General features: G+C 34.5%; 16 protein-coding genes, 2 long non-coding RNA genes and 1 pseudogene across 27 annotated transcripts; 11 read left to right on the top strand and 8 right to left on the bottom strand.

Annotated features, from left to right (window-relative positions):
* Positions 1–4,245: 4,245 nt before the first annotated feature.
* On the bottom strand, positions 4,246–7,204 carry LOC7479046 (uncharacterized). The gene is made up of 2 exons (XM_002305531.4): positions 5,705–7,204; positions 4,246–4,920 (listed from the first exon to the last, which is right to left on the bottom strand). The coding sequence occupies exons 1-2, from the start codon at positions 7,103–7,105 to the stop codon at positions 4,528–4,530; spliced, it is 1,794 nt and encodes a 597-aa protein (XP_002305567.2). The 5' UTR covers positions 7,106–7,204; the 3' UTR covers positions 4,246–4,527.
* Positions 7,205–14,731: 7,527 nt separating this feature from the next.
* On the top strand, positions 14,732–15,903 carry LOC18097392 (uncharacterized). Its single transcript, XR_002981282.2, has 2 exons — positions 14,732–15,084; positions 15,445–15,903. It is a non-coding gene; the product is annotated as an uncharacterized LOC18097392 (long non-coding RNA).
* Positions 15,904–16,434: 531 nt separating this feature from the next.
* Positions 16,435–18,697, bottom strand: LOC7463622 (autophagy-related protein 8B). The gene is made up of 6 exons (XM_002305532.4): positions 18,505–18,697; positions 18,268–18,339; positions 17,374–17,429; positions 17,223–17,275; positions 16,783–16,901; positions 16,435–16,699 (listed from the first exon to the last, which is right to left on the bottom strand). The coding sequence occupies exons 2-6, from the start codon at positions 18,302–18,304 to the stop codon at positions 16,605–16,607; spliced, it is 360 nt and encodes a 119-aa protein (XP_002305568.2). The 5' UTR covers positions 18,305–18,339; positions 18,505–18,697; the 3' UTR covers positions 16,435–16,604.
* A 9,685-nt stretch (positions 18,698–28,382) lies between these two features.
* On the top strand, positions 28,383–30,106 carry LOC112327366 (uncharacterized). Its single transcript, XR_002981586.2, has 2 exons — positions 28,383–29,152; positions 29,453–30,106. It is a non-coding gene; the product is annotated as an uncharacterized LOC112327366 (long non-coding RNA).
* A 1,127-nt stretch (positions 30,107–31,233) lies between these two features.
* On the bottom strand, positions 31,234–36,233 carry LOC7479048 (probable beta-1,3-galactosyltransferase 3). 2 transcript variants are annotated; one of them, XM_024600233.2, is made up of 12 exons: positions 36,054–36,233; positions 35,784–35,930; positions 34,995–35,052; positions 34,384–34,448; positions 34,092–34,282; positions 33,908–33,971; positions 33,232–33,304; positions 32,993–33,113; positions 32,672–32,759; positions 32,470–32,595; positions 32,133–32,242; positions 31,234–31,744 (listed from the first exon to the last, which is right to left on the bottom strand). In XM_024600233.2, coding segments are annotated over exons 1-12 (1,194 nt in total). In that variant the 5' UTR covers positions 36,056–36,233; the 3' UTR covers positions 31,234–31,595. The 2 variants fall into 2 exon arrangements, with proteins under 2 accessions (XP_024456001.1, XP_024456002.1); XM_024600234.2 differs by having other exon boundaries at positions 35,784–36,233.
* Positions 36,234–39,107: 2,874 nt separating this feature from the next.
* On the bottom strand, positions 39,108–40,349 carry LOC7479049 (uncharacterized). Its single transcript, XM_002305534.4, has one exon. The coding sequence runs from the start codon at positions 40,179–40,181 to the stop codon at positions 39,600–39,602; it is 582 nt and encodes a 193-aa protein (XP_002305570.1). The 5' UTR covers positions 40,182–40,349; the 3' UTR covers positions 39,108–39,599.
* A 10,704-nt stretch (positions 40,350–51,053) lies between these two features.
* On the bottom strand, positions 51,054–61,090 carry LOC7479050 (starch synthase 3, chloroplastic/amyloplastic). The gene is made up of 16 exons (XM_024599637.2): positions 60,656–61,090; positions 60,150–60,213; positions 58,684–60,009; positions 58,079–58,293; positions 57,403–57,673; positions 56,788–56,963; positions 55,844–55,951; positions 55,281–55,390; positions 55,052–55,157; positions 54,484–54,654; positions 54,221–54,349; positions 53,613–53,795; positions 52,763–52,894; positions 52,556–52,667; positions 51,955–52,078; positions 51,054–51,462 (listed from the first exon to the last, which is right to left on the bottom strand). Exons 1-16 carry the CDS (start codon positions 60,788–60,790, stop codon positions 51,333–51,335), a joined length of 3,492 nt encoding a protein of 1,163 aa, XP_024455405.2. The 5' UTR covers positions 60,791–61,090; the 3' UTR covers positions 51,054–51,332.
* Positions 61,091–65,862: 4,772 nt separating this feature from the next.
* On the top strand, positions 65,863–161,501 carry LOC112325758 (PR5-like receptor kinase). 3 transcript variants are annotated; one of them, XM_024599145.2, is made up of 4 exons: positions 65,863–66,021; positions 66,153–66,782; positions 67,033–67,504; positions 160,568–161,501. In XM_024599145.2, exons 1-4 carry the CDS (start codon positions 65,958–65,960, stop codon positions 161,322–161,324), a joined length of 1,923 nt encoding a protein of 640 aa, XP_024454913.2. In that variant the 5' UTR covers positions 65,863–65,957; the 3' UTR covers positions 161,325–161,501. The 3 variants fall into 3 exon arrangements, with proteins under 3 accessions (XP_024454913.2, XP_052308339.1, XP_024454212.2); XM_052452379.1 differs by lacking the exons at positions 65,863–66,021; positions 66,153–66,782; positions 67,033–67,504 and adding exons at positions 78,147–78,327; positions 78,421–79,110; positions 143,651–144,248; XM_024598444.2 differs by lacking the exons at positions 65,863–66,021; positions 66,153–66,782; positions 67,033–67,504 and adding exons at positions 158,819–158,955; positions 159,048–159,707 and having other exon boundaries at positions 160,105–161,501.
* LOC18103607 (thaumatin-like protein 1) lies at positions 136,452–143,145 on the top strand. The gene is made up of 3 exons (XM_052452385.1): positions 136,452–136,631; positions 136,725–137,749; positions 143,038–143,145. The coding sequence occupies exons 1-2, from the start codon at positions 136,568–136,570 to the stop codon at positions 137,348–137,350; spliced, it is 690 nt and encodes a 229-aa protein (XP_052308345.1). The 5' UTR covers positions 136,452–136,567; the 3' UTR covers positions 137,351–137,749; positions 143,038–143,145.
* On the top strand, positions 151,761–153,074 carry LOC18097394 (G-type lectin S-receptor-like serine/threonine-protein kinase SD2-5). Its single transcript, XM_006383867.3, has one exon. It carries the CDS (start codon positions 151,855–151,857, stop codon positions 152,974–152,976), a length of 1,122 nt encoding a protein of 373 aa, XP_006383929.2. The 5' UTR covers positions 151,761–151,854; the 3' UTR covers positions 152,977–153,074.
* On the top strand, positions 158,832–191,331 carry LOC18103610 (PR5-like receptor kinase). Of its 4 annotated transcripts, XM_052452382.1 has the most exons (4): positions 158,832–158,955; positions 164,065–164,156; positions 188,878–189,537; positions 189,935–191,331. In XM_052452382.1, exons 2-4 carry the CDS (start codon positions 164,141–164,143, stop codon positions 191,152–191,154), a joined length of 1,896 nt encoding a protein of 631 aa, XP_052308342.1. In that variant the 5' UTR covers positions 158,832–158,955; positions 164,065–164,140; the 3' UTR covers positions 191,155–191,331. The 4 variants fall into 4 exon arrangements, with proteins under 4 accessions (XP_052308342.1, XP_052308340.1, XP_052308343.1 ...); XM_052452380.1 differs by lacking the exons at positions 158,832–158,955; positions 164,065–164,156 and adding an exon at positions 163,793–164,064; XM_052452383.1 differs by lacking the exon at positions 158,832–158,955 and having other exon boundaries at positions 164,022–164,156.
* On the top strand, positions 166,175–167,732 carry LOC112325757 (G-type lectin S-receptor-like serine/threonine-protein kinase SD2-5). Its single transcript, XM_052452384.1, has one exon. It carries the CDS (start codon positions 166,414–166,416, stop codon positions 167,401–167,403), a length of 990 nt encoding a protein of 329 aa, XP_052308344.1. The 5' UTR covers positions 166,175–166,413; the 3' UTR covers positions 167,404–167,732.
* Positions 181,626–182,841, top strand: LOC18103609 (G-type lectin S-receptor-like serine/threonine-protein kinase SD2-5). The gene has a single exon (XM_006376543.3). It carries the CDS (start codon positions 181,653–181,655, stop codon positions 182,772–182,774), a length of 1,122 nt encoding a protein of 373 aa, XP_006376605.2. The 5' UTR covers positions 181,626–181,652; the 3' UTR covers positions 182,775–182,841.
* Positions 191,332–192,446: 1,115 nt separating the features above from the next.
* On the bottom strand, positions 192,447–194,168 carry LOC112325759 (ATP synthase gamma chain, chloroplastic). The gene has a single exon (XM_024592769.2). The coding sequence runs from the start codon at positions 193,946–193,948 to the stop codon at positions 192,821–192,823; it is 1,128 nt and encodes a 375-aa protein (XP_024448537.1). The 5' UTR covers positions 193,949–194,168; the 3' UTR covers positions 192,447–192,820.
* A 10,097-nt stretch (positions 194,169–204,265) lies between these two features.
* Positions 204,266–211,598, bottom strand: LOC18097395 (uncharacterized; annotated as a pseudogene).
* Positions 211,599–213,442: 1,844 nt separating this feature from the next.
* LOC7479054 (MYB-like transcription factor ETC1) lies at positions 213,443–214,400 on the top strand. Its single transcript, XM_024599447.2, has 3 exons — positions 213,443–213,646; positions 213,742–213,832; positions 213,930–214,400. Exons 1-3 carry the CDS (start codon positions 213,598–213,600, stop codon positions 214,021–214,023), a joined length of 234 nt encoding a protein of 77 aa, XP_024455215.1. The 5' UTR covers positions 213,443–213,597; the 3' UTR covers positions 214,024–214,400.
* Positions 214,401–217,082: 2,682 nt separating this feature from the next.
* On the top strand, positions 217,083–223,433 carry LOC7458525 (tRNA wybutosine-synthesizing protein 2/3/4). The gene is made up of 9 exons (XM_002304872.4): positions 217,083–218,170; positions 218,535–218,946; positions 219,227–220,360; positions 220,520–220,649; positions 221,299–221,534; positions 221,847–221,982; positions 222,397–222,473; positions 222,717–222,823; positions 222,950–223,433. Exons 1-9 carry the CDS (start codon positions 217,405–217,407, stop codon positions 223,048–223,050), a joined length of 3,099 nt encoding a protein of 1,032 aa, XP_002304908.4. The 5' UTR covers positions 217,083–217,404; the 3' UTR covers positions 223,051–223,433.
* A 5,450-nt stretch (positions 223,434–228,883) lies between these two features.
* Positions 228,884–230,963, top strand: LOC7458526 (peroxidase 42). Its single transcript, XM_002304873.4, has 4 exons — positions 228,884–229,321; positions 229,403–229,591; positions 229,934–230,099; positions 230,212–230,963. Exons 1-4 carry the CDS (start codon positions 229,091–229,093, stop codon positions 230,619–230,621), a joined length of 996 nt encoding a protein of 331 aa, XP_002304909.1. The 5' UTR covers positions 228,884–229,090; the 3' UTR covers positions 230,622–230,963.
* Positions 230,964–232,124: 1,161 nt separating this feature from the next.
* Positions 232,125–236,149, bottom strand: LOC7458527 (uncharacterized). Of its 4 annotated transcripts, none has more exons than XM_024599476.2 (7): positions 235,452–236,149; positions 234,186–235,049; positions 233,759–233,949; positions 233,455–233,661; positions 233,237–233,254; positions 233,048–233,105; positions 232,125–232,958 (listed from the first exon to the last, which is right to left on the bottom strand). In XM_024599476.2, the coding sequence occupies exons 1-7, from the start codon at positions 235,671–235,673 to the stop codon at positions 232,368–232,370; spliced, it is 2,151 nt and encodes a 716-aa protein (XP_024455244.2). In that variant the 5' UTR covers positions 235,674–236,149; the 3' UTR covers positions 232,125–232,367. The 4 variants fall into 4 exon arrangements, with proteins under 4 accessions (XP_024455244.2, XP_024455243.2, XP_024455246.2 ...); XM_024599475.2 differs by having other exon boundaries at positions 233,045–233,105; XM_024599478.2 differs by lacking the exon at positions 233,237–233,254.
* Between the last annotated feature and the right edge of the window lie 4,876 nt (positions 236,150–241,025).

Consider the following 241,025-nt stretch of genomic DNA (forward strand, 5'->3'; position numbering starts at 1 on the left):
GCTATGAACCGACCCTTAATATTGTGTGAGCTTGTGAAGGCCAAAAGTCCCACGCAACTACAGAAATTGTGTGCTGTTTACAAGAGTTACCATGTTTTGGCAAAAAATTACAGGAAAAGAATTCACTTTTTCTTCGAGAAGTGTATTTTCTTTAGTTTGACTTTATGAATACAAGAGTGGTAGTTCTATATCATAACATCTCGATCTCTAATAAAAGACTAAAGAGAGAATTGTGAAGATTTAATTAAGAAGGAAAACATAATAAATTCACCAATAAAATTGAATTGTATAAAATTAACTTGTATGTATAAACTATAAGTATCTTGTTTATCTACGGAGTTTGTTGCGTTTGAAGTTAAAAAACAATTTTTTTTTTTAATTTAAAATATAGTTTTGCTCACGTAAACAAATAGATCCTAAGTCAATTACTATGTGTCAAGAGATTTTAGTCAAACCCTAAAATTACAAATAAGAAACATGAAATTTCCTACTAAAAGTATTACATAACAGCTTAAATTCAACAGATAAGTACATGTTAAATGAATATTGGTTTTATATATGTGCCCTAGCTAGCTAGAATGCACCTGAGCATAAGTGAGGAAAATCTGCTTAGATAAGGGAATTGGAGGACCTTTTTTAGTCTTGCTCTTCTCCATGGACTTGTACTCTTTGTTCAATCTGCTTTCTGCACTTCCTTCTCCTTCAAATGCAATCCTGCTAGAATCCGAGAAGCAACTAAAGAAACCAGATAACAAAGCCATTGATAAGTTGCTAGATATCAAGCTCTCAAACTTTGTATAGATTGAATTCATATATATATATATATATATATATAGCAATTCTTCATTTATATACATGCTAGAATTCTTCGCGTCCCCATTTATGTGGCAGTTGCTAGATATTTATTGAAGAGAAGGCATTAGACAAAATTGTTATTAAACTTGGCTTGAGCATGCAGTTAAACTTAAGATCTGGGCTTGGTTTGTGTTAAAAAACTATGTGACAATTAACTCAGTTAAATCTAGTCAAAACCTAGTTTTACTTTTCAAAAATAAAAACAAAACTCTTAAAACAACGTTATTTTGTATCGATCCAAGTTAATTAGTCTAATTTATGACCCAGTTTTTAAATTGAATCATGAATCAAGACCGGTTTTATCAGTAACTATTTCCTTGAATTTCATGTGTTAAATTACATGATGGGGTTAAAAGGTGACAAGGAAAGAAGCATTTAATATTTGGCAGTGTATTGCCCTAGCTATGGTCCATTCGAGTGTGGTCGAAATTTCATTTTCACATAATTTCCATGAGGATCAAGATACTCTGCATGAAAAATAGACAATATTAACTCATTGTGTCAAGAATTTCGTTTCCATGGTTTTGGATTGATCTCTACAAGGGCCAGAAATTCTTGTTGTCTTTGTGCTCATAACAAGGCCCATTTCTTATGTTGAATGTTGGGACTCCAAATATATTTTTGGACCTAAAAAAACGCCCGTAGGCTCTAAAAAATAATTAATTGGCCTAATCTGAGGCCTTGAGAAAACATATAAAATTTTCTCAACATAAAAAAATAATTCTTTATATAGAAAATATGTAAAAATCCAACCAAATTGAACCTCAAAGATAATAAATTTGTGAGTGTTATTTTTTCAATAAATATTTCTCGAGGATTTTGGTTTCATTTAGTTTTTTTTTTTTTTTCTTAAACTGTCCCTCCCTCCAATCAAGTTTTGAATTCTCAAATCACCAAAACGAACGACCTGGATTTTCAAGCCTTGTAAATTAAGAAAAAAAATAAAAGACACCTTCTAATTATTTCTTGTAAATCAATGCTATCTGAATCCATACATGTCTTGTAAGATTTTCTAACACTCTGTGATCTATAAAATGGCAAGTGGTCTTATCATTCTAGCTAGGTAATAAATTGAATTCATAATGTTCTTATCATTTTCTAATTTGTTAGTGTTTGTTTTTGTGGTCAAATTATATTTTTATTTTTTTTTGTTTTTAAATTATTTTAATATGCTAATATTAAAAATAAATTTTAAAAAATAAAAAAAATATTATTTTAATATACTTTTAAATAAAAAAACACTTTAAAAAACAATAAATATCATATTATTAAAAAACATGCTTAGTTATTATCATAGTGTCATCACGTACACACAATAGTATTTTGAGCGTGTTTGAAAGTGTGATTGTGATTGTTTTTTAAAGTATTTTTCACTAAAAAATGTATTAAAATGATGATTTTTTATTTTTTAAAAATTATATTTTTAAAATCACTGCATCAAAATAATTTAAAAACACAAAAAAAATATTAATTTGAAGTAAAAAAATAAAAAAAATTAAATTTTTTTAAAAATATTTTTAAAACGTTAAAATAAATATACCTTATCACTATGAAAGATACTTATCCCTAATCAATTTCGGAAGCAATTGGAGGTAAAGGACTAGACCAAATTGCCCTTCTCCCTATGCAACTTGTGGAGTCATGTAGCTATGTAAAGAAATTCTTCATCTTCTCCTTCTTCGTACATTTGTAGTCCTATACACTTCATCTTCCATACTCTTATACATTTCTCTCTTAATTACTAACTTAATTATAGGAAGGTCCCTACCTGCCCAGAAAAAATTGTTTTGACAAATATTCTGCAAAGAATTGATTTATAATATCTCATGGACATATGTATCCAAGTGGACTTTGCGAGCGGCGCCCAGGCCCCTTCCTGCCCTGAGGCAGCTCCCCCTGCAGAGACCTGGCCGAAGCGAGGCACCCACTCAGCTATTTTGTTTGTGGCTTGCAGGGACATTGAGGCTCTCTAAATTGGCAATTTTTTTTTTTTTATTCACATGAGGTGTCTGGGTTAATTTATATATATCTCGACTAATTTTTATGGGTTTTAATATTAATAACAAGGTAAGACTCTAGTGGCTATCAATATTAGCAACCACGCTGCTTGAATACGAGACAACCTGCAATTTTGTATAATATATGTGTTGGTTCTGATGCCTGAAGGGAGGGAATACACAACGTTAATCGACTCAAATCTCATCATCATTGCAGGCCATATCACCTAGAAACTCAGGACAAAATAGTTAAGAGCTGTGTGTGTGTGTGTGTGTGTGTGTGTGTGTGTGTGGCATGTAAGGAAGTGAAATCCGTCATGATTTGGTTTAGGTTGATTCAGACATGTTTCACTCTTGTTGATTGCTTATTGTCAGCACAAAGGAAATGCTTAGAGACTGCTCTTTTTTCACTTAACCCCATCAGTCATTATAGAATTGCGTAATCCAGATTTAATTAAGATCTTCTTAACAGTCCACTGTTTTAAGCTTTAGTTTAATAAGAAATTTGTGCAGTTACTGTCCTAATCTGAAGATTAGTCAACTTGATTAGTACCCAGGCCACCATCCACAGAATGACACCTCAGCGTCCATTCTCTTTTTGCTGCCATTGTCTACAGAATTCAACCACATTGCCTTGGTAACATGTTCTTGCTCAATAAAGTTTGGACAAGGTAGAGACAACATCAACATAATTTTCAAATCCTGCTCCAGTCTCTTTTTCCCTTCATTATAACCTCAGTTACTTGTGAGCAAAAGCTTAAGCAAAATCATTATGTTCTATACTGATTAAAGCAATAAGCTTGCTTTCTTCAAATCAAAACAAATTAATGTTGCATTCATACTGCATTATTATCATATACATAAACAGTTTTACAAGACAAGATTCGAGGGTTAATCTAGCTCAAGACTTGAGTTGTAGATATACTAGTTAACTTGGATCAATATATTTTTTTTCTTTAAAAAAACCATTAATCGGACCGACCTGAACCCTAAATCTCGATAAATCCATCCTACCAGGGCCCTCTTATAGCTGTGCTTATAAACATGGGATTGTCTTTGCATTTGTACCACATTAATTTACTAGAAAATCAATGAAGAGTTTCTCTAATAATTAATGGTCAGCTCCTGTCATTTATGAACAAGCTCAACATGCCCCATTATTTTTCTTGAGAAGAAAGGATTAAGGAGCAATTGCTTTCACATTTACTGCTATCAATGATTGTGATGATTACTAATAATGGAAGAATGTATGTTCCTCTCATTTCCAGTCTTCATCAAGGAATTTCCAGCTCCCAAGTGGATGTCAAGGATCTGGCTTCCCAATGAGCAAAACCAGACGCAATAAAAAAAATTCAAAGCCAACCAGAGTCTTCTCCACCTTAGCTCAAGAACATAAAAGAACGAGAAAGCAGTTGAGGAAATTGATGGTGAAACCAGCATGATCTAATTCACTAAATGAAGCAATGAAATCAAAGAAAAATCTAGGGATTAGTTTACCTTCTAATCACTGTGTTGTCAGACCTATCATCGACCACACACATCAAGGGCTCAATATGATTCCATTTATATTTGCAAGCTCAAATTACATGAATGCAGTTAATTAATCATCACCAACCATCTCCTTTCTTCTCTTTGCCCTAAATGAATTTTCCTCATTGTGTCTTTTGCTCACTCATTACTTGGATTTCCTGACAGATTTGGATTTCTTCATTTTGCTAGACTTGTCATCAACACTTGTCCATGTATATCCACTTGGTATAGCAAAAGGGTCAGCTTGCTGCTGCTGCCGCCCTACTGAAGAACTATGTCGGTGGTGCTGCTTGCTTGCAGACTGGCTGCTGTTTCGCCGCAACCATGAGGTCGACGAAGACGATGATGAAGGTGTTAATGATGAATAATGTGTGTCTGATTTTTTATCATCATCTGATATTCCTGCTCTACTTCCTACAAGACCACCGAAATGTCTTGGACTTGAAAGTGGAGTGTAGAATTGTTCAGTTGGTGGTAACTCGACAAATTTAGTGAATGTTATCACCACCCTCACTGTCGGGACCACCGGGATCGCCACCTGCATCCACCAAAACACACCACCACCACCGCTACCGTTAACAAATTTATTTACCAGATCAAATCAATAAAAACAAACTCATTGATTGCACCCCATCATGCATGTGAAAAGTGAAATCACTCAGCCCTTCCCTCAAGCACAAGATCTTGCCACTTTAGCATCTGATCAATCCCAGATGACGTGGCAGAATCGGGGCGATACTATTGTTTTCTAGTCAAGAAAAGAAATTGACAAGCATGGGACCCATAGGGCTTAAGCTCCATTCCCTGCTTACAAGAAAAGGAAAACCTCGGATCTTTAGGGTCCCACCCACCATCACCGTCGATCAAATAAAAAAAACCAATCACAGCATCCCACGTCACATCACCGACCGCTAAAAAGCCCCAACCCCACCACACATTCCTCACCAAAGTTCTCTCCTCTGCTACTAATCACAGACAAGAGAGACTCCTTTTATTTTCCTCAGCTTACGCCAAGAGCACAATGGGCCCCGCAGAATTCCTAAACCCCGGGGTCCCACATATCCCCATACTTATAGATTAAACGACAACTAAGTCATATCCAAAACAATCAAAACGACAACGGCACCAAAATTTATTTATTAGAGACACTTAATTACCAAAGCAATCCTTTTCCAAGTTCATTAAAGGTCAAAAGCAAAAATAAAAAAGGCCCCACAAAACCACTTGAAACGACAGAATTCAATAGTCAAACAAAACTTGAAACGACACCCAAAACACTAATCCCAAAATCTGCAATTGACTAATTAATGTAATTAATTTACCTTAACCGGAAAAGTTCCCGCCGGGAATTTAGTGGTGAGCAATTCACGCATTCTCCTCACAGCTTTGACTTTATTCGCTAAAATATCAAGTAACGGCAATAGCTCCTCAATCTTTAGCGGAAATTGTTCCGTTAACCAAACTGACGGCTTCAAACTCCTCACATACTCTTTCTCCTTCACTTTTTCGGGCACCGCCACCACCCTCCTCCTCTCCGCCACCGTAGACGACGGATAAATATCCACACTTTTCCTCCCTACACTCACAAACTCCCTCTCCTCCCTCACAAAACTGCTATGCCTCCTTTTACTCTCATTTCCGTTATTAAATTCAAAATTAAGAAAGCTAGGATTTTCGGCCACTAAAAAGCCGTCACCATCTTCGTCGAGCTCTAACGGCAAAACTTGCTCGCTTCCTGCGACGTCGTTTTCGCTTACTTTACGAGATCGAAAGCTGAAAACGACGTTGTTTAATTCGTAAACTTTAGCTTTCCATTCGCCAACAGATTCTGTTTTCTCTTGTCGTCGCCAATTCGTTCGGCTTATTAATTCGGCTTTAGTGACATCCATCCCGGGACGGTATACGCTCGTTTGGGAGCAGAATCCGGCGATATCAGACTCGCTCATAGGAGATCCCGCGGATTCGAATGCATCAAAGATTTTACGTTCATCGTGGTTGAGAACTAAGAGAGAACCAGGAGGAATGGAGTGAGTTTGTTCACCGTCGCCGAGGAAGAGGAAGCTTTGATCGGCGCGCTGGATTTTCAAGCCGTCGAAGCCGGCCAAGGTAGTATCGGCTCGGAGATTAGCGTCACGTTTCCAGATCTTGTACGTGTCCGATGGAGCGAGTTTGTTTACAAAAGGAATGACTGAGCTTTCAAAGTGGAAAGAAATTTCCATGTAGAAGTCGCGCATGCGGCGAAGGACGGCAGTGAGACGAGGCAAGCGGCGTCGCCACTTGGACCAGGCGGAGCGGTGGTGGAGACGAAGAAGAATGAGAGCGATTTCCGAGTACCGGCGACATAATGCCTCCTGGAGGGGGTTCCAGCCAGCGGAGTTCTGTAACGACACGTCAGCTCCAGCAGCTGCAAGGGCTTTGGCGGCGAAGAGGTCGTTTAAGCGGACAGCAAGGTGGAGAGGCGTTTCACGGTAAGGGACATCACGGCGGTCGACGAGAGAGGATATTTTGTCGACAAGTTGTTCTTGACTCAGCGAGTCAGACTCCGTGTGGATTTTGGTGGGATCGGTGAGTCTGGGGAGAGTGGAGAGGAGGCGTGTGAGGGTTGTGTGGTCCCCCAGCACGACGGCGTAGTGGACTGGACTGTGAGCGTAGGATTCTGGTTTTATTGAAGGAGACGGTGTTGTTGATGCTGAAGACGACGACGTTGAGGTGGATTTGGACATTGCTTAGCTTAGTTTAGTTTTGGTCTCGTCCGAGAGAGAGAAAAATGAAGAGAGTAGGAGAGGGGACAGGAAATGATTTTGAAGAGGGATGGAAGGAGACAGTTATGCTTGTTTTGTGTCTTATTTCTTACTGTTGAAAGAATGTTATGGGCTTACGGGGCAGAGAAAAGGAAAGGGTATAATTGTCTTTTAAACAATTAAGAGAAAAATATTTATCACAAATAATCAATTTTATGAATATAAAAATCAAATGCAAATTAATTTCAAGAATGTATATTAAGATATTATTTTAAATCATAGTCACCAGAAATTAGATACATTTTAAATATTATTTATAATTATTAAATATTTAAAAGATATTAATATTAAGATAAAAAATATTAAATCTAATTTGTTTTAATGATTAATTTAATAAGTTATCAATTTAGAATTTATTTCAGGTCAAGTTAAAATTTGACATAACCACGTTGACTTGTCTTATTAATTTTAGATGTAATTAAAATTTAATTTAATTTTTTTTAAAATATATTATTTTAATATTATTTTAATTTTAAAAAAAATGATTTTCTTTTAATAACTTTGGGTGAGATTATGATATTCACAAAATATACATCTACGATCAAAATTGCATGATATAAATAGATATTTATTTGGATATTTAATATGAATGATTTAATTTAAAAAAAATATTATTCGATAATAAAAAGAAAAAAATTGTATAATGGAGATTAAATTTTATTAAATTGTATAAAAGGATATTAATATTAAGATCAAAAATATTAAATCTAGTTTGTTTTTCTTTTTATTATCAAATAATAATAACTTTCTTTTAATAACTTTGGGGTGAGATTATGATATTCACAAAATATACATCTATGATCAAGATTGCATGATATAAATAGATATTTATATATGATTTAATGTATTTTTTTTTCCTTCCCGATGATCTTATATAACAAATATAGGTGATCTGATGATGGCTTGGGATTGGATAGAATTGTCTTTTAGGATGTTTTTTTTTTTTTCTAATGTTTTGTGGGAGACTGTGTAAAAGAGAGGAGGGGAGATAGAGAGATACACGCAATCTTGTCTTGGCTCGACTTTTCTTGATTCTCTCTTGCTTGGCAGGAGACAGAGAGAGCAGCAGCAGGAACCCGTGGATGTTTTCTTTACTTGTCAGTGATCCTATCGACTCTCTTTTGCCTTTGGTTTTTCATGTCTTTTTCTTTCTTTTTTTTCAAGTGTGGGGTGATGATTTTTGACCCAATGATTGAGCATGGTTGTCAGGATTTGTTGAGAAAAAAAATTAAGAAGATAGATTATTGGATTAATTTATTAAATAATTCTTTTTTATTTTTAGATTTCTTTTGGTGTTGTTGCAACGGGTTTGGATGAGTTAATTAAATTTTATTAGATCCATATATTGTCTGAGTTAATTAAAAACTTAACCTAAAGAATTCATGATTTAATGGTAAAAGATGTTTTGATTTTTGATTTTTTTACTTTTACCATTAAATCATGAATTCTGTACATGAAATTGTTTTTAAGGAAAAATGGAACTGTCTGGTTAACAAAAAAAAAAAAAGGGGGCTTTATGTGGCCAAGTTTTGAGTACTAAATCATGAATTGGGACAAGGCAGTATAATTTACTAACACAAAATTATTGCAGCATTCTAGACATTTAAAATTGCGAAAATTCCAATCCATAATTTTTTTAAAAAAATTATATTAAATATAACTAACACTATTGTTTCATTTGAACTGTACATATTAATAGATTCTATTAACATATGTAGATCAAGAACAATGTAAATATGGTACATATCTAACTCTTTATATTTCATAAAAAGAAAGAAAGATGAGTTTAACGGCATGATTCAATCAAAATTTAGATTAATTTGTAATCTAATTAATTCAATTAATTAATTTTTTTTAAAAAAATATTTATTCAAGCTAATCTATCAATTCTTGACTTGAGTCTTATACCAAGTTAATCCAAAACCGAATTTAATAATTATGAATAACATAATTATATTTCATAAAAAAAATAAAAAAAGAGTTAAACTTGGACCATCCAATCAAAATTTAGGTTAATTCGTAATCCAATTAATTTAATTAATTGATTTTTTAAAAGAAATATTTACTCAAGCTAATCATTCTTGACTTGAGTCCTATACCAAGTTATTCCTAAATTGAATTTAATAATTATAAATAACATGATTGTATTTCATAAAAAAATAAAAAAGAAGTTGAACTTGCATGATACAATTAAAATTTAGGTTAACTCATGATCCAATTAATTCAATTGATTGATTTTTTAAAAGAAAAATTTACTCAAGATAATCTATTGATTCTTAACTTGAGTCCTATATCAAGTTATCCCTAAATAAAATTTAATAGTTTTGAATAACATGATTATATTTAATAAAAAAATAAAAAAAGAGTTGAACCATCATATGATCCAATCAAAATTTAGATTAATTTGTCATCCAATTAATTCAATTAATTGATATTTTAAAAGAAATATTTACTCAAGTTAATCTACAATTCTTGACTCGAGTCCTATACCAAGTTATTTCTAAATTGAATTTAATAATTATAAATAACATCATTCATCAACTTTATTTTTGAATAAATAGATGGATATGTATTGAGTTCATTTAGAATTTTATCAAAATTTTATTTTTATATTCAATATTTATTAATATTATTTACTTGAGAAAGTATTTCGTTCAATATATGATAGGTTGTAAAATCACACACAAAACTTTTAGTATCTACACAACTAACAGTAGCAGTGCTAATAAACAATAATGAGATGGGTAGCCTGGTACGTGAATGATGGGCAAGACAACAGTAAGAAGACAATTAAGGGCAGCAAAGAGAGAAGGGACGAGGAGGTGTCACTTTGTAAGTGGGCATCTGGTACTTAATCAAATTGACTAATCTTGATTTAATGACTGTAATTGGACAATCTGTGTGTTAAACTAAAGCTAAAACTAGTGCTGGTCTTCGATTATGCTGGTCTGAAATGATTAGTAGGGTTAAGTGAAAAAAGAACAGTCTCAAAGCATTCCTTTGTCGTGACCATAAGCAACAAACGACAGTGAAACCTGTCTGCATTAACCTAGACCAAATCCTAACGTATTTCACTCCCTTTCATGCCATACAATGCAAAGGAAACCAGAGCCAGCTACAGGCCATTTTCGGCTCAAGTTTCTTATTTCTTTTTGGGCCCTTCATGTTCCTTTCTTCGTACAATACGGTTGATTAGTTTGGGATTCCATTTTGCCGTCATATCTTCATGGCTTGCAATTTGCTTTGACCTAATTCTCCTAATAATGCCACCCCATTCCTCTTATAGTTTTGGCAGAATGGCCCACGATATCACATAGCTGGCAAATAATGTTGGACTAATTACCAGACCTCCCTTTATTACCATGGCGGCTAGGATTTGAGCGTGGATTTACAGAATAACCTGTGTTGGGGTGGCGGTACTGAGGATATGATTTGGAGGGAACATTGCGGGGCGCAGAATTGAACTGGAAGCCTCAATGCGTTTCAAGTAGCTTTCATGGCCAACCAGCATGTCATGTAGTTCTTCAAACGTAGGATTGTGGGCATCGCTGATGACGGACAAACAGTGGTGCTGTCAAGGACATCAATTGAGCACGACGCGAGGGAAAGTTGGAGGGTGCCAGTTCCAGGGGAACCTGAGAACCGGCAAGGTGAGTGTCGATGCTGCCTATGAGTTCAAAATTGTTGACAACTACAGACTCAGGTGTTGTGGCCATGAGAATAAAAAAGAAAAAAGACTTCGTTAGAGGATTTGAATTTCTCTGATACCATACAGAAGATTTCTCCGGGATGTTTTTTTGATAAGTAGATGTTCTATTTATAAGGACTGGACAAGATGTTGTTGATACAAATTCAAATACAAGAGAACTATATGCTCTGATAACTTAACAAGAAGATCCTAGCATAGGAAATTTACAGCATATATAAGATAAATCTAATGGTTACAACCTTTTGATTTCCTTCATGTATCATACCCAAATTGACTATTATTATTATTTTTTTCTTTACTTTAAATTAATATATTTTTGGTGTTTTCATATTATTTTGATGTGCTGATATCAAAAATAATTTTTTTTAAATAAAAAATATTATTTTAATACATTCCTGAGTGAAAAGTTTTTGAAAAGTAATCGCTACCACACTTTCAAATACCCTTTAAATAATATATAATATAAAATATTACCATAATAATCTAATTAATATTATATGTCTTAAATATATTGTTTTAAATTATGGATTATCATAAATTTTCAATTCAATATATAGTTATGTAAAATTATTCACAATAGACTTAAAAAAAGTTTAATTTATCTCGAATGAAGAGATAAAACAATCTTTTAAGAGTGAAGAAATGCACCATCAATCATAGCTTATATATATATATATATATATATATATATATATATATATATATATATATATATATATATTCTCCAACTTAATTTTAAAATTCAGGACACTAAAAGAAAAAAAAATAGGACAGTACCATAGCTAATTAGTCGAGCCATTATCATAAACCTAAACAATACAAACTGACCATATTATTAATATTATTATTGATAGTTTCAATATGAAAGAGTTATTTAAAGCTTCAACAACAACAAAAAAAAACAGCCAAGAGGAAAATTCAAAGCATTTAAAGAGAAATAAAAGGATTGTTCATATGTAGAGTATGTGAAGAAGAGCTCCATTATTGTTCGTCGTGAATTTGTTCCACAAGATCATAAACTTTTTCTCTGATTCAAATAAGTTCTTGAAAGCTAAGCTCCTCGACATGATCCTCTCGATCACAAGTCCTTGCTCTTGTTATCTTTTATCTTAGCCTTTAGCCTTTAGCCTCTGTCGGACTTCTTTAGTTTTTCATTTACACATCTCAAGTCATCTTATTTAGTATTTACTACACCTACTCCAATAATATTTTACTGTTTATTTTTATAACCCGCAAATAAGATTTTAGGTTATTTTATAATACAAATTAAGAAACATATCAGCATAATAAATATATTTTTTAGCATAATAATTTTTTTAATTGAAAATAAAAATAATATGTTTACACTTAATAAAATAAATTAAAAAAATTATAAATAATAATTAAATATTAACACAAGAAGCTAATATTTCTAGAGAAAAAAAACAGATATATATATGCAAATATTTTATTTATATTATCTTTTTTATTTTATTTTAAGGATTAATTATGGTTATCAATAACAAACACATATAATAAGAATACAGCTTATTCATATAAAATATAACAGGAAAGAATTTAAAGATAAATTACAATAATATGCTTGAAGTATTATAAGATTTTTAAAAATATTAACTAAATTAAAAAAAAAAACGTAATGAAATGTAAAAAATAAAAGGCAGGGCCCGCGCGACATGTTTATTGTTTTTTCAGCCCAGTCTGACATTAAATTAAAAGTTAAGCTCGTTTTTTTTTTTTTTTTGTCAAAAAGATCGTTAATGTGTTCATATTATATTTTAAATTTGGACTTGTTAATGCGCGTCTCGTGATGGCGCCATGAGAGATAACATGGTGGAGACTCCAGAGATTCTTCATTTCACAAGGTGTCGAAACTATAAAAAGGGTTGGATGGTAATTAAAAATGATAACGACAGGCTTCATCAGGGCTTTGATAACTAAATCTGAATTAATTGGGTTAACCCTTCAAACCAGGTTAACTCGTTAAACCTGAGATTCGCGTCATGAAAGTTTGATAACTAAATAGAAAAAAAAATTGACGGGTTAACCCGTCAAGCCCGGGATACATGTCATGAAAGTCTGATAATTAAATAGAAAGAAATTTAACATTAAAAAACTAAACTAAACAAAAAAAATTAATTGAAATGAAAAAAAACAAAAAACAAATTCCGGGTTAACTCGTCAAACTTTAAAAAAAGCAAAGAAAAATTCCAGTATAACTCGTCAAATCAGGTTAACCCGTCAAACCCGGGATCCGTGTCATGAAAGTCTGATAACTAAAAAAAATAACATTACCAAACTAAACTAAACGAAAAAGATTCATTAAAAGAAAAAAACACAAAGAAAAAAGCAAAAAAAAAAACCCATAATGGCATAAAAAGCAAAAAATAATAATAAAACAGAAAAAAAAAATTAAAAAAAAAGCTTAGCGTTTCACTGCGAACTGCATAGTGAAACACTGAACAATTTTAGTATATGTTATTAATTAAAAAGAAAAAAAATCGGGTTAACTCGTCAAACCAGGTTAACCAGTCAAACCCGGAATCCGTGTTATGAAATCTGATAACTAAATAAAAAAATAACTTTAATAAACTAAATTAAACAAAAAAATTCATTAAAAGAAAAATACACAAAGAAAAAAGCAAAAAAAAAAAACGCATAAAGACATAGAAAAAAAAAATAGAAAAAACAGAAAAAAAAAAGAAGACTGCTCAGCGTTTCACTGTGGACTTGCAAAAAAAAAATTAAAAACAAAAAAAACAGCTTAGCGTTTCACTGTGAACTGCACAGTGAAACACTGAACAGTTTTAGTATATGTTATTAATTAAAAAGAAAAAAAAATTTGGGTTAACTCATCAAACCAGGTTAACCCGTCGAACCCGGGATCCGTGTTATGAAAATTTGATAACTAAATAAAAAAATTAACATTAATAAACTAAATTAAACAAAAAAATTCATTAAAAGAAAAATACACAAAGAAAAAATCAAAAAAAAAAAAACGCATAAAGACATAGAAAAAAATAAAAACACAAAAAAAAAATAAAAACAGAAAAAAATGGAAAAAAAATAAAAAATGAAAAAAAATGAAAAAAGAAAGAAAGAAGAAGACTGCTCAGCGTTTCACTGTAGACTTGCACAGTGAAACACTAAGTAATGAAAGTTTGATAACTAAATAGAAAAAAAAATTAACAATAAAAAAAAATTCATTAAAAAAATAAAGAAAAAAAACAACTTAAAAAAACAAAGCAAAAGGCAAAAAAAGAAAAAAAAAAAAAATTGTTTTAAAAAACAAAGCAAAAGACGGAAAAAAAAAGACAGCTCAGCGTTTCACTATGAACTGCACTCGAAAAAATAATTAATTAAAAAGAAAATCAGAAAAAAAATCCGGGTTAACCCGTTAAACCCAGAACCTGTGTTATGAAAGTTTGATAACTAAATAGAAAAAAAATTTAACATTAACAAAAAAAAATAAACAAAAAATATTCATTAAAAAAAACAAAGAAAAAAACAGCTTAAAAAAAGAAAAAAAAGCTAAAAAAAAAAAGCAAAAAAGCAAAAAAAAAAAAGAAAACCAGAAAAAAAAATCCGGGTTAATCTGTCAAACCCGGAACCCATTTTAGAAAGTTTGATAACTAAATAGAAAAAAATTTAACATTAACAAAAAAGAATTAAACAAAAAAATATTTATTAAAAAAAACAACTTAAAAAAAAGCAAAAAAATTCAGCTTAAAAAAAAAAAAATTCTCAGCATTTTACTGTGGACTGCACTGTGCAGTCCACAGTAAAAATCTGATTCCTTTTAACTATTGTTATAATTATAATAATGTGTGGATGTAGGAATGTGTGTATAATTGTTTGGAAGTACCTCCCCCAGGTAGAACCCAATATCCAGCCAGGACATATAATACATGATAAACACAACTACGTCAGATTAAAATTTTCTAAGGGAACATGACCAGAAAGAGTTGAGGTTAGTTGGATGCCAAATTTAGTTTTCTTCGTAACAAGGAAAGAAGAAACAAGTGAGTTGGAAAGTCTTTTTTAAGCATAGAATGGAGCTAAAGACAGCCTATCAACAAGTGGCTTCTTTTCCTTTTCATTAGTTCAAAGGTGCTTGAGCCCTTGATCATTTCCCATCAAGTCTCCCTTCAAGTTTCTCAATCTAAGCCAAGGCTGATCACCACAGCTCCACGAGGTAAATCTTGTCTCTTTCCCTTTCACCCACCAAAATAAATATGATATCTTGATCTTCTCTTTGATTGTGTTCTTATCAATGTTTAATATGTTTATGATTTGGATCTGTTTCTATTTTGACATGCAAAACTCTTGTAAAATAACAAAAATCTCAGGTCTCTTCATGCATTTGAATATGATCTCTAGTTTTTAATAAAGAATGGCTTGTCTTCTGTATGATTTTCTTGAAATGCTTGCAAACGTGATCACAAAATGTAAATCTCTTGATGCTTGCTTCTCATAGGTATGTGGGTTAAATTGGATCTGTACTTTTCTTGTGAGGTATGCAATATAGGTTATTAAACTTTGGCTTTGTTGTTAGATTCTTGGCTTTATTGAAGGAAAACAAGAAACAATGGCAAGTGAGGCTCCCAGCTGGGCAGATCAATGGGGTACAGGAGGCATTGGTTCCATGGAAGAAGACAATTACACGACCAAGCAAGATACCAGCAACGAGAAGAAGTCAGATGGCAAAGGGGGATTAAACAAAGCCAAAGCAGCTGCTATGTCTGGGGCTCAAAAGCTCAAGAGTGGAGCATCCAGTAGCTTCAAATGGGTCAAAAGTAAATGCCAGAAAAAATAATCTCCAAAATGATTTATATGAAAACAAACTGGCCTCGTGTTATTATAGCAACAACAGATGATTTCTGGCAGATTATGTTATGGGCTGCTATTAATGCTCCCTTTGTCTTCCCTCTTTTTTGTTGCATGTTTATTTGTCTAGGAATTTGTTTGAATGCTAGTTGGCTCACAAAATAAACAGATCTTCACCCAAAGAAAAGACAGTTTCCACCATGGCAGCATCCAATTGCATGGTTGTAGGTTTTGCAGTTTACCTTTTTCTTAACCAAGGTTTCAAAGAAATTTTTGGTATAATCCATACAAAATTGTGATGTATATTGATCAACCAAAACACTTTCAAATATACGATTAGGATAAAACGCAAGCCTCACCACACTGCACCAAAAAACAAATTGAACACACCAACAATTATTTTTGTAAAGTTAGCGGTAACAGCTAGGAAATGCAGGCTGCGAGATGCCCTTCACTACAGAAGGCCAATTGAACAACTCATTCTGGTTGAGATGAGCATGCAACTTCTGAACATTCCAGCATTAAAGGGTAGAGACCGGCTTAATAACAAAACTAAGAAAGAAACAAGTCAAAAGAAACCTTCCAAGGATTTCTTTTCATTGCTTTTGGTCATTTATGATTTGTTCACACTTGTTATTGCTTCAAGGAGAATCAAGAGAACAAGTTTCACTTTGAATCTTTGCACCCCAAACAAAGACTAAACAATCTTGAACAAAGATAGCTGCAATGATGTCATGTTATCCATTCAATTCCATGCATAAATAACTTACATAATCCACTCAATGGTATAATCAAAACTAAAGGGAATAGATAAAAAAGTCAGAGCTTATGCTGAATGCTAAGAATATACTTCTTCCAGGATTCATTTATACAGATTGATGACATAATCTAGTGCAATCCAAAGGTATTCTCCCCACTGTATGTCATGTAAAGAAAACCATCTTCATCCTTGTTTTCCTCATAGATTGCAGACATCAATGAAGCTGGAAAAAAAAGACGAAGAAAATCACCAACATAACTCATAGAACATTGACTTGCAACTCGAAAATTACAGAGCACTACTCACCGGTAGAAGGCAGAGTGTTTTTTACAAAGACAAATATAGCCTTCTCAGGACCGAGCTTGATCCTTTTCCGGACAACATAAACAAACTGACCCACAGTCAAATCAGCTGGCACGAGATATCTGAATTTACAACAACAGAATGACAATTAGAACAAAAGGAGTATGGAATAAAAATTGAAATCCCCTTTCTGGTGTACAGAATTTGAGTCAGCAGTGCGTGATAATGCTGCTAAATATTAGATTTGTTAACTGGATACGTGCATAGAAGTTTCAAAAAGTCATAATAGAAACAAAATGTTCTTGCTAAGAAAAAAAGAAATTAATCAGAGTTGTCTAAAAAGATTATAGTAATTAACTATTATCTAACTGGAGCTCCTTCAAATAAGATGAGCTCGTCATGCAACTTAAAACAGGAGAGAATATGAAAAAAATGGAACTAACTTCTTCTTATCAATGTCAGGGATATCACTCCTTTCAGCCCTTTCCACAATCACCTGCACAGTGCACCACATGGCACATGCCGGTTAGAAGGAAATGTATTTTCAGAATGACTAGAATATATAGAATCTAGATTGCCAGCTGATGTTCTTACAGGTACTCTATCAGGATATTTCTCTCTGATGCGAGAAGCTTCTGCTTGCCTCCTCTCTGAAATAAGATCAAATTTTAGATAGAAGGGAGACAAATTTATATAAGATCAACACGCTGACTTCGTTTTCGAAGTAAATGATTAAGATGAAATAGCACACCATAACCAAATTAAAGAACTACAACATCAATAGAGACCATTTGAACCTCATATTTAATTTGGATTTACAAAAAAGAACTTTCTATAAAATGTTCAGGAATCAAAAAGGAAAAAAAAAAGTAATATTCATTTGTTTCCTAAAGAAATGCAACAAATTAAGTCCAATCAAAGTCACCACATTCAAATCTGACCCTAAAGTTCATTCCTTTCATGTCATCAAAGAAAATAATAGATGAAACAATAGATGAAATTCATGGGAAGTCCCAAGTCTCAACTACACCAAACAATGAAATTTGCCAGATGGCCTGATCACGCTAGTCCATGGCAAACTCTTGAGTCTCGTACCAAAAATAAAAATACATCTAATCTCTGCATATCAAATTGTATTTAAGCCCAAGATTTCAAGAAATAATTATATTCTCCTTTACATATCAAACTAAAATCACACCAAGGCCAGAATATCATTCAAAAAGTAAACCTCTCTTATCTTCATATATCAAACTAAATAGCTAGCTAAGAAGAAAGTACAGTATGATCAAGCCCCCCTCACAAAAAGAAAAAAAAATCATCAAAACAGTAAGTTCAAGCTTTTTTCTTTTCAAATGCAATAACTCAAATCAAAGGCTACATGATTTTCCACAACTCCTCGAATACTCCAATAAACACGAGATTGTGACTCGGAAAACAAAAGCATGGGTCTTAACAATTCAATCAAAATAGAAACAAAACAAAACTAACCCAAAGTATGATCAAGCTTGAATGAACTTCTATCCATGGTGGTGGTATCAAGATTGGAACTTTTATAATCCACTGCAAATTTCAAACACCAAAACATCATTCAAACCTTCTCTTTCACTAAGACCCCACAAAAAAGGATTCAAACTTTTTATCAAACACATTAAACCAACTGCATAAAGTTTCAGTCTTTTTATCAAAAATAATGAACCCAGATAAAGTTTAAACTTTACAACATACCTAACAAGAAATAACAAAGATAAATTGAAGGTGACTTGGGTTTCAATCGATTGATCGATCGAAGTGAAGGTAAAGAAAAATGGGAGGGCGAGGTAGAGGGAGAGGCAACTTGTCAGGGTTTTAATTTGATGCCAACAAGAAACCTATTGCTTTTGTACCAGGAGTGTCTTAGGTGATTGAATTGGATCACAAACAGTACTTAGGTTGCCTACTTGTCAAGAAAGAAATCTGGTTTGAGTCAGCAATTTTGATAGCGCATGCTGGCTGGGCTTGAGTTAGCAAACTAGGCATGCGTGATGCATTTAGGGTCCAAGAGAATTCTATTGATTAAGTTAACTAGGCTTCTCTCCATAATCAAAGTATATACCCTTTAATTTGATGATTATATTGAACTTAAATTTAATGAAAGCATGGAAAAGGGTAGTTTTCATGAATTAGTTGATGAGGGTATCAATGATATACATTAAGTTCTAAGATTTAGGTTTAGAATCTATTTATTTTTTGGTTTCAAAAGTATTTTTGAAAAAATTTAAATTTTTATTTTATTTTTTTCTTTGTTTCAAATTATTATTTTTGTGTTTTTGATCGTTTTAATATGTTGATATTAAAAATAAATTAAAAATAATAATTTTGATATATTTCTAAGCGAAAAATACTTTAAAATATAACAATTACTACAAATACCGAACAACATTTTAATATAAAAAAATCCTGGCATGATGGTATTTTTAATACTCATTAATTCTTTTTTTTTAAGTGTTTAATGTTATAACTTCATCATGTGAATAGCAACGAAAAGAGAATTATATATTACTGCTTATCTTAGTAGAATTATAAATGCCCTGTTTATTTTATAGAAAGTTTTTTTTTTTAAATCACTTTCTAAATTTTTTTGTTTTTATTTATCATTAAAAAAATTGATCAATGAAAAACACTTTCTGGTCAAAGAAAAATTTGGCTTGGTTTTTAGAAAAGTGTTTTTCTTTTATTTTAGGAGGAAAACACTTTCTAGAAGTTGTAAAAAAATCAGAAATATCTTGTTATTTGTTGATTATATTAAGTTTGGTCCTCAATATTTTTATTTATATTTTTTAATCTTTTTTTTTAATTTCATCTATTAGAATTTGATTTAATTTGATTTTTATAAAAACTTTGGTCCTCATTCTTTTTATTATTATTTACTTTTTTCTTATCATTTTCTTAATTGAAAATTTTAAACTATTTTATTTGATCCATATTCTTTTGATTGCTATTTATATTTATTTGAAACAATTTATGAAATTGTAATTTTTTTTAATTTTATCATATTTTAATTTTTTTATCTGTTAAATTTGGTCTTTATTATTTTAATTGTTATTTATTTTATTTGAAATAATTTATAAAATTATATATTTTTTAATTTCATCCTACAACTTTTTTATATGTAAGATTTAGTCTTTATTATTTTAATAAACTTGAAAAGAAAACATTGATAAGTTATTTTCCAGCTCATTTTCCATGACTTAATCAAACACTAGAAAGTTTTTTCTAAGTTGTTTTTCATGACAGTACCAAACATCAGAAAATAATTTACTTTTCAAGAATTCACTTTCCATAAAAATTACTTTTCAAAATGAAACTACCTTCCAACAAAAAATAGGAGTCAAAACTTGTCTAGGTTTAAGGTCCAGGTCATGGGTTAAGCAGTTCAGTTCTAAATAGTGTTGTTTTGAAGTTTTTTTTTAATTAAAACGATGTTATTTAAAGATTTTTTTTTAAATTAAACCGGGTATCATATAAGTTTTAATTGGATCAACTCCCAACTTGCTTCAATATAAAATTTGACTTTCATTTTGATGAAGTTTTGAGTTGAGGTTGCCCATCGAATAACAATACAAGTTTTGAGTATCGAGTGAGTTAATTTTTTACTTTTAAAGCAAGAAGGAGATCGTAGAATTCACATTCAAATCTTTTCCTTGGTAAAAGGTTTAATTTGATTAAGTTTTGGAGCTAGTATATAAGAAAATTTATTAAAATTCTTTGAATGCATCAAATTAACATAGGATTGCTTCTTAAAATTATCTAGAGACAGAACTTAGTATTGATTGATAAATAATCCGACCTTATGATACTCTTTATCGAGAAAAAAAAAAAAAGGTTTAACGTCTTGGTTTGTTGTGAAGTTGATTAGGCTAAAAAAACTAACATGATAACAAGTAAAATGGATTCCCAAAGAAATGCGTACAGTATAAATTCTCTTAACTCTAAGCCAAGAAAATAATTGTGTTTGGTCACAAATTCATACTTCTATGGAATCCCACTCCTATTCAAGCACAGTTTTGGGTTAAGCAGCACACATCTGGGCTGCTCAAGATGGTGTCTGTATGTACAACTGGGCAACAAAATGCATATCAAGCCCAATAAATCACATTAAATTTCACTGCTACAAAGAATTTGGAGTTTTATAGGAATAGGAATAGGAATTTACATACATGATCTCAACCTGTCCATTGCTATCCTTCTAACATTAAATGTTGAACAGTATACAAACAAAAACTTTGCCTAGCTTAGTCCACTTCAACAGCAAATATAGAGAAATGAAATGAAACCATATATCCAAAATTTCATCTCAGCATATAAAATTAGTGTTCTAACGTTCCAAGGCGTTGGCGTACGTCTCCTACATCTGTTCTTCTCTCTTCATAAAGTCTCCAATTGAGTCTTGTTTTGGGGACACACCAGACACCAAGAAGAGCTGTGGATGTGGTCCATCGAGGTAACACCAATAAAGAGCATCTCCTAACCACTCGAACCCTGCATAAATCTCTCCCTCTCGCTCTCTCTCTTCTTTATTAGAGTTTCTCTATGTGGTTCCTTAATTGTGGTCACAATAAGTTGGAATATGGATCGGTGTTATTCTCCATAATCATCGTCATCAACACAAGGAGGGCACGGTAGTGGAGAGGTACCATGATCAGACTCCTAATTCAAGCTTGAGGGAAAGATGGCTGCTTAGGGCCAGAGAACAAAGGTGCAGGCTCTACATCATGAGAAGGTGCATCATTATGTTACTATGCTGGCAGAAATACGACAAGTGTTAATACTAATAAGAACACTCAGCTTATCACATACTTGATATGCCAGTGGCCTTGTACTCCTTGTCTATTGATTGCATCAACTACTTTAGGGCTACAAAACCATATGAAGGTTGAAGAAACATCAAAGAAAATCTTCCAGGGAAATCAACCATTTCTAGAAATGAATTATGGGGTTAATTTGCCCATTATATTCTCTTCTGTATGCTAGATTAAGGCTCTTAAATATGAATATGATCGTGATTTTTGGGTGGAAATTAATGATCATGGTATGTGTGTCCATGTATAGTAAGGTTTTGTGCACCAAGATGGAGACATCAAAGAAGATCTTCCAGGGAAATCAACCATTTCTAGAAATGAATTATGGGGTTAATTTGCCCATTATATTCTCTTCTGTATGCTAGATTAAGGCTCTTAATTATGAATATGATCGTGATTTTTGGGTGGAAATTAATGATCATGGTATGTGTGTACATGTATGGTAAGGTTTTGTGCACCAAGATGGAGACGGGATATGTTGCAGGGTTTTTTCACGTGAAAACATTGATTAAAGTGGGGCTTCGTTTTCTATTTTATATTTTTTACGGTGAAGGAAAGCTAGGAAAAGACAGCCAATTAATTCACTTGGAGGGAAGGACAGAAGATCTCTGGGGTATAGAGTATAGACACAGGCCGATTTTTGGTAGGGTTTGAACTTTGAAAGACAAGGGTTTGGTTTGGAATCTGGATTATTGGCTATGCACTTTCAACCTTTCCATGTAATCCCACCAAGTTAATTGAAACCCTATTTTTGCTTGGGTTTAACTGAATTTTATTGTTTCATATGTTCATATATTGGGAAATAAGGTAAGGTTTAGTAAAATAGAACAGGTCATGAACATATAATTTTTTCAAAACTATCATTGTTGCAATTCAAACAATGATATTATTTTGAATCTTGAAAGGATATTATTTTGAATTGAAATAAAGTAACTTATCTAGCATGTTGCAATTCAAACCTGGAGATGAGCCATATGACAGATCAACTTTAATAACTTTGACTAGAGTAGCACGTAAATAGTTGGAATTTAGAAGTTAACAGGAGCTTCAAAAGAAAGAATTTGAACTCTTGAACTTTTTAGCAAATCCAAGAAGTTCACCATTAGTAAACCAGAGGGTAGATTGGTTTTAAGCATCCAAAATTATTACTAGTTTAATAATCATAAAAGGCCATTGCTACTAGTAGATCCCAGAATATAATTATAGCTTAGCCAACACAACATGGTCGAGATTTTGTGCCTAGTGCATGAATGTATCTGTCCAAATTCGCATCGTGGAAATAAGACGATAGATTCTCACTTTCGTGCTTCTTCTTCTTCTCCATTTCATTAATTAATCAACAAGAACTCCACCATAACAAAGTGGGACACGTCAAGATTCAAAAGCAGCTTGTTGAGGCATGCCCATATATATCTTGTCATGAGAGCTAGCGCCCTTCTGTTTCAAATCTTCTTAGAATCATTGAAATCAAAATTATCTGTGTAGGGAGATCAAATACAGATGCTCTTTTCTTATTTCAAATATCACGGCTAACTATGGTCTTGCCTCAGTACTGTTAATTTGTTTCATACTGGCACTGTCCCTCTAGGGACTGCCTTAAATGTTAGGGGAACATGCTCCAAACATTCAAATCCTTGTAGAACATGGGTTCTGACAGTAGCAAGATGTGAATTTAATGCATATCTAACGTTATGGGGATGCTGACTGGCGAGGTCTTCTCTAGGCGACCCCATGCTGGAAAGATTTTCAGGTTCATATGATTCCATCTTGTTTGGTCCATGCCCACTTGTAATTCCTCTTTATTTTATATCCAATCCAACAAATTATTCCACCATTACATGTTTGATTAATTGTATCTGTGCCCATGCTGTCATTAATTTGAGTCTTAATTTACGGAGAGATTATATATATATATATATATATATATATATATATATATATATATATAAATTGCTTGATATCATATCATAAAAAGAATTTGATCTTACCTTAGCTAAAAATTATATATGTGCTGTCACTGACCAATATACATCAAGCTTTGGTGTGCCATCAATTTAGGGCCCATATTGTTCTTATACCTTAGTATTTAGTGTTCAAGAAATGGAGCTCAAATCTAGGGGATGTGGAATATGGATCCAATTAATTAATATATGATTCCTTGTGTTAAGAAACTTAAACAAGTAAATCCCTTGTCACTGTCAATATCGAACATTTGTCCCACTCGAAATAGTGGCTTCTCAGAGGAGACAATCTTTTATAATGTCACATCCTTCCCTTTCCTCGCCAACACCACCTTATTTAGGTTGTGTTTTGTTGGCGGTTGAATCTTTTTTTTTTTTTTTTATGATTTTAATTTTTTTAATTTTAATTTTTGAATTATTTTAATGTATTGATGTTAAAAATTATTTTAAAAAAATAAAAAAATATATTATTTTAATATATTTTTAAATAAAAAAAACTTAAAAAAACAACTATTATTCATTTCCAAACATCCTGTTATTACCAAAGAACACTTAAAAAAATACAATAGACATATGATATTAATTTCCACGTAACCAACCAAACTCTTGCTAATAGTTTTAAGGAGCAAGGAGATCTGTATATGCGAGTATTCCGATCTTACATCCTCATTCCTCATCATCAAACCAATATCTCATACATAAGATCAATCAAGTTCATCTTTACTCCTCACAATCTACGAGGGTGGATCAATGGTTGAGAAATGACATCAGAACTTGTAAAATTATTGTTCTGATGTCAAAACATACAAAAAGAAGAAAAAAAATGATTATACACCTATATAGAGTTTTATTAACTCTTAACGAGATTTTATATAAAAGTCATACAGAACTTGAGATCTGCACAGCAGGTCTCGAGTTCGAGTCAGGACGTGCATTTCTTGTAAGAGCCTGAGACAGTCGGGGTTTTACTTACTCACCTGAGTTCACAAAGTGCGCTTTCTGGAGGGTGAGGTTTCCTCAAATAAAAAAATAAAAAAAAAACTTTATATATAGACAGTAGGAGTGCGAAGACATGTTTTTTTATTTTTTTTATTTTAAAAGGATAAAAGTTCTTTATAAAATTATTCCAAAAACATATTTATTTTATATTTATACCATATATCTCAATCAAACTAAATTTATATTATATTTGTGTATATTTTTTTAATCTTGAAACATTAACCAAACACAAATTTTAGGCGTGGGGTCTAAGTTGAGTAGTTGAATTTACTCCTCATAAATGCCCAAGGTTCTCTCCGGAGTCCGGAGCATGACCTTAAAGTCTACTATAATTAAGGATGAGTGTGATGGCAGCAGCTGCACAGCCAGGGCTCACCTTTTTCCCAATTAGCTAGCTAGCTGGCTAGCCCAGGTGCTTGAATTTGTAGCCTGTGAAAGGTTGTATTGTCCTCATAGATGGTCTTTAATGACCTGTGCAATAAAACTAAGACAGAATTTTGTTCCTCAGAAGGTCTAATTAAAATTGTACCTTGCTGGTACATTCTAACCCCCTTTAATGTATGATCGTGTAATTACAAAAATTAATTGAAAATTTAACATAAACCCTTTATTATTATTTTTTTAATATGTTTTTTTTTTCTAAACAAAAATTTTTTATATTTTTTTAATGAATTATTAACTATTTTCAAAGTACATTATATAAATATTAGAAGAATATCTTTTAATATATATAACCTATGTTCGCAAGAAAAAAAAATATTTTTTCAACATAGAATTTGAAATTCTTTAGTATATATATTCTATGTTCATAACAAAAAAAAAATTTATGTTTTTTTAATATGGAATAAAAAATCTTTTTTGTTTAATTAATTCAACTTAAAAGAATAACATAATATCTTTTCAATGTGGGATAAAAAAACATTTTGAAATAATCTTTTAAACTTTATTATTTACAACACGTATAATTTATATTCATATGGATTGTTTCTTAATTTTTTCATATAAAATATTAAAATTTTAAATATTTTTTAAAAATTTTCCAAGTTAATCCGTGTAACCTGAAACCTGGCTTCTTAGCCGGGTCTAAATCTAAAAAAAAAAAATTCTTGACTTGTATCACGCAACAATATCACCAAGTTATTAATTTTTTTCATTCCATCATTTATATAGGGGTGTTTAAGTGTATAATAAAAATTATTTTTTAAAGTGTTTTTTATTCGAAAATGTATTAAAATAATATTTTTTATTTTTAAAAAATTATTTTTGATATCAATACACTAAAATAGTTTGAAAAAATCTGAAAAATATTAATTTAAAATAAAAAAAATAATGTTTTTTAAATATATTTTTAAAACACAAAAATAAACTTAAGTAATAGATCCGGAGATATATATATATATAGGTCGTTCGGTAACGAGGTTACGTCTGTGTTTTAAACAAAACATAGATGCAGCCCGTTTAGTAAAGGAAAAAAACAGTTTACTGTTCATGGGTCCCACAGTCTTTTTGCGTTCGAAACGCTGGAGAAAGAAAAGCAGCAAAATGCTGCTTCCTGCGCACTGTTCATGCTAATTAATTAGCATGAACAGTGTAGCCAGCTCCACTGTTCTGGTCGGACCGGTTCCGGTTTAAAGCTCAAAATGCATTGAACCAGGTCCGACCAAGTAAAATAAAAAATAAAAATTATTTTTTATTTTTTAATTGTGTTTTATTCAAAAAAACTAGTGTTTAACATTATTCAATGACACTATATAAATTAGACAGAGATCGTTTGATGACGTAGCATTTGCAGAATTTGATTGCAATCCCAACTTTGTTCCTGATTATATTTTACCTGATGTTGTTGCGCGCTTAATTCACTCAACTGTTCACGTGAACAGAGTTTTTTTTTCTTCAAAAAACCAATGCAGTTAATTGATTTCACTTACACTGTTCACGTGAACGTGAACAATAATTTTTTTTAAAAAAAATTAGTTTAAGGTGAATTAAATTTACTCGTACTGTAATCTCAATTTTATTCATGATAATATTTTATCTAATTTTATTGCACGCTCAAAAAATCATGAAAACTATAGTTATTGTCGGATGAATTTTGTATGTAATGGAATTGTAGATAGTTTAATGGAACAATAAAAAAAAATTATATAAAGTATGATTTATTTCATGATGTAATAGCAATAGTTAAATCTACAATATTTAAATTAAAAACCATAAATATTAATATATATTTTTTAAAATTATTTTATAACCTCAATTTTAAAAGCATTTTTAACCAAACACATTAAACTATTTTTTGTTCAACCTCAATTTCAATTACAGTTTTAACCAAACATATATTTTTTCAAACCAACTTCAACTAAAAGTACTTTTTATAAAATAATTTTTTTCAAACCACAACCACAATAGCTACCGCAATACCAAACACACGTAGTAACAGAGGATACGGTCTCCAAATAGTGGCATATGCAAAGACTTTGCTAGCTAATTGTATTAATGGTTCATGCTTCCTTCACATGCCTCCTGAGGGGACACAATTAATTCATCATATTCCTTACCTTTTCAATTTGGACAAAAAAACACTAACATAAATGGAGATCCCCTTGTGTTCCTGAAAACATGAAAAAAATCATATTTGTAAAATCTTATCTATTGATTTCAAATCAATAGTTAGATTTTATTTCAAGTTTGAATAACCACTGTTTATGTATGAAATTTGAATTCAAAAATGTGTATTTTACATATGATCCATCATGTATTTTTAAAGAACATAAAAGGATTCAAATCCCAAAAAAATGAGCTCAATGACTTACACTAATCAACATTAAACCAAATACTTACACGGTTGCTTATTATCTCATGTTATAAGGTAGTGTTTTAGTTACTATTTTATAATAAAAAAATAAAAATAAAGAAGATAAAAAAAAATATAATTATGTTTAGTTATCATTACTTGACTCGGAACTTACTCTAAGTTAACTCCCTAACTTTATCCTAAATTGATTATCGAGTTAGATTTTAAAATTATTATAACAATCAATTTAATTTTTATATTAACTTAGGTAAATCCAGGTTAATCCTCTTGGACCATGACCCAGGCATTACCCTATAATTGTGTTTTAAAACTATGATAATAATTATTTTTATTTTTACTTGTCTTAGTTGAATAATTTTGAAATTGAGAATGTTTTACGATGATATTTTAGGAATAAAATATAAAAAATAATGCTTCTAGAAACATGTTCTCTTTGTACCTCATATTTTAAAAATACAAAAATTTATTCTAAAAATATTCAAGAGAAAAATTTATTTTTATATCTATATCTTTTCAACAAAATACATTCCTATTTCAGAATAATAACCGTACCTAAAAATTAAAAACAATATAAATAAGAATATATATCCCTTTTTATCTCTCCAACCAATTCAAATACGTTTATCTCTTTTATTGTCATAGGAGATATATATATATATATATATATATATATATATATATATATATATATATATATATATTGGTAGTTCATGCTTCCCTCGTATGCCTTCTGGGGCCACAATTAATTCGTCTATATTGTTCAATGGAGACACAAACATGCAAGCCATATGAAGAAATCATCAAACTTCATTATTATTTTGCCCGCAGAATCCAGGCATTTATGCACCCGTTACTTTCCTTCAAAAACAAGTTTTCCATGTTTTCAGTATTTTCAAACCAACTTGGCCACCTATTTGTCAAGTAAAACATCAACTAGCTAGACTACACCTAAGTCATAACCTGGAAAATTCAACCAACCAAGATTACCTTTGCTTTGCTTTTTCAAATTCAAAATAATGACTGGTGGCACCATGCCAATGCCAACATGCCCTCTCCTCCAAGCTCTCTTTTTTAAGTCATAAATACAAATTGAAAGCTCAAGGGACCTCAGTGTGCTTTTTGCATTGTTTCTTTAAGCTTTAAATTTAATATTCACCTTCCCTTTTGTTGTTGGGTTGGTAGGGAATTAATTGCTGACTTATTCTAGCCTATACATCCCTCCTTTCATCCCTTCCTCTCCTCTCCTCTCCTCACAGACAGAGACATACACATTAAGTAATGGATTACAGTCTCGCAGTCATAGCTAGAACATTGCTCCACCTTGCAGAAAACAAATCTCATTTGCTTTCCCTCCATTGCTTTCTTTCCCTCCATCGATCCTTTGACTCTTCTATGTCTCTGTGCGGTAAGTTTATTTACTCGAAAGCTTCCTTAAAGCCCTTAATTCTGTTGACATTCACTCGAAACCATCTCTTTATTCCTTGATACTTGAATATCATGTTTCTTGGAGCTATTTAGGGTTTCATGCTGCATGTGCTTGTGTTTGTTACTTTATAAACTAAATTTCATTTATATGTACGTATACGTTGTTATTCGTATGTTTCTTCAGAGAAAACGGGATATTGGTACGGTTCAATCAGAAAGTAATGCTCCCAAAAGTATAGAGTACTATTGTTTGATTGAGCCGTGCCAATATCACGTACACTCATCTTCCTCTCGAGGAACGAGCTCTTCCAAATATCGAGCTCATACATATTTGGAAGGTATGATTCCTAATCCTGATCTCTTCTTCAAGTTATTTCCTTCTCGATCTCCAATACATTTCTTGTGCCAAAAACAGGTCTTGTGCGACTCAAGGCACAAATCAATATTTCTTTATGTATTAGTAATCAAGACATTTCCTTTATCATTTTATCTTAAGAATTGTTGTTTCTTTGTTTCTGTAACAAATTAAGAAGATATTGAACCTAGATCTCTTAAAGGAATGAATTATAAGTTAATTATCATTACTGTTTTTTCTTACATCTTACTAATTATGCTATTGGAACCATGTTTCCATGCAGAAATTAAACGAATCCAGCAACCCGTACGTTATTGCAAACTTGATGGGAAAAACACTGTACAAATTTCCTTACAAATCTTGTTGGATTTCTTTTTTCTCTTTGATTACCAATATACTTCTGTGGCTTTAAAGAAGTAATGATCATGGAACAACCAACTGATCTAACTAAAGTAACTTGCTTAGGTAGTAGGCAAGAACTATTCATAGTTGTCTCGAAAAGTAATTCCACTTTTTTGACAAAGTGGGTATTAGTAGGTGACAAAGATTCAATCTCCTTAACTGTTCTCTTCTCATTATTTTAAAGCTCCAGGCATCACGACTTTCCAAATGTGTGAGACACTTTGGTGCCAGAAATTGAGGAATTATATTGTTTTTTTTTTTATTATCTTTTCAATTCCATTGTAAACCCATCTAAATCCTTCAAGTTTATTTTGTAAGAGTATTGTAATTGAAATTTTGCCTCGTAGAGTACAATTTTTGTGGCAAAGATTTCTACCTTCGAATTATCTAAATGAAGCATCACTTGTAAACCATAAATTGCTTAGTGTATTCGGTCATCTACTTATCCAATTGAAATGTATATGTAACGTTTCCCCTTTTTGTTTTTTCAAAAAGGGAAAAAATGGATAAAATCTTTAATATATGGAAGTTTGGATCAAGCACTATTCCTCCCAAAATATCTGCCCTCGGGGTGTGTTCATGAAGACTATTAACTTCTTGATGGTTTGCATTATATAGGGTTTTAGATGTCCCACCTGACTTAAGGATTAACTCGAAAAAAGATTTGAGTTATTAGGTTATTGGATGAACTCGGGAGTTGCTATTTCAATTATTTTTATTAAAAATCATTTTTTTCTTTAATGTTGATTCAGTGATTCACATGTTGATCCAGTTGTTAGAATCAATTCTAAAACTTATTTGAAAAAAATCTAAATCATTAAATGATTGGGTTAGCCCATAAGTGATCAATTATTTTTATTAAAGTATTGTTTCATTCTTTATAAATAAAAATTTCTTGTTTTTAATCTCACCAAGTTAACTATATCACCAATATTTTATCTGATTTATCTAGAAATTTAATCCCGGTCATGTTTTAAGTCTCAAATTTCTTGGATGGGTAAGGTTTAACAACAACGGGTATAACGCATTCCAATTGAGTGGACAACATGAACCCTTGAACGTTACTCGGAATAATTTCTTCTGAGACTTGGCATTATGGCTCATTCAATGCAGGCCTTATTTGATTTGACGCTTCTACTCCCTAGTTTCTCATTGTCGACGATGGGGTTAATGTCCTTGGAGTTTTACATTCATTTTCCTGAGTCAATATGATCCATCAGATTTTTCATCACTTTCTCTTTCACTGTCTTCTTTAAATTTGAGGTCATTGACCCTTCATTGTCACGGACAACTGAGATTCTTAGCGTAGGTCAAAAGGGAGATGGAAATAATGCAAAGGGAAGACAATGGGGGCATCCATCTGTTATTATAGGTCATTGTGGGGTAGCGATGGAATTTGCTTTCTCCATCCTGGTGTTGTTAGGTTATCCAACAGACAAGGGTCATCCAACAGACAAGGGTTGCTGACTTGCTGCTGTAGATGCCTAATGGTTTCAAAGCTGGATCTCATCATTCCACCTGGAAGCTATCTTGTTGTCATTGCAAGAGGCCAGCTGCACTGTAAAGATATTATGATCTCTCTCAGATCCTTTATGTTCTACAGAATGGAGCTTAAGCATGAAATGAAAAGAAGCATTAAAAAGTGAAAAACCATTAGCAATCTGAAGGAAAAACTCGACAAGGATTTTTTACTCTGTTGTATATTGTATTGATCCATAAAGCAAAAGCTGTCCATCATAAAGATTATTCTAACTTATTGTTTGCTATTAGCAGTCATGGCAGAGAACCAATTAAACAGTCCTCCAACCATTCAAAGAATGAAAGTTAGCTTGTTACAGCCTCTCCTTTTACTGTCTTACCACCATCTAGGGCTGGCCTCCTATGGACAAGGGCCCTTGAAGCAGCAAGGATCTCTATTCTCTTTGACTGTAACTCTATAATTTCTATTAGTATATTACACACAGCTCTACAACCTACTTCCCCAAGTTGCCCTTTCTGAGTTTGGAGGGATGGTATCTGATCTCTCAGAAGCTTGCATGCTCTAGAGCATTTACATCTTCACCACATGTCCTGTGAACTTCCACCATTCTCTCAACGGACCTGCAAATCCCGCTACATTTCCAATCAAATGAAGCAGCACAGACACTGCCAAGCTGAGCCTTCCACTCACAATCTGCAGTAACGAATCACATCATCATCTCTGTAAGGAGTATTTATATTTATGCTATATTCTCACTCTTTAAATTAATCAATATATGCAGTTCGGTAAAAGGATGAATGGAAGCTTGTAAGAATTCTGAATATGTCTGTTTATAATTACTAGAGCTTACAGATAGCAAGAAAAACCTTTAAAATTAACACTATAATAAGTTCAAAGAAGCAAATTGTCAATTTGGATCTGCCGAGTTTTACAGAATGAGCATCTGTCCTCAGAGGTAGGGAAATTTTACAGGTATTCAGGTGTTGCTTTCTTCTTTTTGCGTACCGACCAGAATAGATTTCCCATGTGAAAACTAAATGAATAGTATATAAACATGTACCGCTAGCAGTGTCAAATTTACCTGGTGGAGTACCACAACAGATTCTCTTATCGTCAACGTGCTCCACATCTAAACCGATAAACCAAGATCCCAGAGAAACATCTTCATTGACATATTTATGCAATATGTGCCTGAAGATAAGATTAAAAGAAAATTGAAGTGCATATTTAGCAAAACAAGTTCACAATCTGTAATGCTTGGGAATCAAATACATGAAGCCAGAATTAGAACCCCCTTTTCCAGATTCTTGGCAGCAAACTGGATTAGCAATCAATTTCAGCTCATCCAATCATTGCTCATAAGAGACTTTAAGTTTTTCTGTAAGCCAAATAACTTGTATGACTGGAGGGAGACTTACTGGTTTTCAGATATATAGGTAGCCAAATCCTTTGATATAGCATAAAGTTGTCCAGTAGCATGTCGGAAATACCTGTTTCCAGCTTCTCCGAATTTCCAATACTCTGGTTCGTAATATTTCACTCCCCTGTTTCATGGATATGTAAGAAACCATACCTAGCCAATGTTGAGCTAATTCAAACAGCTCAGACCATTAAGCATACCTTTTAGAAAGTACAGGACCAGACTTCATACAACCGACATAAACCCGACGTTTCTTTCGGTGTCCAGCTAAGATTGTGCCCAATGTTGCTATATTAATTTCACAGCAAATGACCTCAATGAGATGGGAGAAACAAGATAAACATGTACTTGGAAAATTCACAGGCACTCATCTCTAAAAACGCACGTCATTTTTTCCAATTCTACATATTTGTGTGTGCCCGCAAGTGTGTGTGTGTGTGTGAGAGAGAGAGAGAGAGAAGGCATATTGCATACAAGATCTACAAATTAAACATGCAAGAAAGGATCAAAATTCTTTTTACCTAAATTCACATGAACATCATCGTCAACTTTGATATAAAAGTCCGCATCCCACAAAGCAACAGCGGTACTAAAGTAAGTCTTTGTCTTGGCTGATAGTTCCAGGTAGCCCTCAACATGTTCCTGTTTAGACATTATGAAAAATAAGAAGCATATACCTATTAGACATTTCATTAGACCCACTTTCAACCTTCTGGAGTGCAAAAGATGAATGTAACGGCAAAGTAATGAATAAAATCACCAGTCTCAAAAAATCTCCATGCACCATTTCCTCTGCTTCAATAGCTTTGTCAAGAATGCCACCAGCAGTTGAACTGTGGAAAATGCCATTTAATGAAAATTTCCTCTTTAAATTCATACTCCACAACTATATAGTGTACCGACATCTAGCATGAACAGTGAACATAGCAATCAAGGAGGTATACAAGTCCATGTCCATCCTTTCTTCCTCGGTTTAGTACCACTTGTCCATCGTTTCTATCTCGGTTTATTTCACAGAGCACTTGATTCTATTCCTATCTTCCACATGACATTGCGACTGTTTTATCTACGAGCTTTTCATATCTCTCTAGATTTCTTGCTTTTAAAAAAAAGTCCTGCTTTCATTATTCTCTCAGTTTTGAAATCTTTTCACAATGATTCTATACCTATCTTCCACATGACATTGCATTGTTTTATCTACAAGTTTTTCTTATCTCTCTAGATTTCTTGCTTTTAAAACAAAGTCCTGCTTTCATTATTGCATCAGTTTTGAAATCTTTTCACAATGATATAATCAAATTTGTACAACCTTTCAGTGCTAGAGCCACAAATTTTACATACAGTCCAGTAGAAGAAAGATGGCAAGTGCTACACATTTTAAGAAAATCAAGCACGCCGCAAACAACACTAGCTACAAGATAGGAATAAAATCTCACCTGTGACCTATAACAAAGCGTATGACTATACCCTTCTCCTTCTCCAATTTCTTTCTTGCCTCACCTATTTAAGGATTCAAAACATGAACTCGTTAGTCATTCTCTAACTGCAAACTGGCAACTGGAGTAGCATATAACTTTAAAAAGAACAAGTCAAAAACAAATTTGGTCCCGGCCAATTCACCTTGTGGCATCCAAGTTGTACGAACAGAATCCCTCCGTTTCCGACTGCTAAAAGCTGTATTGATTCCAATTACCATAAAGTATTTTCTTTTCAAGTTTCCTGATGCAATATCGCCTCTTAACAAAGATTGCTGCTCTGCCTTAGCAGCTGCTAGTTTCATCTCTATATTTGAAATTTTACTATCTAGGGCACTGCATTCAGAATAATACAGCAACAGGATTTGCATTTAGGTCAATGAAAGGGTAACACCATCGTATCTGTGAAACTCAACATAATGTACAGCAGAGCTTACCTGATATCATACTGAGTATTTGAAATTTGCCCTAGACTGTTAATGGATGTATGATTTTCAACCTTCTGATAGTGGCAAAAGATTGAAGCAAATACTATAACTAGAAAGTCAATTGCGATAGCATAATTGAAAAGCACAGCTGAAATCTGATCATATGAAAGCCAACAATGCAGAACAAATGACTTAAAGAAACAAGTACATTGCAAATTCTAACCTTTCCTTGACAAATATGACAATTGTATAAAAGAAAGTCCATGGACAGCGACACTAACATTCAGCAATAAATTCTTCCATCCGGTTTGCATTTATAAATCACAAGTTATATATATTTGAAGAAAACTGCTTTTAAGATACGATAATCCATAGCTAAATTAAACAATAAAAAATTCTTATTCCCATAAATTATCGACCAACCAATGAAATGTCATAACTGATGTGTCAGAGAATTTTTGGCATTGCAGTGAAGGGTGTTTTTCAATTTAAAATACATTAAAATAATACTTGACCACCAACTAGCCATACTTCATTCTGAATTACCTCAATGCCACATAGCGCAACACAACATTAAGCTTGTCCATATGTTTTTAAATAAAAGCCTGATATGCACTTACAAGCTTCTGATTACAATTCTCGGATTCTAAATTTGTTCTTTCGGGCTCTGTCCAAATCCTGGTGCAAGATTTCTTGATTAATATTTATGACAAAGCATATCACCTTGACTTGTAAATTAAAGTAGCCCAAATCCATTGACAAAAAACAATGATAACTTCAAATGACTGCCAAAATTTATCAAACGAAGCTTGCTAGCAATTGGCACCAAAACTTGTGCAATATAGAATTATAAAAAAAATGTGGCCCAAAACAGCATAGAATAACACTCTGCAATTTAATCCAGCCCTACAAGTTGTAGGCTGCAACATCAGACACAAGTTTAAGCGAAGGAAATAAAAAAGAAACGACAGCACACGTTTACAGCTTCTGTTTCCAAGGTTAATATAGTGTCGGTGGAGACATATTTGCCAAAAGAAAACAAAAAATTCAAAAAAAAAAAAGATCAACATGGCAGTCATTTGATTCCACAATATCCAAAAATCAAGAACAGAATAGTAAGCACAACACAATTTTTTCCTAAAACATTCAAGTTCTTCTTGTCTTACGACATTTAGCTTCAAGAATCAATGGCAACACTTCAAATTAAAAGTCCAAGAAATCAGTCAAAGAGGCTTACTTCAACAGCACACACCAATCCAAATGACCCTTTTCAATATCACTATCATAAATCACATATTTCTCAAAATTAATTGATACCCAGTAGAGTAAAAATGCATCCTACAATCAAAGCAACCTCCAAAGCCTACAACTTTGAAGAAAGCAATAGGAACGCATTAATCAAAACTTGCCTGTTAGTGAATAATATCCCAGCAGAGAAGCTGCCAAAACAAAGCAAAAGAGCCAGATTCCTTGACACCACTGCATTCCTTGAACCCATCTCTCCTCCTCCAACTCCTACTCTACCCTTCACTGACATTTTTGTTTTACTATTTAACCTACACTCAACAACAAAAAAACAAAAAGATTCAAACTTTATCAAAAGTATAATTCTAAAAACAATTTAGACACAACCCAGAATCTGTTTTGGTTTAAAAAAACAAATGAAAGTGGTGTTATACATGTGTTTATGTTTATGCAATGACACAGTCTACACACTTCTCTCCCTCCACAGAAGGGAACAGAGACAGAGAGGGAGAGAGGTGCTCAGTGAAAAGTCCCGGTTACCAACTACCACTCTTATTAATATATATAGTCTCAAAAATTACTTAACCGTTCTCTTTACAGTATGTTTCTGTTTGTCACCATTAATGTACTTTTGATGTTATATGTTTCAAGACTACAATTAAAATGTTGTCTTTTACTTTTTGGAACAACAATATTAATGTTTCTAGTCTACACTAATAACAGTAACAGTTTCACTTTCATAGGATTAGTGCTTTCTTTCTCAATCAATTCATAGGGTTAGTGCTTAGAGCTTTGATGCTAGTTCTTGGTCTTGACAGTTTAAGGTTCATTTAAGCGAACCCAGATAGATTTGAAAGATATCAAATTGGAATGGTAATTTTCACTTTATCTAAATCTGAGTATATAATTTTTTTTTCATTTAAGTATATTAATTTTTTTAAAAAAACTTTCAATTAAGCATTTGTGTACATCTTTTGTTAATCAATTACTAAATAAAAATTACAATACCGGTATACCAAATTTTAGTTTTTTTCAATCAAGTACATGGGGTTTAATTTGTTTTTTTGGTGCACTGATTTTGGTACTTCTTAAAAAATCAACAATTTTTTTTATTTTTCAATCACATAATATCTATAATAAATATTTTAATGGTTATTTATAATTTATCTATTTATTTTAATTAATCTTTAAATAATTTATAGGCTTGATGTAGAATATAGATAGCTTGCTATTAACTTATTATTATTTTTTTAAAAGGATTTATTTTAATTTAAAACCTTTTCATTTATTAAATATAATATTATGTTGAGCAGTACTCCTACTACAAAAGAAAAAAAACAAATTAGAAATTAAAATTTGATGGAAGTAATTGATTGACACAATCAATAAAAAAAAACGGTGTATTAAAATAAAAAGATTAAAGTTCATGAACTCAATTGAGAAAAGTTAGAAAGTTAGTATACTTCTAGTGTAATTATCCCAATTTGCAAATAGAGAATTATGTTTTAATCTCTATAATTTAAGAAATGTTCGATTTCAGTCCTTCAAGGTTATAATTTATCAATATTAATCTTATAGTTTTCAAATTCTCTAATGTATATATATTTTTTATATTCTCAAAACATCTTAAAGATTTCTTGGTGTTAACCCCCAATTTGAACATAGAAGATCGAGGAAATGAACAAACTTCTTTAACCATTATCCCATAAAAGTTGAAAGCGAACCCATATTTTGTAGATATTTAGAGTTTTTAAAACCTCTCTGAAACTATATGCGTGGCTAACATAAAAAAATTGATCTTACATGGGTTGAAGTGAAATGTATTAAATATATGGGGACTGCTTTTTTGAAATATAAAAAAGAAGAGAAGCACTAAACCTTCTATAATCTAGGCCGTCTATTATTTGCGTGAAACAAAAGTAAAATAAAGTCAACAAGCTTATAATTATATATATAAAAAAAGTCAACAAACACATTAATAACATAACCCAAAAAAAAAGGGTTGATCCGAGTATAGAAGATTAAAATTAAATTTGAAAAAAAATTCTAATATCGCTGGCTTGGTTCTGGAAACAAATTGGGCTTATTGCAAATATTTTGGCAAAATTGGTTGTGGGCTACACCTCTTCTCATCTCTAGAGCATTAAAAAAGCTACAAATTTTGCCTTTTGTTTTGTTTTGTTTTTTTTTTTTCATAGCAGTTGAACTAGAAGTAACACAGACGACACAAGCATGACAAATGATGTAACATGGGCTGTTTTTGTCTCCAATAGTTCATGTTTTAGCTGTAACAAGAAACACATATCATGGCTTTAACAATAACTTTATTAATTTTCCGGTTTAATAAGAATGATATTCTTGAATTAACTTGCATGCTAATTTAGACTAATTCCCTCTATTCGAACGATCTTAGATTTACAATTTCTTTTACATCGTTCGAATATCTTTTAATAGAATAAATCTTCTTGATCGTAATGTTCTCAGTATACGAATTTAAGAAATCAAAGAAGAGAGGAGAATTTTAATGGTGAATGAAGTAATACAAGCACAAACTAGCACCTTCCACCCTTTAACAAAGCATCAATGGAAAGATAAAATCACGGGGCAACAAGTTAGGATTTTGTACTTTTGTGCAACAGAATATCCATTCGAACAAAGGTTTAAGTTTAGTGTTTTTTTTATGCTAGCGTATAGGTGTTACACCTTTAGTTTGCCAATGTGTAAAGAAGATAGCAATATCATAAAAGGGAAACGATATTGGAGATGGAACTTATGATCACGAAGCAATATTGAGACAAGAGTTGGAGGGTGAATTAATCAACACTCAAGAACCACTTGTATTATTTATAATCAGGAACACTTTTGTGTGGATTCAAGGCAATGGCAGAAAGTTTTTTTTTTTGAAGTGGTCCTTGAAAGTATTGGAGGGTGCTCAGCATGTGATCAATGGTAGAGGTGGTAAGTGAAGGGAATGGAGAATTTTGCGAAGAAAATAATCGATATTCCTGTCGGAAAAAGGGGTTAAAGGCTTCTGTATTCTGGTGGAGATGTGGGGATCTATGAATTGTAAATGTCATTGACATCTTGTTCCAGATTCTGATACCATTAATGTTAGCATGCAAGAATACGATTATTTTCTTGAACTTTATGCTGGTGGCCCCTTGATCCGATTGGAATGGATTTTAGAAATACTTGACAGTGAAGTTACACGATGAAAAGGCAATCCCTTTTCTATCTTGAACTCTTTTCGATCATAGAAATGATCAAGACGTTTGGGAAAGGGGCGCGGGGGCAACCGCAGCTGCGCCCTCGTTTCGGCTGCACATTCCCAAACGGAGTCTCATAGAATGCTAAAAGATTTTATCAACCAATACACAGGAGAAAAGATAGTTCACGCACTTGCACTTGCATGCAGGCCTCATCTGTCCAGCTAACAGCACAAACCAATATATAAATCTTCTTGTAAGTAAATGACCAAATCAAAGTCATAAAGGAAACAAGAGCAAGATTTTAAGTAATAAGAGAAGGCATGAAACAGGTGTAAAGCATTAGCAGCCAAAAGCAAAGAGGTAAGAAGATTAAACTAATCCTCTTTCAAATCTCACTGCATTACTCGAAACACAAAATTCTACCAAGTTACCAGGCAAAATCTTAGAGGCTGCCAAAGGTTTTTTTTTTTTTTACTTTTCAATTTTCCTCTCTTCCTAGAGACCACACAACAAAAAGGGCAGCTCTGACTTCTACTTTCTACTCCCTCCCTGGTACATAACATACACCATATTGGATTTGATAGTTAATATAAGCAGCAGCTAAAGAAAGAGTACTTCATGGGATCATGGGACCCTATTTTACAAGATGACAAAAATTGATGATGATGATGATGATGATTTGATGGTGGTGATGAACTAGATTATTATGATGATTAGAGGGAGGAGACGACAGTAAACTTGGTTTTGAAGAGTGGTTTTAAGAACACTTTTTTACTCTAGAAAACCAGTTTTTGTCAAAATAGCATTTCTTACTTTACTAAGATCTCTCCCTTTGAGTGTCCTTCCAATCCCTTCACACACAGAGAACGAAGAGATTTGACTCCTTGCAAGCTTCCTAGCTAACCACTCGTGTGGAGGCACTATGCCATCATCACCATCTTCATCACAATCATCAACATCATCATTGACATGATCATCTCCATCACCATAAGCAATACCATTATGGTCATCAACCCATGAAGCCATAATATCCCTTGAATCTTTCCCATAAATTTTTGACCAATCAGGGATGTTCACAGGAGCTGATGACTGCTGTTGAGCTGCTTTGCCTCCATGGTTTGTAGCTGTTGTCTTTGTTGCTGGGATCATTCTTGGAGCCGTACTAGGTAGATGCCATGCAGAAGAAAAGGAAGGACCTGAAGAAGGGTACTTGGAGTTAGAACTTGAATCTCCCATCTCCTTCACGACTGACCAAACATCTTCTTCTTCAAAATCTTCATCTCTCATTGATCTCCTTCCATAGCCACCAACAGTAATACTTCCCTTACCCAAGACACCACACCAATCTGCCATAACTACTAAAAACGACAAGAAATGGAATCAAAGTCAGTATTTTAGAAATCAAAACAGACGAGGAAGAGAGGTCTTGAGCAAAAATAAAAAGGAGGGCTTCTTCACTCAATATAAATAAATGAGGTAAAGAGAGGATTCTTTTTCTTTGTTTTTTTGGGATTTAACTATTAGTTAGTGCTGTCTTCTGTTTGGTTTTGATATTAATAAATTTATGTGTTTGATAGCGTACCCGATGCGGGTATTTTTAATATTTTTAATTGAAAATTTATTAAAATATTTTTTTTATTTTTAATATTAGTATATTAAAATTATAAAATATAAACATTTCCAATAAGATATTTTTCTTGAATAAAAAATTATTTTTTAAATTTATCTTATCAATTGCGTGATCATAATAGAAGAAAAAGAAGTTTTGACAAATTTATTCACTCTATTCGACTTTAATGATGAATCGAAAAATAAATTTTTATTTGTTTTTTTTTTTAAAAAAAAAGAGAACAAATCTTTTTATCGAATGATAAGAAAAAAAAAAGGATTTGGGTTTCATGTGGGAATGATTTTGGAAGATCTAAAACGGTAACAACACTATGAATTGATCCAGAACCTAATTTACATCTAATTCAAATTCAATATAGGATCGAATTATTTTTCTTTTAAACTTAAAATAAATATTAATAGAATTTTTTTTTTTGCAATATCATTAAATTTAATTAAGCAGTTTGATCTTGAAACCTGTTAACTCGGCTCTTTGCCGAGCTTGAGTTTTGAATTAAACCTCGTGAAAGTTGATCCCAAGTGAATTATTTAATTTAATGTATCTAAAAATAACTTGAACAACCAATAAAAACATCACATAGCTTTTAAAAAAACTTTAAGACAATGTTTTTTTTATATTAAGACGATGCTACATTGGATCGATCTTGGTCACTATGCGACCTGAATTATGAATTTTAATGGGTTTAATAACTTTGTTGTTTTTATAAATTATTTTTGTTTAATTTTATGATAACATTAGATGTTTTCAAAATCAAGTATCAACTCTAAAAAAATATATTTATTTGCAATCGTGATAATCCTATAGAAAATAAAAAAATAAACCATGAATTTTATTTCTCAACCAATCTGATATTGAATAAGAGTGAAATTAAAAAAGTAATTAGAAAAATTAAAGGATCAGAAACTAAAAAAAACAAATCAGGTATGATGGGTAAACTCACTAAACCCGTGAAATGGATAATCTAGTCAACTTGTCAAACCTACAAATCAAGTAATGGACTTTATTGGGATTAATAACTTATTTTGTTCTAAACTATTGCTTTTTTAACTATATGATAACAAAAATACATGATCACAAAATCAAGCGTTAAACCAATATTGGGATTTTTTTTAAGATTATGATAACCTCATAGAAAGCAAAACGAAACAAATTATGAAACTAAATTCTCAATTAGTTCAATATTAAATGATGAAATTGAAAAAAAAATGAATTTATTAAAAAAAGTTAAATTCATCATACCTGTTAACAGATCCATAGACTTTCTTAAATTTAATAACATGTTTTTTTTCAAAACTATTTTTTTAATTATATAATAAAAAAAATAGACAACAACATAATCGAGTTCAATTAAAAAAAATACCCTGCTAAACTCGCAAATTGAGATAACCAGGGTTTTTCATCAAACTCGCAAATCGGTCATTGACTCCACAAAACTTATTAACCTAATTTTTTAAAAAAATAATTTTTTATTTAACTAAATTTTTTTAAAAATAGATCATATTGCGATACTAAAATATCTCTATGATATTAGCTTGATGCTGAGATTTTTTTATATTAAAATAATCATATAAAAAATAAATTAAAATAAATTATCAATTCTAAATCTTCATAAACATATCATATAAGAACTTAACAAAAATCAATAATTAAAGAAAAAAAAGCCAAAAAAAAAACCAACATATAGATAACTATCGTAATTCATGGGTGTGAGGAAATAGTATTTTCCTATCATTTTAGCTTTATTTATAATTTATAATATAAAAATGTATTGAATCAATTTTAATTTTTTTAAATGAACAAATCAAGTGAAAAATGATTTAAAAAACAGGATCAAATAACTCACCAAAAGAGAAAACAAAAGAGGGCCCTTTGTGTAGGGAAGCAGAGAGAGAGAGAGTTGTGCAGGAGAATCTCTACCTTAGCTTTGTTTCAAGACCCTCCAAAAGAAGCAAAGATGTTTTGAAAAGATAATCTAAAGACAGACGGGGGTGACGCATAGAACTCAACTAGGACAAAAGAAGAGAACCTTTGGAAAGACCTCTCCTTTATTCTGTGGCTAAAATAGAATAGATCCAGAGAAGGTCACAGGCACTCCAGTGACATCAGACCTGTACAGCAAAGGCAAGGGAAACGACAGCAAGCAGTAGGATTTTCATATGTTTTGTCTACATACATACATTAACCCAGAAATCAGCAAAAGAAAACAAACAATCTTGAAAGAACACATATAAAAATAGTGATGGGTTTTGATTAGATTCTTAAAGTTAGTTGCCACCAAATAATACTCTCTTTTGTAACCTCATGGAAATGGCGCACTCTACAGGTGCTAGAAATCCAAACGCCCACAGAAACTAGTAGCAGCAGCCAGTACTGGAAGGTTGGCTTTGATTGTTGTAAGAGCAAAACCAATAGAACAAAAGTCTTTATCGTATCATAACTTACCACCCATGGAGGAGAGTGGTCCGCTCCTCAGTATCAAGCAGTAGTACTCACATATACAGAGAGAGAGAGAGATGTGTGTGTGTGTTTCGTGAGGGTACAGAACCTGGCTTGAAAGGAATTAGATTGAAAGAGACTTGACAGCAAAAGTGAGGAAAAAATCAGACTATGAGATAAGGACATAACTGTTTTTCGTCTGTCTTGTACACATATTAACTGTTAAGTTTTGTTTTTTTCAAAAAAAAAAAAAATAGAAGTTAAAAGAATTGGCAAATAATATCATTGTAAAAAGTATATATATTTTATCAACCTTTTCTTTTGAATATATTATATAAGTCAATATATGTTATTTTTGAAAAAATATTATATTTTTGAACCGTGATATTTGAGAAATATTACGGTTTATTATTTCAACATTAAAAATATGTTATTTTGCCAAAATATTTTGCCTGTATTGTTAATTCACCATTCATTTTTATTTTATATCCTAATTACCCAATTTGCCCCTGTTAATATGATTTAGAGATTGCGTTTTGACTGTAGCTGTAATGTAGATTTTTTAAAAACATTTAAAAGTTTTTGGTGAAAAGAATTTATTAAAAAACAAAAATATTATATTAAAAAAAGCTTGAAAATTGAACTTTGGGGTTTTCATCGGATTCGTTAAACCTGTCATGATCTGGACACGTTGATCTAAGAAATTTACTATTACAAGCTTAATCAAGGTGTTAAACCAGAAAAGTCGATGGTGTAGTTGGATTTAAATACCAATAAAAGCGAAGTGTTGCGTTTTGTATAGAATGATCAGATACATGCACGAAACACCAAGCATTTCAATAAACAAATTTACTAGTGTCATCTCCTTTGTTGTAAGCAAAGAAAAGGCTGGATTCTGATTGGGAACGATGGCGAAAGTTGATTGGATAGACCAATTGACACAGATTTCAGTAAAACCTTATCCTCTCTAATTACTCAATGGCAATACAACTCACACCGCAATCTCACGACGCAGTTTCTCTCGCAGCTCAGGGTGCAGTGGTAGCTAACTAGTGTGAGAAAGTGTGAAGCAGCAGCCAGCAAACTTTTCAAGGTGGATTCTGATTGGGAACGATGGAGAAAGTTGATTGGATAGACCAATTGTCACAGATTTCAGTAAAACCTTATCCTCTCTAATTACTCAATGACAATACAACTCACAATGCAATCTCACGACGCAGTTTCTCTCGCAGCTCAGGGTGCGGTGGTAGCTAACTAGTGTGAGAAGAAATTGCGTTTTTCTTTGCGGTGTGGTTTGAAAATGTTTGAGCATGTTCTCGGTATTGTAATGTAGGGTTTTTTTAAAAGTATTTTTTTAAAAAAATATATTAAAATAATTTTTTTTAATTTTATTTTATTTTTAACATCATCATATTAAAAACTATTAAAAAAACTTCAAAAATTTGGAGAGTTAATTTTTTGTTTTCAGAGAGTTAAACTGGTCGAGAATAAAAAATTCCTTGAAGGAAAAATGATTTTTTGTATTGGTCCTTATAGTAGCCTGTAAAACCAAGTTTTAATAAGATAATACAAGTTAAAGGACAACGTTATATGTTTTCAAACATAAGAGACTAAAGCTTATGATTATGTTCATAATTCAGTGACTAAATGATAATTTACTTACTCTAGTTTTTGAATAAATTGGGAAATTAACATACAAAATAAATAAAAATGGTAAATTAACATAGTAGCAAAAGGTTTTAGTGAAATAGTACATTTATGAATGTTGCGGTTGTGAATTGGGACATTTAATTAAATATCGTGTTTTTGAATGACATCAATTAAATTCATGATTAATTGGTCGATCTGTTCATAATGTTCAGATAAACTGGTCAACTGACTCAAAAGAAAAATCACAAAATTGTTAAAATTAAGATCTCGGAGCGAGATTTTTAAAATCTAAAGATTTAATGGTTAGAGGAGCGACTCCATCATTCTATCCAGTTGGATCAAAAGTCATGATCCTTTTGAGCTATCATTCTGCTCTAACATGACTAGACTTCCTTTTAGATCTAGATTTGTCTCACTGGTCAATAAATGTTTCTGCTAGGCTATCCATAATGATAATTTACTTTAGTTTTTGGATAAATTAGGTAATTAACGTACAAAATAAAAACAAAATAGTGAATTAACATAGTAGCATAAAGTTTTGGTCGAATAACACACCTTTGAATATTATGGTTGTGAATTGAGATATTTGATTAAATATCACATTTCTAAACAACATAATTAAATTTAAGACTAATCAATCGATCAATTTATAATATTCAGTTAAATTGGTCGACCAACTCAAAAGAAAAATCATAAAACTGTCAAAATCAAGGTCTCAAAGTGAGATTTTTAAAATCTAAAGATTTGACGATTAGAGCAGCGATTCCATCATTTTGGTTTGATTAAAAGTCATGGTCCTTTTGAGCCATCATTCTGGTCTAGTGCGACCAGATTTCTTTTTGGACGTAGACTTATCTCAATGATCCATAAATACTTTTGCTAGATCATCCACATAATCTATATGTGGCAAATTTTTATCTAATTGTGATAGATCCACACCTAACTGCTCAGAAACACTTGTTATTATAAGCTCGACTATATTATTGACACTGGAAAATAGATGACAACTACTGTGTGATTAATAATTATTTAAGATTTTAGTTTGAGTTTATTTTTTATTCTATAAGTTGAATATATGTATTGACTTATAAAATATATTAAAAGATTAATAAACTGAATCAACCAATTGACTTTTAAATTAAAAGATTAACTAAATTATCACATTTAAAAAACATGATATATTAAACATAAAAATTATATTTTTTCTCTAAAGTTATTTAAACGTGATATATTTAAACATTGCTATTTTATTTTAAAACGTGATAACATAAAATTGTATCTTTTCTCTAAAGTTATTATGTACAAACTTTTAATTTAATATTCTATTTTTTAAAAAGAAAAAAACAAATCCCTAGGTTTTTATGTTTTGGGTTTGCTAGGGCACTCATGGGTTAGGCCAGGGCCAGGGAGGTAGGTAAAGTGAGTGTCTTCTCAGCTCAAATCAGAATGAGTCGGTTGGATTGTGACCTTAGAGATACGTGTCGGTCAACGCTTTTCTTTGGTTTCATTGCAAGGTTGTGAATTCCAGCTGGAAAATTTTACTTCCCATAAAGTTACCTGTTTTAAGTCCACATTTTACCGTTAGATGTTAGATTTGGCTGGACATGGGATTTCACTAAAAAAAACCCTTGATACTTAGCTACGATATTCAATAATTTTTAATTGTTTAATTAATTTGATATTTAAATTTGATAATCAACACCAGATTTTTTAAATAATAAAATGATATTATTTTAATAAAAATAATTGATTTAATCTAATGATTTAAATTTGTTTGGATTAGTCTTTAATCCAAATAACATATCTATGATTTTACCTATTTTTTAAATATATTTGACTATGATTGCAAATGGTTAAAAGTACTCAAATTTTAGAGCATATTTGTTAATGTAGCCAATCACGTTGTCATCTCTTCATATATATATATATATATATATATATATATATATATAAAATTGTTGAGATAATTATATAAAGTCTAAAATCTATCTTTATGTTAAGAATTGTTTTTTTTTTTAAATAATGTTTTAGCTATATTAATTTATTTTTTTTAACGATAAGAGTATCTTCACCTGTCTTTTTCTTAGTTCAAGATTTAGTTTCTAACAACATAATTAATCAGGTTTAAGATAAAATCATAAATTTTTAATCATATATTCACAAAAAAATACCTTTTTTCATAATTTCTTATCGAAAATAAACCCAAAATGATAATGTAAATAACAAACAAACCCGTAAAGGATATAATTAAAAATTATCAAGCTAAAAAAGATTAAATAATACATAGTAGCATTATAAAATTTACCCTATGAAACATGGAGAATTACAAGATTAAATTAATAGTTTATATTATCATTAAATGAAACATTGCTATGGAGTAATTAACTTCATTCCTAATAATATAGAGCCTAAATTTAAGTTTTAGCTGCTATTAATCGATCATTAAGCAATAAGAGATCATCCCACTAATTCTGTGTAGTGATTGCATTATACACATATTAGAGCATTAATTAAATCTAGAGCAATCCATATCTCCATCATGAACAGTGCATTATCCTGTTCTATTTACATTTTCAAGATGATCTAGACGTTTCATGTTACAAGAAGATTGTAGCCTTAACCTATGATAATAGCGAGTGAGTTGCCAAGGTTTTTTTTTTTTTTTTTTTTAAATAAAGAGCTTATAAGGTTGAAGTTCAACCCTACTTTATAATTTAGGTGGAATTAAATTTGAAAATCACACATGTATGGCTCGATCCTTAATTAACTTGGATTTTGAAAAAAGAATAATCCGATTTGATGAAGTTGAACTAGTTAAAAACTCAATTTATTATTATTTTTTAAATAGTTACACCTCCTTAATGTTTAAATGTTTAAAGTAACATAGAAAATTTCCTATTTGAATAAAGAACATTAATGCATGATGTAAGTCAAACATTAAAAATGATAACATCCTGGAATATATTTGATAATATCAATTGTTGTTTTGATCTGAGAATCATTTATACTATTTATCACTTAAGCCAAATTGGATTTCTCATCATTTCTGCAAGAACAGAAAAAAACCAGTTATTTTTTAATATAAAAATAAAATATTCATTGCATTGAATTGAATTAAAATCGAGGAATTCTTCTATATTTAAATCAAGAATCAATTAAAGTACAAAATAATAAAGAATAAAACAGGTTAATATGTTAATATAAAAATTTCTTAAGACATACAATGAAAATTAAACTAAGAACTAAAATATAAGAATCCATATCTTAACACTATTAACAAAATATACATGGTGCGAGAAAAACAATATATCATTAGACATTTATTATTATGAATTGTAATAGTGAACTGATAATTTTGTCATTCATCAAATCAGTCTAGAAAATTAAAATCAGGGGTAAAATAGACTTCTCTATGTAATTCATTTATCATTTTCGTTTTCAATGGAGGGTAAAAAGCGAGAACACTTTTTTTAGAACAATGAAATACATTCATTGCATTTAAAAGCAAAAATTAGATAATTGGTTGCTAAGGTTTTTTTTTAGGTTTCAATTTTTTTTGCACAATTAAATTACTATCTTACCCTTGAAATAAAAAAATAATTAGGCTTTCTTGGGGTCATTTTCAGATTTTCATGTTGGTTTTTATGTTATAAGCAGATTAGTAGATAAGTAAATTAATATTTTGCATTAATTAAAAATTATTAAATTTTAAAATCTATCAGACACATGTCAGTCACGCGAAAGCACATGGAATGGTTCCGTCATGCTTCGATGGTGCATGTAGTGTCATACGGTGATGAAAAATTATATTTCGCCGTGCCTTCATTCTTTTGATTTGTTATTTTTGCCCTTGACCTTTTTGTAATTTTTTGTTTTATTTTTCAATTTCATTATTCAATTTAAATTTTTTATTTTTTCAAATTTGATCCTGGTATTTTTTTTCATTTTCCTCTTATCTCTTTTATATACTTTCAATTGTATTCAATTCCATCCTTTAATTAAAATATTCAGTTTGTTATTTTTTTTTTAAAAAAATATTAGTTCTTATTTTTTTTGGGTGTTTTCTTCTTTTAGTTCTTTTGTAAAATTGATTTTTATTTTCAATTTATCCCTTCAATCCAAGATTATCCACTCTCTCATTTGTTTTTTTTCAAAGTTGATCCTCATTTTTTTAATTACTATTTTTATTGTGATTGAATTTGTTTTAAATTTCATCCTCATTCTTTTAAGGTTTGGGATTCACGGTTTTTTCAATTTTGATGCTTCCAATCAAATGGTCCAGGTCGCGAGTTTTATGAGCAAACATGAGTTCCCATCTTTTTATTATGGACTTATTTTCTTTTTCAATTTCATTACTCGACGTTGATGTTTTTATATATAAAAAAATAGGCTTCATGATTTTCTTTGTTTACCTTTTTATAGGGTTATCTCGATCTTATAATATAGCCTATAAATTTTGCAGGTTAACCTAGGTAGGACCCCCCAACCTTTTTTTCTTCCTTTTAGTTACTTTTTTTCTTTGGGATCCTTTTGAGTTATTGATTTTTTTTAATTTCATCATTAAATATTTAATTAGTTGAGAATTGACATTTGTTGTTTTTTCATATTTGGTGATTCCAATCAAAGCTCGGGGCAAAGGTTTTATAATCTAACAAGGGGTGACATAAATATTTTTTTGGACTTATTTTTTTTCCATCTCATAATTCAAATTTTTTTAAAAAATTAGGTTTTATGATTTTTTTAATTTTTTTTTGCAGGTTATAACATGACCTAGAGCTTTGATGAGTTGACTCGAGCAGACTTAGATCTTTTTTTAGCTTATAACTGCAATTGTTTTTTAAAACCTTTTGCATGGTAGATTTTGTTTTTCAATTTCATTCTTCAACATTTGGTTTGTTGAGGATTGAGCTTTAATTTTTTTTTAAAATTTATTGCTTTTAATCAAATGACTCGGGTCATGAGTTTAATGGTATAACACGGGTTAACATGTTTTTTTTTATCATTTAACATTATTTTTTTATATAAAAAAAACACTCCTACGTCTGCTTTACATTGTTTTTTTCTCTCTTTTTTCTGGCCCTCGAAGGAGCACAATTCACCTAGCTAATTCGATAAATAATCGAACAACCGCAATTATTATTATTTTGTTTTTATTTTTAATGAAGAATTTATAGTCAAGTAGAATTTACAAGTGCTTAGCACTTTAATCTTAGTACCCGTTTGGTAACGTGGCCAACCACACGATTGGCGGCACTACCAAAACCAAATAATAGACTTTTTTTTAATAACCAATCACGGCATAACACGCTTCACTAACTGGGATTATGAGTTGAATACATAGTTGTGTGGGATCCAAGTAAAAGCACACAAAGCACACAAATCAACTTATCAAGAGCTCATGAATCATTATACAAAAGAATCCATTTCCTACCATCCAAAAAGGATCTAATAGTAAAGTCTTGATGATAAGAGAAGCGAACCACACCTCAACACCCTTTTCTGCTTTTTACATGGGATTGTTCGTGTGGTGCTTTTGAGATCTAGTGGTCATAAATTTGAGAGGGTTGACCAACCCTAGGGTTTAAGATACATTTTGCTCTTTCTTTGTACATTTTCCACTACCATTCAATCCTCATGTAGTTGTTATGCTTTAGTTATTATTATGATTCAAACCTCATGGGTTTTTTTTTTTAAAGTCAAAACAATATAGTATTTGTTTTTTTAAAAAAGTTAAACTGTTTTTGACGGTTCATAGATCAACCATGTTTTTTTCATGTAAACTTCGAGTTTTCATAGTTTATTTTGAACTAGTTTTTAGATCAACATATCATAACTAAATTAATATGTTAGACTAAGTTTTATAATTCTAAAGTTAATATTATTTTAAAATAATTATATTATTTTGTTGTGTTAATATTAAAAATAAAATTTAAAAAAATATTATTTTAATATATATTTTAAAAATAATGGTTACCATAGTCTTAAACCCCTGCACCTCAAGGTCCACATAAAAGTCATTAAGCAATCATCCCCACCGGTCTGTGGTCTCTTCCATGCCAAGCCAGAGATGAAGCAACTTATGTGGCTAATATGGCAAACTCGGTGGCTCGTTGATATGGAAACTTGTACTTGCTAACTGGGGCCCTTCTTGAGAGGGTATGTACGAAGTTACAGTCAATTCCCTCAAGTTGTCAACGGTGACATTCAATCTCCACAGTTTGTAATCAAAAGTGGCAGCCTAAACGCAGTGAAGACATGAACTTTCCTGGAAAAAATGTTGAGCTGGTGCTTTTCATGTGAAGGAGATGTAATCATATGACTTGTATGATGTGTTAATTGTCTTGTAATTAAATGCAGAAACAAAGGCATCTCAAGTCAGGAACTCGAACCCAAGTGACAACAGAAGGGTTAGGGTTTGTTAACGACAGACCTCCACTATCCCTCTCGTGCAAGCCACAACCAAGATGCATGCTGAATTTTGGAAAAAATAAACCTCTAGGATTAGCCCCTTTTGGAGATGCTAATGAATATTGATTGATAATATAAGCGATCAAAGGTACATAAAGGTGTAGCCTATAGTTTTGTGCTACACAAAAATGGACGATCCATTTCGAGCTCCAACACTGAATACTGATATGACCTAGCATATTATTTGGAGTGGGCAACCTATGTGCAAGAAATTACCCTGTGGAATGATAAAAAAATCAGAGGTGTGCCACTAAACATGTACAAACTATGGTACCGGATTGAGTTGCATATTGCTCTCTTGGCCTACTGATTTCTTGTTTTCACTTGCGTGCTGAATGGTAAAGCTCCAAGTAATCGAGAGCAGGCTTATTCCAAGACCAGTCTTGCTCCATCACCTTTTTACACATCGAGTTAAACCAATCCCGACCGTCGTACCAGGCAGAGATTGCCCTGAAATATTCATTGGAAAATAAATATTACCGAACAAAATATATTCAAAAGGCAAGCTTGCATATGCAAGCGATAACAGGCAAGAGGGATCAGTGTCATCTTAACATTTTACAGCATCCCCATCAAAACTTTAATTGTTTCTTCTTCACATGTTCAAGAATGAAGATAAAGTTCTAGTACAAAAATAAGATGGCAAAAGAAGTTTTCCGTGATGAGGAAAAAGAACCAAAAGAATTGCCAATTGGCTTGCTTATGTACTCCAGGCACTACACGTCAGTAGCATATGTTAAATGGTATGGCATCTTCACATTAAGATTATATCAGGGCAGACACTGGGAACGATAGTTTACCGTGTGTTCAAGTTTGTGGGTGTTAAATTGCACCGATGATATCCTCATATTCAAGATTTTCCAAAGGGGAAACATCGGAGACATAACTTGTGTGCGTGTGTTTAAACATGCAGTTCACTAAAGAAGATAAACATCCACTCACCTATTTAGAGCATAATCAACACCAGCAGGGTCAGCTCCATCAAAGTTAAATCCATTTGGTTCAAGACCTTGTGCTTTGGCTCTTTCTTTGTCATGGTCAACATCAAACACAGTGTCGAAAAGCCCTAAAGAAGAAATAGCATGAAAATGGACTACTTAGCATACTATAATTGCTGGTACTAGCTTGAGAAGTGCACTAGAGAACTTGTAAACAGTAATCTTGTCAAGAAGCACCACAGAGTCGCAAGGCATTTGACTACGAAAGTAGAAATTAATTTCAAGTCTACCACATGCCAAAAAAGCACAGTATGAAGTATCCAAGAGCTAGTAACACTTCCTCTACCCAAACCCCTCATCCTCGTTACTAGTGATAATAATATAAAGCACCATCAGAGTTTTTCTCTCTTTTTTGTAGGTGCAATGACAACCTGGTGGTCAACATACACACCTCAAAAGTGGGTCTAGAACAAGTTTAAAAAGGAAATTCTTCTTATATTTAAAGAATAATTCATTGGAGTTCATTTTTCTTCTTTTTTTGAAAAAAAAAAAAACTAGAATAAGTTGAGAAATTTTGTCAACGTAAAAGAAAGATAGGTACTCACCTCCAGTTTTTCGAACAACAGCTATTGAACCATATCTCATAGCAGTAAGCTGGGTCAGTCCACAAGGCTCAAAAATAGATGGGACTAGAATGAAATCAGCACCCGCATATATCTACCAAACAAAAAAGAAGATTTTCCTGGTCAGTTGCAAAAGGAAGAGGTAAGTTCATTGAAATAAAAATTGAATGTGAAGTTCCAGGAGAATACCAAGTGCGAAAGAGGCTCATCATAAGTCAAACAAAGGCGAGCACGGTCATGGTGACTAGAATGCAAGTGGTTGGCCAAATTCACAAAATCATTCTGGACACGGGGATCTGGAGCTGAACCAAGCAGTACAACCTATACACAAATTTCATTTCACAGAAATGGTAAGATGTTATTATGCTTCAACATATGCATTGTTCAAACCTGCAGATGACTTAAGACCTACTAATGGACTTCCATAATTCTTATGTTGGCATTCAGATCATAACTGTGATGATATTATTGCTGAATCACAATAACAGAAACACAAGGAAAGATAGAAGACAGGATAAGTTGGGGGTGGGTAGGTGGCGATGCATCAGCCAGATTACACAGCAGTCAGGATGCTTCAGGCTACTCCCAATGCTGCTCTGTGCTGGAAGGAAACCTAGATGGATTACAGTACTTGTAACTTTTTTTTCTTTAAATAAGTGATGGGTCAAGTGTTGAGATCATGTCCAACATTAAAGGAGTCTACACTGCCAAACAAGAAATTGGCCACATTCTCAACTGTTAGCAATCCAATAACTAAGCAATACTCTGCAAAGGAATGGTTCCCATTTAAAGCGAAAAAGTGGCATGCATTTAATGGTTTTTCACTATGCAATTCTGTGCCACTATTCAAGAGACATGTTATTGTCTTGGTGTATCTAAATCAGTCAACAGAACCAAAACATTTACTGCTAGCATTGCACTTTAATGATTGGGAAATAGCTGGCAGAGATAGATATTGTTGAAAAGCAGTCCTATGGGCTGATAAATAATCCACAATAAGAAGAGAACTTGAGAAACAGGAAATCGGATAGAAAAGAACCTGCCCACCGCGCTCTAAGGTGCGCCAAATTGCATGCTTGATGAGATGGATTCCCTTTTGATGTGTCAAGCGAGTAATTATTCCTACCAGAGGAAGATCAGCCTTTTTCAAACCAAGCCTTTGTTGCAAAGCCTCCTTGGCAGTTCTTTTTCCTTCAACAACATTCTCGGAAGTATAAGGTACCTGGAATAATAGATATTAGCCACAATTGCATGGCGGAAGAAATCTGAATCTCCAAAGAAGATTACAATTAAAGACAAAAAAGTGCTCCGTTCTAATAAACCATCTTAAACCTTGAAAAGTAATCAAAAAAGGTACGCATAGAGTTTCCATCAAAATGACAACCCTCAATGTTTGCATATGCATTAAAGACAAATAATGGCACTTGCATTTCAGAATGGATTCCAATTGCAATCTTCAACCACGCATGGCCATGCATTCACAGGGCCAATCTTTCATTTCACTTCTAATGCATAGATGAATGTATCCAATTAGTAGGTTGCAAATTCATGGAAGATGGAGCATACTAGGAAGCGTTTAGAACTTATGGACTTCATTTCAAGAACCATCAGTCAAAAAAATTCAAAATGATATGGTAACCCACTTACAGGAATGTATGTATCATTATAAGGGTCCCATATATCAGGGTCAATTCCATTTAGGATGCCATGGAACTTGTGGAGATGAGAAGCAATTAAAGGATTTCCTGAAATCTCCCTTGAATATGTGGGAGATACCTGCAAAAACAACAACAACAAAAAAAAAATATTCTCAGGTGCCGCCACAGAAATCATAAAAGTGTGAAAATATTATTAAAAAAAAGTTGATTGAAAAACTAGAAAATGCAAAAGAAAGAACAACAATTACTTACAGTTGTAGCCTTGTCAGAATATGCCATAGCTTTCCCAATGTTGTTTGCCCCAAATTCAAGATTATGAATGGTGAAGACTACCCGGGATTTACTAAGACCATAATGCATATAATGGTCCTTAAACAACCATGCAACTGGAGCACTAGACCAATCATGGCAATGGATAATATCCTGGAAGTGTAAAGCACTGATTAACACGTCTTAGGAAGAAAAGAAATAGATTCAATGAGCATATTCAGAAGGACGGGGCTGGTTGATTTGGTCAGATAGATATCACAGATTAACAATCATTGTCGCAACCAGTTGCCCAACCAGCAGCAAAAGCTGGTTTTGAAAGTTGGTCATGGAGAATAACTTCCTGAAATCCATTCTTCTACACATAATTAATTGTATTTTTCCTATCACAATGTTTATATATGGGCTTTATTAGGGTGTAGTCAATGAATGACATCATAACTTCATTATGTATTAAGTAAAATTTACCACCCATGCAAAAGAGATATTCTAAGAACCAGTAACCATTTTAACAAAATAACTGCTTGATGCTGAATCAAATCATTTAACTTACAGGATGAAATCCACTTTGTTGTAAAAATTCAAGGGCTGCATGGCAAAAGAAACCAAATCTCTCCCCATCATTCTTGCAGCCATATACGCAACCTGCCCAAAACATTCTGCAAGAAAATAATGCATCAGGAGACCTTATCAGGCATTTTGTTATATGAAGTGATAATTATGGTGGAACAATATGTACAAGCAGGCAACACTTTGAGGGTACTGTAGAGCACAAAAGTTACCCATTTTGAGGCTCCAAGAAATAGACAGAAAGGCCTTCCACCTTCCCAAACCATACTTTTATTTCAGTCCCACCCCAGGAATAGCTTCTCTGGTAGTGCAAATCTTTCACCTGTTTCAGAGAGCACGTTTAAAGATTTAATGGAAGCAGTGCTTCATGTTTTACAGAAAAACAAGATGCAAAACCTACTATTTAGTTTGATAGTGTCATTTTAATTCTTACAGGACAAATCACTTTTCTTATTGAAAGACACATGATCTTGTAATAGTAGTGCATGCTTTATAAGTGCCAATTCATTATTGCTATAATTATTATTTTATTTGGAAGAGTTTTTTTTTTTTTTTTTTTGGGGGGGGGGGGGGGGGGCGTACCCTACCCTTGCTAGTGAACTGCAACATTCTGATACTTAAATCATCCAAACATAATATGAAGGACTAATACTTCAACAATCTCTATTAATGGACCCTCCAACAGAGAGGTGTAAGACCAAGTGTGGGACATAAAAATACACTAAAGGATGAATAACACAAAATCTTCAATTTGTGGAAGCTGCAATGAGCTTACATGGCTAATCTTCATACAGTCATACTTTGGAAGAATGATGTCCACACTGTGGTTTAAATCTTGAACTGCACGGGAGAGACTAGTCACAACATCACCAAGCCCACCAACCTGCAAGAGATTTATCACAGAATAGTTGTACAAGTATACAAAAAATAAAATAAAATAAAGAATAAGAAGTACGTTATTTTGTTATTTTAAGACAAGTTGCTTAATGGTGTACTTTAGCCAACGGAATGCAAATGAGGGTTAATTCACTAAGCACATAACTTGTTGTGAGAAGTTATGCTCGGAAACAAGACTCCGTCCCCTATTCTACTAGTAGAAAAATGTTGCTCATGACTCAAAGTTTGCCTTTCATATGAAGTCATAACCCAATTTTTATGGCTTGTGTGTGTGTGTGTCTATAAGCTATGCTACACATTAATCTGCTTCTGGTATTTGGAGGCTCTTTTCCTACCTTACATGTTAGCACCTTAACACGTTTCTTTCAATTATTTGGGCTTTTGATGAGTGAGGTGTCAAGAAAATTGAAAGGTTTAGTAGCCTATAACTCACCGTGTCTTAATGATACAGAATAGATACCAATGTGGTTAAAAGGCTCGAGTCCAAACACTTTGGATTCAGTCTAGAAAATTAATATCACTATTTGCTCCTGATTGTTTTAAAAAGACCTTATATTCAATGAAAGAAAAAGAGAGAACAAGTCAGGAGTAGATGTAATTGAGACAAAACAGAGAAATCAAGAAAGCCGTGAAGGATGTTAGGTTAAGGTGGAAAAGGAGATGTTAGAAGTGAAATGGATAGTTCACACCTTATACGTAATGGCTAATATACTTAAAAAACAATGAATTTATTTCTTTGACAATAATGTAACTTTCAAACCCCGTAGCACCAAGAAAGTTTAGCACCAAGACAGTATCATACACGTTATACATTAAAATTACCTTCGCGATTGGGGCCATTTCAACAGCAATATGCACAATGTGCATCGGTGGTTCTTTTGCAATTCCTCCAGACACTGGTATGTGATAATCCATGCCTTCTCTATTGTCAAAAATTCCACCATCTTCCTTCTCAGAGAATACAAAATCCATCATGTAGGCATCCAATGGAACCTTGACTGCAAAAAACACACAAAATGAAACCTTTTTTCCTGAAAAAACCCAGTCTCTTAGTAAGTGTGCTATCTGTACTGACATGATATGCCATCATCCTTTACACATTTAAACTTGCGTATAGATGATTAACTTGCCTACTTAAGGGATAATGAGCTAAAATGCATGCTGGAAAGAAATTCCTTGGCATCAGATATGAATGAAATTGAACCCAATGAAAGTCATCTGTGAGCTGTATGACACTGCTTACAATGTCCATGACAAGAAAAACCCAGAGTGAGGCGACAACAGCAAAGATGATACAAACACCAAAATATGAATGCTACAATCACACATAAACTGAAGATAAGCCACCATATTAAATGGAAGGAAATTGCTAAATAAATAAATAATTCTTATCACACATAAAAGAACAAAGAATGAAAGCTGGAACTAAAAGCTTACCAGTGGCTTTGACGTGAGAGCCATTATCTGCAGGCAACATTTTCTGAGGTGGCAATGGACCCTTACGGTGGGTCCAACGGTTGAATGAACCTCTGAACCAAACTTCAGGTTTACCATTCAGAATGGTGTTAGCAGGATTATAGAAAACTGTCACGGTGCTTCCAGCCTGAACATCAAGAGGCTCAGTATAAACTATATGCTTTTGTGACAGCAGAAACCTTTTCAAAGTTTGTTCCTTTGTTTCAGCTTTAATACGTGCTGTTTTCTCAGCCTGAGACAAGAGAAAGCATAGAGGCAGCGGGACTTAGTAAACTTGAAATTCAGAAAGTTACAATATGACAAGATTTCATAAAATTTAACAAAAAATAAGTCCAAAGAAGGATGCAGAACAGACAACCTCTTTTAACTGTTAAAGAATTCCACTAATGGCACTTGTTAACAAGATAACATACACTCAGAGTGACCAGCAGCAGAAAGTTAAGTGGCTGTTCTACGTGTTCAGTATGGGAGCCAAGGTTACTAGCAGACCACAAAACATGTGGTAGAAATTTCAGCCATGTTTATGTTGTGCGTGATTCAAAGATAACCAATCATGCTTTTATAAGTGCCAGAGCACAAAATCTTGATCCTCCTATTCTAATTCTAGTACTTCGAATGTAGCATCATGTTAACTGACCTTGGCACGTATAGCGTCCTCTCTTAACCTCCTCTTTTCCTGTAGTTTCCTATATATTTGGTGTTCTTCCTCAACCCAATACAATTCTTCAGGAATACCATTTGGGACAATAGCATGGAAATCTTGGCGATGATTGTTATCATACACAGTGGCATTCTGAGGTGGACCATCAGCAAAGACCCAATCCAGGACAAAGGCTCGATCAGGTACAACAACTGCAAAAGACATTGTTGAACAAAAAATTCCTATGATACAGCAAGGATAAACCAACAAAACAGAATCATGCAGGGCAAGGTTGACACAGACATAGCATCATTCTTGTGCCAGTTTTAAAAAGGTGCATCCAGGCCCACCAAAAGAGATGAAGAGAAGAATCATGCAGTAATAATTCATAAAAGAAGAATATCAGGGACCTTTTCTATTAATTAAAAATAAATAACATTGCCAATTTCTTCTTTCTTCCAATTTCCCTAAAATGTACCACGCCAGATTGAAATTTCATGATAATCAAAAACAAATTGTTCGTGTGACTATAAGGCTCAATAGACAATGTAAAAAGAAAAAAAGCACCATTACTAGATTAAAGAAGATATATTCAAGCATACCATTAGCATACCACCAATCGCCATCCTTTTTGTCAGAGCTGACAAGTCTCTCAACAATGGACAATCCATCCTTCCAATTATTATGCCCCCCATGAACCCAAAGGTCATTAGCATGGGCTAGAGGACCTGAGCTTTTGTTATAATATAACTTGATCGTGTCCTCACCTTTGAACTCACTAGGTTCTACGTGGCAAACATTATTGAAGGACCTTGCAGCCTTTTTCATCAGTTCTTGCAATGTTCTTCTCCTTTTTTCAATTTCTGCCCTTGCCTGTGCTCTATCAGCTTCACTTGCAGCCTTCTCTGCTTCTCTTCGCCTCTGCTCTTCTGCTAATCTTTCCTTCACAGCTTGCTCCTTTGCAAGTTTCTCCAGTTCCCGACGTTTTTCCTCAAGCAAGAAATCATCAAATGCAAATGCATCCATTCCACCTTCAACAAGAATGTAGAAATCCTTCCTGTCATTATTGTCATAGACATCTTGCCCATTGAAGAACACAAAGTCCATCTTATATGCTTCTTTTGGAACATGAACCTGGCAAGACCACCAATCCCCATTGAGATGGGTCTTGCTCAACCTAAAGGTAAAAGATTTCCATCTCCAGTCATTGAATGCTCCCATAATCAAAATATCTGGTTCGTCACTCAAGGTTGATAGACTTCTATTAAGGAACACTTCTATGTCTTCATCGGGTTTCACCATCTGCGGATAGACAAACAATTTGTTACCCTTAGAGAAGTTTTCCTCAACAAGCCTCTCAATTTCTTGCTTACGCAATTTTTCTTCAGCAAGCCTATCAGTTTCTTCTTTACGCAATTTTTCTTCCATTTCCAACTTCAATTTTATTTGTAGAGAATCATCTTCAGTCTTTCTCGCATCAATTGAAATGCTCTTCTCTTTCACAATACCATCATTCTTCAAGTCATCATTTTGGCTTCCCTCTAAAGCAATTTTATCCTCTGACAGGGTCACATCCTTACCAACTCTACTGATACTTCCATTTTTGACCACTTGATTACCATTAGCAACAGCCACCTTTTTACTCATCAAAGATACTTCCTCTCCTATCTTTTCTTCGTCGACTTTTTTCTCCCCAGAATGTTCAATTGCCAGTTCTTCATCCTCCTCAACCTGTGTTTCTAGTGTTTGCTTGTTGGCCTCTGCAATCTCACTAGATTTTGGTGTAACTGAACCCTCTTTCTCTCCATTGTTTTCTAAATCTCTCTTCTGGGTGCTTGTTCCAACAGGTGTTTTCGGCGTGAATCCCTTCGGAGAAGAGCCTCTAGGCCTAGCATTTGACATTTTTCTCTGTCTCCTCTTAGAAAAATCTGCATATAAATGCAGTTCAAATTCTAAACTATATTCAAATTCATCAATAAGCATTTTAAACCAAAATCCAAATATTATATCATATCTCCTTTTTCCTATAAAATCCAAAGAAAAACAAAAGAGCAAAACTTGAACAAACCAGCAGTTGCAGCTATTCGAAATGAAACTCCACTTGCTGGAAACTCCTTCCTCCATGAATTAAGCTAAAACCAAACACAACAAAGTAAAAAACTCAGTATCCAGTAGACTCATACAATACAGTTTACTCGCTTTCATCTGCTTAGAATGAATTAATTCTCAATCACAGATTAAAAATTATAATCACAGTCACCACAATGAACAAAAAAGCCAATGGAATCCCAATAATTAACAAAAACATTACAATCAGCAGCACAAAAACAAAAACATAATCATAATCACACTAACAAACCAATCAAAATCCCAAAAAGCAAAAACCTTTAAAAAACCAACAGCAACCAACATTGAACAGAAACATCCAGGTAAAACCAGAACAAAAAAATATTCCATTCTTCATCCCAGAACCAACAAAACCAATAACAATTCCATCAAAACAAACACATAACACATTAAAAAACAGGAACTAAATGAGCCGATGAATCATTTTAGAGTAAGAAAGACACTTACACTTGAAAGTTGTCCACTTCTAACATGAGGGAAAGACCCAACAAGAAAAGGTTTAATCTTTAAACCATTTCTTTCACTAAAAACACCCCTTCCACTACAACTCAATGGACTTTGTACTAGCAAAGCCACTTCCATGGCTTTCTATTTTCAGAAACAAAACAGAAAGTTTTTGTGCGAGCAAAACCCACTTCAAACTTTAAATCTTTCACTCCAAAACTGAACTTATTGTTGCTAATCCATTGATCAAGACTCGATCTTTTATATTCTTCCAATAAAATTATGCATGTTCTTAGCACTGTTTAATTTCTTTCTTAAAAAAAAACATACTCTCTGATAAACAGTACTTCAAAAGTCATAGAATCTCGGCCATAAGTGTCAAAATTGTTGCTCTCTGTTTTGCAAAAATAGTGATCTAAAATGGGGGTTGTTTTTGAACCGTTGATTGATGGGAAAAATTGTGTCAATGATTTTATAATGGTGGAGATGGATTTGATGAGAGGATTTATTGTGGGGTTGTATGTGGTGAAGTGGAGCCAGAGACAATTTAAAACTTTTGGGGGATTTTCTTTTGAAAGGGTTATGCTTTTGAGAGGCAGTTAGTGTATGATAGGCTTAGATGGCTCCAGGATCGGAATAAGAATTGACCCATCAAATGGAGACATGCCATGTCAGCAAATCCTCTGTGGCTTGTAGTGTTTGGAATTTTGTTAATATAAATGATATTTCTTTTTTTATTTTTTATATTAATATATTAAAAATATCTAAAATTATATATAATAAATTAATTTGAAGTAAAAAGATAAATTAAAAAAATCTTAAAAGTATTTTTTAAATGCAAAAACAAATATATTCTTACCAAACTCTAATTTTATCAATAAAAAGTGTTTACTATGTCTCAGAAAAATATATCAATTTTATTGTTGATTGTTCAAAACTCAATGAATTCTTTTTAGAGATTGTTTGATATATCATTTTCACTTTTTATTTTAAAAATTAAAATTTTCATGTTTTTGTTTTTAAAAAACTCATTAGATGTTGTCAATTTCTTTTGTAACTAAAAAATGTAGTTTTCAAAAACTATGATAATTGTAGTTAATTATTTTTTTATAAAAAAATCAGGTTTTAGATTTTTATTTTTAAAAACTTGAAAACTGACATAGAAAATAAAAACAACAATTAATAGTAAAGTAATCGGTTGTAATTAGAGTAATTAATTCCAGCCTAACTCATGACTTGATTTAATATTTAGTCAAAAGCTAGTGTTAGAAGTTGGATAGATTAACTCGGATAATAAATATAAAACAAAGTTGTTTAAGATTTAGAAAAATAAAAAGAGTTAACATAACATAAATTCATTTTTTAATAAAATCAAAATAGATTTTTGATTAAGTTACAAATTGACTCGTTAGATTACCTAGATTATACTAGGATTAAATATTACCTAATTTTATTTAAAATCTAGTCTAAAAACTAGAATTTGAACTAGTAAATTATTAGGTTGAATGTTGGGTTGTGTGAGATTTAATAACACAAGTTTAGTGTTGAAAACCAGTAAATAGTTGAAATAAAAAAGCAATTTAAAGTAGAGGATAAGAAAAAAAAAACATTTAAATATTGGGTAGATAGTCTTTGGAATGGGCCTACAAGCACTATCGTTTTCATATTATTGCAAGACAAAAGAGAAACATGAAAGGACAGGTCCAGAGTATAAAGCTTACATGAAATCTCTGTAAGAGGTTTAACCAAGAAATATTCTGACATTTGTTTTTTTAAAAAAACCTTTAAATAATTTAATTGTTGCTTTGAAATGAAGTTGATTTAATTACTATAATAATAATAATCTCATGAGGACTATTCATTCACAAGAAAAGAATATCGATTAATTTAAATGAACAGAGGTACACAAGAACGTGCTAAATAAATCATAATAATCAATCTAGGCTTGTAAAGGGATTAAAGAATAAAATCCTCATTGTATTTATAACCTTAATAAACTTTAGGTTAGGGTTCTTAGTACGTACAGGACTAAACAAAATAAAAGGAAATATTCCAATCTAAGAAGGAAATATCAAATATGGTCGTGGTTATCACTTTCCATAGAATTTCTCGATGGGAGGGCAAGGACTTGTGTCAGAGAAATAAGATCTCTGATTTTGATGAAATCTTGCCGGGGGAAATCAGGTGGCTGAGTAATGGCTGAACAGGTGTTGGTTTCCTCTGGGTTTTTTTTTTTTGGCAGGGGCGGTGGGAATTGCTAGAATAGGATTTAGTACGAATTATTTGTTAAATTATTTTTTATTTAAAAATATATTAAAATAATATATATATTTTTATTTTTTTAAAATTATTTTTGATATCAGCACATTAAAATAATTTGAAAAATAAAAAAATTATTAATTTAAAATAAAAAATAATAAAAAATTTAATTTTTTTTAAATATTTTTAAAACATAAAAATAAACAAATTTTAAAAGACATGTGTGATTTATGTCCATGACCTAAAATACCAATCCATCCCTTATTTCTTGTTTGAATTCCAACACCTCTTCTAGTTTCCTCATAGATCCTATTTTTACACGAGAAGGGAGTATAATTCAAGTTAATGAAATGTTTTTAAACATGATTATAAAATTTTGTTGGTCAACTTGACAATTTGCTAATCTAAAATATAGTCATGATTAGATTTTATTTTGAACTGATTCTTTTTTTAATAAAAAGGAAGGATATTTTTGTTTTTTTAAAAAATCTAAAATAATATTATTTTTATTTTTCTAAAAATATCCGTAAAATTATATTATTTTAGCTTTTTAAAAATTTATAATTTGAGTTGACCATTAACCTATGGAAAAACTTGCTCAATTTAAAAAACAAGTTTTAGATTGAGAAAACTCTCAATTTAAGTTTTATAACTATAAGTTTTAGGAATGTAATTCATTAATTAAGATTTCATATATGTAATTTAAAAGCTTTGGATTAGAATCGTTTGAAAGATGGAAAGAAATTCTGAGACGAAGAGCACTCCTTTTACCATGCAACTCAAAATCTATCAAGTTTTTTTTTATTTATTGAAAAAAGGGAAATTATTAAAATATGAATTAAGAGTGGCGATGGGGATCGGTGGGGGCATTTACATGACTGATTGGTGGAAGACGTGTTCAAGGCTGATTTATGAGTCAAGAAATTCCTGCAAATGCCAAAAGTTTCGCAAATGATTAAGGGTGAGAGATTGGCATGGACTCCAGAAATTAAGATAAGCTAGAATTTGGTAAATATCTTTGATGCATAGTTCTACTTCCCAGCCACCTCAATAGCTGCAAAGTCAGTTTTTGGGTTCTTTTGAATAAAAAAAAACCCAATTTTTTAAAAATTTTCCTCCTGAAAGTATATACATAAAAATTCATAATATATATCTATTTCTAATCCCAAAACATGAATCAAAGAACCTTCTCAAGTTTTGATTTACATTTAAAAAAAGAGATTAAAGTTTCAAATCATCTTTATAAAACTAAACTCTTCACTCTTTAAAGGCAGTGGCGGAGGGAGGGGGGCTGGGGCCCTGCAAGAAAATGCTCCTCCCTTGTAAATATTTATAATTTTAATAAAAATAACTGAATTTTTTTCTTTGCCCCCTCTAATTTATAATTTGCCCCCCTAACTATTTTTTCTTGCTCCGCCCCTGTTCAAAGGAGCCTATTGACATTAATATTAATCCTTTTTATGGTTAGAATGTTGCCTATCAATTCTTTTCTTTCATTTTGTTTAGTTGATGTTCTTTCGACTCTAACTACATAGTTATAATCCCGAGACAATAAAGACAAAAACAATAAAGATAAAAATATATTTGATAGAGAAGATAGAGACAGAGATGTAAAAATAAAACTATTATCAAGATAGTTTTGGAATGGATTTCTGCACTTTCAAAACAAGAGGTACAAAGAAGATATGTTTTCAATTTTTCATAGACAATATTTGTTATTATTTTATTCCTAAAATATCTTTATAAAAAAATTTTAATTCCAAAATCATCAAACTAAAACATGTAATAATAAAAATGATTATTATTATAGTTTTAAAACTCAACTTGGAATCGATCCATGATAAGGTATAAGTCATGGTTCAAGTTGACCCGAGTCAATATAATAATAAAAGTTGTAGACTTGAATCAGGTTCAAACCGAGAGAAAGCTCGGATCATGGGTCGGGTTAACCATTGACTTAAGTCAATTTAAGGATAAAAGTTGTTATTATCATAGTTTTAAAACTTAATTCAAGGGTCGATATGGGGCAAGGTTTGAATCACAGATTGAGAGAGTTAACGCAAAAATAAAAGTGTTTATTATCATAGTTTTAAAACCCAACTTGAGGGTCAACTTTGGGCAAAACCTAAGTCACGAGTTAGGAGAGTCAACTCGGGTTAATTTGGGTCAATGTAAGGATAAAAATATTTATTTTATAGTTTTAAAACTTGACTCAGTAGTTGACCTGGGCAAGACCCGTGTCACGGGTTATGAGGGTTAACCAGGGTGAATTTAAGTTAACGCATGGATAAAAGTGATTATTATTATAGTTTTAAAACCCGGTTTAAGAGTCAAATTAAGGCAATGTCTAGGTCATGTGTCATGGCCTGAATCACGGGTCGAGAAGGCCAATATGAGTTGAACCGAGTTAACATAAAAATAAAAATGGTTATTATCATAATTATAAAACTCGATATGAGGGTCGACTCAGGGTAAGACCTAGGTCATCGGTCAGGAGGGTCGAATAGGGTTGTAGTGAGTCAACATATAAGTAAAGTAATTATTATTATAGTTTAAAGCTCGAGTTAGGAGTTGAGTCACGAGTCAGGAAAATCAACTTGGGTTGCCTTATTTTTTATCTCGGACAATTAATTTCCAAACGGTATCTTAGGAATAGAAACATGACAAAAATAAGCTTACAATCAAAATATAAAATTAAAAAAACTGCAGGGAACAAATAAAATAGTGGGCTATAAATTTATTTTTTTTATCATAAATATAATACAACATATTTCTTTTTCTTAGAGTTAATAAATTAATTCCGAGTATCCAGTAAAAAATGTGGGGTCTCTTTTGCCTTATTTTCAAGAAAGTGGTTGGATGACTTTGGAAGAACTTTCAACACAAACTTTTCTATGCACAATGTCAAGTCCCCTACGCGTAATAGACATATCCTGTTCTTCATGGAACCTTCAAGTAAAGCTTAGCCCAATGAAAAAAGAAAGAAAAAGAAACCCTGTTAATTGGAATCCAAAATTTTTATTTTTCTTATACTAATTCTGCTTCAATGTCACTACTGAAGTTGCTTATGCATTTATCTCCTTTCTTGGTTGCTCATTTATTCGTATCAGGTATGGTACAGCAATCTATCACAATTTTTCTGTTCCTATCTCTAATTCTTGAACACAATTAATTAAGCTGTTATCTTATGTTTCAACAACTTTAACAATATTAAACAATTGTGACTACATTATATGGCCAGGAATAAACTCAACATATGATCCAAGACCTCTCTTTTATGTCGCCCCAACGATCCCAACTGGTTTTTCCCTTGGAGAGAATGCCGGGAAGGAAATAACAACCTCGGATGATTGGGCTGGTCGTTTATGGGGTCGCACAAATTGCACTGAAGATGATACAGGAAGATTCTCCTGCATCACAGGCGACTGCGGCTCTGGCAAAATAGAATGTTCAACAGTACCAGCTGGCTCGAGTCCTGTGACGATGGCAGAGTTCAAGATTAACAAAGATGGACGATATTTTTTTAATGTTAGTCTTCTTGATGGCTACAACCTGCCTTTGCTTGTTCTGCCTTCTAATAAGAGCTGCAAAAAAGCAGGATGTGGGGTGGATTTGAACGGCGTTTGTCCTTCAGAACTTACGGTTAGTAGTTCTGATGGGAAGATTGCGGGATGCCGCAGTGCGTGTGAGGCCTTCGGTTCACAGCAATATTGTTGTACTGGTGAATATGGAACACCTTCGACTTGCAAGCCTACTTCTTATTCTCAGAATTTTAAGAAAAAGTGTCCAAACACTTACACCTATCCTCTTGACGATGAGACTGGTACCTTCAGTTGTGCATCATCCGATTACCAAATTGTCTTCTGTGCAGGTAAATTTACCATTTTTCAATCTTGTAGTTTTTTGAGTTTGATATTTTTTTTTTAATTATTTTAACATTTAGGAGTGGTGTAATTTGTTTGATGAGAAGTTAATTAAGAAAGCCTGCACAAATAGAAGTTGGTTTACCACAAAGCCACATTCTATATATATTGTACTACACGTTGAAAGAAATTTTAGCTTACACAATTCATCCACAATTCATACATCTGTTCTTTGACATGCTTACATGTCCATCACAGGAAACACAACTGTATATTCAAGCCCTGCCGAACCGCCGCCATCACCACCCCCACAAGTTAAAAAACCACCAAGGCCATCTCCAGAAATAAGGCCTAAGACTCCAAGAAGTTTGGTACCAATTATAGCAGGAGTTATAGGTAGTGTTCTTCTTATCATTTCTTTTGTAGTGATTTTTATTTTGAGGGCAAGATGGCGTGGGCAGTCTGAACAAGATCAGCAGGATGTGGAAGATCATCATATAAAGCATGTTCCAGGAATGCCTGTCAGGTTCTCATACCAAGAACTGTACGTTGCAACTGATAATTTCAACGAGAGACTTGGAAGAGGAGGCTTCGGGTCTGTATTCAAAGGAAAATTGGGAGATGGAACACAAATTGCTGTGAAGAGGTTGGAGAAACGAGGCCAAGGAATGAGTGCTTTTTTAGCAGAAGCCGAGGCAATTGGAAGTCTGCACCATTTTAACTTGGTGAGGTTGATTGGATTTTGCGCAGAGAAATCCTCTAGGCTTTTGGTTTTTGAGTATTTGAGCAATGGATCGTTGGATAATTGGATTTTTATGAATGTACAAAGATCTTTCCTTGATTGGCAGACCAGGAAGAAGATTATACTCGACATAGCAAAAGGCCTGGCTTATCTTCATGAAGACTGTCGACATACCATAATACATCTTGATGTAAAACCACAGAACATTCTTTTGGATTCAAGTTTCCACGCCAAAATCGCTGATTTTGGGTTATCCAAGCTAATCAATAGAGATATGAGCCAGGTTCAAATCTCAATGAGAGGAACACCGGGATATCTTGCTCCAGAATGGCGTCAACCATTAGGTCATATTACGGTAAAAGTTGACATATATAGCTTCGGAATTGTCCTCCTTGAAATAGTTTGTGCACGCAGAAATGCAGACCAATCACAACCAGAATCTGCCTTTCATTTGCTTACAATGTTGCAGAAGAAAGGTGATCAAGATAGAGTAATAGACATTGTGGAAAATTTGGATGAATACACGCGGAGTGATAGAGAGGAAATAACGAGGATGATAAAGGTTGCTGCTTGGTGTTTGCAAGATGACCCAGAAAGAAGACCTCTCATGTCAACAGTTTTAAAAGTGCTGGAAGGTGTTATGGAGGTAGATTCAAACATCAATTATCGTTTTTCGCATGCAATGATATCTTCTCCAGCTGGTAACAAACATATTTCTTCAGCACCTCCTCCAGCTTCTGTTCTTTCCAATCCTAGATGATGTAGTTGTAAAACTCTCTCTTCTGGCAGAAATAAAATCTATCATGCTTCTTATCACTTCTGCTACTTTTCCATGCTATCCTAAGCTAACCACAGCTTTTTTAGCACTTGTCTAGCAAGGTATTGACATGTCTCAAGTAGTTTGCCGGTGTACTGGAGTATAGTCTTCAGAATTTTCAACGTTTGATTATTCAAAGTCGTTGGTTCTTGACCAGGCACTATGAGAGTTTTTCAGACGTCTGTGGATGCAATGTATCCTGTAGAAAATCTGAGATGGGTTTCACCTGCCTATCATTTTTTAGGAAAAAAAAATGGGCTTTTTTTTAAGACCGAACTCTATATAGAATTGAGTTTATAGAATTTTCTAACCAAATTTGAATGTAATTAAAAAATCAGATAGAAAGTTATGAATTTTTCTTTCAGGCTATTTATTTGGCGTGAAACATGTCTTTCATTGGGCTTAACTCCATCCCACTTCTACTAGAATTCTTGCATGATTCAATTATTAATAACTAAATGTTCAGAACTATCTCAGACTTGCCTACAACAAATCTCCATCATTAACACCACAATCTCTCTCTGAAATGATTTTGTTAATCTTTAATGCAGAATTTTTTAGTTTTCATGATTTTTCTACTGAGATTGAAAAATTCAAGGTTTCTGTGTACTGTAATACTGGTCTTTTTTAGCACAAAAAATTAAGCTATGCATAGTTGCGTATTCCCCCTCTCATTTTTTAACACAAAAAATGAAAAGAAACTTTTGGTTAAAACTTATAGTCCTAATGAATTAATATATCTTTAATATGGTTGTTTAAAAGCTTAAAGTATATTTGGAACTATGATTGCTATTGTTTTTCAAAATACTTTTTACTTGAAAAAGTATCAAAATAATATTTTTTTATTTTTAAAAAATTATTTTTGACATCAGCGCATCAAAATGATTGGAAAACACAAAAAAATATTAATTTGAAGCAAAGAAAAAATAAAATAAATTTAATTTTTTTCAAAAACGCTTCTAAAACGCAAAAAACAAATACCCGAGGGGGGCTAAAGACAAAATAATAACCTAACGTATCTAGACTTGGTAGGATGCCAATCCCAGATGACAATCTTAAGACAGGATAATAACCTAACATATGTAGACTTGGTAGGATGTCAATCCTAGATGACAATGACATGGGTTTGACTTATTTTTAAACCTAATATTTTTTGGTTCAGTTATGCACTGAGCCCAAGTACACGTGAGCCTGATGAGGTACTATACCAAACCTCCTTGAGTTCAATTATGTGCTGAGCTCAAATAATTGTGGTCCTGACAAGATGTCAGATCCAATATCCTTAAGTTCAACTATGTATTAAGCTCAAGTAAATGTAGGTTTGACCAAATGCTAAATCCAACATTCTTGGGTTCAGTTACCACTAAGTCCAAATGTGTGTGAGTTTGACAAGGTGTCAAGTTCAAACATTCTTGAGTTTAGCTACGCGCTGAACCCAGGTACATGTAAGTCAGGCATGATGCCAGACCCAACTGCCTTGGGCCGAATTATTTGTTGAGCCCAAATGTATTTGAGTCTTACAACATGTCAAACCCAACTACCTTGGGTTCAGCTACGCGCTGAGTCTAAGTGCATATGAGTCTGACAAAGTGTTAGACCCATCACCCTTGAATTTGGAATGATTCCAAACCCAATACATATTGAGTTGATAATCTTTTTAGGCTCCATTTTGGGTCACATGGATTTATTTGTTGATTCTTATGTCTTTTAATATAAAATATTAAAAGTCAAGAATGATCATCTCTCTATATCTCTAGGTGCATAAAAGTCTCCACAGGACCTACCATATTTTCATCAACATTAATTTTGTGTAAGGGATATTTATCATTAATTAATGTTGTGTAAGAGACATCTATTTCTCATTAATAATATAAGGAAAAAAATAATATTTCAACCCCTCTATTCAAGCAACATGACAAAGTTCAGAGGCTATATATATATACCTTCTGAACTACTCAGGTAAAGGATTCACATCTTTTCTATTTTTTGTTCATACTCTTATTTTACAGAGCATTTATCATACATAACTAAGAACAAATACTATTATTCTTAAGAATGTAAAATTCATCCTCTTATTTATTGTAATCCTTTATTAAAAGTTACTTATTTTATAATTGGAAGATTCCTAAATCCCACTTCTTGAATTCCAGAAAAGGAAATATTAACATGAATGTTCGATTACTTTTTATTTAAACATTAAAAAAAAACTTTATTCCTAAGCATATTTAATTTTAAAATATTATTGACATGTTTCCAAGAAAGTGTCGAATACCCGTCACAAACTATGAAAATTTCAATCCTTTTCCATGTTAAAAAAAGGTTTTTTTTTTGTTTTTTTTCATGATTAGGGGGTGTGTTTGAGAGTGTAGTAGTGGTTGCTTTTCTTCACTCGAAAATGCATTAAAATAATATTTTTTTATTTAAAAAAATTATTTTTGACATAAATACATCAAAATGATCTAAAAACATCAAAAAATAATTAATTTGAAGCAAAGAAAAAAATAATTTTTTTAAAAAAATATTTTTAAAATAAAAAAATAAACAGGATTTTAAGCTTTTTAAAACATTATAATTCAAAACGTTGAAAATATCGTTCGTTACTTGTTAAATGCAGAGTTAGTCCTCTCCCTGGTTCCTCAATTACCTTTCTTCTTGCACTAATTTATTCTTCTCTCGAAGAGGAAAACGGAAGGATATATAAATTAAGTAATGCACAAACACATGCACTCATGTAAAAATTAACTAAAAAAGGCTGGTATATATATAGACTATAGGACTAGAAAATTAGGAGGCAACTATCTCCTTGTTCAAAATATTTGAATTTAATGCTGTTATGTTTTTTAAACTATTTTTCATTTTTAAAAATTTTAAATTAATATTTTTTATATGCTTTTAATATACTAATACAAATTTATTTTTAATATATTTTTAAATTAAAAACTCTTTTATAAAAGCAAAATACATCTTATTACCAAATACACTCAGACACTATAGATGACAACTTAAGTATTACATCTGCATTTGTTATACCATTCTAAATTTTATCTCGATAGAATTACACAGAGGAGGTCTCTTGAGTTGCAAGTGGGTGCTGCCTTGACTATAAGGTCTTCTCAACAGGTCCTGCGAGTGTGTACCTTGCCAGGAGTATAGAAAAATAAAAAATAAAAATGTGGAAGTCAAGTCAATTACTTTCGGTTGATATCGCAAATCATGGGCCAAAACCATCCCAGCATGATAGCAAACACTATATAGTCATTTATTTTAATTAAAGTAGATTAACGTGTTGAAATGACACTTTTTTTTTAAAACTCAACTTTACTAGACAAATGAACCCTTGATAGTTGAATATAGTGATTTGTTGATTCAGCTCCCGGTATAAACTGAATTTCAAATTAAACTATCTCATACTTAGCTTATGTGTCCTAGTCAATCTAATCAAAATTCAATTTAATTTTTTTTTAAATGATATCATTCTAACTTAAAAAAATAATTCTCGAAACAACAATGATTGAATTGAAACAGTTTAACCTAAATTAACTTATCCAACTTTGAACTTAAATCTTAAAATGAGTTGTATATCAGTTCATGAGTTTAGTCGAATTTAATATCTTAGTTTGTTGACGATTTGCTTGGTATGGGCAATTTTGGAACTATCTTAATTTTCAATTTATTTTCTATGTCATGATTTATTTGAGTCTCCATGTTATCCATGCCTTGCATTTTAGATGTTATTAAGTGAAATCCGCACATTTATTTGCTTGTTACAGTTTTGTCCTTAAACTTGTTTAAATTCTTTTTATTAACATCATTTTTTCTTTTATTTGGTGTGAGTTTACCGTTCATGAAGGTGTAGAATGGCACTGGGTACTTAAAAAAAATATTTGGATTTTTTTTATAACCCGGGGTGTCCGGGTCAGCTTACGCGCACCACGACTAATCCTCGGACCCACTGAATACTCTGCAAGCCCAGCAGACTGGTAAGGCACCACGGGGGTGACAGACGTGCACACTGAGACTTGAACCCAGGATGCAGAGGCAAGGAAACCCTACCAAGACCGCTGGGTCATAAGCCTCGGTGCAAATATTTGGATGTTTTGCCCACCCTAGAGGTGACTTGTTTGGGTACTTTAATTGTAATAAGTAGAAGTTTAGGGTGTGTTTTTGGTGCTTTGATAATCTTAGAGATTATCTTATATTTTTTATATAAAGCCTATCATGTGCAGGTTGGACCAAGCATAAAAAGGACCATTTTGCTATTTCTTAAGTTTATTTGATATTTGTGTTTGGGAGATTCAGGACTCAAATCTCATTTTATCTTATAGTTTCATGTTTTATGTCACTTGTTTGAAATAGAAACGGCTAAAGCCCTAAGAAGCACTTTTCCCTCCATTTATTAAGCTCAAGGCCCATTTGCATTTTTGATGGCCCAAGGTACAATGGGATTTTTTTAACACATTAGTTATACAATTGAACTATTAACATGGTTCTTTGAACACGAAGTAGTATATAACAAAATTATTGAATTAGAATAAACCTAATAGCTTTGACATTTAATAGCCAACAAAGCATTGAAGAATTCTTCCGATAATAGTAACGTGGTATTGAATTTAGTTAATAACATTGGAAGCATGTTTTTTTTTTCTTCATAACATTGGAAGGAGTTAATTAGAAGATGAAATATATAGAATTCCTCCTTTGCACTACCAAAAATAAATGAGTATCTTGCTGAATCGGAATTTGCTATTTAGCACTTTATAAACCTTTGTTTTTATATTTTTAAAGCGATTTTAAATAAAATTATTTTTTTTACTTTAATTTTTTTATTTTTAGATTATTTTGATATGCTAATGTTAAAATTAAATTTTAAAAATAAAAAAAATATTTTAATATATTTTTAAACAGAAAATATTTATTATAATAATAAACATGTTCTAGTTGCGTTTAATGTAAATCCTGTAGCGTATCCATTTCAACAAGCCACATGTGAAGAGCTTTTTGATAATGTATAAGTAAGGTTCAAGTGCTAGCATCAAGATTTTCTGATAGCAATAACAGAAACATCCTGTTTGTTTTCTTTCTGTTCCTACAGCAAAGTAAACATATTCAATGGTTATTTGTGCACACACAATCCGACAACCAAGCAACCTCAGTTTTTTTTTTTTTTTTATTGATTGGCAGACACGAAAGAAGATTATACTTGACATTGCAAAAGGGCTTGCTTATCTGCATGAAGAATGTTGATAGACCATAATTCATTTCGATATAAAGCCACAGAACATTCTGTTGGGTCCAAATTTCAATGCCAAAATCTCTGATTTTGGGTTATCTAAGGTCATCGATGACGGAACGGGACAAGTACAAGTTTCAATGAGAGGAACCCCTGGATATATTGCTCCAGAATTTGTGTAAGCTACCACCAGGACGTATAACGGAAAAAATTGACATATACTGCTTTGGAATTGTTCTCCTGGAAATAGTTTGTGCACGAAAAAACGTAGATCACTCGCTGCAAGAATCTGACTTCCATTTAGTTAGAATGCTGCAGAATAAAGCTGAAGAAGATAGACTAATAGACATTGTGGAAAATGTAGATGAATGCATGCAGAGTGATAAGGAGGAAATGCTTAGAATGATAAAGATTGGTGCTTGGTGGTTGCAGGATGACCCAGAAAGAAGGCCTCTCATGTCAACGATTGTGAAGATATTGGATGGTGTAATGGAGGTAGATACAAACATGGTGTATGAGTTTTCACATTCACTAATAGCTTCTCCCATTGCTAATCACCACATTTCTTCGGCAAAGCTGCCAGCATCTGTTCTTTCTAACCCCAGATAATGGCATTGTAAATCTCTTTTTGGTCTTAAAGAAAATTCATCAAGCTTGTTTCATAATCTGTACTACTTGTCCATTATAAAATTCATCTTAATTGAGCTAAGAAAACTATTATTTTAGTGTTATTAACTTTTTTCTAGTAAACTTAATTAAGACATTCAAAATGATGTTTGGTAATGGAGAGAAAAAGATTAATAAAAAGAATAAGAGTAAAAGTTTCTTTCCGATTTTATTTAGGTTGAAGTAGCTTTTTTCTTGTCCTATTTTTCAACCTATTTATTTTTAAGACATTAGAAAATAAAAACTTTCATGGATAATTATTGAAATTCTTTTAAAATATTTAAATGGTAATATATTAGATGATATATATATTTTTTTAATATTGAAAAGGTTACGTATTGAATCGACCCGGGTTAACAATGATTAACCTATGAAATTTATAATTTGGGATGTGAGATCGTGATAAAATTATGAAATTTATATCTAAAAAATAAAAAAATAAATTATAATAAAATAAATATTAAAAGCTGAAAGTGAAAAAAATTAAAAAAAAACCAGTAAATTATTAGGTTGAATGCTGGGTTGGGTGAGATTTAATAACACAAGTTTTAGTGTTGAGTAAATAGGTGAAATAAAAAAGCAAAACATAAAGTAGAGGTTAAAAAAATAAATTAAATATTGGGTAGATAGTCTTTGGAATGGGCCTACAAGAATTATCGTTTTCATATTATTGCAAGACAAAAGAGAAACATGAATGGACAGGTTCCAGAGTATAAAGCTTACATGAAATCTCTGTAAGAGGTTTAACCAAGAAATATTCTGACATTTTTTTAAAAAAAAAACCTTTAAATAATTTAATTGTTGCTTTGAAATGAAGTTGATTTAATTACTATAATAATAATAATCTCATGAGGACTATTCATTCACAAGAAAAGAATATCGATTAATTTAAATGAACAGAGGTACACAAGAACGTGCTAAATAAATCATAATAATCAATCTAGGCTTGTAAAGGGATTAAAGAATAAAATCCTCATTGTATTTATTAACTTAATAAACTTTAGGTTAGGGTTCTTAGTACGTACAGGACTAAACAAAATAAAAGGAAATATTCCAATCTAAGAAGGAAATATGGTCGTGGTTATCACTTTCCATAGAATTTCTCGATGGGAGGGCAAGGACTTGTGTCAGAGAAATGAGATCTCTGATTTTGATGAAATCTTGCCGGGGGAATTCAGGTGGCTGAGTAATGGCTGTACAGGTGTTGGTTTTGTCTCTGTTTTTTTTTGTGTGGTAGGAATCGTTTGAAAGATGGAAAGAAATTCTGAGACGAAGAGCACTGCTTTTAATTACCATGCAACTCAAAATCTATCAAGTTTTTTTTTTGTTTTTTCTATTGAAAAAAGGTAAATTATTAAAATATGAATTAAGAGTGGCGATGGGGATCGGTGGGGGCATTTACATGACTGATTGGTGGAAGACGTGTTCAAGGCTGATTTATGAGTCAAGAAATTCCTGCAAATGCCAAAAGTTTCGCAAATGATTAAGGGCGAGAGATTGGCATGGACTCCAGAAATTAAGATAAGCTAGAATTTGGTAAATATCTTTGATGCATAGCTCTACTTCCCAGCCACCTCAATAGCTGCAAAGTCAGTTTTTGGGTTCTTTTGAATAAAAAAACTCAATTTTTTAAAATTGTTTTCTCCTGAAAATATATGCATAAAAATTCATAATATATATCTATTTCTAATCCCAAAACATGAATCAAAGAACCTTCTCAAGTTTTGATTTACATTTAAAAAAGAGAGATGAAAGTTTCAAATCATCTTTATGAAACTCCACTCTTCACTCTTCAAAGGAGCCTATTGACATTAATATTAATCCTTTTTATAGTTAGAACGTTGCCTATCAATTCTTTTCTTTCATTTTTTTTAGTTGATGTTCTTTCACTTCTAATTACATACTTATAATCCCGAGACAATAAAAACAAAAACAATAAAGATAAAAATATATTTGATAGAGAAGATAGAAACAGAGATGTAAAAATAAAACTATTATCAAGATAATTTTGGAGTGGATTTCTGGATTTTCGAAACAAGAGGTACAAAGAAAATATGTTTTTAATTTTTCATAGACAATATTTGTTATTTTTTTATTCCTAAAATATCTTTATAAAAAATTTTAATTCCAAAATCATCAAACTAAAACATGTAATAATAAAAATGATTATTATTATAGTTTTAAAATTCAACTTGGGATCGATCCATGACAAGGTATAGGTCATGGTTCAAGTTGACCCGAGTCAATATAATAATAAAAGTTGTAGACTTGAATCAGGTTCAAATCGAGAGAAAGCTCGGATCATGGGTCGGGTTGACCATTGACTTAAGTCAATTTAAGGATAAAAGTTGTTATTATCATAGTTTTAAAACTTAATTCAAGGGTCGATCTGGGGCAAGGTTTGAATCACAGGTTGAGAGAGTTAACGCAAAAATAAAAGTATTTATTATCATAGTTTTAAAACCCAACTCGAGGGTTAACTTTGGGCAAAACCTGAGTCACGAGTTAAGAGAGTCAACTCGGGTTAATTTGGGTCAATGTAAGGATAAAAATATTTATTTTATAGTTTTAAAACTTGACTCAGTGGTTGACCTGGGCAAGACCCGTGTCACGGGTTATGAGGGTTAACCAGGGTGAATTTAAGTTAACGCATGGATAAAAGTGATTATTATTATAGTTTTAAAACCCGACTTAAGAGTCAAATTAAAGCAATGTCTAGGTCATGTGTCATGGCCTAAATCACGGGTTGAGAAGGCCAACATGAGTTGAACCAAGTCAACATAAAAATAAAAATGGTTATTATCATAATTATAAAACTCGATATGAGGGTCGACTTAGGGTAAGACCTAGGTCATCAGTCAGGAGGGTCGAATAGGGTTGTCCTGAGTCAACATATAGATAAAGTAATTATTATTATAGTTTAAAGCTCGAGTTAGGAGTTCAGTCACGAGTTAGGAAAATCAACTTGGGTTGGCCTATTTTTTTAAAAAAAATCAAAACAATCTTGTTTTGACTATTTTTTTTTAATAAAAAGTCAACTGGTTTTTTACCAAGTCGAGTCGGGTCAATCATTTTTCTATTTTTTTTTAAACTCGGATTAGTTTAGACTCTAAGTTAGCCAGGTTCCACGCACATCACCAGGCCAATCCAGGTTTAATAACTATGATTATAATAATATTATTAATTTTAGCACACAATATAAACTAACATAAAAAATAATATTTAATTATTTTTTAAAATATGTAAGTTTGGTAAATATCTTTGATGCATAGTTCTACTTCCCAGCCTCCTCAATAGCTGCAAAGTCAGTTTTTGGATTCTTTTGAATAAAAAAACCCAATTTTTTAAATCGTTTTCTCCTGAAAATATATATATATAATCTCAAAACACAAACAAATTATATTAAAAAAAAAAAATCGAATCAAAGAACCTTGTCAAGTTTTGATTTATATTTTTTTAAAAAAATAAAAATTTCAAATCATCTTCATGAAACTCCACTGTTCAAAGTAGCCTCTTGATACTAATATTAATCCTGTTCATGGCTAAAATGTTGTCAACCAATCCTTTTCTATTATTATTTTTTTATGGCTTTCTCTTGCCTCTAACTACATGGTTGTAATCCCAATATACTAAAGACAAAGACAATAAAAATAAAAATATATTTATTATCAAGATAATTTTAAAGGTAAAAAAATTATATTTTTATGGACAATATTTATTATTTTTTATTTCTAAAATATCCTTTAAAAAAATTCTTAATTTCAAAATTATTTTCATTATTTCAGGGTAACCAGTTAAAAATGTGGGGTCTCTTTAGCCTTATTTTCAAAAAGTAGTTGGATGACTTTGGAAGAACTTTCAACGCAAACTTTTCTACTCACAAATCACAAAGTCAGTCCCCTACGCGTAATAGACATATCCTGTTCTTCATGGAACCTTCAAGTAAAGCTTAGCCCAAAGAAAAAAAGAAAGAAAAAGAAACCCTGTTAATTGGAATCCAAACTTTTTATTGTTCTTAAACTAATTCTGCTTCAATGTCACTACTGAAGTTGCTTATGCATTTATCTCCTTTCTTGGTTGCTCATTTATTCGTATCAGGTATGGTACAGAAATCTATCACAATTTTTCTGTTCCCATCTCTAATTCTTGAACACAATTAATTAAGCTGTTATCTTATGTTATTGCTCGCAGGTGTTGTTTCAGCAACTTTAAGAATATTAAACAATTGTGACTACACTATATGGCCAGTAATAATAAACTCAACATATGATCCAAGACCTCTCTTCTATGTCACCTCAACGATCCCAACTGGTTTTTCCCTTGGACAGAATGACTGGAAGGACATAACAACCTCGGATGATTGGGCTGGTCGTTTATGGGGTCGCACACATTGCACTGAAGATGATACAGGAAGATTCTCCTGCATCACAGGCGACTGCGGCTCTGGCAAAATAGAATGTGCAACAGTACCAGCTGGCTCGAGTCCTGCGACAATGGCAGAGTTCAAGATTAACAAAGATGGACGATATTTTTTTAATGTTAGTCTTCTTGATGGCTACAACCTGCCTTTGCTTGTTCTGCCTTCTAATAAGAACTGCAAAAATGCAGGATGTGTGGTGGATTTGAACGGCGTTTGTCCTTCAGAACTTACGGTTAATAGTTCCGATGGGAAGATTGCGGGGTGCCGCAGCGCGTGTGAGGCCTTTGGTTCACAGCAATATTGTTGTCCTGGTGTATATGAAACAACTTCGACTTGCAAGCCTACTTCATATTCTCAGAATTTTAAGAAGAAGTGTCCAAGCACTTACACCTATCCTCTTGACGATGAGACTGGTACCTTCAGTTGTGCATCATCCGATTACCAAATTGTCTTCTGTGCAGGTAAATTTACCATTTTTTAATCTTGTAATTTTTGAGTTTGATATTTTGTTTTTAATCATTTTAACATTTAGGAGTGGTGTAATTTGTTTGATGAGAAGTTAAGAAAGCCTGCACAAATAGAAGTTAGTTTACCACAAAGACTCAGTCTATATTGTACTACACGTTGAAAGAAATTATGGCTTACACAATTCATCCACAATTCATACATCTGTTCTTTGACATGCTTACATGTCCATCACAGGAAACACAACTGTATATTCAGGCCCTGCCGAACCGCCGCCATCACCAACTGTGATAATAGCACCAAGCCTTTCCCCGCAAGTTAAAAAACCACCAAGCCCTTCCCCACAAGGGATAACGCCACCAAGCCCTTCCCCAAAAGAGATAACGCCACCAAGCCCTTCGCCACAAGACATACCACCAAGTTTTGTACCATTTATAGCAGGAGTTCTTCTTATCGTTTCTTTTGTAGTGATTTTTATTTTGAAGGCAAGATGGCATGGGAAGTCTGAACAAGATCAGCAGGATGTGGAAGATCATCATATAAAGCATGTTCCAGGAATGCCTGTCAGGTTCTCATACCAAGAACTCTACGTTGCAACTGATAGTTTCAACGAGAGACTTGGAAGAGGAGGCTTCGGGTCTGTATTCAAAGGAAAATTGGGAGACGGAACACAAATTGCTGTGAAGAGGTTGGAGAAACGAGGCCAAGGAATGAGTGCTTTTTTAGCAGAAGCCGAGGCAATTGGAAGTCTGCACCATTTTAACTTGGTGAGGTTGATTGGATTTTGCGCAGAGAAATCCTCTAGGCTTTTGGTTTTTGAGTATTTGAGCAATGGATCGTTGGATAATTGGATTTTTATGAATGTACAAGGATCTTTCCTTGATTGGCAGACCAGGAAGAAGATTATAGTCGACATAGCAAAAGGCCTGGCTTATCTTCATGAAGACTGTCGACATACCATAATACATCTTGATGTAAAACCACAGAACATTCTTTTGGATTCAAGTTTCCAAGCCAAAATCGCTGATTTTGGGTTATCCAAGCTGATCAATAGAGATATGAGCCAGGTTCAAATATCAATGAGAGGAACACCGGGATATCTTGCTCCAGAATGGCGTCAACCATTAGGTCGTATTACGGTAAAAGTTGACATATATAGCTTCGGAATTGTCCTCCTTGAAATAGTTTGTGCACGCAGAAATGCAGACCAATCACAACCAGAATCTGCCTTTCATTTGCTTACACTGTTGCAGAAGAAAGGTGGTCAAGATAGAGTAATAGACATTGTGGAAAATTTGGATGAATACACGCGGAGTGATAGAGAGGAAATAACGAGGATGATAAAGGTTGCTGCTTGGTGTTTGCAAGATGACCCAGAAAGAAGACCTCTCATGTCAACAGTTTTAAAAGTGTTGGAAGGTGTCATGGAGGTAGATTCAAAGATCAATTATCGGTTTTCGCATGCAATGATATCTTCTCCAGCTGGTAACAACCATATTTCTTCAGCACCTCCTCCAGCATCTGTTCTTTCCAATCCTAGATGATGTAGTTGTAAAACTCCCTCTTATGGCAGAAATAAAATCTATCATGCTTCTTGTCGCTTCTGCAACTTTTCCATCATGCTATCCTAAGCTAACCACAGCTTTTTTAGCACTTGTCTAGCAAGGTACTGACATGTCTCAAGTAGTTTGCCGGTGTACTGGAGTATAGTCTTCAGAATTTTCAACATTTGATTATTCAAAGTCGTTGGCTCTTGACTAGGCACTATATATGAGAGTTTTTCAGTTGTGTGTGGATGGAATGCATACTGTAGAAAATTTGAGATGGGTTTCACCTGCCTATCATTTTTTGGAAAAAAAAAGGGGCCTTTGTTTTTTTTAAGCGAATCTTTTTTAGAATTGAGTTTATAGGATCTCCTATACAAATTTGAATGTAATTAAAGAATTATGATTTTTTTTAAAACTCTATTCACTTCTATTAGAATTTTTACATAATTTAATTATGATATATCTACATATCAGTTTTCACACGATTTAATTCGAGTTAGGTAAAAATTCAGGTGGACAAGTTTCAAGATTAATCTATTTAATTGAATTTAATAATATTATCAAAAATAATCTTTATACTTTTAATATTTTTTTAAATTAAAAAAAATAATCTAACCCGTAACAAATGCATGCAACTAGTGATTTCTATTCGAGATCTTCCCAGCTTTATTAACTTAGTGATGAGTTGGTGAGAAAGCATCTCTAATGAATCTCATAAAGTTAACTGATACTATTTTCCAGTAAATAAATTGTGCAATAATATCATGCAAGATTAACACCTATCATTAGTGAAATGGCCAATTTATGTTTCACTCATTTGTCAATCATAAGGATTAAAAATTACATTAATCTTGCCACTTCACTCTAACAACATAGGAACTTTTTTTTTATAATCAACCCGGATTCTTGTCTAAGTACTCAAATTAAAAGTAATATTTTTTTTTAACTCTCAGACTTGCCTACAACAAATTTCCATCATTAACACCACAATCTCTCTAAAATGTTTTTGTCAATGTTTAATGCAGAATTTTTTAGTTTTCATGGTTTTTCTACCGTGATTGAAAAATTCAAGGTTTATATGTACTGTAATACTAGTCTTTTTTAGCACAAGAATTTAAGCTATGCATAGTTGCTTATTCCCCCTCTCATTTACTTAGCACAAAACATGAAAAGAAAGTTTTGGTTAAAACTTATAGCCCGTAATGAATTAATATATATTTGATATGTTTGTTTGAAAGCTCATGATTAAGATTAAAAGGGTAAATACAGAATAATAACTCAATGTATTTAGACTTGATACAATGCCAACTCCAGATGACAATGACATGGGTCTGAATTACTTTTAGATCTAACATTCTTAGGTTCAGCTACATGCTGAATCCAAGTACACGTGGTTCTGACAAGATACTAAACCAAACCTTCTTGAGTTCAACGATGCGCTGAGCCTAAGTACATGTAGGTCAAGCAAGACACTAGACTCAATTGTCTTGGGTTCAACTATGTGTTGAGCTCAAATGTATGTGGGTCTCGCAAGATGTCAGACTCAACTATTTTGGATTCAGCTACGCGCCGAGTCCAAGTGCATATGAGTCTAGTAAGGTGTCAGACCTATCACCTTTGCGTCTGGAATCATTCCAAACCCAATACATATTGACTTGATAATCTTTTTAGGCTCCATGTTGAGTCACATGGATTTATTTTTTTTATTCTTATATCTTTTAGTATAAAATATTAAAGGTCAAGAATGATCATTTCCTTATACCTAGGTGCATAAAAGTCTCCATATGACCTACCATATTTCCATCAATATTAATTTTGTGCAAGGGATATCTATCATTTATTAATGTTGTGTAAGAGATATCTACCCATCATTAATGATATAAGAAAAAAAAATAACACTCCAACCTCTCTATTCAAGCAACATGACAAAGTTCAGAGGCTATATATACCATCTGAACTACTCAGGTAAAAGATTCACACTTTTCCTATTCCATGTTCATACTCTTATTTGACAACACATTTATCATACATAACTAAGAACAAATACTATTGTTCTTAAGAATTTAAAGTTCATCCTCTCATTTATTATAATCCGGTATTAAAAGTCACTTATTTTATCATTAGAGGATCCCTAAATTCCATAAAAAAAAATTGTTTTGTAGGTGCTAAATCTTTTATCACCAATCATCAATTCTTGAGATCTCAAGAAGAAAACATTAACATGAATGTTCGATCACTCTTTATTTAAACACTAAAAAATTCATCATTCCTAAGCATATTGGATTTTAAAATATTACCAACATGTTTCCAAAAAAGTGTTGAATACCTGTCACAAACTAGGAAAATTTCAGTCCTTTTCCACTTCAAAAATGTTTCTTTTGGTTGTTTTCATGTTTAAGGAGTGTTTGAGAGTATTGTAGCGATTGTTTTTCAAATTGCTTTTCGCTTGGAAATGCATAAAAATAATATTTTTTTTTTATTTTTAAAAAATTATTTCTCATATCAGCACAAAAAAAAAAAATGAAGTAAAGAGAAAAATAATTTTTTTTTATTTTTTTTCAAAAGTGTTTTTAACACTAAAAAATAAACGGGATTTTAAGCTTTTTTAAACATTATGCTTCAAAACGTTGAAAATATCATACGTTACTTGTTAAATGCAGAGTCAGTCCTCTCCCAGGTTCCACAATTACCTTTCTTCTTGCACTTTATTCTTTTCTCGAAGTGGAAAACGAAAGGATATATAAATTAAGTAATGCACAAACACGCTCATGTAAAAATTAACTAAAAAAGGCTGGTATATAGACTATAGGACTAGAAAATTAGGAGGCAACTATCTCCTTCTTCAGTATATTTGGATTCATGTCATAAATGATGGTTCAATCTCTTTTTAAAACTATTTTTCTTTTGGAGAAATATTGTATTAATATTTTTTATATGATTTTGAATAATTTAAATATACCAATATTTTTTTTAAAAAAATTTATTTTTAATTTAATAACTCTTTCACAAAAACAAAATACAACACGATAGACGGTAACTCTAAGTATTGCATCTGCATTCGTTATACTATTCTAAATTTGTCTCGATAAAATTACACAGAGGAGGTCTCTTGAGTTACAAGTGGGTGCTGCCTTGATTATAAAAGGTCTTCTCAACAGGTCCCGCGAGTTTGTACCTTGCCAGGAGTAGACAAAAATAGAAAATGAAAACCTGGAAGTCAAGTCAATTACTTTCGGTTGATATAGCAAATTAGGGGCCAGCCAGAACCATCCCAGCATGATAACAAACACTATATAGTCAATTTATTCTAATTAAAGTAGACTGCCGTATTGAAATGACACTCTTTTTTTTTTAAAAAAAAAAACTCCACTTCAGCAATGTATTTTTGCTTCTGTCTGTCTTAAATTATGGGTTTTAATGAGAAAGAAATATTGAACTCTATACCATGTTGGTCTAGCATCGACCTGTCATTTAGCTGGTTTGTTTACAATGTCTTTCATGCTCGTTTAGCTTGCTTGGTTGTTATGTGTTTGCTTGGATTTTTGAAAGCTGGTTTAATTTGCTATCATTTGGATGCATGATTTTTTCTAATAGTTTTGGTTTTGGTTTGGTTTGGGATATTTCATGGCAATTGCCTGCTGCATATTGATTCTGAGCTGGATTTGTTGATTTCGTCAATTTTTCTGCTGTTCTTGGATTTTTTCCATGTTCATGAAAGGACCACAATGCATGCATGGATTGTGCTTCAATTAATCCTGTAGTTTCTGTCCCTATTCCTCCCCTGTTTTGATCAATTGGGCTATCAAACCCGAAAAAAACATAAAAAACATCATGATCAGCTCCTGCACCACACTGATTAGCCATATTGTGATAGAAGTTTGACGAGAGGAAGGCAAAGAGAATACTCAGTGTCATGCAACTGCTCTTAAAGGAAAAGGAAAAGTAATTGTCCTACGTTGCTCTCATACTATAAGTGGTGGAAAAATTAAAGGATAGTGATTGGCTAGGCATAACTTCAAGCTTAACTTGTTGGACTGGCATGGATGGAACTCTTTGAAAATGATTTTTATATTAATTCTTTCTCACAAGATCACCATTTTTATATTAAACCAATGCCTCAAAAACTTTATATCGATGAAGTATTAGAAAGATAATGAAATACAGGCAACAAAAAAAAGGCATGTCATGATCATCCATTTTCAAGGACAAAAGGTTGTGCTCTAGAGGCTGCACGTAAAACCACATATGCCAAATAAATACATGTTTATAATTTAAATATTACTTTGTCCCTATAAAATTAATGTAACCCATCATTATGTAAAAAAACACCAACTCTATACTAAAATTGGTTGTGGTTTTAGTGTTTTTTTTTTATTGGTGGTCACTCGGTATTTGCAAAACAAATTTAGATTTTGAGTCCATGTTTTTTATAATCGGCAAGGGTTGTCATGTGGGATTGCTATTTTTCATTTCAGTAACTACAATTCCCCTCATTGTTTTTATTTGTCTCTGCAGTTTTGTTTGGTTTTTTTTTTTTTTTTTTGCTTTGCCTGTCATCTTATCTGTGTCTTGGAATGGGTTCTGTGTTTTTTTTTTTTTAGGTTATTAGGAAAAAAATGACAAATTAGATATGAAGTAGTTAGATTCGGTTGTCTTTGCAATAAAGCAGAGTTTATGATGCGTTCTATGTTTTTGCAGGGTCAACACAAGTGGTCTTTGCAATTTTGCGTTTCCCTTGGCTTTTGGTCCATTTATACACGTTGTTGCATGTTTGAGAACCTCTGTTTTGTATATCTGGAATGATTCACAAATATATATTTTAATTTTTTGCATTGCTTAAGGTTCCATTTTTGGAAGGTCATCATGGCCATTGTTATTCCTTTTACGCATGCCTCAATTCAGGTTATTTTATGCTTCCATTTTTGTGTTGTTTTTTTTGTGTAATTTTAACCCTCGTGATGTTTTCATGTATAGTGCTTTCAGTCTTATAAACGAAGTCATGGTTTAAAAAGTTAATAGAAATTGACTTTTTTATCTTATTTTTTTTAGAATCATATTATTTATGTATTTATTTTCTATGTATTTATCCTTTTCTCATTTAATTTTTACTTTGTTAACAAATAAGATTGTTGAGATGTTTTGAAAATATTGTAGAGATATATTTCTATAATATTGACAAGTGTTTATTTTTTGTATTGAATCGTTGTTTTTTTCGACTTTATTTGTTGTCGATATCTGATTTTTTAATGATATTATTAAATTAACAGAGTTTATTAAATTCATTCAAGTCAATTACCTAAATATTATCTTTTTAAAAAAATATTTATATTGTTTGATATTTTTTATGTGGAAAAAAATTTAAATTGGTTAGCAGCGCAGTGCGGGCTACCTAACTAATTGAAGTTTATATTACGTTGGTATCGTGTTAGTATACCTGACTTGACTAGATAAATGAAGGTCAACATGGATCAATATGTTGACCCAGCACCTCCTCCAGCATCTGTTATTTCCAATCCTAGATGATGTACTTTTCCATGCTATCCTAAGCTAAGCACAGCTTTTTTAGCACTTGTCTAGCAAGGTATTGACAAGTCTCAAGTCGTTTGCCGGTGTACTGGAGTATAGTCTTCAGAATTTTCAACGTTTGATTATTCAAAGTCGTTGGCTCTTGACTAGGCATCATGAGAGTTTTTCAGATGTGTGTGGATGGAATGTATCCTGTAGAAAATCTGAGATGGGTTTCACCTGCCTATCATTTTTTAGGAAAAAAATGGGCTTTTTTTTTAGACCGAACTCTACATAGAATTGAGTTTATAGAATTTTCTTACTAAATTTGAATGTAATTAAAAAATCAGATACAAAGTTATGAATTTTTCTTTTAGGCTATTTATTTGGCGTGAAACATGTCTTTCATTGGGCTTAGCTCCATCCCACTTCTACTAGAATTCTTGCATGATTCAATTATTACAGATCTATAACTCAATATTCAGAATTATCTCAGACTTGCCTACAACAAATCTCCATCATTAACACCACAATCTCTCTCTGAAATGATTTTGTTAATCTTTAATGCAGAATTTTTTAGTTTTCATGATTTTTCTACCGAGATTGAAAAATTCAAGGTTTCTGTGTACTGTAATAGTTATGCATAGTTACTTATTCCTCCTCTAATTTTTTAACACAAAAAATGAAAAGAAACTTTTGGTTAAAACTTATAGTCTGTAACGAATTAATATATCTTTGATATGGTTGTTTTAAAGCTTATAATTAAGAGGGTTAAAGTCAAGATAATAACCTAATGTATCTAGACTTGGCAGGATGCTAATCCCAAATGACAATGACATGTGTCTGACTTACTTTTAAACCCAATATTTTTAAGTTCAGCTATGCACCGAGCCCAAGTACACGTGAGCCTAACGATGTACTATACTGAACCTCCTTGAGTTCAACTATGTGCTGAGCTCAAATACACGTGGTTCTGGCAAGATACCATATCCAATATCCTTGAGTTCAGCTATGTATTAAGCTCAAGTATATGTAGGTCTGACCAAATACTAAATCCAACATTATTGGGTTCAGCTGTGTGCTAAGCTCAAAGTCATATGAGTTTGATAATGTGTTAAACCCAAACATCCTTGGGTTCAGCTAGGCACTGACCCTAGGCATATGGGTCCGACAATGTGACAGACCCAAACATCCTTGGGTTTAGCTACTACTAAGTTCAAATGTGTGAGTTTAACAAGGTGTCAAGCTCAAACATTCTTCAGTTCAGCTACGAGCTGAATCCAAGTCTACATGAATCTAGCAAGGTGTCATATCCAACTATCTTGGGTTTAGCTATGCGGTGAACTCAAATACATGTAGGTCAGGCATGACGCCAGACCCAACTGTCTTGGGCTGAATTATGTGTTGAGCCCAAATGTACATGGGTCTCACAAGATGTCAGACCCAACTACCTTAGGTTCAGCTACGCGCTGAGCCTAAGTGCATATGAGTCTGAAAAGGTGCTAGACCCATCAGCCTTGGGTTTGGAATCATTTCAAACTCAATACATATTGAGTTGATAATCTTTTTAGACTCCATGTTGGGTCGCATGGATTTATTTGTTGATTCTCATGTCTTTTAATATAAAATATTAAAAGTCAAGAATGATTATCTTCCTACATCTCTAGGTACATAAAAATCTCCATAGGGCCTACTATCTTTCCATCAACATTAATTTATTGTAAGGAATATCTATCATTAATTAATGTTATGTACGAGATATTTATTCCTCATTAATGATATAAGAAAAAAATAATGCTCCAACCCCTCTATTCAAGCAACATAACAAAGTTCAGAGGCTATATATTCCATCTGAACTACTCAGGTAAATAATTCACACCTTTTCTATTCTATGTTCATACTCTTATTTTACAGAGCATTTATCATACATAACTAAAATCATCCTCTTATTTATTGTAATCTCTTATTAAAAGTCACTTATTTTATCATTGGAGGATCCCTAAATTCCATAAAAAAAATTGTTTTGTAGGTGCTGAATCTTTTATCACCAATCATTAACTTCTTGAATTCCGAAGAAGGAAACATTAACATGAATGTTCGATCACTTTTTATCTAAACACTTAAAAAATCCTCATTCCTAAGCATATTAGATTTTAAAATATTATCGACATGTTTCCAAGAAAGTGTCGAATACCCGTCACAAACTATGAAAATTTCATTCCTTAATTTTCCATGTTAAAAAAGGTTCTTTTTTGGTTTTTTTTTTTCATGTTTAGGGGGTGTTTGAGAGTGTGGTGGCAGTTGCTTTTCAAAGTACTTTTCGCTTGAAAATATATTAAAATAATATATTTTTTTATTTAAAAAAATTATTTTTGATATCAGTACATCAAAATAAATTAAAAACACAAAAAAAAATTAATTTAAATCAAAGAAAAAAAATTTTCAAAAAAAAATTCAAAATGTTTTTTAAAATACAAAAATAAACGGGATTTTAAGCTTTTTAAAACATTATAATTCAAAACGTTGAAAATATCATACGTTACTTGTTAAATGCAGAGTCAGTCCTCTCCCAGGTTCCACAATTACCTTTCTTCTTGCACTTTATTCTTTTCTCGAAGTGGAAAACGAAAGGATATATAAATTAAGTAATGCACAAACACGCTCATGTAAAAATTAACTAAAAAAGGCTGGTATATAGACTATAGGACTAGAAAATTAGGAGGCAACTATCTCCTTCTTCAGTATATTTGGATTCATGTCATAAATGATGGTTCAATCTCTTTTTAAAACTATTTTTCTTTTGGAGAAATATTGTATTAATATTTTTTATATGATTTTGAATAATTTAAATATACCAATATTTTTTTTAAAAAAATTTATTTTTAATTTAATAACTCTTTCACAAAAACAAAATACAACACGATAGACGGTAACTCTAAGTATTACATCTGCATTCGTTATACTATTCTAAATTTGTCTCGATAAAATTACACAGAGGAGGTCTCTTGAGTTACAAGTGGGTGCTGCCTTGATTATAAAAGGTCTTCTCAACAGGTCCCGCGAGTTTGTACCTTGCCAGGAGTAGACAAAAATAGAAAATGAAAACCTGGAAGTCAAGTCAATTACTTTCGGTTGATATAGCAAATTAGGGGCCAGCCAGAACCATCCCAGCATGATAACAAACACTATATAGTCAATTTATTCTAATTAAAGTAGACTGCCGTATTGAAATGACACTCTTTTTTTTTAAAAAAAAAAACTCCACTTCAGCAATGTATTTTTGCTTCTGTCTGTCTTAAATTATGGGTTTTAATGAGAAAGAAATATTGAACTCTATACCATGTTGGTCTAGCATCGACCTGTCATTTAGCTGGTTTGTTTACAATGTCTTTCATGCTCGTTTAGCTTGCTTGGTTGTTATGTGTTTGCTTGGATTTTTGAAAGCTGGTTTAATTTGCTATCATTTGGATGCATGATTTTTTCTAATAGTTTTGGTTTTGGTTTGGTTTGGGATATTTAATGGCAATTGCCTGCTGCATATTGATTCTGAGCTGGATTTGTTGATTTCGTCAATTTTTCTGCTGTTCTTGGATTTTTTCCATGTTCATGAAAGGACCACAATGCATGCATGGATTGTGCTTCAATTAATCCTGTAGTTTCTGTCCCTATTCCTCCCCTGTTTTGATCAATTGGGCTATCAAACCCGAAAAAAACATAAAAAACATCATGATCAGCTCCTGCACCACACTGATTAGCCATATTGTGATAGAAGTTTGACGAGAGGAAGGCAAAGAGAATACTCAGTGTCATGCAACTGCTCTTAAAGGAAAAGGAAAAGTAATTGTCCTACGTTGCTCTCATACTATAAGTGGTGGAAAAATTAAAGGATAGTGATTGGCTAGGCATAACTTCAAGCTTAACTTGTTGGACTGGCATGGATGGAACTCTTTGAAAATGATTTTTATATTAATTCTTTCTCACAAGATCACCATTTTTATATTAAACCAATGCCTCAAAAACTTTATATCGATGAAGTATTAGAAAGATAATGAAATACAGGCAACAAAAAAAAGGCATGTCATGATCATCCATTTTCAAGGACAAAAGGTTGTGCTCTAGAGGCTGCACGTAAAACCACATATGCCAAATAAATACATGTTTATAATTTAAATATTACTTTGTCCCTATAAAATTAATGTAACCCATCATTATGTAAAAAAACACCAACTCTATACTAAAATTGGTTGTGGTTTTAGTGTTTTTTTTTATTGGTGGTCACTCGGTATTTGCAAAACAAATTTAGATTTTGAGTCCATGTTTTTTATAATCGGCAAGGGTTGTCATGTGGGATTGCTATTTTTCATTTCAGTAACTACAATTCCCCTCATTGTTTTTATTTGTCTCTGCAGTTTTGTTTGGTTTTTTTTTTTTTTTTGCTTTGCCTGTCATCTTATCTGTGTCTTGGAATGGGTTCTGTGTTTTTTTTTTTTTAGGTTATTAGGAAAAAAATGACAAATTAGATATGAAGTAGTTAGATTCGGTTGTCTTTGCAATAAAGCAGAGTTTATGATGCGTTCTATGTTTTTGCAGGGTCAACACAAGTGGTCTTTGCAATTTTGCGTTTCCCTTGGCTTTTGGTCCATTTATACACGTTGTTGCATGTTTGAGAACCTCTGTTTTGTATATCTGGAATGATTCACAAATATATATTTTAATTTTTTGCATTGCTTAAGGTTCCATTTTTGGAAGGTCATCATGGCCATTGTTATTCCTTTTACGCATGCCTCAATTCAGGTTATTTTATGCTTCCATTTTTGTGTTGTTTTTTTTGTGTAATTTTAACCCTCGTGATGTTTTCATGTATAGTGCTTTCAGTCTTATAAACGAAGTCATGGTTTAAAAAGTTAATAGAAATTGACTTTTTTATCTTATTTTTTTTAGAATCATATTATTTATGTATTTATTTTCTATGTATTTATCCTTTTCTCATTTAATTTTTACTTTGTTAACAAATAAGATTGTTGAGATGTTTTGAAAATATTGTAGAGATATATTTCTATAATATTGACAAGTGTTTATTTTTTGTATTGAATCGTTGTTTTTTTCGACTTTATTTGTTGTCGATATCTGATTTTTTAATGATATTATTAAATTAACAGAGTTTATTAAATTCATTCAAGTCAATTACCTAAATATTATCTTTTTAAAAAAATATTTATATTGTTTGATATTTTTTATGTGGAAAAAAATTTAAATTGGTTAGCAGCGCAGTGCGGGCTACCTAACTAATTGAAGTTTATATTACGTTGGTATCGTGTTAGTATACCTGACTTGACTAGATAAATGAAGGTCAACATGGATCAATATGTTGACCCAGCACCTCCTCCAGCATCTGTTATTTCCAATCCTAGATGATGTACTTTTCCATGCTATCCTAAGCTAAGCACAGCTTTTTTAGCACTTGTCTAGCAAGGTATTGACAAGTCTCAAGTCGTTTGCCGGTGTACTGGAGTATAGTCTTCAGAATTTTCAACGTTTGATTATTCAAAGTCGTTGGCTCTTGACTAGGCATCATGAGAGTTTTTCAGATGTGTGTGGATGGAATGTATCCTGTAGAAAATCTGAGATGGGTTTCACCTGCCTATCATTTTTTAGGAAAAAAATGGGCTTTTTTTTTAGACCGAACTCTACATAGAATTGAGTTTATAGAATTTTCTTACTAAATTTGAATGTAATTAAAAAATCAGATACAAAGTTATGAATTTTTCTTTTAGGCTATTTATTTGGCGTGAAACATGTCTTTCATTGGGCTTAGCTCCATCCCACTTCTACTAGAATTCTTGCATGATTCAATTATTACAGATCTATAACTCAATATTCAGAATTATCTCAGACTTGCCTACAACAAATCTCCATCATTAACACCACAATCTCTCTCTGAAATGATTTTGTTAATCTTTAATGCAGAATTTTTTAGTTTTCATGATTTTTCTACCGAGATTGAAAAATTCAAGGTTTCTGTGTACTGTAATAGTTATGCATAGTTACTTATTCCTCCTCTAATTTTTTAACACAAAAAATGAAAAGAAACTTTTGGTTAAAACTTATAGTCTGTAACGAATTAATATATCTTTGATATGGTTGTTTTAAAGCTTATAATTAAGAGGGTTAAAGTCAAGATAATAACCTAATGTATCTAGACTTGGCAGGATGCTAATCCCAAATGACAATGACATGTGTCTGACTTACTTTTAAACCCAATATTTTTAAGTTCAGCTATGCACCGAGCCCAAGTACACGTGAGCCTAACGATGTACTATACTGAACCTCCTTGAGTTCAACTATGTGCTGAGCTCAAATACACGTGGTTCTGGCAAGATACCATATCCAATATCCTTGAGTTCAGCTATGTATTAAGCTCAAGTATATGTAGGTCTGACCAAATACTAAATCCAACATTATTGGGTTCAGCTGTGTGCTAAGCTCAAAGTCATATGAGTTTGATAATGTGTTAAACCCAAACATCCTTGGGTTCAGCTAGGCACTGACCCTAGGCATATGGGTCCGACAATGTGACAGACCCAAACATCCTTGGGTTTAGCTACTACTAAGTTCAAATGTGTGAGTTTAACAAGGTGTCAAGCTCAAACATTCTTCAGTTCAGCTACGAGCTGAATCCAAGTCTACATGAATCTAGCAAGGTGTCATATCCAACTATCTTGGGTTTAGCTATGCGGTGAACTCAAATATATGTAGGTCAGGCATGACACCAGACCCAACTGTCTTGGGCTGAATTATGTGTTGAGCCCAAATGTACATGGGTCTCACAAGATGTCAGACCCAACTACCTTAGGTTCAGCTACGCGCTGAGCCTAAGTGCATATGAGTCTGAAAAGGTGCTAGACCCATCAGCCTTGGGTTTGGAATCATTTCAAACTCAATACATATTGAGTTGATAATCTTTTTAGACTCCATGTTGGGTCGCATGGATTTATTTGTTGATTCTCATGTCTTTTAATATAAAATATTAAAAGTCAAGAATGATTATCTTCCTACATCTCTAGGTACATAAAAATCTCCATAGGGCCTACTATCTTTCCATCAACATTAATTTATTGTAAGGAATATCTATCATTAATTAATGTTATGTACGAGATATTTATTCCTCATTAATGATATAAAAAAAAAATAATGCTCCAATCCCTCTATTCAAGCAACATAACAAAGTTCAGAGGCTATATATTCCATCTGAACTACTCAGGTAAATAATTCACACCTTTTCTATTCTATGTTCATACTCTTATTTTACAGAGCATTTATCATACATAACTAAAATCCCTCTATTCAAGCAACATAACAAAGTACTTTTCGCTTGAAAATATATTAAAATAATATATTTTTTTATTTAAAAAAATTATTTTTGATATCAGTACATCAAAATAAATTAAAAACACAAAAAAAAATTAATTTAAATCAAAGAAAAAAAATTTTCAAAAAAAAATTAATTTAAATCAAAGAAAAAAAATTTTCAAAAAAAAATTCAAAATGTTTTTTAAAATACAAAAATAAACGGGATTTTAAGCTTTTTAAAACATTATAATTCAAAACGTTGAAAATATCATACGTTACTTGTTAAATGCAGAGTCAGTCCTCTCCCAGGTTCCACAATTACCTTTCTTCTTGCACTTTATTCTTTTCTCGAAGTGGAAAACGAAAGGATATATAAATTAAGTAATGCACAAACACACTCATGTAAAAATTAACTAAAAAAGGCTGGTATATAGACTATAGGACTAGAAAATTAAGAGGCAACTATCTCCTTCTTCAATATATTTGGATTCATGTCATATATATTTTTTTTTATATATAGTTCAATCTACTTTGAAAAAATATTATATTAATATTTTTTATATGATTTTGAATAATTTTAATATACCAATATTTATTTATTTATTTAAATATAGTTTTAATTTAATAACTCTTTTACAAAAACAAAAGACAACACTATAGATGGTAACTCTAAGTATTACATCTGCATTCGTTATACTATTCTAAATTTGTCTCGTTAGAATTACACAAAGGAGGTCTCTTGAGTTACAAATGGGTTCTGCCTTGATTATAAAACGTCTTCTCAACAGGTCTGCGAGTTTGTACCTTGCCAGGAGTACAGAAAAATAAAAGATGAAAATGTGGAAGTTATGGGCCAAAACCATACCAGCATGATAACAAACACTATATATTTTTTTAAAAATGTCAATTTATTAAACCATACCAGTATGAAAATGTCAATTTATTTTTATTAAAGTAGACTGCCGAGTTGAAATGACACTTTTTATATATAAAAAAAAAACTCCACTTCAGCAATGTATTTTTGCTTATGTTTGTCTTAAATTATGGGTTTTAATGAGAAAGAAATATTTAACTCTATGTCATGTTGGTATAGTATTATTAAACCCAACTTGACTATACCTCGATATAGTTTGATAGGTCAATCTAGTAACTCGTTGACCCAGCTCGTGGTCCAAGTTGGATTTGAAATTAAACTATGTGAGACTTAATTTGATTTGTGTTAGCTAACCGAAATCAAAACCCGGTTTGAGTTTCTAATTTTTTTTTTCAAAATAATGTTATTTTAACTTAAAAAAAATATCTTGAAACGAAAATGATTGGGTTGGCCAAGTTCAACCTAAGTTAATTCATCTAACTTGTAATCCAAGTCTTAGATTGAGTTATAAACCAGGTCATGAGCTGAGTCTGAGTTTAATATTTTTGTATCGGTATATTATGAATGTTTGTTGACGGCTTGCTAGGTATGGGCAATATTGAGACTATCTTAGTTTTCAATTTAGTTTCTGTCATGATTTATTTAAGTCTCAATATTATTCATGCCTTGCATTTTCTTTGTTATTAAGTGAAATCTGTATATTTGCTTGCTTGTTGCAGACCTGTCCTTAAACTTGTTTAAATTCTTTTTATTAACATCATTTTTTCTTTCAATTTAGTGTGAGTTTACCATTCATAGAGGTAGAGAATGACACTGGGTACCTTTTTTTTTCAAAAAAAATATTTGGATGCTTTGCCCACCATAGAGGTGGCTTGTTAATTTGGATTTAATTGTAATAAGTAGAAGTTTATTTGAAAACCATTATTTGTCTAAGTCACTAGTAAAGCACACTTAGGGGCAATGACCAGTACAGGGGGCAACATTGTATTTAAGAAAAATCTATCTCTTCTAGAAAAAGAGATGAACATTTCTTACAACAACACAAGAGGGCATTTTGGTTTGATCCTTTCAGCAAGTGACACCAAATGTTTCTAGTAGTGAGACGAAGAGTAATGAATGATCCTCTCAAATTATTTGACGAGTCAGAAAATCTTTAGCAAACAAGTGGGTCATGATGGGCATCGCAAAGGCTGAGTTGTGTAAACAAATCTAGAAATAGATTTACATGGGCCAATTCTAGTGGGCTAGAAGCCAAGCGACAAGAAGGACCCAAATCAGAGGTAGCAAGTCCTCATCAATCAATCAACAAGAAGACTAAGAAGAAATGAAGGCCTATATTTCAAATCAGGTAAAGATGCATTCATATCATCTAAACTTTGAGATATTGGACAATGAGTTTTGCAAATTTCATAAGAGAAAATTCTGGCGGAAGTGGAAGGCCAACCTGAAATGGCGAAAAATTGAAATTGCTTGTGAAAATTTTTCATTTTTGATAATTTTTCAACCTAGGCAGGCCGCCTGTGAGAATTAGGCCAGTTGAAAAATCTCTGTGTTTTTCCACCTTTTTTTATTGCGCCTTCGAGCTTTCGATCATCATTTTTAGGGCGCCTTCGGGCCCTCACCTCTTTTGAACGCGCTTTTGAGCCCTCGCTTCCTGTCGAGAGCGCCTTTAAGCCCTCGTTTCCCTTCGAGCGCGCCTTTGAGCCCTCGCATTTTCTCAAGCATGCTTGTGAGCCCTCGCTTCCTTTCGAGCATGCCTTCGAGCCCTTGACCATCCTTTTGAGTGCGCCTTTGAGCCCTCATTTTCATTTCTCTTTTTACTTGGTTAGGTCACCCATCACAATGAGACCCTTTCTTTTTACTTGGATAGGTCACCCATTACAATGGGACCCTTTTCTTCGTATTTTTTTAAAAAAACAATTTCCTCGTTTTATTCTTTATCGGGCAGGTCGCCTGGAACAATTAGGCCACTCGCGAAACCCTTTTCGCGTTTTACTCTTCCTATCGGGCAGGTCGCCTAGAACAATTAGGCCACTCGCGAAACCCTTTTCGTGTTTTAGTCTTCATCAGGCAGGTCGCCTGGAACAATTAGGCCACTCGCGAAACCCTTTTCGCGTTTTACTCTCCCTAACGGGAAGGTCGCCTGGAACAATTAGGCCACTCGCAAAACCCTTTTCGCGTTTTATTCTTCATCGGGCAGGTCGTCTGGAACAATTAGGGCACTCACGAAACCCTTTTCGCGTTTTACTCTTCCTATCGGGCAGGTCGTCTGGAACAATTAGACCACTCGCGAAACCCTTTTCGCGTTTTACTCTTCCTATCGGGCAGGTCGCCTGGAACAATTAGGCCACTAGTGAAACCCTTTTCGCGTTTTATTCTTCATCGGGCAGGTCGCCTGGAACAATTAGACCACTCGCGAAACCCTTTTCGCGTTTTATTCTTCCTATCGGGCAGGTTGCCTGGAACAATTAGACTACTCGCGAAACCCTTTTCGCGTTTTATTCTTCATCGGGCAGGTCGCCTGGAACAATTAGACCACTCGCGAAACCCTTTTCGCGTTTTATTCTTCCTATCAGGCAGGTCGCCTAGATAATTAGACCACTCGTGAAATTCTTCACGTTCTTTTATCCTCGGGCGGGTTTGCCCAAAACAATTTGATCCATAAAAAAAAACACAAAAACAAAAACAAAAACAAAAAAACAAAACAAAAGTGGATCATCTTTCAAATGACTTGTTTCTTGATTTCTACATCTCTCTATAAAGATCGTGTGTCAATCTACTGTTTTCAAAGTTTTCAAGACTTAAAAAAAAAAAGAAGCAAAGGTTCTTTCTGTATCTACTTTTCTTTATAAATTAACTACACAAAGCTAAAAGAAAATGAAATTTTCCAATATCTTTGCATAGTAAATATTATAAAGAAGGGGCAACTGTCATAACCCAATTTTTGAATATTTTATTTTATTACTATTATTTTATTTTTTTGAAAAATGATAATAAAAAAAATAAAAAATGATGATGAAAAAAAAATAAAAAATGAAGAATGAATTAAAATTTGGGTTAAGGGCAACATGATTGGAAGTTTTGAGGTTTAATTAAACTTTGAAAATAATCTAATTAATCCAATCAAGGGTTTAGTTGGTGAATTGATAAGTTTTGAGACTTAATTGAGCTTGGAATTAATTTAATTAATTCAATCAAGGTTTTTATGGGAGAATTGATAAGTTTTAGACTTAATTGGACTTTGGATTTAATTAAATTAATGAAATCAGGGATTTAATTGAAAAAATAGCAAAGTTTGGGGTTAATTGGGGGCACGATTGCATCAGATTAAAGTCTAAGGACTAACTTGTAAAAGGTGCCGAAATGCAGAGCCAATTACAGTTTAAACCAGGGGCTTAATTACGAGACTTTTGAAACTGCAGGGATTAAAATGTAAAATGGCCACTATCTCCAAACGACGTCGTTTTGAAAGGGACGTTGTTCATCTTCTTCTTCTTTAAGCCAGTGACCGTTTTCTGCAATAAAAGCTGGGAAACGTTGCGGAAGTAATCGCCGTCCGTTGGTTTCAGTTATAGGCGCCTTAATGGTTGTCGACCCTCAGCATGCCACCCGTTACCGACCCGCCGGACCCTATATAAACAAATGAGCACCGAAAAAAGGGAGGTTGGTTAGAGAAAGAGAGGAAACAAACCCGAAACAAGACATATACAAATAAACCAGAGAGACTCCTAAGTTTTTTTGGTTAAGCCCCGGACCAGAAGTGAACCTTTCCCTCACCAATACCGGCCTAAAACAACGAAAACTGAAACTGACCGAGAGAGAGTAGAGAGACTTTGAAAAACAGAGCACGGGGGGATTTCTTTTCAGACGAGGATAGAATAAACAAGAAGGCAGGAAGGTAGAGGTAGAAGGAGGAGTTCTAGTTTCCTATCGACAGACACCATCACCGATCTTCACTCAAGACACCTACACTCCGGCGAGGCAATCTGCAGCAAGGTAGGCTTCCTCTGTTTCTTCGTTTTCTTTTTTTAGTTTCAGTGCATTTAGAACTGTGCGAAGGTAATTAATTACCTTCGCATAGCGCCATACACGCATGAAGCTGGTTCATGCGTGCTGTGGCCCAGCCGGGTCACTGGCCTGGGCCAGTGACCGGGCTGGGCCGGCTGGGTCTAGCCCAGCCCATATGGGTTGAGCTGGGCCCAACCCCAAAAACATAAACAAAATAGAAAAATAGAAAAATAAAAAATATAAAAAAATAAAAAATATGTGTAGATAGGAATAAAAATAATATAAATTTACCAGTTTATTCACCAATGCCAGAGTCGGGAGTAATACTGGTTTAAGTTTATATTATTTTTATTCATTATATTTTATTTTATTTAGTAAGAAAAAAACATATGTGCATTTATGAAAAAATAAATTTATTTATTTATTTACTGACGCCAGAGTCAGGAATAAAAACACTGAACTATCTAGGTGGTGGCCCAGTGGTAAGAGCTTGGGACCAAGAGGTTTGTTCTCTCTGTGGTCTTAGGTTCGAGCCTTATGGTTTCTCATATGATGGCCACTAGAGGCTTACATGGTCGTTAACTTCAGGGCCCGTGTGATTAGTCAAGGTGCGCGCAAGCTGGCCCGGACACCCACGTTAAACTAAAAAAAAAAACATTGATTTAATTGTTTTTTTTATTTAACTACATAAGAAATATAAAAATATGTGAATGCATAATAAAATGAATTTATTTTATTTTTTATTCACTAGCGTTAGAGTCAGGAATAAAAAAAATTTAATCTAAATTTATTTTATAGCTGCGTAATAGTTACCAACGCCAGAGTTGGAATTATCCGTAGTTGAATATTCACTGACGCCAGAGTCAGGAATATTGTGAATAAATCATCAAAATGTAAACCAATAAAAATTTAGCAATTTGAGACAAAAAAGAGCAATGCAGTTTGCCTTAGGCAGAACGTTTAAGGGGTGATAATATCTTCCCCTTTACGTAACCAGTCCTGAACCATAAAATCTTTGTTGACCAGTTAGGGTTCCTAGTGACCATAATACTAGGTGGTGACTCCTCAAACAAGACATTTTTCCCTAAAAGAACCAGATGCCAGAAATCTGTTCTTTTTCCTTACACCAGAAGAATTATTTTTAAGGCCGCCGCGATATCGGGTGCGATAATTATTATAGTTTTAAAACCCAGCTCAAGAGTTGTATTAAGGCAATGTGTAGGTCTTATAACATGGCTCGAATCACAGGTTAAGAAGGCCAACTTGAGTTGAATCAAGTTAACCTAAAAATACAAATAATTATTATTATAATTTTAAAACTCGATTTGGGGGTCGATCTGGGGCAAGACCTGGGTCACCGGTCATGAATGTCAACTTGGGTTAACCTATATTTTTTTTTAAAAAAAGAATCAAAACAACCTTGTTTTAATCATTTTTTTAATAAAAAGTCAACTGGTTTTTTACCAAGTCGAGTCGGGTCAATACTTCCTTTATTTTTTCTTAAACTCGGACTAGTGTAGACTCTAAGTTAGTCAGGTTCCATGCAAGTTGTCAGGCTAATCCAAGTTTAATATATAAATTTGACAATAATATATTATTAATTTCAACATACAATATAAACTAATTTAAAAAAATATCTAATTATTTTTTAAATATATAAGTTTGACAATAATATATAACAAGGATAAAATAAACTTTTTATATTTTATCATGTCTTATCCACCATAAGGATACAAAGACAATAACTCTATTTTGTACATCACCATCAAACACAATTATATATCTATTTTTTTTTTGTCCTGTCTCCTCTGTAATCACTATCTTCATCTTTATTGTCTCGGGATAATTTCCATACAGTATTGTAGGAACCGAGACATGAAAAAATTAAGCTTAGAATCAAAATATAAAATTAAAAAACTATAGGGACCAAATAAAATAATGGGCTATAAATTTATTTATTTTTATCATAAATATAACACAACATATTTCTTTTTCTTAGAGTTAATAAATTAATTCAGAGTATCCAGTTAAAAATGTGGGGTCTCTTTTGCCTTATTTTCAAGAAAGTGGTTGCCTTATCCAGCAAAGAATGGGGGGTCTGTATTCAAAGGAAGAACTTTCACTCAAACTTTTCTACTCACAAAGTCAGTCCCCTACGCCGTAATAGACATATCCTGATCTTCATGAAACCTTCAAGTAAAGCTTAGCCCAAAGAAAAAAAAGAAAAACAAAATCTGTTAATAGGAATCCAATTTTTTTATTTCTGTTGTTCTTGTTCTCAAACTAATTCTGCTTCAATGTCACTACTGAAGTTGCTTATGCATTTATCTCCTTTCTTGGTTGCTCATTTATTCGTATCAGGTATGGTACAGAAATCTATCACAATTTTTCTGTTCCCATCTCAAATTCTTGAACACAATTAATTAAGCTGTTATCTTATGCTTTAACAACTTTAAGAATAGTAAACAATTGTGACTACACTATATGGCCAGGAATAAACTCAACATATGATCCAAGACCTCTCTTAGATGTCACCCCAACGATCCCAACTGGTTTTTCCCATGGAAAGAATGATAGTTTACCATTTTTCAGTCTTATAGTTTTTTGGGTTTGGTATTTTGTTCTTAATCATTTTAACATTTAGGAGTGGTGTAATTTGTTTGATGAGAAGTTAAGAAAGCCTGCACAAATAGAAGTTAGTTTACCACAGAGACACATTCTATATATATTGCACTACACGTTGAAAGAAATTTTAGCTTACACAATTCATACATCTGTTCTTTGACATGTCCATCACAGGAAACACAATTGGATGCAAGGCGTTGACAAGTAACAAGCCAGTTTTTTCTTCAGGACCTGTATACGCTGTGGCAAGATCACCATTAGACGGGATAGCTGTACGTTCTTCAGGACCTGCCGAACCGCCGATAAAAGCACCAAGCCTTTCCCCACAAGTTAAAAAACCACCAAGCCTTTCGCCACAAGGGATAACGCCACCAAGGCCTTCGCCACAAGGGATAGCGCCACCAAGGCCTTCGCCAGAAATAAGTCCTAGAAGTTCGGCACCAATTATAGCAGCAGTTATATTTAGTTTTGTTGTTATCATTCCTTCTGTAGTCATGCCTTTTATTTTGAGGGCAAGATGGCGTGGGAAGTCTGAACAAGATCCGCAGGATGTGGAAGATCATCATATAAAGCATGTTCCAGGAATGCCTGTCAGGTTCTCATACCAAGAACTGTACGTTGCAACTAATAATTTCAACGAGAGACTTGGAAGAGGAGGCTTCGGGTCTGTATTCAAAGGAAAATTGGGAGATGGAACACAAATTGCTGTGAAGAGGTTGGAGAAACGAGGCCAAGGAATGAGTGCTTTTTTAGCAGAAGCCGAGGCAATTGGAAGTCTGCACCATTTTAACTTGGTGAGGTTGATTGGATTTTGCGCAGAGAAATCCTCTAGGCTTTTGGTTTTTGAGTATTTGAGCAATGGATCGTTGGACAATTGGATTTTTATGAATGTACAAGGATCTTTCCTTGATTGGCAGACCAGGAAGAAGATTATAGTCGACATAGCAAAAGGCCTGGCTTATCTTCATGAAGACTGTCGACATACCATAATACATCTTGATGTAAAACCACAGAACATTCTTTTGGATTCAAGTTTCCACGCCAAAATCGCTGATTTTGGGTTATCCAAGCTAATCAATAGAGATATGAGCCAGGTTCAAATCTCAATGAGAGGAACACCGGGATATCTTGCTCCAGAATGGCGTCAACCATTAGGTCGTATTACGGTTAAAGTTGACATATATAGCTTCGGAATTGTCCTCCTTGAAATAGTTTGTGCACGCAGAAATGTAGACCAATCACAACCAGAATCTGCCTTTCATTTGCTTACAATGCTGCAGAAGAAAGCTGATCATCAAGATGGAGTAATAGACATTGTGGAAAATTTGGATGAATACACGCGGAGTGATAGAGAGGAAATAACGAGGATGATAAAGGTTGCTGCTTGGTGTTTGCAAGATGACCCAGAAAGAAGACCTCTCATGTCAACAGTTTTAAAAGTGTTGGAAGGTGTTATGGAGGTAGATTCAAACATCAATTATCGGTTTTCGCATGCAATGATATCTTCTCCAGCTGGTAACAACCATATTTCTTCAGCACCTCCTCCAGCATCTGTTCTTTCCAATCCTAGATGATGTAGTTGTAAGACTCTCTCTCATGGCAGAAATAAAATCTATCATGCTTCTTGTCGCTTCTGCAACTTTTCCATCATGCTATCCTAAGCTAACCACAGCTTTTTTAGCACTTGTCTAGCAAGGTAGTGACATGTCTCAAGTAGTTTTCCGGTGTACTGGAGTATAGTCTTCAGAATTTTCAACATTTGATTATTCAAAGTCGTTGGCTCTTGACTAGGCACTACGAGAGTTTTTCAGATGTGTGTGGATGGAATGCATACTGTAGAAAATTTGAGATGGGTTTCACCTGCCTATCATTTTTTGGAAAAAAAAGGGGCCTTTGTTTTTTTTTTAAGCGAATCTTTCATAGAATTGAGTTTATAGATTCTTCTATACAAATTTGAATGTAATTAAAGAATTACATAAAGAAGTATGATTTTTTTTAAAACATGTTTTTTATTGGGTTCGGCTCTATCCACTTCTATTAGAATTCTTACATAATTTAGTTATGATATATTTACGTATCAGTTTTCACACAATTTAATTTAAAATTCAAGTTTAATAAGAATTCAGGTAGACAAGTTTCAAGATTAATCCATTTAATTGAATTTAATGAAAATAATTTTTATACTCTTAATATTTTTTTAAATTAAAAAATAATAATCTAACCGGAAACAAATCCATGCAACTAGTGATTTCTATTCGAGATCTTCCCAGCTTTATTAACTTAGTGATGAGTTGGTGGGAAAGCATCTCTAATGAATCTCATAAAGTTAACTGATACTATTTTCCAGTAAATAAATTGTGCAATAATATCATGCAAGATTAACACCTATCATTAGTGAAATGGCCAATTTATGTTTCACTCATTTGTCAATCATAAGGAACTTTTTTTTTATAATCAACCCGATTCTTGTCTAACTCAAATTAAAAGTAATATTTTTTTTTAACTCTCAGACTTGCCTACAACAAATTTCCATCATTAACACCACAATCTCTCTAAAATGTTTTTGTCAATCTTTAATGAGGAATATTTTTAGTTTTCATGGTTTTTCTACCGAGATTGAAAAATTCAAGGTTTATATGTGTACTGTAATACGTACTAGTCTTTTTTAGCACAAGAATTTAATCTATGCATAGTTGCTTATTCCCCCTCTCATTTTCTTAGCACAAAAAATGAAAAGAAAGTTTTGGTTAAAACTTATAGCCCGTAATGAATTAATATATCTTTGATATGTTTGTTTGAAAGCTCATGATTAAGATTAAAAGAGTAAAGACAAGGTAATAACTTAATGTATTTAGACATGATACGATGCCAACTCCAGATGACAATGACATGGGTCTGAATTACTTTTAGACCTAACATTTTTAGGTTCAGCTACACGCTGAGTCCAAGTACACATGGTTCTGATAAGGTACAAAACCAAACCTTCTTGAGTTCAACTATGCGCTGAGCCTAAGTACATGTAGGTCAAGTAAGACACTAGACTCAACTGTCTTGGGTTCAACTACGTGTTGAGCTTAAATGTATGTGGGTCTCGCAAGATGTCAGACTCAACTATTTTAGATTCAGCTATGCGCCGAGTCCAAGTGCATATGAGTCTAGTAAGGTGCCAGACCTATCACCTTTGGGTCTGGAATCATTCCAAACCCAATACATATTGACTTGATAATCTTTTTAGGCTTCATGTTGGGTCACATGAATTTATTTATTTTATTCTTATGTCTTTTAGTATAAAATATTAAAGGTCAAGAATGATCATCTACTTATACCTAGGTGCATAAAATTCTCCACATGACCTACCATATTTCTATCAATATTAATTTTGTGTAAGGGATATCTATCATTTATTAATGTTGTGTAAGAGATATCAAGTCATACTCTTATTTGACAACGCATTTATCATACATAACTAAGAACAAATACTATTATTCTTAAGAATTTAAAGTTCATCCTCTTATTTATTGTAATCCGGTATTAAAAGTCACTTATTTTATCATTAGAGGATCCCTAAATTCCACCAAAAAGAATTGTTTTGTAGGTGTTAAATCTTTTATCACCAATCATCAATGCTTGAAATCTCAAGAAGGAAACATTAACATGAATGTTCAATCACTCTTTATTTAAACACTAAAAAAATCATCATTTCTAAGCATATTAGATTTTAAAATATTACCGACATGTTTCCAATAAAGTGTTGAATACCTATCACAAACTAGGAAAATTTCAGTCCCTTTCGACGTTCAAAAAGGTTTCTTTTTGGTTGTTTTCATGTTTAAGGGGTGTTTGAGAGTTTGGTAGCGATTGCTTTTCAAATTGCTTTTCGCTTGGAAATATATAAAAATAATATTTTTTTATTTAAAAAAAAATTATTTCTGACATCAGCACACAAAAAAATAAAGCAAAGAGAAAAATAAAATTTTTTTATTTTTTTTCAAAAGTGTTTTTAACACTAAAAAATAAACGGGATTTTAAGCTTTTTTAAACATTATGCTTCAAAACGTTGAAAATATCATTCATTCCTTGTTAAATGCAGATCTCAGTCCTCACCCAGGTTCCACGATTACCTTTCTTCTTGCACTATATTCTTTTCTCAAAGATAAAAACGAAAGGATATATAAATTAAGTAATGCACAAACACATGCACTCATGTAAAAATTAACTAAAAAAGGCTGGTATATAGACTATAGGACTAGAAAATTAGGAGGCAACTATCTCCTTCTTCAGTATATTTGGATTCATGTCATAAATGATGGTTCAATCTCTTTTTAAAACTATTTTTCTTTTGGAGAAATATTGTATTAATATTTTTTATATGATTTTGAATAATTTTAATATACCAATATTTTTTTTAAAAAAATATATTTTTAATTTAATAACTCTTTCACAAAAACAAAATACAACACGATAGACGGTAACTCTAAGTATTGCATCTGCATTCGTTATACTATTCTAAATTTGTCTCGATAAAATTACACAGAGGAGGTCTCTTGAGTTACAAGTGGGTGCTGCCTTGATTATAAAAGGTCTTCTCAACAGGTCCCGCGAGTTTGTACCTTGCCAGGAGTAGTCAAAAATAGAAAATGAAAATCTGGAAGTCAAGTCAATTACTTTCGGTTGATATAGCAAATTAGGGGCCAGCCAGAACCATCCCAGCATGATAACAAACACTATATAGTCAATTTATTTTAATTAAAGTAGACTGTATTGAAATGACACTTTTTTAAAATAAAAACACTCCACTGCAGCAATGTATTTTTGCTTATGTCTGTCTTAAATTATGGGTTTTAATGAAAAAGAAATATTGAACTCTATATCATGTTGGTCTAGCATCGAACTATCATTTAGCTGGTTTGTTTACAATGTCTTTCATGCTCGTTGTCGCACGTGAGCGACGTCGCGGCGATCGTACACCCTCAAAAAATGTTAAAAGTAAATGTAAATGTGTGTAATGGGGGATATATGGGGTCAATGTGGGGAGACAAGGAATTCGTTGTCTCTTAGCAGTGAAAAATGGTGTGGGAGTCGCCACCTAGTATTTTGGTCACTAGGAATCCTAACTGGTCTCAGAGATTGGGTACGGGGACTGGTTGCGTAAAGGGAAGGTATTAGCACCCCAAATACGCCCTACCTAAGGTAAGCTGCATTGTTTATTTGTCTGATAAAATTCAAGGTTTCGTTGTGTTTCCTAGTTGTTGGTCCGTCTATGGTTCAAGAAAAGTCCTCCTCAATAAGGAGGTCCTTATCTTATCGAGTAAAACCTAACCGTTCTAATGTCTATGTAAAAAAACATATTTTTAATATCAGGAAAACGTTTTATGTATAAATTAGTAATCCCAAAGACAAAAAGATTTTTTAGAATTTTTTGAAATATTGGCCTAGTTCTCATGGCTTGAATAAACTGGTTATTAAAGCCAACATGCATGCTAATACATATATTGTTTTGAAATTTCTTTTGTTGTGTGAAAATATGATGTTATAATATTTATATATATATATTGGAGAGACTAGGCCGTATTTTAAAACAAAAACATTTTTTAAATATGTATTTTTTGTACGCTTTGATGCAAATCAGGTATTTTAATACTGGGTTTGTATCCTTACGGTATAAAAATACAACCAAATATTAATCCACTTTGATAAAATAAATGCAGAAAAATCAACAATATTTTCAAAGATATTTTTTAAAAATTTTTGAAAGCAAAAGACATTTTTTGTTTTGAAAATCTTTGATGTTTTGATGAAAACCAGGTATTTTAATACCGGATTTTGTATCTTAACAGTATAAAAAACTAACCGATATTAATCAAAATATAGTAATAAAATTACAACAAAATCACATATATTTTCTATAATTTTTGCATAATTTTTAAAATTTTTTCATGTATATATATATATATATAAATAATACAAAATATAATATATATGTAAAATATAATATTAAATCGGGCTGGGCCGGCCCAAACCACTGGGCCGGACTCAGCCCAAAACAACGATGGGCCGAGGTCGGCCCAAAAATGTATTGGGCCGATCTCGGCCCAAAAAAAAACTATTATACTCTTCTGGGCCAGACCCGGCCCAGAAGACTGGGCTGGGCCAGGATCAACCTGGCCCAGCAACAAAACGGGCGGGGTGAATTATTTCCCCCCCGCTTCTGCATGCAGAACGCTATTCGTTCTGCATGCAGAGGAAAAGAAGAAATAAAAAAACGCAAGAATGAGGGAGAAGAAGGGTTACCTGGCGCGGAGGAGGTGGTGGCGCTGTCGTTGCTGGCGGTGCTTTGGCGGAGGCTGGTGGCGGCGCCTTGGCTCACGGACGGCGGCTCCAAGCAGCGGCAGCGGTGCTCTGTTTTTTCAGTGTTTTCCCGTGACACTCCCCGTTTGGTTTTCCTCAAGTTTTCAACTCTTCCTTCCTCTTCCTATGTTTTGGTCTTCTTTTTTTTTCTTCCCTCGGTTTCTCTCTTCTTTCGGTTCTTCCTCTCTCTCTCCTCTGTTTTTTTGTTTTCTCCTTCTCCTCCGTCTCCTCTCCTCTGTTTTTTTCTCGTTTTTTCTCTCCGTCCGTTCCCCTCCCCCCCTTTGCTGCTGTGTTGGCTGCTATTTATAGAGCCAAGTGAGTGGCTTTTCGCTGTGGAGCATGGGGAGCAACCGGCCGGTCGGCCATTGGGCGCGACTGCCAAGGCTCGCCCCCCCCTCCTCGGTTTTCTGGCAGGTGCGCGGTGGGTGGTCGGCCATTGTGTCCGGTCGGTGGGCTCCAGGCGAGAGAGTGGCCGGCAAAAATTAAAAAAAAAAGCTTCACTTTTCCTTCCTCCCCGCTGCGTGATCGGGGGAAGAAGATGAACAGTGTCGTTCAAAACGACACCGTTCTGGTCTTTCTTCTTTCTTTTTTTTTCTTGAATGTATGAAACGGCGTCGTTTTGGAGAAAACGCGCCGTTTCATTTAAATGTGGCGCCAAAACACGCCAAATTTCAAATCAGCCCTCAATCATCTTTTTTTTCTTCAATTGCATCCCTGCCAATTTCGGTCTCCGCCCCTCTTGTTGGCCGCGTTTTTCACTTTAGTCCTTGGCCTCTGATTTATGCAATTGAGCCCTTAATTGATCAAAAAACTTCTAATTTCTTCAATTAGGCCCCTGAATCAATTAATTCCAGCCCCTCCATTTACGTGCCTCTTCCAATTTGGTCCCTGGTTTCGGATTTTCTCAATTAAGTCCCCAATTGGCCCTTAAACTTCAATATTTATGCAATTAGGCCCCTGATTTGACCTAATAAATTCCTAAAAAATATATTTTGGCCCCAGAACTTAAATTTCTTCTAATTAAAACCCAAATTGACTTAAAAATCAATTTTTCTTCCAATCAAATCTCCTATAAATTCATTTAAAAATCCAATTAAGTCCATAAACATCCAAATTTGGGTTTTTCTCCTCAAATTTCAAATTTTCCTTCTCAACAGGGTTCTCCTCCTTCAAGAATATACTGTCAAAAAATCCAATCTTTGTATTTTTAACCTTATTGACCAATTTTCCAACCACTTTATGAGCGCTTCTGCCTCCTGTTATTTTTCTAACCTCCTTTGGCTATATATTTTTATATATATTTTGTGGGGACCCAAAAATGGGTTATAACAGATGCCCCCTCTTTATAATGCTTACGGAGCAGAGGTTTTGCGCAGTAAGTTTTATAAAGATAAACCCAAAACGGAACTCCCGAAACTGATCTGGTTGAAGCTTGATTGATCTGAAACTTGTCTTTTACAGCAATCCTCCTCAACTTGGAATCCCATCTGGCGATTCCCTTTTAACCAATATGAAATATGAGGTCCCTTCTGGCGACCTCCAAATAGCGAAATACGAGATCCCTTCTGGCGATCTCCTTTAATCAACTTGGAATCCTATCTGGCGATTCCTTTTATTCAATCGAAATATGAGGTCCCATCTGGCGACCTCCAAATAGCGAAATATGAGATCCCTTCTAGTGATCTCCTTCAACTTGGAATCCCATCTGGCGATTCCTTTTATTCAACAGGTAATACGAGGTCCCATCTGGCGACCTCCAAATAGCGAAACACGAGATCCCTTCTGGTGATCTCTTTTAGTAAACTTGGAATCCCATCTGGCGATTCCTTTTATTCAATGAAAAACGAGGTCCCATCTGGCGACCTCCAAATAACGAAACACGAGATCCCTTCTGGCGATCTCCTTTAATCAATTTGGAATCCCATCTGGCGATTCCCTTTTTTTTTTCAACAGGTAATACGAGGTTCCATCTGGCGACCTCCAAATAGCGAAACACGAGATCCCTTCTGGCGATCTCCTTTAGTCAATTGGGAATCCCATCTGGCGATTCCTTTTATTCAATGAAAAACGAGGTCCCATCTGGCGACCTCCAAATAACGAAACACGAGATCCCTTCTGGCGATCTCCTTTAGTCAACTTGGAATCCCATCTGGCGATTCCCTTTTTTTTTTCAACAGGTAATACGAGGTCCCATCTGGCGACCTCCACATAGCGAAACACGAGATCCTTTCTGGCGATCTCCTTTAGTCAACTTGGAATCCCATCTGGCGATTCCTTTTATTCAATGAAAAACGAGGTCCCATCTGGCGACCTCCAAATAACGAAACACGAGATCCCTTCTGGCGATCTCCTTTAATCAACTTGGAATCCCATCTGGCGATTCCTTTTTTTTTCAAACAGGTAATACGAGGTCCCATCTGGCGACCTCCAAATAGCGAAACACGAGATCCCTTCTGGCGATCTCCTTTAGTCAACTGGGAATCCCATCTGGCGATTCCTTTTATTCAATGAAAAACAAGGTCCCATCTGGCGACCTCCACATAGCGAAACACGAGATCCCTTCTGGCGATCTCCTTTAGTCAACTTGGAATCCCATCTGGCGATTCCTTTTATTCAATAAAAAAAGATATGTGAGGTCCCTTCTGGCGACCTTCTTTGACCAATATCGAAATACAAGATCCCCTCTAGCGATCTAAGACAACTTGGAATCCCATCTGGCGATTCCTTTTATTCGAAGCTGAAATAATGAGATCCCTTCTGGCGATCTCCTTTAATCAAAAACCAAAAAATCTATCTTGTAAATCGGTTAACCTGGAGTCCCCTCTGGCGATTCCCTTTTACGGATTGCTCGATGTCGTTCTTCCTGATGGCAAGGTTTGAAAATTATTATCTTCTTTTCTCGTTGTTCTAGAATCAACTCAATGATTCTTTCTTCGTCTCCAATCTTGTTGGAATGCGTCAAGATCTCCTCCTGTAATGATCCAAAAACATATATGCAATGATTTATGATTAGATGCAATGCATGCATTCGTACCTGGTTTTGAAACATAGGCCCCATCATCTTCTTCGAGTTCATGAGACTCCCTCTTAACATGAGCTTGCTTTTGAAGTCGTATGCTGGATTTATCTCTCGTGTTGCCTCCTATCATATTCTTGGAGAAGAAATCTCTGACTTTCTTCAAGTAGTCCTTTTTCAAAATGTATGACTTGTCATTGTCTCTTTGTCATGCTTTTGTCAAATGTTTTAGCTTGGTTTTCAAATCTATAGTCTTCCGTACATTTTAAACACATCAAACTTCTCATGAAAACATCTCTTATTGCCCCCAGTGTAGGGGTGCGATTCTAGTCTAGGCTTTTATAGAGAGAAGAAATTCGTTCAGCCGATGCTAAACTTTTTAGATGTGATAACACAAGACATGCATTGTTGGGATTAATGCAAAAAAATGATTGTTGTGAGATCAATGCAAAAGAGAAAGAAGTCAATGGCCAAACTTTGTTTTATTGATTTAGGAGCCTACATCAAGCATAATATCTTTTTACAGAGTCAGAATTCACAGGTCGAGCTAGGTCTTCTCCATCCATTCTAGCCAACTTCAGCGCTCCTCCTGAGAATGCCTTCTTGACTACGTAGGGACCCTCATAATTCGGTGCCCATTTGCTTTGATCGTCTCCAGGTAGTGACAATATTTTCTTCAATACTAGATCCCCTTCTCGAAACAACCGCGGTCTAACCTTCTTATCATATGCCTTGGCCATTCCTTTCTGGTAAAGTTGGTGATGACATATTGCAACTATCCTCTTTTCGCTGATCAAGTTCAGTTGCTCATATCTCACTTTGGCCCACTCGGCCTCTTCTAATTCGGAGTCCATCAACACTCTTAACAACGGGATTTCTACTTCCAAAGGCATCACTGCTTCCATACCATACACCAGAGAATATGGAGTAGTTCATGTTGAGGACCTGACGGTAGTGCGGTATGCATGGAGAGCGAATGGCAACATCTCATGCCAATCTCTATATGTGACTACCATTTTCTGAATAATCTTTTTGATGTTCTTGTTGGCGGCTTCTACTGCGCCATTCATTTTTGGTCGGTATGGTGAGGAATTCGAATGCTTGATTTTCCATTTAGTACACAGCTCCACTATCATTTTGCCATTGAAATTCTGTGCATTATCTGTCACTATCTTTTCCGGAGGACCATATCGACAAATCAAGTCCTTTTCTATAAACCTCTTCACTACGTTCTGTGTTACGTGGGCATATGAATTAGCTTCCACCCATTTTGTGAAGTAGTCAATAGCTACGAGGATGAATCTATGACCGTTGCTAGCTTTTGGGTTAACAGGTCTGATCACGTCGATTCCCCACATTGCAAATGGCCAAGGAGATATCAGATTAAATAGAAGAGCTGGTGGCATATTGACCTTGTCACTGTAAACTTGACACTTGTGACATTTCCTGACATAGTCGATGCAGTCTTTCTCTAACGTCATCCAAAAATAACCAGCCCTTTGTATTTTCCTTGCTATCATATGCCCGCTAGCATGGGTTGAGCAAATCCCCTCATGGACCTCCCGTAATGCCTTCCTAGCATCTGCCTCATTCAAACACCTTAGCAGGGTTCCATCAAATGATCTTTTGTACAAAATCTCTCAATCTAGATAGAAGTCTATAGCTAACCTTCTTAAGGTTTTTTTATCCGTTTTGGAAGCTCCCACCGGATATACATGATTTTGCACAAGGTTCTTGATATCATAATACCAAGGTTGTCCGTCCATCTCTCCTTCAACTAAGCAACAGTGAGCTGGGTCATTTCTAATATCAATGTGTACCGGTTGTACCTTGCACTTGAGATCAATGGTAGTCATAGCAGCTAGCGTGGCCAAAGCATCTGCAAAATGGTTCCCCTCCCTTCCCAGATGGGTGAATCTAATTTCTTCAAATTCCTTTGCTAGCGTGGACAGGTATTCCTGGTACGGCCTCAACTTTTCCTCCTTAGTCTGCCATTCCCCTTTAACCTGACAGATAATCAACATTGAATCTCCATATACATCTAACTTCTTTATCTTCAACTCTAATGCCGCTTCTAACCCGAGGATACAAGCTTCATACTCAGCCGTATTGTTGGTGCACTCGAAATGCAGTTTAACCGAAACTGGATATTGTTTCTTATCAGGAGAGATTATTACCGCGCCGGCCCCGTTACCATATACATTCACTGCACCGTCAAAAAACATCGTCCACCAATCTGTCTTCTCTTCTTCTTTCTCTATTGACAATATATCTTCATCAGGGAAGTCAAAATCCAAAGATTCGTAATCTTCAACAGCATTATCGGCCAGATGGTCCGCGATTGCACTTCCTTTTACGGCTTTCCTTGTCATGTATACTATGTCATATTCTGCTAATAGAACTTGTCACCTTGCAATTCGACTTGAGAGAAAGGGCTTGTTACAAATGTACCTTAGAGGATCCACTTTTGAAATCAACCAAGTGGTATAGTATAACATATAATGTCGCAACCTCTTTGCCGCCCACACCAACGCACAACAAAGCCTTTCTATCTCCGTGTATCTAGACTCACATTCAGTGAATTTCTTACTTAAGTAATAAATAGCTATTTCCTTCCTTCCGGTTTCATCATGCTGACCCAATACACATCCCATGGCTGCTTCAGTCACTGTTAGATACAATACTAGAGGTTTTCCCGATACCGGAGGAACCAGTAAAGGTGGATTTTATAAATAATGCTTGATTTTATTGAATGCCTCCTCACACTCCTCATTCCAGGTTCCAGGATTCTTTTTCCTTAGTAGTCGGAATATTGGTTCACACGTCGTTGTTAACTGAGCTATGAACCGAGCAATGTAGTTTATCCTTCCCAAGAATCCTCTTACTTCTTTCTCCGTCTTAGGGGATGACATAGCTTGGATGACCCTTACTTTATCTGGATCCACCTCTATACCTCTATCACTTACTACAAATCCTAACAGCTTGCCCGATTTAACCCCAAATGAGCATTTTGCAGGATTAAGCCTTAGTTCATACTTCCTCAACCTCTCAAACAACTTCCTCAAAACTTCAACATGATCCTCTCCCCTTTTAGACTTGGCAATCATGTCGTCTACATACACCTCAATTTCCTTGTGCATCATGTCGTGGAACAAAGTCACCATTGCTCTTTGATAGGTTGCTCCTGCATTCTTCAATCCAAATGGCATGACCTTGTAGCAGAACGTCCCCCAAGGTGTGACAAAAGTTGTTTTCGCCTTATCCTCCGGAGCCATTTTTATCTGGTTGTATCCTGAAAAACCATCCATAAATGAATAAGTGGAACTCCGGGCAGCGTTATCCACTAAAACATCTATGTGTGGTAGGGGAAAATCATCCTTAGGGCTAGCTCTATTCAAATTCCGAAAATCCACACAAACTCTAATCTTCCCCTCCTTCTTAGGCACCACAACAATGTTAGATACCCATTGTGGATATCTGACTACTTCTAGGAAGCCAGCATCCCATTGCTTCTCAAGTTCTGCCTTGACCTTGATCCAGACATCCGGGTGGGCCCTCCTCAGCTTCTGTTTGACTGGCTTACAGCCTTCTTCCAACGGTATCTTGTGTACTACAATATTTGTATCCAAACCAGGCATATCTTCATAGGACCAAGCAAAGACATCTGAATATTCTTGTAATAGGGTGATCATTTTTATACTTTGTTCAGAAGTAATTAACGTACCTATTTTCAACTCTTTCTTGAGCTGATCACTACCCATATTGATGGTTTCGAGTTCCTCGGCGATAGGCTTCCAAGTCTGTTCCTGTTGTTCTACTAGCCTGATGAATTCACTAATATTGCTTTCATCCCATTCTTCTTCTTCCATAGCTACCACATGCTCGTTCAAGTTTGGCCATTTATTCTTGATGCTAAATATATGTGATGTTGTAGGAGATCCGCTTTTAGGATTCCTGAAAGCGGGAAGTGTTTGGTGTAAATGCATAAAAAAGAAGGCAATTTGTGAAAAGTGCATGATCTCACAATTTATTTAAAGAAAAGGTGGGCTCCATGACAAGCATAAAGTCTAGCCGACAATTGAGCCTTGATTGTCGACTAGCGAAAATAAATGAAAACAAAACAAAGCAATGACAAAAGCATGTTAAGACAAACAAAATTGGTTTACATTTTGAAAACCATTGGAGCTTCTTGGGTCACCCAGTTCTGAAACTTCTCGTCTTGAGCTAACTTGCGCACAAAGGTCTTGGAGGAGACTTCTTCTATGGTGTAGACCGTCAGTTGTGGGAGTGCTTCATCTCCCTTTCTTGCTACTGTCTTCATGTCATCTCCTTCCACCTTGTTTTCCCCCAAGGTATTTATGCTCATGTTTGACAGCTCTTGATCAAGGCTTTCGGCTTCTTTATCATGTTGCATTATGTATGCAGCTTTTGGGAATGACACGCTAAGGGGAGGGATTTCTAGCTTTTCTTCCTCTAGCTCTCTTCCTTTAATTCTAGCCATCCTTCTTGCCCTTCTCCGACCAGCAGCCCACCGATAATCCTCTTGGTTAGGTTGGTATCCTAACCCAAATCTTTGAGCAGCACTTTTCATCCTTGCCAGATTAACCCCTTCTGGTATCCTGATAATAAGGTTATATTGAAATGGGATCCCGCGGTTCAAGAAGTATAGACTTGCCATCCTTGCTGCTTCCGAGATCCTTGGCCTTCTTAGCACTGTGTTCTCCGGCACCCAGTCAGTGTTCACAATCTCAAAGGCATGGATATTGTTACCATTGCAATCACCCGCTTCGATAAAAGGCACAACTACATTCTTTGTCATGGATACTGTCTCCTCGGCCTTGATAGTTACCAACATCCCATTCATGATATACTTCAGGCATTGGTGCAATGATGAAGCTACTGCCCCCGCTGCATGAATCCAAGGTCTTCCTAACAACATACTATAGGAAGGATGGATATCCATAACTTGAAGTGTTACTAGGAACATTTGTGGTCCCACATATAGCTCCACTTCTAAAGTCCCAATTATTGGCCTAGGCGAGCCATCATACGCTCTGGCCATCATAGTACTTGGCTTTATATGGGATTCATCGATCGGCATTTCTTCCAGCATGTGCTTTGGCAACACGTTAAGGGCCGAGCCATTATCAATGAGTACTTTTCCTATGAGGCAGTCATTGCACCTAACCGTAATGTATAAGGGCTTGTTATGTCTGGTACCTTCAGTATCGAGCTCATCCGCTGTGAAGTACAGGTAATTAGTTGCATGGATCCTCCCCACTAGATGCTCCATGGTTTTATGTTCAATGTCTTGGGGTACATATGCCTCATTCAATACCTTTTGCAAGGCGTTTCGATGCAGCTCAGAGCTGAGTATCAAGGACATAAGGGAGATCCTAGCTGGAGTCTTCTTTAGTTGATCTACTATGCAATATTCACTATGCTTGATCAACTTCAGGAATTCATTCGACTCCTCTTCCGTTACGGGCTTATTAACTTCTAGTGCTTTGTCCTGATCTACCACTTCTTTGCCCTTTGCCTTCCTCAACTCCTCGGAAGTAAAGCAACGACCACTCCTGGTCAAACCACTTATCTCATTCTGGAACAAAGGAAGAGGAGCTCAAATGTTGGAGGCATAACCATAATTATAAGGCATGGCATTGTGATTCCCTTTTGTGTAGGACGGTTTGACCAAGATTAGCCTTGGTGGCCCCTTAGCTGTTTGTTGGATCCTACATACTCCTGTCATCTCATCTTGACCTTCCATCATACTCACCTCACCGCTGCTCTTCACGGGTTCAATCCTCAACTCCCCCATTTTTAGCATTTTTGCAATCTTTTCGCAAAACTCGATGCAATCCTCAATATGATGTCCATCTCTTCCATGGTATTCACAGTAATTATATCCCTCCAAATAGCTCTCCACCTTTGTCTTTAGAAATCCTGATTGTACCAGCATGTCGTACAACTTCTTCATGGACACCTTCAACACCTTGCATTGATTTCCAACTTCTATCATGCCTATTCCACTACTACTTGAGGCATGTTTAGGCAACGGGTTTGAATTAACATTGGGCTTGTCTTCAAAGGATACCCATCCTATCTTAATAAGCTCCAACAATCTTTTCTTGAAAGCGTAACAAGTTTCAATCCCATGCCCGGGATTACCCGCGTGGTACTCACAAGTTAACTTGGGCTTGTACCAAATTGGGAATGGTGGTTGTAATGGTAGTGTAGGGATAGGAGTTATGTGCCCAATGCTCAATAGTTTGGCATACATGTCCTTCAAAGGCATGGGTAGTGGCGGTAGTTGTTCTGAAGGGTATCTTATATAGGGTCTTTGGTAGTGATTTTGGTTGTTTGATTGGTTATTTGTTCGATTAGGGGAAAAAGTTTGGTTAAAGTTTATGCGTGAGAATTGAGAGGTAGATACTTGTGGATTGTGGGAATCTACTTTCTTGCCCTTATACCCGTCTTCCAAATTGTTAACATCGCCTTCTCTCTTTCTTCCAATAAAACCCTTCTTTTCCACTGGCATTGCTATTCACCCAGCTTTAATCCCCTGTTCTATCCTCTCAGCTATGCGTACCGCATCATAGAAATGTTGAGAGGAGCTACCCATTAGGTGCTCATAATAAGGTGCTTTGAAGGTATTGGCAAACAAGCTCACCATCTCCGTTTCTATCAAAGGGGGTTGGACATGCATTGCCTCATCCCTCCATCTTTGCGCATAAGCCCTTACTGACTCCTGGCTCCTTTTCTCCATTGCCATTAGACTTGTTCGATCAGGAGCGATTTCCATGTTAAACTTGTACTGTTTAAGGAAAGCCTCCACCAAGTCTCTCCAGCTCTTGATCCTGATGCTGTCTAACCTCATGTACCAGCTTAAAGCGGATCCTGCTAGGCTATCTTGAAAGAAATAGATTAGCAATTTATCATCACGGATTACTTCCGCCATTTTGTTGCAGTAGGATCGAAGGTGAGTGTTTGGGCATTCCAAACCGGTATACTTAATGAACTCTGGTATTCGAAAATCTTTTGGTACCACGATGTTTGGTACCAAACATACTTCGGCTGCTCGCATAGGGTCAAACCAGTCATTACCCTCAACTGCCCTTAATCTTTCTTCCAGAGCAAATAGCTTGTCTTGGTCTATCAAACTGGGAGACCTATTATCCGGGACTCCCTCCGTTGTTAAGTCAACAGTGACTGGAGTATGAGGTGGTAGGATAGGAGTAATAGGCACAAACTGTTGTTCATTGGCCGAGTTTGCCCCCTGGTTTTGAGATGCTTGAGGAATGTGAACTGCTGGCGCTCCTTCAAGCTGTCGTGCTGATGTTCCCTCCCCATTCTTAGCCCTTAGAAGCTGCTCAAGTAAGTCGGTTAGCCGAGAAACTTCATTCTTTACAGACTCCAACTCGGTCTGATAATGTGACTCTAAGCTCTTTCTTCGTTCTCCATTCTCGCTCGAGACCGGGTGTTGTGGATTTTGGATGTGGGACCTATGTTTCACGGTCTGAGATGCATGGAAAAATGTAAATGAATGTATGATAAAGAAAATAATGCATGAATGCTCTTAGAAGCTTGTTTTTTTAAAAAACGATTGATGGCCAACATTCCTCTTGTGTAATGGGCATGGACTCTTTTTGTCACGTTCCTTATCAGGAGTAGTTGTGCTCAAGCTGCTGCTTTGGTAGGCTTATGTTTTTACAAAAGATGGGTCAAAGCCCCTTTTCATTAATATTGGCTAATACATCTCTTGAAAAGAGGGTACAAAATAATAAAAAGAGAAATACATCAATCTTCCTCTTTATCCATATCTCTAGCTACTGGTAGGAATGCGAGGCCTCGATTCTCAATTTTCTCTAAGAAGGCATCTGTCTCAGCCAAGCTTTGTCGATAACGAAAGATGTCCCTTCCCACCCTTCGAGCATTGGCTCTAATAATTCGTGCGTGAATGGCAGCTTCATCCATTTGCTCATCTACCTTGGCCATCTTCTCTATAAGCAACATGTTGTTCCGATTCAAGGTATTGTTGTTGGTGTCGATCTGTTCTTTATGTTTTTCTGAAACTTCCAACCTGTTGGTCAATTGTTTCACCTTTTCTCGTTCTTTGTCAAACTTCACCTTCAACATTCTAATTTCAATTTTCTTAGCTGCCAAATCTGCCTTCAAAACCTCCTCTTCATTCCCCTTTCTTTCGAACTCTTGTAATTCAGCTAGCCGACTTTCTATCATCATATATTTCTTGTTTAACTCATCATACTTCTCAATTCGGTCTAACAACTCTGCTCTAACATGCAAGAATTTGTCCTGATTGTACTCAACATTCTCTTGATAGCCATCGAAGTCGGCTTTCAATGCTTCCAACTCGGAACTGCTTTGCATACAATCCAAAATCAATCTTCCTCTTTCTTTCTCGGACTCTTCTATTACAGCCTTTCCTTTGCTCAATTGCAGCTCTAACATCACTATTTTCGCATCTCTAGATGCGAGCTGTTCGTTTAGAAACACTCTGCTTTTATCCCCTTCCATCATCATCCTTTCTAATGCTGCTTTATCTCCCTTACTCTTTCCCAATTCTATTTGTAGCCTTTCTATTTGCTCCATAAGGTCTTCCTCATTACTGACCTTTTTTCTTTTCAATGACCCTTCTTCAATTCGTGAAGGCTCATCTTCAGAACATGGCTTTTTCGGAGCGGCAATCGGGGTCAAATTCCTCCACTTTTCATATCCTTCGCTTGAGCTAGGGTCTCTCAAACTTTCTGACTCCTTCTGAATTAGAGTTAAATGGCTCCAATCTTGTTTGATGGTTTCAAGGACTTCTCGCGCGGATTGATCCTTAAAAAACCCAGAAAATTCAGCAAGTCCCACAGTTCTTGGGATGTGTTGTATACCACCTAATTGTCTTATCACCAGAGCCGGAGCATAGCTGACATAACCTGTGATCCCAATTAAAGGTACCCAGCATTTTTGTCCACAACTTACTATGACATCAACTGATTTAACCCAAGGGGCCTTCCAACTAAAGTTGCTACTAGGTAACTCTTGCAGTTTTTTCATCCAACCTTGATCACCTAGGATTCCCCATTCTTCTTCCTCCACCATCTTCAAGGGTTTTTGGTTAAACCACCAAAAATTATTAAAGATCGGCTTCTTGGTTTCAACATGGCTTACCATCCAAATGTATAATAACTGAGTACAGCATCTTACTGCGCCTTTCCCCGTCTTTCTAAAATGGTTGAGGGTCAGCAAGGTCTCAGCTAATATGGCAGTTGTAGGGTTGACATGAGTATTTTCATATTCTACGAATGCAGCCGCAGCTTCTAGACTTATAACCCCTTTTAAGCTTGGAAATAATACGAGACCATAGATACCCAGAGCGATTAACCTATCTCTTTCTAGCACTAAGACGTATTGCTCCTTTTTCCTTTCTAATTCAGCTTCCAAAAACTTCCACTTTAAACCGCTGCCATTCTTTTCTAAAAATCTGCTCAGATGTGGAATCTTCAATAATTTTGACAACTCAGGAATCACCTTGTCATTTCTCAAAGGAAAATAAACCTGGTGCAGGTGTTTGGGAAACTCCATCAACATTCCATATTCCTCTATAGTGGGACACAAATCCACATTTCCAAAGGAAAAGCATCTGTAATCGGGATCCCAAAAGTTAATCAAGGCTTTAATTGCTGGGTTCAATACTCCTATCTTTGCAATTTCCAATAATCGCCCATACTTCCCAAAAAATGCCGCCTCATCAATATTCTGACTATGGCCCAATATTCTCTTCATCTCATATACTACGCAATTCAGGTCTTTGACTACTGGAAGCTTCCTTGCATCATATCTAGAGCAATCTCCCTCTGATAGTTGTGACAATTCAGAATTCTGCCCATATTCCACAGTAGTAAATTTGGTAATGATGGCCATCTTATCGTTTCAAAATGACCTGAAAACCAAATACTTTATGGTTTAGGTTGTGTTATGCAAAAATGTATTTTGTGGGGCATACACCCTATAGCCGGTTCTAAATCTTTTGTGTTTGACGAGGGTAGGTTGGCTATTCAGTCTCTAAAAAGGGTCTCTTGCTGTTCCAGTGATTGCCCTCGTGGAGGCAATATGGGGGCTTGTAGGCAATGAGATGGTCACATGTACCAACTATTACCAGTCTAAGCACTCAGCGAAGAGTTGGGGTTTACACAAACTTAAACCTTGACTAACAATCGTAAGGTAAGCTGCTAGTCCCCCACTTAACTTAAAGTTTGTGTGTGCTCTCAATAATCAAAGTATGTGATGCATGTGACAGTTCTATAAGATGTATGAGACAATTCTATACAAATGCATGAACAATATGTGTAAAAATATTTAAAGCGTATAAGCAGGTAACAAAAGGAAAGGCATATTAACAATAAACACACGAAAACAAAACAAATCAGACAAAAACAAAGCTTAGTCCACAAGCTCCCCAGTGGAGTCGCCATTCTGTCGCACGTGAGCGACGTCGCGGCGATCGTCCACCCTCAAAAAATGTTAAAAGTAAATGTAAATGTGTGTAATGGGGGATATATGGGGTCAATGTGGGGAGACAAGGAATTCGTTGTCAGCAGTGAAAAATGGTGTGGGAGTCGCCACCTAGTATTTTGGTCACTAGGAACCCTAACTGGTCTCAGAGATTGGGTACGGGGACTGGTTGCGTAAAGGGAAGGTATTAGCACCCCAAATACGCCCTACCTAAGGTAAGCTGCATTGTTTATTTGTCTGATAAAATTCAAGGTTTCGTTGTGTTTCCTAGTTGTTGGTCCGTCTATGGTTCAAGAAAAGTCCTCCTCAATAAGGAGGTCCTTATCTTATCGGGTAAAACCTAACCGTTCTAATGTCTATGTAAAAAAACATATTTTTAATATCAGGAAAACGTTTTATGTATAAATTAGTAATCCCAAAGACAAAAATATTTTTTAGAATTTTTTGAAATATTGGCCTAGTTCTCATGGCTTGAATAAACTGGTTATTAAAGCCAACATGCATGCTAATACATATATTGTTTTGAAATTTCTTTTGTTGTGTGAAAATATGATGTTATAATATTTATATATATATATTGGAGAGACTAGGCCGTATTTTAAAACAAAAACATTTTTTAAATATGTATTTTTTGTACGCTTTGACGCAAATCGGGTATTTTAATACTGGGTTTGTATCCTTACGGTATAAAAATACAACCAAATATTAATCCACTTTGATAAAATAAATGCATAAAAATCAACAATATTTTCAAAGATATTTTTTAAAAATTTTTGAAAGCAAAAGACATTTTTTGTTTTGAAAATCTTTGATGTTTTGATGAAAACCGGGTATTTTAATACCGGATTTTGTATCTTAACAGTATAAAAAACTAACCGATATTAATCAAAATATAGTAATAAAATTACAACAAAATCACATATATTTTCTATAATTTTTGCATAATTTTTATAATTTTTTCATGTATATATATATATATATAAATAATACAAAATATAATATATATGTAAAATATAATATTAAATCGGGCTGGGCCGGCCCAAACCACTAGGCCGGACTCAGCCCAAAACAACGATGGGCCGAGGTCGGCCCAAAAATGTATTGGGCCGATCTCGGCCCAAAAAAAAACTATTATACTCTTCTGGGCCAGACCCGGCCCAGAAGACTGGGCTGGGCCAGGATCAACCTGGCCCAGCAACAAAACGGGTGGGGGGAATTATTTTCCCCCCGCTTCTGCATGCAGAACGCTATTCGTTCTGCATGCAGAGGAAAAGAAGAAATAAAAAAACGCAAGAATGAGGGAGAAGAAGGGTTACCTGGCGCGGAGGAGGTGGTGGCGCTGTCGTTGCTGGCGGTGCTTTGGCGGAGGCTGGTGGCGGCGCCTTGGCTCATGGACGGCGGCTCCAAGCAGCGGCAGCGGTGCTCTGTTTTTTCAGTGTTTTCCCGTGACACTCCCCGTTTGGTTTTCCTCAAGTTTTCAACTCTTCCTTCCTCTTCCTATGTTTTGGTCTTCTTTTTTTTTCTTCCCTCGGTTTCTCTCTTCTTTCGGTTCTTCCTCTCTCTCTCCTCTGTTTTTTTGTTTTCTCCTTCTCCTCCGTCTCCTCTCCTCTGTTTTTTTCTCGTTTTTTCTCTCCGTCCGTTCCCCTCCCCCCCCTTTGCTGCTGTGTTGGCTGCTATTTATAGAGCCAAGTGAGTGGCTTTTCGCTGTGGAGCATGGGGAGCAACTGGCCGGTCGGCCATTGGGCGCGACTGCCAAGGCTCGCCCCCCCTCCTCGGTTTTCTGGCAGGTGCGCGGTGGGTGGTCGGCCATTGTGTCCGGTCGGTGGGCTCCAGGCGAGAGAGTGGCCGGCAAAAATTAAAAAAAAAGCTTCACTTTTCCTTCCTCCCCGCTGCGTGATCGGGGGAAGAAGATGAACAGTGTCGTTCAAAACGACACCGTTCTGCTCTTTCTTCTTTTTTTTTTTTTTCTTGAATGTATGAAACGGCGTCGTTTTGAAGAAAACGCGTCGTTTCATTTAAATGTGGCGCCAAAACACGCCAAATTTCAAATCAGCCCTCAATCATCTTTTTTTTCTTCAATTGCATCCCTGCCAATTTCGGTCTCCGCCCCTCTTGTTGGCCGCGTTTTTCACTTTAGTCCTTGGCCTCTGATTTATGCAATTGAGCCCTTAATTGATCAAAAAACTTCTAATTTCTTCAATTAGGCCCCTGAATCAATTAATTCCACCCCCTCCATTTACGCGCCTCTTCCAATTTGGTCCCTGGTTTCGGATTTTCTCAATTAAGTCCCCAATTGGCCCTTAAACTTCAATATTTATGCAATTAGGCCCCTGATTTGACCTAATAAATTCCTAAAAAATATATTTTGGCCCCAGAACTTAAATTTCTTCTAATTAAAACCCAAATTGACTTAAAAATCAATTTTTCTTCCAATCAAATCTCCTATAAATTCATTTAAAAATCCAATTAAGTCCATAAACATCCAAATTTGGGTTTTTCTCCTCAAATTTCAAATTTTCCTTCTCAACAGGGTTCTCCTCCTTCAAGAATATACTGTCAAAAAATCCAATCTTTGTATTTTTAACCTTATTGACCAATTTTCCAACCACTTTATGAGCGCTTCTGCCTCCTGTTATTTTTCTAACCTCCTTTGGCTATATATTTTTATATATATTTTGTGGGGACCCAAAAATGGGTTACAACACTCGTTTAGCTTGCTTGGTTGTTATGTGTTTTCTTGGATTTTTGGAAGCTGGTTTAATTTGCTATCATTTGGATGCATGATTTTCATGGCAATTGCCCGCTGCATGTTGATTCTGAGCTGGATTTGTTGATTTCGTCAATTTTTTCTGCTATTCTTGGATTTTTTCCATGTTCATGAAAGGATCACAATGCATGCATGGATTGTGCTTCAATCATGTAGTTTATGTCCCTATTCCTCCCCTGTTTTGATGAATTGGGCTATCAAACCCGAAAAAAACACAAAAAACATCATGATTAGCTCCTGCACCACGCTGACTAGCCATATTGTGATAGAAGTTTGACGAGAGGAAGGCAAAGAGAATATTTTTAGCTCAGTGTAATGCAACTGCTCTTAAAGAAAAAGAAAAGGTAATTGTGCTACGTTGCTCTCATACTTCAAGTGGTGGAAAAATTAAAGGACTGTGATTGGCTAGGCATAACTTAAAGCTTAAGTTGTTGTCCAGGGTGGAACTCTTTGAAAATGATTTTTATATTAATTCTTTCTCACAATCTCTCCATTTTTATATTAAACCAATGCCTCAAAAACTTTATATTGATGAAGTATTAGAAAGATAATGAAATATAGGCAAAAAAAATAAATTAAAATGCATGTCATAATCATCCATTTTCAAGAACAAAAGGTTATGCTCCATTGGCTGTATGTAAAATCACGTATTCATGTATGTCAAATAAATACATGTTTGTGATTTAAATATTATTTTTTCCATGCAAAATAAATTAATGTAACCCATTATTATATAAAAAACACCAACTCTATAATAAAATTGGTTTTGGTTTTAGTGTTTTTTTGAATGGTTGTCCCTCGGTCTTTGCAATTTTTTAAAAAGATTTTGAATCCATGTGTTTTTTTATAGTTGAGAGCTTTTTGCTCTAATTCATGGGGTCTTTTTAATTGACAAGGATTGTCATGTGAGATTGCTGTTTTTCATTTCAGTAACCACAATTCCCATTTGCCTCTGCAGTTTTGTTTGCCTTTGTTGTTTTTTTTGTTTTGCTTTGCCTGTCATCTTATCTGTGTGCCTTGGAATGACAAATTAGATATGAAGTAGTTAGATTCAGTGGTCTTTGCAATAAAGCAGAGTTTATGATGCCTTCTATGGTTTTTGCAGGGTCAGCACAAGTGGTCTTTGCAATTTTGCGTTTCCCTGGTCTGTTTTATATATCTTGAATGATTCACAAATATTAGCCTCACATATTTTAATTTTTTGCATTGCTTAAGGTTCCATTTTTGGAAGGTCATCATGGCCATTGTTATTCTTTTTACGCATGCCTCAATTCAGGCTATTTTAATGCTTCCATTTACCTTAGCATAACTTTTTTTCCCCTCATGTAATTGCTGCCTTGATGCCATGTCGCAGTAAGAGTTTCATTTTCGGGAAGGCTTTTTCAAGCCATTTAATTTGTTTGTTGTTGATATTTTTTTTATTATTACTTTACATAATAATTATTAATTTGTTTAATTAGATGTATGCATAAAATTTTTTATTTATATTTAGAAATTTGTTTTAGTGCAAAAAAACATGTTGAAATTTTTTTTATTATGTTTTTAATATGTTTTGATGTTATAGATTTGATACTTATTTGTATGATTTCTTTATTTTTTTTCTTGAAACTTTTATAAAACTTTTATTATTTTAATTTTATTCTTCAATCCAAGTTTGCAGTATTTTTTTTTTCATTTTTTGTTTTCATTCTTTTGATTTTTGTCTTTTTATTAATGTTTTTATTCTTTTCAATTTAAAATTTGATGTTGCCTTTTAATTTGTTTTTTATTGCAATTATAACCCTCATTATTTTTATTATATTTTTTTATTTTGGATTTTTTCGTGTAGTTTTAACCCTCATAATTGCTTCATGTATAGTGCTTTCAATTTTACAAACAGGGTCAAGGTTTAAAAAGTTAATAGAAATTGACTTTTTTTGTCTTATTTTTTTGAGATTGATATATTTTTTTTTTATGTAATTATCATATTCTCATTTATTACTTTGTTAACAAATAAGATTGTTGAGATGTTTTGAAAATATTATAGAGATATATTTCTATAATATTTACAAGTGTTTAATTTTTGTATTGAATTGTTGTTTTTTTTTCTGTTTTATTTGTTGTTGATATCTGATTTTTTAATGATATTATTAAATTAATAGAGTTTATTAGTCAATTACCTTTTTAAAAAAATATTTATATTATTTTGATATTTTTTATGCAGAAAAAAATTAAATTAGCTTATGGTGTAGCGCCTATCTAACTAATTTAACTAATTTAACTTTATATTATGTCGGTATACTATTAGCATACCCGACTTGACTAGATATATGAACCTGACATGATTCGATAGGTCAACATAGTGCTATGTTGACCTAGCACCTCCTCCAGCATTTGTTCTTTCCAATCCTAGATGATGTAGTTGTACGACTCTCTCTTCTGGCAGAAATAAAATCAATCATGCTTCTTATCGCTTCTGCTACTTTTCCATGCTATCCTAAGCTAACCACAGCTTTTTTAGCACTTGTCTAGCAAGGTATTGACATGTCTCAAGTCGTTTGCCGGTGTACTGGAGTATAGTCTTCAGAATTTTCAACGTTTGATTATTCAAAGTCGTTGGCTCTTGACAAGGCACCATGAGAGTTTTCCAGATGTGTGTGGATGGAATGTATCCTGTAGAAAATCTGAGATGGGTTTCACCTGCCTATCATTTTTTAGGAAAAAAATTGGCTTTTTATTAGACCGAACTATGAATGTGTTTGGTACTGTGATAGTTGTTATGGTTATGGTTTGAAAAAAGTTGTTTTATAAAAAGTATTTTTAGTTGAAGTTGGTTTGAAAAAATAGATGTTTGATTAAAACTGTGGTTAAAATTAAGGTTGAACAAAAAATAACTTAATGTGTTTGGTTAAAAATGCTTTTGAAATTAAAGTTATAAAATAATTTTAAAAAATATATATTAATATTGATAACTTTTAATTTAAATATTGTAGATTTAACTACTACTACTACTATATCATGAAATACATAATATTTTATATAAAATATTTTTTATTGTTCCATTAAACTATCTATAATTTCATCACGTATGAAATTCATCCGACAAAGACTACAGTTTGAATAGTTTTTTGAGCGTATAACAAAATCAGGTAAAATATCATTATAAACAAAATTGGAATTACGATCAAATTCTTCAAAGGTTACACTATCATGCGATCTCTTTCTAATTTATGCAATGTCATTTAATAATATTAAACACTAATTTTTTTTAATAAAACATATTTTAAAAAGATTAGATTTTTTATTGTTCACGTGAACAGTGCACGCAAGTGAATAAATTCACTTTACTGTTCACATGAACAGTGCAGTGAAAATCACTGCACTGTCAACGTATAACACAAACAAATGTGCAGAGCACACTGTTCACTTTTGTTAAGTAAACAGTGCCGGCAAAGCAGGGATAACTATGCGATTTTCAGTGGGTCCCTTCAACTAAAAACACTGCTTTTAACTTTAACCAAACAGCATAAAATTATGGTTTATTCAAAACACAACTGCTGTCGCGTAAACAAACACAGTCTCTGTATAGAATTGAGTTTATAGAATTTTCTTACTAAATTTGAATGTAATTAAAAAATCAGATACAAAGTTATGAATTTTTCTTTTAGGCTATTTATTTGGCGTGAAACATGACTTTTATTGGGCTTAGCTCCATCCCACTTCTACTAGAATTCTTGCATGATTCAATTATTACAGATCTATAACTGAATATTCAGAACTATCTCAGAATTGCCTACAACAAATCTCCATCATTAACACCACAATCTCTCTCTGAAATGATTTTGTTAATCTTTAATGCAGAATTTTTTAGTTTTCATTATTTTTCTACCGAGATAGAAAAATTCAAGGTTTCTGTGTACTGGTAATACTGGTCTTTTTAGCACGAAAATTTAAGCTACGCATGGTTGCTTATCCCCCCTCTCATTTTTTAACACAAAAAATGAAAAGAAACTTTTGGTTAAAATTACTTATAGTCCGTAATGAATTAATATATCTTTGATATGGTTGTTTAAAAGCTTATAATTAAAAGGGCTAAAGATAAGATAATAACCTAATGTATCTAGACTTGGCAGGATGCCAACCCCAGATGACAATGACATGTGTTTGACTTACTTTTAAACCCAACATTTTTAAGTTCAGCTATACACCGAGCCCAAGTACACGTGAGCCTGATGAGGTACTATACTGAACCTCCTTGAGTTTAACTATGTGCTGAACTCAAATACACGTGGTTCTGGCAAGATACCAGATCCAATATCCTTGAGTTCAGCTATATATTAAGCTCAAGTGTATGTAGGTTTGACCAAATGCTAAATCCAACATTCCTGGGTTCAGCTATGTGTTAAGCTCAAAGTCATATGAGTTTGACAATGTGTTAAACCCAAACATTCTTGGGTTTAGCTAGGCATTGACCCTAAAGGCATATGGGTCCGACAATGTGACAAACCCAAACATCCTTGGGTTTAACTACCACTAAGTCTAAATGTGTGAGTTTGACAAGGTGTCAAGCTCAAACATTCTTGGGTTCAACTATGTGCTAAGCTCAAAGTCATATGAGTTTGACAATATGTTAAACCCAAACATTCTTGGGTTTAGCTAGGCATTGACCCTAAAGGCATATGGGTCCGACAATGTGACAAACCCAAACATCCTTGGGTTTAACTACCACTAAGTCTAAATGTGTGAGCTCAAAGTCATATGAGTTTGACAATATGTTAAACCCAAACATTCTTGGGTTTAGCTAGGCATTGACCCTAAAGGCATATGGGTCCGACAATGTGACAAACCCAAACATCCTTGGGTTTAACTACCACTAAGTCTAAATGTGTGAGTTTGACAAGGTGTCAAGCTCAAACATTCTTGGGTTCAACTACGATCTGAATCCAAGTCTATATGAATCTAGCAAGGTGTCATATCCAACTATCTTGGGTTTAGCTATGCGTTGAACCCAAATACATGTAGGTCAAGCATGACGCTAGACCCAACTGCCTTGGACTGAATTATGTGTTGAGCCCAAATATACGTGGGTCTCACAAGATGTCAGACCCAATTACCTTGGGTTCAGCAATGCATTGAGCCTAAGTGCATATGAGTCTGACAAGGTGTTAGACCCATCAGCCTTAGGTTTGGAATCATTTCAAACCCAATACATATTGAGTTGATAATCTTTTTAGGCTCCATGTTGGGTTGCATGGATTTATTTGTTGATTCTCATGTCTTTTAATATAAAATATTAAAAGTCAAGAATGATCATCTCCCTACATCCTTGGGTACATAAAAAGTCTCCATAGGGCCTACTATTTTTCAATCAACATCAATTTTGTGTAAGGAATATCTATCATTAATTAATGTTGTGTAAGAGATATTTATTCTTCATTAATGATATAAGAAAAAATTAATACTCAAATCCCTCTATTCAAGCAACATGACAAAGTTCAGAGGCTATATATACCATCTGAACTACTCAGGTAAATAATTCACACCTTTTCTATTCTCTATTCATATTCTTATTTTACAGAGCATTTATCATACATAACTAAGAACAAATACTATTATTCTTAAGAATGTAAAGTTCATCCTCTTATTTATTGTAATCTCTTATTAAAAGTCACTTATTTTATCATTGGAGGATCCCTGAATTCCACCAAAAAAATTTATTTTGTAGGTGTTGAATCTTTTATCACCAATCATTAACTTCTTGAATTCCAAAGAAGGAAACATTAACATGAATGTTCGATCACTCTTTATCTAAATACTCAAAAAATCTTCATTCCTAAGTATATTGAATTTTAAAATATTATCGACATGTTTCCAAGAAAGTGTCGAATACCCGTCACAAACTATGAAAATTTCATTCCTTAATTTTCCATGTTAAAAAAGGTTATTTTTTGGTTTTTTTTTTCATGTTTAGGAGGTGTTTGAGAGTGTGGTAGCAGTTACTTTTCAAAGTACTTTTCACTGGAAAATATATTAAAATAATATTTTTTTTATTTTTTTAAAAATATTTTTGACATCAGCACATCAAAATGAGTTAAAAACACAAAAAAAAAAAACAATTAATTTAAAACAAAGAAAAAATAATTTTTTTAAAATGTTTTTCAAATTAGACTATAGGACTAGAAAATTAGGAGGCAATTATCTCCTTGTTCAATATATTTGGATTTCATGCGGTTTTGTTTTTCAAATTATCTTTTAGTTGAAATAATATTAAATTAATATTTTTTATATAGTTTTAAATGATTTTAATATACTGATAAAAATTTATTTTTAATATATTTTTAAATTAAAAACTCTTTTATAAAAACAAAATACATCTTATTACCAAATACACTCAGACACTATAGATGGTAACTCTAAGTATTACATCTGCATTTGTTATACTATTCTAAATTTGTCTCGATAGAATTACACAGAGGAGGTCTCTTGAGTTACAAATGGGTGCTGCCTTGATTATAAAAGGTCTTCTTAACAGGTCATGCGAGTTTGTACCTTGCCAGGAGTATAGAAAAATAAAAGATGAAAATGTGGAAGTTATGGGCCAAAACCATACTAGCGCTGATAACAAACACTATATAGTCAATTTATTTTTATTAAAGTAGACTGCCGAGTTGAAATGACACTTTTTTAAAAAAAAAAACTCCACTTCAACAATGTATTTTTGCTTATGTTTGTCTTAAATTATGGGTTTTAATAAGAAAGAAATATTGAACTCTATATTATGTGGTATAGTATTATTAAACTCGACTTGACTAGACAATATCGAGCGTGTTTGGAATATGGTTGTTGTTACTTTTCAAAGTGCTTTTCACTCTAAAATATATCAAAATAATATTTTTTTTATTTTAAAAAAATTATTTTTTACATCAGCGTATCAAAATAATCTAAAACCACCAAAAAAAATATTAATTTGAAGTAAATAAAAAATATAAATTTTTTTATTTATTTTTTTCAAAAACGCTTTTGAAAGGTAAAGACAAACAGGGCCGAACTCGATATAGTTTGATGAGTCAATCTAGTAACTTGTTGACCTAGCTCCTAGTCCGAGTTGGATTTGAAATTAAATTATGTGAGACTTAACTTGATGCGTCTCAGCTAACCCAATCAAAACCTGGTTTGAGTTTGTAATTTTTTTTTTAAATGATGTTATTTTAACTTTTTTTTAAAAAAAAACAAATCTTGAAATGACAATGATTGGGTTGGCCGAGTTCAACCTAATTTAATTCATGTAACTTGTAACCCAAGTCTTAGATTGAGTTATAAACCAGCAGGTCATAAGCTGAGTCGAGTTTAATATTTTTGTATTGGTATATTATGAATGTTTGTCGAGGACTTGCTAGGTATGGTCAATATTGAGACTATCTTAGTTTCCAATTTATTTTCTGTCATGATTTATTTGAGTCTCAATATTATCCATGCCTTGCATTTTCTATGTTATTAAGTGAAATCTGTATATTTGCTTAAACTTGTTTAAATTATTTTTATTAACATCAATTTTTCTTCCTATTTGGTGTGAGTTTACCATTCATGGAGGTGGAGAATGGCAATGGGTACCTTTTTTTAAAAAAAAATATTTGGATGCTTTGCCCACCCTAGAGGTGGCTTGTTTGGATTTAATTGTAATAAGTAGAAGTTTAGGGTGTGGTTTTGGTGCTTTGATAATCTTAGAGACTATTTTATATTCTTATGTAAAGTCTATCATGTGCATAAAAAGGGCCATTTTGCTATTTCTTAAGTTTATTTGATATTTGTGCTTGGGAGATTCTACAGCTCAAGGCCCATTTCCAATTTTTAATGGCGCCGCCAGGTACAAAGTAATAATAGCTTTGACATTTAATAGCCAACCAAGCATTGAAGAATTCTCCCGATAATAGCTTAAAGAAATATTTTTAATAACGTGGTATTGAATTTAGTTAATAACATTGGAAGCATGTTTTTTTTTTTTTTTCATAACATTGAAAGGAGTTAATTAGAAGATGAAATATATAGAATTCCTCCTTTGCACTAAAAAAAACAAAAAAAACATACAATCTTGCTGGATCGGACTTTGCTGCACTTAATTTATAAACCCTTTATTTTTGTATTTCTAAAACGTTTTTTATATATATAAAAAAAATTCTTTACTTTAAAATTAAATCTTAAAATAAAAAAAAATATTATTTTAATACCAATTCAAGTCCTAGCACACGTGAAGAGCGAATCCGATATCAAACTAAACAGTCGCGATTTTTGATAATATATAAGTAGGGTTCAAGTCCTAGCTAGCATCAAGATTTTCTGCTAGCAATAACAGAAACATCCTGTTTGTTTTCTTCCTTTTTTGGATGAAATCCTGTTTGTTTTCTTTCTGTTCCTACAACAAAGTAAACATATTCAATGGTTATTTGTATACAAACAATCCGACAACCAAGCAACCTCAGTCTTTTTTTTTAATTGATAATTAATTAGTACTGTCCTGACCCTTAATACTATTATTAGAAATTTGTAATCATGTATCTATTTGCTAGAAACTATAACATACCCCTTAGATGCATACGTGAAGATCTCTAACATATACCATCTTCATAAAGGTCGAATTCAAGAGACTTGACAGTCATTATCGGCGACAATTCTCAGCCATCGACAGGCCGGGAGATAACACCAAGCCCTTTGCCAGATATAATGCGTAATACTACTCCTAGAAGACGTTCGGCACCATTTGTGGCTGGACTCGTAGGTGGCGGTCGTCTCATCATTTCGAAATTGTGGCGCAAGTCTAAAACGACCAAGGAGGATGTGGAAGTTCTAGCAGAAATGCCTACTAGGTTTCCGTATGAAGATCTACGTGTTGCGACTGATGATTTCGCGGAAAGAATTGGAAGAGGAGGCTACGGATCTGTGTTCAAAGGAGTACTCGCTGATGGAACAAGAGTTGCTGTGAAGTGTTTGGATAAACTAGACAAAGGAAAGAAGGCAGTTTTAACAGAAGTCGAGACAATTGGAAACCTGCAACACTCTAACTTATTGAGGTTGATAGGATTTTGTTCAGAGAAATCATACAAGGTTTTAGTATATGAGTACATGAGTAATGGATCGTTAGATACTTGGATTTTTCAGAATGATCAAAGACCTTTCCTTGATTGGCAGACGCGAAAGAAGATTATACTTGACATTGCAAAAGGGCTTGCTCATCTCCATGAAGAATGTCGACAGACCATAATTCATTTCGATATAAAGCCGCAGAACATTCTGTTGGGTCCAAATTTCAATGCCAAAATCTCTGATTTTGGGTTATCTAAGGTCATCGATGAAGGAACGGGACAAGTACAAGTTTCGATGAGAGGAACCCCTGGATATATTGCTCCAGAATTGTGTAAGCTACCACCAGGACGTATCACGGAAAAAATTGACATATACAGCTTTGGAATTGTTTTCCTGGAAATAGTTTGTGAACGAAAAAACGTAGATCACTCGCTGCCAGAATCTGACTTCCATTTAGTTAGAATGCTGCAGAATAAAGCTGAAGAAGATAGACTACTAGACATTGTGGAAAATGTAGATGAATGCATGCAGAGTGATAAGGAGGAAATGCTTAGAATGATCGAGATTGGTGCTTGGTGCTTGCAGGATGACCCAGAAAGAAGGCCTCTCATGTCAACGGTTGTGAAGATATTGGATGGTGTAATGGAGGTAGATACAAACTTGGTGTATGAGTTTTCACATTCACTAATAGCTTCTCCCATTGCTAATCACCACATTTCTTCGGCAAAGCTGCCAGCATCTGTTCTTTCTAACCCCAGATAGTGGCATTGTAAATCTCTTTTTGGTCTTAAAGAAAATTCATCAAGCTTGTTTCATAATTTGTACTACCTGTCCATTATAAAATTCATCTTAATTGAGCTAAGAAAAACTATTATTTTAGTGTTGTTAATTTTTTTTCTTCTAGTAAACTTAATTAAGACATTCAAGTGATGTTTAATAAAATAATATTGCAATTTGCTAATCTAAATCTGTTCATGATTAGATTTTATTTTGAATTGATTTTTTTTTAATAAAAGAGAAGAACATTTTTTTTTAAGAAAAAAATATAAAACAATATTATTTTTATTTTTCTAAAAAAAATTCCTTGAAATTATATTATTTTAGCTTTTTAAAAAAATTATAATTTGAGTTGAACCATCAACCTATAGAACATCTTGCTCAACTCAAAACATGAGTTTTAGATCGAGAAAACTCTCAATTTAAATTTTATAACTATAAGTGTTAATTACTAATGTAATTAATTAATTAAGATTTCATATATTTAATTTAAAAGCTTTGGAACAGAATTGTTTGAAAGATGGAAAGAAATTCTGAGACGAAGAGCACTGCTTTTAATTACCATGCAACTCAAAATCTATCAAGTTTTTTTTTTTATTGAAAAAAGGAAAATTATTAAAATATGAATTAAGAGTGGCGATGGGGATCGGTGGGGGCATTTACATGACTGATTGGTGGAAGACGTGTTCAAGGCTGATTTATGAGTCAAGAAATTCCTGCAAATGCCAAAAGTTTCGCAAATGATTAAGGGTGAGAGATTGGCATGGACTCCAGAAATTAAGATAAGCTAGAATTTGGTAAATATCTTTGACGCATAGTTCTACTTCCCAGCCACCTCAATAGCTGCAAAGTCAGTTTTTGGGTTCTTTTGAATTAAAAAAAACCCAATTTTTTAAATTTTTTTCTCCTGAAAATATATACATAAAAAAACAAGAACCTACTATCTAGATAATTGGATTAAAAAAAATTAAATCGAATCAAAGAACCTTCTCAAGTTTTGATTTACATTTAGAAAAAAACATGAAAATATCAAATTATCTTTATTAAACTCCACTATTTAAAAGTAGTCTATTGACACTAATATTAATCCTTTTCATGGTTAAAATGTTACCAACCAATTTTTTTATTTTTATTTGTTGGTGATATTTTCTCGCCTCCGACTGCATGGTTGTAATCCCGAGATAGTAAAGATAACGATAATGAAAATAAAAATATGTTTTGTTGAGGAGATAGAGACAGAGATATAAAAATAAATCTATTATCGAGATAATTTTGGAGTGGATTTTTGCACTTTCAAAATAGGAGGTACAAAAGAGACATGTTTTCATAGATAATATTTATTATTTTTTATTCCTAAAATATCCTTATAAAAAACTATTAATTCCAAAATTATCAAACTAAGACATATAAAGATAAAAATAATTATTATCATAGTTTTAAAACTTAACTTGGGATCGATCCATGACAAGGCCGAGGTTATGGTTCAGGTTGACCCGAGTCAATATAATAATAAAAGTTGTTATTATCATAGTTTTAAGACTTGAATCGGGTTCGACTCGAGAAAAGGCCATAGTTTTAAAACTTGATTCAAGGGTCGATTTGGGGCAATATTCGAGTCACAGGTTGAGAGAGTCAATGTAAAAATAAAAGTGTTTATTATCATAGTTTTAAAACCCAACTCGAGGGTCAACTTTGGGCAAGACTCGAGTTGAGAGGGTCAACCCGGGTTAATTTGAGTCAATGTAAGGATAAAAATATTTATTTTATAGTTTTAAAACTTGACTCAACGGTTGACATGGGCAAGACCCGCGTCACGGGTTATGAGGGTTAACCAAAGTGAATTTGAGTTAACTCATGGATAAAAGTGATTATTATTATAGTTTTAAAACCTTGCTCAAGAGTCGAATTAAGACAATGTCTATGTCATATGTCATGGCCCGAATCACGGGTCGAGAAGGCCAATCTGAGTTGAATCGAGTCAACATAAAAATAAAAATGGTTATTATCATAATTTTAAAATTAACTCGATTTGGGGGTCGACCCAGGGCAAGACCTGGGTCACCGATCAGGAGGGTCAAATAGGGTTGACCTAAGTCAACATATAGATAAAAGTAATTATTATTATAATTTAAAGCTCGAGTCAGGAGTCGAGTCACGGGCCAGGAAAATCAACTTGGGTTGATCTATTTTTCTTTTTTAAAAAGGAATCAAAGCAACCTTGTTTTGATTATTTTTTTTAATAAAAAGTCAATTGGTTTTTTACCAAGTCGAGTCGGGTCAATCATTTCCCTATTTTTTCTTAAACTCGGATTAATTTAGACTCTAAGTTAGCCAGGTTCCACGCACATCACCAGGCCAATCCAGGTTTAATAACTATGATTGTAATAATATTATTAATTTTAGCACACAATATAAACTAACATAAAAAATAATATCTAATTATTTTTTAAAATATGTAAGTTTGATAATAATAAATAATAAAGGTATAATAGACTTTTTATATTTTATTATATTTTATTCACCATAGCTAAACAGGATACGGAGACAATTACTCTGTTTTGTATATCATTATCAAACACAATTCTGTTTTCATTGTTTTTTTTTGTCCAGTCTTCTTTGTTTTCACTGTCTTATCTTATTTATCTCGGAATAATTTCCAAACGGTATCTTAGGAATCAAAAAATTAGGCTGAGAATCAAAATATAAAATTAAAAAACTGCAGGGAACAAATAAAATAGTGGGCTATAAATTTATTTTTTATCATAAATATAACACAACATATTTCTTTTTCTTAGAGTTAATAAATTAATTCCGAGTATCCAGTAAAAAATGTGGGGTCTCTTTTGCCTTATTTTCAAGAAAGTGGTTGGATGACTTTGGAAGAACTTTCAACACAAACTTTTCAATGCACAATGTCAAGTCCCCTACGCGTAGTAGACATATCCTGTTCTTCATGGAACCTTCAAGTAAAGCTTAGCCCAATGAAAAAACGAAAGAAAAAGAAACCCTGTTAATTGGAATCCAAACTTTTTATTTTTCTTAAACTAATTCTGCTTCAATGTCACTATTGAAGTTGCTTATGCATTTATCTCCTTTCTTGGTTGCTCATTTATTCGTATCAGGTATGGTACAGAAATCTATCACAATTTTTCTGTTCCTATCTCTAATTCTTGAACACGATTAATTAAGCTGTTATCTTATGTTATTGCTCGCAGGTGTCGTTTCAGCAACTTTAACAATAATAAACAATTGTGACTACACTATATGGCCAGGAATAAACTCAACATATGATCCAAGACCTACCATCTATGTCACCCCAACGATCGCAACTGGTTTTTCCCTTGGAAAGAAAGACTGGAAGGACATAACAACCTCGGATGATTGGCATGGTCGTTTATGGGGTCGCACACATTGCACTGAAGATGATACAGGAAGATTCTCCTGCATCACAGGCGACTGCGGCTCTGGCAAAATAGAATGTTCAACAATACCAGCTGGCTCGAGTCCTGTGACGATGGCAGAGTTCAAGATTAACAATGCTGGACTTGATTTTTTTAATGTTAGTCTTCTTGATGGCTACAACCTGCCTTTGCTTGTTCTGCCTTCTAATCGGAGCTGCAAAAAAGCAGGATGTGTGGTGGATTTGAACGGCGTTTGTCCTCCAGAACTTACGGTTAATAGTTCTGATGGGATGATTGCGGGGTGCCGCAGCGCGTGTGAGGCCTTTAATTCACAGCAATTTTGTTGTACTGGTGAATATGAAACACCTTCGACTTGCAAGCCTTCTTCGTATTCTCAGAATTTTAAGAAAAAGTGTCCAAGCGCTTACACCTATTGTTAGAGGTCTAGGCGCGGGGCGCGCCAACGAAGGCACATTGCCTAGAATTCGGCAGCGATGGACTGCGGCAGAAACGAATTCGGCAGGCAGCGTGCAAGGGTCTGTGCAAGTCTTTGAGCTGGCGACTTGGCATGGACGTGGGGCTTAGACAATGGACTTTCTAAGTCAGCAGCTGACACAGCAAGGCAGACAATTGGGGCTGCTATGAGGGCAGGCAGAATCATGGGTGGAGGGGCCAGATAATGGAGGACAAAGTGCTTCACCAACCCACTAAGGATAATGGGGAAGGTAGTGCTCCACTAGTCCATGTAAAGGGTGATCATGGGGGAGATAATGCTCCACTATGCCCCGAAATTAGGGGATTATGGGTGAGGATGGAATCTCACATTTGGCTATAAATAGGTTGCCAAGCCTCTGCTGTGTAGCATGCGATTTGTGCATAGCACACACCATATTTGTGTATTCCTTTGTTGATGAGATAAATAAAGGTTGAGAGGGATTCTTGTAAAACTCTAGTGTGCTTGTGTTGCTTGTGTTGCTTGTGTTTACTTGTTGTCTACGACGAGGCGAGTGTGAGAACCTCCTTGAGTGAGCGAAACACATAGTCGTAGGAAAACACGAGTGAAAGGGTGAGGCAAGGCTGAGTCTAGTTGGGGCTAGACTGCCGCATTGGGTTAAGTTTAGTTGCGAAAAATTAACCCCGTGACAATTGGTATCAGAGCACGGTTGATTCAACAACGTGCAACCCGAAGCCATGGAAGCCATTCGGGAACGGATTACACGTCTGGAGACTTTGATAGGGCCAGACGAGGAAGAGGAAGATCGCTCTATAATGGAGCGCTTGAAGGAAGCTATGGAAAGCGCTGAACGGGCTGAGAGCTTGTACATCTCGCTTGCGGCAGAATCGAGTGAGCGATTGGCTGCTGCCGAAGAGATGATTGTTGTTCTAAAGAGGGCAGTCACAAACACTCCTCTTGGGGTAAGTTCTTCTAAGCCTAAGTTGCCCGAACCAAAATGTTTTGGTGGAGCAAGAAGTTCCAAAGAGCTGGAAAATTTCTTATGGGACATGGAGCAATACTTCAGTGTTGCGAGGATAGGCGCAGCAGAACAAGTTGATCTCACCGTGATGTATCTCACGGGTGACGCAAAGCTTTGGTGGAGGACGAGAACCAAAGATGATCTAAGTGCGGGACGTCCAAAGATTGAGATATGGGAGCGTCTCAAGAAGGAGCTGAAGGAGCAGTTCCTCCCGAACAACACATCGTGGATTGCACGAGACGAATTGAAAAGACTCAAACAAGACAGGTCAGTTCGTGATTATGTGAAGTCTTTCAGTTCTTTAATTCTCGACATCGAGAATATGTCCGAAGAGGACAGGTTGTTCAATTTTATGTCCGGATTACAACCTTGGGCGCAAGCGGAACTACGACGACAGAATGTGAAGGATCTGTCTTCTGCTATTGCTGCCGCGGACAACTTGGTGGACTATAAGGCTCCTATGAGAGAGAGCCATAAATCAGCCTCCTTCAAGTCAAAGGGAAAGAGCAAGGAGGAATGGCCAAAGAAGAAGTTTGGTGGGGGTGCTGGAAAGGCTACTGCCGCGGAGAAAGGCAAGTCAAAATTTACGAGCACACCAGGTAATGGTACTAAACCGAACCTTACATGCTTCATTTGTGATGGTCCTCACTTTGCGAGGGAATGCCCAAAGAGGGAGAAGTTGAATGCTATTCGGGCTGGGAATAGCGATGATGAAGAGGAAGGGGTAGTCACGCGCGTCAATCCTATGCGTGTGCTGAACTGCCTGGTAGCTGAATCAGGGGATGCGGCTGCCGAAACCTGCCATGTTGAGAAAGACTTGGCGAGAATTGATACATTGAGAAAAGGGAAGCCAGGGGCTTCGGACAACCTGATGTACGTGAAGATTGGGATAAATGGCAAAGACATAAATGCTATGCTGGATTCAGGCGCAACCCACACGTTTGTGGCAGATCGGCTGGTGAAGGAACTTGGCTTGCGGCTGAGTGATAGCCAGACATCCATGAAGGCAGTGAACTCGAAGGCGCAAAGGATTGCTGGGATGTCTTACGATGTGCCGATAGTGCTGGATCGGTGGAGAGGTAAGCAAGATGTGTTGGTCGTAACTCTTGACGATTACGACATTATTCTTGGCCTTGATTTCTTACGGAAAGCCAAGATTGTATTAATGCCATATCTCAATGGAATCATGGTTGCGAGTGAGGGATGCCCATGTTTCATCCCATGTATAAACGTCGCAATTGCGAACGTTGTGAAAGGAAAGAAGAGCTTGATATCGGCAATTGCTATTGAGAAGGCATTGCGGAAAGGAGGGGAAGTGTTTCTAGCAACAATAGTGGAGGAGAAAGTCGACTATTGTGAGGAGGTGCCGAAAGAGATTGCTAGCGTGCTGCAGCAATTCGAAGAGGTGATGCCGCCTCAGCTGCCAAAGAAACTCCCGCCTAGGAGGGCCATCGACCATCGAATTGAGCTGGTGCCAGGGGCAAAGCCACCATCTCAAGCTCCCTACCGAATGTCGCCAAAAGAATTGGCCGAATTGAGGAAGCAGTTGGAAGAGCTGATTGATTCAGGATTTGTCCGACCTTCCAAAGCTCCATATGGTGCTCCAGTTTTGTTCCAAAAGAAGGCGGATGGGAGCCTTCGCATGTGTGTGGACTACCGAGCGCTAAACAAGGTAACAATCAAAAACAAATATCTTGTTCCTTTGATTCAGGATTTGATGGACAGATTGTGTGGCGCTTCGATCTTTACGAAGTTGGACTTGCGATCGGGGTATTGGCAAGTGAGAGTTGCTGACGGAGATGAGCATAAGACTACTTGTGTGACGAGGTATGGCTCGTACGAGTTTCTAGTTATGCCGTTTGGCCTAACAAATGCTCCAGCAACGTTTTGTAATTTAATGAATGATGTGTTATATGATTTCTTAGACAATTTTGTTGTAGTCTACTTAGATGACATTGTAATCTATAGTAGAGGAATTGAAGAACATGTAACTCATCTTTCCAAAGTCTTAGGTAGATTGAGAGAACATGAACTGTATGTAAAGAAGGAAAAATGTGAGTTTGCAAAATCTGAAATTAAGTTCTTAGGCCATGTAATTGGAGAAGGACAGGTGAAGATGGATCCACGGAAGATCCAAGCCATCGTTGAATGGACAGCACCAAAATCAGTCCCGGAATTGAGGTCATTTTTGGGGCTTGCAAACTACTATAGACGGTTCATTGAGGGATATAGCAAGAAGACAACTCCTCTCTCAGATCTTCTCAAGAAGGATCGGATATGGGAATGGACAGTTGACTGCGAGCAAGCTTTTGAGAAGCTGAAGACAGCGGTAGCGTCAGCTCCAGTTTTGGGGCTGCCTGATTTTGAGAAGCCATTCGAAGTGAATACTGACGCTTCGGATAGGGCTATTGGTGGAGTGCTCATTCAAGAGGGACATCCGATTGCTTTCGAAAGTAGGAAGCTAAGTGATGCGGAGCGGAATTACTCAACACACGAGAAGGAAATGACGGCAGTCGTGCACTGCCTTGGCATATGGAGAGTATATCTGCTGGGGCCAAAATTCATTGTCAAGACCGACAATGTTGCTAATACATTCTTCAAGACGCAAAAGAAATTGTCGCAACGACAAGCTCGGTGGCAGGAATTTCTGGCCGAATATGATTTCGTATGGGAGCACAAACCGGGGACCCACAATCAGGTTGCGGATGCACTCAGCAGACGCGAGGTAATAGCTATTGTTCTTGCTATTGTTCAGGTGGAGTCAGATATGCTGGATCGACTTCGCCAAGCTACTACGGAGGATGCAGCGTACAAGAAAATGGTGGAACTTGTACGAGAAGGGACAATACGGAGGTATTGGTTAGAGCAGGACCTACTCTATGCAAAAGGGGGTCGAATCTTCGTGCCAAAGGGAGAGCTGCGAAAATACTTAATGACGGAGACGCATGATTCGCAGTGGGCTGGACATCCTGGCCGGGAAAGGATGCTTGCTCTCTTGTCGCAAACTTATTATTGGCCGAAGATGGAGGATGATGTGGAACTTTACGTAAGGACTTGTCTAGTGTGTCAACAAGACAAGACTTTGCGGCAACGAGAGGCAGGCTTGTTACAGCCGCTGCCGATTCCAGAAAAGCCTTGGGTGTCGGTTTCAATGGATTTTATTGTTGGTTTTCCAAAGGTGGATGGCATGAACACAATCATGGTTGTTGTGGACAGATTCACCAAGTATGCGGTGTTTGTTGCTGCCCCGACGGTGTGTACAGCCGAAGTGGCCGCTGAATTATTCTACCGCAACGTGGTGAAGTACTTTGGAGTACCTTCAGACATTGTGAGCGATCGCGATGTGCGATTCACGGGCAGATTCTGGACAGCATTGTTCAACATGATGGGAACAAGGCTGAAGTTTTCAACTGCTAACCATCCGCAAACCGATGGGCAGACGGAAAGGATAAATGCTTTGCTAGAGGAATATTTGAGACACTACGTGACAGCAATGCAACGAAACTAGTTGGAGTTGCTAGATAGTGCGCAGTTTTGCTACAATCTTCAAAAATCCTCGGCAACGGAAGCAAGTCCGTTTGAGCTAGTTTTGGGAGCTCAACCACAAACTCCTGCGGAGATTGCAGTGCAGATATCGGGTGGGAAGAGTCCAGCAGCATACAGGTTTGCGATGGAGCGGCAGGAGCTATTCGAGCAAGCGCAAGATAGCTTGCGCAAGGCAAGGAAAAGAATGCTCAAATATGCCAATCAAAAGCGAAGATTGCTGGAATTCAGTGTGGGCGACAAGGTGTTGCTCAAGTTAACTCCGCAGATTTGGAAGAAAATTGTGGGGACGAAGCACCGAGGGCTGGTGCCAAGGTACGATGGACCTTTCGAAGTCATCGAAAAGGTAGGCGCTGTTGCCTATAGGCTGAAGCTCCCCGAACGGCTGAAACTTCATCCTACGTTTCACGTAAGTTACTTACGGCCTTTTCATGAAGACAACGAGGATCCAAAAAGAAGCAAGTCACAACGAGCTCCTCCTACGATTCATAAACAATTTGACGATGGGATTGTCAAGATTATGGATCATCGTAGACTCGGCCAACATCGAAAGAATCGGCGGACAGAATTCTTAGTAAAATGGAAGAAAAATGAGGAGGTTTCATGGGAGAAAGATACTGACTTGTGGCAATTTGAGGATCAAATACAAGACTACCTCACGTCTATTCCGACGAGGACGTCGGACTCTTCTAGTGGGGGTGGTTTGTTAGAGGTCTAGGCGCGGGGCGCGCCAACGAAGGCACATTGCCTAGAATTCGGCAGCGATGGACTGCGGCAGAAACGAATTCGGCAGGCAGCGTGCAAGGGTCTGTGCAAGTCTTTGAGCTGGCGACTTGGCATGGACGTGGGGCTTAGACAATGAACTTTCTAAGTCAGCAGCTGACACAGCAAGGCAGACAATTGGGGCTGCTATGAGGGCAGGCAGAATCATGGGTGGAGGGGCCAGATAATGGAGGACAAAGTGCTTCACCAACCCACTAAGGATAATGGGGAAGGTAGTGCTCCACTAGTCCATGTAAAGGGTGATCATGGGGGAGATAATGCTCCACTATGCCCTGAAATTAGGGGATTATGGGTGAGGATGGAATCTCACATTTGGCTATAAATAGGCTGCCAAGCCTCTGCTGTGTAGCATGCGATTTGTGCATAGCACACACCATATTTGTGTATTCCTTTGTTGATGAGATAAATAAAGGTTGAGAGGGATTCTTGTAAAACTCTAGTGTGCTTGTGTTGCTTGTGTTGCTTGTGTTTACTTGTTGTCTACGACGAGGCGAGTGTGAGAACCTCCTTGAGTGAGCGAAACACATAGTCGTAGGAAAACACGAGTGAAAGGGTGAGGCAAGGCTGAGTCTAGTTGGGGCTAGACTGCCGCATTGGGTTAAGTTTAGTTGTGAAAAATTAACCCCGTGACACCTATCCTCTTGACGATGAGACTGGTACCTTCAGTTGTGCATCATCCGATTACCAAATTGTCTTCTGCGCAGGTAAATTTACCATTTTTCAATGTAATAGTTTTTTGAGTTTGGTATTTTGTTTTTAATCATTTTAACATTTAGGAGTGGTGTAATTTGTTTGATGATAAGTTAAGAAAGCCTGCACAAATAGAAGTTAGTTTACCACAAAGACACATTCTATATATATTGTACTACACGTTGAAAGAAATTATAGCTTACACGATTCATACATCTGTTCTTTGACATGCTTACATGTCCATCACAGGAAACACAACTGAATACAAGTCCACGACAAGTAACATGACAGTTGTTTCTTCAGGACCTGCCGAACCGCCGCCATCAACAACTGTGATAAGAGCACCAAGCCTTTCCCCACCGCCATCACCATCTGTTAAAACACCACCAAGCCCTTCGCCACAAGGGATAACGCCACCAAGCCCTTCCCCACAAGAGATAACACCAAGGCCTTCTCCAGAAATAAGGCGTAAAACTGCAAGAAGTTTGGTACCAATTATAGCAGGAGTTATAGGCAGTGTCCTTCTTATCGTTTCTTTTGTAGTGATTTTTATTTCGAGGGCAAGATGGCGTGGGAAGTCTGAACAAGATCCGCAGGATGTGGAAGATGATCATATAAAGCATGTTCCAGGAATGCCTGTCAGGTTCTCATACCAAGAACTGTACGTGGCAACTGATAATTTCAACGAGAGACTTGGAAGAGGGGGCTTCGGGTCTGTATTCAAAGGAAAATTGGGAGATGGAACACAAATTGCTGTGAAGAGGTTGGAGAAACTAGGCCAAGGAATGAGTGCTTTTTTAGCAGAAGCTGAGGCAATTGGAAGTCTGCACCATTTTAACTTGGTGAGGTTGATTGGATTTTGCGCAGAGAAATCCTCTAGGCTTTTGGTTTTTGAGTATTTGAGCAATGGATCGTTGGATAATTGGATTTTTATGAATGTACAAAGATCTTTCCTTGATTGGCAGACCAGGAAGAAGATTATACTCGACATAGCAAAAGGCCTGGCTTATCTTCATGAAGACTGTCGACATACCATAATACATCTTGATGTAAAACCACAGAACATTCTTTTGGATTCAAGTTTCCACGCCAAAATCGCTGATTTTGGGTTATCCAAGCTAATCAATAGAGATATGAGCCAGGTTCAAATCTCAATGAGAGGAACACCGGGATATCTTGCTCCAGAATGGCGTCAACCATTAGGTCGTATTACGGTGAAAGTTGACATATATAGCTTCGGAATTGTCCTCCTTGAAATAGTTTGTGCACGCAGAAATGCAGACCAATCACAACCAGAATCTGCCTTTCATTTGCTTACAATGTTGCAGAAGAAAGCTGATCAAGATAGAGTAATAGACATTGTGGAAAATTTGGATGAATACACGCGGAGTGATAGAGAGGAAATAACGAGGATGATAAAGGTTGCTGCTTGGTGTTTGCAAGATGACCCAGAAAGAAGACCTCTCATGTCAACAGTTTTAAAAGTGCTGGAAGGTGTTATGGAGGTAGATTCAAACATCAATTATCGGTTTTCGCATGCAATGGTATCTTCTCCAGCTGGTAACAACCATATTTCTTCACCACCTCCTCCAGCATCTGTTCTTTCTAATCCTAGATGATGTAGTTGTAAGACTCTCTCTTCTGGCAGAAATAAAATCTATCATGCTTCTTATCACTTCTGCTACTTTTCCATGCTATCCTAAGCTAACCACAGCTTTTTTAGCACTTGTCTGCAGTCGGAGAGTGTTTTTTCAAAAAACAATTTATTTTTTAAATTTTAAATTAATATATTTTTAATATTTTCAAATCATTTTAAAATGTTTTGAATGAGAAATAAATTGATGTTAATTTTTTTTTTATTATAATAAAGTTAGGTGATAATAATTTTGTTTTTCATTTCAGGTTGGGTTGAATTTTCTTATTAAAGCATATATGGTTTTGCTTTTAAAAAATGCTTTGAAAAATATTTGAATTTTTTATATATTTTTCTTTATTTCAAATTAATATTTTTAGATGTTTTTGTATTATTTTTTAAAAAAATTATATTAAGATTGGGTCTAATTGCGCAACCATACCCCATCTCCTTAGGTCTGGCTGTGCAGCCACACCCAATCTTCTTGGGTGTGGCTCCACAACCAGACCCAACCAGCCAGACCCAAGGCTATTGGGTCTGGCTCCGTAGCTAAACACAAGGCTATGAGTTCTGGTTTTGCAACCAGACATAAGTCTATTGAGTCTTGCCCGACTGCCAGACCCAGAAATATTAAGTCTGGTTCGACCATAGATCCAATAGCATTCAGTCTTGCTACTTAACTAGACTCAAAACACTTAAAATCACACTTTATGTTTTATTTTACATTTTAAAAAAAAAATGATTGATTCTCCGAAGCGCCGGTTAAAATGCTAGATTGATTATTCAAAGTCGTTGGCTCTTGACTAGTCACTATGAGAGTTTTTCAGATGTGTGTAGATGGAATATATCCTGTAGAAAATTTGAGATGGGTTTCACCTGCCTATCATTTTTTAGGGAAAAAAAGGGCCTTTTTTTTAGGCTAACCTTTATAGATTTGAGTTTACAGAATCCCTTAAATGTAATTAAAAAATCAGATGGAAAATTATGAATTTTTCTTTTAGGCTATTTATTTGGCGTTAAACGTGTCTTTCATTGGGCTCAGCTCTATCCCACTTCTACTAGAATTCTTGCATGATTCAATTATTACAGATTTATAACTGAATGTTCAGAACTATCTCAGACTTGCCTGTAACAAATCTCCATCATTAACACCACAATCTCTCCCTGAAATGTTTTTGTTAATCTTTAATGCATAATTTTTTGGTTTTCATGATTTTTCTACCAAGATTGAAAAATTCAAGGTTTCTGTGTACTGTAAAACTAGTCTTTTTTAGCACAAGATTTTAAGCTATGCATAGTTGCTTATTCCCCCTCTCATTTTTTTTAGCAGAAAAAATGAAAGAAACTTTTGTTTAAAACTTATAGCCTGTAATGAATTAATATATCTTTGATATGTTTGTTTAAAAGCTTATGATTAAAAAGGCTAAAGACAAGGTAATAACGTAACGCATCTAGACTTGGTAGGATACCGATCTTATATGACAACGACACGAGTCTGCCTTACTTTTAGGCCCAACATTCTTGTATGTATTGAGCCTAAGTATATGTGGGCTTGACGAGGTACTAGACTGAACCTCCTTGAGTTCAACTATGCACTGAGCCCAAATACACGTGGTTCTAACAAGATGTCAAACGTAATATTCTTGAATTCACCTATGTATTGAGCCTAAATATATGACCAAATGCTAAATCCAACATCCTTGGGTTCAGCTACGCGTTAAACTCAAAAGCATATGAGTTTGACAATATATCAAACTCAAACATCCTTGGGTTCAATTAGGCACTGACCCTAAAGGCATGTTGTTTCGACAATGTGTCAAACTCAAACATCCTTAGGTTTAGCTACCGCTAAGTCCAAGTGTGTTTGAGTTTGGCAAGGTGTTAGGCTCAAATATTTTTGGGTTCAGTTACGAGTTGAACCCAAGTCTATATGAATCTAGTAAGGTGCCATACCCAACTGCTTTGGGTTTAGCTATGCGCTGAGCCCAAATGCGTGTAGGTCAGGTAAAACGTCAGACCCAACTACCTTGGATTCAATTACGTGTTAAGCCCAAATGCATGTGGGTCTCACAAGATGCCAGGTACAACTATCTTGGGTTCAGCTATACGCTGAGCCCAAAAGCATATGAGTCTGCCAAGGTGTTAGACCTATCACCCTTGGATTCCAAACTCAATACATATTGAGTTGATAATCTTTTTAGATTTCATATTGGGTCACATGGATTTATTTGTTTATTCATATGTCTTGTAATATAAAATGTTAAAGGTCAAGAATGATCATTTCCCTACATCCCTAGGTGCATAAAAGTCTCCACATGACCTATTATATTTCTATCAACATTAATTTTGTGTAAGGAATATTTATTATTTATTAATGTTGTGTAAGAGATATTTATCCCTCATTAATGATATAAGAAAAAAAATAACGCTCCAACCTCTCTATATTAAGCAACATGACAAAGTTCAGAGGCTATATATACCTTATGAACTACTTAGGTAAATGATTCACAATTTTCCTATTCTATGTTCATACTCTTATTTTACAGAGTATTTATCCTATATAACTAAGAATAAATACTATTAATCTTAAGAATTTAAAGTTCATCCTCTCATTTATTATAATCCCTTATTAAAAGTCATTGATTTTATCATTAGAGGATTCCTAAATCCCACTAAAAAGAATTGTTTTGTAGGTGCTGAATCTTTTATCACCAATCATCAACTTCTTCAACTCTGGAGAAGGAAAACATTAACATGAATTTTCGATCACTCTTTATCTAAACACTCAAAAAATCTTTATTCCTAAACATATTGGATTTTAAAATATTATCGACATGTTTCCAAGAAAGTGTCGAATACTTGTCACAAAATATGAAAATTCCAGTCCTTTTCCATGTTAAAAAAGGTTCCTTTTTGGTTTTTTTTTTCATGTTTAGAGGGTGTTTGAGAAAGTGGTAGCGGTTGCTTTTTAAAGTGTTTTTTGCTTGAAAATGCATCAAAATAATATATTTTTAAAAAAAATTATTTTTGACATCAACATATCAGAACGATCAAGAAACACTAAAAAAAATTATTTTGAAGCAAAGAAAAAAATAATTTTTTTAAATTTTTTTTAAAAAATATTTTTAAAACCCAAAAACAAACAAGTTTTAGCTTTTTAAACATTATGCTTCAAAACTTTGAAAATATCATTCATTCCTTGTTAAATGCAGAGTCAGTCCTTTCCCAGGTCCACAGTTACCTTTCTTCTTGCACTTTATTCTTTTCTCGAAGAGGAAAACGAAAGGACATATAAATTAAGTAATGCACAAACACACTCATGTAAAAATTAACTAAAAAAAGGCTGGTATATAGACTATAGGACTAGAAAATTAGGAGGCAACTATCTCCTTGTTCAAAATATTTGGATAGTTTTTTAAATTGTTTTTTATCTGAAAAAATATTAAATTAATAAAAATTTTAAATCATTTTAATATATTAATATGTTTTTTTAAATAATTTTAATTTAAAAATCCTTTTATAAAAAAACATATCACGTGTTACCAAATCACTTGGACATGGTAGATGGTAACTCTAAGTATTACATCTGCATTCATTATATTATCCTAAATTTGTCTTGATAGAATTACACAGAGGAGGACTCTTCAGTTAGATAGTGTTTGACACTATGGTTGGAAAGTTAAATTTTAAAAAAAATTATTTTATTTTTATTTTAAATTAATATTTTTTTGATATTTTCACATTATTTTAATTTTAATATACTAATATCAAAAATATTTTTTTAAAATAAAAAAATATTATTTTAATATATTTAAAAATAAAAAATATTTAAAATATAATCACTATCACACTCTGAAATAACCTCTTAAAATTTATTTGTTCTGCATCTTAAAAAGTGTTTTTAATATGCTGATATATATTAAAAATAATTTTTAAAAATAAAAAAAAATATTATTTTAATTTATTTTTTTAAAAAGCATTCTCAATCACAAATAAAAGCTGCCTTGATTATAAGGTCTTCTCAACAGGTCCTGCGTATGCGAACCTTGCCAGGAGTATAGAAAAATAAAAGATGAAAATGTGGTAGTCAAGTCAATTACTTTCGGTTGATGTCGCAAATTACGGGCCAAAACCATCCCATCATGATAACAAACACTATACAGTCAATTTATTTTAAACAGCCGTATTGAAATGACACTTTTTTAAAAAAAAAAAACTCCACTTCAGCAATGTACTTTTGCTTTTGTTTGTCTTAAATTATGGGTTTTAATGAGAAAAAAATATTAAACTCTATATTATGTTTTAAACCCAATTTCTAAGACAGATGAACCTGATATGATTTAATAGATTTATTTAGTAATTTACTGATTTAGCTTTTGATCAAAGCTAAATTTTAAATTAAATTATATTAAATGTGATTTGGTGTCTTGTAGTTAAACTAGTTAAAACCCAGTTTAATTTTTTTATAAATAATATTATTTTAACTTAAAAAATAAATTTGTATTTGTATTATATCTGCATTTGTTATACTATTCTAAATTTGTCTCGATAGAATTACACAGAGGAGGTCTCTTGAGTTACAAGTGGGTGCTGCCTTGACTATAAAAGGTCTTCTCAACAGGTCCTGCGAGTCTGTACCTTGCCAGGAGTATATAAAAATAGAAAATAAAAATGTGGAAGTCAAGTGAATTACTTTCGATAGATATGCTAATTATGGGCCAAAACCAACCCAGCATAATAAACAAACACTATATAGTCAATTTATTTTTAATTAAAGTAGCCTGCCGTATTGAGATGACACTTTTTTTAAAAAAAAAAAAAAACTCCACTTCAGCAATGTAATTTTGCTTCTGTTTGTCTTAAATTATGGGTTTTAATTAGAAAGAAATATTGAAACCTATATTATATTGGTCTAGTATTATTAAACCTGTCTTTACTAGACAAATAAATTCAACATGATTTGATAGGTCAACTTAGTAACTTATTTATCCAGCTCCTAATCTGAGTTGGATTTAAAATTAAACTACATGAAACTTGACTTGATGTATTTCAGGTAACTCAATCAAAATCCAGTTTGAGTTTCTAATTTTTTTATAAAATGATGTTATTTTAACTTAAAGGAAAACAAATCTCAAAATGAATATGATTAAGTTGGCCCAATTCAACCTAAGTTAATTTATCTAACTTGTAACCTAAGTCTTAGACTGAGTTATATATCAGATTATAAAGTGAGCCGAGTTTAATATCTTTGTGTCGGTATATAATGAATGTTTGTCGATGACTTGCTAGGTATGGGCAATATTGGGACTATCTTAGTTTCCAATTTAGTTTCTGTCATGATTTATTTGAGTCTTAATAATATCCATGCCTTGCATTTTCTATGTTATTAAGTGAAATCTGTATATTATTGTTTGCTTGTTGCAGACCTATCCTTAAACTTGTTTAAATTCTTTTTATTAACATCAATTTTTCTTCCTATTTGGTGCGAGTTTACCATTCATGGAGATAGAGAATGACACTGGGTACCTTTTTTTTCAAAAAAATATTTGGATGCTTTGCCCACCATAGAGGTGGCTTGTTAATTTGGATTTAATTGTAATAAGTAGAAGTTTAGGGTGTGGTTTTGGTGCTTTGATAATCTTAGAGACTATTTTATATTCTTATGTAAAGTCTATCTTGTGCAGGTTGGACCAAGCATAAAAAGGACCATATATTTTGCTATTTCTTAAGTTTATTTGATATTTGTGCTTGGGAGATTCTACAGCTCAAGGCCCATTTCCAATTTTTAATGGCGCCGCCAGGTACAAAGTAATAATAGCTTTGACATTTAATAGCCAACTAAGCATTGAAGAATTCTCCCGATAATAGCTTAAAGAAATATTTTTAATAACGTGGTATTGAATTTAGTTAATAACATTGGAAGCATGTTTTTTTTTTTTTTTTCATAACATTGGAAGGAGTTAATTAGAAGATGAAATATATAGAATTCCTCCTTTGCACAAAAAAATACAAAAAAAACATAGAATCTTGCTGGATCAGACTTTGCTATTTAGCACTTTATAAACCCTTTATTTTTGTATTTCTAAAACGTTTATATATATATATATATATATATATATATATTTATTTCAAATTATATTTTTATTTCTAGATTATTTTGATATGCTGATGTTAAAATTAAATCTTAAAAATAAAAAAATATTATTTCAATATATTTCTAGTTAAACAAAAAATATTTTAAAATACAACTACTACGATAATACTAATTCTAAGATAAGTTGAAATACTGCAGCGAATCCATTTCAACAAGGCACATGTGAAGAGCCAATCCGATATCAAACTAAGCAATCACGATTTTTGATAATATATAAGTAGGGTTCAAGTCCTAGCATCAAGATTTTCTGCTAGCAATAACAGAAACATCCTGTTTGTTTTCTTCTTTTTTTGGATGAAATCCTGTTTGTTTTCTTTCTGTTCCTACAACAAAGTAAACATATTCAATGGTTATTTGTATACAAACAATCCGACAACCAAGCAACCTCAGTCTTTTTTTTTTAATTGATAATTAATTAGTACTGTCATGTATCTATTTGCCAGATATAATGTATCTATTTGCTAGAAACTATACTATTATTAGAAATTTGTAATCATGTATCTATTTGCTAGAAACTATAACATACCCCTTAGATGCATACGTGAAGATCTCTAACATATACCATCTTCATAAAGGTCGAATTCAAGAGACTCGAGAGTCATTATCGGCGACAATTCTCAGCCATCGACAGGCCGGGGGATAACACCAAGCCCTTTGCCAGATATAATGCGTAATACTACTCCTAGAAGACGTTCGGCACCATTTGTGGCTGGACTCGTAGGTGGCGGTCTTCTCATCATTTCGAAATTGTGGCGCAAGTCTAAAACTACCAAGGAGGATGTGGAAGTTCTAGCAAAAATGCCTATTAGGTTTCCGTATGAAGATCTACGTGTTGCGACTGATGATTTCGCGGAAAGAATTGGAAGAGGAGGCTACGGATCTGTGTTCAAAGGAGTACTCGCTGATGGAACTAGAGTTGCTGTGAAGTGTCTGGATAAACTAGACAAAGGAAAGAAGGCAGTTCTAACAGAAGTCGAGACAATTGGAAACCTGCAACACTCTAACTTATTGAGGTTGATAGGATTTTGTTCAGAGAAATCATACAAGGTTTTAGTATATGAGTACATGAGTAATGGATCGTTAGATACTTGGATTTTTCAGAATGATCAAAGACCTTTCCTTGATTGGCAGACGCGAAAGAAGATTATACTTGACATTGCAAAAGGGCTTGCTCATCTCCATGAAGAATGTCGACAGACCATAATTCATTTCGATATAAAGCCGCAGAACATTCTGTTGGGTCCAAATTTCAATGCCAAAATCTCTGATTTTGGGTTATCTAAGGTCATCGATGAAGGAACGGGACAAGTACAAGTTTCAATGAGAGGAACCCCTGGATATATTGCTCCAGAATTGTGTAAGCTACCACCAGGACGTATCACGGAAAAAATTGACATATACAGCTTTGGAATTGTTCTCCTGGAAATAGTTTGTGCACGAAAAAACGTAGATCACTCGCTGCCAGAATCTGACTTCCATTTAGTTAGAATGCTGCAGAATAAAGCTGAAGAAGACAGACTAATAGACATTGTGGAAAATGTAGATGAATGCATGCAGAGTGATAAGGAGGAAATGCTTAGAATGATAAAGATTGGTGCTTGGTGCTTGCAGGATGACCCAGAAAGAAGGCCTCTCATGTCAACGGTTGTGAAGATATTGGATGGTGTAATGGAGGTAGATACAAACTTGGTGTATGTGTTCTCACATTCACTAATAGCTTCTCCCATTGCTAATCACCACATTTCTTCGGCACAGCTGCCAGCATCTGTTCTTTCTAATCCCAGATAATGGCATTGTAAATCTCTTTCTTTCTTTTTTTCTTAAAGAAAATTCATCAAGCTTGTTTCATAATTTGTACTACTTGTCCATTATAAAATTCATCTTAATTGAGCTAAGAAAAACTATCATCTTAGTATTGTTAATTTTTTTTCTAGTAAACTTCATTGAGACATTCAAGTGATGTTTGGTAACCGAGAAAGAAGAATTAATAATAGGAACAAGAGTAAAAGTTTCATTTCGACTTAAGTTGAATTGATTTTTTGGCTTGTGCTAAGCCGCCGTGGTTTGTTCATTTTTTTCAGTCAATTTTTTTTTTAATGAATAATAACTGAAAAACTTTTAAAATATTTAAATATTGACATATTAAATAACATATATTTTTCTTTTAATATTAAGAAGGTGATATATTGAATCAATCAGAGCCAATAATAATTAACCTATAAAATTTATGATTTGAGGTATGAGATCATGATAAAACCATGAAACTTACATCGTAGAAAAACTAAAAATTTTAATTATAATAAAACAAATATAAAAAAAATGTTGACCAAAGTAAACTTATATTGGTCTTCGGCTCAACGTCGCGGATCCGGCCAAAGGTTTTTGGACATAAGATGAACAAAGTTAAGGCGATGCTAGGATTTCTAAAGAAGTAAAAGAAATTCAAGACTCGGGTCATTGAGTCGATTGAGTTGAATAATTTTTTAATACCATAAAAAGACAACTTAGTTTAATAATATTAAAAACCAAGTAAACCCAGATAAATCTCTTACACCCAGCTTAATATTTTAAAATCATAACTCGTGAAATCTCCAACTCGTACTCAATTAAAAAGCTTAATTTCCAACCAAAAAAGATACGCCCATAAAAATAGTGTCAACTTGTGAAATATGGATTCACAATTTTCAACTAATTAAATGTTGAAAGAAAAAATTAATCATACAAAATGATGAAAAAAAATAGCAATTATAAGTTAAAAAAAGGCTTGCGCCCACTCGGGTCAACCCATCAAATTCACAGGTCAGGTAACTCGATACAAATAAAAATGAAGAAAATCATGAAATTTAATTTTTAAAAAAAAAACCATCGTTAGCTTATAAAATTCGTTACCTAGGCCATTTGACTTAAAATACTGAATATGAAAAAAAATCATGAAACTCAATTCTCAGCAAATCAAATATTTAAAGATGAAACTAAAATAAAAAAAATCAACCACGCGAAAGGATCCCAAAGAAGAAAGAGTAATTAAAAGCAAAAAAAAGGAAAAAAAGAAAGAAGATGTGAGCCCACCTAAATTAACCTGTCAAACTCATAGGTAAGGTCATGAGAACAATATAACCTAATAGAAAGGAAAATGAAGAAACTATAAGATCTATTTTGTAAAAAAAAAAAATCAATGTCGAGTAATGAGATAAAGAAAATAAGTTAAAAAACAGATATTAATATGTGTTAGATTATAAAACTCGTGTCCCATGTTAGCTTATAAATCAAATGTCAAATGATAAAATTGAAAAAAAAATAATTATACAAAATGTTCGAAAGAAAAAAAATTACAAAAAAAAGAATGAGGATCAAATTAAAAAAAAAACAAATGATGAAATGAAAAGAAAAACTGACTTCATAAAATAATTAAAAGAAGAAACCACCAAAACACTGATGACTGAATTAAAAAAAATATAATTTTTTTTATCAAATGATAAAATTAAAAACAATTGAAAGTTTATAAAATGGGTAAGAAAAAATTTTAGAAATAAAAAGAATCAAGACCAAATTTTAAGAAAAAATAAATAAATTTAAATTGAAGGATGAAATTAAAAAATTGTCAATAGGCCAAGGATAAAAATTACAAATATAAAGAATGAGGATTAGTGTGAATTTCAAGGGTGGAGATAGAAAAGAGAAAAAGCAATTGCCCGCGACCATCCGCCGAGAAACAACCAACATGCATCATAGCTTAAGGAAGAGGATGTCGTAAGGAATCCAATAACATTACAAATTGAAGTTTTTAATTGCTAGAATCATTCACATGCGCCACTTAAAGACGATGGAGAAGCTGACACTTGCAACGAATACATCAACAACTTTTCTCATTTTTATTTTGTTTTATTTATCAAATTACAACATTGTCCTTAAGACCAAATAATTACTATGAAAAAACCTATATGAAATTACACAAAAGCCCATGAAGCCATTCATTGAGAATTTTGATTCTAAAGACAATTGTGCCATTTCACTATACTTATAAAAGTAAAAACCAAAAATACCCCTTGACAATAGGCAAGTGTTTTTATTTTTTTTGCTTTTAAGGGTATGCAAGTAATTTAACTGTGCAAAAAAATTAGAAAAAGACCGAGCTACCTCTTACAAACAAAAAATGACAAATGGATCCTGTGAAAAAAATCATTTTACCCTACGTTAAAAACTTAATTAATTTTTTTTATCAAAGATAAAAATATCAATTCACGATTATAATCCACAATGAATGAAGGCATGTATGTAGTAGTTTTCCCACATGTTTTAAGTTTTTGTAATTAAAAGAGATTAAAATAAGGATAAAGAAGAGTGTAAAAATAAAAATAAAAATTAAATCTAGTTCTATTTCTATAAGGAAAATGCAAATTGTTTTTTAAAAAATGTCATATTATTACCAATTTTATAATAATTCATTTTTAACTAATTTTCATTTTAGTCTTATAATGTTTAGAGAAAGTTGTTTTGATCTTTTTACTTAATTTTTTATAAGAAAGTTCTCAATTAGAAGCTATTTGGTCCTTATATTATGTGCAAACTTTACTCCTTATTTTAATTTTCCTTTTCAATTAGACTCTGACACTATATTTGTGTTTGTAAACATATTAAAACAATAGTTCTGTATTTTTATTCCTCCCATCTTCATTTAAAAAAATATATATAAAAGGAGAGAAAAAAAAAAGAGGTTCAACATTATGAAGGCAAACATTTCTTCAATTTGGAGAGAAACGGGGTGAAAAGTTTGCTTCGAATTATTAGGAGTTTTGCCCTTGATTTTATTTTAAAATCTTACCTAAAGAAATAGTAAAGGATATCAATGTAGTTTTCTTCTAATATATATTCCTTTTCTTTTCTTTTCCTTCCCTTTCCTTCTCAGTAGAAATAAAGAAAAAAAAAAAACATCATAAATATAAATCAATTAATAAAAAAGCCTTTAAAAATCTCTATAAATAAAGGGTCTCACCTTACACACACACACACACACACACACACACACACACACACACACACACACACACAGGAAAAGAATTTGCTTTCAAACTCAAATATTTTTTATCTACACTTCAAGTTAAATAAAACAAAAACATTTCGCTCTTCAACAAAATATAAAATCATCAAATCTTGTTCTATAATATACTTTTTAATTCATGTTTTAATAAAATACAAAATCTTTACTTGATTTTACAATTAAACCAAGCCAAAAAAAAAAAAATTCAAGAGAAGAATTGATGATTGTTTCATTCTTTCATAAGAACATCTGAAATAAAAATTGTACTTATCATATATTTTAATAAAATCAAGTATTTATTAACATATATGTATATTAATTTGTTTAATTTCTGTTACTCAAATAAAATTCAACTGGACACGCATTAGTTACAGATCATGCAATCATGTGTACCAATTTTCCATGAGCAGAGGAACAGAACTATAAAATGTGTAGAGGCTTGTATTAGTATTTGCAGCCACCGCTCTGTAAAAGTACAGACGCAGTCCAATTTTCTACAATTGTTATGTATTTGTACACCCAATCCAAAGACCAAATTAAGCAATCAAGTTGACCCAGCACATTCCAGGTCACTATTTCATTCCTGCTTTTTTTCTCTTTTCCAAAACAACAAAGCAAACGTATTTAATTGTTGTGTATTCAAACAATCCGACAACAATTCAATATCCTCAATTTTATTTTATTTTTAATTTATTCCTGCCTATTATAAAATAAATATAATAATATTAGAAAAACTTAATCATGCATCAATAAGCTAGGAACTAGAATATTAAGCAGTTCTGTTCCTCTGCATATCAAAGATCTTTGTCCACGGTTCTAATAAAATAAAAAAACTTCAATTAAAAACTGTTGACTTTAAGGAAAACACTAGTTTTATATCTTATCAGGTTAAAAATCTATACATTTTAGTATAAAAATATAAAAAATAAAATAAATTATTTTTTTATTTAATATTTAAAATATGTCTTTATATATAAGTTTATAATTCCAGATATTAAAAAAAATAAAATAAAAATACTTTTGATATTTTTGAAATATATGTCAAAATTTTTTGAAATTTTACAAACTTGTTGCAAATCCTTGCAATATTTTTAAAAAAACATGTTAAAATATTTTAGATTAAAAAAAAAAAAAACTTATGTGCTTTTCCTTTTAAAATAAAAATCAAAAAATAAAGAAAATTCTTCACATCACAGGAGGTCATATCGTATTAGTAATATTTGTCGTGTTGTGGACGGTTTCTTGAATATATTCTTTATAAAAAAAAATATTGAATATTATATATAAGAATGTTAAAAAAATGGTAAATTAAAATTTATAAAATTGCCTATAGCTTTTTAACGAGATTACTCACAATGATGTTCCAAATTATTTTATTTGTATTTAGGTCCTCAAATCAGCATTATTCAAGAGGTTCAGTCATGCATATGAAAACTGAAGTGGACAATTATCAACATATTAATATGGTTGAGATGTAAATAAATAAATAACGTGTTCTTGGCAGCTTGACCTAATTCTGATGTGTTGAATATATTCTGAATTGTGGAATTTAGTAGCGAGTTAAATGGGTCTTCCTGTGAAATATACAATGCATAAGCAAGTTGTCCACATGGGAAAATATACAGGGCCAGGATCATTTGTTGTTTTGTACAGGATGAAATGTAGCCGTTGATGTGCATGGACGACAGGCTCTCATGGTATAGACTTTTGACTTTGCTAAGAAGTCCTCTCTTGTAACACGACAAGGAATATTAAAATCATTTTTGAAGGATTCATGGAATTATATAAGATAACAAAGATGAAGGGCAAATGCGAAAATTATCTTTGAAGAGTCATCCAAATGGGAAAACTCATTTATTTCCTTTATAACGCAATCCCTCTGGTGAGTGTACTCGTTAATAAAGTGTTGAGCTGTTGCCGATGAAGTTATTTTTCTATCCCAAAATACCCTTTTGACTATATATTAAATTAAAGAAATCCAGGGGTATACGGTTATTTTCTTAAAAGCTAGCAAAGCTTCTTAAGGTATTAGCCATCATAGAGCCTCCAAGGACCGAATTATGATTTCTTAAACTAAAGGGACTAGGCTGTTATATCACTAAAAACACAGGGACTAAATTATTATTTATTTATGATATTAAAGAATTGAAGAATTTAATACAGGCGAGATTCTACTTCTAAGTTTTGTCCTACTTTGGATTAGGGGATCCCTTCAAAGCTGCCTTTTTTTTTTTTACAGATAAGAAAAAAAATAATTAAAAGTGTTATGATTTCAGAAGTTTTATCTGCTACTACTAGAATTTGTTATATGTCACGAACTTAAAAATAAATTTCTTATGATTTGATTTAAGATCTAAGTTATGAGTTATCCCATCTCTAGAACGAGTTATAACAATGACGTGGGATGCGGTGGCTCTGGTGAAAAAAGTGGGGCAGCCATATACCTTATTTCCAAGAAGGTGGAGGAAAATCGTTCACTGCCTTGTGAGAACTTTCAACGCAACCTGTCCTAATCACAAAGTCGGTTCCCTAAGCGTGTTGAACTTTCCCTTCTCTTCATGACTGACCTCTGAGCCAAGCTTAGCCCAATGAAAGGAAGAAAGATTGCTAATTGGACTTCAGACTCCTCCTTCTTGTTGTTGTTAAATAAATTTCATCTGCTTCAATGTCTGTGATAATATTACTTGTGCATTTATCTTCTTTCTTGGTCGCTCATTTATTCATATCAGGTAAAGTCGAGAAATCTATTTCTGTTTCCAGCTCTGATTCTTCAACTTATTTTATTAATTGAGTTGTTTTTATGCTATGTTATTACTAGCAGGTGTTGTTTCAACAACATTTACAATAACAAACAAGTGTAGCTACACAGTTTGGCCAGGCATTTTCTCACGTGAAGGTTCAGCAGCTCTCTCCACAACTGGTTTTTCCCTTGAAAAGAATGAGTCAAGGACCTTAACAGCACCAGCTTCTTGGAGGGGGCGGTTTTGGGGCCGCACGTACTGCACCGAAGACTCGTCAGGAAATTTCTCCTGCATCTCAGGCGATTGTGGCTCCGGCAAACTAGAATGTTCAGGCAACCCTGGTGCTCCTCCTGCAACGTTGGCAGAGTTTGCGATTGGTGATTTTAATGGCCTTGATTTTTTTGATGTTAGTGTTGCTGATGGCTTCAACCTGCCTTTGCTTGTTGTGCCTTCTCGTCAGAACTGTACAAGCACTGGATGTGTGGCGGATTTGAACGAATCATGTCCGTCAGAGCTTAGGGTTACCACTAGTACAGAAGGCAAGACTGCGGCATGCATGAGTGCGTGCCAAGTGACTGGGTTGTCGATGTTTTGTTGTACTGGTAATGCTACATGCAAGCCTTCTTTGTATTCTCAATTCTTCAAGACTCCCTGTCCACACGCTTACAGCTATGCTTATGATGATCAAACTAGCACCTTCACTTGTGCACCCACCGATTATCAAGTTACATTCTGCCCAGGTAAATATGCCGTTCTCCAATTTGTGTAGTTTTATTAATTTGGTATTTTGTTTCTGATCATTTCAACATTTAGAGGTAGTTTTGTGCATCTGAAAGTCGGTATAGTGTTCACAAACCATGAAGTTTAAGTTACCATAAAAGCTCAAAGTAGACTGCAGATACTGCTAGAAAATACATCATAAGAATGAAGACCTGTTTAGTATTTTAGCAGTTTTAAGTAAATGTATGTTGGGAACTTGGGATCCATGTACGAGTATGGCTATAAAAAAAGAAAATTACAGAGCCATGCCAATGATGGGAATGAGAACATAGTTTCATTCTATCATTTCTTTTCACATAAATCCACCATCTTTTTGGTTCCATAATGAATCTACTTCAAAATCATTTTGTTTGGCAGGCAACACAACGGTTATTACAGAAAACAATTCTCGTCCATCACCAGGGGAGATAACACCAATTCCTTCACCAGAAATAAGGCCTAATACTACTTCAAGGAGACAATGGGTGCCAATTATAGCAGGAATTGTGGGTGGTGTTCTTGCCATCATTTCTTTTGTAGTTATTATTGTTTGGAGGGTTAGGTTGAGCAAGTCTAATGATACTGAAGAGGATGTGGAAGATGATTATATAAAGCAAGTTCCAGGAATGCCTGTCAGGTTTTCGTATGAAGATCTACGCGTTGCAACCAATGATTTCAAGGAAACACTAGGAAGAGGAGGCTTCGGGTCTGTATTCAAAGGAGTACTTGCAGATGGAACAGGAATTGCTGTGAAGCGTTTGGATAAATTAGGCCAAGGAAAGAGGGCGTTTTTAGCAGAAGTTGAGACGATTGGAAGTGTGCACCATTTTAACTTGGTAAGGTTGATAGGATTTTGTGCAGAGAAATCGTATAGGCTTTTAGTATATGAGCACATGAGTAACAGCTCATTGGACAATTGGATTTTTAAGAAAATACAAGGATCTTCCCTAGATTGGCAGACACGAAAGAAGATTATACTTGACATAGCAAAAGGGCTGGCGTATCTTCATGAAGAATGCCGGCAAACCATAATGCACCTGGATATAAAGCCGCAGAACATACTCTTAGATCCAAATTTCAATGCCAAAATCTCTGACTTCGGGCTATCCAAGCTGATTGATAGGGAGATGAGCCAAGTTCAGCTCTCAATGAGAGGAACCCCTGGATATCTTGCTCCAGAATGGCATCAAGAATTAGGTCGCATTACAGTAAAAGTTGATGTATACAGCTTTGGAATTGTTCTCCTGGAAGTAGTTTGTGCACGCAGAAGCGTTGATCACTCACAACCAGAGTCTGCCTTCCATTTGCTTAGAATGTTGCAGAACAAAGCTGAATACATTTTGAAATTTTTAGACGAATATATGCAGAGTGATAGAGATGAAATTATCAGGATGATAAAGATTGCTGCTTGGTGTTTGCAAGATGATCCAGAAAAAAGGCCTCTCATGTCAACAGTTGTAAAGGTGTTGGAGGGTGTAATGGAGGTAGATTCAAACCTGGTGTATAAGTTTTCACATGCATTGGCACCACCTCCTGTTGCTGATGACTATATTCTTTCAGCACCGCCACCAGCATCAGTTCTTTCTAATCCTAGATGAGGTTGTAAAGATCTTTCATTTTTGCTAGCGAAAAAAATTATCAAACTTGTCATCACTTAAACTACTCTGGTCTCTACCATGTCATTTTAACCAACGCATATGTTGTTTTGAGTGACTGATTTTTGTAGTAACATTCATAAATTATGATTTGAGGAGTTGTTTGAAGTTGTAAACCAATCATCAATGAGCTGAGGTAACAAAACAGTTGTTCTATGGGCTGTCAGGTTCAATGATGTTATCAGGTAACATAACAGATTCGATCATTGATAAGAACCCCAAGTGATTCATTCGCTTGGACGTGCCTGCCTCCTTACAAAAGGCTCTTCAACTCAGCAAATTGTGGAATTTATGTGGCAATACGTTATCGTGATTGTTTTGATTATTGGACTTTGATTTTCTTTCAACAGAGCTCTCGAGAGCGAAACTCTTCTTTAGGCAGAGGGAGTATCACCGCAATGCAGATTACTTGTTGAATTGCAGAAACATCATTTTCAGGACAAATATAAAAAGATAAAAATCACATCTTGTTGCACCCACATGACGTAAGTGTACTGTAAACTCATCAAGGATAAGGCAAAGGTTGGATCACCACAAATGATCAGAAATGTGGAGACCACCTTACAATTGCATTGGATAGAATAGATTCTTTAGCTAATCACCTTACAAAAATAAAGTTGTAATTTTGAATGGAATTAGGAGCGTAATTGTACCCAAGATTGAAGAGACAATGCCGATTCAAAATCAAATTAAATGATTATTGAACAAATTTGCATAAAAATTAAGCGCATAGACATAATTAAATGTTTAATAGGCCAATTTGATTTAATCATAGGCCCAAGTAAAATTTTAATTATGTTTAAGAATTAATTTGGGTCAAATTAAATTATTTAATTAAGTGCAAATACTTAATTATACTTTAAATGGATCAAATTAATTTTATTTGGGACTTAATTGGTGAGAAATGAAGTTTGAAAGCCTAATTTGGGTTTAATTGAGAAGATTGAAATTTTAGAGGACCAAACTTAATTTTTACAAAGTTAATTGGTTGGAATCAGGGGTAAAATTACAAGATAATAAAAGTTTAAGGTCAATTAGGGGTTAAATTAAAGAAATTCACAACCAATGATCTTTTTGAAAGAGACATCGAACTCTAGGAACTCAATTGATTGAAATTAGGGGTGAAATTAAAGATAATTGAAAGTTTAATAGTCAATTTGCATAAATCCAAGACCAAGGATCAAAATGAAAAAAATACTAAAATTCAGGGTTGATAAAATTAGAAGTTTTAGGCCAATTAAGGATGCAATTGAAATAGTCAAAAGCTTGAAGGACTAAATTGAACTTTTATCAAATCCCTCAATTAGATCCCTAAATCCAAAACGAAGGCATTTTGAAGATAAAAAAAATAGAAAAATCAGATGATGCATTGTTTGGTTACTATTTATCACCCCTACCTTTTACCCGAAATAGTTGCTCGGGTGACTACTTTTCAAGAGCATTTAATACTTCTTCTCCCTACTAAACCGGAAAAACCATGCACCGCCATGGTGACTTGACATTTTACTACACCTAAAGTAAGTCTCGCTGACCAATGACCCCTATGGCTGCCACAACGCCGCTCTAAAATGGCCAACCTGACCAGCTTTAACATCCTATTTTTGACAGATCATGATGACACCTGTGAACTAATGGTTGAAATCCTTTCCAGTTGAATCAAGGGTCAAGATTTTTCCCTAATAAATACAAAATATTTCTCTTTCACCCCATATCAATAAGTGTGGATTCCCAGTATTGAGCATGGAGAAATCAATGAGCAAAGTAGGGAAGAAATAATTTTTAAAGAGTCATCCAAATGGGAAAACTCATTTATTTCCTTTATAACGCAATCCCTCCGTTAAGTGTACTCGTTAATAAAGTGTTGAGCTGTTGCCGATGAAGTTATTTTTCTATCCCAAAATACCCTTTTGACTATATATTAAATTAAAGAAATCCAGGGGTATAAGGTTATTTTCTTAAAAGCTAGCAAACCTTCTCAAGGTATTAGCCATCATAGAGACTCCAAGGACCGAATTATGATTTCTTAAACTAAAGGGACTAGGATGTTATATCACTAAAAACACAGGGACTAAATTATTATTTATTCATGAAATTAAAGAATTGAAGAATTTAATACAGGCGATGTTCTACTTCTTAGTTTTGTCCTACTTTGGATTAGGGGATCCCTTCAAAGCTGCTTTTTTTTTTTTACAGGTAAGGAAAAAAAAATTAGAAGTGTTATGATTTCAGAAGTTTTATCTGCTACTACTTAGAATTTGTTATATGTCATGAACTTAAAAATAAATTTCTTATGATTTGATTTAAGATCTAAGTTAGGAGTTATCCCATCTCTAGAACGAGTTATAACAATGACGTGGGATGCGGTGGCTCTGGTGAAAAAAGTGGGGCAGCCATATACCTTATTTCCAAGAAGGTGGAGGAAAATCGTTCACTGCCTTGTGAGAACTTTCAACGCAACCTGTCCTAATCACAAAGTCGGTTCCCTAAGCGTGTTGAACTTTCCCTTCTCTTCATGACTGACCTCTGAGCCAAGCTTAGCCCAATGAAAGGAAGAAAGATTGCTAATTGGACTTCAGACTCCTCCTTCTTGTTGTTGTTAAATAAATTTTATCTGCTTCAATGTCTGTGATAAAATTACTTGTGCATTTATCTTCTTTCCTGGTCGCTCATTTATTCATATCAGGTAAAGTCGAGAAATCTATTTCTGTTTCCAGCTCTGATTCTTCAACTTATTTTATTAATTGAGTTGTTTTTATGCTATGTTATTGCTAGCAGGTGCTGTTTCAACAACATTTACAATAACAAACAAGTGTAGCTACACAGTTTGGCCAGGCATTTACTCAAGTGCAGGTTCAGCAGCTCTCTCCCCAACTGGTTTTTCCCTTGAAAAGAATGAGTCGAAGACTTTAACAGCACCGGATTCTTGGTCTGGACGGTTTTGGGGCCGCACGTACTGCACCGAAGACTCGTCAGGAAATTTCTCCTGCATCTCAGGCGATTGTGGCTCCGGCAAACTAGAATGTTTAGGCAACGGTAGTGCTCCTCCTGTAACGTTGGCAGAGTTTACGATTGGTGGTTTTGATGGCCTTGATTATTTTGATGTTAGTCTTGTTGATGGCTTCAACCTGCCTTTGCTTGTTGTGCCTTCTCGTCAGAACTGTACAAGCACTGGATGTGTGGTGGATTTGAACGGCGTTTGTCCTCCAGAACTTACGGTTAATAGTTCTGATGGGAAGATTGCGGGGTGCAGCAGCGCGTGTGAGGCCTTTAATTCACCGCAATATTGTTGTACTGGTGAATATGAAACACCTTCGACTTGCAAGCCTACTTCTTATTCTCAGAATTTTAAGAAAAAGTGTCCAAGCACTTACACCTATCCTTATGACGATAACACTGCTACCTTCAGTTGTGCATCATCCGATTACCAAATTGTCTTCTGTGCAGGTAAATTTACCATTTTTCAATCTTGTAGTTTTTTGAGTTTGATATTTTGTTTTTAATCATTTTAATATTTAGGAGTGGTGTAATTTGTTTGATGAGAAATTAAGAAAGCCTACACAAATAGAAGTAGAAGTTAGTTTACCACAAAGACACATTCTATATATATTCTACTACACAACGGCGGAGGCAATGCAAAAACTTGGGTGGGCTCTAGCCAGATCAAGATTTTATCAATATTTTATGATTAGTTTTATGTAAAAGAAATTTATAATTCTTGATTAAGTTATCAAAAAATTCTAAAAATTTATGTGGAGTATTCTAATATGATGCTTTAACTTGGTTTAAAATTTCAGAATTTTTAGAGAAATTCAGAAATTTAATAAAAAATCACAATTTGACCAGTTTTACGTTATTGGGTGTAATTTTCAATCCGACCATCAGATTGAGCTGAAATTTTACGAGGGATCTTAAAATATATTGAATAAAACCTGGTTAGAATTTTAGGATGAACAGAGTTTGGTAGTGCTAACAAAAAAAAAGACCGCCGAAAAAAACAAAACGACTCATTAAGGATAAAATGGTTATTTGCTATTAGAAAATAAAATAAATCAATTTTTCATTCCTTTTATATGTTGCCGTTTGGGGAGAAGCAGAATAGAAAAAGAAAGAAAAGAAAAGGCGAGAAAGAAAGAGAGAAAAGTAGGGAAAAACATTAAAAAAAATCCAAGAAAAAAAATAAAAAAAGTGAAAGAATAACCTTGTAAACTTACAAAGTCCAACTTATAAAACACTAACCTAAGAAAGAATCAAGTGAAGAAAGGAGGAATTGATAGAGGGAAAACATTTAATTACTTTGTTTTTCAGTTAACATGAGATTGTTATTTTATTTCGGTTGAGGGGTTGTTACAATATCAATTTAGATTCGATTATAGATGAATTATATTCTACAAAACATCAAAGGATGTAACTTCAATTATTTTTACTTTCACTTTAATTTTATGTACTTTTAAATTTATTTTTTAATATTTTTTATAATATATTTGAATTAAAACTTTACTGTTAATTTTAAAAATTCTTATATATAAATTAATAATTTATCTTTAAAAAAATTTATATATGAAAAAATTACTGGCTATGCCCTTGTACTACACGTTGAAAGAAATTATAGCTTACACAATTCATACATCTGTTCTTTGACATGCTTACATGTCCATCACAGGAAACAAAACTGCATACAAGTCCGTGACAAGTAACATGACAGTTTTCTTCAGGACGTACCGAACCGCCGGCGCCATCACCATCTGTGATAATAGCACCAAGCCTTTCCCCACAAATTAAAACACCACCAAGCCCTTCGCCACAAGGGATAACGCCACCAAGCCCTTCCCCACAAGAGATAACACCAAGGCCTTCTCCAGAAATAAGGCGTAAAACTCCAAGAAGTTTGGTACCAATTATAGCGGGAGTTATAGGCAGTGTCCTTCTTATCATTTTTTTTGTAGTGATTTTTATTTTGAGGGCAAGATGGCGTGGGAAGTCTGAACAAGATCCACAGGATGTGGAAGATGATCATATAAAGCATGTTCCAGGAATGCCTGTCAGGTTCTCATACCAAGAACTATACGTTGCAACTGATAATTTCAACGAGAGACTTGGAAGAGGAGGCTTCGGGTCTGTATTCAAAGGAAAATTGGGAGATGGAACACAAATTGCTGTGAAGAGGTTGGAGAAACGAGGCCAAGGAATGAGTGCTTTTTTAGCAGAAGCCGAGGCAATTGGAAGTCTGCACCATTTTAACTTGGTGAGGTTGATTGGATTTTGCGCAGAGAAATCCTCTAGGCTTTTGGTTTTTGAGTATTTGAGCAACGGATCGTTGGATAATTGGATTTTTACGAATGTAAAAAAAAATTTCCTTGATTGGCAGACCAGGAAGAAGATTATACTCGACATAGCAAAAGGGCTGGCTTATCTTCACGAAGACTGTCGACATACCATAATACATCTTGATGTAAAACCACAGAACATTCTTTTGGATTCAAGTTTCCATGCCAAAATCGCTGATTTTGGGTTATCCAAGCTAATCAATAGAGATATGAGCCAGGTTCAAATCTCAATGAGAGGAACACCGGGATATCTTGCTCCAGAATGGCGTCAACCATTAGGTCGTATTACAGTAAAAGTTGACATATATAGCTTCGGAATTGTCCTCCTTGAAATAGTTTGTGCACGCAGAAATGCAGACCAATCACAACCAGAATCTGCCTTTCATTTGCTTACAATGTTGCAGAAGAAAGCTGATCATCAAGATGGAGTAATAGACATTGTGGAAAATTTGGATGAATACACGCGGAGTGATAGAGAGGAAATAACGAGGATGATAAAGGTTGCTGCTTGGTGTTTGCAAGATGACCCAGAAAGAAGACCTCTCATGTCAACAGTTTTAAAAGTGCTGGAAGGTGTTATGGAGGTAGATTCAAACATTAATTATCGGTTTTCGCATGCAATGATATCTTCTCCAGCTGGTAACAACCATATTTCTTCAGCAGCACCTCCAGCATCTGTTCTTTCCAATCCTAGATGATGTAGTTGTAAGACTCTCTCTTCTGGCAGAAGTAAAATCTATCATGCTTCTTATCACTTCTGCTACTTTTCCATGCTATTGTATGCTAACCACAGCTTTTTTAGCACTTGTCTAGCAATGTATTGACATGTCTCAAGTAGTTTGCCGGTGTACTGGAGTATAGTCTTCAGAATTTTCAACGTTTGATTATTCAAAGTCGTTGGCTCTTGACTAGGCACTAGGAGAGTTTTTCAGATGTGTGTGGATGGAATGTATCCTGTAGAAAATTTGAGATGGGTTTCACCTGCCTTTCATTTTTTTGGAAAAAAAGGGGCCTTTGTTTTTTTTAAGCGAATCTTTTATAGAATTGAGTTTAGAGAACCTCCTATACAAATCTTTGTTAAAGAATTAGATAAAAAAAATATGATTTTTTTTTAAAACATATTTTTTATTGGGCTTGGCTCTGTCCACTTCTACTAGAATCACTACCAGAAAACCGGAGAAAAGCAACGGAATTACCGACGGAAATATTCCGTCGGTAATTTATACCGACGGACATAAGTCCGTCTCAAAATCTGTCGGTATATACCGACGGAATATGTCCGTCGGTATATACCGTCGATTTCACCGACGGAATATACATTTTGTCTGGAAATACGCAACGGCATGGTGACGTCAGGCGATTTTACCAACGGAAAGTACCGAGGGATTCAAAATGTGATAGCCGTACAGTGATGTGGCTATTTCACCGACGGCATCACCGACGGAAGGAATCCGTCGGTGATTCCGTCGGAAAAAACCATTATATGCACCCATCTGCCGACACTCTCATCCTCTGTTTCTCCTTCTTCTTCTTTCCCATCCCACCTCTCCCCTCCCAAACTGCAGCCAAACACCCATCCCAAACTCTCCACTATTCTCAACACGAGCACTCAAGTTTCTTATATCTTGTACGTGGTCACAATATCCGTTTCTTGTAGATTTTATCATTTTTTTGTAAGTAAATCTATCCTTTTTAGTTTTAATATTTAATTGTGAATTTTATTGTTTTAGTATATGTATTTTGTTAACGTTTGTACTTGTTTAATTGTTATTTGTCAAAGAAACTTGTAGTATGAATGTATAATTTTGTAGTTGTTATAGGTTGTTTTAGATTTTGTCAAATTATATTTGTTTGTAAATTGTTGAAATTTTGTTTGAATTACACCGAATTAAATGTGTCGTTGTGATGAAATAAATAATTAATAGCTTATTTAAGTGTCTTGTTTAATTGTTATCAATTATATTTCGAAGTTGTGAGTAATTCTGTAAATTTATATATGTATAAATTTATATGTATGAACGTTGATAGTTGATAATTGATAATGAATATTTAACATAAGTGTTGTTTTAGTTTGTTGGATAATGTCGGGGAAAACCAATATTTTTGTTATGTTTTATAGAGGTTCAATAGAAGTCATGGATGATCGTTCATGGATGTATCGGAACTCACCCCAAGGATTGCGGAGGATGGATTATTGTAACGGTGTCCAGGGTTTTATTAATTTCGCAACATCTATTCCGAGGAATTTTACTGATGGCGGTATTAGGTGTCCATGCAGGAAGTGTAAAAATTTAAAGTTTCTGCATCAAGATGTTGTAACGATGCATCTTCTAACCAAAGGGTTCATGGAAGATTACCTGTGTTGGTATGCTCACGGAGAACTATTTGTTCCTGATGAGAGCATGGAAGAACAGGTGGTTGGGTCAACTTCTAGTGCTAGTAACATGCATGAAGTTGGAAATGAGAACAGTAATCCTTACAGGAATATGGTTATGGATGCAATGAGAATGAGTGAAGATAATGTCAGGGGATGTCCAATCGTAGAAGAAGAACCTAATGCAGATGCAGCAAGGTTTTTTGATCTGTTGAGAGATTCTGACGAACCATTATGGGATGGCTGCACGAACCACAGTAAATTATCAGTCGTAGCACAGGTGTTCACCATCAAGTCAGATCACGGGTTGAGTGAGGCCGGTTATGACAAGATTATTGAATGGGCGAGAAGCATTTTACCTGAAGGGAACAGGCTGAAAGAGAACTTCTATGCTGCCAAGTCCATGATGAAACCCCTCGGTTTAGGATACCAGAAAATTGATATATGCCCTAACTTCTGCATGTTATACTACCTTGAAAATGCCGAGATGACCGAGTGCATGACGTGCGGGCATTCCCGTTACAAACCCAGAACTGGTAGAGGGAAGACTCTCGTGGCATATAAAAAACTTAGATACTTCCTAATCACACCTAGACTGCAGAGGTTATTCATGTCACCAAGGACTGCTGAGCACATGACATGACACCAATCACACCATGCGGTTGATGGAGTGATGGTTCATCCTTCTGACGGTGAAGCCTGGAAACACTTTAACAGTATGCATCCTCCCTTTTCAGCTGAATCAAGGAACGTGCGTCTTGGGTTGTGTACAGACGGATTCAATCCATTCGGGTCATTTGCTGCTCCTTATTCTTGTTGGCCGGTCATACTGACGGTTTATAACTTGCCACCGGGGATGTGTATGAGGCCGGAGTTCATGTTTTTATCTATGGTCATACCAGGTCCGAGCAGTCCGGGGCGGAATATAGATGTTTGTCTTCGTCCGTTGATTGATGAGTTGATGCAGTTGTGGTCCTCTGGAGCTTTGACTTATGACATCTCGAGGAAATAAAATTTTGTTATGAGAGCGGCTTTGATGTGGACTATCAATGATTTCCCAGCTTATGGAATGGTTTCTGGTTGGAGCACGCATGGAAAGCTAGCATGTCCATATTGTATGGAGAACAACAAGGCATTCACGCTAACAAACGGGGGTAAAGCTTCTTTTTTTGACTGTCACCGTCGTTTCTTGCCACATAACCACAGGTACAGAAAGAACAGAAAGGATTTCTTTGTTGGCAGGGTTGAAAATGATGTTGCACCCCCGCGTCTTTCCGGTGAAGAATTGTTTGATGTTGTGTCAGAGTACGGTGAAATTGTGTTTGGTCTCCAATCAGGTAAGCAGAAGTTTCCTGGTTTTGGTTTGAACCATAATTGGGTGAAGCGAAGTATATTTTGGGAGCTTCCTTATTGGAAGACCAATCTTCTCCGCCATAACCTTGATGTCATGCACATTGAAAAGAACGTGTTTGAGAACATTTTCAACACCGTCATGGATGTGAAGGGGAAGACAAAGGACAACATCAAGGCTAGATTGGATGTAGCGTTGTTCTGTAACCGTAAAAATATGGAGTTGGTTTGTGATGGGTCACGGGTCGCAAAACCAAGAGCAAGTTTCGTGCTAGAGAAAAACGCACAACTACTAGTCTACAAATGGCTTAAGAGTCTGCGTTTCCCCGATGGACATGCCTCGAACATATCAAGGCTGGTTAATACGGAGGAATGCAGATTATATGGAATGAAGAGTCATGACTGCCATGTGTTTATGCAAATACTCATCCCATTAGCTTTTCATGATTTGTTGCCAAAGGGGATATGGGATGCACTAACGGAGATTAGTCATTTCTTCAGAGATATATGCTCCAGCAAGTTGAATGTTGATCACATTGAGAGGCTTGAAAATAATATCGTCGAGACAATATGCAAACTTGAGATGATATTCCCTCCATCATTTTTTGACTCAATGGAGCATTTACCTGTATATTTACCGTTTGAGGTAAAAGTTGGAGGACCGGTCCAGTACAGATGGATGTATCCATTCGAGAGGTTAGATATTACAGTTGCTATGACATTTATAATTAAATGTTTTTATTTTTATTTTAATGTTTTTAATTGATAATTTTTTATTAATATATATATATATATATATATATATATATATATATATGCAGGTACTTGTTCAATCTTAAAAAAAAGGTTAAGAACAAGGCGCATGTTGAGGCGTCAATATGTGAGGCGTATATTGTTGAGGAGATCTCAACATTTATTTCATACTATTTCGAACCTCATTTGAGAACGAGGATAAACCGTGTTCCACGACATGATGATGGTGGTGAAGTGCATTCAAGTGGGAACTTGTCAATATTCTCCAATCCTGGACGATCCACACCTAAAAATGCCGTGAGGGGAAGATATTTGTCTGAAATAGAGTTCAGACAAGCACACAATTATGTCCTATTTAACTGTGATGAGCTGAGACCTTTTATTAAGTAAGTAGATGTTCGACTTAAACTTTGTCAAGAGTGTACTATTTATGTTTTGTGATACCATACACTCATATACTTTGGAACAACCTTGCAGGCAACATCGACGATACTTACTGTCCAATAACTCACAGCTGACCGAATCCCAGATCTTTCAATTACAAGATGAACAATTTGCCACATGGTTTAGAACACATGTAAGTCCTAGCACAAACTCATTATCTCTTGCAATGTAATTAATTGTAGTCAATGTTACATAATATCCGTTTATTGATTATTGTTGTATTTAATTTACAAGCTAGGTTTATCAAATGGGAGGTAGTGCTGCTATTTCACTGTCTTTACTATGTCTGGGCCCTAAAAGAAAAGTCAAGTGCTATAATGGATATTTTGTCAATGGATATGTATTTCATACTGAAGAATACGGGCATGGAAGAAAGACATACAACAGCGGTGTTTGTATTAAGGGATCGACTTCTAGTGAGTTTGAAGTTGACTACTACGGTAGATTGGAAGAGGTCATCGAACTGCAATATCATAGCGAACAAAATAGAGTGTTTTTATTCAAATGTTATTGGTATGACACAACTGACAGAGGAATCAGAGTAGATCCTCACTATGGTCTCGTTGAAATCAATTCAAAAGCTAGACACCGCAACGTAAACGACGTCTTTGTTTTCGCAAAGCAATGCCAACAAGTTTATTACACATACACCCCTTCCTTTAGAAAGGACCGATCAAGAGTTGATTGGTTATCCGTTTTAAAAACAAAACCCAAGGGTCGTGTCGAGGTTGTTCAGGAAGAGAACGAAGACACAAGTGTGATAGATGAAGTCTTTCAAGCTAGTGAGTTGGTTGAACCATACCGAGTTGCTCCGTCGATTGACTTAGAAGAAAATTCAAATTTTCGCGTTTTCAACGATAGTCTTGTTGATGTTGACGCAGAGGAGTTGAATGTTGTTCTGAGCTCCACTAGTGGAAAAAAGAATGTTATTGAAGAAGATGATAACGAAATTGAAGAGTGCGATGAAGCTGATGATAACAATTCAATGGAGGACGAAGATGAAAATTCCGACTAACTAAACATGTTATAAAGCCTTATTTTTATAATGTAATAATTTGAAACATGAAATATTTATTCTTCTTTAAGGGTCAGCCTTTGTTATTGTGTTGTGTGTGTTTTTTAGTTTGCAATTCAAGATGTTTTGAGAGGGTTACATAAAAAACATAAGAAAAATTTACCTTTTCACCGACGGATATACTGACGGAATATAACCCGTCGGTATTTCACAGAGAGTTGCAAAAAAATTACGGGATTTTGCCACATTCACCGACGGATTTCCGACGGCGTTTCCGACGCTAATACCGACGGAATCACTGACGGGGTTGTCCGCACGCATGTCTGACACGTGTCCGTCTGCACGATTACCGACGGCATTACCGACGTCACATACCGACGGCATCACCGACGGCCCGCGCATGTCTGACACGTGTCCCGTCTGCACCATCACCGACGGCATTTCCGACGGATTGCCGACGGATCGAAAAGTTTGGCGGGATTTTCGAACTTTTTTGGTGCGCATTTCAATTAATTTCCGACGGAATTACCGACGGAAATTAATTGCACCGACAGCAATTAAGTTCCGTCGGTAATTCCGTCGGAATTTCCCTATATATACCGCCACCCCCACCCCCCCCCCCCGCACCGTCTCCTCCCTCTCCCCCTCTTCTCCTCCCTCTTCGCCTCCTCCCTTTCTCTTCTCCCCCTCTTCTCCCTTTCACTTCTCTTCTCCTCTTATCCCTTCCTCTTCTCCCTTTCTCTTCTCCTCTTCTCCCTTTCTCTTCTTCTCTCATTTAGTTTTAAAAGGTATGTATTTTTTTTTCTTTATCTTTGTATTTTTTTAATTTTACTTATGATTATTTTTTTTGGTGTTCTTTGTTTTGTATATTGTTTATAGATAAAATCTTAAATTCAACACATTATTAAGGTAAGCATTTTTTATTCTCAAATTTATTTTGAATTGATATAATGTTTTTTAATTTTGTGTGTTGTGGAGTGTTTTTTAGTTTTTTAATTTTATTTATTAATTTTAGTTTTTTAGTTTTTATATTATTGTTTGTATTGCTATAATTGTTATTGTTGAATTTATGTTAAAAATGTTAGTTTATAAATATAATTGTTATTGTTGATTTATTTTAAAAATGTTAATTTATATATATAGAATTGCATTTAATTATTAGTTTATCTTAATTTAGGATATTATTGTTTGTATTGCTATAATTGTTATTGTTGAATTTATGTTAAAAATGTTAGTTTATAAATATAATTGTTATTGTTGATTTATTTTAAAAATGTTAATTTATATATATAGAATTGCATTTAATTATTAGTTCATCTTAATTTAGGATATTATTGTTTGTATTGCTATAATTGTTATTGTTGAATTTATGTTAAAAATGTTAGTTTATAAATATAATTGTTATTGTTGATTTATTTTAAAAATGTTAATTTATATATATAGAATTGCATTTAATTATTAGTTTATCTTAATTTAGGATAAAATAATTAAATGAATGTTCATAGTTGTAATTCTATATGATGTTATTGAATAAAATGTTGTGTTGATGATGATGAGTTGGGTTGAGATCCAGGATGATTGGATCGGGATGTGAAATAAAATTGGAAGTGTAAAATGATTTTGTCGACAACTTGGGACCCCCCAGTACAGGGGAGACTCTGTCGAATTTTTTTTTTAAATAATCGAAGTTAATTATTCGTATACATGTGTGTAGATGCGTAGAATGAAATCTACAGCACGTCGTCAGAAGACGGTTGCAGCTAGTTCTTCTAGCAGCGAGGAGGACGTATCCTTAGGTGCTGATCACGGCGAGGAATCTACGCCAACTTGTGATGCTGCCTCTTCTAGCGCGGTTTCACAGCGCAGAAGCGGTGTGCCTTCACAGCGGGGTCAATTCACCCGCAAGTACCGGGCACAATGGAAGGATGACCTCTCAATGTAAGTTTGTTTAGGTTTTAGATTTTTTTTATATACTTATAACATAATTTATGAACAACTAATTAATATTAATTACTACTTTTATTTAATTTCAGGTTTACAAACATTGAGGCTGCAAGGGCTATAAAATTGGCGTTTAAATCGTCGATGGAGATTCCATTGTTTCAATGGAGCCAGGTTTCCAAACATCCTGAGTGGAAACCTAATATCGATGCATGGTTTAAGCGATTTCAGGTCGGTGTTAATTTTTAATTTCCAGCTTATTTTTAATAAATGATTTTTATAATTTTATATCTTGTACTATTTTTATTTTATATGAATTATTTATATACACAGAACAAATTTGAGTGGGATAGGGCGGACAACAATGTTGTGAGGAGGGTATGGGAGAATCACGCGGCAACTGGGTAACATCAAAAATAATCTTTATTTTTGTTTTATAATTTAATGTTTTAAATTCTAATTTGTTACTATGGAAGTAGGTTGCGTGATTTTTGGTATGACACCCAAAAAAAATCAAAAAGACATGCGAGGGATAACGGTCTTGAAGGATGGAATGAGGTGGCGGTTTGGCAGGAATTCAAACCGCCATTCATCTCGGGGGAAATATGGACGGCATATATTGAGCACGTGACCTCAGAGCGGTTCTCACGGCGCTCACAGTCTGGCGCCGACAACCGGAACCGACAAATTTATGGTTCGGTGACCACGCACACTGGCGGATCCGTCCCATTCAGCGCACATGCAAAGCGGATGGTAAGATTAATTTTATTGAAATATATCGTTAATTAATTTGTCGTTCCTTATAATATATTTAACTTTCAACCTATTTTTTCCTTACAGGCTGCGTCTCTTGGACGTGAACCGAGTCCAATGGAGCTGTTTCTAGAGACGCATGTGCGGAGTCAAGACCGCCAAAAAGGGGTGCAGCAGTTCATGGACAACCGTGCTTAGCACTTCGTGGTATGTTCGTTCATTCATTTTATTTTGTAAGTTATTATTTTCTTGAATTGCATCTTGAATTGCATTTGATGATTTTTTTACCGATGGAATTTTCAGGAGACCTATAATAGCCGGTTGAGGGAGAGATATGGGGACAATCCGTCGACCCATCCAGATTTCGATCCAGATTTGTGGATGGAGGCGGGATCGTCTGGTGGACCCGATAAAAACAGGGTCTACGGGCTCTCCAACACTACGGCTGACAACTTGCGTTCGACTCGTAGTGTCTCAACTGTTGGAAGCTCTCCATCAGTATCGAACACCCAGTCTGAGAAGTTCATTGCGTTGAAACAACAATATCAACAACTCTCGACGAATTATGATGAGCTCCGTCAAATAGTCATGGAGATGAGATCAAAGATGGGTGACGATACTTGTGCAGCTTCTTTTTGGCCGTTTGGTCCCGGGAACAACCAGCCTCCTCTTCCTCCGCCTCCTCCTCCAGCTCCGCCGCTATTCTAGTTTAATTTTGTTTTTTAAACACATTAAATTTGTAATGAATATTATTACTTTTACATTTTTAATGTTTAATGCATTTTTATTTGTTTATTAAGGTTTTTTACAATTAATAAATTATTTTTTTATATATTTCAAATACATACCGACGGATATACCGACGGATACTATCCGTCGGTATTTAACAGAGAGTTGCCGAACAATTACCATCCATGCCATCATTACCGACGGAATCACCGACGGCATTAACTTCCGACGGCATTACCGACGGATATTATCCGTCGGTATTACACAGAGAGTTGCAACAAAATTACAAGCCATGCCATAATTACCGACGGAAAATCCGTCGGTAATGCCGTCGGTAATTACCCTTAAAATTACCGACGGATTGCCCGTCGGTAATGTTCCCGCGGGGAATTTTTTTTTGGCGCGCGTATCCGTCTGTATTACCGTCAGTGTTTCCGTCGGTGGGTGGGTTTTTTTATTTGCGACAGATTTAGCGACGGAAATGGGATTTACCGATGACTGTTTTACCGACGGACGTGTTCCGTCAGTGAGTCCATCTGTATTGTTTTCACCGACGGATTGCATTGCTGTCACCGACGGAATTAATCCGTCGGTAAAACTGGATAATGTTGTAGTGAATTCTTGCATGATTCAATCATGACACATCTACAGATCTATCTCAGACTTGCCTATAACAAATCGCCATCATTAACACCACAATCTCTCTCTGAAATGATTTTGTTAATCTTTAATGCAGAATTTTTTAGTTTTCATGGTTTTTCTACCGAGATTGAAAAATTCAAGGTTTCTGTGTACTGCAATACTGGTCTTTTTTAGGACAAGAATTTAAGCTATGCATAGTTGCTCATTCCCCCTCTCATTTTTTAACACAAAAAATGAAAAGAAACTTTTGGTTAAAACTTATAATCCGTAATGAATTAATATATCTTTGATATGGTTATTTAAAAGCTTATAATTAAGAGGGTTAAAGATAAGATAATAACCTAATGTATTTAGACTTTGCAAGATGCCAACTTTAGATGACAATGACATGTGTCTGACTTACTTTTAAACCTAATATTTTTAAGTTCAGCTATGCATTGAGCTCAAGTACACGTGAGCCTGACGAGATATTATACAGAACCTTCTTGAGTTCAACTATGTGCTGAGTTCAAATACACGTGGTTCTGACAAGATGTCAGATTCAATGTCCTTGAGTTCAACTATGTATTAAGCTCAAGTATATGTAGGTCTGACCAAATGCTAGATCCAACATCCTTGGATTCAGCTATGTACCAAGCTCAAAGTCATATGAGTTTGACAATATGTTACACCCAAACATCATTGAGTTCAGTTAGACACAAAGGCATATGGGTCCGACAATGTGACAGACCCAAACATCCTTGGGTTTAGCTACCACTAAGTCCAAATGTGTGAGTTTGACAAGGTGTTAAGCTTAAACATTATTGGGTTCAACTACGAGCTGAATCCAAGTCTATATGAATCTAGCAAGGTGTCATATCCAATTATCTTGAGTTTAGCTATGTGTTGAATCCAAATACATGTAGGTCAGGCATGATGTCAGGCCCAATTGCCTTGGACTGAATTATGTATTGAGCCCAAATGTATGTGGGTCTCACAAGATGTCAGACCCAACTACCTTGAGTTCAGCTACGCGCTGAGCCTAAATGCATATGAGTCTGATAAGGTGTTAGACCCATCAGCCTTGGGTTTGGAATCATTTCAAACACAATACATATTAAGTTGATAATCTTTTTAGGCTTCATGTTGGGTCACATGGATTTATTTGTTGATTCTCATGTCTTTTAATATAAAATATTAAAAGTCAAGAATGATCATCTCCCTACATCCCTAGGTACATAAAAGTCTCCATAGGGTCTACCATCTTTCCATCAACATTAATTTTGTGTAAGGAATATCTATAATTAATTAATGTTGTGTAAGAGATATTTATTTTCTCATTAATGATATAAAAAAAAAATAATGCTCCAACCCCTCTATTCAAGCAACATGACAAAGTTCATAGGCTATATATATCATCTGAACTACTTAGGTAAATAATTCACACATTTTCTATTCTCTATTCATACTCTTATTTTACAGAGCATTTATCATACATAACTAAGAATGATCATCTCCCTACATCCCTAGGTACATAAAAGTCTCCATAGGGTCTACCATCTTTCCATCAACATTAATTTTGTGTAAGGAATATCTATAATTAATTAATGTTGTGTAAGAGATATTTATTTTCTCATTAATGATATAAAAAAAAAATAATGCTCCAACCCCTCTATTCAAGCAACATGACAAAGTTCATAGGCTATATATATCATCTGAACTACTTAGGTAAATAATTCACACATTTTCTATTCTCTATTCATACTCTTATTTTACAGAGCATTTATCATACATAACTAAGAACAAATACTATTATTCTTAAGAATGTAAAGTTCATCCTCTTATTTATTGTAATACCTTATTAAAAGTCACTTATTTTATTATTGGAGGATCCCTAAATCCCACAAAAAAAATTGTTTTGTAGATGCTGAATCTTTTAATTATCACCAATCATTAACTTCTTAAATTCTGAAGAAGAAAACACTAACATGAATGTTCGATCACTCTTTATCTAAACACTCAAAAAATCATCATTTCTAAGCATATTGAATTTTAAAATATTATCAACATGTTTCCAAGAAGTGTCGAATACCCATCACAAACTATGAAAATTTCATTCCTTAATTTTCCATGTTAAAAAAGGTTCTTTTTTGGTTTTTTTTTTTTTCATGTTTAGGGGGTGTTTGAGAGTTTGGTAGCAGTTGTTTTTCAAAGTACTTTTCGCTCGAAAATATATTAAAATAATATATTTTTTTATTTAAAAAAAATTATTTCTGACATCAGCACATCAAAATGAGTTAAAAACACACAAAAAAAAATAATTTAAAGCAAAGAAAAATATAATTTTTTAAAAAAAATTTCAAAAAATTTTTAAAATACAAAAATAAACGAGATTATAAGCTTTTTAAAACATTATAATTCAAAACGTTGAAAATATCATACGTTACTTGTTAAATGCAGAGTCAGTCCTCTCCCAGGTTCCACAATTACCTTTCTTCTTGCACTTTATTCTTTTCTCGAAGTGGAAAACGAAAGGATATATAAATTTAAGTAATTTACAAACACACTCACGTAAAAATTAACTAAAAAAGGCTGGTATATAGACTATACGACTAGAAAATTAGGAGGCAATTATCTCCTTGTTCAATATATTTGGATTTCATGCGGTTTTTTTTTTCAAATTATTTTTTACTTGAAATAATATCAAATTAATATTTTTTATATAGTTTTAAATGATTTTAATATACTGATAAAAAATTATTTTTAATATATTTTTAAATTAAAAACTCTTTTATAAAAACAAAATGCATCTTATTAACAAATACACTCAGACACTATAGATGGTAACTCTTAAGTATTATATCTGCATTCGTTATACTATTCTAGATTTGTCTCGATAGAATTACACAGAGGAGGTCTCTCTTGAGTTACGAATGGGTGCTGCCTTGATTATAAAAGGTCTTCTCAACAGGTCCTGCGAGTTTGTACCTTACCAGGAGTATAGAAAAATAAAAGATGAAAATGTGGAAGTTATGGGCCAAAACCATACCAGCATGATAACAAACACTATTTATATAGTCAATTTATTTTTATTAAAGTAGACTGCCGAGTTGAAATGACACTTTTCAAAATAAAAAAACTCCACTTCAGCAATGTATTTTTGCTTATGTTTGTCTTAAATTATGGCTTTTAATAAAAAAGAAATATTGAACTCTATATTATGTAGGTATAATATTATTAAACTTGACTTGAGTAGACAGATGATAGTTCCTATCCGAGTTGGATTTAAAATTAAACTATGTGAGATTTAATTTGATGTGTCTCAACTAACTCAATCAAAACCCGGTTTGAGTTTTTAATTTTTTTTTAAATGATGTCATTTTTACTTTTAAAAAAAAAAACAAATCTTGAAACGATAATGATTGGGTTGGCCGAGTTCAACCTAAGTTAATTCATCTAATTTGTAACCCGAGTCTTAGATTGAGTTATAAACCAGGTCATGAACTGAGTTGAGTTTAATATTTTTATATCGGTATATCATGAATGTTTGTTGACGACTTGGATTTGGCAATATTGGGACTATCTTAGTTTTCAATTTAGTTTCTGTCATGATTTATGTAAGTCTCAATATTATCCATGCCTTGCATTTTCTATGTTATTAAGTGAAATCTATATATTTGCTTGCTTGTTGCAGACCTGTCCTTAAACTTGTTTAAATTCTTTTTATTAACATCATTTTTTTCTTCCTATTTGGTGTGAGTTTACCATTCATGGAGGTAGAGAATGACACTGGGTACCTTTTTTTTCAAAAAAATATTTGGATGCTTTGCCCACCATAGAGGTGGCTTGTTAATTTGGATTTAATTGTAATAAGTAGAAGTTTAGGGTGTGGTTTTGGTGCTTTGATAATCTTAGAGACTATTTTATATTCTTATGTAAAGTCTATCTTGTGCAGGTTGGACCAAGCATAAAAAGGACCATATATTTTGCTATTTCTTAAGTTTATTTGATATTTGTGCTTGGGAGATTCTACAGCTCAAGGCCCATTTCCAATTTTTAATGGCGCCGCCAGGTACAAAGTAATAATAGCTTTGACATTTAATAGCCAACTAAGCATTGAAGAATTCTCCCGATAATAGCTTAAAGAAATATTTTTAATAACGTGGTATTGAATTTAGTTAATAACATTGGAAGCATTTTTTTTTTTTTTCATAACATTGAAAGGAGTTAATTAGAAGATGAAATATATAGAATTCCTCCTTTGCACTAAAAAAAACAAAAAAAAACATACAATCTTGCTGGATCGGACTTTGCTATTTAGCACTTAATTTATAAACCCTTTATTTTTGTATTTCTAAAACGTTTTTTATATATATAAAAAAATTTCTTTACTTTAAAATTAAATCTTAAAAAAAAAAAAAATATTATTTTAATACCAATTCAATTCCTAGCACACGTGAAGAGCGAATCCGATATCAAACTAAACAGTCGCGATTTTTGATAATATATAAGTAGGGTTCAGGTCCTAGCTAGCAACAAGATTTTCTGCTAGCAATAACAGAAACATCCTGTTTGTTTTCTTCTTTTTTTGGATGAAATCCTGTTTGTTTTCTTTCTGTTCCTACAACAAAGTAAACATATTCAATGGTTATTTGTATACAAACAATCCGACAACCAAGCAACCTCAGTCTTTTTTTTTTAATTGATAATTAATTAGTACTGTCATGTATCTATTTGCCAGATATAATGTATCTATTTGCTAGAAACTATACTATTATTAGAAATTTGTAATCATGTATCTATTTGCTAGAAACTATAACATACCCCTTAGATGCATACTTGAAGATCTCTAACATATATATACCATCTTCATAAGGTCGAATTCAAGAGACTCGACAGTCATTATCGGCGACAATTCTCAGCCATCGACAGGCCGGGGGATAACACCAAGCCCTTTGCCAGATATAATGCGTAATACTACTCCTAGAAGACGTTCGGCACCATTTGTGGCTGGACTCGTAGGTGGCGGTCGTCTCATCATTTCGAAATTGTGGCGCAAGTCTAAAACTACCAAGGAGGATGTGGAAGTTCTAGCAGAAATGCCTACTAGGTTTCCGTATGAAGATCTACGTGTTGCGACTGATGATTTCGCGGAAAGAATTGGAAGAGGAGGCTACGGATCTGTGTTCAAAGGAGTACTCGCTGATGGAACAAGAGTTGCTGTGAAGTGTTTGGATAAACTAGACAAAGGAAAGAAGGCAGTTTTAACAGAAGTCGAGACAATTGGAAACCTGCAACACTCTAACTTATTGAGGTTGATAGGATTTTGTTCAGAGAAATCATACAAGGTTTTAGTATATGAGTACATGAGTAATGGATCGTTAGATACTTGGATTTTTCAGAATGATCAAAGACCTTTCCTTGATTGGCAGACGCGAAAGAAGATTATACTTGACATTGCGAAAGGGCTTGCTCATCTCCATGAAGAATGTCGACAGACCATAATTCATTTCGATATAAAGCCGCAGAACATTCTGTTGGGTCCAAATTTCAATGCCAAAATCTCTGATTTTGGGTTATCTAAGGTCATCGATGAAGGAACGAGACAAGTACAAGTTTCAATGAGAGGAACCCCTGGATATATTGCTCCAGAATTGTGTAAGCTACCACCAGGACGTATCACGGAAAAAATTGACATATACAGCTTTGGAATTGTTCTCCTGGAAATAGTTTGTGCACGAAAAAACGTAGATCACTCGCTGCCAGAATCTGACTTCCATTTAGTTAGAATGCTGCAGAATAAAGCTGAAGAAGACAGACTAATAGACATTGTGGAAAATGTAGATGAATGCATGCAGAGTGATAAGGAGGAAATGCTTAGAATGATAAAGATTGGTGCTTGGTGCTTGCAGGATGACCCAGAAAGAAGGCCTCTCATGTCAACGGTTGTGAAGATATTGGATGGTGTAATGGAGGTAGATACAAACTTGGTGTATGTGTTCTCACATTCACTAATAGCTTCTCCCATTGCTAATCACCACATTTCTTCGGCACAGCTGCCAGCATCTGTTCTTTCTAATCCCAGATAATGGCATTGTAAATCTCTTTCTTTCTTTTTTTCTTAAAGAAAATTCATCAAGCTTGTTTCATAATTTGTACTACTTGTCCATTATAAAATTCATCTTAATTAAGCTAAGAAAAACTATCATCTTAGTATTGTTAATTTTTTTTTCCTAGTAAACTTCATTGAGACATTCAAGTGATGTTTGGTAACCGAGAAAAAAGAATTAATAATAGGAACAAGAGAAAAAGTTTCATTTCGACTTTATTTATGTTGAATTGATTTTTTAACTTGCGCGAAGCCGTGGTTTGTTCATTTTTTTCAGTTTTTTTTTTTATGAATAATAATTGAAACACTTTTAAAATATTTAAATAATAATATATTGAATAACACATATTTTTCATTTAATATTGAAAATGCAACATATTGAATCGATCAGAAGCAATAATAATTAACCTATAAAATTTATGATTTTGGGTGTGAGATCATGATAAAACCATGGAACCTACGTACAGAGTAGAGAAACTAAAATTTTCAATTATAATTAAACAAATATAAAAAAAACTAATAAAAAAAACAAAAAAGGTAACCAAAGTAAACTTATATTGGTCTTCGGCTCAACACCGCGGGTCCAGCCAAAGGTTTTTGGACGTAAGATGAACAAAGTTAAGGCGATGCTAGGATTTCTAAAGAAATAAAAGAAATTCAAGATTCAGGTCATTGAGTCGATTGGGTTGAATAATTTTTTAATACCATAAAAAAGACAACTTAGTTTAATAATATTAAAAACCAAGTAAACTCGGACAAATCTCCTATACCTAGCTTAATATTTCAAAATCATAACTCGTGCAATCTCAAACTCGTGCTCAATTAAAAAGCTTAATTTCCAACCAAAAAAGATACGCTCATAAAAATAATGTCAACTTGTGAAATATGGAATCACAATTTTCAACTAATCAAATGTTGAAAGATAAAATTGAAAGAAAAAAAGTAATCATACAAAATGATGAAAAAAAATAGCAATTATAAGCTAAAAAAAGACTTGCGCCCACTCGGATCAACCCATCAAATCCACAGGTCAGGTAACTCGATACAAACAAAAATGAAGAAAATCATGAAATTTAATTTAAAAAAAAACATCGTTAGCTTATAAAATTCGTTACCAAGGCCATTAATTTGACTTAAAACACCAAATATGAAAAAATCATGAAACTCAATTCTCAGCAAATCAAATATTTAAAGATGAAATTAAAAAAAAAATCAACCATGCAAAAGGATCCAAAAGAAAAAAGAGTAATTAAAAGCAAAAAAAAAAGGAGAAAGATGTGAGCCCACTTAAATTAATCTGCCAAACCCATAGGTCAGGTCATGAGAACAATATAACCTAATAGAAAGGAAAATGAAGAAACTATAAGACCTATTTTTTTTAAAAAAAAAAATCAATGTCGAGTAATGAGATAAAAAAATTAAGTTTTTTTAAAAAAGATACTAATATGTGTTAGATTATAAAACTCGTATCCCATGTTAGCTCATAAATCAAATGTCAAATGATAAAATTGAAAAAAAATAATTATACAAAATGTTCGAAAGAAAAAAATTACAATCAAAATAATGAGGATCAAATAAAAAAAAACCAAATGATGAAATGAAAAGAAAAATTGACTTCATAAAATAATTAAAAGAAGAAACCATCAAAACACTGATGACTGAATTAAAAAAAATTACTTTTTTTTTATCAAATGATAAAATTAAAAACAATCGAAAGTTTATAAAATGGGTAAGTAAAAAATTTAAGAAATAAAAAGAATCAAGACCAAAATTTAAGAAACAAGAAAATAATAAATTTAGATTAAATGATGAAATTGAAAACTTGTTAATAGGCCAAGGATAAAAGTTACAAATCTAAAGAATGAGGATCGATAATAAAAAAAAAAACGCAACAAAGGGATTACCTTGAATTTTTAAATGATTAGTGTGAATTTCAAGGGTGGAGATAGAAAAGAGAAAAAAAAAATTTCTCGCGACCATCCGCCGAGAAACAACCAACATGCATCGTAGCTTAAGGAAGAGGATGTCGTGAGTAATCCAATGACATTACAAATTGAAGTTTTTAACTGCTAGAATCATTCACATGTGCCACTTAAAGACGATGGAGAAGCTGACACTTGCAACAAACACGTCAACAACTTTTCTCATTTTCATTTTGTTTTATTTATCAAATTACAACATTGTCCTTAAGACCAAATAATTACTATGAAAAAACCTTTATGAAATTACACAAAAGCCCATGAAGCCATTCATTGAGAATTTTGATTCTAAAGACAATTGTGCCATTTCACTATATTTATAAAAGTAAAAACCAAAAATACCCCTTGACAATAGGCAAGTGTTTTTATTTTTTTGCTTTTAAGGGTATGCAAGTAATTTAACTGTGCAAAAAAATTAGAAAAAGACCGAGCTGCCTCTTACAATTTCAGATCAACAAGTTTTTTCACCTCTTACAAACAAAAAATGACAAATGGATCCTATGAAAAAAATCATTTTACCCTACGCGACTAACTTAATTAATTTTTTTTATCAAAGGTAAAAATATCAATTCACAATTACAATCCACGATGAATCAAGGCATGTATATAGTAGTTTTCTCACATGTTTTAAGTTTTTGTAATTAAAAGATATTAAAATAAGAATAAATACGAGTGTAAAAATTAAAATTAAAATTAAAATTAATATAGTTTTATTTCTATAACGGAAATGCAAATTGTTTTAAAACAAATGTCATATTATTACCAATTTTATAATAATTCATTTTTTTCTGATTTTCATTTTAGTCTTATAATGTTTAGAAAAAAGTTGTTTTGATCTTTTTACTTAATTTTTTATAAGAAAGTTCTCAATTGGAAACTATTTGGTCCTTATATTATGTGCAAACTTTACTCCTTATTTGGTCTTAAGGACAATTAGACTCTGACACTCTATTTGTGTTTGTAAACATATTAAAACAATAGTTCTGTATTTTTATTCCTCTCATCTTCATTTTTTTTTTCAAATATATATAAAAGGAGAGAAAAAAAATAGGTTCCAACATTATGAAGGCAAACATTTCTTCAATTTGGAGAGAAACGGGGTGAAAAGTTTGCTTCGAATTATTAGGAGTTTTGCCCTTGATTTTATTTTAAAATCTTACCTAAAGAAATAGTAAAGGATATCAATGTAGTTTTCTTCTAATATATATTCCTTTTCTTTTCCTTTCCTTCCCTTTCCTTCTCAGTAGAAATAAATATTCAGAACTTATTTTGATTCCTCCCATCTTCCTGTCTTTCAAATACAAGGAGAGAAAATCATGATCTTTTCTATCATGAAAAGAAAAGGAAAAAAAAAACAACATAAATATAAATCAATTAATAAAAATCCAAGAGGCTCTAAAAATCTCTATAAATAAAATATCTCACCTTATATACTTATATACAGGAGAAGAATTTGTTTAGAAATATATAAAAAAATTTAAGATAAGTTTTTCAATAAAAAAACTCTTTCAAACTCAAATATTTTTTATCTACACTTCAAGTTAAATAAAGCATAAACATTTCGTTCTTCAACAAAACATAAAATAAAAATATATGTATATTAATTTGTTTAATTTCTGTTACTAAAATAAAATTCAACTGGACACGCATTAATTACAGATCATGCAATAATGTGTACCAATTTTCCATAAGCAAAGGAACAGAACTATAAAATGTGTAGAGGCTTGTATTAGTATTTGCAGCCGCCGCTCTGTAAAAGTACAGACGCAGTCCAATTTTCTACAATTGTTATGTATTTGTACACCCAATCCAAAGACCAAATTAAGCAATCAAGTTGACCCAGCACAATCCAGGTCACTATTTCATTCCTGCTTTTTTTCTCTTTTCCAAAACAACAAAGCAAACGTATTTAATTGTTGTGTGTACACAAACAATCCGACAACAATTCAATATCCTCACTTTTATTTTATTTTTAATTTATTCCTACCTATTATAAAATAAATATAATAATATTAGAAAAACTTAATCATGCATCAATAAGCTAGGAACTAGAACATTAAGCAGTTCTGTTCCTCTGCATATCAGAGATCTTTGTCCACGGTTCTAATAAAATAAAAAAACTTCAATTAAAAACTGTTGACTTTAAGGAAAACACCACTTTTATATCTTATCAGGTTAAAAATCTATACATTTTAGTATAAAAATATAAAAATTAAAATAATTTATTTTTTTATTTAATATTTAAAATATGTCTTTATATATAAGTTTATAATTCCAGATATTAAAAAAAATAAAATAAAAATACTTTTGATATTTTTGAAATATATGTCAAATTTTTTTGAAATTTTACAAACTTGTTGCAAATTCTTGCAATATTTTTAAAAAAACATGTTAAAATATTTTAGATTAAAAAAAAAAAGCTTATGTGCTTTTCCTTTTAAAATAAAAATCAAAAAATAAAGAAAATTCTTCACATCACAGGAGGTCTTATCGTATTAGTAATATTTGTCGTGTTGTGGACGGTTTCTTGAATATATTCTTTATAAAAAAAAATATTGAATATTATATATAAGAATGTTAAAAAAATGGTAAATTAAAATTTATAAAATTGCCTATAGCTTTTTAACGAGATTACTCACAATGATGTTCCAAATTATTTTATTTGTATTTAGGTCCTCAAATCAGCATTATTCAACGGGTTCAGTCATGCATATGATAACTGAAGTGGACAATTATCAACATATTAATATGGTTGAGATGTAAATAAATAAATAACGTGTTCTTGGCAGCTTGACCTAATTCTGATGTGTTGAATATATTCTGAATTGTGGAATTTAGTAGCGAGTTAAATGGGTCTTCCTGTGAAATATACAATGCATAAGCAAGTTGTCCACATGGGAAAATATACAGGGCCAGGATCATTTGTTGTTTTGTACAGGATGAAATGTAGCCGTTGATGTGCATGGACGACAGGCTCTCATGGTATAGACTTTTGACTTTGCTAAGAAGTCCTCTCTTGTAACGCAACAAGGAATATTAAAATCATTTTTGAAGGATTCATGGAATTATATAAGATAACAAAGATGAAGGGCAAATGCGAAAATTATCTTTAAAGAGTCATCCAAATGGGAAAACTCATTTATTTCCTTTATAACGCAATCCCTCTGGTGAGTGTACTCGTTAATAAAGTGTTGAGCTGTTGCCGATGAAGTTATTTTTCTATCCCAAAATACCCTTTTGACTATATATTAAATTAAAGAAATCCAGGGGTATAAGGTTATTTTCTTAAAAGCTAGCAAAGCTTCTTAAGGTATTAGCCATCATAGAGCCTCCAAGGACCGAATTATGATTTCTTAAACTAAAGGGACTAGGCTGTTATATCACTAAAAACACAGGGACTAAATTATTATTTATTCATGATATTAAAGAATTGAAGAATTTAATACAGGCGAGATTCTACTTCTTAGTTTTGTCCTACTTTGGATTAGGGGATCCCTTCAAAGCTGCTTTTTTTTTGTACAGATAAGAAAAAAAATTATAAGTGTCATGATTTCAGAAGTTTTATCTGCTACTACTAGAATTTGTTATATGCCATGAACTTAAAAATAAATTTCTTATGATTTGATTTAAGATCTAAGTTATGAGTTATCCCATCTCTAGAACGAGTTATAACAATGATGTGGGATGCGGTGGCTCTGGTGAAAAAAGTGGGCGCAGCCATATACCTTATTTCCAAGAAGTGGAGGAAAATCGTTCAATGCCTTGTAAGAACTTTCAACGCAACCTGTCCTCATCACAAAGTCGGTACCCTAAGCGTGTTGAACTTTCCCTTCTCTTCATGACTGACCTCTGAGCCAAGCTTAGCCCAATGAAAGGAAGAAAGATCGCTAAATATTGGACTTCAAACTCCTCCTTCTTCTTGTTGTTAAATAAATTTTATCTGCTTCAATGTCTGTGATAATATTACTAGTGCATTTATCTTCTTTCTTGGTCGCTCATTTATTCATATCAGGTAAAGTCGAGAGATCTATTTCTGTTTCCAGCTCTGATTCTTCAACTTATTTTATTAATTGAGTTGTTTTTATGCTATGTTATTGCTAGCAGGTGTTGTTTCAACAACATTTACAATAACAAACAAGTGTAACTACACGGTTTGGCCAGGCATTTCCTCACAATCAGGTTCAGCAGCTCTCTCCACAACTGGTTTTTCCCTTGAAAAGAATGAGTCAAAGACCTTAACAGCGCCGGATTCTTGGACTGGACGGTTTTGGGGCCGCACGTACTGCACCGAAGACTCGTCAGGAAATTTCTCCTGCATCTCAGGCGATTGTGGCTCCGGAAAACTAGAATGTTCAGGCAACGGTGGTGCTCTTCCTGTGACGTTGGCAGAGTTTTCGCTTCGTGGTTTTAATGGCCTTGATTTTTTTGATGTTAGTCTTGTTGATGGCTTCAACCTGCCTTTGCTTGTTGTGCCTTCTCGTCAGAACTGTACAAGCACTGGATGTGTGGCGGATTTGAACGAATCATGTCCGTCAGAGCTTAGGGTTACCACTAGTACAGAAGGCAAGACTGCGGCATGCATGAGCGCGTGCCAAGTGACTAAGTTGTCGATGTTTTGTTGTACTAGTAATGCTACATGCAAGCCTTCTTTGTATTCTCAATTCTTCAAGAATGCCTGTCCACAAGCTTACAGCTATGCTTATGATGATCAAACTAGCACCTTCACTTGTGCATCCACCGATTATCAAGTTACATTCTGCCCAGGTAAATATGCCATCCTCCAATTTGTGTAGTTTTATGAGTTTGGTATTTTATTTTTTTTCATCATTTCAACATTTAGAGGTAGTTTTGTGCATCTGAAAGTCAGGTAAAGAGTTCACAAACTATGAAGCTTAAGTTACCAAAAAACAGAGTGTAGACTGCAGATACTGCAAGAAATTACATCATAACAATGAATAGCTGTTTGGTATTTTAGCCATTCTAACATGTATTTTGGGAACTTGGGATCCATATAAGAGTAAGGCTATACAAAAACAAAAGTGCAGAGCCATGCCAGTGATGTGAATGAGATCATACTTTCATTCTATCATTGCCTTTCACATAAATCCATCATCTTTTTGGTTCCATACTGAATCTACTTCAAAATCATTTTGTTTGGCAGGCAACACAACAGTTATTACAGAAAACAATTCTCGTCCATCACCAGGGGAGATAGCACCAATTCCTCCACCAGAAATAAGGCCTAATACCACTTCAAGAAGACATTGGGTGCCAATTATAGCAGGAATTGTGGGTGGTGTTCTTGCCATCATTTCTTTTGTAGTTATTATTGTTTGGAGGGTTAGGTTGAGCAAGTCTAATGATACTGAGGAGGATGTGGAAGATGATTATATAAAGCAAGTTCCAGGAATGCCTGTCAGGTTTTCGTATGAAGATCTACGCGTTGCAACCAATGATTTCAAGGAAACACTAGGAAGAGGAGGCTTCGGGTCTGTATTCAAAGGAGTACTTGCAGATGGAACAGGAATTGCTGTGAAGCGTTTGGATAAATTAGGCCAAGGAAAGAGGGCGTTTTTAGCAGAAGTTGAGACGATTGGAAGTGTGCACCATTTTAACTTGGTAAGGTTGATAGGATTTTGTGCAGAGAAATCGTATAGGCTTTTAGTATATGAGTACATGAGTAACAGTTCATTGGACAATTGGATTTTTAAGAAAGTACAAGGATCTTCCCTGGATTGGCAGACACGAAAGAAGATTATACTTGACATAGCAAAGGGGATGGCGTATCTTCATGAAGAATGCCGGCAGACCATAATGCATCTGGATATAAAGCCGCAGAACATACTCTTAGATCCAAATTTCAATGCCAAAATCTCTGACTTCGGGCTATCCAAGCTGATTGATAGGGAGATGAGCCAAGTTCAGCTCTCAATGAGAGGAACCCCTGGATATCTTGCTCCAGAATGGCATCAAGAATTAGGTCGCATTACAGTAAAAGTTGATGTATACAGCTTTGGAATTGTTCTCCTGGAAGTAGTTTGTGCACGCAGAAGCGTTGATCACTCACAACCAGAGTCTGCCTTCCATTTGCTTAGAATGTTGCAGAACAAAGCTGAATACATTTTGAAATTTTTAGACGAATATATGCAGAGTGATAGAGATGAAATTATCAGGATGATAAAGATTGCTGCTTGGTGTTTGCAAGATGATCCAGAAAAAAGGCCTCTCATGTCAACAGTTGTAAAGGTGTTGGAGGGTGTAATGGAGGTAGATTCAAACCTGGTGTATAAGTTTTCACATGCATTGGCACCACCTCCTGTTGCTGATGACTATATTCTTTCAGCACCGCCACCAGCATCAGTTCTTTCTAATCCTAGATGACGTTGTAAAGATCTTTCATTTTTGCTAGCGAAAAAAATTATCAAACTTGTCATCACTTAAACTACTCTGGTCTCTACCATGTCATTTTAACCAACGCATATGTTGTTTTGAGTGACTGATTTTTGTAGTAACATTCATAAATTATGATTTGAGGAGTTGTTTGAAGTTGTAAACCAATCATCAATGAACTGAGGTAACAAAACAGTTGTTCTATGGGCTGTCAGGTTCAATGATGTTATCAGGTAACATAACAGATTCGATCATTGATAAGAACCCCAAGTGATTCATTCGCTTGGACGTGCCTGCCTCTTTACAAAAGGCTCTTCAACTCAGCAAATTGTGGAATTTATGTGGCAAAACGTTATCGTGATTGTTTTGATTATTGGACTTTGATTTTCTTTCAACAGAGCTCTCGAGAGCGAAACTCTTCTTTAGGCAGAGGGAGTATCACCGCAATGCAGATTACTTATTGAATTGCAGAAACATCATTTTCAGGACAAATATAAAAAGATAAAAATCACATCTTGTTGCACCCACATGACGTAAGTGTACTGTAAACTCATCAAGGATAAGGCAAAGGTTGGATCAGCACAAATGATCAGAAATGTGGAGACCACCTTACAATTGCATTGGATAGAATAGATTCTTTAGCTAATCACCACTTGCCGAATGCTACGACAACTACATGATCGAAATGATATGAGGTTGAAGGGAGCCTAAGAGGTCAATTCAGAATATGAAAACGCTTGCAGCAGATGTACATGACTTTAGCTTCATTCGTTACAAAGAGTTCTGCAAGCCACTTATTGTCAGTCTGAGACATGGAGGTGGAAGGACAAAACCATTAATTGATTATGGAATCTGCTATTTGAAAGAAGGTTTTGGATGTAAAATAATTCCATTGGAAAAAAGTTCTGGGGAGTTCTTAGAACTTGTAAAATGTGAACAAGTCATTAATAATCTGAAATTATCAGAAGAGCTGAAAATTATTTGTTCTTCGGGATGCCAGATTTAAAGGCGAGGACTAAAAAACTTGCCTATCAATTGCATTCTGAGTACTAACTTCCTGAAATCATTTAAAATCTAAATGATTTGCACAAGTAATTCTTCCATTAAACCAATCACAAGGCTCGCAGTAATTCATTGGCAAACTAAGAGGCATCCAAGTAAGAACAGATGAGCAACAGCAGCTTTTTGGAATTTACAGCTTGAACTCAAAAATTTAGCAGCCTTGTTTGAGCTCAATGGATCTTACAGTCATTTAGAGTTATGAAACCTGAGGAAAATGGGAATTAAAGAAGCGAGAACCCTTGTGATTAAATCAAATTACAACAAGGACGAAGATCTGCAGCAACATTCTATACATATATAGTGGAACACACATAGGACATCCCTGTAATGAAACCTCTAAAAAGGACAAGTAGTATAGATATCAGAGGAAAAGAAGCTGATGCACAAAGATCAACAAGCAGAATGCTCCTGTTGCAAGATACATTGCATATCTCATTGTGCACAGAATTTTTATAGGGGATTTGAGAATTACAAAGGGAGGGGGAAAAAGCATTGTATCTCATAACTGTCTTAAAACAGGCATATTTGAATGAATAAGCAATCATCCTTGAATTTTACCTACAAAGATGCAGAATTGTGGAGCGGGCTAACATGATTAGGTTAAAGCATCGGCACCAGCAACAATCTCCAATATTTCTCCAGTAATCTTGGCCTGACGCTGCCTATTGTAAACCATGGAAAGGGATTTCTTCAATTCTGATGCATTATCAGTAGCATTGCTCATAGCACTCATCCTAGCAGCAAGCTCACTAGCTAGTGATTCTTGCAATGCCTTCAAAATCTGGCTGTTCAAATATAAAGGCAACAAGGCATCAAGAATCTGAACTGGATCCTGCTCAAACTGTAAAATTGGTGAGAAATCTGTTGTTGCAGTCCTACTAACACCTCTCTCTACAGTCAATTTCCCTTCTCTTGTTGTCAACCTGAAGAACTCATCCTCGGCTGCATCAACGCACACCCCATTCACATCACAAATCTCTCCCTTTGGTGATAATGGAAGCAAGGTGTGTATAACAGGTTCAGACTTAACAAGTGACACAAATTTTGTGTACAAAAGTTCCACTTTATCAACCTCCTCACTTACAAACAGTGAAAAGACATCATCTGCTATTGCTTGAGCTTCTTTAGCTGTAGGGAGACCACCTTTTTCAAGAAACCTATCAACTGGAATATAAGGCCTACGAAGAAAATAAGTGTTGCCCTTCTTTCCAACACTAATAATAGTATAGTCAATTCCAAGCTGCTTCAAGTCTGCAATTCTTGCTTCTGCTTTCTTGATTAAATAATTATTAAAACCCCCACAAAGTCCTCTATCACCAGTAACAACAACTAGAGCGACTTTCTTAACAGGCCTAACTTTTGTTAATGGGGCATCAACATCATCAGTCTGAAGCTGTTCATTGATGTTATAAAGAACTTCAACAAGAGTTTCAGAGAAAGGCCTACCATTAACAACAGCTTCTTGTGCTCTCCTCACTTTAGCAGCAGCAACAAGCTTCATAGCCTCAGTGATCTTCTGCGTGTTCTTCACTGATTGAATACGAGTCCTAAGCTCACGAAGACCACAGTGAATTGGGGTCACAGAAGTGGATCTTGAAGGGTTGTTTGCAGCAGGTGAGCTTGGAAGCTGAAAAGGGTTGAGAGAAGAGCGAAAGGAAAGTGAAGTGGTGTCAGAAAGAGAAGGTTTTGAGGACACCAACATTGTCAGATTTGAGCAAGACATTGTGGTGATGAACTTGTTGGGGCTCTAGCTAGGTAACCACGAGAGGAGAAGAGAAGGGAAAGAGGAATTTTAGGCTATGGTGAGGAGCTGTTTTGTGTGATTGGCTTATCTTTTTCTTGTTAATGCTATGGAGGAAAAGAGCGGAGAAATGAGTGGAGGGAAAGGAAGAGAGTGGATGAGGTTTGGGATAAGGATTTTGACCGTTGGGAGATTGCTTGAAACATCAATTAATTGATAAGACATAGATTTTGTTTGTAATTAAATCATTTTCTATGGTATTTTTAAGTCTAACACGAGGTTAAGGATGATTATGGTGGTATTTAATTCATTTTTTTGTGATTAATTAAATGACTAATAAGTAATAACCTGATGTGGCCGCGTGATCTCAGTTGGAGATTCGGGTAGCAGTGGACAGCAGTCACTTGACAGATGCCACACATTACTGAAGGGTATATGCGGCTATGCGACTAGGATGCTCTTGAAGCAAGAAGTATCAACTTTAACCCAAGTGATCCACCTCTATGGCTTGGTGCTGTAGTTTTAGCCTTTTAGGGCTCTGTCCCTCCATCATTTAATCTAAACTTGACCATTCTGAACAAACAAACAGACAGAGAAAAATGAGCTTGAACCAATTACCAAGTCTCTGCATTCCAAGGCGAGCCATCATGCTAATTACTTCAGTTAAGGCCTTCACAACAAGCTACATATGCATGTCTCATGAACCAAACCACCCTCTGATGCAATACAAGAAACTACACAAGAAATAGTTGTATAAATCAAAAACATGCCCTTACCCAAACGAAAACTACGTTTCAAGAAGCACCTTCTTTTAATTAATTTAAGAACATAGAAAGCTGAACACTCAATTCATCAAACAATCTTGTAACTGCAACACAGAATCGAAAGAGAATTTTCAAATCAACTAGCCATAAAAGATTTATAATCTGCTTAGATGCATTCTTATTAACAAACTTTGATAAAGGAATGCTCAGAAACATACTAAAATGATATCAACACCATCCCAATTCACCAAATGAACAAATATCTAACTACAACACAATATTTAACAAGATATTCTCTCTCTAGCAAGAAAAATATTCGTTCTTTTCCATAAAATTTGATCTTTTATCTCCTATGGATAAAAGTGCATCAGGAAGGACCAATTCCTCAAATATCATTAACAGCCTCTTTAAGCAAACTTGCTCCTTTACAAGAGATGAAGGCAAGGGAATAGGCAACTCTATACATCACATTACATTGGACAAGCTGCTACTGAATTAATAGAACAGTTTTGCTAAAAAATTATTATCTTTAACATTACCCTTTCACAAAACTTCACGATGTTGTCTCCACCTGAATTGGGATGTGGAAATTTACAAACAAAACAGCCTGTATATGACCCTCGATATTAACAATGTCATAACCCAATTTTGGATCACTCCCAAATTTTATTTTCCTTTTCTTCAAAAAAAAAAAAAACTGCACGGTGCCGTTTTGAACGGCACTGTGCAGCTTCTTCTCCTCTGTAAATGCAGATACAGGGGAGAAGAAGATTTTAAATCTTTTCCCGCTAACTTCTCCTTCTCTACCTCCCCACTTGCCTAACTACTTACACAACCCATACCCTCATTAATGAAGAAACAGGAGACCCATACCCCCCACCATGATGAAAAGAAGGCCATGCCCTGCAGCGGCTGCACAGGAGCCATCCCACGCCACCATGCCCTGCACTTGGACAGGGTATGGTGCCTCTCCCCCGGCTGCCTATAAATACAGGGGAGAGCACAGAAACCTGAGGGGGGACGATTTTTTTTTAGAAAGAGAGGAACGAACCGGGGGGGCAAAATTTTGGAGAAGAACAGAAAACAGAGGAGGGAGAACAGAAAACAGGGGGGGAGTTTATTTGAGAGGAGAGGAGCTCGGGCAAAACAGAAGAAAAAGGAAGAAAAGGGGGAAAGGAGAGTGAAAGAGCAAGACAGAAGAGGGAGGAGAAGAGCCACCGTTGCACCTCCACCAGCGCCTCCATCGCTCCTCCCAGCCACCACCGACAGCACCATCATCGTCCAAAAATAGAGGAAGAGCAGTGACAGAGAGTGAAGCGAGACGAGAGAAGGGAGAAAGGAATAGAAAACAGAGACTTCGGTCACTGCACAGAGGAGAAGAAGAACCGACCTCACCCCCTGGGCACCACCGTTGTTTCTTCCTCCCCGTCGCCCCCCACAGCAACTCCACGGGTCAGCAACCGCTAGCAGCGCCACCGTCAGCCTCCCACCATTTTCCTTCCCTGTTGCAGCACCGTGAAAAAGAAGAAAAACAGCAGCACTGGTTGCCACAACCACTGAGCCGCGACAACAACTCCTTCGCCACCAGCAGCGCCACCGTTAGAAATAGAAGAAGAAAGGAGAAGCAGCAGACAGAAGCGGGGAGAAGAAGAAACACTGAAAAAACAGTAACAGAGGAGAACAGAGCAGAAGAAAAAAAAACGCAGAGAAGAAGAAGAAAGGTCGACCACCGTCCGAGCCGTTCTCCGGTCAGCCACCGCCAGCAGCACAACCTCGAAACCACCGCAGGTCCGCCCCTCTTCCTTCTTCTTCTTCTTCTTCCTCTTCTTCTTCCTCGCTGCACTGTCTCCACTGTTCACTCTTGTCCGGCCCAGTCCAAAATGAGTGGGTCGGGTCCAGCCCGGTCCAAAAAAAAAAAATTAAAAATTTTAAAAATTTGTAACTCTTCCGCGTATTTTTTTACTAAATTTTGCTTAATATTGATTTGTATTTTTACATCGTAAAAATATACATCCGGTATTAAAATACCCGGTTTTCGTCAAAACAAAAAAAAACATTTTTTTTGTTTTCATGCATACGGCCAAGTCTCTCAAAGAAAAAAAAATCACATCATATTTTCATACAATAAAGAAAACTTCAAAAAAAAATATTTTAGCATGCATTTTGGCTTTAATAACCAGTTTATTAAAGTCACGAGAACTTGGCCAATATTTCAAAAATTCAAAAAAATTATTTTGTTTTCTTTTAATATCAGGGATTACGAATTTACACGTAAAACGTATTCCCGATATTAAAACAATAACTCTTTTATAGATATTAGAACGATTAGGTTTTACCCCAAAAGATAAGAACCTCCTTTTTCAGGAGGGCTTTTCTTGAACCATAGATGGACCAATATGATGAGACCTTAGATTTTTATCAGACAATAAAACAATGCAGCTTACCCTAGGTAGGGCGTATTTGGGGTGTTAATACCTTCCATTTACGCAACCAGTCTCCGTACCTGATCTCTGAGACCAGTTAGGGTTCCTAGTGACCAAAATACTAGGTGGCGACTCCCATTCTATTTTCCACTAATAAGAGACAAGAATTCCTTGTCTCCCCATATTTTCCAGACACACACACCTTGAGAGTGTGGAGGACGATCGCCGCGACGCCGCACACGTGCGACAGAATGGCGACTCCACTGGGGACCTTGTGGATTAAGCTTTGTTTTTGTCTGATCATCGTGTTTTATTGTTTGGTTTTGTGTTATTGATAATTTTCATTCTCATTTGCTTATACGCTTTAATTTTTGTACATATTTGTTCATGCATTGTATAAAATTATTTCATGCATCATTCACATTTGAGGGGAATTATATACCTTTAGGTTAAGTGGGGGACTAGCAGCTTACCTTATGATTTTTAGTCAAGGTTTAAGTTTGTGTAAACCCCAACTCTTCGCTGAGTGCTTAGACTGGTATTGATTGGTGCATACGCCATCCCATTACCTACTAAGCCCCTATATTGCCTTCACAAGGGTGATCACTGGGACAGCAAGAGACCCTTTTGAGACCAGGTAGAAAGCCACCCATCATGTAATGGCCCAAACCTGTCCTTAGAGTTTGAACTCCCTAATATGCATGTACATACATTTGCATCGTACACATACATCCATTCATTGTAAATAACATACATACATACACCAGGTTGAAATATAGGTCCCCTACGAGTCAACAACACCTGACTTTGAGCGAGAAACACGGAAGATGAAGAGCATGCTCACCGTGATGCCCATTTTCAAGAAGAGTTGGGAGTCTCTGAAGACAAGTGTGACTTGCCTCTAGCTTACTCGAGCAAATACTGAAAAATAACTCTGGGGAATGTTCTTTCCAATCGACCTATCATCTTTGTTCAAACTCCAACAACGTCTCAACCCAAAGAAATTGGGGGCAAACATGGTCAAGAGCCTCAACACAATCCGAAGGGGAATTGCACCACCGTTGCAGAATGGAGCTTGTTCTTGTTCTGCCAAAAAATAACTACCTCTGTTCGATCATGCCTGCAAAACTTCTTTTTTTGTTTCAACTTGTTTCAGTTTTTGTTGGTAATTTGGCTCAAAATTCCACAAAACTTTCCCTGTCAAATGAGCCTATGTTGTTAATAAGATCATGTCTTTATAACATGCCTTCATTTTTGTTGTTGTTTCATACAAATAACACATTGAGCATAACCTTCAAGCATGAAACCATTACGCTGAAAATCTTTGGGTGTGTTTCCCTTTTTCTTCCAAAGCTATGCATGATCATACATGTTCATAAGGATTTTTGGGAATTCAAAGTTTAGTACAAAAGCAGAAATCATGTTGGTGTTTGTCCGAAACAAACGAGTTCTGGAAATTCAGGTGATTCCTTAGAAAGGTAACCATACACCTAAAAAACATAAAAAAAAAAAACAAAAACAAAAACAAAACACCATGAGGTGACTCCAAAGTTGAGTTTTATTTGAATGAATAATGAGAAATCATGTTGCATACTCGCATGAAAGCAAGGCTTACTGATCCAAAGTGTATGTGTTTGACATGAGGAAAGGCCATTTTTGATAATCCGTTCACAAGGCTAAAATATATCATTTGCAGTCCCCTTTTGAGCCTAGAAAAGTTTTTGGAAATAACCTTGACTAGGATCACGCCCCATACTGGGGGGCAAATGTGAGAAACATAGAAAAAAAACCTCAATGATTGAAAGTGCCCAAGCAACACTGGGGGGCATAAAAGAAATTTCTCAATCATCAAAAGTGTCCAAATAAAGCTGGGGGCATGAAGAAAAATCCAAAAGATCCAAAAATCTTGAGCAAAAAACCCAATACAATGATACTCAAAATCAAATGAAAAAAACAAAAACAAAGAGAAAGGGCCCAAGCCCAACACTGGGGGCACGATAGACCATTTTGGAAAGAAATTCAAAAGAAAAAGGTTAGGAAACAAGCACAAGTGATTCTTAATCTTAAAATCCCTTAAACACCTTTTGAGCTTGCAAATATCCCATTCTTTATAACCAATAGCCCAAGCCTACATTATGTGCCTAATCAAGCCCTTTCTGATCAAAGGCAAACAATCTGGATCGGTAGGCAGTGCTTTCTCATGCGAACCAAATCATTATTCATGCAAATAAAATAAATGCTTTGAAAATCGGTTCTCTGTAACCTTCAAATTGAATTTCAAACCATCTTTTTTACCAACCAGATGTCACTTCATATTTTTCACCAAAATCAAAACAAAAAGTTTTTATCACTTCTGAAAACCTCTCCATATGAATCACTTGAATTTCTTCAGAATGAATTTGCTTTGAATCAATGTTAAGATGATTTTTGTGTCTGGAATAACTTTGAAATTCCAAAATTTCTACATGAAAACAACTCCTTGTCAAACCTTCCTTTACATAGCCTCATCCCCAAACCCGAATTGAATACTTGGAGGCATGATCGAGCTGGGGGGCAATAAAAAACTCTTGGTAGGGCTGGCTTCATGATTCCCTTTCTAAAAAATGCTGGGCAAAATTGGCAATCCTTGAGATAAAGGGCGAAGGACAAAGAAGTATGATGATATCAAATACTTCCTAGAGGTCAAGATCACAAAAGATGACTCGAGTAAGCAAGAGCGAAAAAGCCATTGAAGTTTACTGTCAACACTCCAACTTTTGAGAAAAGAAAGACACCATGAAGAAATGGGGACCTATATTTCTCAGGTAGGTATACATGCATATCAATCATAATACATTGTTTTCAACATTTTAGCAAATTGTTAATCATTCATCAAATTTTTTAGGTAGTGCGTTTTCTAACCCTACCTCTTTTTTTTTTAGTGCGCCTTTGAGCCCTCACACCTTCCTTTTGAGTGCGCCTTTGTGCCCTCACTCCCTTAGGTAGTGCGTTTTCTAACCCTACCTCCTTCCGAGTGCGCCTTTGAGCCACCATCTCTTAGGTAGTGCGTTTTCTAACCCTACCTCCTTTCGAGTGCGCCTTTGAGCCCTCGCCAACTTTTTTCTGGGTAGGTCACCCATTACAATTCGACCACTTCTTCATGTTTTTTTTTATCTGGGTAGGTCACCCATTACAACACGACCATCCCTCCACTTGGGTAGATCACCCATTACAACACGACCACTCTTTCTTTTTCTATTTCTGGGTAGGTCACCCATTACAATTCGACCACTTCTTCATGTTTTTTTTTATCTGGGTAGGTCACCCATTACAACACGATCATCCCTCCACTTGGGTAAGTCACCCATTACAACACGACCACTCTTTATTTTTCTATTTCTGGGTAGGTCACCCATTACAATTCGACCACTTCTTCATGTTTTTATCTGGGTAGGTCACCCATTACAACTCGACCATTCTCCATGTTTTTATCCGGGTAGGTCACCCATTACAATGAGACCATTCCTCCACTTGGGTAGGTCACCCATTACAACTCGACCACTCTACCTTTTTCCCATTTTGGGTAGGTCACCCATTACAACTCGACCATTCTCCATGTTTTTTTTATTTTATCTGGGTAGGTCACCCATTACAATGAGACCATTCCTCCACTTGGGTAGGTCACCCATTACAACACGACCACTTTTCCTTTTTCCCAATTCTGGGTAGGTCACCCATTACAATTCGACCAATTCTCCATGTTTTTATCTGGGTAGGTCACCCATTACAATGAGATCATTCCTTCACCTGTGTAGGTCACCCATTACAATAAGACCACTCTTTCTTTTTATACTTGGGCAGGTCGCCCATGAAAATAGACCAGTGTGAGCGTGTGTGGGCAGGTCGCCCGTGAAAATAGACCAGTGTGAGTGTGTGGGCGGGTCACCCCTGAAAATAGACCACTTTGAGTACTTGGGCAGGTCGCCCATGAAAATAGACCAGTGTGAGTGTGTGTGGGCAGGTCGCCCGTGAAAATAGACCAGTGTGAGTGTGTGGGCTGGTCACCCTTGAAAATAGACTACTGTGAGCGTGTGTGAGCAGGTTGCCCAAGATAATCAGATCATTTTCTTTCCTTTTGTTTTCTTTACAAGCTTACTACGCAAAGTCTTTGCTCCGTAAGCATTGTAAAGAGGGGGCAACTGTCATAACCCAATTTTGGATCACTCCCAAATTTTATTTTCCTTTTCTTCAAAAAAAAAAAACTGCACGGTGTCGTTTTGAACGGCACTGTGCAGCTTCTTCTCCTCTGTAAATGCAGATACAGGGGAGAAGAAGATTTTAAATCTTTTCCCGCTAACTTCTCCTTCTCTACCTCCCCACTTGCCTAACTACTTACACAACCCATACCCTCATTAATGAAGAAACAGGAGACCCATACCCCCCACCATGATGAAAAGAAGGCCATGCCCTGCAGCGGCTGCACAGGAGCCATCCCACGCCACCATGCCCTGCACTTGGACAGGGTATGGTGCCTCTCCCCCGGCTGCCTATAAATACAGGGGAGAGCACAGAAACCTGAGGGGGGACGATTTTTTTTTAGAAAGAGAGGAACGAACCGGGGGGGCAAAATTTTGGAGAAGAACAGAAAACAGAGGAGGGAGAACAGAAAACAGGGGGGGAGTTTATTTGAGAGGAGAGGAGCTCGGGCAAAACAGAAGAAAAAGGAAGAAAAGGGGGAAAGGAGAGTGAAAGAGCAAGACAGAAGAGGGAGGAGAAGAGCCACCGTTGCACCTCCACCAGCGCCTCCATCGCTCCTCCCAGCCACCACCGACAGCACCATCATCGTCCAAAAATAGAGGAAGAGCAGTGACAGAGAGTGAAGCGAGACGAGAGAAGGGAGAAAGGAATAGAAAACAGAGACTTCGGTCACTGCACAGAGGAGAAGAAGAACCGACCTCACCCCCTGGGCACCACCGTTGTTTCTTCCTCCCCGTCGCCCCCCACAGCAACTCCACGGGTCAGCAACCGCTAGCAGCGCCACCGTCAGCCTCCCACCATTTTCCTTCCCTGTTGCAGCACCGTGAAAAAGAAGAAAAACAGCAGCACTGGTTGCCACAACCACTGAGCCGCGACAACAACTCCTTCGCCACCAGCAGCGCCACCGTTAGAAATAGAAGAAGAAAGGAGAAGCAGCAGACAGAAGCGGGGAGAAGAAGAAACACTGAAAAAACAGTAACAGAGGAGAACAGAGCAGAAGAAAAAAAACGCAGAGAAGAAGAAGAAAGGCCGACCACCGTCCAAGCCGTTCTCCGGTCAGCCACCGCCAGCAGCACAACCTCGAAACCACCGCAGGTCCGCCCCTCTTCCTTCTTCTTCTTCTTCTTCCTCTTCTTCTTCCTCGCTGCACTGTCTCCACTGTTCACTCTTGTCCGGCCCAGTCCAAAATGAGTGGGCCGGGTCCAGCCCGGTCCAAAAAAAAAAATTAAAAAAATTTCAAAAATTTGTAACTCTTCCGCGTATTTTTTTACTAAATTTTGCTTAATATTGATTTGTATTTTTACATCGTAAAAATATACATCCGGTATTAAAATACCCGGTTTTCGTCAAAACAAAAAAAACATTTTTTTTGTTTTCATGCATACGGCCAAGTCTCTCAAAGAAAAAAAATCACATCATATTTTCATACAATAAAGAAAACTTCAAAAAAAAAATGTTTTAGCATGCATTTTGGCTTTAATAACCAGTTTATTAAAGTCACGAGAACTTGGCCAATATTTCAAAAATTCAAAAAAATTATTTTGTTTTCTTTTAATATCAGGGATTACGAATTTACACGTAAAACGTATTCCCGATATTAAAACAATAGCTCTTTTATAGATATTAGAACGATTAGGTTTTACCCCAAAAGATAAGAACCTCCTTTTTCAGGTGGGCTTTTCTTGAACCATAGATGGACCAATATGATGAGACCTTAGATTTTTATCAGACAATAAAACAATGCAGCTTACCCTAGGTAGGGCGTATTTGGGGTGTTAATACATTCCCTTTACGCAACCAGTCTCCGTACCTGATCTCTGAGACCAGTTAGGGTTCCTAATGACCAAAATACTAGGTGGCGACTCTCATTCTATTTTCCACTAATAAGAGACAAGAATTCCTTGTCTCCCCATATTTTCCAGACACACACACCTTGAGAGTGTGGAGGACGATCGCCGCGACGCTGCACACGTGCGACAAACAAGATCTAAACCTAATTAACCATGGTATATACCAGAAAATATTTACATAATAAATGGAAAGGGTCAAGAAGAAAAATCCTCCTAACTTTGTTAGCATCTGTTAAATGTCATGCCTCCCGAGGTAAGAGATTGGCAAGGCAGAAAGTAGATGACAATCAAATTTCTCTGCACTTGTAGTCCAGCTTCGACAAGAGATTCTCAATTGTCAATTTCAGCAAGTTCCAAGGAACACAAATAGATAACTCAGGTTCATCAACTAACTGCTCGAATTATTGAAAAAGCAGCAATCAACCTAACTTATCTTGATCGCATCTGTCATTTTCAGTGGCTGTTCCAGTGCCTGAATTTGTATTTGTTCCACCATTTTCAGCAGCCGTTTGAGTGCCCAAATTTGTATTTGTTCGGCAAGTATGCTACCTGGGTTTCCTCAGTGTCGAAAAAGCAAGAGGACCCAGACAAAGTTGCTGTGCCATGTCACAAACATCCTTCTGTGTTTCACCTTTTGCGCCCAGCGTAGTCTTCTTGCACAATCTGTTGGGACAACATGAAGATAATTTTTTGGCAGCTTGGCATTCATTAATTTCACCCTTCCTACGCATGGCCTTCATTTTTGGAGAGTTGACAGGAGCATGTGAATCTAAACTTAACCAAGAGCTACTTGTAGTCTCCTTCCCTAAGCTTGTCAGACTCGACTTTAATAAAGAACTGCCCTTTCAGAGGATAAAAGGTTTGCCATGAGAATGAACAGGGCTCCTCAACTCACAACATCGATTACCATAATACAAAACCCCAGACAGCAGCATCAGTCAACAAGGAAACATAGTAATACCCCCCACTGCATTGGATTTAACAAAAAAAATACAGAAAACTGTAAGGAAATTTTTTTTTGGGGGGGGGGGGGGGGGCGCAATATGATGTACTAGCTCAATGTCGAAACCACATAAAATTTAGAGAGCAAGAATAAGCAAAATTAGACCAGAGGTACATTCATATAATGTCATTGGTTATATTGAGCTTCAGTAAAGCAAGCATTCCTAATTTTCTGAAAAAGCATATCAGTGGTTATTCGGGGGAATAAAAATACCTAACAGGATGCTAGACAGTAAGAAGAGAAAAAAAGAGGCAACTCCAACTACAGTCAATGAGTTTGTGGGTGTGATCATATCTTGGTTTGGTGAAACAAGGGAACCTAGAAAGAGTTGAATTATGAAAAAAGTTTACACAGCCAACCCAAATGGTAAAACATTTAAAGTTAGGATAAATCAATGCTAGTGAAGGGAAACTTGCCAAATGAGTTCCCTAAAGCCCAGTGTTCATTGGATCAGTGGGCACAATTGGTGGATCAAGGTCTTTTCATCCAATGGATAGTGGATTATGAGTTCCCCTCATCAAATACAGCATTAATTAAAGACTCTAGAATTCTCCTTCCAGACTTTAGTTCACTTAGTGTTGACCAGGGTTCATTATCTCTACCTCCCTCAGATGTCTCCTTTGCAGAATTAGAACTTGGATCTCCAAGTCCAGGTTATCCATGTTGCATATGCTGACATTATTGCTTGGGACAGGTGATGCATCAGCACCTGAAACAAAGTTGCTATGAACTGTGGGGCAACGTTCATTGTGTTGATCACGTGGGCTGTTTACTTTACAAGTTTCAATTCTCCTTCCAGACTTTAGTTCACTTTGTGTTGACCAGGGTTCATTATCTCTACCACCCTCAGATGTCTCCTTTGCAGAATTAGAACTTAGATGGATCTCCAAGTCCAGGTCATTAGCTTTCTCATTTGAGCTAGACTGTTTAGGATCAACAACAACTGGCCCATGATTGACAAATGATTTATTCTGGACAGCATCAAAATGACTTTGTGATTGAGTAAATTCACCTCTCAAACAAACAAATTGGTTTGGATTTGAGTGTGCCATCACCAAGTTGCTATTTTCCTCATCAGTTCTTTGCAGAAGTGGGTGGAAGTCAATACTGCATGATGCTGAAGTAGAATCCTTACTGGTCAAAGATTTATTAAAACCATCAACAACATGGTTTGCTTGGTGGTGATAATGAAAGAGACTCAGATTCAACTGGGGTTGATGCCCTGAAAAGAAACTAAAAGAACTAGATGCACCAATATTGCAGCTCAAAGGTAAATATGACAGACGGCCACTTTCTGAGGCCTGGAACAGTAAAGGATGCATTTGAAGGTTGGAATCAGTGCCTCATTCTTCAGCAATACATGCATTGTGAACCACTGCAGATTCTTCTGGGTGTGAATCCGTGACATTGTTTGCTGCTTGATTACTCTTATCCCTTCTTGTGTCTACTGAACTGGAGGTTCTCAAATTTCCAGCATGTGGAAGCTGAGAAGCTATATTATCTTTTCCAGCATCACCAGTCCGACTTCCTGATGCAGACACTTTGATACATGATCCACATTGGTTGTTTTGAAAGCTGGCTGAGAAATTATATGAAAAGACGTGGAAGATTCACAGGGGTTAAATCTGGTGCCAATCTCACTATGCGCACACTATCAGTTTTAGGACTCCGGTATGGCCGCAAATGGATTTGGGACTTGGAGGTACTCAGTGACATATTAGAAATTTGATAGTTTGGTAGAATGGTATTAGGAGGGGAGGGCTTAATATGAGTAAGAGAATACTGGTTAGAGCTGGATCCATAAGGAAACCCATTCATGTTATCACTCCAGAGTTGAGCTTCTCCAGGCCTACAATTGTTTGGATGCTCTCTGGTGTTTGTATCCTCTTTTGACAGTGGATCACTGGAAATGGCACTCAATGCACCTGGTCTCCAATCTGATAAAAATGCCTGATGTACATAAGCTTTGTTTGAGTTATCAACACAATCATCTCCACTGCTATTTCCTCCACCAGTTCTGTCTGCCTGATTGTCCTGTACTCGGCCAAAGAACTTAATGACATTAGGTAACACATTACACTGTGAATCAATGAGCCCAAGCTCAGCTAAATTATGAACTTATGAACCACGCCCAGCTAAGCTCTTTAACTTTATGAAACTGCGTAGCAACGATGTTAGTGTTTTATAGCACACATGTGCACAGGGAATATAGACACACCACTGAGTGCCTGTGAGAATTTCACAGAGCAATTGCACAACCAAATTATGGTTCAGTCAACCAAAACTCATAAAAAAAAAAAAAGTAGGTAAATCATATGGATATTGAGTGACAAGGTAAGATGTTGATCCAGGATAATAGCATACCTCCTTGTCAGATGCTGGTTTCCAATTTGCTAAATCTGCGGTTTTAGACCGTTTCTTTGCTTCAGATATCCTTCTTTTCTCCTTTCTAGCAGCATCTTGCTTATATGACTTCTGAGTTCCAAGGGCAATCCGCAATTGCCGAGGTAACAAGGATGGATCCCTATGTGGGACATCAAATTTCCATAATGACAACAAATCAAGTTTGTAAACCCTGAGTCCCTGGAGTGCATGAGGTTACATTAAAAATCAGACAGTCACAATCCAAATACTGGCCATCTGGAAAAAACATAAGAAATATCCAGGATGATATTACCTCCTGAAAGCGTTCTGTCTCTTCTGCAGTCAACAAGGAGGTTTTCATTCTCCGAACTGCCTGCACAAAGTAAAAATATTAAATTTTCACTAACTAGAAGTAAAGAGGATATATTCCAAAAGTGAGCATCAAACTGAATGAAGAACCAGACCAGCCTACACAGTAGATTTTGATTCGTTCTTCAATTCAATTCACTTTAAAATATACACACCCAATTAATTTTTGTTGTGATCTAGTCTATATCCCTTATTGTGTTTCAAATTCAATTGGGTTAAGGTTTTTCAACAAGCAGAGATACAGCTGAGAACTACCATTCATGGGCCTGGATTCAAGATATACCTTTATAGGATTTTCTGGTGCCTTGGATGAACAGCAATTTTTCTGCCTAACAAAGACCTGCAACAAAGCAGCATATGTTGTTCAAGTGTCACAATAATACTAAATAAGACAACTGTACATGTGATATTGACTTCAAACATCAAAAAATAAAAGACAGACCAAGAGAGTAGCAACACAATTCTTTAAACACATGGAAATGATTATTACAAGAACCCCAGAAAACATTATGCCGGATGTACAAGCTAGAAAGCAACAAAAATAGTATGTACATAGCTGCAATGAGAAACAAACAACACATATTAGGTCATAATTAACCAATAACATCTTAATAGAAGCTCGCCATTCAATCATGGTTATTTATTTTTTTTTTTGGTAACTTTTTGGTAGCAACAGCACAAACTTTTACCACGGTATTAGACAATGGTCTCCAGTCTCAATTCACAAAAACGCAGATACAAGTGTATAGATCATAGGCATACCAGAACAAAAAATAAGAAACCTATGAGTTACCTAATACTGACCAAAAGATATGGAGCCCCTATTTTCATTAGCATAAAGTAGTAATAGACATGAAAATGGCACCAGTTTATAGTTTAATTCTGGCAGCAGTTACTTGAAGCATTTATGATTATAACAGGAATCCATGATGAAAACTACCTGATGCTTAGACTTGCATTGAAGAAAGCGTTGTTAAATCACCTTCCAATCTGTATTATATTCCATGATGCCTAGTGCCAATAATCTGCATCCAAATCCATGAAAACTTTGAGCCTTGGCAATCATATCTTACTAGTCATAACTAAAAACTATAAATTTAAATGGTAACAGCATTGATGACTGGAAGACAAAACAATAGTGGGATACGATATCGATGATTCCATATTTATAGTTTTTCAAAAAGCTATGATTCGGTAAATGCTTTCAACGAATTGATGATACAAATCCTGGTTTTGAAGGGTTTTTTTTTCCCCTGAAATCTTATACACAAACAGACTCTTAAGCCTGTCATATTCTATGACCTTAGTATAAAATATAAACAGCCATCAATACGAATACATTGCCTATTGATCGTTTGAATACTCAAACTTCATGCTGTTTTCTTCCAAAAAAAAAGCTTTGGAAAAAAAAACTTTGGAATAATGCTCCTAGACACAGTAAACATCTTTCTTGATTGAACAGTGGAAACTGAAAGAGTAGATGAGAGAAACTAAAGGAAACATTCCACTCACTCGTCCTCTGAATCAGTAAAAAGGACTCGATTTGCAACAGCTGCAGGGGGTGGTTTATGTGGAAATAGAGCTGGATTGAACAGTGGAACAAATCGCTGAGCTAACTTGCTAATATTCTTTGGGACTAATGCAATTGATTGCTTCTTGGTACTTTCAACAATGGAAGCAGCCAACGTCTTCTTGGGTGGTTGTTGACCAGGTGAGGATGTTTCCTCTCATGTCTTCACCATTTGCCTCACCTAATAACGGAGAACGAGGAAAGTAGAAGAGTGGTCATTCCATGTTTCAGAACTTGAATTCAGAAAACGCTGCCGATACTCCCGGACAGCTGTCAAAATTAATCAAAATAATTGGCAGAACATACATAGCTTGAATGCAACAAGAAAACAATTGCAAGAGAACTACATCCTGTTATAAACATCATCCATATATGTTCCAACTAAATTAAGCGGGGCTACATCCAGAATTGATACTATTGGACCATTTATGAAAGGCATCCAAATCGAGTCAGCAATCTGTGAAGAACTTATTTTCTAGTTAGAAGCATGCTCGTCTCTTCTTTGTGGAAGGGGGATATTTTGAGATACTGACATCTGCAGGTTTAGAGCACGGGGTGACTCAAAGGTGCACTGTGCTGGCCAATGTTGGGCATTTCGTCTGATACAGATGAGCATATATATGGAGGACGAAAGAAATACCAGGATATGGAACACTTTTGCAGGCTATTACATCATCACGTTTGTGAAGCATCTCAAAAATCAGTCCCTGAACCAGAGAGGCAAGGTGTTGCCGGGAAGAATCAAGAATGCAAAGAGAGAATACATGAACAAGTAGCTGAACATGTTCATGTATCAAACAAAGTAACTGGCCTATTTGCTGTGGCGTAAATCCATTTATTAACCACCCCCTTCTGCAGAAGACACATAGCTAGGAGCAGTCTTAGGTGCCAAAGTTCTCATTGACAGCAGGAAAAGGAGGAGGGAATCCATTAGGAAAAACTGGTAAAAGAGGGCGCAAAAGCTGCTTCTTATATTGAGCAGAAGCCTTTTGATGCTTTTTCTGCCTAGTCTCTGGCCGTCTTCCACCTCTCTCTACTTCAATCCCTGACCCTCATTCCTTGCACCATCGTCAACATCACTGTCAAGCAACTCTTCAAGTTCAATCTCAAAATCCACATCATTATCCTCATCTTCATCATCAACATTTTCACTGATCTCTTGATTTGACTGACCATCACCATCTCCACCAAGCAAAACAGCCGCAAGAGAAACTTCCTACACTCCACCTCGTCATCAACATTCGGAAGATCATCCTCATCATCACTCTCTTGAAGAAATGTCTCTAACTCATCCAGCGTAAAACTAGCAAGCGAGTACCTAGCCCTTGTCCTCTTACAAATAGCATCCTCGTCATCATCCACATCCAACGCAACCTTTCTCACCCCACTCTCCTTTTCTTGCTCGTTCCCATCTTCCACATTCGACCCAGAACCTGATTTCCTCTTCTTACCCCTCCTATTGTTGGGGATTCATATCCTAACACCTATCACCACTACTCCCCAATTCCCTTTCACTTTCCTCCTCAACCCCACTTGCCACAGCAACCTCCTCGCCATGACTCAAATCTCCAACATCATCCTTTTGCAATCACTCCTCACCTCCTTCACACCCTCCTCCAAACCTTCAACTTCAGAACTCAAACTTGACGACGCCTCCGGCGAAGGCATTCCCTTTAAAAAGGGATTAAGATCCATATCTTCCTCCTCATCCTCTTCCACATTCTCATCCTCATCCGGTAACAATTATTTTCTGTTAGCCAACTGTTGACAAAGAGTAAGAAGATTAAATTATAATGTTTTAAATATAATGTACCATCGTATAATTTATTTTAAGATACTGGGCACTAAATAATAATGTGATTTTATTTATATAAAATACAGGTGGAAACGGTGGCGTTTAATATATTAATCCCTGAAACATGTTCTGTCTTGATGATTTCCAAATGTTCAAAAACTCAATAGCCCCCTTGACTACTCGATGAGCAGGCATTAACACATTATTCCAAACCCTCCCCTTCCTCTGATTCCATATAGCCCAAAGAGCAGCTGCTACTTTTGAAATCAAATCCTCATCCTGCAGATAGAACAGGTTGAAGAACCAGTCTTGGAGCTCACAGTCTGATGTCATATATATGAACACCAATTCCTAACTCCTGCCAACAGCACTTAGCAAATGGACAATGCACAAATACATGGTCCTTCGATTCTCCCACAGCTTCACAGAATACGCAGACATCAATGATATCAACCCCCTTCTACTGTAAATGTGCCCTTGTTGGGAGACAGTTCTGGCAGGCCTGCCACAAAAAATGCTTTATTTTCTGGGGAACTTCAGGTTCCACAACTTTCTCCATTCTCCCAATGAAGCTTCACCAAGATTAGGACACACCGCCTCAACAGCCACGTGATAGCCCGACTTGACATCATAAATTCCATTGTTTTTGTAGTGCCAGATCAGCTCATCATCAACCCTTCTAGATGATATTGGGATGCTCAGAATTGCTAATACATCACTGTGCTGGAAAATTGTGAATATTTTACTTTCATCCCAAACAGATCCATCATGTCCCAATAAATCACGAACCATTAGTGTCTCCTGCCCTAGAATTATTGGTGTTTGAATGTCCCTGCAGTTGTCCAAGCTCAACCATGCATCAGGCCATACATTGACTTTAGTCCCCATACCAATACGCCATCGTGTTAATCTCCTGACAATTTCAAGAAGTCCCCTCGCGGGGAAGTTTTTAGCTTTGAGAATCTTGTTTACGCTACTAACTTCATTTCCTGCATTGCTTCATGTAATGTATAGTTTCAAAAGCCACAACAACATTATCAGTTATTGCCCTTCCTGGAACAAAGGCAGCCTGGGTTGGTGAGATGATTGCTGGCATTGTTCCCCTCAATCTGTTTGCTAAAACTTTGGCCCTTATTTTATAAAGAACATTGCATAATGCAATGGGCCGAAACTCCTTCATAGCTTGGGGACTGTCCACTTTGGGAATCAGCACCAACAGAGTTTCAGTCAATGCAGCTGGGAACTCTCTTATATCCATCCAATTCCTGCAAGCATTACAAACCTCGGAGCCTATTAGTGCCCAGAATTCCTGATAAAATTTTGGACTCAACCCGTCAGGACCTGGGATTTATCAATATTTAATTATTGTTTGTCGCTTAAATGTTATGTATATATTTACACAAATTGTATCTTTTTCTAAGACTAAGTCTGAGATCTATAAAAAGGCAGCTAGGAAAGACATTTCCTGACTAGGATCGACGTTGCTTTCGTAGTATTGTTATTTGTAGGAAAAGTCCTTTTCCCTGGCTCTTCCTCGAGTTGAATCTGTTTCTAATTGCTTGTTTTATTAAAAAAATAAATTCATCATACAGTGACAAAACTCATCATCTCATTGAGGCTAAAAACTCCTAATAAAAATATAAATTTAATATTTTTAAAAATTAAAAGCAATTTAAAAAACAGGTGGGATACAAACCAACTAGAAACAAATTGCCTTTATGGTGTCTTCACCAGAAGATGAGCCCTTTTCCTTTGCTTATCCTTTTGCTGATACGTTGCTCATTGCTTTTTGGGTGGAGCCACGGCATTTAGTGATAAGAATCTTACTCTTGTGGAAGCTCACGATAAATGAGAATTGGAGAATTGATAGAGAAGCCAATGAGGCGAGGGGTATCTCGATAATAACAAGGAAAAACATCATCACGCCAAAGGATGAGTCAAAAGAAGAGAGAGAGAGAGAGGCAATGGTTTTTGGAGGATGATTTGACAAGTTTAGGGCATGTTTAGTAGGAAAAAAAAACCATTTTCATCTCTATATATTTTCAAGTTTATTTTTTCTGTTTATTCATAGAAACGAAGAAGAATTTTTTTCGTAGAAAACAAAGGAGAAAAATACATCAAGATTATTGAATTGATAGTTGAGTTTAGATTTGATATCAAAATTAAGCGTCGTGATTAACCCTTTTACATTGCTTTGAATTATTGTATTTAATACATGTGGGATATGTTCACCAACTCTCCCTCAGTTAGAGCCTCTCTTTAATTTGATGTTATCTTGTGGATTGAGCTGCCAGAACTTCATTGAGCTTGAATATCTCCAAAAATATTATCCAAATCTTCTTTATGCTATTGCTAGTCTATTTCACAAACAGTAAGCTTCAAATAATTCTATCTTTTGAAAACTGGAACCTTTTTTTTCATCAATAATACAAGCCAATCATCATGTTCTACATGAGAGGTAATGAGATTTTGGTCAATTTGAGAATCTACCATGTTCAATTAAGAAAAAGATTTTCATCTCCAAAACATCATGGCTCATCATGGGAGTCTTAAAATAATGTAACATGGGTAGGGATGAACGCCATGGCTGTCTTCCAAGAGGTCAAACTGAAATATGTGCAAGACACTAAGATTCAAAAGAAGCAGTCAAAAAATACCACAGACACCATTAAGCTGAATAATTTACCGACCGTAATGTAGATGTCAAAGAACCATTTCAATTCAAAAACTTAAATTGTTAGGTTAGGTTCCATGATATGATTTATATTATTATCTAATACACCCTTTTAAGTGAAAGTCCTTTGGAATTGAAACTTGTACAGATCCATTTTACCTTGTACTTAATTTTTATCAAATAAATAGGGATGATGAGATTCGAACTCGTGATCACTTAATCATCAAGATTCTGATATTATGTTAAAAAATCATTTCGACTCAAAAACTTAAATTATTAGATGAAGTGTCATAATATAATTTATATTACTCTTAACAGTAAATACATTGAAAATGACCGGGTTGGCAAGCATCATTAATAAAAACAAAAGGTTAAATCTCTAGGATGCTTCATGTTTATTCATTTTGAGACACAACACAAAGAGCCAAGCCAACAAACAACGATATATCACAACAAATCATCCAAGTTTGAAAGCTACCAGTCTTTTTTCAACAACCAAATGATGCTTGTGACTATAAATTCAGTGCTCCTTACATGCCCTTCTCCTACACCTTCATGACTTGCAAAGACTTCTTGTTAGAAAATGGCTTGCTCGGGTCACACCTCAGATAACACAAATCAAGATACCAAGGGTCACTTTTCTCTTCTTTCTCTTCCTTTCCTTTTCTTAGGGTCACTTAGCTGCTGTAGTATGGTCTTGTTTTCTGATACGGATTGTTTGTTTCAGCTGCAAAGAGTAATCAAGACTCCAACCTGCAGGATTTCTCTGAAGATGAAGAGAATCTCATTGCTAGAATGTTTGGCTTGGTTGGGAAGAGGTTAGCTTGGTTTACATATCTTTTCCATTACATGTCTACTGAATTGCTGATCTTTTAGTGTGAAGATTTCTGATGTTCTTTGGATGTGCATCTGTAGATGGTCACTAATTGCTGGGAGAATACCAGGAAGAACAGCAGAGGAGATTGAGAAGTATTGGACTTCAAAGTATAGATCATCAAAGGAAAGATGACTTTTGTTAGACATGATGATGGTACATGCATGGCCCTGGTAGAGAATTGAGTTTCTACTTTCTATGGATAAATCCAACAATTAAATAGTACTGTACAACAGCTACAGTTTATACGATTTTCTTAGACATGAGGCAGGAATTCAAGTCCCAATTCCTCAATTGGAGTTAGGGAAAAGCTAGCTCGGGGGTAATATGTGCATGATTTCACAGGGAAATGAACAAGACATCTTCTTGTGTAATTATTGTAAAGATGTTACACGATTGCACCAGTTTGATTCCCTGTTATGCTGCTGTAAGAATCTTTTTCAAAAAATAAAATTAAAACTCGATTCCTAAAGTTTTAACTGGGTTGAAATATCGGGTTTTACTTTGTAAAATTGAACACAAATGTTTTATTTTTATTGATAATTGATAATAATTGTTAGAGATGTGTTAAAGAACATGTAGCTTTATGTGTAACTAATAAAGCAAAAATAAATAAATAAATAAATAATTGAGGCAAGGCCATCCATTGACTTCCAGTTTTGTACAACTTCTTGGACATGTTACTATCATATGATGGAAATGGAGGGTGTGGACAAGGATGGATCGAGTTCTTGGAAGCATTCATACAAAATTGTGTTTCTGTTGGTTGCTCTTTCATGTCAAAAGGGCTTGGACAATGGATAACACTCTCAGCAGTTTACTTTATTGCTTTGAATTTTCCTGGTTTTGCATAGTGATTAATTTTATGAGCTTTGAGTTTTCCCAATGGGATTTTAACCCACTCAAGAAATTCCCTGATTTTATTTAATTCTCTTTTTTTTTCATGGCAGGGATTGGCTTCATGGGGGTATGCTTCCTTTTTCTAAGAATCAGGTTGTGTTTGTTAGTGTGATTCAATTTATTTTTTAAAGTGTTTTTTAAACTGTTTTTCATCTGAAAAATATCGAATTAATGTTTTTTATGTGTTTTTTAATGATTTTAATGAGTTAAAAATAAAAATAAAAAAATATTATTTTAATATATATTTAATTAAAAAATACTTTTAAAAAACATATTTTATCATGTCTCACTAATATTTTCCATGTCAAATGATGTGAAAATGAAATCCATTTAAGTATTTCTACTTCCAATATAGATCCCCTGTACTTATTTTTTAGTACACTCCATAAATTCAATTGGGTTAATTATTTTAGGAAAACTTTTGATGTAGGGAAGCACCAAAGACAATAATAAGCATTAAAAAGATAGAATTTGATAATATTGCAAATACAAAACCTAGATTCTTTAAAATAAAGTCTAATGAATTCTACCTTTTTAAAAGGTTCAAAATTCCTTTAAATATGTTGGAAAACCAACTTTTACAAGGTAATTAAGTTTTAAAAATTAATGACAATAACAAAAAAATAATAACAAAATGAGCTCAAACAAGATCTTTTAAGCTTAATTTGAGAAAATTTGAGTAGCGCATCAACTGATGAAGCATCCTTTTAGAACCTGACTTCAAGAATCTCTTGTAAAAATTTGAATTTTTTCCGATCATTAGATCGAAAATCATAATCTATTTTAACTATTGTATTGGTTTGACATGACTAAATCTCCTCTTAAACTTATTTTGGCTCGCTAATTTATAAAAAACACTTACTAGATTATTCTCTTTCCTTCATTTTTGCCCCTCCCCTCTCTCTCTCCACAAATAGAACCATGTATCAAAAAGCATTATAATTGAAATTTAAGCATCAAAATAAAAAAAAAAAAAAAATCAATGGCCAAGATCCTAGACTTCTATGTGAACGGCTAAAATGGCTTAACACCTATGCTGCACCAAAAGAACCGATCTTTATATTATGATAATTGGATCCTTCCTCTACATACAATATTCATAACTATGCGGTCTTCAGTTTAATACCTTGCATGTATGTATTCAATGAAATTTCTTATTTTAACAGTTTTTTTTTTTGCAAAAATATCTTTAAAAAGATTTAGTTTTTTTTTGTTTTCAATTATTTTATATATATATTTTTAGATTATTTTAACGTGTTGATTTTAAAAATAAATTTTAAAATATAAAAAAATATTAACTATTATAATATATTTCTAAATAAAAAAACAATTTAAAAAACAACACCTACCGCAATACTAACACTAAGCATGATGGAATCATCTCCATCAATTATCAAAACTCAAGGTGACCCCCACCTTAATTTCCAATGGCTCAACACCAAGAAATCATCAATTTAAATATTTATCCCATGTTCTTCATGGAACAAAATAGGGTAGAAAACCATGCTCTTGCACTGAGATATTGTGTTTTACTTCAACAACGATAGCATGCATGAAATGAAATTTTGTTGCAGCAAAAAACCCAATGAAAAGGTTAAAGCCACGTACGTACCTTTTGAATGATGACTCTTTCTGAAATATAGAGGTGCCACTCATCTTCTTCCCCGCAAAACCTCTTAAAACTCACATTCTTCAAGTAAAACAAAGAGCATGGCAATGAAAACTTAAGAGCTGAATCCCAGATTTTTCCGTGTTGAAAACCAAGAGGGAAATAATAACTTCAATGGCATAGCTGTGTAATGTCTGCTGTATTTGCAACAGATCTATCGCTTTGAAGCAACCTCCTCTTGATTTTGCCGAAGCTGCTCTAAGGATTCCGGCCATCAAAAATAAGTTCTTTAAACGAGTTCAGTCTACTCACTTCATTTGTTAACTTCAATTGTTGATTTTGTACTCTCGAAGGCTTTTAGGCATGTTTCGCAGGCATCAGCATCATTTGACTCAAGTGTCCTCGAAATTGCTATAATTATGTTTGGATGTATTTTAAAAATATATTTTACATGAAATTGATAATTTTTTTATTTTTTAATAATTTTAATGCGTGTTTTAAAAGTATATTCGGATATATTTTATTTTTTAATGATTTTGATGTGTTGATATAAAAAATAAAAATAAAATTTTAAAAAATTATTATATATTTTTAAATGAAAAGCATGTGGTGTTTGATAAAGTGATGCAAAGTAATTTTTAAAAGTGTTATTAATTTAAAATATATAAAAAATTATATTTTTTATATAATTTTTTTTTACATTGATACGTAAAATTATTAAAACAAAGCTAAAAAATATTAATTTAATATTTTTTCAAAAACAATAATTTTAAAAACATTTTAAAATCAAAAGCTTCCGCACAGATATTCACATGCTTTGAGTGCAGCGAACCGTGCTACTGGCCGCACTCCCAAACGAACTCGCCCTGACTAGGCCCAAAACCCAAGTATCAAAAGCCCAAAACAACCTAGCCTGAAAAGCCCCTAAAACCCTTCTTCTTCTTCTTCGACAGTGAGGAAGGGCTTATTTCATCTTGTCCAGACACGAACTAGGAACAGAGAAAAGCATGGAGTTTGAGAAGAGAAAAGCAGCAACGTTAAGCTCACTGGCATCCTCAAAGACAGATAAGTCACCAAAAGGAACGGTAGACACCCACTTAATCCCACTCATCAACACCATCAACTCTCACCCTTCTTACTTCACCACAAGTTCCTGCTCCGGCCGTATCTCTATCCTCTCCCAACCGAAATGGAACCCAACACCACCCACCAGTAAGAAGAAAGCACGTGGAGGATCCTGGCTCTTCATCTCCCACGACCTGGCCAATCCCAACTCTCTCCTCCCCCTGCTCTTCCCCTCTGAGTCGACCGAGTTTACCACTGAGTCTGCCAGTTCAGCAGATGGGCCCTCCGAATCAGCAGCTGGTTTGGTAACCGAGTTGGTGTTCCGGTTCGAGCCATTGATTATTGCTGTGGAGTGTAGAGACATTGAAGCTGCACAATTTTTGGTGTCTTTTGCTATAAAGAGTGGGTTTAGAGAGTCAGGGATTACAAGTGCTAATAACAAGAGGGTTATTGTGGGGATCAGGTGTTCTATAAGAATGGAGGTCCCTTTAGGTGATAGTGATAGGATTTTGGTGTCAGAAGAGTATGTGAAGTTTCTTGTTGACGTGGCGAATCAGAAAATGGAAGCTAACTGGAAGAGAACTCAAGGGTTTTTGAGTGGTTTAATAGACAATGGGTTTCAGAGGCATACAGTTTCAGAGAATGGTGAGCGTCGAGATGGGGATGATGATCAGTCGGAGAGAACAGCAAATGGGGATGCTCATATTGGTAATCTTTATTAATTTCTTGATTTTTTTATAGCTTATATGTCTTGAGGTATTGTGAATTACAGACTGACTTTGAAAGATTGTGTATTCAATAGAAACACATGTCAAAGTTTCTGACTTTGAAAGTTTAGTAGACTATAAATTTTGTGTCTACTGTATTGATTTTAGCATATTCTTGCAATTCTGAATTTAGCTATTTTTCTGTGTAAGTGGTTGGAATGTTATAATGTCGCTGTTGCATAGTGATGTATATTGTATATGTCTGATGTGTGAATTTTTTACAGATTATATACGTGTGATTGCAGGAGACTTTTCGTTTTAATATTACACCAAAGTTTGAGTCTTTGAATCATTGGCATTGGCAGGGATGGTAGGAGGAGGAGAAAAGGCTGCTGATTGCAGTTTACCTGTTTCTTCGATCCTAGTTGCTGGTGAATCTGTAGAGAAGCTTTTCCTTTGGGGCCACTCTGCTTGTGTATTGGATAATGGAAGCAATAAAAGTGTTCTGGTATTTGGTGGTTTTGGAGGGATTGGAAGGCATGCCCGGAGAAATGATTGTTTTTTGCTTGATCCGTTCAATGGCAAGTTAAAAGCAAATGATGTTGAGGGTGCACCATCTCCGCGATTGGGTCACACGGCTTCTTTGGTTGCTGATTTAGTTTTTATTATTGGAGGCAGAGCTGATCCTTCTAGCATTCTGAATGATGTATGGGTTCTAAATACAGCTAATATGGAATGGAAGCTGATACAATGCACTGGCAGTGTTTTCTCTTCAAGGTGAAGTGTTGAGAACATTTATATTACTTTCTTCAGTTCACATTTTAGTCTCCCTTTTTTTTGCCCTTTTGATATGTAATGACAGGCTTTATGAATTGTTCGTCAAAGAAACAAAAGAGTGTATCCCATCTTGCAAAACAACTGTTGATTTTGTTCACCTTTCTTTGCATCTTTAAAATCTCTTATAATGGATTCCTTAGAATCCATGCATCATGTGTTTTCTTTTCCTTGGAATGAATGGCATATTTGTGCTTTTGAATTCTTTATGTATGTTTTGCAGGCATCGGCATTCAGCAGCAGTAGTTGGCTCAAACATATATGTATATGGTGGGCTTAACAACAATGATACAATCTTATCATCCTTGCATGTTTTTAACACTGGAAATCTGCAATGGAAAGAAGTCTTGGGTGATGGGGAACGACCATGTGCTCGTCATTCTCACTCAATGCTAGCATATGGGTCTAAAGTATTCGTGTTTGGAGGATACAATGGTGAGAGAGCTCTTGGAGATTTATACAGTTTTGATGTCCAAACATGCATGTGGAAGTTAGAAAAGACAGCTGGAAGAAGTCCACATGCTAGATTTTCCCACTCAATGTTTGTCTACAAGGATTTTCTTGGAGTCATTGGTGGTTGCCCTGTTGGACAACATTTCCAAGAGTTGGCATTGCTTGATCTGCAGTCCCATACATGGAAACAAGTAACACTTGATTATATTGGCAAAGAGTTGCTTGTGCGAACTACAGCCAATGTTGTTGGTGATGATCTTGTTATCATTGGGGGTGGTGCAGCTTGTTATGCATTTGGAACAAAATTCAGCAAGCCATTTAAAGTCAACTTGCTTCCACTGGTACCTTTAGGAGACAAACTTATGCCAACAGAGAAGAATGTCAACTTTAGAGTTTCTCATGCTGAAAATGCAGAGGCTTTAACTCAGAGTCCTGTCATGAACTTTGAGGCTGAGAAACATCAGTTGGTTTCTTATAACCGGGTACTAAAACTTGAAAAGAAGTATGCGAAAATGGGGAAAGACATACTGAAGAATTTTGGATGGTTAGATCTTGGGAGGAAGGTTTATACTAAGGAGGATGGGTTACATATTTGTTTTCCTATCACAGAAAAATTCTCTGCCATGTTTCTGAAAAAGCATGATCAGGATGTGGATGTGTTTGAACAGGGGAATGATACTTTTGTATGTAAACTATTTACAGGAGGAGGAATTTTGTTAAATGAGGTGTCCTGTTCAACAGCCTTGAACTTCCTTAAGAAATGTGGTGCCACTAATTTAGCAAATGAGGTTGGTGAAGTTAGAAAATCTTCCAAATCTCCCTTTCAAACAATGAATGAATCGATTGCCTTGTTGATTAAACAGAAAGACCTAGCAGAAACACTATTAGAGCAGCTGCCAAACAGGTTAGTTTGTCGGGAACTTTATATCTTTGGCATCTGTTGTTGTGCTGAAGTGTTGTAAGTTGAGGTCATGTCACATTGGTTACTGAGAAATATACTTATTGAGATTGTTGCTCACCTTTTTTTATATCGTTCACCCTGTCAACTTTTCTGTACATTCAGGTGGGAACGACTTGGGGATATTGTGGTGCTTCCAGCAACATCCTTCAAGGATCCAATATGGGACTCAATCAGCAAGGAGCTTTGGCCTATCGTAGCCAAATCACTTAATACTCGCCGTGTTGCTCGCCAAGTATGATAGAACGTGAAATATTTATAAACTGGAGTTGATATTTTGCTTGCTTACAGATGTTTTTTTATTTTAATTTGTAATGTATCTTATTTAATAATTTGTTATTGCCAAGCTCATACATATCTTTGAGCCATGATTATCCAACATTTGAAGTTTTCTAACTGCATGCTGAGGCTGTAGTATCCTAGGTTGATTGGCAGAGGAAAGATACTAGTTGAAAGCATGAATTTTTCTACATGAGTTTAGAAATGTTGGCATTGATGTATGATTTGTATCATCACACTTTAGTGCGGTAACTTTGATTGTTAAAAGGATCTCTATGCATAATCATCAGGCAGCATCTTGCTATTGCTAGGATCTATTTATGTATACTTTCTTTTGTTAGTTTGCTGTATAAGCATAATTCTTGCATTTCTATGCGCAAAGGACTGAATGTCATGGCTATTTAGTGCATACTGCTATTTTTATGTATCATCATATTTCCCAATGTGTTTTATTAATCATATGCCACTGCTATGATATGCTCATAAACAGTATTCCATAAAAAGGTTCTTGAATTTCAATTGGATAAAGGTTTTCTTAAGCTTACAAAAATTTTGAAAGTATTGTTGATTCATGTATTCATTCTGTGAATCTGATGGTATTTTAGGGGCGAGTTGCATCCACTGGAACAAGGGACAGTACTTTGGAGATTCTGGTAGGAGATAATGGGTGGGTTGATCATCGAGAAAATGGAATTCTCTATTCCTTTGATGCTACCAAGTGCATGTTCTCCTGGGGTAATCTTTCTGAGAAGCTTCGTATGGGAAATCTGGAGTGCAAAGATGAGGTTATAGTGGATTTATTTGCTGGAATAGGATATTTCACATTGCCATTTCTTGTCAGGTAATATGTGATTTATATTAGTCTCTGTACAAATTGAAATTCAATTGTTAGTACTTTTCTCTCTGTTAGAAAATCTGATTGTTTCAAATTCAATTGGTCTTTTACTTACCAATGTCTGGAGAAGTAAAAATTTGGGAAGATAATTTCAAAGGTTTGATGAACACCTCCTAAGTTCAACTTCAATCAAAATGGTGGAAGTTATTCATGAAGTAGTTTAGTTCAATCTTCAATTCTACCAATTTATTAAGCCTACTTTTCATTGTTTCATTTTTGTTTGTATTTGATTTTGAGTTTTAATGATGTGTTGATTAGGGCCAAAGCAAAACTAGTTTATGCTTGTGAATGGAATCCTCATGCTGTTGAGGCACTCAGACGTAATCTTGAAGTAAATTCTGTCTCTGATCGATGTATTGTACTTGAAGGAGATAATAGGATGACAGCTCCTAAGGTACATTTTGCTCTGGTCATTGTTAATGTTTTACCTGCAAATTCTCAAGTTTTTGGGGTTTGTCTATACTGAATGTCTTTTTATTTGTAGTTGTGAAAGGGGTGGGGGTCTTAGATTTTGTTGTTACCAGTTTTAAATTTAAAGTTCTTGCTCTTTGTGCTGCTTCTCTGGTGCGAGTTGACTTGGTGTGTTTGTCTGTAACTTGATACTTTCTTGATTTATATTGAAGCATGCACCTAACTTTCAGGTCACCTGGCTTGATTCTTTGATATGTTGGCTGCAATCCAATGTGGTTCCATAATGTACTTTTTTTTTTTTTAATCATGTCCATAACAGACATCCTACCACGATAAGATGTGCATCAGTTACAAGGATGTTGTGCTATTACATATTAATCTAATTGCTTTATTGCAGGGAATTGCTAATCGAGTTTGTCTTGGTCTTCTTCCAACAAGTGAGGACAGTTGGGCTACTGCTGTTAGGGCATTAAGGTGATTTATCCTAACATTAGACATTGCTCATCTCTCAATGATCTAAACATGAAACTTTCATACAAAGTTTATTTTTAGCTCAAAACTTTCATCTCCACAAAATGTTTAAACATCCTTCGATATTTAAGCCACATTAGCAGTGAAAATTTTCCATGGGGTTTGTCCACTCTGGTTTGACCTTTCCGAGCCTATAGTAAAATGCCTGCCTTCTCTCCCTTTCTGATGGTAGCACCAATAATGCAGGAGCGAGGGTGGGATGTTACATGTGCACGGGAATGTGAAGGACTCACAGGAGTCTTTGTGGACCGCACATGTTTTGAAATCTATTGATGAAATAGCTAGATTCGAAGGTATGGTCTTCTGGACTCTGGGTCTCCTTCTGAAGTTCATTTAACAAGAGCACGCAATGCCAAGGATGTCAAAGCTCACGCTTGACATGCTAAGTTCACTCATGACATGCTGCTGCTTATCTGCAGGTCATTGTTGGGAGGTCTCAATAGAACATGTGGAACGAGTAAAATGGTATGCCCCTCACATCCGCCACCTAGTTGCAGATGTGAGGTGCAGCAGCTTCTAAGATAACACTAGAAACACTGTCCTCATTCAGGGTAACAAATTATTCTCCTGCCAGTATTTGGAAGATGCCACATGTCAAGCTCCATGCTGATCACCTTATGGTAATACCCCTATCACAAAATGTGGCATTTAGAGCCCCAGGAGCTCGAAAGAGTTATGAACATCATGTGGATGCTGGAGAGATTAGTAGTTCAAACATTCTTGCAGTCTCAATTTTTTGAGAGATCTGTAGAAGAATGCAACACTTTAGAAAAAGGCATTTGTTATGTAACTTCCATGCATATTTTTTAGACTGAGACAACGAGTATGGTGCGTGTGGACTAGTTTCCATAGGACAACTTTATTTTATAGTGCCAGCAGCTTTACTGGTGGTGTATTACGATTGCCCTGTTCTCCCTCCACGCTTTCTCTAATATCCATAGAACAATCGCATGCACTTCGAAAGGTGAATGAATGATGGCTAGATGAAGTTGCATGGGACCATTAGTACTAACTTTTGTTTGAGGAGGGAATTAGTCAAAGGGAGAGCTTAGAATTCTCTACATTTTCATGGCAGGCTTGTTCTTATGTACCCTTTTATTAAACGAACAGGCCACCTTTGGCAGCCAATGATGTTGGAGATTTTTCTGGCTCCATTGGATGTTGAAAAATCACAACTCTTTGGATAACAGAGAGTTCCTCTGTGCTCACATGTAAGCTTACTTGCCATGGCTGGGCCCTTTTGTTACTAATAATCATCATCCTTTGCAATTGATTTGGAAGTTGGAACTAGGAACAGTACATCATTCTTGTTGAGATGTAGATTACTGGATGTGGTCCTGTGCTTTGTTGTGGGTCCACATTAATTATTTTTAGTTCAAGTGTCATTGGAGTGTTTTAAATATAGAAAAAACTCTATATGATTGAGAGAATATTTATCGTAAAATAAATTGATTTTATTTTAATTAGATAAAAAAAAATTAGTGATATTAAATGGATAAAAAATAATAAAAAAAAATAGTGATATTAAATGGATAAAAAATAAGAGAACATTTTTTCAAGAACAGAAAAATGATGATCAATTTTTATTTAATTAAATATGAAAAGAGAAAGTTGGGTAAAAAGAGAATTAAAAAACCGGCATAATTTTTATTCAATTAAAAATTAAAGGATGAAGTGGTGTAAAAAAAGAATTAAAAAATCGACATGGCATGAGTTTGCATGATAATCATGTAACTTGGATAATCAAGAGTAATTCAATATGAGATAACTCGTCAAACTTGTGTTTCAACTTAATAACACGATAAAAAAAATCAAAAGAATGAGGATCAAATTGAAAATATAATATACTATAAATTTGGATTGAAAGCCGAAAAAACTTTTACAAAAAGGCTAAGAAAAAAATAGAAATAAAAAGAATAAGAATCAAATTTGAAATAATAATATATGACAAATTGAGATTGAATGATGAAATTGAAAGCAATTAAAACTTTTACAAAATGGCCAAAAATAAAAATAAAAAATAAAAAAATAAAGATTGAAGTTGAAATAGCAACAACAAAAAGAACCAACTTGTAATTTTTAAAGGAGAAGAGAGAAAAAATAAGGCTCCATTGACGATAAACTACGTCTTCATCGTCGACATGTGTTGCATCAACAAGAAAAAAACATGGCAACATTTCCAATGAAACAACAGAAGATGACAATGGGAGATGCCGCACATGCCACTCGAAGCAAGCAAATGCTGCCCACATGATGATACGTGCACTGCACACACTATAGCCTTTCAATTAAAATAATAATTAATCGGTATTACAAGACTAAATTGTCCACAATGAACTTGGTAATAACATAATAGTCCCAATGAAAAGATCAAATGGTCGTGGATGCATGGTTTAATTTATTTGATTTAAAAGGTAAACTTGTTATTTTATTGTATTTAAAAAATTTAAAAGACATAAATACCCTCGTGTGCCAATTTTTTTAAAATTAATTCAGAGATAATTAGATTATTTTAATGCAATGAAAAAATTGAAAAAAAACACTTATATCTCTAATGAATTCTTTAATAATTATTAAGCCTTGTGAAAAAAAAACCAAAATACTTCAACACCAAAGCCATTAATTTTTTTTTTTTTTTTGCAATGAAAAAATGATAATTATATTGTCACAATGAATAGTAAATTATATCTACATACAAAGTGATTTTTACTTCCCTTTTATTTTTTTTTATTTTTTTTAATATCCTCCATGGCCAGTAGGAGTACACATTTTAAGGGAGCATTTGGAAACGCGGGCTAACCTGTGTTTTTAAAAAAATCAATTTTTTTTACTAAAATTCAATTTTTTTTACTAAAAATTAATTTTTTTATGTTTTAAATCGTTTTAATGCACTGATCTTAAAAATAATTTTTAAAAAATAAAAAATATTATTTTAATATATTTTGGTATTAAAAATACTTTGAAAACAACAGCAACCACATTTTTAATCAGACTATAAAATTTTATTACTTGCATTAAAGGGTGGTCCATAGGCCATGAACTAAACTTTTCTCCATGCATTAGCCCCACCCATTGCAAATGGTCAAGATTCTTGTGAAGGAATCACACCCAACTAAAGCATCCAAAGACTCCAAAGTAACTGAATTCTATTGAATGGCATGTTGATCAGTGTTATTAATCCTGGTTTGATTGGGTGGATCAACTCGGTGAGTTGCTAATATGACTCCAGACTTGAGCTGGGTTTTAAAAAAAACTAAATAAAAATTAATATAATTTGATTTTTTTTAAAATTCTTCAAATTAATCTTTTAATTTTTAACTCGGGTTTTAAATTAAATGGATGGTGAGGGGTTTAACCCTTGATGTGGACCATGCAAAGTATACCATGCATCATGTACACATGGGTATGCTATGCTGCCTATGTATTTAAATTTTGAAAATTACGTTTGAAGACGCTACAAGTGGGCACGTACGTGTAAGAATCTGCCTATATTCCAAATTTCCAAACAGACGTTTTGTAACATTATCCGTTTATTAAAATAGGATATGGTAGGCCCTTTTATGTACACGTCATCGTCAAGGCAAGACGAAGAAGGTTGAAGAAGGTTAAATTCCAAGTATAGTTTTGGTCAAGTTTTTAGTTTATTTTTTAAAAATTACTTGTTTGACTGTTATAAACATTAAAATTATTAAATATTTATATAATTATTAATTTAGAACTTGTAAAATTAATCTTGACGACACCCTATTAAAATTATCAAAAGTTTATATAATTATTAATTTTAAAACTCGTAAAGATAACCGCATTAATAATAATAATAATAATAATAATAATAATAGGAAAAGATGAAGAAGGTCCTCACATTTCGTGGATCTTGAGGCAAATGTTGATGAATTCATGCACAGAGAAATAAATTACATGCCTTGGCCCCACCCACTGTTTTTTTTCTCTCTTTTTTCAAGGGCCAGGAAAGATCTCTGGCAGGATCTTACATGTTGGGATTAAATAGTGCTCTGCCGTTCACGGAGGTGATTAAATTGCATGTTAGGAGATTAATGTTAATAATTAGCGAAATTATCATAATTAAATTGAATTGACCATTATTACAGAGATAAGAGGTGATTCTCACCTCTTGTAATAAGATACTTTTGAATTTAAATACAGATCTGAGCCTATTATATATATATATATATATATATATATAGAATTTCGCAGCTCAAAGTTAACATAAACCATGGAGGGGGCCTCCTAGTTAAGGTCGAGTAGACATGCATAGTGACAGGTGTCACAGTACTCGAGAAAGCTCATCATGAGTCATCACCATTGCCTCCTACAGCAAACTTTAGTGTCGGTGGCCATTTTCATGCGTAAAGGCTAATTGTTACTGTGTTTTAAGAGTGTCTTGAGTTTTTTTGTTTTTTTATTTTAAATTAGTTTTTTAATATTTTCTATACTAATATTAAAAATAAAATAAAAAATACTTTAAAATACAATTATAACGAAGGGAGAACAAACGGCTCTTTTAGCTTGGCTTGATCCATGGAATTTCTCTCAACAAGACATCACTAGCCTTCTTTTGATATGTTTTTCCCTAGGCGGCTAGCTAGGCAATAATAGCCACTTCTAAATTAAACTCATCTCGTTCATATTAGAACCTACTAAAATGCCCTTGAAAAGTGGCATAGATCCAGATCTGTCGTTACTATGTACTAAAATAGTATAATTATATTTTTATTTTTCTATTAAAAGAACTTAACAAGTGCCCTCACCATTTTTAACCATCGAACCAGAAGACTTGAGGTGAATAATTATATGCAAGAATGAATAACACAAGATTTGAGGAAGTGGAAGCCATTCAGCTTCTTTCCCACGAGCCACAGAAGATGGGGTCCTGCTGAACAATAAGTTGCTTCACCACTTGGCTAATGCTTAATTTCAAAGCAGTCTATTCAAGATTATATATATTATTTGATCCTGTAAACGAGAAGAAAATAGTTTCTTTCCATTTCCATCATCTTGTTTTTCTTGTCGCTGTCCTTTCACACTATATTATGCAGGAGTACTGGTGCCTTACCATTTACAATCAGCACTCAATTATCCATCAATGGAGCTGAAAAAACCCTTTATTCAGAAGATCTCGTACTTGCTGGTCCACGCAGAGGAGTGGTACAACCTTGCTTGCACAGAAATGCTCTCATCAAGATCATATCCCATCTAATAATTGGTGAACATCATCTTGTTACTGTAATCAGCAACATTGGCAAGCATTTTCCCATGCTAGCTTCCAAGATTCAGCTTCCTTGTGAAGTTTGAATGAGGTGATTAGGAGCATTATTAACCCTAATAATTCTACTTTTAGGGCAACCCCACTTGAAAGTGATAGCTCATGTAGCTTTCTCTTTCACTGTTTTCGACTCATTAGCTAGAAGAAGAGAAGATAAACCAAGCCCTGTAGCACAGCAACGCTCATCTCCCTCCACCTAGCTCCAAATTTATCGTCGGTTTTTGCACAGATTCTTGAATCATCTGCCATGACCATATATAGCTTTATTTTTCCACCAGCCAGCAAGGCAGTCCCACTTATTAGCAATTAATAACTACGGTCTAAGTTTCATTCACAAGTAAAGATTGTTTCCTTCAAATATATTCTTGAATATATAGTGTTAATTACTACTCCACCTTTAATTTCTTCTGTCTTTTGTTATGATTTTATCGATGTCCCTTGCATGTGAGCATAAGAAAACACAACTTTTCTATTTATTTATTTGATATTGAAGGTATTTTTCAAGATAATATATTCCTTGTCTGATTATCTGTTTCTCATATCAACTTATATAAAAAAGAAGAAAAAAGTTGACTAAATCTTCTACATAGCGTGCAATTTAGTGAATTTGTTGAAATCTATAATATGCTTACTTCGAGATATTAATTTGACATTAATAGTCACACTATAAATAAATAAATAAAGTAATATACACTCCTAGTAGATGATCATCCAGCTTCCAAGAAGCTACACATAAATTAATGGTTCGAGAAAAAATAATGGTTCAGAATTCTAAACTGGAATTTAATTTAATCTACTTAATTTTGCATCTTCTATCCTGCACGAAATCATCCATAAAATATGCATCGATTATGAAAACTTATAGTAGAAGGAACATTTGAGGGACCAAGTGAATGACACATTGCAAGACGACCTATTTATTTTAGTGTTTTAAAAAAAATTAATTTTTTTTAATGTTTTCGATTATTAATATCAAAAATAATTTTTTAATTAAATAACCAGTAACTTGTATCAGCATCTTCAATTAAATAGCTAAAAAACAAAAATTTCCAAACTTTCAACACAAAAAGATAATAAAATACTATCCAGAGAGCAGTAAAAGCATAGATGCTCTAAAGGGAAAAAGAATCAAACTCATAAAACCAGAATATTAAATTTATCACAACTGGCTCTTATTTTATTTGAAAATCTACCCATCATTTCTTTATTTAAGAAGTTGCCCCAGAGAGCTTCAAAGCATGGTCAGTGACCTATAGTGAAGAAAAACAAAAAAGAAATGGATGCCAAAGCTCTCTTCTTCTTTGCCTTGTTGTCCTTCTCAGCTGTGTCGGTCAGGCCGGCATTAGCAGAAAATGAAGAAGACCCTGGTCTTGTTATGAACTTTTACAAGGATACATGCCCTCAAGCTGAGGACATTGTCAAAGAACAAGTTAGACTCCTTTACAAGAGACACAAAAACACTGCATTTTCTTGGCTAAGAAACATCTTCCATGACTGTGCTGTTCAGGTAATTAAGTCTTGCTTTTATTCCTCTTTTTTGTTTCCGATTTTGTTAGTTCTTGATGATCATGCATGTCTTGTTTTGTAGTCATGTGATGCTTCACTGCTGCTGGACTCAACAAGGAGGACCTTGTCCGAGAAGGAGACAGACAGGAGCTTTGGCCTCAGGAACTTTAGATACTTTGACGATATCAAAGAAGCTGTTGAAAGAGAGTGTCCTGGAGTCGTTTCCTGTGCTGATATTCTTGTCCTGTCTGCTAGAGATGGCATTGTTTCGGTACTTCCCTGATTTAAACTTCATCAGTCTTGTCTTTGATTCTTTTAAGCGATTTTTTATCCTCTCTGCTTGGTCTAGAAGAAGGCATGTTTTGGCCAGATTGGGCTCTTTTGTAGTTTGCATGGCAACTTTAACTGAATTTGGTGTCTCCAGTTGGAGTCTTTTTCCCTTTCAGGTCACTTAAGACAGGTTTTCTCAGGATATTAGATGCTCTATTTCTGACAGGATTTGTAATCTTCAGTCTATTTTAGCTTGAATGTAGAGTGACTGCTGAAATTTGTCCAGTACGTACTTTTATAGTAAATGGAAGTTTAATGTGGCCTAAACTTTTCTTGATTTCAGCTAGGAGGACCTCATATCCCTCTCAAAACTGGAAGAAGGGATGGCAGGAAGAGCAGAGCAGATGTGATCGAGGACTATCTCCCAGACCACAATGAAAGCATATCTGTTGTTCTTGACAGGTTTGCTTCCATGGGTATTGACACCCCTGGACTGGTTGCCTTGCTAGGTATATATATTAACATGTAAACCTCAAATGGTAGCTTTATAGTCATGAATCCAGGTGTCCCCATTACTAAAAAGTTGGTTTTTTTTTTCTTTTTTCTTTTTATGTCCAACAGGAGCTCACAGTGTTGGGAGAACTCACTGTGTGAAGCTGGTGCACCGTTTGTACCCGGAAGTTGACCCAGCACTAAACCCTGACCATGTTGAGCACATGCTTTACAAGTGCCCTGATTCAATCCCAGACCCTAAAGCTGTCCAATATGTGAGGAATGACAGAGGCACACCCATGGTTCTAGACAACAACTACTACAGAAACATATTGGACAACAAGGGCTTGTTGATAGTGGATCACCAACTAGCCACTGACAAGAGAACTAAGCCTTACGTGAAGAAAATGGCCAAGAGTCAGGATTACTTCTTTAAGGAGTTTTCTAGGGCTATCACCATTCTTTCTGAGAACAACCCACTCACCGGTACCAAGGGTGAGATCAGAAAGCAGTGCACTGTTGCAAACAAGCACCACTAGAAACTTTGATTTGCTACATGTCAAACTCAAGTACTTCTCTTCCTTGTTTACAACGAGGGAGAAGAGTCTGAGATTTGCAGAATAAGATATTTTCTTTAGAAATGGGTGTTGTTATTGCTAGTCAGTGGCAATTAAGATAGTTGTGGTATTAATGTTGGTTTAACTGCCCTGTTTTTAGCCTGGTTAGGCCCGCTCCTCTTGTTGTTGTAACTTGTGGTTTGTGAGATTAATGTTGGTGATGGTCATGGTGGGATGATGGGATGTATGTATAGATGGTAGATGGTGGCGATGGTGTGTGATGATCCATGTGTTTTGAAATGATAATAAGTTATTGATGATTCATGTCTGCAAGTTTCTATCACATAGGCCACCATTGATGGCTCTCCCTCTTTGAATATCTTAATTGAATTGGAATTTAATGAAGCAGCAGCTCCCCCACCCACAATGTAGCTAGATGGCATCAAGCAAGATGACTAAAATAAGAAAGGGCAAATAAAGAATTAAGAAAGAGCAAAAGAAGGGTGGAGAAACGGAAGGACACGAATTTTTATCTGAGATAATGTTTGTTTATGGATTTTTGCGCACTAGATGTCCCTTTTGCGGTAGGTAAAAGAGACAGATCATGCAGTTGTGGAGTGTAGTGAAGAGGTGTGGGTCTCAGCCTCAGACACACTTGGAGACAAAGGACAAAGGAAGTGAGCCTTGTGAGAGAGTGAGTGAGTACGTTAGGAAATGATGGCTTCTGGTTTCCTTTCTCTCTGTTCATGGTGGGATTTTCAAGTGGTTGCATTTTATATACGTGAAGCATCATTCTGGAAACTATTTTAAAAATAACCTTAACCGACACAAGTTGAAAAGGAAAAAAAAAATTCAAAATAACACGAAAAATAAAGAAGGAAATTTGAAGATAACTAGGAAAATAAGAAAAATTCTGAAACAACATTTAATTTGGGCATGGCTAGCACTAGCAAGCTATCTCCACGAGTATTAGAGCCTGTAAAAGCAATATATCTAGATTTTTTTCCACACTGAACTTTCCGAATCCATCTATCCAAAGTTTGCTTATGTGGGAGACTGCAGATTCTCTATTTCAGAGTTTTTTGAGTGTGATTTGCCAATTAAAAACACACTTGATGCCAAAATATCAGTTTAACAGAGTTAATTATTCTTCACTACAGTACAAGCATGGCAGTAGTTTGACCACTGTAAGACGGTGAAACTATAAATTGTAACATGGACCAAGAATGATCTATGAAAGGGATAAGTTAACCATTTAGTGGCAGTGGCCTTTCATACATGAATTATTGATTTTTGTTAATAAATTAAAGTAGCGTCTAATTATTGTCTTAAAAAAACAAAACAGAGTGTACCTTCTATTTTAAAATAACAAAAATTCATTTAAAAATTATTTCAGAGATATTTGTTTTATATCTTTGTTTTTATCATTTCAATTAACTATGTTTTTGTTGATCCTGTATCCGTTTCTTTGCTCTGAGACATTAATTTTCACAAGACACATGTCCAGTTCATTTATATATTGTTCAATGATGAAGTGACTAAGCTGCAGCATTTCACTATAAACTGGCATAGAACAATTACAACGAGTTGAATTACATACCAGCTGTGCAAGAGAAGACAAAAAATGCACCACATTGCAACTTCCTATGATAAGATTTATTTCCTAGAAGTGTTAGATGATGTCATCAAAGACATATATATATATATATGGCTACCGATCCATGGGTTTCAGCTTAGTAATGGGACTTTTGTTTCTGTACTGCTTGAACTGCTATCAGAGTCAATATCAGACTCCTTCAGGATCACTTCATTCTTCTCATTCTTTTCTGGCACTTTGGGAATTGGAGAACACAAAGAAGGATGGCTGTAATAAGGCTGATGGTGTATGGAAATGTAGTTTGCAGTAGATGGAAAAGGTCGATAACCATATGTGTTGGCATAAGGACTTGAAGGAAATGCACTTGGTGCTGACCAATATATCATAGGCATGAAACTATTTGCTGGCTGTGGTGGGAACATATGATATGGGGTTTGGTTATGGTAAGAGACATTAGGACTGTCAATTACTTGGCTTGGGACTGCTGGAGTATCAGGTGGAGTTTGATATGGGATGGCCTGGAATGCTGCCATTGCATGGGTTTGCATTGAGGAATATCCCATATGCCCAAATGGGGCGGGAGGTGCAGAGGTTGATGGCACATACTCAGGAATTGATGATCTTGGAAGATTATGAGGCTTACTTGAGGAGTTTGATTGTTTCTTTCCCTTTGATTTTGTTGAAGTTGTTTTCCCTGTCAACTTCTTTGACCCTGGACTGGCCTGCCAAGGAGCAAGAAAGCAACAAAATCAAATTTAAGTAGTTAAATTCTTAAGAGGAGATCACCAAAGAGATGGCATAATCCTACTACTTCACAAGTCTTTTCCGGTGAAAGAAACAACTCCTCTCCTTCTGCGTCCTCATCAGTCCTGCAAGAGAGAATTTCTGCATTATGTGAGTAATGTAAGATGAAGCAGTTTAAGAGTCGGTAGGTGTTGAGCAAAGAACAGGAATGAGCAAGAGACAAGTTTATTAATCTTCATAAATCCTCAGTCCTGACCTTCTCCTGAAGTCCACCCTAACAAATCAGAAGAGATGGTTCATTGTATTGTTCATGACCATCTCAATCAATGTTGCTAATTCTTATCTGCAACCTTACAGTGGATAATATTCAAAAGAATATGATAATTCTATATATACATGATACTTCAGAACAGAGGTTCAATGCATGTGGTTCAATATGTAGCATTAAGCTTCAATCTTTGAGCATTCATCTACCTGTAGTATTTTTGCAGCAAGTCTAAGTTCCGGTATTTGGTTTCTCTTTGTACCAGGTCATCAGGAAAGCCAGCCATGAATAGAAGTGTGATTCCTAAGGCCTTGAAGAAGAAGCTCCCACTGCGTATGTGAACTAGCATTGCCATTCGGCACAAAAGTGGCCCGAAAGACTTGAGCTTGTTTCGTCCCATCCGCTGCCTGACATATCTGAAAAGAAATGATCACACAGATATCTTTAGATCAGGCTACAAGAGTATACAACTCGGTAAGAACTTTGCAGAAATGCCAGAAGAGAAGTACTTACTCATTTTGAGGAAGATTTCTTGTCCTCCCACCATACTTAATGCAAAGAAAAAGGCATGATGGGCAACTAGGATCTGATCGGCGCATGTCCTTCTCTTCCTCAAGAATCTGAACTGGACATAGCGTTGGATTCTGCCGATTTGGATAAAATATTTTCCTTTGAATTCCTGGATTCTCATATAGCACATACTCCTGTCAACAAACTATTCCCTGTTACTGATTCTTTTGTTGATTTACGTTGAAACAATTGTAGACATGGAAGGTTAACATGGTCTATTACAAGTAATGAAAGGCTGGCTAATAAAAACAGGATAAAGTACTAATTCTGAAACCATAAGCACTCTCATTGTAGTCATATCTTTTAGCAACTATTCTGATACCATTATACGGAGGAGAAAACCGCAGATTTTCAAAAGAGAATCGCTTACCCCTGGATCTTTCGGTGAGACGTATGGTTCACCCTTCCGTAGAATGCTAAAATGATTGAAGTCTAATTCATACATATCATCACAACCATGCCTTATACCAAGAGATGCAAACACTATGATTTTTCTGATGGTGTGGGACTGAGCATTTCTCAATAGAAGGACTTCAGACTCGAGTATCCTCTTTACTTCCTTGGGACAGAAAGCTATCTTCGGAGGCTTTCTAAGCAATGATACATTTCCAGGTCGAGTATAACAAGCCTCCTTAGGTACAAAATCATCTGCTTCTGTCCTGTGAGATTCCTTATTTTTAATTTCTCTGTTGTCATGATTTCGAGCATCTGCGCAATCATGAACTAGTTGTTTCTCTGGTGGAAGACCATCATTCTTTCTATCTTCATTTCTTGCTTGGTTCAGATGTTGAAATGTTTGCTCACTCTGTCCACCAAAGGAACTTTCAAAGCATGATAACTTTATTGCCTCACCAACACTATCTTCATGAAGATTTTCTTTCAGTTCAATAGCACCCACATGGACCACATCCATTTGTCCATTAATGTGGTCAATTTTATTATCAGCTTCATCTTCTTCATCAGTATCATCTGTATCATTACAATCTGCAGCAGAGTCATCACCTTTCAGTTTTTCAAGCTGCGAAAACTGAGTCTCATCCATGCTCATCCAATTGACTAAGCAGTCTTCAAGATTTGCATCTTTGGGAGGAATACTGAATGGAATCTCATGCTTTATCTGTGAAACCATCCCAACATCGACTACATTTCCATTTTGAACATCATTTTGGATCACTTTTAATTTCTGTCTTTTGAACCTCTTAAGCCTTCTTTCTGTTGCATTGATAGAGCTGCCCTGAGAGTGAGCAAAAGACTGTCCATTAAAATTTATCTCGCATAAAATTGCTAACAATATTAGAGCACAAGAGAATTAATTTAACAGTAGAAACTTATTGATATCTTAATCCATTAGTTATAAACTTCTTCTGTGAAAGGCTCCTGGATCATTGATCAAAGATAGATAGATAGATAGATAGATAGATGCTCAAAAACAAGTGAGAGGCCGATCATCAGAAACAGGAAAAATAGAATTTATTAAATTAAGAGCAGCTCCTAAGTCCTAAACTATCATCAACCATCCATTCACAAAGACTTGTTTCATGCTTAAACTAAAACATTAATGGTTGTTCAAAAAAGGAAAAGAACATGAAGCATCTTTGACAGTCAAAAGACTTAAATATGAGATTGGTGATCATACTTGTCTGTGTGTGATCAAGGACCCCTTGTGATCTCTTTCTTGTATTTGAGCTTCAAGTACAGATATTTTCTCCATAAGCTCAGCATTCTTTTCTCTTTCCCTTTGTAGTTCTGCAGATATCTCTGCAATAACATTGACAGTATTCTCTTCTTTCACTTCTTGCTCTATTGAACACAATGCAGAAGCATTGACCAAGCTAGCACATGATTGAAGCTCCACCATTGAACCCGAACAGTATAAGAAGTCTATACACTCTCCAAAACTTATAGCCTAGAACTAATTACCCTCACAGACATAGTGAGATACCCACCAATAAAAAACACCTAGAAATGGTTCAAAGATCAAGACTTCAAGAAGAGAGAAACATTTTTGAAAGCAAAGCTACTTCTTGGACTGTTGAAGTGCTACACTCTCAAAGCAAAACTTAGACAAACAAGGTGGTTTTGAGAGCAAAAGGATAGGCTAAGGACTATACCATTGTCAAAAAGGGTTCATTAATGGAAGAGTTAAAGAGAAGGAAAGGGGACTGTTTATAGATTGAGTAGCAAGTTAAACTGTGAAAGTTGAAGTATAAACAATACAAGTATGGAAGAGTAAGAAGAGAAAAAAGAGGAGCCTTTTTGGGTTTCGATTTTCTGTTTTGGTTGTGTAAAAGCAAAATAGAGCGGCGAGAGGCGAGGCATGCAATACCACTTGCATTCTCTCTTTCTTACAATCCTTTTGTTTTCTTTCGTTAAATTTCCAATGAATTCTCTTATAATTTAATTTAATTATAATATTTAATTATAATTTAATTAATTAATAAATTGAATATATTTTTTTTAAAAAAAGATAAAAATTATTCTATTCTATTTTTTATATTACTCTTTTTTACATTCATTTTATTTCTTCAAAAATCTTTTTTATAAAAAAATTAGATGAATATTTTGGAAAAGTTAGTTTTAATATCAATTTTCTTCTTTGAAATTGTAAATCAAAATGGTTGATCTTTGATTTATTTTTATAATATTTTTAAAAATTGAATTTTATTTGAAATTCAATTTTTAACACTTAAAAAGATTTCAAATATGAGATTTCATTAAAATCTCATATTTGTACAATTCTTAAAATATAAGATTCAATTCTAAACATCTTTGTACAAGTCATCCCATCATAGGTTTTGTCACTAAGATTCTCATCGCAGAAACAACACACAAGTTCTTGGGCTTTTTTTTTTCCTAACGAGTAACCTCCTCATCCTCTCCTACACAAGCATGCACATCCTCAACTGTAATTTTTTTCAGCCATGGTTATTTAACATCACACAACAACTAACCATAAAAAATAATTAAGCTCTGATATATACACATCCTTTACGATCTCCAACCAAATTAAACAACCAAGAATTGTTGTGCTCTGATATCAACTAACATAGAATTGTAATACCAATTCACGCAAAAGATAGGGAAATATAACAAGTCAAAACCCTTAAAGACTTAGGACATCATAACTATATACAGAGAGACTCTCAAAATACTTAATTTTATTCATTCATATCTTCACTTGTTAAAAGACTATTATAACCCTTCATATAAAAAAAAAACTAATTATATCGAATATAAAAATTAAATAAGAAAACTATTCCCTTCGAATAGAAAAAAAAAATCAACTAGAAAAGTATAAAAATACAAAATAAAAAAAAATTAACTACAAAAAATATTTATCTTTTCAAATAAACTCTTGCATCACTTTCTAACACATTTTCTTAAGCCCACCACTACCTTATACTTAATTTTAATAATTAAAATAGTTAAAATATAAGTTGTAAGATTTGATCTTGTAATTATTTAAATATTAAAGTTTTTATATATTTTAATTCAAAATATTAAACTAAAAGACTTGACTAAGAATGACTTTATATTACTCGGATGGTGGCTTGACGAGTAGTTGTCAATACCCCTTGATCGATCAACAATATTGGGCCAACGTCATAGGATTCCTTTTCATTTAATCTTAAATTTCCGTGACTTTTGTCAAGTGCTTTGCTCTCATGACCTCATAGACCAAAGTCATTAACACTTACAAGAAGGCACTCACTCTTGAAATAGCAAGTCTCCATATATATATATATATATATATATATATATATATATATATATATATATATTAAAAGGCTGTATTTTACCAACACATCGCTTTGTTTAAGATGGTGCATTGTGCTTTCTTGTCCTTGTCTTAGGGTTCATGGCCTCATATTTTATAGTCTTTGATCAAGAAAATTATATCTTCGATTATTGGAAACAGTTTGCGATTCTGATATAATTAATATTTAATACAACAATGTCTTGTTCTACAAGTGGTGTGTGTGTGTGTGTGTCTGTGCCCCGTTTTTAAGCAAGCTAGCTAGGAGCATCCTAGGCATTCATCAATCATTCTATTTATTAGATAGTAACTCTACCAGGCTAAAATGCTTAGCGAAATAATTTAATTATATTATATCAAAACAACTGTTAACAGTTTCCAATCAGGACAAGAGCATGCTGTTAATGGACAATCTGGACAGCCATTGATTACTCTCGCCGAGCTCTATTCACTGTATTTGGATACTTGAGAAAATGATAATGATAAATATTTTAAAAATAACCACTGTAATAATATTAAAAACCCTACAAATCATGAATTGAACTTGATTCATGTCAACTCGTGATTAGGCGAGTCGCCAGTTAACTCGCTAGGTTTTACAACAATGTTGCACGTAGATAAGAGGTGTCCATCACTAAGAGAGGAGCCCTAATTATCAAAGAATAAATGGGAATGGACATGGAGGAGTAATGATTATAAATACTGCAAAATGAAAAGATCTATCTGCTGTCTGTCTGTCTTGACAAGAGAGTCCATGACCCTCTTCCCCATGTATAAAGGCATAAAGAAATAGTGTGCACACGTGCATATGATTTTGTAACCCTAGTTTTTGTAATATACAAATCCAACCTCACGTGGAAAGGTTACCTAAGTGCTTGTCTCTAATGAAATTTCGTGTCAGGGGAATATGAAGCTTGAAAACCTCGGATACCTATCCTTCTAATTTTAAATTATGCCCACCTTCTTAATTAATTTATTAATTAATTATAATTAAGAAACTAACCAGCCCCTCAAAGCCTGATTTTCCTAGTGATCAAGGGAGATGAACACAAGAGAAAGTTGGTTTAATGATCCTGGGGTTGCTCAATAATGGTTAAATGAGATTTGGGTACACGTATTATCTATTTTTTTAATGGCATCCTTCATTTTTTTTTAAAAAAATTAATCTTTTCTGTTCATATCATTAATGATGTTATCTGATATTAACTTTGAAATATGCTTTATTATATTTGAAAAAAGTCATAAAAAATAGAAAATAGAAGGAAAAATTAAGATTTATAAGGTCTTATCAATAATTCTTTCCCCTCACATATAATTAATCATTTAAAAAAATTAAAAAAAACTAATAAATATATAAAATTAATAATATAATAAATTCACATTAAAAAATACATCCAAGATTCTCTCTCTCGGTTATTTTCATGAAAACTAAGCCATCACAAACCCAAATTCTTATGTATTTCATTAAAAAATATATTTTTTGTGGTTTTCAGTTTTTTTACTATTTGAGTTTTCATGATTATTTTTTTATATTTCATAATGTTTTAGTTTTAAGCATAATCTAATTATAAATCAAGGAAAGACAAAATTGGTGGGAATTGCTATTTTCAGTTTTTGGTTTTCAATTTGTTGTTTAATGCTTTTTTTTAATTCATTATCTACTTTTTTTTTTTTAAAAAAAAAGAAGTATATTTCAAAAGTAATTCATATAACATCATCATTAGATAATGTTTGGTTGTTGTGCCAAAACAGAAAGGACAAAGACAATAAAAATAGAAATGTGTTTTATTGAAAAGACAGAAATATAAAAATAAACATGTTTTTGAGATAATTTTGGAATAAATTCTTATACTTTCAAAACAAAAATTACAGAGATGACATATCTCTAGAGATAATGCTTATTACTTCTAAAATATCATTGTAAAAAACTTTCAATTTTAAAATTATCAAACTAAGACATGTAAAGATAAAATGAGTTATTATCATGGTTTTAAAATTCAACTGAGAAGTTGATCTAGTGCAAGGCCCCGGTCATGGGTCGGAAAGATAAACTTGTGTTGAATTGAGTCAATATAAAAATAAAAGTGATAATTATTATAGTTTTAAAAGCTAACTCAGGGGTTGACCCAGTACAATGTTTGGGTCACGGGTCGAGAGCGTCAAACTCGATCAATATATGGATAAAAGTGGTTACTATCATAGTCTTAAAACCTCACTCAGGAGATTGACCCGAGGCAAGGCCCATGTCACGTGTCGGGAGGGTCAACCCAGGTTGACCCGAGTCAACATATAGATAAAAATGATCATTATCATAGTTTAAAAACCTGACTTGAGGGTTGACCTGGAGCAAGACCCAAGTCACGGGAACAAAAGGTTAATGGATTTCTGACCCGTGTTTTATCTCAAGCCAGCCCAGGTTTTTGACCTGGTTAGATCGGGTCAATCCTTTTTTTTCTTCTAAGACCTGAACCGGATTAGACCCTGGATTAGCCAAGTCTTGGTTTGAATTGTAAAATAAAATTTTTCATATTTTATTATGTGTTTCAAATAAGACATATAAATAATTATTTTATTTTATATATGATTACCAAATATAATTTTATTTTCATCTTCTATTCTGTCTTATATCATCTATCTCTATTATCTCTGTATTTTCTGTATGAGAAAAATAACACTACCTTAATGACAAAGGGACTAATGGTATGGACACGGTTAGATTAAAAAAATTCAAAAATAAGGGACATCATTAAGAAAAATTGATAACATAGGGACCCCTCTGTTAATTAACAGGCTTTAATCTGTCATCTTTATGATTTATGAAAGGTTTACTTGTGAAGGGAAATGAGTCATGTAATTAGTAAGCAGCTCCTCTTTAATTTGCTGGTCATTATAGTTTAGATTACAGTACAATATAATATAATAATTGAGATAATCTTAAAGGGTAGGCAAGTTGATGTTAGATTATATTTTGTTTTCCTAGTAACTTGTGTTTTATAAGTTTAAGCATATTGATGTTAACTTCTGATGCTCACTATTTATTAGCTTCACATGATCTCTGGTTCGAGTTTTTCTAGCTTCGAAATGGGGGAATTTTTTCTAGGTTTTGCAAGTAACTTGTCCCTCTTTTTTATTATTATTATTATTATTTACTACTGACAGAACTTTTCTTATGAACAATGTGATTTCATTTGGTAATGAAGTTGTTTGAATGTTTTTTTTTATTTTATATAACTTAGGGTGTCTGGCTCAATTTATGCGTACCACGATTAATCTCCGAACCCACTGAATATCATGCAAGCCCAGTAAACAGGTAAAGCATCACGGGAGTGACAATCATGCACACAAAGGTTCGAACCTAGTTGTTTGAATATTCTCCCCCCATATTAGGAGGTTTAGGTTCCACCATGCAAAATATTAAATAAATAGAAATTTAAGAATTAGAAGGCGGAGATT

This window comes from Populus trichocarpa, chromosome 4, assembly GCF_000002775.5.
Source record: "Populus trichocarpa isolate Nisqually-1 chromosome 4, P.trichocarpa_v4.1, whole genome shotgun sequence".
Lineage (NCBI taxonomy): Eukaryota > Viridiplantae > Streptophyta > Magnoliopsida > Malpighiales > Salicaceae > Populus > Populus trichocarpa.

Coding starts and splice junctions, on each gene's coding strand:
- LOC7458527 (XM_024599475.2), bottom strand. CDS start 235,673: ATGGTGGAGCTTCAATCATGTGCTAGCTTGGTCAATGCTTCTGCATTG. Junction 233,950..234,185: donor TCTCACCGAAAGATCCAGGG/GTAAGCGATTCT, acceptor GTTTGTTGACAG/GAGTATGTGCTATATGAGAA. Junction 232,959..233,044: donor CGGAAAAGACTTGTGAAGTA/GTAGGATTATGC, acceptor GCTCCTTGGCAG/GCCAGTCCAGGGTCAAAGAA.
- LOC18103607 (XM_052452385.1), top strand. CDS start 136,568: ATGTCACTATTGAAGTTGCTTATGCATTTATCTCCTTTCTTGGTTGCT. Junction 136,632..136,724: donor TGCTCATTTATTCGTATCAG/GTATGGTACAGA, acceptor TATTGCTCGCAG/GTGTCGTTTCAGCAACTTTA.
- LOC18103610 (XM_052452380.1), top strand. CDS start 164,001: ATGTCTGTGATAAAATTACTTGTGCATTTATCTTCTTTCCTGGTCGCT. Junction 164,065..188,877: donor CGCTCATTTATTCATATCAG/GTAAAGTCGAGA, acceptor TATTGCTAGCAG/GTGTTGTTTCAACAACATTT. Junction 189,538..189,934: donor TCAAGTTACATTCTGCCCAG/GTAAATATGCCA, acceptor TTTGTTTGGCAG/GCAACACAACAGTTATTACA.
- LOC112325758 (XM_052452379.1), top strand. CDS start 78,264: ATGTCACTACTGAAGTTGCTTATGCATTTATCTCCTTTCTTGGTTGCT. Junction 79,111..143,650: donor CCAAATTGTCTTCTGTGCAG/GTAAATTTACCA, acceptor TGTCCATCACAG/GAAACACAACTGAATACAAG. Junction 144,249..160,567: donor CACCATTTTAACTTGGTGAG/GTTGATTGGATT, acceptor TAACTTGGTAAG/GTTGATAGGATTTTGTGCAG.
- LOC112325759 (XM_024592769.2), bottom strand. CDS start 193,948: ATGTCTTGCTCAAATCTGACAATGTTGGTGTCCTCAAAACCTTCTCTT.
- LOC7479054 (XM_024599447.2), top strand. CDS start 213,598: ATGGCTTGCTCGGGTCACACCTCAGATAACACAAATCAAGATACCAAG. Junction 213,647..213,741: donor CACAAATCAAGATACCAAGG/GTCACTTTTCTC, acceptor TGTTTGTTTCAG/CTGCAAAGAGTAATCAAGAC. Junction 213,833..213,929: donor TTTGGCTTGGTTGGGAAGAG/GTTAGCTTGGTT, acceptor GTGCATCTGTAG/ATGGTCACTAATTGCTGGGA.
- LOC18097394 (XM_006383867.3), top strand. CDS start 151,855: ATGCGTAATACTACTCCTAGAAGACGTTCGGCACCATTTGTGGCTGGA.
- LOC7463622 (XM_002305532.4), bottom strand. CDS start 18,304: ATGGATAGAAGTTCATTCAAGCTTGATCATACTTTGG. Junction 17,430..18,267: donor CAAGCTTGATCATACTTTGG/GTTAGTTTTGTT, acceptor ATCTTATTTCAG/AGAGGAGGCAAGCAGAAGCT. Junction 16,700..16,782: donor AAACACTCTGCCTTCTACCG/GTGAGTAGTGCT, acceptor TTTTTTTTCCAG/CTTCATTGATGTCTGCAATC.
- LOC7479046 (XM_002305531.4), bottom strand. CDS start 7,105: ATGTCCAAATCCACCTCAACGTCGTCGTCTTCAGCATCAACAACACCG. Junction 4,921..5,704: donor CGGGAACTTTTCCGGTTAAG/GTAAATTAATTA, acceptor TGGTGGATGCAG/GTGGCGATCCCGGTGGTCCC.
- LOC18103609 (XM_006376543.3), top strand. CDS start 181,653: ATGCGTAATACTACTCCTAGAAGACGTTCGGCACCATTTGTGGCTGGA.
- LOC7458526 (XM_002304873.4), top strand. CDS start 229,091: ATGGATGCCAAAGCTCTCTTCTTCTTTGCCTTGTTGTCCTTCTCAGCT. Junction 229,322..229,402: donor TCCATGACTGTGCTGTTCAG/GTAATTAAGTCT, acceptor CTTGTTTTGTAG/TCATGTGATGCTTCACTGCT. Junction 230,100..230,211: donor TGGACTGGTTGCCTTGCTAG/GTATATATATTA, acceptor TATGTCCAACAG/GAGCTCACAGTGTTGGGAGA.
- LOC112325757 (XM_052452384.1), top strand. CDS start 166,414: ATGCCTGTCAGGTTCTCATACCAAGAACTATACGTTGCAACTGATAAT.
- LOC7458525 (XM_002304872.4), top strand. CDS start 217,405: ATGGAGTTTGAGAAGAGAAAAGCAGCAACGTTAAGCTCACTGGCATCC. Junction 220,650..221,298: donor CTCGCCGTGTTGCTCGCCAA/GTATGATAGAAC, acceptor ATGGTATTTTAG/GGGCGAGTTGCATCCACTGG. Junction 222,824..222,949: donor TGAAATAGCTAGATTCGAAG/GTATGGTCTTCT, acceptor GCTTATCTGCAG/GTCATTGTTGGGAGGTCTCA.
- LOC7479049 (XM_002305534.4), bottom strand. CDS start 40,181: ATGGCAGATTGGTGTGGTGTCTTGGGTAAGGGAAGTATTACTGTTGGT.
- LOC7479050 (XM_024599637.2), bottom strand. CDS start 60,790: ATGGAAGTGGCTTTGCTAGTACAAAGTCCATTGAGTTGTAGTGGAAGG. Junction 60,214..60,655: donor GAAGTGGACAACTTTCAAGT/GTAAGTGTCTTT, acceptor GTTTGGTTTTAG/CTTAATTCATGGAGGAAGGA. Junction 60,010..60,149: donor TCGAATAGCTGCAACTGCTG/GTTTGTTCAAGT, acceptor ATTTATATGCAG/ATTTTTCTAAGAGGAGACAG.
- LOC7479048 (XM_024600233.2), bottom strand. Junction 33,114..33,231: donor ATGGAGATTTTTTGAGACTG/GTGATTTTATTC, acceptor ATGTCTAAACAG/GAACATGTTGAGGGCTACCT. Junction 32,760..32,992: donor TGATGTTCATGTGAATTTAG/GTAAAAAGAATT, acceptor AAATTAATATAG/CAACATTGGGCACAATCTTA.